Here is a 243,793-nt window from a genome sequence, read left to right on the forward strand (position 1 = left end):
CAGGCTTTCAAGATGTTGCCAAATTTCCTAACTGCATAGGCGCCGTCGACGGCAAACATGTGCGTGTGCTTCAGCCAGCCCACTCAGGCTCCAAATTCTTCAATTACAAAAAATTTTTTTCAATTGTCCTGATGGCCGTGGCTGATGCACATAGCAAATTTGTTTGCATCGACGTCGGCGCCTATGGCAGCACTGGGGATTCTCGGGTGCTGCGAACATCACAGATTGGGATGCAAATTCTCCGAGATGGCGTCACGCTCCCAGCCCCACAACCTTTCCCGGGAACCACACATCCAGTCCCCTTTGTGATGGTATCGGATGAGGCTTTCCCGTTGATGCCAAACCTGTTGCGCCCATACCCGCGGAGAGGACTGAATGCCCGGAAAAGGATTTTTAATTATAGGCTGAGCCGGGCACGTCGTGTGGTTGAGTGTGCCTTCGGGATTATGGTGAGTCAGTGGAGAGTTCTAGGGACTACACTGTTAGTAGACCCTAACACAGTTGATGACCTTGTCAAGGCATGTTGTGTTCTTCACAACTACCTCCGGGACTATCGCCCAGAGGTAGATGTCGAAGAACTTGATCCTGCCTTTGACACGGTCATCAACTGGGGGGGAGGTAGGACGCCTGCTACTGCAGTGCAGGTACGCGAACTCTTCACTGACTATTTCCTTAGTCACGAAGGCACCGTGCCATGGCAGTTCTCCTGTGTCGGTGGTGTGCAGCCCTAACTGCAGTGTGACCCTCCCCCGGCGCCCAGCCCCAGAAGGAAGCGGAAACCAAACTGCGTAGAGAAATATGTATTTTATTGAAGGCACAAAAGGACACTCCTCCACCTTTAATTTAAAAACTTCAATAAAATTGTGTTAAACAGTTTTCATAATAAAATGTTTTAATATTTCACAAAAAAGATTGTTCTCCAAATTTTTCCGGCGCACAAAACATATAATCTGCATTGTAAAGAAACGGAATTGGTTAGACAATGATGGTTTTTTATTTTGTGCAAAATAAACATAGCATTAGTTGAGCCGTCTACTTTTTTTCAGCGCACATACCAATTACCACTACTTGAATACAACTAACTTTCTCCTTCACTGGCCAATCCACAAGCAGTATAGCTCTGGCCACACTTGCCGGTCATGCCGCAAGCGAAAATGATGATGGCAACAGGCACGCAGAATGGCCCTGTTGTCATCACCATTTTTTTTTTCCATGCTCGAACTCCTGTTACAAACATAGAGCGAGCATGGAAACAGACAGACATGAAAATAAATATAGGGAAAGAAAGGACTATGAGTCAAGAGAAGTGATGTACCCCAACCTTGGAGGACAATAAGGCAGCGTTAAATTGAAAACAAAAAAAAAAAAAAAAGGCAGTCCTTCTCGTACAGTAGCACAGGCCGCAAAGAAATTTACGTGCGTTCCACTGCCGTAATGGAATTAGTGCGCCTTGCCTCTTTTGCCGCAGAGCACATCTTAGCTGGGAGTGAGCGATGTTTGCAACCCCAATCGTTCCCATGACCATCCGTTGGATTTCTGGGACACCAGCATAATCCGTGCATTGGCAGACACGGCAACAGCACCACGGAACCTATACTTTCCGATGGTTTGCTGTAGGACATTGCAGTTATCCCAAACTCAACGTTTGCGATTACTCCAATGTCGTATAAGTAAAAGAGTTTTCTCCTATAATGCATTGAGATGCATTTGGTGGCGTGCACAGTCGTGAGGTGGACTGTTGCGATGTCTGTTGCAGAGGGCTATTCATGAGTGATAGAAATGACGCTTGTGATGGGGAACCGCCTGAGGCAGTGTCGCCGTAGCCAGTGTCAGGAGAGCCATGGTGCATGGGGTATACCGGTGTCCTAGAAACCCTGGGCGGTTGATCAGGGAAAGATTGGGGTGCAGGCAGCATGCGGTTTGAGTGTTGAACAGGAAAGGCTGCATTTTTCATTGCCACAATAATGGCAGTGCTATCGGCAATGGCTCTTGGCGATCCGAAAATCTCTAGCACTGTGTACAGAACTGGCGGAATTGTCCACTGCCGCTCTGAGCTGAGTTCACGAAGGCGGGACGCAATGGCTGTACCCATTGTGTCCCACTGGTCGGCCGTCTCAGAACGGCGTAATAAAGACAGCGCCTCTTGGGTGGCATCTGCCTTGCTATTCTTCCGACGCGGGCCAGCTGCAACGCTGCGGCTGGCCCGCGCGGAAGTCACCACCCTGCTAACACATGCTCTGCTGGCAGGGGCAGTAGTATTGCCACACGACACAATTTGTTCCCCCACTTCTGGAGAAACAGAAGTGGGGTTCAAATCGGGCGTGCTACGCTGGCTGTCCTCCAAGGCTGGGGTACCTTCTCTGGACTCATCGTCACACGGCTCCTGTCCCGGCCCATCTTTGTCAGGTGAAGCGGTGGTGTCCATGGGAGGCGCGGCCCCAATGTTCCCGCTGGATCTGTTGGCGAAACAAGAGTAACATTAGAGACCTAGAACCTCAAAATGACACCACATCGAACCCGAGCTAGGAGAGTTATTTGCACTTACGCGCGCAACACTCGACTAGTTCGGAGGAAGCGCAGTTGCTCCTGGTATGGACATTTCTTTTGTGAAGGCGACATGCCACTTTTTTCACAATCTTTTTCATGCTTCTTGTAGCGGTCCCGAACCGACCGCCAACGATTCTTGACATCTTTAACTGCAAATAATGAAAAAGGACAATTAAACAGGGTACAAGCAGTACCACCGACACCTGCAATAAAGAGTGTTGTTAGATGCAGTACAGTTCTGAGTACATCCAAGGAAGAAACAACAAAGCAGTTTCAGGAGTGTAAACTTACGTATTTCACTGTGGAGGGCAGCAGTTCCGAAGTCCCAATCGGGATACATGCCAGTGCATACCGATAGCCAGGCGTCTGCCTTTAAATCTCGGTCGCTGTAGCCCGTCTCGGCTGGGTCCCATATCTCAGGCCTACTTTCAACCTGAAGGGGGGGGGAAAGAAGAAAAAAAGTTGAATAGCATTCCAAGTGGGTGGATATGGTTGTGTCAGCGCACACTACACTCACCAATGTTATCATCCTGGCAACGTTTATACCCATTCGCTGGTACCACGCCATACTCCCGATATATCCTTTGCGACAACCGAAAATCTTTTTCGTCCTGTGAGTAAACAGAGAATGGTTGCATTTCATTACATACACAACATTAGTGCCCAGTGGCGCAGAATTTCAATTTGCACAAAATAACAACGAGGCTCACATCTTCGCGTCAGATGCCGAAGGGGAAAGAAGCAAGGGAGGAAAAAGGCGGGAAAAATGCATTGCAATGCAAAAGATGAAAAGGCCATAAATTGTGCAGCAAAGCAAAGGAGGAAAAAGGCGGGAAAAATGCATTGCAATGCAAAAGATGAAAAGGCCATAAATTGTGCAGCAAAGCAAGGGAGGAAAAAGGCGGGAAAAATGCATTGCAATGCAAAAGATGAAAAGGCCATAAATTGTGCAGCAAAGCAAGGGAGGAAAAAGGCGGGAAAAATGCATTGCAATGCAAAAGATGAAAAGGCCATAAATTGTGCAGCAAAGCAAGGGATGAAAAAGGTGGGAAAAATGCATTGCAATGCAAAAGATGAAAAGGCCATAAATTGTGCAGCAAAGCAAGGGAGGAAAAAGGCGGGAAAAATGCATTGCAATGCAAAAGATGAAAAGGCCATAAATTGTGCAGCAAAGCAAGGGAGGAAAAAGGCGGGAAAAATGCATTGCAATGCAAAAGATGAAAAGGCCATAAATTGTGCAGCAAAGCAAGGGAGGAAAAAGGCGGGAAAAATGCATTGCAATGCAAAAGATGAAAAGGCCATAAATTGTGCAGCAAAGCAAGGGAGGAAAAAGGCGGGAAAAATGCATTGCAATGCAAAAGAGAAAGGACGCAAAAGAGCAATGATAGGCGAAGTAGTGCATTACCTTCGTTATCCGATGTGCCGCCCACTGTGGAGGGCTCTGGGCCCGCTGTGGAGGGCTCTGGTGCCGCTGTGGAGGGCCCTGGTCCGCTGTGGAGGGCTCTGGTGCCGCCCGCTGTGGAGGGCTCTGGGCCCGCTGTGGAGGGCTCTGGTGCCGCTGTGGATGGCTCTGGTGCCGCTGTGGAGGGCCCTGGTCCGGCTGTGGAGGCCTCTGGTCACGCCCGCTGTGGAGGGCTCTTGTGGTGCCGCTGTGGGGGGCTCTGGTGCCGCTGTGGGGGGGTCTGGGCCCGCTGTGGAGGGCTGTGGTGCCGCCCGCTGTGGAGGGCTCTGGGCCCGCTGTGGAGGGCTCTGGTGCCGCCCGCTGTGGAGGGCTCTGGGCCCGCTGTGGAGGGCTCTGGTGCCGCTGTGGAGGGCCCTGGTCCGGCTGTGGAGGCCTCTGGTCACGCCCGCTGTGGAGGGCTCTTGTGCCGCTGTGGGGGGCTCTGGTGCCGCTGTGGGGGGGTCTGGGCCCGCTGTGGAGGGCTGTGGTGCCGCCCGCTGTGGAGGGCTCTGGGCCCGCTGTGGAGGGCTCTGGTGCCGCCCGCTGTGGAGGGCTCTGGGCCCGCTGTGGAGGGCTCTGGTGCCGCTGTGGAGGGCCCTGGTCCAGCTGTGGAGGCCTCTGGTCACGCCCGCTGTGGAGGGCTCTTGTGGTGCCGCTGTGGAGGGCTCTGGTGCCGCTGTGGAGGGCCCTGGTCCGGCTGTGGAGGCCTCTGGTCACGCCCGCTGTGGAGGGCTCTTGTGGTGCCGCTGTGGGGGGCTCTGGTGCCGCTGTGGAGGGCTGTGGTGCCGCCCGCTGTGGAGGGCTCTGGGCCCGCTGTGGAGGGCTCTGGTGCCGCCCGCTGTGGAGGGCTCTGGGCCCGCTGTGGAGGGCTCTGGTGCCGCTGTGGAGGGCCCTGGTCCGGCTGTGGAGGCCTCTGGTCACGCCCGTTGTGGAGGGCTCTTGTGCCGCTGTGGGGGGCTCTGGTGCCGCTGTGGGGGGGTCTGGGCCCGCTGTGGAGGGCTGTGGTGCCGCCCGCTGTGGAGGGCTCTGGGCCCGCTGTGGAGGGCTCTGGTGCCGCCCGCTGTGGAGGGCTCTGGGCCCGCTGTGGAGGGCTCTGGTGTCGCTGTGGAGGGCCCTGGTCCGGCTGTGGAGGCCTCTGGTCACGCCCGCTGTGGAGGGCTCTTGTGCCGCTGTGGGGGGCTCTGGTGCCGCTGTGGGGGGGTCTGGGCCCGCTGTGGAAGGCTCTGGTGCCGCCCGCTGTGGAGGCCTCTGGTCACGCCCGCTGTGGAGGGCTCTGGTGCCACTGTGGAGGGCTCTTGTGGTGCCGCTGTGGGGGGCTCTGGTGCCGCTGTGGGGGGGTTCTGCCGGCAGAGCTCCTGCTCCCTGCTTCCAGTCTCCATCAAGTCCTGGCTGAAATGGCGCCAAGCAGCTAAAATGGCCGCTGAACCACTTCCTGGGAACAAACTTTATTGCCCCTCTTTTTCATGCGAACAATCTGCTGCGGAACCGCAATGAAAACCGCTGCAAAACAAGCAATAGCGGTTTTCATTGCGGTTGTAGCTGCGTTCATGGGGCCCTATGTAAAAAAAAATGCTGCGGAACCGTCAAAAGATTGGACATGCTGCATATTTCAAAACCGCGACGCAGTTGCATATCCGCACTGCGGCTCTGCGGAAAATTTTACGCCCTGTGAGAACGGGATTTTGGCCAAACACATTCGCACTGCATTGCACTGCAACCGCGACGGAATGGCCGCAATGCGGATATGCAACGGCCAACCGCGGGAAATAAGCAACAAATCCGCCCCGTGTGACCCTAGGCTTACAGTAGCTCTGGCACCAGCCAACCCTCCTAGGTTGTTGCATCACAACTACTTGACTGCTCTCACTCACTGACTCTCTAGTAGGAAAACTTTCCTTCATCGTAAGTAACTCCACAGGTCCATGTAAGCAATGCGGCACATCCATGCCTTTGCATTCTCATGCATGTTGTTGGCGACCCACCATGAAATTTCCCTGCCAATTCGTATAATTTATACATCATTCCCTGCTCAGCTCCAGACCCCAGGATGCATGACAGGATTGAGGGTACAAGATACAAACTCAAGTGTCAGGGCACTAAATTATGGCTAAACAGGTCTAGGCTCTACATGCAACTTCCAACCAAAGACCCAGGTCCACGAGTGCTCAGGAAAACTAGTTAACAGTCAAAAACCAAATTAATTAGCACACAGGAATTACTAAGCAGTGAGTTAATGTAAGGCAACAATGTGTGATTGGTAACAGAACAAGTGCAATACATACATAATAACATGTGACTGAAAGCAGGGACAAAACCTGAAGCTTTTGGGCTCCAATGCAAAACCTGTAACAGGGCCCCCAACTATAAAGCTTTATTCATAGTACTGGGCTCCCTATATGGGGAAGAGAGGCCTTATGGACCCCCTAAGGCTCCTGGGCCCGGGTGCAACCGCATCCCCTGCATCCCCTATAGTTACACCAGTGACTGAAAGCATAGAAGATATGGAGAGAGGCAAATCGGAAATAAGCCAAACTCTTTATAGCAGGGCTGAGGAGGCAGGAAAGCACAAGAGAAGAGTCCCAGTTCTAGTCCAGACAAACAGTCCCTGACACCATATGTCCACCATTAGTCCTGTTTAAAAATATAATTACCATAAATAAAGCTTATCAGCAGTGCCGTAAACTGTAAGCCCTGAGTCACATGGGTTTGTTCTGGTGAAAGCTCCCCTTTAGGGTTCATTCACACCAGCGTCTGAGGTTTATTCGAAAACCTATCGCTGCTTTCTGCTAGAAAACTGGATGGAATAGCACAGAAAGCTGCATTGTTGCATCCTATAAATTCTGGCAAAATGCCGACTGCTGGCTGAAAATCGAATGTCTCCATTATAGTCAATGAGGGTCCGTTTGAAACCATTTGGTTCCTTCATAAGACGGATCCATTTGGCCACTGTGTGCCGTTTTCCTGATCCCCAAAGGGAGCAGGAAAAGCAGACACCTGAATGCTAATGTGAATGAGCCCTTACTGTGTCGCATTAACCCCTTAGTGATGTGGCCTGTTGTGGACCGAAGATTACAACAATTTTTTTAGGATTGTCATCTCCATTTTTCAAAAGCCAGAACTTTTTTATTTCTCTGTTGAAATAGCCATACGAGGGGTTTGTTTTTTGCGTGGTGAGTTGTAGTTTTAATAACTTTTATCAATTTTCTTTGGAAGGACAGGGTGAAAAAAAGCACATTAATTCTGCCATTTTTTTGTTCTTTGCATCACAGCATTCGAAGACCTATAATTTTTTATTCTTCCATGGATGGTGCTATATGAGGGGTGTGAGGGCTTGTTTTGTGCCTGATGAGCTGAAATTGTTACTGATAAGATTTTGGGCTACGTATGACATTTTAAATCACTTTTAGGGCGCATTCAGACGACCGTATATTGGCGTCTCTCTCTGCAGGGGGAGGAGGCTGGAAGAGCCAGGAGCAGTGCTTTGAGCTCCCGCCTCCTCTCTGCATCCTCTCCACCCCCCTGCACTATTTTCAATGAGGAGAGGCGGGGTGGAGCTAATTTCTGGAACTTAGCCCCGCCTCCGTCCTGCCTCCTCTCATTGCAAATAGGGCAGAGGGGCGGAGAGGGGGTGGAGAGGAGGCAGAGAGTGGGCGGGAGCTCAGAGCACTACTCCCGGCTCTTCCAGCCTCCTCCCCCTGCAGAGAGAGACGCCGTATATCGGCCGGCGTGAATACCTGGCCGATATACGGTTGTCTGAATGCGCACTTAGGCTGGTGTTACACGAGCATAACTGCATTTATGCGCTCATATGGGCCGTGTATTTGCACAATGGGTATTGCGTATTTGCGCGCACATGTGTATGTCTTAATCTATTTTTTGCATGTGCAATCATGCTCTCATTCATTGAAATGGGCAATTAAGTTAATTAGCTCAAAATGTTCTATTTTAATGTGCAAATGCTCAGCAAGATAGAGCATGCTGCGTATTTTTTTGAACAAATGAGTTGAGCATGTTAAATACTCATATGTAAACTAACCCATTGAAATCAATGGTTCTATTTGCTGCGTATTACAGATGAGAAAGGCTCATGGACAAAAGGCTGTGTAAATGCGTTCATGTGACACAAGCTTTATTGTGTTTTTTTGGGAGGCGAAATCAACAAAAAAAAGCACTTTGGCTCCATTAGTTTTCATTTTTTATAACATATTTTTTTATTGAGGTTTTAAAACTTTTATAAAGCAGATAAGTACACAGTAGAATAATTAGCCAGCAGTTAACGAACAACTTGGTTACCAATTGTTTTTTTTATTATAATGTTTAACTTAAAGGATAAAAAGTGTGTCCAATTTGTTATATGGGTTGTTATGGATGCAACAATACCAAACATGGATTTTTTTTTAGCAAAAAAAGTGCACAAAAAACATTTTTTTCTGTGCTTCATTTGGATTCTTTATTTATTTATGTCCCTATAGGTGACTTGAACCTGCAATCTCAAGATCACTCACATAAAGGTTACCGTGACAGCTCATTGGCCCTTGACAATTTTATGGCAGAGGGCCAGTGACATCACAGTGGGAGCGCCCTCTATAATTTTAATAGTCTCAGATTGCAGGGTGCACACAGCGATGGTTTTGGTTAAAATGTTCACTGAGGGGGGGGGGGTCAGGAGTATTGTGACCCCACGATTTGTTTCAGAAGTTAATGCAATTTATTTTTGCAAATATGTCATTTTAAAGGCAGTTTTTTTTTCTATAGTGTACATGAAAATGAGAATTTGCACCCAAAATGGATACCCCTGTTTGTCCCGTGTTCAGAAACATACCCATTGGGGTCCTAATATTATGTCTGTATGCACAACAGGGCCAAAAATGAAAGGAGCAGCCGGTGGCTATCAAAACAGACATTTTGCTTGGAGGTGATTCAGGCCCCATTGCCCACTTGTAGAGCCTGTGAGCAGACAAACGATAGAGAACCCCCACAAATGGCCCCATTTTGAAAACTAGACCCCTTAACGAATTCATCTAGCGGTGTACTGCGTATTTTGACACCACAGTTTTTAAATAAATCTAAGCAAGGCAAAAACAAATAAGTCTGATTTTCATTTTTTGGGGCAAATGTGTTAATTTAAAAACAGTTTTTTGTATAGCACACATATAAGGAAGACTTGCACCCCAAAATGTATACCCTTGTTTGTCCCGTATTCAGAAACATACCCATTGTGGCACTTATCTACTTACAGGACAAATGTTTAGGCCTATAATGGAGGGAACATTCATTGGATTTTAGGGTACAACTGAATAAATTCCAAGCCCCATTGATGCAGAGCGGAGCCGGCGGCCGGTGAGTCATGTTTCTGTACGGGGCTCTGCGAGACACGCACAGAAATAGAGCATGCCGCAATTTGTTTGCCGCGCAAAATTTTGCACGGCCAAATCGCGGCTGTCTGCCTAGGATTGCTTTTGCTAATGCAATCCTATGGTAGCTTCCAGGGGTGGAAATTCCACAGGAAATCCTGCCGCGGTATTTCCGCCCGTCTGCAGGCGGCCTTAATGCGTTCGGCGCTTACATTGGATAACGCTGATCGCAATGTCAGGGGGGGCTCCCCACAGCAGCTCAATGGCAGCTCAGGGTTGTTGGCTACCTCCAGGAACCAGCAGCATGTAGCTGTCACATCCACAGCCCACATGGCTTTAATCCCCAGAGGAAGCATGTTTTTATGTCCTCAAGGACTAAAGCCCACTTAGCTAGGACATAAAAAGCCAACGGTGTGGTCACTAAGGGGTTAATACTTTTCCACTGTAACTGGGGTATGCATAGGAGCCCCAGTTACAGGGAAAAGCATTACCCTGTAGTGACAGTATTCACTAACAAAGCTGATCTGGGCCTGTTAGGACCCTGCAGCTCTGCTGTGCCAGGGGGCACTTGGGGGTCATGTGATCACCTGGTGGATTAGTGGAAGTAACACTTTTGCTTCCTTTCATTATTACTATGTAGCTTGGAAAAGAGGAGGCTGAAGCCGTTAAAAACCATTTCTCCCTTCTCTTCAGGGTCCTCGGCTATGTCTGACAGCTGAGTACATTACCTGCTCCTCCTTGATTACAAGAGCAGAAGCTTTAATCCAGCGTCGTATTTTTTCTATCAGACAGGATTAAATCCCAGAACCAAGCGCTGTAAATTTACTATGCTTAGACTTTTAGGGGTTAATGCAAGACGTCATATGTGATTTCTGTTTGCTGGACATTGGCACTGTATCCAGACAATGTGCATTACCCTTTGTTCCTCCTCTGTTGCTGTGACAGTTTGCTGTTATGAGAAAGGCTATGACAATGTGTGTACCGCTTTGAATGTTTCAACATCTTCTGTCATCTTCTCTCCTGGATTAAGATGAGTTGAGTTGCCAATGCCTAAATATGTCAAGCATAACCGTACAACTGCATTATTAATGAATTACTCACTGCAGCTCAGAAGAAAAATGTTCCAAGGAAAATGTACATTTTGTGAATAGTCTGCAAATAGTTTCCAGCCCATGCTGATGGATTTTGCGTAACATTTTACCATGAATAACGTATATCACATGATACGTTACTGCCCTAAATTATAGCACTGCATGTATGACTTCTTAATACAAATGTTACATTGGTTAAATTTTGAACTATAGCTCAGTTGTAGCCACACTACTGTGCCACTGCACCTTGTAATATTTGAAATTGGATTATTATAGTCATTATGTAGAATTACAAAATTGAGTGCTCTAAAACTTGGTAATTAACAAAGCCATGTGATTACAGCAGCATCAGCAATGATTCAAGCAGGCAGGTCTGTGTGAGAGTGGTATGACCAAAGGAATGTACTAAAAGAAGCAGGGGAGATGACCATGACTGAGGTGCAGTGACCATGACTGAGGTACAGCTTTGCTATACATTTTTTAATGTATATTTAGTCTGTGCCCTATTTAACATGTTGAATGTATAAGGCATTACCAGAATAGTGAATCAGAGTTTTTGTCTATGGATGGCATGCTGATTCTTGGATCTCTAACATCAGTTTCACACAAGAAAATGCTACCGATATTCTGCGGCAAAACTGTCTGTGGAGAATTCAAAATATTTTAGGGTGGCTTCACACGAGCGTGTGCATACATAGGTGCGTACATAGGTACGCACCCCTATACGTGCAAAAACACGCGTGTGTGAAGGTCCGTGCATTGCCTTCAATGGAGCCACAGCAATGGTCTGCCGGCACCCCCTTAATGAATGACAGGCAAAAGCTGCCTGTGATTGACTGAGCGCCTCAGCCAATCAGAAGCAGCTTATTCAGCAGGTGGGGGTTTTAATTCCCTGCCTGCTTAAAGAACTTCAGTGCAGTGCCGGGGACAGCGCAGACAGGATGCTGCTGAGCCACGGCAGCTGAAGAAAGGGGAGTATGTTTTTTTTTTCTTTCTACACTAGTTTGGCTAGTTTTTCAGGGAAGAGCTTATATTTAAAGCCCTTCCCTGAAGGACAATTAAGGGATGCCAGCAGCTGGATCCTCTAGCGCAGCTGTCATCTGTGACAGCTGGGATAGGAAATTCTTTATTCCCCGCGGGGATGAAGAATTCCTTTACTGCATCTGTCACATCTGTGGCAGGTGCAGCAGGGAATTCTTTATTCCCCGCGGGGAGGAAGAACACACCTGCCGCATGCGGCAGATGTCTTCATCCCCGCAGGGGACACGGCAGCGGCAGACAGGTAAGTATATATAAATATATGTATATATATATATTTTTTGTTTGTTTGTTTGTTTGTTTGTTTTTAACTGCAAAAGGGATGATTTTGCAGGGAAGAGCTTATACTTTGAGCTCTTCCCTGAAAATCACTTCAGAGGTGCCGGCAGACCATTGCCTTCAATCGAGCCACCAGCAGCAGCTGTGGCTCAATTGAAGGCAATGCGTGCATTCCCTATTGTGCACGCACGTCTTATCTTTGCAGGTACACGCCTGTAAAACACAGACATGTGAACACACCATAGGGAATGCAGTGGTTGTAATAGACGCATGTTTTTGTGCGCGCCTATGCGAAGGCACCCTTACAGTGTAGATAGGATTTCAAGAAATTTCATCCACTTACTGTGGAGAAAATCCACAAATTAAATTGACCTTGCGGAGTGGATTTTAGATCTGCAGTATGTCAATTTGTGCCCCTAACGAGGGTGTTAAATTCCCCTCTTCACCCAATGAGGGTGCTAAATCCGCATTAAAATTTGCATCAAAATCTGCATGTAAGTTTTGGTGCGGATGGGTAGAACAATAGAATTGCTTTTTCTGCTTGTCCTACTTCCCACAAAATGGAATAAAAAGTGATGAAACTGTCATATAAACTTGAAAATGGTACCCATAAAAACTATAACTCCTCCCGCAGAAAAATCAAGCCCTCACTCAACTGCACTAATGCTAAAATAAAGAACAAATTATAGGCTTTTGAAAGAGGCAACACATAAAAAAATGTAAATCATCTATCTGGGATTGCATTTGTGTGAGCTCAACTCGAAAGCCACACCATTAGCTACTGTCTTTTAACAATTTAAGGTCCCATTGACCTTGCCACTTTTAATATGGCAGGTTATAAACAGGCTAAAGATGGGCTGGTACTCGTGGGCCAGTGCTATGTGCGTGCCCTATAATTTGCCAGCCAGTCCCTCTATATGAGGATATAAAAGCACCATAGAGTTCAGAATTTTGCAGCAGTATTAACACCAGAAAGGAAAGTTAACAGAGCATAAAGTGGCATGACTAAAAATGTGGGAAAGAGTAAAATCACATTGAAACCTGTATTAAAAATTTTTTTTACAATCCTCTATTATCCTAGCAGCATTTTCCTTTAAACAAGTCCTTTTAGCCAATTCTATGAAATCACAAGGTCAACACCCATTTATACTGTCATGTATGCATTGCACTTTAAAACTTGCCCATACAGCCAGTTTGATGTGCTTTTTGACTTTCATTTTAGTCAAAATTGCAAGTAGATCCAATGAAAGTACTGAATTATATTTTAAGGAGTAGTGTCCATGTCCATGTCCATAGCAACAAGTATGTATGCAAAAGACACACACTGTGCTGTGATTTTTACTAACAGGGTGTAACGTCTTACCTGGATAGGTGCCGCGGGTGTAGTTGCCGTGTGGGACCAGAGAATAGTCGGGAGGCAGCCAGGAGTCATTACCAGGTAGTCATGTATGCAGTACCAATGGATGAGGCAGGAAACGTAGTCAGATGGAAGCAAGGAATCGTTACCGGATAGTCACGTTTGCAGTACCACGTTTTGAGTCCTGACACAGGGTCTCAGACGCTGAACATACAACTTTGTCATGCTTAACCCTTGTAACGTTTTTCTAAGAGAGAAGTATCACGCACACTGTAGGCTTTGAATTGTTGACTGTGTGGAGGTTGTTACACTGTATAACCCCTTGCATTGAAACAATAAAACGAAAGAGCTTGGAGACATCACTTGAGTGTTTCCCATTGTTGCAGCGAATAATAAGGCTATAATACCCCTTTAGTATCACCTAAATTAAGTGATTACTTCAAAAATCCTAAATTAAAGGAATGCATTATGTGTTATTCAGGCTAGTATATTTGACCCAGAACCACATGAGAAAAAGATTTATACCACTTCTCTTTTTTTGAATCCTGGGTCACGTCTAGAGTTGAGCGAACATACTCTGCCGAGCTTGATGCTCGTTCGAGTATTAGTGTACTCGATGGTGCTCGTTACTCGTTACCCCGCCCCAGTTTGTGGCTCCTCCCCACTGTGACATGCCTGTTTTGGCCCCTCCCCGCCGCGATGCAGCGCGCGTCATTGGCAAATTTTTTGTCTGGCAGGCAGGGGGAAGAGAGAGAGAGAGAGAGACGAACCTAAAAAAAAAAAAAAGCTCGGCACTCGGCATCCCACATACAAAAATGCTCGAGTCTCCCATTGTAGTCAATGGGGTTCATTACTCGAGTAAAGCTCTCGAATTTTACGAAAAGCTTGACTCGAATAACGCGGACTCGAGCATTTGGGTGCTCGCTCATCTCTAGTCACATCAGAAATCTGTTTTAATGATGAGAATGTGTAGGGGTTTAAATAAAAGACTAGTCATTCGAATTAAACGTTACAGAAAAGGAAAAAGTTACCAAAACCGAAAATAATACTTCAGATCTGAAGTCTCACATACTATAAAGAGGATCTTAAGAAATGACTGTTTATTTGGATTCTGAAGAATTACCTAAGATTTCATCATAATACAATAATTTCACAAAGTGAACAAAATATCTCTCTGAAGTTTTAATTATGAAGAAATAACAAATATTACTAAGATTAAAAAATTGTAAATGAGTTAACAACAGGAGACTGCAGTCTGCAACTACTGGAGCATCTTGGAGCTACTCTTGAGTCACGTTTAAAGGGAACGTCTTATGTATTCAATATTAGTTTCATGAATTAGATGTAAATCTGTAGAAGTCAAACCTTTTCTTTCTCTGTTATTAACATGTTTTAGCTATTATTTTTTTAGAAACTTCCCTGGGGGCAGCTATATTGGAGACGGACACTTCCTTCTGGTATTCTCTGTATAAACAGAACAGCTGGATGTGTGTGTTTTTTGCAATTTTAATGAATGGGAGTTAATTGACAGAGAAATGTCATTGATTGTTACAGTCTCCAGGAAGTAATGAAGCGTATAACTGCGGTATAATACGAACCTGTGCAAGACCAGAAGCACATTGAGGGGAAGAGCTATTCTAACAGGGCTGGACTTTGGGCGTGCAAACTATGTGATCACACAAGGAGAATCTCTTGTCAATACCAAAGGTTACATCACTGATGCTGATAGCCTGGTCAAACTGAAGCTACACCCCAAACTCACACTTTGCATCTAAGTGGAAAAGCAGCTGTACAAGAAGTTGTTACATTCCCTAGTTTATTGATGGAACTGTTATTTAGTTTATGTTATTTTCACACTGTATGTTTGCATTACTTAGGCAGCCAACTTAAAGTAACCTTCCAGGTCTAGGACAAAAGTTTTCTAGGGATCGGAGGATGGAGTTGTATAACCTGGTGCCCTCCTCTATTGGCATACTGCTGCAGATCCACCTGTTCCTGGGACCCCTCTATAACCTTCCAAGATATGTGTGGCGCTCCTGACATTACTTGATATACACTGTGCATCAGTAGTCAGACACTATATGTTGCTTTTGGATTAGCTAGTGCTGCTTGCCTGAGCAATCAGAGCTTAGTGTGCATCAGGTAGTCTAAGCCGTGTTGCAGCCATCTTGGAAAACCACAGAGAGGCTCTAGGAATAGGCACATCTACAGCAGTATGGCCATAGAGGAGGGCCCCAAATAAAACTACACTATCCTACCAAAAGTAATTGGTCACCTGAGTAAAATAAAAAGTAGCATTTATTTACATATGATAATATTAAGTGCGGCTCCTTGGATACTCTTCTTGTCATACGTTCTACTAATGTTTTATACACTTCAGCTGGTATTTCCCTCCATCCAGTCTGCAAATATCTGGTGACGTCTCTCAAAGCAGTTGGACGCTGTTCATATTTCCTGACCTGTTAAGTGTGCTGCTGGGATCTGTAGTTCTATGTTTCCTAGCAGCACAATCCCTCACAGGGTTAACTGATTGAGCTGGCTGGGTGTGGTACTTCCTGCTAGCCAATCTCCTGGGTCTGTGCTCACATATTAACCCAGCTCCTAGTCTGTCTGGTGTTCAGGGTGAGTAGTCATGAATCCTTGTCTGTTGAAGTTTGCTGTATGACCTGCGATCTGTGTCCTGTCCTGTTGCAGTGTGCTGTGTGAACTGTGTCCGGTTCTGCTGGGCTCCTGGTTAGTGTAGGGACTAGCAGTATAAACAGGAGCCGTGAAGTGGCCCGCTAGCTTTCATGTTTTGTACAAAATGTCAACTAATACCTGGTATTTATATTCAGCTTATCATCTGTTAATAGTGGTTGCATTTTGACTGCTGTATGCTGTGTATTCTGGCTCTGTGTGTCCTGCTGTACAGTCCCTGTCATGTGGCATGTGTATGTATCCTGTTCTGGTGCGTGGCTCCTAGGATTAGCTAGGGCCCAGATCTGAAGACCGCTGGGCTGCCCTTATTGGGGCAATGTCCCCGCTTAGGTAGGGCCAGGTCAACCTCCCTATAGCCAGGGCCAGTTGCCAGAAACCCGTGTGTGTACCCAGTCTTTTCTGGTTGCGATCGTGTGGGCCCCGTGCTTAGTTTGCCCACACGATCGTAACACTGACATTCCAGTTTGTCCCAGAGATGTTCAATAGGGTTCAGGGTAGGCCAGTCCAATCATAGAATATTCAGTTCCTCAAATTAATCTAAAACAGTGTAATATTTATGACAAGGCACACTGAAGTATTGCTGACTATTTCTGGAGTATTGCCACATCATGTCAAACATCAAATGTCAAGGTACACCTCTGTAATTCTTGCCATTACAACCAGACTGAGACCATGGCACGTAAAACATCCCAGACCATAACGAAACCTCGACCGCACGTAACTGTTGGCACAATACAATTGGGCAAAAGGGGTTCCCCAGGCGTCCTCCACACCCAGGTACATCCATCAGATTTGACAATGGAGCAGCTTGATTCATAACACCATAGAATGTTCTTCCATTACCCAATGTCCAAGAACAATTCTTCTCGCACCACTGTAGACGGGCCGATGCATTACACTTCATGATGAATGGCTTCTGTGCAGCGGCATAACCCGGATATCCAGTAGCATACAGCTGTCATAAACTATGGCTGACACCCCCAAGGGTGTCTTATGTAGCATGTTTTAATGCACGTGACATGCTAATAAGACACGAACCATTCTACTGACAGGGTGTACATATACTTTTGGTAGGATATTGTAGCTGCCCTCCTCTAGTACCTGGACAAATTGTGTCCTGGACCTGGAGAGTCACCTTAAAGCTATCCCTTTCCATTGAATTTTACTTATATACTTTTTATGACTGCCTGATATTCCGGAATACTTTATAACTTTATTCTATGTTGCTTAAATTAATGCCAGTTTTCGCAAAGAATCAGAGCTACATCTTTTTGATTGTCTAATGGAAACCTCCACTCATTGCTCTCAGATGGTTTCATTCCGTTCCCCTTCTTGTTTAAAAAAATATTTCAAATTTTGGACAGCAAATTGACTCTCCGTAACTGTGACAAACATGGAGTTTTCCAAAACAGTAGTCAATATACTTAATGGATTACAGAAACTGAGCATAGAAATGCTGGGCAATGGGAACTCTGCCAGCTAAAAGGAAACATATCACCAGCTAATTTAAACTACATTTACACTTTACGGAAGGAGCAGCTGTACGCTGTAATTACAGCTCAGACTTTCGGAGAATCCTCATTCACATAGCTGTCTGCATTGCCACCTGCCACATAAATTAAAGAAATCCAGCAGGCTACAATTTATGGGTTTGAAAGCTTTGCACATTTGATCCTAATGTTCAGCTTGTTTTGCAATTTCCCTTATTCTTTTATGCCCAGTTGTGCTATAGTATTATTCTTAATTTATGGTTTTTTTTCTACATACCTCTACACCAGTAGCATACAATGGTACTACAGTGTCACAACCAAAAAGCATTGCTGATGCTTCATCAGGAATGGGTTTTGGTGATCCAGATTTTGGTTTATCAGCGACAGAACTAGAGATGAGAGAGCATACTCGATAAGGCAAACTACTCGAGCGAGTAGTGCCTTATGTGAGTACCTGCCCGCTCGTCTCTAAAGATTCGGCTGCTGGCGCAGGTGAGAGGTGAGTTGCGGCGGTGAGCAGGGTGTAGCGGGGGGAGAGAGGGAGAGAGAGATCTCCCCTCCATTCCTCCCCGCTCTCCCCCGCCGCTCCCCGCCCCCTGCCGGCACCCGGATCTTTAGAGACGAGCGGGCAGGTACTCGAATAAGGCACTACTCGCCCAAGTAGTTTGCCTTATCGAGTATGCTCGCTCATCTCTAGACAGAACCTGTTTCTCGGAATTTGAAAACAAGTTTGGCAACTGTATTGTGGGTAATGGGAGGTCTGGTTGGGTGACGTTGATTGAAATTTGCTGTGAGAGGAAATGTGCTTTGTTCACCTAATGTAAGGACAATCTCAACATATTCTGCTTGAAATAATGCCATCATTCCCATTGCAAGTAATGAAGAAAAATCACTGTATTAACATAAGAACGAATAAAGTTATGTTAAAATGAAGAACACCAATTTTTTTGGGTGAAACTCACACCTACCTTCCCATTGAAAAAATTAAAGCTCAATCCAAGATGGCAGCATTCAAAATGGCTGCCTTGTTGGTCACATGGTCTACCAGATTTCCTCCACAGCCTGTATGCTAAATTGGATCACTGTCTGCCAAGCCATTTTCATTTTATATGGGTGTTTCGACATATCTCTGGGGATGGGTCCATTAGATGGTCATAATGGCTCACACCCTCAGGCACTTTACAAATAACAGATGAGCAGCCAACTCAGCCAATTAGTAAGAAAGTATTTCAGAACTCCTAGTCCAACAGGGTATATGCACAATGCACAAAGTATAATATCCCGTTCCCCAGGAGATTTATACATGGTCCCATTCATTGAGTGCACATCCTCTGCATGTTTTCTTTTATATGATATTTCATTCATTGCCATGGGACATGTCTGGAGAGAGAGGCTGCAAACTTCCTTCCAGAAGTTTGGTGAATTTTCCTGTGATCAGCTACTTAGGATTTGACTCATTTATATTATACAGCTCTATGTGGATAAGAGCATGGCATCATTGGATGCTACACATCAAGTGGATCCTTATCCATTCTTGGTGCCAATGAGAAATTGCTTCTGATATGTCTTTTTTGGAATGGTACTACAGTGACAGCATAGTTTAGAGTTGATCTACGTCAGTGTTGATTTGCTCTGCTGCCATATTGAGCCACTCTGCCCATAGACTACCATGTACTTGTGATGACATAATGTCCAGTCCCATTGCGCATGCCAGTATGTGCCTAGTGGATAATATCAAGATTTATATCACTATCACTTATTCAGGATCACCTCTATGTGCCAGAACGGACAGTCACTCTGTAAGGATGGCTCAAGCTCTTGTAGACAAAGGGCATCCACACATTACATAGTCAGCCATTCATTTGAATGGTAGACGGGTAATGCTACATTTTCTACAACTTTATGCTTAAACAAGCTTATCACTGGGGATCCAAGATGATTCGTCGATGATAACTTTGGCTTATTTCTTTTAAGACGTCTTTCAGAGACAACCCCTGCGGTTTTCAGCTGAGGTTTGCTTTAATACATTTGTCCTGTCTGGTTCTTAAAACGTAGCTAAACTGGATTATATATTTCATAATGGTGTAGTTATATACTGTAATACAATGACGTGCCAAAAGTCATGAGATAGCTGTATGTAAATTGATTATGAAGTGGCGTTACCTCAGTTAACGGTTTGGGTACGCCCAACTACTGTCTAAGTTGTAAAGCATTACCTTGTGAGTGAGGCTGAACACTGGCCAGCATGCTGATGGCAACATGATGTGAATTATCAGAGTTAGAATGAGGCATGATAGTGGGTACGAGATGGATGGGCCATTCGATTTCTGAAGTTTGGTGGGTATTTAGCGCTTCTCGATCTACAGTGTCACGTGTGCATGGGGATACATCATGGAAGGCATTAACACCCACAGAGGACAGTGCAGTGACTGCCCACTTGTGCTTAACCCCTTCCTGCTCGAGGACGTACATTTACGTCCTGGAGCGTTGGGGTATGTATGCAGAGAGGTCGCGGGGTGACCTCTCTGCATACAGCACGGGCGTCAGCTGTTTACTACAGCTGACACCTGCAGCTATTAACCCTTTAAATGCCACTGTCAATTCTGACAGCGGCATTTAAAGCCCCCGAACACTGTTTGGGGGTCCCGTACGGCCCCCCCCCCCCCCCCGCGGTGAGATCGGGGGAGCCGTGCAGGTGTCATGGCTGCCGGAGGCCTTCTGAAAGGCCCCAGGGCTGACTTAAGAGACTGCCTATTAAGCCATCCCCGTGGGGTCGCTTGATAGGCTGCCTGTCAGAATGCAGTATGACGTAATGCTATAGCATGACGTCATACTGCAGGAGCGATCAAAGTATCGCATATTGTAGTCCCCCAGGGGGACTTAAAAGTAAAGTAAAAAAAAGAGCAATAAAGTTTTTTTAATTGTAAAAAAAAAAAGTAATAAAGTTTAAATCAACCCCCTATGCCATATCTATAATTAAAAAGTCTAAATAATAAAATAAAAATACATATTTGGTATCACCGCATACGTAAAAGTCTGATCTATCAAAGTAGCACATTATTTATCCCACACAAAATAAATAAAGAACTCTAGAAATGCACTTTTTCGGTCACCCTATCTCCCAGAAAAAACGCAATAAGAAGCGATCAAAACGTTGTATGTATTCCGAATTAGTACTAATGGAAACTACAGGACATCCCGCAAAAAATGAGTCATCGCTGAACTATGTCGATGGAAAAATAAAAAGCTATTGCACGCACAAGATGACCGCAGAAAATAATTTAAAAAAATTAAATGTCTTTGAAAAAAAAAAGAGTAGAATAGTAAAAAAAAACTATACAAGTTTGGTATCGTAGTAATCATACTGACCCATAGAATAAAGTTATCATGTCGTTTTTGTTGCAGTTTGTGCGCCGTAGAAGCAAGACACACTGAAAGATGGCGGAATGTCAATTTTTTTTCATTTTACCCCACTTAGAATTTTTTAAAAGTTTTTCAGTGCATTATATGGTACTTTAAATAGCGCCATTGAAAACTACAACTCGTCCTGCAAAGAACAAGCCCTCATACAGCGACGTTGATGAATAAATAAAGAAGTTATGATTTTTTTAAGGGGGGGGGGGGATGAAAATGGGAAAAAAAAGGGCCCCGTCATGAAGGGGTTAATGATCGCGATCATTGGCTAACAGACAAGCGACTCCGGCAGAAATCACATCTACATTTAATACAAGAGAACCCACACATATACCCTGCAGGTCAGGGTAGGGTTCTTTACCTTTAATGGATATGGGAGCAGAAGACCCACCATAGTGTTTTTGTTAACACCACGACACCAGACAAAGAGCACCACCTGGGCTCATGATGTTGCTAACAGGACCCTAGAGGACTGACAACATGTGGCAGGGTCTGAAAACCAATTTTTTTTTTGTTGATAGTGAGGTTTATGTATGGTGCAGACTCCAAGAAGCCATGGAACCCCGCTGTCAACGTGGTTGTTCTACACTGTTGTAGGGTGTGTTTTCATGGCATGGGTTGGGTCCACTGGTCCACCAAAACATGTCATTGACTGGTGCTTGCTATGTTTCTATGCCTGTTGACCATTTGCAGCCCTTCATGCACTTTATGTATTCCCATAATGATGGGATATTCCAGCAAGATAATGCCTAAGTTGTTAAGAGCTGGTTTGAGGAGCATTCTGAAGAGTCCCTATGAATGGTGAGGCTTGCACATTTGCCCAACATGAGCTCAAACAAGCATTAATAGGATTTGGTAGAGAGGTCCACTTGCACCCAAGGTTCTGCACCTACAAATACCATGGAGCTATTGGTGGATATCCAGATGGCATGACTCAACATCCCTCCAGATGTCTTCCATCTACTTGTAGAATTGATGCCATGTTGTGTTGCTGCTATTTGTTGGGCTAAAAGGGATCTTAAACAATATTAGTACCTGTCCCATGACTTTTGGCACATCAGTGAAATACATTGAAAGGCTTTGACTTACTAGATTACTACCAACACATTTTATTGCTTTCTAACGCAAAATTAAATACATATTTTTTTTCAGCACAGGTTTGGAAGATCTTATGGGCCATAACATTTAATCTCAAGAGAGTACGACTCATCGATTTTACAACACATGAACACATTGAATATGTGTAGAACGTGCGTAAATAACACAGCAGTCATATTTACAGAGTGGGAGCAGTGTGAAGGAAAGACTTTATAGCAGCAGGTATAAAATTACGGTCAGACTAGGAGTCATACTAAATCTAAACCGAAACTGATGAGACTCAACAGGTTTAACTATGGAATGCATTCAGTTATCTGGGAAGATCCAACGTCAAGTCAATAAATGGCGGTTTTAGGAAGGTGACATATTTATAGTTCTACCATTTAAGCCTGAATTTGATATCCTTACTGGTGGATTGTTTAGCTGAGTTGTGTGGATCAAAGACTATTTTAATAGATTATAAATAGAAACATACTTGGAGCTACATTTTCAGCAGATGAATTCTCCTTCATTAGGACTTCACCATACGTCATGCATCAATTAATTACATGGAAAATGCAGCAGAACAGATGTTGCGTCCTTCAAATGGAATTAGTGAGCCAGTGTACCCCAGTGCAGTTGTGTTAACAGTATTGGTCCCAGTTCATTTTTTTTATTCTTATTGTACTTTTGTATTGAATATAGCAAATGATGGTAATACAAGATAAATAGAGATGAGCGAACGTACTCGTCCGAGCTTGATACTCGTTCGAGTATTAGCGTGTTCGAGATGCTCGTTACTCGTGACGAGTACCACGCGATGTTCGAGTTACTTTCACTTTCATCTCTGAGACGTTAGTGCGCTTTTCTGGCCAATAGAAAGACAGGGAAGGCATTACAACTTCCCCCTGCGACGTTCAAGCCCTATAGCACCCCCCTGCAGTGAGTGGCTGGCGAGATGAGGTGTCACCCGAGTATTTAAATCGGCCCCTCCCGCGGCTCGCCACAGATGCATTCTGACATAGCTCAGGGAAAGTGCTGCTGATGGTGGAGCTGCTATAGGGATAGTGTTAGGAGTGATTTTAGGCTTCAAGAACCCCAACGGTCCTTCTTAGGGCCACATCTGACTGTGTGCAGTACTGTTGAGGCTGCTTTTTGCAGTGTTGCACTTTTTTTTTTTTTTGTATATCGGCCGTGCAGAGCATTGCGTCCTCAGTCTGCAGTAATTTTACATAGTCCAGGGCCAGTAGTGGTGAGCCAGGGACAGTGAAAGAGATATACTGTGTATATAGGCAGTGGGCTTTTCCAAAAAAATTTGGGAAAAAACATTCTATTTGGGCTGCCTGTGACCGTCCTGAGTGTACTGTGTCTCTGCTGGGGGTAGTAGTCCTAATTAATACGCAGCCAGCTAAGTGTTACAGCAGGCTTGCGCAAAATTCTTTCCTGGCTCTGCTGTGCGTTACACATCACCGCTGTCATCCTGTCCAGAGGGAAACAGTCTGCAGTAATTTTACATAGTCCAGGGCCAGTAGTGGTGAGCCAGGGACAGTGAAAGAGATATACTGTGTATATAGGCAGTGGGCTTTTCCAAAAAAATTTGGGAAAAAACATTCTATTTGGGCTGCCTGTGACCGTCCTGAGTGTACTGCGTCTCTGCTGGGGGTAGTAGTCCTAATTAATATGCAGCCAGCTAAGTGTTACAGCAGGCTTGCGCAAAATTCTTTCCTGGCTCTGCTGTGCGTTACACATCACCGCTGTAATCCTGTCCAGAGGGAAACAGTCTGCAGTAATTTTACATAGTCCAGGGCCAGTAGTGGTGAGCCAGGGACAGTGAAAGAGATATACTGTGTATATAGGCAGTGGGCTTTTCCAAAAAGATTTGGGAAAAAACATTCTATTAGTGTTACAGCAGGCTTGCGCAAAATTCTTTCCTGGCTCTGCTGTGTGTTCCGTAAGCGGTCAGCCTCCAACCACAGGCCAATAAGTGGCACATTTAATTACAGCGTTCTGTTTCTGCACTACTGGTAATACAGCATGCTGAGGGGCGGGGTAGGCCTAGAGGACTTGGACGTGGACGCGGGCGAGGACGCGGAGGCCCAAGTCAGGGTGTGGGCACAGGCCGAGCTCCTGATCCAGGTGTATCGCAGCCGACTGCTGCGGGATTAGGAGAGAGGCACGTTTCTGGCGTCCCCACATCCATCTCACAATTAATGGGTCCACGCGGTAGACCTTTATGAGCAGTGTGAGCAGGTCCTGTCGTGGATGGCAGAAAGTGCATCCAGCAATCTATCGACCACCCAGAATTCTGCGCCGTCCACCGCTGCAACTCTGAATCCTCTGGCTGCTGCTCCTCCTTCCTCCCAGCCTCCTCACTCCATTACAATGTCACATTCTGAGGAGCAGGCAGACTCCCAGGAACTGTTCTCGGGCCCCTGCCCAGAATGGGCAGCAATGGTTCCGAATCCTCTCCCACTGGAGGAATTTGTCGTGACCGATGCCCAACCTTTGGAAAGTTCCCGGGCTCCAGGGGATGAGGCTGGGGACTTCCGGCAACTGTCTCAAGAGCTTTCAGTGGGTGAGGAGGACGATGACGATGAGACACAGTTGTCTATCACTCAGGTAGTAGTAATTGGAGTAAGTCCGAGGGAGGAGTGCACAGAGGATTCGGAGGAAGAGCAGCAGGACGATGAGGTGACTGACCCCACCTGGTTTGCTATGCCTACTGAGGACAGGTCTTCAGAGGGGGAGGCAAGTGCAGCAGCAGGGCAGGTTGGAAGAGCCAGTGCGGTGGCCAGGGGTAGAGGCAGGGCCAGACCGAATAATCCACCAACTGTTTCCCAAAGCGCCCCCTCACGCCATGCCACCCTGCAGAGACCGAGGTGCTCAAAGGTCTGGCAGTTTTTCACTGAGAGTGCAGACGACCGACGAACAGTGGTGTGCAACCTTTGTCGCGCCAAGATCAGCCGGGGAGCCACCACCACCAGCCTCACCACCACCAGCATGCGCAGACATATGATGGCCAAGCACCCCACAAGGTGGGACGAAGGCCGTTCACTGCCTCCGGTTTGCACTGCTGCCTCTCCCCCTGTGCCCCAACCTGCCACTGAGATCCAACCCCCCTCTCAGGACACAGGCACTACCGTCTCCTGGCCTGCACCCACACCCTCACCTCCGCTGTCCTCAGCCCCATCCACCAATGTCTCTCAGTGCACCGTCCAGCCGTCGCTAGCGCAAGTGTTGGAGTGCAAGCGCAAGTACGCCACCACGCACCCGCACGCTCAAGCGTTAAACGTGCACATAGCCAAATTTATCAGCCTGGAGATGCTGCCGTATAGGGTTGGGGAAACGGAGGCTTTCAAAGGTATGATGGCGGCGGCAGCCCCGCGCTACTCAGTTCCCAGTCGCCACTACTTTTCCTGATGTGCCGTCCCAGCCCTGCACGACCACGTCTCCCGCAACATTGTACGCGCCCTCACCAACGCGGTTACTGCCAAGGTCCACTTAACAACGGACACGTGGACAAGCACAGGCGGGCAGGGTCACTATATCTCCCTGACGGCACATTGGGTGAATTTAGTGGAGGCTGGGACAGAGTCAGAGCCTGGGACCGCTCACGTCCTACCCACCCCCAGAATTGCGTGCCCCAGTTCGGTGGTGGTATCTGCGGCGGTGTATGCTTCCTCCACTCAACCACCCTCCTCCTCCTCCTCCTATGCAACCTCTGTCTCGCAATCAAGATGTGTCAGCAGCAGCACATCGCCAGCAGTTGGTGTCGCGCGGCGTGGCAGCACAGCGGTGGGCAAGCGTCAGCAGGCCGTGCTGAAACTACTCAGCTTAGGAGAGAAGAGGCACACGGCACACGAACTGCTGCAGGGTCTGACAGAGCAGACCGACCGCTGGCTTGCACCGCTGAGCCTCCAACCGGGCATGGTCGTGTGTGACAACGGCCGTAACCTGGTGGCGGCTCTGCAGCTCGGCAGCCTCACGAACGTGCCATGCCTGGTTCACGTCTTTAATTTGGTGGTTCAGCACTTTCTGAAAAGCTACCCACGCTTGTCAGACCTGCTCGTAAAGGTGCGCCGGCTCTGCGCACATTTCCGCAAGTCCCACACGGACACTGCCACCCTGCGCACCCTGCAACATCGGTTTAATCTGCCAGTGCACCGACTGCTGTGCGACGTGCCCACACGGTGGAACTCTACGCTCCACATGTTGGCCAGGCTCTATGAGCAGCGTAGAGCTATAGTGGAATACCAACTCCAACATGGGCGGCGCAGTGGGAGTCAGCCTCCTCAATTCTTTACAGAAGAGTGGGCCTGGTTGGCAGACATCTGCCAGGTCCTTGGAAACTTTGAGGAGTCTACCCAGATGGTGACCAGGGATGCTGCAATCATTAGCGTCACCATTCCTCTGCTATGCCTCTTGAGAAGTTCCCTGCAAAGCATAAAGGCAGATGCTTTGCACTCGGAAACGGAGGCGGGGGAAGACAGTATGTCGCTGGATAGTCAGAGCACCCTCCTGTCTATATCTCAGCGCGTTGAGGAGGAGGAGGAGGTGGAGGAGCATGAGGAGGAGGGGGAAGAGACAGCTTGGCCCACTGCTGAGGGTACCCATGCTGCTTGCCTGTCATCCTTTCAGCATGTATGGCCTGAGGAGGAGGAGGAGGATCCTGAAAGTGATCTTCCTATTGAGGACAGCCATGTGTTGCGTACAGGTACCCTGGCACACATGGCTGACTTCATGTTAGGATGCCTTTCTCGTGACCCTCGCGTTACACGCATTCTGGCCACTACGGATTACTGGGTGTACACACTGCTCGACCCACGGTATAAGGAGAACCTTTGCACTCTCATACCCGAAGAGGAAAGGGGTTCGAGAGTGATGCTATACCACAGGACCCTGCGGACAAGCTGATGGTAAAATTTCCATCCGACAGCGCTAGTGGCAGCAGGCGCAGTTCCGAGGGCCAGGTAGCAGGGGAGGCGCGGAGATCAGGCAGCATGTACAGCACAGGCAGGGGAACACTCTCTAAGGCCTTTGACAGCTTTCTGGCTCCCCAGCAAGACTGTGTCACTGCTCCCCAGTCAAGGCTGAGTCGGCGGGAGCACTGTAAAAGGATGGTGAGGGAGTACGTAGCCGATCGCACGACCGTCCTCCGTGACGCCTCTGCCCCCTACAACTACTGGGTGTCGAAGCTGGACACGTGGCCTGAACTCGCGCTGTATGTCCTGGAGGTGCTTGCTTGTCCTGCGGCTAGCGTCTTGTCAGAGAGGGTGTTTAGTGCGGCTGGGGGAATCATCACGGATAAGCGTACTCGCCTGTCAACCGACAGTGCCGACAGGCTTACACTCATCAAGATGAACAAAGCCTGGATTTCCCCAGACTTCTCTTCTCCACCAGCGGACAGCAGCGATACGTAAGCAATACGTAGGCTGCACCCGCGGATGGAAGCATTGTTCTCTATCACCATCAAAAACGGGGACCTTTTAGCTTCATCAATCTGTGTATTCTATTCATCCTCCTCCTCCTGCTCCTCCTCCTGAAACCTGACGTTATCACGCCGAACAGGCAATTTTTCTTAGGCCCACAAGGCTCAGTCATATAATTTTAACTGGGCTGCCTCCAGGCCTAGTTACAAATTAAGCCACATTAACCAAAGTGATTAATGGGTTTCACCTGCCGTCTTGGTTGGGCATGGGCAATTTTTCTGAGGTACATTAGTACTGTTGGTACACCAATTTTTTTGGGCACTCGCCTACAGTGTAATCCAATTAATTTTTTGCCCACCTGCATTAAAGCTGACGTTACATCAGCTGTGCTGGGCACTGCAATGGGATATATTTATGTACCGCCGGTGGGTTCCAGGGAGCCACCCATGCAGTCGGTCCACACGGAGTTGTAACTGCATGTGTCCACTTCTAAAGAACCCCAGTCTGACTGGGGCATGCAGTGTGGGTTCCAGGGAGCCACCCATGCTGTTCGTCCACACGGACTTCACAATAGGGAGTTGTACCTGCCTGTGTCTACTTATAAAAAACCCCAGTCTGACTGGGGCATGCAGTGTGGGCCGAAGCCCACCTGCATTTAATCTGACGTTAGCTCTACTGTCCAGGGCACTGCAATGGGATACATTTATGTACAGCCGGTGGGTTCCAGGGAGCCACCCATGCTGTGGGTGCACACGGAATTCCCATTGCGGAGTTGTACCTGCCTGTGACTATTTATAAAAAACCGCGGTCTGACTGGGGCATGCAGACACCTTGACAGAATGAATAGTGTGTGGCACATAGGTTCCCCATTGCTATGCCCACATGTGCAGCTCCTGATGGCGGTGGCACAGGATTATATTTCTCATTGCTTCTGTACAGCATTGTGGGCTATCGTCCTGCCCCTTTTAAAGAGGGTCGCTGCCTAGCCGTGCCAACCCTCTGCAGTGTGTGCCTGCGGTTCCTCCTCATGGCAGACGCACTTCTAAATAGACATGAGGGTGGCGTGGCATGAGGGCAGCTGAAGGCTGCGCAGGGACAATTTGGTGTGCGCTGTGGACACTGGGTCGTGCGGGGGGGGGGGGGGGGGTTGGGCAGCATGTAACCCAGGAGAAGTGGCAGCGGAGTGTCATGCAGGCAGTGATTGTGCTTTGTTGGAGGTAGTGTGGTGCTTAGCTAAGGTATGCATTGCTAATGAGGGCTTTTCAGAAGTAAAAATTGTTGGGAGGGGGGGGGCCCACTCTTGCCGCTATTGTGGCTTAATAGTGGGACCTGGGAACTTGAGATGCAGCCCCTCGCCTGCCCTATCCGTTGCTGTGTCATTCCCATCACTTTCTTGAATTGCCCAGATTTTCACAAATGGAAACCTTAGCGAGCATCGGCGATATACAAAAATGCTCGGGTCGCCCATTGACTTCAATGGGGTTCGTTATTCGAAACGAACCCTCGAGCATCACGAAATTTTCGTCCCGAGTAACGAGCACCCGAGCATTTTGGTGCTCGCTCATCTCTAAAGATAAACAACATTATACTGTATATAGAATGCTAAAAAGATTACGTAGTCAAAGGGTGCTCAACAGTCTGCACAATAAATTACAAACAAAAGTGAAATAAACTTTTACAAAAAGTAGAATATTCATAAAGTAATATAGTAACATAGTATGTCAGGCCGAATGAAGACAACGTCCATCTAGTTCAGCCTGTTAATAGTTCCTACCTGTCTGTAAGACCCCGGGTCAATAACCTGCTGCTCCCCTAAAATTTATATCCTGTAATATCCTTCCGCTCTAGAAGACATCTGGTCCCCTCTAAAACTCCTCTATGGATTTTGCCATCGCCATGTCCTCAGGTAGAGAGTTCCACAGTCTCACTGCTCTTACAGTAAAGAACCCTTTTCTGTGTTAGTGATGAAACCTGCTTTCTTCTAGACGTAGCCGATGCCCTCTTGTTACCGTCGCAGTCCCAGGTATAAACAGATCATGGGAGAGGGCCTTGTATTATCCTCTAATGTATTTATACATAGTTATTTGATCGTCCCTTAGCCTTCTTTTCTCCAGGGTAAATAATCCCAATTTGGATAGCCTCTCTGGGTATTCCAGTCCTCCCATTCCATGTATTAGTTTAGTTGCCCTTCTTTGAACCCCCTCAAGCACTGCAACATCTTTCCTGAGCACCGGTGTCCAGAACTGTACACAGTATTCCATGTGGGGCGTGACAAGTGCCTTATATAGTAGAAGAATAATGTTCTCGTCCTTCGCCCCTATACCTCTTTTAATTCACCCCAAAACTTTATTTGCTTTTGCAGCAGCTGACTGGCATTGATTGCTCCAGTTAAATCTACAGTCCACTAGCACTCCCAGGTCTTTTTCCATATCACTTTTCCTTAGCAAATTCTCATTCAGTGTATATTGGTAACATCTGTTTCTCTTGCCCATGTGCATAACCTTACATTTGTCAACAGTGAACTTCATTTGCCATTTTTCTGCCCAAGCCCCCAGCTTATCTAGGTCCATTTGTAGCCATACATTGTCCTCCATTGTATTAATCATCTTGTATAATTTTGTATCATCTGCAAATATCAATATTTTACTGTACAGTCCATCAACCAGGCCATTGATAAATATATTGAACAGAATGGGGCCTAATACTGAACCCTGTGGCATCCCGCTAGCGACGGTGGCCCAATCTGAGTATGAACCGTTTATTACTACCCTCTGTTTTCTATCTCTGAGCCAATTCTTTACCCATGTACACACGTTTTCACCCAGTCTGAGCTGTCTCATTTTATATATCAACCTATTATGCGGCACGGTGTCAAGTGCTTTAGAGAAATCCAGATATACGATATCAATAGACTCTCCCAGGTCCAGCCTAGAACTTACTTCATCTTAGAAGCTGATCAGATTGGTCTGACATGATCGCCCCCTTATGAACCCATGCTGGTGTGGAGTTATTCCATTGTTCTCCTTGAGGTATTGTATGATGGTGTCTCTCAGAAACCCCTCGAATATTTTTCCAGTTACTGAAGTAAGACTTACCAGCCTGTAGTTACCAGGCTCTCTTTTGGTCGCCTTTTTGTATATTGGAACTACATTGGCAATACACTAATCCAGTGGTACAACCCCGGTCTTGATAGTGTCCATAAATATTAGAAATAGCAGCCTAGCTATCACATCACTTAGTTCCCTTAGTACCCTTGGGTGTATTCCATCTGGGCCTGGTGATTTATCAGTTTTAATCTTCTTTAACCGATTCCGCGCTTCCTCTTGTGTTAGATGTAATGTAATATTTTGCAGGGGGTTAATTTTATTTCCCTTCATCTCATGTGGCATTTCCTTTTCATTTGTGAATACACTTGAAAAGAACCTATTTAATAGGTTTGCCTTCCCTCCATCATCTTGAATGATTTCTGCTACATTATTTGTTAAAGGGCCAGTGCTCTCAGTGCAAATCCTTTTACTGTTAATATAGTTGAAAAATAGTTTAGGGTTGTTTTTGCTCTCTTTGGTGATCAGTCTTTCTGCCTCCTCCTTAGAAATTTTGATCTTTTCTTTGCATATTTTGCTTTCTTCCCTGCAAGATTTTAGCGCTTCTTCACCGCCTTTTTGTTTTAGTAGTTTAAACGCTTTCTTTTTTTTGTTTATTGCCCCCCTTACCGTCTTGTCGAGCCACATTGGTTTCCTTTTACTTGCAGTTCTTTTGTTTTTAAAGGGTATGAACTGCTCACATGAGGTGATTAGGATGTTTTTAAACGTCTCCCATTTGTCCTCTGTACTGATATTTTTGAGGCTGTTGTCCCAATTAATGTTGCCGATAGCAGTTCTGAGCTGATCAAATTTTGCTTTACTAAAGTTTAGTTTATTTGTCGCTCCCTGATAAGGCTTCTTATTGAATGACAGCTGGAAGTTAATTATATTGTGGTCACTGTTCCCCAAGTGCCCCTCAACCTGTACCCCCATTATTCGGTCAGGTTTGTTAGTTAATACTAAGTCCAGAGTGGCTTTCCCTCTAGTTGGTTCCCGCACAAGTTGGGTAAGGTAGTTATCTTTAATTGTTCTCCAGAACTTATCACCCCTATGAGATTTGCAGGTCTCGTAATTAAAGTCCCCCATGATAATTACTTCATTGCGGTTAGACACCTCTTCTATCTGCCTTAATAGTAAGGTTTCAGTTTCTTCTATCACCTTTGGTGGCCTATATAAAACCCCTATTAGGATTTTGTTATTTCTTCCTCCCTGTATTTCTACCCACAGAGATTCCACGTGTTCCTCTCCTGCCCCTACATCCTCCCGTAGCCTTGGCATTAAGTACGATACCCCTCCCCCTTTTTGGTTTCCATGGTCTCTTCTGAAGAGATTGTAGCCTTGTAAATTCACTGCCCAATCGCACTTATCATCAAGCCATGTTTCCGTTATTCCAACTATGTCGTAGTTTTCATCACTCATTCTTGCTTCAAGCTCACCCACTTTACCAATCAGACTTCTTGCTTTTGTAGCCATACAATTTATACAGTTGTTTTTGTTCTTTAAATTCATTGTGCTGCTAATGGTACTATTGGCTGTTCTGTCAGTTCTAACTGTAATAATCCCACCCCCTGCTCGACCCCCATTACCATTACTTAGACCCAGGTCGTTAGCTACACTGGCTACCCCCTTGTTTCTCTTTTTGCCCTCCCCCCAGTCCCTAGTTTAAACACTCCTCCAGCTTTCTAGCCATCTTCTCCCCCAAAATAACATTTGCAAAGTATTTAGAATATACAGTGTAACAATATAATGAGCGTGATTATAGTCATGTAGTGGATAAACAGAGGTTTCAGCAAACAGTCTTTTATACATTTACATGTTTTTCTGATTTTCAGGTCACAGGGTAAACTTTCCACAATAAAATGTACTTTTAATCCAGTAATGATGATACATCAGTGGTAAAGTTATGGCCAGCTCCTTCATTACTGTGTATTACTGGAAACTTAGCATGAGATAGTTCTTCTCACTTTCTTATGTTTTACAAACCACTTATACAGCGTCAGAGCTTGCCCAGACTCATATTAATTCACTGATAACTACCAGATATTAAAGTTTACTGTGTTACACCCATTTCAATTTATCAAATGGGAGAAATAGCAGTTAACATATCCAGATAGGTTCTTAAGGCTTATTTATCCAATGTTCATTTGCTCTATGAATCATCCCAGCCTTCATCTCTTTAGCAATAACACTTTACAGCAAAAGTATGGCATATTCATCATTGCACTCTGAGCGCACTCCGAGTATGCTCAGAGCATGGAAAACATAGAAACCAGGACTGTAGTACTACACAGTGACTGCTGTCAGTTCTCTCTCCAACTCCTGGCTGGCTGTACTCAGTCTGTCCTTTAACATCATCGCCATTAACCCTTCGTAATCCAATTTTGGATTCAGGGGTTTCCTAGGGGGCTTTCTCTTTCTACCATTATACAATGGCACCATCTGCTGGCTAGAGCCAGTTCTGCGGTATGGGACATGCTTGGGAGGCCCCCGAAAACAGAGCGGCCGGCAATATACAGTAAGAATACCCTGCTGGACGTCTTCCGACATCGGAGCTGTACAGCTTTTAATGAGAATGTCTTCAGACGTCAGACAGTGGATTGGAAAGGGTTAACACTCCCCAGGACAAGTATGCTCATTGGACTTGTAGATATTAACCCTCTGAGGGCAAATACACCCTCTGAGTTCTATGACTTGCATAAATGCACTCAGCACATGCACGCTTCAGAGGGTTAATCCTCACAGAGTCCAGTGAAAACACTTGTCAAGGAGGGTGGTAATGGTAGTAATGTCAGGGAAGAGGTGGAGGGGAGAGGGAGAGAGCTGGCAACAGCCACTGTGTAGTACTACAGCCATGATTTCTGTGTTTTCCACACTCCGAGCATGCTCAGAAAGTGCTCAGAGTGCAATAGTGAATATACTGATATTGTGGCCCCGTGTCAAACACAAATCTCTATGTTAAATACTTTTCCATTAAAAAGACAGAAGTATTAGGTAGGTAATAGCTTTATTGGTCAACCAGAAAAATGACAATTGCAAGTTTCAGAGCTCAGAGGCTCCTTCTTCAGGCGGGATAGCAAATGAAGCACTAAGAGAAAATGCACAGCATTCAAATAGATAAACCAGCGTTACAGAACTAAACCGATGTAACACTATTGATGTAACACTATTTGTATGCTGTGCTTTTACTCTAAGTGCCTACTGCTGCCTGAAGAAGGAGCCACTGGGCTCTGAAAGCTGGCAAATACATTTTTCTGCTTAGACAAAAAAAGTTATTATTACCGCTATAATACTTTTGCCTTAATTATGCAATTACACTTTTAAAGATTATGCCACCTCCCATAATCCATAATCCCATTACTGGCTTGGTATGTTAGCATTGCCTACCTGTACAGAATTCTTGACCACATAGTCACAAATTTGCAGCCAATCTGTACAAAATAACTATACTGTATATCAGTAAATCAGAAATTAGAGCAATGATTAAAAAAAATCGCTAATTATATTTTGTGCATTCAGTTTTCCGCAGCCATTTTTGCTATATTGCCATAGCGGTTTTCACTTTTGAATTTGGTGAAATTGCTGCTTTGTTATTGATAGAACATACCGACGATAACAAAGCAACTGTGTCCATTATTAAAAAATAGCTGTATACAAAAATGGAAATATCTATAAGGCCGGGCTCACACTGATGCATCGGATTCCGCATGCGGGAGACCTGCAGCAGATTCTGGCTGCGATCCCAAACGGCAACCCTGCATGCATGAATAATCTGTATTGAAGATGACCGGGACGGCTGTTGTCCATCATGCACAGTAGTTTTTTTTTTGTATTTCTCGTGCCATTGCCAAGCGATGACATCGGTACCTGCAGCTCATATACAATTTTAATTGCGTGTGGGCTGTGGGTCAGACGGCCTCTATTAACTTCAATGGAGTCCGTCTGCGTGGAGTCCGCAGCATGCTGTGTTTTTTTCCTCCACTTGCGGAATACGCAATTCGAATCCACAGGTGTGGTTTTTAAAAAAGTACATGTCTTTGAATGGCTGCATTTTGCTGCGGATCCTGTGCGCAGACGCTGAGCGCAGATTCCGCAATTGGAATCCCGACCTAAAGCTTCCTCCACATCTGCACTGGAATCGCCAGCACAAAATACCAGAAAAAAAAGAACGGCATGCAGCGCTTTTCATACCGATACAATGCCGGTCAGCCGAGCAGAAACCAAACAGACCCCATTGTAGTCAATGGCATCCATTCTGTTGTGTTCGGTTCCGTCAGAAGACGGACCCGTTCAGCCCTGAATGGAGCCGGAAAATAGAACCCCTGTCGCAGATGTGAAATCAGCCTAAGTAGACTAAACATACCCCAACCCTGTATCTTACCGTAATGGACAATTTATTTATCTACTCCCATTTTTTGACCTAATGTGCCAATATAATTGTAAACTTTAGTAAACATTACCCAATAGCTGCTAGCATCCTTTACATGTAGGTCTATTAATATTTCTTAGGGCTCGTCTATAGTCCGTCTCCCCCCAGCCTTCACGTGTGTTAAATGTTTATGCTATAATGTGCCGATTTCAAAATGAACTGAAATGATACCGCCAGTAAGATATTGCACACATATTTGGAATTGCTATTTATTGGATAATTTGAGGATTAATTTTGGCACAAATTTTATTGTTTAACCCCTTAGTGACGAGCCCATTTTCTACCGAAATGACCAGTCAATTTTTCCAATTTTTTCATTGTCGCATTCCAAGAGCCATAACTTTTTTAATTTTTTCAACCACATAGCTATATGAGGGCTTGCTTCATGCGAGGCAAGTTCTGTATTTTAATGGCAACATTTTTGGGTACAGATAATGTATTTTATGTAGAAATTTTATTTTTTTGAGGGGGCATTTTGAAAAAAAAGAAATTCAACCATTATTTTTGGGATTTCATTTTACAGAATATATAATGTGATGCCATGTTTTGCTCAGCATGATGTTGGCAATACCAAGTTGATGCAGCCTTTTATGATTTGCCATTTTTGTACACTAAAAACACTTTTTTTAAGATTTGCTTTTGTGTTGCAGCATTCCAAGACCCATAATATTTTTTTTTTTTTTACATCGACGGAGCTCTATGGAGGCTTATTCTTTGCAGGATGAGCTCTAGTCTTCATTTATCCATTTTGGGAACATATAATATTTTCATCCCCTTTTATTCTGCTTTTTTCCAAGCGCAAGATTAAAAAATCTACAATTATGGCATGCTTTTTTATTTTTTACAGTATAAAATATATGTTAAATTGATTCTGCAGGTCAGTATGATTACGTCAATACCCCATTTTTATAGTTTTTAAAACACATCTTGCTATTTTTGCACACTTTTTCTAAAAAGTAATATTTTTTTGTATCGTCACATTCAAAGACGCTAACATTGTTTTTTTTCTGTCAATGGTGTGGTTTGAAGCTTTTTATGTGCAAAATGAAATGTACTTTTTATTTATACCATTTGGTAATCTATATAACTTTTTGATCTCTTTCTATTTTATTTTTTGGGAGACAACATATACAATATTGTTAGCATTTTATTATCCAAAATAAATGTATATAGTCAAATGAATTTGTAAGAATTCTTATTGGCAGGTTGCGCCATTCACTGGGCTCATTTTCTCCAGTCATCCTGTTCACCTAATTTCATGCCCATCCTTTTGGATAAGGCATTTGAGATGCTTGGCAGCACCACCACCCAGATTCCAATTCCAGGCTTCAGAACATGCCTTCCTTAAAGGGGTTGTCCCGCGGCAGCAAGTGGGTCTATACACTTCTGTATGGCCATATTAATGCACTTTGTAATGTACATTGTGCATTAATTATGAGCCATACAGAAGTTATCAAAAGTTATTCACTTACCTGCTCCGTTGCTGGCGTCCTCGTCTCCATGGTTGCCGTCTAATTTTCGCCGTCTAATGGCCAAATTAGACGCGCTTGCGCAGTCCGGGTCTTCTGCTTTTCTCAATGGGGCTCCATGTAGCTCCGCCCCATCACGTGCCGATTCCAGCCAATCAGGAGGCTGGAATCGGCAATGGACCGCACAGAAGCCCTGCGGTCCACTGAGGGAGAAGATGCCGGCGGCCATCTTCACCGGGTAAGTAAGAAGTCACCGGAGCGCGGGGATTCAGGTAAGCGCTGTCCGGTGATCTTTTTTAACCCCTGCATCGGGGTTGTCTCGCGCCGAACGGGGGGGGGGTTGAAAAAAAAAAAAACCTGTTTCGGCGCGGGACAACCCCTTTAACTAACATCTCCAGGCACCTCTTTTTGGGTTTGCTGCACTCATTCTTTGTATCTCCACCTACTTGTTCTTCTTCTGGACCCTATCCTTCTTAGATTCACAGACAAGAGGGCACACCTAAGTCGACATCCCAGAAAGCCTTCAAGCAGTGTTCAGAGTATCACACCATTATAGAATACTGTACAAATAGAATTAGAATTTCTAACACTAGTTCTTAAAACTTACAACGATGACATATTCAACGAAAATGAGAGAGGCTTCTGTATTATTGAACATCTACGCCTTCCTGTTTTTTACATCTACCAAAAATCCACAAAGACCTCACTAATTCACCAGGTAGTCAGATCATATCTGGTATCAATCACGTGCAACCTATCACATTACATTGATGCTCTCCTTCAGAAGTATGGAATCAACTTTGAATCATATCTGAAAGACACCGCCTCTCCCATAACCATGTTATCCAAAGTCAAATGGAAACCATCACACCACTAGACCACCTTGGACATCTCATCCCTATATTCTAACATCCAACACGAATTAGGGATTCATGTGATTTCCTATATCCAGGCAGATGATCCAATTATACCACCGAGACAAACTAAATTTATACAGATGATATTTTGTTTATTCTGAAGAACAATTTTTGTCGCCTTTGATTCTGAGCTATACAAACAGATAATATATACTGTGATGGCATGTGGTTCGCGCCCAGTTTCACCAACTTCATGGTGGCATTTGAAAGGACATATATACCATCCAACCATGGGTGGTCAGAGAAGATCATATTTTACAAACTATATATAGATGACTTAACATTTATTTGGGAATAAACTTTATTAAATTATTTTAACTTAATTTATTTCAAACTAATAGACAGTAATAGTTTTTTAGACTTTAGAAGTGCCTACTATAAGAAGTAGAAATGTAACATCCCATATGCACAATTTAAATGTATTAGGCAGAACTGCACAAAGCGAATAATTCTGAAGAACATAGCAAAACCTTACCCGAAAAGCTCAAACAGAAGAAGAACCCAATGAAGCCAATCTTATGGTCCATCAATAAAGCAAGAAATCAAACCTCCTCAAATTCCAATAGAAACTATGCAACTGAAGACTATAGTCACAACTTTATCAACTCTTGCAACCTATGTCACAACCTAATACGGGCCAACTTGAAGAAACATTGCCCATTTTGCTTCAAGACCCTTACTGAACCAGAAAAAATCCTTTCAGAAGAGCAAGAACTCTAAAATCTGTGCTCGCCCCCAGTACACTTTGTATGGCTAAACCAATCGTACAAACAGACCATCTACTATTTCCAAAAATTCTCAGAAGAAATGTTTATGTTGCCACAACATTAACAACAAAGAGAAGGAATTTACCGGCTGTGTCTCACGGGAATTCTTCCTAATCAAATATTTCCTCAATTCTGCATCAAAATCGTCAGTACATGGGCTGCACTATTGCGCCTCCGTCTTAATAAGCGCAGATCAAATACCAATAATACATTCCTTAAACATAGTGTATCCAGACACACAGCCATCGAACACAATTGCGATTCTATTGTCTTCACCATAAGCATAGTGGAGCAGGTCGCCAGGTCTGTCACGAACTGATTTAAGGTTTTGAAAAGACAGAAAATGTGTTGGATTTTTGAGCTGAACACTTTGGTTCTCATGGCCCTCAACCAAAGTCTGGAGAATATTTATAAAGGCTGAGTTCCTAATACAACAGAACATGCATCCTGTTTTACATTGTTTTACATTGGTAAATTCATAATACTGCTAGATTCATACTACACACACTACAATTTTCCACATATTGAGATCCATATCCAGCACATGTTCTTGTCACTCTGCATCACATACTGGCACCAAACAGATCTCCGCATATGAAACATTTATTGGTTCATTCATTTATTCATCCATCATTTATTCATTTTTTAAATTATTTATTTATTTTCTTTTTCTCTCTTCCAACATGTAAATCTTCAATTTTGGATAACTTCTAGACAATACTTCCTTCTTGGTCCCACCTTGAATCTACCTAGTCCCAGCATCCTCCTCTTATTTTATCTCATTTCCCACATACCGACACTTTTTACTCTTTCCATACCCCCATGCCCAACTACTGTTTCACTTAGCACTCAGGTCCCATACACCTCCTGTCCATCTGTCACCATTCCCATTCCATTCATTCTCACTTTCCCAACAATCTCCTCTCCCCAGGTTTCCAACTCTTCCCCTCTCCTGCACACATTATCAGTTCCTACACACTCCCTATTCACCCACTTTCCAGTTCAACCCCTCTGCCCCTGTACATCCACCCCAGTACTGTTCCCAACTTACTTCAATTTTCCACACACTCTCATCTCCCTTCACCATTTATTCCTCTCATCCCTGGACTCTTACCTGCCCCTCTCTTTCATGCACTATGAGGTCCAACACCCTCCATCTAGTTCCCAACTTTATCCCCTACACACACACATATATATATATTTTTCCCCCTGTATCCTGCATCCAGTGACTCACCCCCTTGCCTCCACCCATCCCCGCCGCAGCCCAGACTCCCATCCTCCATTGCTCCTCTAACACACATGGGGAAGAGGCTTTCAGCAAACCTCCCTCTGTGCTTGTGCTCAAGTTCCCCCGCATTCTGACCAGCCCACACCGCGCATGCACTGGTGTCCTTGGAGATGGAGAGCGCATGCGCCTGGCTATTCATTTTTCCCGCACTTATGGCCTTTCAAATACTTTCCAGCCTCACACCTGCCATGCCTGATGTTAATCTAACTGCACCAGAGCAGCCTCTGCAACAGGTGATTAAGGATCCCCTCTCCGAATACCATTCTACCCGCTTCCCCTTCCTTCCAGCCTCTACTATTCCTAATTCCAATATTCCTTTTCTTCAACAATTGGGTGTCTGACCTATTTCCCCCTTAAGAACAGTTTTGTACCCTCCCCACTGTTTCTTCCAGTAAGTTTTCCCTCCATTACACCTTCCCCACATCACATCAATTAATCATTTATTATTTCTTAATTATTTGCTTTCTATTTTTCTATATGGATTTTATTGGGCTGATTACATATGATATGATAAGATGCATTTTTGCATTTTATTGGATTTTATATTACTCATTGATATTTGTATTTATGTATATATATTTTATATTTTAATTAGCCCATTGTATAGATTCATTTTCAGCTCTTGGGTTTTATTTTATATATATATATATATATATATATATATATATATATTTGTTGTACTATACTTTTATTATTTTCTTGCATTAAAATCATTGGACCTTTCATACCTAGCAGGATTCAGTTATGTGATTTATTAGGGTGGGTTCACACGAGCGTGTTTTTGTGCGTACATAGGTGCGCACCTATGTACATGCAAAAACACGTGTGTATGAAGGTGCATTGCCATTGAACACAATGGTCTGCTGGCACCTTGTAATTGTTTTTCAGGGAAGGGCTTTAAATATAAGCCCTTCCCTGAAAAACAACAATTTTAGTGTTAAAAAAAAACAACAAAAAACTTACCTGACCGCTGCTGCCGTGTCCCCGCGGGGGTAAAGAACACATCTGCCACATGCAGCAGATGTTTCCTTCATCCCCGCGTGGAAAAATAATTTTCTGCTGCACCTGCCACCTCTGTGACAGACGCAGCAAAGGAATCCTTCATCCCTGCGGGGAATAAAGAGTTCCCTACCACAGCTGTCATAGATGACAGCTGCGGTAGGAGATCTAGCTGCCGGCATCCTGTGATTGTTTTTCAGGGAAGGGCTTTAAATATAAGCCCTTCCCTGAAAAACATAAAAAAATGGTGATAAAAAAAACCAAAACACATACTCACCTTTTTTCAGCTGCCGGGGCTCAGCCACGTCCAGCCAGCTCTTCTCCTGCACTGCTCTGAGGAGTATTCAGCAGGCGGGGATTTAAAATACCCACCTGCTAAATGGGTTGCCTATGATTGGCTGACCACTGTGATCAATCAGAGGCAGTTTATTGAATGACAGCTGAGAGCTGCCTCTGATTGGTCCCTTTACTCAGCCAATCAGAGGCAGCACTCACCCATTCATGAATTCATACTCCTCAGAGCAGTGCAGGAGAAGAGCCGACTGGACACGGCTGAGCCCCAGCAGCTGAAGAAAGGGGAGTATGTGGTTTGTTTTTTTTAATCACCATTTTTTCATGTTTTTCACTTTTTTTCCACTAGAGATAAGCCTGTTGCAGCATGTGGTGTTAGGTCCGTCAGTTTTTCAACTACCATGTGACAAAGTCAACCAATCACAGGATTTCACACTAGGTGTAGATGTGCTACATCCAATTGTATCAGTATTTTCATTGGATTGCTTAAGACTGGCTTATTATTCCTTAAAAAAAATAATTTGTTCATTCACTGGAGCCGTCACTCTACCTCTGCTGTACCTGCATTTAATGCTAAGCCCAATTATGAAGTATTTAGCTCAATAGTCCTATCATAGTGGATCCTTTGCACTGCATATAAATTGTACACATAATAAGCCTGCCATTAAGATATTTTCTACTTGATAACAACTTCGCACATGTTGTAGGAATATATGGATACTTATACAGGTTGAATTATTCTGCATTCTGCGCCCAGATTCCGCACCAAAATCCACAAATCTGCCTGCAGATTTTGATGCGGAATTGAAATGGCTTCAATCAACCTGCAATTCTGCATCAAAATCCACAATGAGACTTGTTGGTCTTAGTACAGAATTTGCAGTGGTGGAATAAGCTGCAGGTTTGGGTGCAATATGTCAAATAATTCCCTCCCATGTGAAAGCACCTTATGTGGACTAATTGACTCCGTTACATCTTAATAATTTCAATATAATCCCAGGAGTCAAATTTTAACCCCATGGTTACTGGAAAGATTAGTTACAAAAAATGATCCCTAAATTATAATGACCCCTGTAATGTAAACGGAGAATAAAATAAGTGGCTGTGCTGATGATGAGTGCATCATTTGGACGTGTCAGTAATAAAACATATACATATTCACTTATTAAATGAAACACAATCCCCAAGTTTTCCGCTTGCTTGGAAACAGCAATACATTGTTCCTGGAAGTCTAAGCCTTTTAATGCTTTAGGAAATTAAGCCAATTAAAGAGCTTATTCAGTTTCTTTGTCCTCAGAGAGTACATCTGTTGTCTTGCTTATACTATTGTGTCATGGCTTTTGGAAAAAGAAGGTTTCGAATTGTATTTGAAGGTTGACAGGTTAAGAAGTTATATAATAATATGCGGATATATATCTATAGAAACATTGATAAAGTTACTTCAGCTGAAATCTTAGATTACATTTGGCCCTTGGATAATTGTCTGGTTCTAGCAGAAGCTTTTATACTTAAGGCATCATATATCACAACCATCTAATAGAGAAAACCAGCTTTTGCATAGGAAGACAAGCTTAGTTGTCCATAACAACCAATTACGGGGTAGCTTTCATTCTTCACTGTCAACAGGCCTGCCTTCCACTGCCCCTTGCCTCCTGCTGCCTCTCTCAGCAGTAACTGACAAGCTTCTTTTTTTTACTACACAGATAAGGCTACTTTTTGTTCCAAATTGAGGCCTTATTTATCAAAACTGTCTAACAGAAAAACTGCCTGCTTTGTCTATAGCAACCAATCAGAGCTCAGCTTTCATTCCTATGGTAAAATGAAAGCTGCGCTCCAATTGGTTTCTATTTGCGGTAAAGACACTGGCAGAGATTTTAGAGGTGTATTCACTAGAGATGAGCCATTCAATGACATCATTGTCATTGGCTGTGATTGGCTGAAGGCACGTGTGTTTTCTGGAGGCGGGGATTTCAAGCCCGGTGTCCAGAAAGCAATGCTCTGCCGGGGACCAGGAGGGAGCGACAGCCTGCAGCAGCGCCGCAGAACGCCAGGAGAAGTGAGTAATGATTTTTATTCTTTGCTCTGCTGTATTCCCGGCATATAAGGTGACAGTTGGGGGGTCGTCTTATACTCCCCGTCGCCTTATACGCCGGTATAAACAGTATACATTTTTATTATATATATTTAAGCCCTTCCCGACCATTCATCCCGCGCACGCCGGCAGCCCATTGCTTTCAGTGGAACCTGCTGTATTGCCGGCTCCATTGAATTCAATGGGCAAACATCGTTCTTCTCTGCTACAGCTGTTACAGCTGTGGCAGAGAAGAATGATTTGTCTTCTATATGTTCTCAATGGGGTCGGCGCTGCTGGCGCCGGCCCCATTGAGCACATATAGAGAAGAGAACAGGAATCGCAGATCGCACATAGGTGCGATCTGCGATTTCTATGGCCTAAGAAGGACCGTTGGGGTTCTTGAAGCCTAAAATAACTCCTAACGCTCTCCCTATAGCAGCAGCATCAGCAGCACTTTCCCTGATTTATGTCAGAAGGCATCTGTGGCGAGCCGCGGGAGGGCAGATTTTAATACTCGGGTGACACCTAATCTCACCAGCCACTCACTGCAGGGGGGTGGTATAGGGCTTGAACGTTGCAGGGGGAAGTTGTAATGCCTTCCCTGTCTTTCTATTGGCCAGAAAAGCGCGCAAATTTCTCAGGGAAGAAAATGAAAGTAACTCGAACATCGCGTGGTACTCGTCTCGAGTAACGAGCATCTCGAACACCCTAATACTCGAACGAGTATCAAGCTCGGACGAGTATGCTCGCTCATCTCTAGTATTCCCCATTACACTCTTGGATTACTCCCAGAGTAACCTGTGACAGCATAAAGTAAATCATATGACCTTGTTAGGTCTGCTACCTGTGTCTGACGCTCTCTTGCTATTTCGGGCACACATGGTCATCACTCTGTTTCTTCTAGTGTACTCATTTTTATTTTCTATCAGAAATGCAATTGTTAACCCTGCTCAGTGCTCACAGCCCAGCTGAAGCTTAAATGGTGATTACCTGCCTATTTAGTTGAGATGAATCCTCCATCTTTGCCTCAGCATTGTTGTGTGCTTGTCTCAGACACTCAGTGCATCTAGGTCGCCTGTCTCAGGACTGTTTTGTGTATTTGATCCTGCTTCTGTATCTGTTTATTCTGCATGTGCTTTAGCCTGTGTGCATTTGTCCATTTCCTTATAGCATGTGCATCGTTCCCGTCTCTGTAGTAAGTCAGTCCTGTTCTGTCCTGTGTTTAGTACATCATCCCAGTATCCTGTCAGAGATAGTTAACCCCGAGGTTCCAGTGTGGGGTGGTTCTTATCAGGACACCTACTATGCTTTTAGGCAGGGGTCTTCCCATCTTCCTGATCAGCTAAGGGCAAGATTCCCATCTGGGATTACCTTGCAACTGTGTGTACACCAGGTCTGGTCCAAAAAAGCACTTATTGCAACAGTTTTATCCACCAATAGCAACAATCTGGATGAGCTAATAAGTAGTGAGGACAGCAGTGATGATGAAGTGACTGGCACTGAATTACTGTTGGAAAAAAGAGAAAAGGTAAAGAAAAAATACGTGTTTGGTCTTACCTAATCCATAAGGACCCGTACAGTGAATCGATGATACTTTTTATTCTGCAATGCAAACACTGTAAAAAAGTAATGCAAAAATGCTTCTTTTGTTCCTTTCACATTCTTAAAAAAAAGGTGTAAAAGTGGTCAAAAAGTGATCAAAAAGTGATATGTACTCTAAAATCAGGAGAAGAGGATGATCGGAGAAAATGAGCTAGGTGTACGGCGCAACCTACCGATAGGAATCCTCATAAATTCATGTGAATATATTAGAGATGAGCGAACACCAAAATGTTCGGGTGTTCGTTATTCGGAACGAACTTCCCGCGATGCTCGAGGGTTCGTTTCGAACAACGAACCCCATTGAAGTCAATGGGCGACCAGAACATTTTTGTATTTCGCCGATGCTCGCTAAGGTTTTCATGTGTGAAAATCTGGGCAATTCAGGAAAGTGATGGGAATGACACAGTGACGGATAGGGCAGGCGAGGGGCTACGTGTTGGGCTGCATCTCAAGTTCACAGGTCCCACTATTAAGCCACAATACCGGCAAGAGTGGGCCCCCCCCCCTCCCAACAACTTTTACTTCTGAAAAGCCCTCATTAGCATGGCATACCTTTGCTAAGCACCACACTACCTCCAACAAAGCACAATCACTGCCTGCATGACACTCCACTGACACTTCTCCTGGGTTACATGCTGCCCAACCGCCCCCCCCTCCCCCCCCCACAGCGCACACCAAAGTGTCCCTGCGCAGCCTTCAGCTGCCCTCATGCCACACCACGCTCATGTCTATTTAGAATTGCGTCTGCCATGACGAGGGACCGCAGGCACACACTGCAGAGGTTGGCACGGCTAGGCAGCGACCCTCTTTAAAAGTGGCGGAGCGATAGCCCACAATGCTGTACAGAAGCAATGAGAAATAGAATCCTGTGCCACCGCCATCAGGAGCTGCACACGTGGGCATAGCAATGGGGAACCTATGTGCCACACACTATTCATTCTGTCAAGGTGTCTGCATGCCCCAGTCAGACCGGGCTTTTTAATTCATAGACACAGGCAGGTACAACTCCCTATTGTGAAGTCCCTGTCGACCCACAGCATGGGTGGCTCCCTGGAACCCACCGGCGGTACACAGAAATATCCCATTGCATTGCCCAACACAGCTGAGGTAGTAATGTCGTGCTTAATGCAGGTGGGCTTCGGCCCACACTGCATGCCCCAGTCTGACTGGGGTTCTTTATAAGTGTACAGATGTAGTAAAAACTCTGTGTGCACCTACAGCATGGGTGGGTGCCAGGAAGCCACCGGCGGTACATAGAAATATCCCATTGCATTGCCCAACACAGCTGAGGTAGTAATGTTGTGCTTAACCCTTTCCAATCCAATTTGTATATGGTTTTCCTAGGGGGCTTACTCTTTTTCTGCCGTTATACAACGGCGCTATATGCTGGCTAAAGCCAGTACTGCATTAGCTGACACGTAGGATAGGCTCCGACAGCAGAGAGGCTGGCAATATACAGTAAGAGAACCCCGACGGACGTCTACCAACAACGGAGCTGTACAGCCTTAAACCCTAATGTCTTCACAGGTCACACAGTGGACTGGAAAGGGTTAATGCAGGTGGGTTTCGGCCCACACTGCATGCCCCAGTCAGACTGGGGTTCTTTACAAGTGGACACATGTAGGTTAAACTCCCTGTGGACCCACTGCCTGGGTGGGTGCCAGGAAGCCACCGGCGGTACATAGAAATATCCCATTGCATTGCCCAACACAGCTGAGGTAGTAATGTCGTGCGTAATACAGGTGGGCTTCGGCCCACACTGCATGCCCCAGTCAGACGGGTTCTTTAGAAGTGTACAGATGTATTAAAAACTCAGTGTGCACCTACAGCATGGGTGGCTCCCTGGAACCCACCGGCGGTACACAAAAATATCCCATTGCATTGCCCAACACAGCTGAGGTAGTAATGTCGTGCTTAATGCAGGTGGGCTTCGGCCCACACTGCATGCCCCAGTCAGACTGGGGTTCTTTACAAGTGGACACATGTAGGTTAAACTCCCTGTGGACCCACTGCCTGGGTGGGTGCCAGGAAGCCACCGGCGGTACATAGAAATATCCCATTGCATTGCCCAACACAGCTGAGGTAGTAATGTCGTGCGTAATACAGGTGGGCTTCGGCCCACACTGCATGCCCCAGTCAGACGGGTTCTTTAGAAGTGTACAGATGTATTAAAAACTCAGTGTGCACCTACAGCATGGGTGGCTCCCTGGAACCCACCGGCGGTACATAAAAATATCCCATTGCATTGCCCAACACAGCTGAGGTAACGTCAGCTGTAATGCAGGTGGGCTAAAAATTAATTTGATTACACTGTAGGCGAGGGCCCACAAAAATTGCTGTATCAACAGTACTAATGTACATCCCAAAAATTGGCCATGGCCAGCCAAGAGGGCAGGTGAAACCCATTAATCGCTTTGGTTAATGTGGCTTAAGTGGTAACTAGGCCTGGAGGCAGCCCAGTGTAACGAAAAATTGGTTCAAGTTAAAGTTCCAATGCTTTTAAGCGCATTGAAACTTATAAAAATTGTTCTGAAAAATTATTTGAGTGAGCCTTGTGGCCCTAAGAAAAATTGCCCGTTCAGCGTGATTACGTGAGGTTTCAGGAGGAGGAGCAGGAGGAGGAGGAGGAGGAATATTAGACACAGATTGATGAAGCAGAAATGTCCCCGTTTTGGATGGTGAGAGAGAACGTAGCTTCCATCCGCGGGTGCAGCCTACGTATTGCTTACGTATCGCTGCTGTCCGCTGGTGGAGAACAGAAGTCTGGGGAAATCCAGCCTTTGTTCATCTTGATGAGTGTTAGCCTGTCGGCACTGTCGGTTGACAAGCGGCTACGCTTATCTGTGATGATTCCCCCAGCCGCACTAAACACCCTCTCCGACAACACGCTAGCCGCAGGACAAGCAAGCACCTCCAGGGCATACAGCGCTAGTTCAGGCCACATGTCCAGCTTCGACACCCAGTAGTTGTAGGGGGCAGAGGCGTCACCAAGGATGGTCGTGCGATCCGCTACGTACTCCCTCACCATCCTTTTACAGTGCTCCCGCCGACTCAGCCGTGACTGGGGAGCGGTGACACAGTCTTGGTGGGGAGCCATAAAGCTGGCCAGGCCCTTAAAGACTGTTGCACTGCCTGGGATGTACATGCTGCTCGATCTACGCACATCCCCTGCTACCTTGCCCTCGGTACTGCGCCTTCTGCCACTAGCGCTGTCGGCTGGGAATTTTACCATCAGCTTGTCCGCAAGGGTCCTGTGGTATAGCAACACTCTCGAACCCCTTTCCTCTTCGGGAATCAGAGTGGGCAGGTTCTCCTTATACCGTGGATCGAGCAGTGTGTACACCCAGTAATCCGTAGTGGCCAGAATGCGTGCAACGCGAGGGTCACGAGAAAGGCATCCTAACATGAAGTCAGCCATGTGTGCCAGGGTACCTGTACGCAACACATGGCTGTCTTCACTAGGAAGATCACTTTCAGGATCCTCCTCCTCCTCCTCCTCAGGCCATACACGCTGAAAGGATGACAGGCAATCAGCCGGTGTACCGTCAGCAGCGGGCCAAGCTGTCTCTTCCCCCTCCTCCTCATCCTCCTCATGCTCCTCCTCCTCCTCCTGTACGCGCTGAGAAATAGACAGGAGGGTGCCCTGACTATCCAGCGGCATACTGTCTTCCCCCGCCCCCGTTTCCGAGCGCAAAGCAGCTGCCTTTATGGTTTGCAGGGAATTTCTCAAGATGCATAGCAGAGGAATGGTGACGCTAATGATTGTAGCATCGCCGCTCACCACCTGGGTAGACTCCTCAAAATTACCAAGGACATGGCAGATGTCTGCCAACCAGGCCCACTCTTCTGAAAGGAATTGAGGAGGCTGACTCCCACTGCGCCGCCCATGTTGGAGTTGGTATTCGACTATAGCTCTACGTTGTTCATAGAGCCTGGCCAACATGTGGAGCGTAGAGTTCCACCGTGTGGGCACGTCGCACAGCAGTCAGTGCACTGGCAGCTTAAAGTGATGTTGCAGGGTGCGCAGGGTGGCAGCGTCCGTGTGGGACTTGCGGAAATGTGCGCAGAGCCGGCGCGCCTTTACGAGCAGGTCTGACAAGCGTGGGTAGCTTTTCAGAAAGCGCTGAACCACCAAATTAAAGACGTGGGCCAGGCATGGCACGTGCGTGAGGCTGCCAAGCTGCAGAGCCGCCACCAGGTTACGCCCGTTGTCACACACGACCATGCCCGGTTGGAGGCTCAGCGGCGCAAGCCAGCGGTCGGTCTGCTCTGTCAGACCCTGCAGCAGTTCGTGGGCCGTGTGCCTCTTATCGCCTAAGCTGAGTAGTTTCAGCACGGCCTGCTGACGCTTGCCCACCGCTGTGCTGCCACACCGCGCGACACCGACTGCTGGCGACATGCTGGTGCTAACACATCTTGATTGCGAGACAGAGGAGGAGGAGGAGGAGGAGGGTGCTTTAGTGGAGGAAGCATACACCTCCGCAGATACCAGCACCGAGCTGGGGCCCGCAATTCTGGGGGTGGGTAGGACGTGAGCGGTCCCAGGCTCTGACTCTGTCCCAGCCTCCACTAAATTCACCCAATGTGCCGTCAGGGAGATGTAGTGGCCCTGCCCGCCTGTGCTTGTCCACGTGTCCGTAGTTAAGTGGACCGTGGCAGTAACCGCGTTGGTGAGGGCGCGCACAATGTTGCGGGAGACGTGGTCGTGCAGGGCTGGGACGGCACATCGGGAAAAGTAGTGGCGACTGGGAACTGAGTAGCGCGGGGCCGCCGCCTCCATGATACTTTTGAAGGACTCAGTTTCCACAACCCTATACGGCAGCATCTCAAGGCTGATGAATTTTGCTATGCGGACGGTTAACGTTTGAGCGTGCGGGTGCATGGCGGCGTACTTGCGCTTGCACTCGAACACTTGCGCAAGCGACGGCTGAACGGTGCGCTGAACTACACTGCTGGATGGGGCCGAGGACAGCGGAGATGAGGGTGTGGGTGCAGGCCATGAGGCGGTAGTGCCTGTGTCCTGAGAGGGGGGTTGCATCTCAGTGGCAGGTTGGGGCACAGGGGGAGAGGCAGGGGTGCAAACCGGAGGCGGTGAACGGCCTTCGTCCCACCTTGTGGGGTGCTTGGCCATCATATGTCTGCGCATGGTGGTGGTGGTGAGGCTGTTGGTGTTGGCTCCCCGGCTGAGCTTTGCGCAACAAAGGTTGCACACCACTGTTCGTCGGTCGTCAGGCGTCTCTGTGAAAAACTGCCAGACCTTAGAGCACCTCGGCCTCTGCAGGGTGGCATGGCGCGAGGGGGCGCTTTGGGAAACACTTGGTGGATTATTCGGTCTGGCCCTGCCTCTACCCCTGGCCCTGGCCACCGCACTGCCTCTTGCAACCTGCCCTGCTGATGCCCTTGACTCCCCCTCTGAAGACCTGTCCTCCTGAGTAAGCGTTGCACACCAGGTGGGGTCAGTCACCTCATCGTCCTGCTGCTCTTCCTCCGAATCCTCTGTGCGCTGCTCCCTTGGACTTACTGCCCTTACTACTACCTCACTGCAAGACAACTGTGTCTGATCGTCATCGTCCTCCTCACCCACAGAAAGTTGTTGAGACAGTTGGCGGAAGTCCCCAGCCTCTTCCCTCGGACCCCGGGAACTTTCGAATGGTTGGGCATCAGTGACGATAAACTCCTCTGGTGGGAGAGGAACCGCTGCTGCCCAATCTAAGCAGGGGCCCGAGAACAGTTCCTGGGAGTGTTCCCGCTCCTGAGCAGGTGTCATTGTAGTGGAGTGAGGAGGCTGGGAGGAAGGAGGAGCAGCAGACAGAGGATTCGGATTTGCAGCAGTGGACGGCGCAGAACTGCGTGTTGACGATAGGTTGCTCGAAGCACTTTCTGCCATCCAGGACAGGACCTGCTCACACTGCTCATTTTCTAATAACCGTCTCCTGCGTGGACCCATTAATTGGGCGATGAATGTGGGGACGCCAGAAACGTGCCTCTCTCCTAATCGCGCAGCAGTCGGCTGCGACACACCGGGATCAGGAGCTCGGCCTGTGCCCACACCCTGACTTGGCCCTCCGCGTCCTCGGCCGCGTCCACGTCCTCTAGGCCTACCCCTACCCCTCAGCATGCTGTATTACCAGTGATTTGATTTCACAGGCAGGAAATAAATTGGCGCAAGACTGCAGGCCAAATATAATTTTTTCCCTTTTTGGAAAACGAAAGGCCCCACTGCCTCTAGTGAATGAATAATCTAAGTTTAATAACTGTGCTGTGTCCCTGCTAATGTGTCACAGAACGTGAGGGTAGCAGAGTTATTATAACTCTGGCAGAGCAGGTATTTTTTTTCCCAATTAAGGAAAGCAAATGGCGAAGCCAGCAGTAAAGCGTAGCTGGGTGCGTATGATTTAGCAATGTTTTTCACGCAGCTCACACGTGTCCACCGCCCGTAAGGACGGACAGAGGCTGGACAAATAGATTTGTTTCCACTTGTTTTTCCACCAAAAGGCAGCACTGCGTATATTCAATGAACATGAGAAGTTTAATAACTGTGCTGTGTCCCTGCTAATGTGTCACAGAACGTGAGGGTAGCAGAGTTATTATAACTCTGGCAGAGCAGGTATTTTTTTTCCCAATTAAGGAAAGCAAATGGCGAAGCCAGCAGTAAAGCGTAGCTGGGTGCGTATGATTTAGCAATGTTTTTCACGCAGCTCACACGTGTCCACCGCCCGTAAGGACGGACAGAGGCTGGACAAATAGATTTGTTTCCACTTGTTTTTCCACCAAAAGGCAGCACTGCGTATATTCAATGAACATGAGAAGTTTAATAACTGTGCTGTGTCCCTGCTAATGTGTCACAGAACGTGAGGGTAGCAGAGTTATTATAACTCTGGCAGAGCAGGTATTTTTTTTCCCAATTAAGGAAAGCAAATGGCGAAGCCAGCAGTAAAGCGTAGCTGGGTGCGTATGATTTAGCAATGTTTTTCACGCAGCTCACACGTGTCCACCGCCCGTAAGGACGGACAGAGGCTGGACAAATAGATTTGTTTCCACTTGTTTTTCCAACAAAAGGCAGCACTGCGTATATTCTATGAACATGAGAAGTTTAATAACTGTGCTGTGTCCCTGCTAATGTGTCACAGAACGTGAGGGTAGCAGAGTTATTATAACTCTGGCAGAGCAGGTATTTTTTTTCCCAATTAAGGAAAGCAAATGGCGAAGCCAGCAGTAAAGCGTAGCTGGGTGCGTATGATTTAGCAATGTTTTTCACGCAGCTCACACGTGTCCACCGCCCGTTAGGACGGACACAGGCTGGACAAATAGATTTGTTTCCACTTGTTTTTCCACCAAAAGGCAGCACTGCGTATATTCTATGAATAATAACTGTGTTGTGGCCCTGCCTATACAATTCTTTCCCTGCAGTATCAATGGAGGGTGGAATGCTCTGCAGAGGCGATTTTGAGAAGCCCAAAAAAAATGCAGCACAGCTAACAGCAGCCTGGACAGTACTGCACACGGATAAATATGGCCCTAGAAAGGACCGTTGAGGTTCTTGAAGGCTACACTCACTCCTAACACTCTCCCTGCCTATGCAGCACTTCTGTCCCTAATGCCAGGTGCAACGCTCTGCAGAGCCGATTTTGAGAAAAAAAAAATGCCACTGCTAACAGCAGCCAACACACAGCTATCAGTGGCCCTAATAAGGACCTTTGGGGGGTCTTGAAGCCTACACTAACTACCAATTCTTTCCCTACAGCAGCTCCGGTATAAACAGCACTGTCCCTCATCTAACTCACACCGCATCTGAGGCGAGCCGCGGGAGGGGCCGACTTTTATATTAGGCGAACACCTGATCTCGCCAGCCACTCACAGCAGGGGGGTGGTATAGGGCTTAAACGTTGCAGGGGGAAGTTGTAATGCCTTCCCTGTCTTTCAATTGGCCAGAAAAGCGCGCTAACGTCTCAGGGAAGGAAGTGAAAGTAACCAGAACACCGCATGGTGTTCGTTACGAATAACGAACATCCCGAACACCCTAATATTCGCACGAATATCAAGCTCGGACGAACGCGTTCGCTCATCTCTAGAATATATCCCTTCATTCTGGATAATAACATGCTAGCAATAAAACATGTTCAAAGGCGTAAGACCTCTTCATCAGTCATGCTGGGATACAAGCTGAAGGAAATAGTAGGTACACATACAAAGAAGAAGGGAATGGAGAAATTAAGGGGGGGGGGGTAATAAATGCAATTAACATACCAGTAGACATAAAACAGACCATAATAAATTAGACCATAATATATTCCGAGATTAAAACTTGATGTCAAAATGTATCACAGTCATTCGGCGGCTTTACACATGAATGATATTAAAAAATGGTACGGTAGATTCCTGGGAATGAGAGGATTCAAATAGGTCATATGAGTAGATGTAGCTAATAAAAGTGGATTAATAGCAAAAAGCAACCAGTACGCGGGATGGGGGAATTTAAAGGACTCCGCATATATGAGAAAAAATAGTTAATGATTAACATACAAGATATAGCTGAAGACAATTCATACATGTGGAGTAAATTAATGTATAAGACATACAGTGCAACACACAAAATCAAGATAAATCAAAATAAATCTATGCAGTGGCATAAATAAAAACAAGTGGAACCAATCGACAATAAATATAAAGTACTCAGAATGACTAAGGGTGGCTTCAGACGAGCGTGTTTTTGTGCGTGCATACGCGAACACAGAAACACGCTTCTATTAGAACCAATGCATTCCCTATGGTGTGATCACATGTCCGTGTTTTACAGGTGCGTGCCTGCAAAGATAGGACGTGCGTGCACCATAGGGAATGAACGCATTGTCTTCAATGGTGCCACGGCTGCTGCCGGCAGCTCCATTGAAGACAATGGTCTGCCGCCACTCCGTAATTGTTTTTCAGAGAAGGGCTTTAAATATAATCACTTCCCTGAAAAACAACAATTTTAGTGTTAAAAAAAAATTAAACGTTTGCACTTTTGTCACAAAAAGTCATATATTAAGCTATTATGGTAATCAATCTCCATTAACATTGCATCCCTGGGGCAATGGCTAACATACGAATTTACAAACATTTGTGATGCCATTGTTAGAAACTTCTCTTGAAGTGGTCAAATACTAGTCCATTGTAATAGTAAAACTCCAGGGAATGCCCAATGATACTCAAAGCCTAAAGGCCCATTTACATGCAAAGATAAGCTTTCAACCGATTCAAAGATTGAAAGTTTTAGCCATTATTTTGCATAAAGTGTTAAAAAAGATTAATTAATCTCCATTAATAGTTGATCATCTTCATTTGCATGTAAAAGGGTCTCCAGGAGCTGTTTGCAGAGCCCAGCATGGGGTCTGGGCTCTGCACACAGCTGCATTGTTCTCATCAGAGCTGCTGGCAGAATACAATGTAATCTCCTGGCTTCCATGGAGAACACAGCATGCAGTCTGTTAAGAGATACTTTATCTCTCTGTGGCTGAATGATGGATTTTAAATTTACCTTAAAATCATTGTTCAGATGATGAGTGCACAATGGTAGCATTTACATGCAACAATTATCGCTCATTTGTGGTTGTTTGAATGAATTTTGAGCGTTAATCGTTGCATGTAAATGGGCCTCAAACCTAGATCCTGATGATGACCATCAATTAAGCAACATAGAGACGGATTTACCTTTCTATTCTGAGGACATTTCAGTAAAAATTTTTGCAATTGTACAATATGGAGGCGACTACTTGCCAGGGATTGTGACAGGAAAATCATTAGAAGAGTAAGAAGTGAGCACAATGACTATGAGCGGCCCAAGACTCTGGAAGTGGCCATAAAAAGAAGACAAAATGTGGTCCACATATGAGTCAATGAAAGAAGTAATATTGTCTCCAACTGTCGTGTAATGATCGTGGACATTACAGTGTTTCAGAAATTGAAAAGTATCGTAGCTGGGCTACAAGAAAAAGTGTATGTCTAATCCGTATTTTCTTTATAGACTAGAGACCTATGTTTATTTAGTTCCTTACATTCATATTTGGGACCAAAACAGACCTGGCCATTTAACCCCTTCAGTGGCAGGTTATTATTACCATGTCATGCTTCACAGGGCAGGTTTTTTAAATGAGTCAACAATGCAATAAAAACCCCAGAAGATTTCAGATGACAGCTCAGTGCTCTGCACATTTCAGCACTAGAGCTGTCCACGGAAATCTTCCAGGGTTTAACTGCATGGTCAGTGCAGCAAGCCCCGGAGATTTTCCAGGCGTGCCACTAAAGGGGTTAATGGAAACTGGGTAATTTACTGGTGCAATCATTGTATATTCACTCGCTCAACCTGTTCATTCACTGGTGGTTAGGAACTTTTACTCATGTGTTTATTGTTTTGTGTACATGATGCTTTACAGCGAAAACTTGGAATTCCTCCTCCTGTAACTTTTTTTTAGGGCCCTATTATAGCACTTCAGCTGACTTTGTAGCAAAAACAAACAGAACAATGAAAATTGGAACTTGGCAAATGTCTTAAATGGTCATTCACCTCTTTATGGAATCATCCTCTAAACTTTAAATTATATCTACATATGTCATATTAAGTCTGTTTACGTCTTACCTAATGTGAAAATGTAGCCTCACAACCTAGATATAAATGGAACAGAATACACATAGTCACCGGTTGCATGTCAGTGCTTAAAAACCATAAATCATGTAAATATATTACCACAAAAATATACTTAGCTGTTAAGCAATATGGACAACTACACACAGTAATATAATTGATGCCATACATGTGGTATAAAGGTGTTTGTGCAATATGTTCTTACTAATACAACCTGTGCTGTAATACCAAACACAGGCCGTTGACAAAAATGGCGCTGTTTGCTGTTCGCAGAGAAATAAAAAAACATGTTTTCTTCATGCAATTCCATTAAACAATGAAGTAAATTTCTACTTTCTCTGGATGCTTACATAATATATAGCCAATGCAGTATAAACAGTTCAGCAGCCTGGGTTGGTACTGCAGGCACAGCTCCCATTGAATTTAATAGGAGCTGCGCTGCAGTACTAACCTGGACCACTGCACTGTGGTCAGTGCTTTCTGCTTCCTTTGCTGACCATAGCAACAGTGGAACCGGGAATCATCTATTGATGACCTGTCAGTTATCAATAGCAAAAGTAAAAGAGGTTAACGAATGCCCCTTTAAAGTGATTGACTTACTATTGCAACTTATCACCAATCCATAGGATAAGTGTCTGACCAGTGGGGTCCTGGAATATCCCTTTAAGGCCAAAATTGGCTGGACTCTTAAGGGGTTAAATTAGTTGGCTTCCTAGAAAACTGGTAAACTTGTGTCTATGTGTATGTATGTAAGTGTACATGACAGAGATTTAGGTTGCGGAGAAGAAAGAGGCTGACATGACTAATAGCTTTCTGTGTATACTGATAGATATGTATCCCTTGATTTTATATAGTTGTGTAACAATATGTTAATTATTCTCACTCTTTGTGCTCATACCATATTATAAATATATGTACAGTTTAGATGAGGTAACATAGGCGGACGTTATTAAATGGGCTTCAGGATAGATTAGGATAGATAGATAGATAGATAGATAGATAGATAGATAGATAGATAGATAGATAGATAGATATGAGAGTGATTGATAGATAGATAGATAGATAGATATGAGAGAGATAGATAGATAGATAGATAGATCGATATGGGATAGATAGATAGAGAGATAGCTATGATATAGATAAATAGATATGAGATAGATAGATAGTAAAATAGATTAATAAATAGTAAAATAGATAGATATGCGATAGATAGATATGAGATAGATAGATAGATAGATAGATAGATAGATATGAGATAGATAGATATGAGATAGAGAGATAGATAGATAGATAGATAGATATGAGATAGATAGATTAGATATGAGATAGATAGATAGATAGATATGCGATAGCTAGATATGAGATAGATAGAGAGATAGATATGAGATAGATAGATATGAGATAGAGAGATAGATAGATAGATAGATATGAGATAGATAGATTAGATATGAGATAGATAGATAGATATGCGATAGCTAGATATGAGATAGATAGAGAGATAGATATGAGATAGATAGATATGAGATAGAGAGATAGATAGATAGATAGATAGATAGATAGATAGATAGATAGATAGATAGATATGAGAGTGATAGATAGATAGATAGATAGATTGATATGAGAGGGATAGATAGATAGATAGATTGATATGAGAGGGATAGATAGATAGATAGATAGATAGATAGATAGATAGATATGAGAGGGATAGATAGATAGATAGATAGATAGATAGATAGATAGATATGGGATAGATAGATAGATAGAGAGATAGCTATGATATAGATAAATAGATATGAGATAGATAGATATTAGATAGATATATAGTAAAATAGATAAATAAATAGTAAAAATAGATAGATATGCGATAGATAGATATGAGATAGATAGATAGATAGATATGAGATATATAGATAGATAGATGGATAGATAGATAGATATGAGATAGATAGATAGATAGATAGATAGATATGCGATAGCTAGATATGAGATAGATAGAGAGATAGATATGAGATAGATAGATATGAGATAGATAGATAGATAGATAGATATGAGATAGATAGATAGATAGATAGATAGATAGATAGATTGATATGAGATAGATAGATAGATAGATCCGCAGAGTCCTATTAACAGCCTAGGCTACTACTTCTCTACATAAACCCATGTTTCAGAGAGAGTCATGACCTTAAAAGCCACGAGTCCACGACCTTAGTGTATGCATAATCCCACACAAAGCAGACAGGGACATACTGAATCTGCCAAACACGATTATAAGGTTGCGAATTCTAGGGAACACAGTTCTATTTCTATGAGATTAACAGTGTTGATGCTGAGTTTGTAAATGGTGGTACTATCTTACCGATTAGGGAGGCCAAGGTTGGTATAAATACAGTCTTATGTGAAAATAATCTAGTGCTTCTAGTAGGTCAATTCAGGTTAACTCATCCTTAATCCTATCTGGCAGACCTTTCTTAAAATGGGCTCAGGGAGCAAGCACATTCCACTGAGCACTGGAAGCTTCTTGCATCCAGCTCATTAAGCTTCTGACTTCTATACTCGATCCGTCTGATTTTCCTATAGAGAATTGATTTGTTTGTGTGCCTTTTCTCACAATCAGCAGTCACCGTTGCGCTACACTTCCCTGTTTCACATGCTGTTTCGCAGTGATGTCCTTTGCTGCATGACTTCCCCTCCTGCTTATAGAAATGGACATTTTCAAGTCATTATTTTCCTGTTATTTCTGCGTTGCTTAATGTACCCAGCTGATATTTCCACAAATTATATTGAGCATATCTCAGTACCAGATCTCTTTTATGCAACTTTGTGGAAAGCTAAATATAAAGAACAGGAACAAACGACATTCTGAGGATACACAAGGTTATTTCAATAGAGAAACAGATGGCTAATTGAGCTACACAATGGCTAAGATAGATTGAATGTGGAGAATGGTACCATAAACATGCCATATAGCTAGATATATATATCCATACAACTCAATTCCATTGCAAAATTAAACAATGCTATATGAAAAAGTCAATGTTGTACAGCGAGATGCAACAAGGGGGTTCTGCTGTAAACTAGAAGATTTTAGACCTGAGGTGTAAATTGAAGTGCAGGGTCACAATGCAAAATCTGTAATAGGGCCCCAACTACTATGTGTCAGTTATGATACTGGATGAAGAAGGGTATTGTTTCTCCTTAGGGAGAGAAGCTAGTATGTGTGAGAAAACTTAAAAGGCCATCCATGCGCCTCTGGGAAATATGCAAATTGGAAGATGGTGACTATACAGGGTGCCCACAGAAATAACTATGCAGGGGCAAAAGAGATCTCTGCAGCGTTGCATGAGGGTATGTGTGTGGAGCTGCTTGTTCCAGTGCCAAAATAACTGAAGGGAATCAATGTAAGACAAATTAGCATAAAAACAATTTCTGACTGTAAATGATTAAGACAAAAGGATGACTTGAAAAAAAAAACCAAAACAGATCTTTATCTTACAGAAAATGTTCAAAATGGCCGACGTCATGAGTATAAAAAGACGTACATGATTGAGAATGGTGAAATAGACGGCACATAGCATTAGTGTGGTCACCGTTTCACAGGCCACTCATATTAGTCTCTCTAGCTCACTAACACCACAAGGTGCTGCTGGGTATTCATCAACTATTCTACACAGACAGCAGTTTTAGAATTTCAACACCTCCCAATCTCTCTGACTACAGACACTACCTATAAGACCGACTGCAAGTAGAAACACATAGTTCATTTCAGGCTGCAGCAAACAGCGGAAGCTGCTAGATCTACAATGCCACACTATATTCCTTAAAAAAAAAAGTAAAAGTCTCCGAATATGTAGTGACTATGGTGACTAATATACTACCAAAGTAAATATACTGTACACTTCTTCAGCAAAACAAGGCCTTTTCAGGGCCTTATGTGGCAGAGTGTTAAGGCAGCAGTATGCGGCTTCAATCCCAACATGGTTCAGGTAGCCGGCACAAGGTTTGACTCAGCCTTCCATCCTTCCGAGGTCGGTAAAACGATTACCTAGTTTGCTGGGGGGTGATAAATAAATTACCTGAAAGTGCTGCAGAATAAGTTTGCGCTATGCAAATACAAGGTCCCTTCCCCCCTTTTCAAGCCTCCTCTAATGATATACTCACATTTGCAGTTCTAGTTATGGTCCCACACTGCTGAATTCTTTTGGTCCCTGATATTCTGGAGTTTGCTTCCCATCATCAATTCTAAGTTTATATCACTGTGGTGGACAATCACTGCTGGTTGACATAATGTTCCATAAAGGGCACCAGATAGAACCTAATGGATGCCATGAGCATCCATGATGTTATATGAGCCTTGTGTAGTGCAGAGTGTAAGCTCTTGCCTACGACCTGAAGGTTGAAAGTTCAATCCCTGCATGTTTCAGGTAGCCGGCTCAAGGTTGACTCATCCTTCTGAGGTTGATAAAATGAGAATCCAGCTTGGTGGGGGGTAATAAGTCATAATTACCTGAAAGCACTGTGGAATAAGTTGGCGCTATACAAATACCAAGATTATTATTATTATATCTGATGACATCTATGGGACAAAATAAAACAAACGTGCAGGAATCAGATTAGCGCCCCTACGTGTACGAGATCCAGATCAAATAAGCAATAAATGTGATGGACTTACCCCGGTACTCAGTGGAGTCCCATGGGGGTGACTCACACCGGTACCTCCAAGTCCAGAAGAGCCTGTAGGAATGGACGATCTTTATCCCAATCCTGAAAGGAGAGCTGCTCGGGTCTTTGTGTCCCCTTAAAACGGGGGACCCAATGGTGTGGTATCCAAAGGAAAGAAGAAAAAATGATCCAAGCGCTTCCCGGGATAAAAGGTGGATCCACCTTTTATCCTGGGAAGCGCTTGGATCATTTTTTTCTTCTATGGGACAAAAGTGAGCAAAATTTGAATTTCAATTAGGAATTTTCATCAGGTAACAAATGTTAATCAGATTTCTATTTGGAAGAGCTTCAAGGCATTATCATGATTGCTGAGAAATACTTTTACAAAAAAATAGCTAATACTCCAAAAATACAAATAAAAATAGCAATTAATTTTAATGTATAAGAGTCACAGACAATATATTCTCAATCTCTATAGTCCGATGAATCAGAGCTGACACATACCTCTCTATAAGACTCTACAACATGAGTAACTCCATGATATAATTCCCTATGTGTGTATATCTCCCTTTAAAACCACATTCCCTTGCATTGAAAATTCACAACAAATGTGAGCTGCGTAAACTAAGGCCAAAACACGTGGGCATATACACAACTATGTAGCATAGATGTGCAAGAACCGGAGTTTTTTATTTCTTACGGGCCATTGAAACTCCGCACCATAGCCCGTGTTTGAAAAAAACAACGGCAAGATAGGTCCTGCCTTAACTTTCTCGCATATGGCATTAACTACGTGCGAGAAGGTAGGGCAAGTCCTATCTTTTCTCATCCTGACTAATAAAAATGAAACCGTTGAAATTAATGCTTTTGTTTCGTTCCATTATGCGGATGTGATTATCATAATGGGACTAAATTCCGTCCATCTGAAGAAGCCCTAATACTCATAAAGGGACTAAATTCCGTCCATCTGAAGAAGCCCTAATACTTATACACACATTTTACTGCATAGTTCAAACAACCGTCAGACATGTTTGTGGAACTTGCTTTCCCATTTGTGTGACTTTCATATATGGGGTTACAATGTAGATAGGCTTTAAAATAATATCGTGGATATACGGAAGTGTTCAGCTTTTCCAGAGCTGGTTTTTCAATTGTATAAGAACTGGAAAACATAAGGGACTTTTTGTGGGAGGTAATTCCTTTAGAAGCATTAGAGGTTGAAAGTTGATCAGAGGACAGACTTAAAGAGGACATTTCACATTTCAGTGCTCAGGTTAGAAAACACTCATTACCTGCATGAAAGTGTGAGCTTTTTGTTAGTTTGTTCAAAAACATAATAATGACCTGTCACCGTTTTTTTCCTCTATGTTACTAAACAGGTCCCTTAAACAATTACAGGAGTTATTTAATTTCTTATTGCTCTATAGAAGAGATGTCATTCTACGGCAATTACCATGTGTAGCTTTTCAGCGAATCCCATATGGAGTTGTGTTTTGATCATATGATTGGCTAAATGACTGCACATGACAAAAAAACTATTAAAAAAATACAAAAAAGTAAAAAATAAAATTGCTAAGAATTATTTAAGTTGGCGTGGGAGTTTTCTGAGATATAACGTTTCAGACAACCTGTGCGAATCTAATAGCCGGCATGTGTCTCATCAATCTTGTAATATACTTTCATTAAAAAATATACTGTTTTACCACTGTAAATCACTGCTGATGTGCAGCTCCTCTACAATCCACTGCTTGTTGTTAGGCATTCAGCTTCTCTCAAAACTGGAACATTAGGAACATTTCTTAATTGTGAGGGAGGGCTGCCTTTACAGGCTCAGCTTCCCTGCACTCCCACAGCTCTCAGTGCTGCAGTCAGTGTGTACACATCTCTCCTGAGGTTATATTTACCCAACCTGGTATGTGAGCTTGTCTTTATATTGTAGGCATTATATGTCTCTTCAGGTTGCTGTTAGCAAAGCAGCATAATTTTTATTGGATTGATCTTAATTAACTGCTTTACTAGGTCTTGTGTGTTTGCATGGTCACAGCATAGCAACAAAAAGGTAAGTGCACATACCAGGCTAGGTGAATATAACATCAAGAAAAGCAGAGATTGTGCATAAACTGACTACAGATCAGAGAGCTGTGTGAATGAGTGCAGGGAAGCTGAGCCTGTGAAGACAGTCCCTCCCCCACAGCTAGGAACACGTCCTAATGTCCCGGTTTCTGGGGAAGCTCAATGCTTAACAACAAGCAGTGGATTGAAGAAGGGCTGTACTTGAGCCTTGATTTACAGTGGTAAAACAAAAAACATTTTAATGAAAGTATACTACAAGATTGATGAGACATGCACAGGTTATTAGATGAGTTTTCTGAAAAGTTAGTTACACTTTAGGTAACAATGTAAAAAAACCTCTAGATTAAGTATTCTAGAATAAATTATAGCAGAGCTCTACTTCGGGTCATATAGCAGCTCACATAGATTTTTCTTTAGGCACACGGACGGCCAAAGATGTGCCTAATTCATGAAGAGGCATGCGCCTCTTCATACATTAGGTGCATTATGTGCCTGAAGTCATCATATTAAGACTGGCTTATGAAATGCCAGTCTTAATAACTCTTTCCTATTATGTTTGTCTCTACTTTTTTCTTTGCCTCCAAAGCTAGTGAACCGTTAACATTGGTTCTGCATGCGCTCTGCAGCCTCTCACAGCTGGAGAATGAGCTGCATGTACTGATCAGGGTCTGTGCGCAACTGTTGTAGGGCCATTTGGGTATACAAGTCCAAGTCCTGCAGAATGCTGGTGCTGCCTGGGACTTCTGGGCTTGGTCCACAAGTGCCTTTGCTGGGGAGACATCCATCTCTTGCATGGGATTTGCTGCGAGTTGCTGTCAGGTATCGTCCCCTATCAGCAGGGTTACCATCTGGCATCTCGTCAGCCCGGTTGCAACCAGATCTTTCTCCATACAGCGAGTGACAAGCGCTTCCCTGGTCTCATCCTGGTAGGCAGCTGCCATCTCTGCAGTTGGTCTCCGAATCACCGAGAATATGGCAAAGAAACACACAAAAAAAGAGGTGGGAATGTCTGACAGTACACACAGTATATCCTTACTCTGAAGAAAAATGATATATTAGCACTAAGTCAAAACTTGCAAAAGTTTTGCAGTGATCTTTGCAGAGTCTGCTAACTTTCTTCATGTGAGAATTAATGCCTAATTCTGGAACAAATGTTTTAAATATCCCACTGCTGCCACCAATTTGCCATAGATCAACTAATCCAAGCGCTCTCACTGCTATGACCACTTGTCACGGCAGAACCTCGACCAATCACTCTAGTTGGATTGCAAGCGCAGAGTCGTTATAATACAGATGGATTTGTACCCAGCTTTCCCAGGCTCCTGCATGCATGCAGAGTGACAGCTTAAATCACTCCCTGATCTGGTCTAATGCCTCCAGCACTCTACAATACCCACACACTCACTCACTGCCACCACCAGCTTTTGTTTACCAAGTAAGCTGAAACCCGGTCTAGGAATTATTAACACAATCTTTGGAGTTATGGTTCATTTTAAAACAGACAAGGTTTGACTAATAAATTGTCCTAATATTCTAAAAAAGACTAGTAGTACTAAATTTATACATATAAAGGCGAAAGCCCTCACTGACTGACTCACTGACTGACTCGCCACTAATTCTCTAACTTCCCAGTGTTGTATAAACATGAAATTTGGGATGATCATTCTTTAGATCCTAAATAGGAAAAGTAAAGGGGTCACAACTGGAAAATTCTATGCTAAGTGCAAAAGTATTGGTGCCCCTGTGTAATGTACCAAATCTAATTCTCTAACTTCCCAATGTCATACAAACATGAAATGTGTTGTACAAACATGAAAGCTGCGCTGTGATTGGTTGTTATATATTGTACTGCTGAAGTCAAAGTAACCTTGACTTCATAAAATTTTCTGTTCAAACAACACGTAAACACCTGTATCAAATTAACTTGGGCAAGGTTGGGTATATCAGCTTGCATTTATATATATACAAAACATATAGAAAAAAGATGTTACAGTGGAGATAAGGTTTACAGGAATACACAGCAGACAGCACTTAAAATAAAACAAGGAGGAAATAAAAGAAAGATGTTCGGCCCAAGGTTCTGATTATGCGGTGTCACTGGAAACAAATGGGAAAGTCCATATGCCTGCCATAGCACACCTCCAAAGGTTTAACAATGAGTCCCTCTGCTCCCCTAGTTTTTAAAGTTTCCCCAAAACACAATTCCCCGGCCCTCTCTGACGTCATTCAGAGAGGGGTGGGGTAAATGCGTACGTACCTGTGAAAAACCATAATTCTCCATTTCGGCCATATCGCAGGAAATCCTCCAATTGTGAATATATGTCTGGCATATTTCCAGTCATGATTTTATCTATTCAGCGATACCAAACATGACATGGAAGTTATGACCAGGTATGCGGATACACCATTTCTGAATGTTCTGGGGCTCGCACCTCAATGAGTTTAGATGCGTTTTATTCAGCTGGCCCACCCGATTCCAAAATATAATTCATATTGGGCTAGGACCTTCACACGTCTAATAATCTTTATTAAAAGATTTCCCCCTAATTTGCATTCTGGAGCCACAACATCTGTGAGAATCTAGCTTCTTGTTGGATAATTTTCCTTAGACTTCATTAACAAGTAAATGATCACACAATGTGGTTTCCTCATGCTAATTCTAAACTAAACAGGCAAGTGGAGCCAGGAGAGCAAGGGGAATGGAAGGGGCTTATACACTCTTGTCCAGGGTAAGTTCTGGCGATTGTCTTTCTAAATGCAAATTTTCAAAAGGCAGGAGGGAGAAATGGGTATGGGGGAGGTACTGAAAAACGTATAACTGTATTCTAACTACTCAAGGCACTGGCGTAACTATAGGGGATGCAGAGGATGCGGTTGCACCCAGGCCCAGGAGCCTTAGGGGGCCCATAAGGCCTCTCTTCCCCATATAGGAAGTCCAGTACTATGAATAAAGCATTATAGTTGGGGGCCCTGTTACAGGTTTTGCATTGGGGCCCGGAAGCTTCAAGTTACGCCTCTGACTCAAGGCCTGAATGGGATATTAGAGTTGTACAAAATGGATGATGATATAGGTAGGTCTGACACACATAGCAAAATGGCTGATGAGTTGACCTACCAATCTCTATATCACAGGAGTCATTTTGGCCTTCACTGGGAGGCAGGTTGTTGAGGCCGAATTCCTTACTTTCATGTCTGCAGAAGAGAATAGGTCAAGAACAAAGAATAGAATACCCATTTTAATGTCAGAGCTCTACAATACTTTTTTTTAACTGTAACTATGCACCATTAGGCCTCATGCACATGGCCATATTACACTTGCTGTTTATATGTGGAGCTGTAATCGAACTCCCATTGAGGTGCATAGGGCCTCTACTATATCCCTGCATGCCTCCTACTTCAGATGGAGGTACGTAGAGTTGTTCTTATCAGATTTCACACAAATCCAGTATAAAAAAAAAGTTGTGACATGTTTCATTGAATACCATGCATACAGAGGTATTGTTTTTCCCTTGAGAAAGCCATATACAAAACATGCATTGAGGTCTTCCATTTACTCCTGGATCTAGTTAGTATTTTAGTAATTAGCACTTTTGCTTATTATGATGTATGATACATGTTTACATTTTTATACTATATGCCATTATTATAACAACGCCAACTGGACACAAAACTAGACTTCACCTATAACAATCACTTTTCCTAGATACAAATAGTATTTCCCATTACTCTGATACCCCAACAACTTACAATAGGGATAAAATATGTAATAACCAGACAATGTAACATAATATGGAACACATATCAACACCAATAGGAAACACAAATACAAGACTAAGAACGCACAATAGATGACAAGAACATAATGGTGATGGTAATCTGATAATGGTAGCATTGCATAATAGAGCAGGTGGTGATGGAGAACAGATGCTAAAAAACTGACAATAACTGACCTTAGTTCAATCTTTCCCCAAGTCTTCCAATAATCTACTACTGGAGCTGACCTTAAGAGCAGACACCACTGTCCCTGAGTATCCCTAATGGAAAACCTACCTGAAACACTGCCCCTGACAAACAGTGAGGCCTCTAAGACAAAATGTAAGCAGAATTGAACTAAGATGCAAGACAAGATAGATTTAAATAGGGAAGAAGCAGCAGGAAACAACAAGGCTAAGAAGCAATAAACTTATAATAAGAAATTAATCAGCTCAGAAATTTGTACCCCTGAAACAACACTGTTGTAAAAGATAGAAATTCACTTTAAAATTGGCCTTCAATAGATAAGCAAGTAAGCTTTACAACCAAGTCACAGAAACAGCAGACACCTCTGCCAATACTTCCTTGCTCTTCCCTCTTCAACCTTATGTATTTTAGTCTTGAGATGAAAATTCCAAAGCACTCTTCGTAATGCCCTCTGTGGATACTTGGATTAGTACATCATATAACACTCTACTTGCGTTCTGGTGGTGCTGCAGGGGAATTAATCACTTAGTGCAAAGTACCTTACAGATTACATATTGTTAAGGGGGTCAGTTCTGTGGGTGGCCCTTGACCCTATTTGCAGAGCCCCACCTAAAAATAGTTCAGTAATGCAGCAGATATGCAGTAAAAATCTTGTGTAACAGGAAGCACAAGGCTTAATGTTTACAGACACAATGGACAAAACTTGGTGGTTCTAGAGTCTCTTAAAGGCACAGCACTTGGTGGTTACTAGTAGCAACAAAACATCTCTGAATAGGGTATGCAGTTTATTGATTGCAGTCTCCCTCTGAGGGCATACAGTGTGTTGGTTACAGTCTAACTTTACAAAGCAACTTAATTGAACAGAACCTTTTAGAGTACATAGGGTTTGCAACTAGAGATGAGCGAGCATACTCACTAAGGCAAACTACTCGAGTGAGTAGTGCCTTATTCGAGTACCTGCCCGCTTGTCTCTAAAGATTCGGCTGCCGGCGGGGTTCGGTGAGCGGTGGGGGAGAGCAGGGAGGAATGGAGGGGAGATCTCTCTCACACTCTCTCCTCCCTGCTCACTCCCGCAAATCACCGCTCACCCGCGCCGGCAGCCAAATCTTTAGAGATGAGCGGGCAGGTACTCGAATAAGGCACTACTCGCTCGAGTAGTTTGCCTTAGTGAGTATGTTCGCTCATCTCTATTTGCGACCCAATAGTCCATGGTCACCATAGTAGTGTTGCCAAGGCTTTTTTGAGCACCCTTACAGCCACTTCAGTCTATCCAGCTAGTGGTTCGAATCTGCCCAGCATAGGTTTCAGTTCCAATCAAGGTTGTAGGGGTTCTATTCCTGGGAGTGACAAGGTGGCAATTAGGAACTCACAGAAATCTCTGTCTTCACTACATGTTTATTCTGTAAACAGGCTCCATTAAACTGGAGCAAAATGCCTCCCCTCCCGGGTGATGTGGACTGGTTAGACAACATATTGCAGTGTCACGTTAAAACAAACATAAATGTTGAAAAACTTCTTCTTCCAAAAAGATTGTCAAGTAAAACTTTTTTGCTTTAAAGGAACTGTTTTTTACTACTTTTTCTGCTTGCATGTATTTAAGCCCTGCTCAAATTCACAAAATAACAAAAGGGAAACATTTAATTTGCATATTTTCCAAAGTACGTACAAACCAAAATGAAAAAAGAAAAGAAAAAGCTATTTGACCTTAGAGTTAGGTCTGAAAATGTTGAAGATTTCAGAATAGGTTGCTAGGCAGTAAATTGCTTTTTTGTTTTCATATGACTCATGGTGCCTGATATAAGTTGAGAGCTTGTTCTTCTTTCCAAGCGGAAATTCTTTGAAAGATATAGGCCTGGATGCGACAATATAAACAATGTGTTTTTTTTATTTTTCAGCTAAATACCTTCACTGAAAAAGTACAAGCCATAACAATTTTACTAGTAGTTGCAAGTAATGGCGGGTTTGCTCTATTCTGTGGCTAAGGGTGGGTTTACACGGGACGAATGTCGGGCAAATGATGCCCGACACTCGTCCCTGTGTGTCCTCTCTCCCGCGCTCCTGCACAGGAGCTAGATGCGCTAGCTCGCTCACAGCAGGGGAGCTAGGAGGCTGCAGGAGATTTCTCTCCTCTTGCTCCCCCACCCCTCTCCATTGACATAACACAGCGGCCATTCAATACTGAACAGCCACTATTTACACTGAGCAATGAGCAATCAGCTCATTGTCCATCATTTAAGCAGTATAAACGATGGATGATGAGCTGATCGCTCATCGTTCAGTGTAAATAGCGGCCGTTTAGTACTCAATGGCTGCTGTGTTATGTCAATGGAGAGGGGTGGGTGAGCAAGAGGAGAGAAATCTCCTGCTGCCTCCCCACTGAGAGCTAACAATACTAGCTCCCATGCAGCAGCACGAGAGCGAGTAAGTGCCGGTATGACTGTCGGGCATCGCTTGCCTGACATTCGTCTCGTCAAAAAGGGCCTTAAGACTCCTTCCTTTACTCTGCAATGGTATGTGCATCATTTCATATTATCATGGAAAACTGTAAAGACTAGGGTGATATATTACTATCTATATATATAAAAATGAATGTATGTCTGTGTGCGTGTCTGTCTGCGTGTCTGTTTGTCCTTTATGCGCTACTACACCATTCATCCGATCGCCGTGAAACTTTGGGAAGTTGTTGAGTACACTCCTGGGAAGATTATAGGCATAGTACAACTATCCTACGATAAATGGCGCGCGCGCGAGCGTCGTCGAAAGTTACGACCCCCCCCCACGTAGATCGAATAAGTAAGCCACCTGCTATTGTGATGTCATCACTGATGTCATCTACATCGGACGCCCTTGAACATGCCCCAACATGTTCTATAAAGCTGCATTGTGAGACCTCCTGCTCATATACTAATATATTAAACAGACGACCTCCTCCTCATATACTAATATATTACACAGAGACGACCTCCTCCTCATATACTAATTCTATGCGCAAAAGAATTAGCGTCCAAATTTTACGTACGGAATCTAATTTTCTCACATAGAAACTTGAAATTTGGCACGGGCATTGAATATGTCATAAATAGGCAAAGGTAATGGGTCCCAACTCGATTATTCAATTCTATGCGCCAAAGAATTAGCGTCCAAATTTTACGTACGGAATCGAATTCTCTCGCTTCTTAATGTAATAGAAATGTGAAATTTGGCAGGAGCATTGATTATGTCATAAATAGGAAAAGCTAATGGGTCCCAACTCGATTATTCAATTTTATGCGCAAAAGAATTAGCGTCCAAATTTTACGTACTGAATCTAATTTTCTCACTTTCCGGTGTCATAGAAACTTGAAATTTGGCACGAGCATTGATTATGTCATAAATAGGAAAAGTTAATGGGTCCCAACTCGATTATTCAATTCTATGCGCAAAAGAATTAGCGTCCAAATTTTACGTACGGAATCTAATTTTCTCACTTTCCGGTGTCATAGAAACTTGAAATTTGGCACGAGCATTGATTATGTCATAAATAGGAAAAGCTAATGGGTCCCAACTCGATTATTCAATTCTATGCACAAAAGAGTTAGCGTCCAAATTTTGCGTACGGAATGTCATTTTCTCACATAGAAACTTGAAATTTGGCACGGGCATTGAATATGTCACAAATAGGAAGCGCTTATGGGTCCCAACTTGATTATGTGGCGTGCGTGCGAGCGTCGTCGACATGAAAGCTGCTGTGCTGTGATTGTTTGTTATATATTATACCGCTGAGGTAACTTGAAAGCTGCGCTGTGATTGGTTGTTATCTAGATATATAAAAACTATTGTATGTATGTATGTCTGTCTTCGCAGCAACGCGCGACGGGTACGCTAGTATATTTATATAATAGGAGTACAGTTACTTGGAATTGCAGGATGAAACTCAGTCGAGAATTTGTGCTGTTTTTAGGGAACTATAGACTTGTTGAAGTTCACATCATAGTGAGAAACACATGACATTCTTTAAAGTGTAATTTACTTTCTACTATTGATGACCTTTTTCAGGATAGAAAAGGTATCATAAGCAGCACATCAAAAACTCCTCGCTCGAGATGCAACAGCCACCAGGACATGGACCATGCCCAAAAGGTCAAGCCAAAAAAGAGTAGAGTTGCAGCATCAATTGGTGGAAAAATTTCTTCAAATCTTTATTCTCCCATAACAAGAAGTTACAGCGACATTTCGACCTGCAATGAGGTCTTTGTCAAGCCCGACAAATACCTAACTAAAGGTTGAAGCGTCGCTGTAACTTCTTGTTATGGGAGAATAAAGATTTGAAGAAATTTTTCCACCAATTGATGCTGCAACTCTACTCTTTTTTGGCTTTCTTCTGGATAGGCCAGTTGATCGGTGGGGTCAATCGCTCAAGATCCTCACTGATCAGTTGAACTTTGGGCCCACTACATCATCATCATCGATCAGCGCCACAACTGTAATAGCCAGCCTCACTCCTATTGAAATCAAAGCGAGTGTTGCCTTCTATTACACTTCCAGTTCCTTGTCACGTTCATGGTCAGATGTCCATGGTCCATTTTTTTTTACAATTTGATAAATAACACAATTTAGTAAACACAAAATATTTAAAAAAGGAGTAAAAGCAAAACAGACACTAAGAACATTCATGAGTAAGGCCGGCTTCACACGGCCGTGACGGGCTCCGCCGCAGAATCCTGAGGTGGAGCCCGTAACGGCGCCCCCCAGAAACCCCAATACTTACCTCCAGATCCGGGGTCCTACGTCCCGCAATAGAGCGCGTGATGCGCCAGCTGCATCTTATGACACGCCCACAGCGTCACATGATGCAACGGCCACGTCATATGATGCTGCTTGCGGTAGGCGGGGAAGCGGTTTCACGCTATCTTCCGCTGTGCTACAGCGGAAGATAGCGTGACAGACTGCTTCCATTGACTGCAATGCAAATAGAGCATGCCGCGGGTGAGGACGGGTGATTTTACGGTGCAGAATTCCGCACCGTAAGCATTGTGCTATTAGGTTCAATAAAACCTAATAGCTGCGGAGAACACAGCGGATTTCCGCCTAAAGAATGTAAAAATACATAAAATGTTGAAACCTTAGTTATAATCGTGGATCTGCTGATCTTTAGATACAGTGGATCTGTCATCATACTAGCAGCTCTCTTTAAGAGTACCATATTGTAAGTACAGACCTGTTCTATTAGTGCAAACAAGACAAAAATCTTGTGGATCTTGGCTAATCATGCAGACTCACCAGTGACTGACGGGCAGATATCAAGTAGGTGTCTGTCACCGGTGAGATGGGAGGAGAAGGGAAGAGGCACGGGCACATTCCCCTCATAAATACAGCAGACTCATCACTAATTATAAATGCTGTACTTTTTGTTACACTCATTTACTCATATAATGCAGTATTTTTGTGCCATTTAGATTTATAGTAGAGGAGACCTGTTTCGGTAATATGCTGTCCTTAACCCTTTAAGGATCAGAGTGTTTTGGTCCTAAAGGACCAGACACTTTTTAGGGGTTTTACCCATGTGGTGGTTTTATGGTTCTATTTTTTTTCATCAGCTACCAAAATTATTTTAGCTGCTTTTCTTCATATAGGGCTATTTTTATATCTTTTTTCACAGATTGTTTTCCCAGTTTTTAGCTTTATTAGGGGTAAAAGCTAAAAAAAGATTATTTTGAATTTATAGTTGTTTATTTTTTAAATTACTTTCATAGTAATGAATTGAGCCTGCTCATTCCTCCATTGACCATAGTAATGAATTGATCCTGCTCAACCTCTCCACCCAACCCAGTAGGCACTTTGACCAGAGTCACTAGCAGGAGGCAGCCAAGGAGAAAACACAGTAGCAGTTCAGTGCAAATGTTGATGTTGTCCTTCCTTCAGCACCTTCTGAGCAGCATGTGCACCAAGAAGCCGTCTAATGTAGCAGACTTGCCTGGCGTGAGGCACATTTGCTAGATGCAGAAGAAATATCTTTTTAATTGCAGCCTCACAACAGTGTGGCTAGTCACAAATGGCAACAAGACTAGAAAAATTATGGGTGACCATTTTTGTTGTTATCTGGAGCCCTCGGATGTATCTAATATTGAACCTCTATAACATTTGCTGAGAAGCAATGCCAGACCCTTTTTTCCAATCTCATACAACTTCTTTGATGCTTTTGGGCACTATATATACCAGCATTTTTCGTAAGTGGAACATTCCGCTTTTTAGGCAATTTGACCGAAATAATCCCTTCAGTTTTAGAAAATGAATTTTCAAAAAGTTCTCTAAATGTTTGTCTCAGGCTCTATTTACATGAGTTTGGTGCATATAGCCAAGTTTATTGTGTGCACTATTCTACACTGCAAAACCAAAAAAGAGTCAATCACTGTCATAGAGTTTTATGTATTTTGTAGTTGTAGTCTACATCTCTCAGGGTACAAATGTAAAAACATATCTGAAGTCTATGGCACAAAGTAAACTTCAACATGTAACTTGTCAAACATAGGCTGAAAGGACAATCCTTAGTATACACTTGCCTCATTAGAAACCTATGGCCATGTGCCAACATACATTTGTATACAGTATTTTTTTGTGTTCAGTTCGTAACCTAAACACATTGGGGATTGTTTTATGTGTATTTTATAGGAAAACCCCAGAGGATCAGAGACTAAACCATCCAGATCACATGGGAAGTGTTTACATCTTCTGCTAACAGTTAGTTGAGATGATCAACATTCTGAAGTTCAGCCACTTTGGCTCAGTAATTCCGCAGTGAAGGTTTGTCATCACCATCTTTGCACTATAAACTCGCTACAAATAATACAAACATAGACGGCAGAAAAAGACCGCATGATCCATCTAGCCTGCCGTTATATACAAAATTAAAATAGGAATAAGCCGCTTTTACACATCATCATTATTGTGCAAACTGCTCGTTAGATCATCTATGATCGACTATATCATTAGATCATCTATGAGCGACTGCCTGTTTATTGTGAATGGAAGCGGGCGATCATTGCTCGATGAACGCTCCTGTGATCATCGCTGGGACGTCGGTGCCCGATGGTTGTCCTATGTAAAAGGGGCTATATGTACAGCACTCCTACCTTTCGACTGAAGTAATTTTCGTAGCACCTGTAATTATTCCTGTTTGGGATTTCTTCTATATCAGCGACAAATGAGTGTGATGAAGATCTATACGGACCGAAATGGCACATTGTTTGAATTGTTAACTCAATAAAGCTGACACTACTTGAATCGCATTTTAGAGTGCTGAAATTTTAATTTTATAGAATTTTGGCTTAGGACTTTAACTCTAGCACCCACTTCATGGATATCAGTGCAGCCAAGTATTTCATTCTATTTCCATAAATTATAAGTATTATTGCATTTGAGTCATTATTTACTTATGACATCCCAGGTCATTCATCTGTGAATTAGGACAAACTATGCTTCAAATGTTTAGCATTGTAGTTATCTACAAGACTACACCATCCATAAGGCAAGGTGCGAACTCAGGCGGTGCTTCTCCCTTACTCAGCGAATTGATAAAAAAGATGGCACCCACCGCATATTTACCATATTCATTCAATAAGCTTAATTATAATACAGTATTTATTTAGGTAAATAGATTGATTCTGATATCATATTTTTAATTGTGCTTGGTTCTGGAACCGAACTTGGTTTATTTGCAAAAAATGCAGGAATTTTTCTCAGTTCTCCCCCTTTTCTCAGTCCACATTCTAATGGACTGTGCATGGAAATGATACTAAATATGATCTCATTGGTCTATAAAAGATCATTTTCAGGACTGTAATCCCACCAAAAAGGGCTACGGCTCTAAGGTCTGAGGCAGCATAGGTAGAGCTAGCAGCACTGGCAGGCCTAGCAGTGAAGGTGGAAATAGAATTGTAGGTATAGTTAGCAGAAAGGATGTAGCTGGTATAGTGGCATGGAGGGTCCTACAGGATAGTCATCCAAGCATAACTTCTAAAATACCTGGCTATGTGCTCCTGTGGAAACATAGAAGGTATCATATGTTGAAGAGACCTTGTCTCCCCTTTTTCTTCTTGGACTTAAACTAGTTGCCCAGTAACAGCTTGCTCAGGATTGACTGCTGTCATGGAAAATCCCTGATAGGTAGAGGGAGGAGGAGAAGATTCAGGTGTGGGAAAGTGAGCAGGGGGCGAGATAGGATGTGAGGTGGAGTTAGAGAAAAAGAGCGCGAGAAACAGCCGGAAGTGAAGAAGGAGTTAGGAGAGAAGTTAGAGGTTGTCGTCGGGAAGTGAACGAGAGAGGAGGTGTGCAGCCATGCTGCCGGAGCATATGTTGCTGGAATGGAAAGTAGGAGCTCAAAAAGCTACAGAATCAAGCGCAGTGTGGAGGAAGGACAGAACTAGGAGCCGTCTGCACAACAGGGAGCTGAACGAGCCCCTGTAAATGCAAAGCCAGGGAAAGTGCAAGCGGTCCTATCCTAGTTACTCCATTTTCTGCTACACTACTCCTTCGGAAACAAACCCTCAGATAACTTAGACTGGTGGGATTCTTCCTTGCGTAACCTTAGATCAAAAGAGAGTGAGAGCATTGAAGTAGACCTGAATGTGTTATTCAAGTATTCGGAGCATCATTTATTGAAATACACGTAAAGGGCTTAGTCAGACGGGCGTTTTTTGCCGCGATTTGCGGATCGCATGACGGATGCGCATCCGCAAATCGCGTGACCGGTGCGCGCAAGTCGCCCGCAAATCGCCCGAAAATCTGCTCCTAGCCGCGTTTCATTAGAAACGGGCCGGAGCTGTCCAGCGCATTGCATTCAATGGAGACGGCAATACAGCCGTCTCCATTGAAAGCAATGCGCTGCGGGCGAGCCCGGGATGAATTGTCGGTAAGGGCTTAAATATATAAGCCCTTACCTGCAATCCATCCTAAAATGTGTTAAAATAAAAAAAAATTGCATTCTCACCTTCTGCCTGCAGCTCCGGGCAGCCGTCCTGCAGTGGGTGTGAAGGGGGTGTGAGTCAGACCTGCCCCCTGATTGGCTCAGCGCTGAGCCAATCAGATGCATGCCTTACTCACACCCATTCATGAATTCATGAATGGATGTGAGTCAGACCTGCCCCTGATTGGCTCAGCGCTGAGAGGCAGCAGTCACTCACCCATTCATGAATTCATGAATGGGTGTGTGAGTGAAACCGGCCTCTGATTGGTCAGGCTGTGACCAATCAGAGCAGATCATTCAGCAGGCGGGGATTTTAAAGCCCCGCCGGCTGAATAGTGCCGAGAAGCAGTTCAGGAGAACTGACAGCGGCCGCGGCTGGACTCCGGCTGCAGCGGAAAGGTGAGTATACAATTTTTTTTTATTTTAACACATTTTAGCATGAATTGCAGGGAAGGGTTTATATATTTAACCCCTTCCCGACAATTAACCCCGCGCACGCCGGCAGCCCATTGCTTTCAATGGAGCGGCTGTATTGCCGCTCCATTGAATTCAATGGGCAAACATCGTTCTTCTCTGCCACAGCTGTTACAGCTGTGGCAGAGAAGAATGATTTGTCTTCTATATGTTCTCAATGGGGTCGGCGCTGCTGCCGCCGGCCCCATTGAGCGCATATACAGAAGCGAACAGGAATCGCAGATCGCAGATAGGTGCGATCTGCGATTTTTTGTTCTATAATTTTTCGGACGAGCGCATAAAAAGCGCTCATGTGTCCGATACCATTGCGAAGCAATGGTTTTAAAAAATCGCCGGACGCATGCGCATGCGCAAATCGCTGCAAAAAACGCCCGTCTGACTAAGGCCAAAGTCTGTACCGCTGTAAATTGATCTGTTAATACATGCCTTTTACAAAAAAGCGAGTAAACTGTGTACCTTCGGTTTGCAACAAAGCTATGTGGACTTGTTTCAATTATTTCCAAACCATTAACTGGAGTTCATCCCTCAAAGGTGCTGGCATCACGTGACAACATTCTTAGAACTGTTATCGAAATTGCACCCTGTTCCACTGTGTGCAAACAAGCAAGACCTCATTACGTTTCTTTGCCTGGAGATATTTCAGAGCCATCTGTGACATCCATCTTCTTTTCCCTGTTGTCTCTCCTGCAACGGACAGCCTCCAGCTCAGACGCCATACTAGCAGTTTAAAGTAATTTGTGACTTAGCCCCTTTCCTTTCTTACACACTGGTCACCTGTCCTTTGCAGGCTGATTCCCATGGCCCCCTATCCCTTACAGAGTGTTCCCCATGATCCTCTCACATACTACTCTCTCCTCCTTTATACACCGTGTATTTGGTCATTTTAATATGCACGACAAAGGCCCTGCCAGGGTTGGAACATTGGAATTTTGTAATGGAGGAATGAACAAAATACATATATTGACACCTTATGGATACTGTTGCTTATGTTTGGATTAATTCTATTGCTCTGTGATAACGAAGCAGAGCTAAAAAAAAAATTTAAAAACTCTGTGTTATGAGACATGATGTAATAAAGACCGAAATTCCTAATTTCTAATAAACTGTATTATACAAAATGCATTACTGTATATAACAATGAGTCCCGTCCAAGTATTACATATAAATCCATGTTCTTCCTCTGTAAATGCTTAACAAATACATAAATTAGGTGAACATAATAGATGAAGCTCATACACAAAATATTTCACCTGGGGCTGGAAATGCAGCTGTTACACCCCCCTTGCCATAGTTATATTGATTAATGGAGAAAGGTCTAGACAGCACAGATTATGTCAAGGAGATCATAAACATTATCAAATACTTGAAGTCTCAGTAATGTGCTTGTACATGGGAAGGGAAATATTTTGAATGATTTTGATCACTTTTCTTATGCATGTTGTGGTATGATCAAAATCTTACTACTGCAATGTTTGCCTTCACTTTTTGCTGTGTTTTGTAGCTGACCTTCCAACTCATACGCCTGTGGTCAATGAGATGTGAGCAGCTCCTCCTCCCTCCTCACAGCAAGGAAATGACAGCTGCCCACTGAGAGTGCCTGCTGTTAAGTCAGATAATATATTACACTAATGTTATGTTTTAATAACCTATGCCATACAACTTTTTAATGTTAGAAGAGGCATGGATTCACAAGACTTAGCGCTCTACAAAGTATTAGTGCAGCTTCATCAGGAATAGGCTGTTTAGTTCTGGAGTTCTTCTGTTAAAGGGTTCAAAGAGGAACAAATTGATACAACCACTTTCATTGATTTACTCACGTTTTTTCTGTGTAGGCAAGTTATTTAGTGCAACGTATCTGATATCAAATATAAGATTATAACCCTTTTTGGACAAGATTATGTTCTTAAAGGAAATGTATATATTTAGTAATTAAAATAATATGCTAAGAAAAAAATTTTTTTCTTATCTGTTTTTATTTTCTGATTGTAGATCTTGTCTGAGCCACTATTAACAGCATTTCAATATGTGCTTTACAGTAGAGTTCATGGGTCATAGGAAATAATACTCTGGAAATAACAGATTGAGGGCTCAGTCACGCGGGCGCATCGGCACCCGTACATCCGCGCCGATGCGCCCATGTGACTGACACCAGCAGACAGACGGACCTGAAGACGGCCGTCTCTGCAGCGGCGGGAGGAAGAACATGTGACCGGCTCCATTGCCAGTCATGTGTTCTATGATCAGCGCTGGAGAGAGACGGCTTTCTTCAGGTACGGCCGTCTTCTGACAGTCACACAGGCGCATCGGCGCCGGTGTACGGGTGCCAATGCGCCCGTGTGACTGAGGCCTGACTTCGGGTCTCACAGCTCACAATGCATATTAGTGCCCAAACCAAGTCATGAAAAGGCAAGAACTGCCTGTAGAGCTCAGAGACAGGATTGCGTAGAGGCACAAAGGTGGATAGGGTTACAAAAAAATTTGCTGCACTGAAAGTTCCCAAGAGTACAGCAGCCTCCATAATTCTTAAATGGAGGAAGTTTGGAAAAACTAGGACTCTTCTTAGAACTAACTGACCTACCGAACTAAGTAATCGGGAGAGTATGACCTTGGTTATAAGGTGACCAAAAACCAATGGTCACCCACAGTCCTGTGTGCAGATGGGAGAAGGTTAACTTCCGGAAGGTTAACCATCACTGCAGCACTCCACCAATCTGGGCTTTATGGCAGAGTAGCCAGAAAGAAGCCACTCCCTAATAACACACATGAAAGCTCAGCTGGAGTTTGTCAATTAGCATCTAAACGATTCTTAGACTGTGAGAAAAAAGTTTTTCTGGTGTAATGAAACCAAAATTGCACTTTCTGGCCTCCATTCTAAATGTTATGTCTGGAGGAAATCAAGCAATGCGCATCACTTGCCCAATGCCACTCCTAGAGTGAAGCATGGTAGTGGCGGCATCATGCTGTGGGGGTGTTTTTTAGCATCTGGGATGGTCAGGGTTGATGGAAAGCTGAATGGCACAAAGTACAGAGATATTCTTAATGCAAATCTGATCCAGAGCACAAGGGACCTCAGACTGGGCAGAAGGTTCATCTCCCATGACCCCAAGACCATGACCCTAAGCACACAGCCAAGACAAGATAGGAGTGGCCTAGGGACAGCTCTGTGAATGTCTTTGAGTGGCCCAGCCAGAGCTTTGACTTGAACCCAATTGAACATCTCTGGAGAGACTTTGAAATGGCTCTTCAGAGATGGTCCCCATCGAACCCGACAAAGCTTGAGAGGATCTCCAGAGAAGAATGGCAGAAAAATCCCAAATCTAAGTGAGCAAGCCTTGTGGTATCATACCCAAGACTGGAGGCTGTAATCACTGCCAAATGTGCTTCAACTAAGCACTAAGTACAGAGTGTGAATATTTATTTATGTCAATGCAAAATGTTAGGAATCTTTGTAGTTAAAAAAAAACTAACAATCTGTTTTTTTTTTATTAAGCTGCATTGAGTGCCGACTGATGGGAAAACCCTTTTTTAAACCCATTTAGGACCAAGCACTGTAAATATACGACGCCTGGTCCCAGGCTTAAAGCCCACCAGTATGTAAAATTACAGCGGGAATTAAAGCCTCCTGCTTCTGTAATCAATTAGAAGCAGGATGGGTTGCCAGCTGTTAGTAATAGCTGATAACCCAGAGGAGGAGGGAGAAGTGGGTTTTAACCCTTTCTGCCTCCTTATTTCTTTAGTACACCATGCTCAATGAGTGATATGTACTAAAGTGAAAGTGGAAGTATTTCTTACACTACGGGAGCCTGAGGGTCACATAACCACCAGGGTTCCCTGCTATAGCAGAGGTGCAGGGTCATAGTAGACACTGATCAGCTCTGCCAGTGACTATTGTCACTACAGGGAATGTTTCTCCCTGTAACTGGGGCTCCTATGGATGCCCCAGCTACAGTGGGAAAGTATCAAAAAACATGTGAATGTCCCCAGAGGTCTAATTATTTTTTTAAAAATTACAGAATAAAACAACAATATATACATAAGAAAGAAAATAACGCAAAGGCAATGCAAACCAAAACCAACACTATATGCGCCCTGTAATCCAAAACCATACATATAATATATCGAAACGTCCGAAACAAAATGAGGAACCCGTTCCTATACTTTATTTTAGCGTAAATATACTAATTAAAAAAATAACTAGAAAAATCTTTTTTTTTTTAGCTTTTTGCCCCCAATAAAACTAAAAACGGAAAAAAAAGTCAGTGGAAAAAGAAATTAAAAAATATCCCTATATGTCATGAAAAAAAAAACGCTGCAAAAATTATTTTGGTAGCTAAAGGGAAAAAAATATGGCAGTAAAACTGCCACATGGCTAAAATCAGTGTCTGGTCCTTAAAGTACAAAACAGCCTGGTCCTTAAGGGGTTAATTTGAACAAGGTTACAACATAACAGAATCCAAAAAAAGTAAAAGGGTCCAAAAGAACAAAGTATCTTATACTATACTTATTGAAAAAATGACCAAATATGAGATTGACAAGGCAACTGTTAGGTGGATTCACAACTGGCTGAGTGATCGTACTCAAAGAGTGGTCATAAATGGCTGCACATCCAAGTGGAAGAATGTATCAAGTGGGATACCACAAGGCTCTGTCCTAGGCCCAGTGTTGTTCAACATTTTTAAATATGATCTGGAGAAGGGAATTGATGGGAAACTGATCAAATTTGCAGACGACACAAAGCTAGGAGGGATAGCTAGCACTAGGGAAGAGAGGGAGAGTATTCAAAAAGATCTAGAAAAGCTTGAACAGTGGGCAGCGACTAACAGATATTTACCAATAGGAAATGCAAAGTCCTATATCTGGACAAGAAAAATGAAAAAAAGCACATACCGAATGGGAGGAACTGGGCTAAGCAACAGATGTGAAAAAAGACTTGGGTATACTAATAGATTATAGACTGAACATGAGTGAACAATGTGATGTAACAGCCAAAAAAGCAAACACAATTTTGGGGTGTATTAAGAGAAGCATAGAGTCTAGATCACGTGAGGTCATTATCCCCCTCTACTCTTCCTTAGTCAGACCTCATCTGGAATACTGTGTCCAGTTCTGGCCACCCCACTTTAAAAAAGACATGGACAAACTGGAGCAAGTTCAGAGAAGAGTTACCAAGATGGTGAGCGGGCTGCAAACCATGGCCTATGAGGAACGGTTAAAGGATCTGGGAATGTTTAGCTTGCAAAAAAGAAGGCTGAGAGGAGACTTAATAGCTGTCTACAAATATCTGAAGGGCTGTCACAGTGGGATCAGCCCTTTTCTCATCTGCACATGGAAAGACTAAAAGCAATGGGATGAAACTGAAAGGGAGGAGACACAGATTAGAAATGAGAAAAAACTTTCTGACGGTGATCTATGAGTGGAACAGGTTACCACAGGAGGTGGTGAGTTCTTCTTCAATGGAATTCTACAAACAACGGCTGGACAAATATCTGTCTGAGATGATTTAATGAATCCTGCACTGAGCAGGGGGTTGGACCCAAAGACTCTGGAGGTCACTTCCAACTCTACCATTCTATGAAGGCTTTCTGGACCCACCGTATGTCAAAAAAGTGACACAAGGGGTTCATAAATATGGCAATAAGCCAGAAAACTGGCATAAACACATTGCTAAGTCTGTCTCAATATTTTCCTGCGAATGTGTACTTGACATATGTATGCATGTAAGTGCATGTGAATGTGTGTGTGCCTCTAAAACCCTCCTACAACATGACCTCTAATCACTCAACACTCCGAGTCATGTGACAGGCAGTTCATTCATCAGGGTTATGCAGCAGACTGTCATGGAAATCAGCTTTTCTTTTGTGCAAGATCTGTTTATGCGTTAAAAAAAACCTGTCTATCCGGTTTCCAGTGTGGTGAAATAGACTACGGCATTATTAATGTGCAGGTTTATGCAGTGAGACTGATTTATGTTAATCTTGCTGGACAGGAATATCACTTCCAACATTTCAATTAGATCTAAAATATTTCCCTTTTTTAATTAGGACAAGATGGTTTGGATATGTTGCGAGATCACAATTTTACTTATCATAACAGTAAACAGAAGAGTTTAAATCACCACTATTTCTCTATAATTAGTAAAATTAGCTTAGGCTTGTTGGTACAAAAATTACATTTTGGCATAAAAGCTGCTTTGTCATTTCTAATTTAGATAATTTTTCTTACTCATTAATCTTACTGTGCGCCAGGACCCCAGCTCCTAATGAGAACAGAAAGGGGAACTACAGCTCAGTGAGTAGAACATTGTAATTGTAATCTTGTATTAAGCAGCCTAAAACACAGCTTTTGTTAATATTATAAGCCAACTTGGCAACAATGTATTGTTAGTCAAAGTAAATTAACAATGTTCCACTCCAAGGTAGTCAATGGAAGAAGAACAAAACTCCTAAACATGAACATTTCCTATGCTACAAATACCGCACTGTTCCATTATTATGTCTCAATTATTTACCAGTTGCTACAAAATTTTTAATCTAAGTTTCTAAGGATTGACATCTCTAAACATGTTGGACGCAACATCATCATAGACGGATACATTCAGACCTTATGTGACCTTTCATTTCAACCACAAAATGTTTCAAATGGAGCTTGTGGCAAGTGATGCGCTGGCGAAAGGACAAAAGAGATTTTGTTTTATCAGACATGAGCGATAACTTAAGGCATTTTAGGGTAAATCGACGTTTTGAGCGAAAATGTAAAAAAAAAGGGTTTAGCGTGAACAACGTGCTTTACTGTATTAATGGAAAGCACATACTTATGCTAAGCATGTGCGTCCCTTTTTTTTTGGCAATTAAAGAGCATTTTCACCTAACAAGCACCAGGCATTCATGTATAATGAGATTGCTGGGACAAAGAAAAGAAAAAAAAAACACTTATAAACTGCAGCAGGAAATTGAACCCCTCCTAGTCTGGGCAAGTCTGCTTGTGTTATCATGGTTCAGATACGGCATTCTATTTGTACGTGAAGATACAGTTTAAAATACATGAGAAATGTATCATTCCCATTTAGAACATATTTTTAGAGATTTCAACCATGGTATGTATCTGAGAGTACTGTCTTACATCTTGGAACTGTTTTCCAGGACTCCAGTATTACGATATGACATCAATAGCGAGGGTCTGCCATTCGGGCTACCTGCCTATCAGCTGTTTGAAAAGGTTGTGGTGCTCTGGTCTCTTCAATGCAAACCAGGTACATCACTATACATTTCGTAGCAGTGGTGCCTGGTACAACAGTTCAATCCCATTCACTTGAATGGGACAGAATGCTCGCAGGCCGGTGACATCACTTTCATTCGTCACTCATCCAAGTGTCATGGCCTCTTCAAACAGCTGATCAATGGCCACAATTGGATATCACTGAGAATAGGTCATCAATCCTATCTTAAGAATTGACCATCAATATTTAGCCTCAGAAAATCCCTTTAAAGAAGAGTTTTTGAAAAGTTTTGAAAGTTAGTGCCTGGTTAGATAACAGCCTAAAATATTAAAATGAGCATGACTACCTTTAACTGTTTCTCCGCACCAGTACCGCCTCTTCAATCCCTACCCCCCTGGCCCTGGAAACTTCTAGCTTACATGGGGTTTATCATTCACGTGACCGCTGCAACCAATTGCTATTATCTGTAGTTATGTGCCTTTTATGCACATCTGACCACTAAAGCCAGTGATTGGCTGCAGTCGTCATGTGATCAATAAATGGGCTGTGACTGCTGCAAGAGGTGCTGAAAATAGAGCACTGGTGAATGAAGAACTGCAGCTGGAGAAGAGAGACAATTAAAGGTGAGTAATGCTTATTTTATTATTTCGGATTGTTACCTACCCTGGAGCCAATTATTTAGAAATCTTGGAAAATCCCTTTAAGGAAGCATTCACATTTTGCATGCAGATTATGAGATGGATTTGCCGCAGAATTGCTACACATTTTGCCCTTAGCAAATCTGCAGAAATGTCACAGCAAATCCATGTAAGATGATGTTGATGTTGGTGCTGATTTGTCTGTTGTAGTATTTTCTGCCACATATGAAAGTAAACCATTAGGTCAATAAGGTCCATCCAGGTCCGTCAGATAACAGTTTTATTTGTCAAGGATTGCCGCTTTCCTGCTCCCCAAATGAAGCAGGAATACAGATTTTGCAATTAATCAGGTTCTGGCAATGTTTTCATTTTCTTTAACTTTTTATTGCAAAGTTTTTATTTCATTTTTGTGTCTTTTCTGTATCAAACATATGAGTTTATATATATTCAAGCGGTTTCACCAAACACTTTCTATCAGGAGATATTTTGCATGGGGCACTTAAAAGGGTTGCACCAGAATTACATGTTAACCCTTGCTCATCAATGGGGGTCTCACTGACACTTCCATCACTTTCACTGGGACTGCAGGGACAGCCGAGCAGCAAGCTCGTGGATATTTCCCTCAGCCCTATGGAAATGAATGGAGTGCTAACTGCGCATGCTTGGCCAGTGCTTCATTCAAACTGACATCACTGCAGGGGGAGAAGTGACCTTGCAATGACAGGCAGAGAGAGACCCTCATTCTCAAGATTGGCCTCAGCAGAGAGACTCCCTCTAATCAGTAAGTTAGACCTCATCCTAAAAAGAGAAAGTAAAGTTGAGTGAAAAACCTTTATTCTTTTAAAACAGCTTAGAAAAAAAGTTTCCCATTTTTAATATAAAAAATCAAAATAAAACAAACCCAAAAACATATTTAGTATCATAAAAGTCCTGGTTATCATAATAATGTGTTATTTATGCCAGTGACAGTTGACAGAAAAAATAAATACACAACGCTAGAATTGTACTTTTTTTGTTACCCTGTCCTTAAGAAAAAATGTAATAAAAATTGATCAAAAAGTCATATGCATTCCAAAATGGTACCAGTTGAAACCACGAGTCATCCTGCAAAAAACTAGCCCTCATACACAGCATTATCGGCAGAAAGATAAAATAGTTATGGCGGTCAGCAGATGGCGACAGAAAATATACAGGTATTTTTAAAGATATTTAATTTTTTTAGGAATAGTACAGCAAAAAAAAAAAACGAAATAAATTTCTGTTTGGTGTTTGCCCATAGGCTTCCTTAAAAAAGAAAAACAACATAAAAAAAAAATCATGTGATTTTCTTGCGGCTTTTTTTCTCAAGAAAAACACCAGAAAAAAGATTATGCCTTAGGGCTTAGTCAGACGGGCGTTTATTGCCGCGATTTGCGCATGCGCATGCGTCCGGCGATTTTTTAAAACCATTGCTTTGCAATGGTATCGGACACATGACCGCTTTTTATGCGCTCGTCCGATAAATTAGAGAACAGAAATCGCAGATCGCACCTATCTGCGATCTGCGATTCCTGTTCTCTTCTCTATATGCGCTCAACGGGGCCGGCGGCAGCAGCGCCGACCCCATTGAGAACATACAGAAGACAAATCATTCTTCTCTGCCACAGCTGGAACAGCTGTGGCAGAGAAGAACGATGTTTGCCCATTGAATTCAATGGAGCCGGCAATACAGCCGACTCCATTGAAAGCAATGGGCTGCCGGCGTGCGCGGGATGAATTGTCGGGAAGGGGTTAAATATATAACCCCTTCCCTGCAATGCATCCTTAAATGTGAAAAAATAAAAAAAAGGATGTACTCACCTGCTCCCGGCAGCTGGAGATCCCCGCGGCCGGCCTGCAGTGGGTGTGAAGGGGTGTGACTCAGACTGGCCCCTGATTGGCTCAGCCTGAGCCAATCAGAGGCAGATCTCAGTCACACCCATTCATGAATTCATGAATGGGTGTGACTGAGACTTCCCTCTGATTGGCTTAGCGCTGAGCCAATCAGGGGCAAGTCTGAGTCACACCTCCTTCACACCCACTGCAGGCCGGCCGCTGGGATCTCCAGCAGCCGGGAGCAGGTGAGTACATCCTTTTTTTTTATTTTTTCACATTTAAGGATGCATTGCAGGGAAGGGGTTATATATTTAACCCCTTCCCGACAATTCATCCCACACTCGCCCGCAGCGCTTGCATTCAATGGAGCCGGCTGTATTGCCGGCTCCATTGAATGCAATGCGCTGGACAGCTCCGGCCCGTTTCTAATGAAACGCGGCTAGGAGCAGATTTTCGGGCGATTTTTGGGCCGATTTTTCGGCGCCGGTCACGCGATTTGCGCATGCGCATCCGTCATGCGATGCGCAAATCGTGTGAAAAAACGCCTGTGTGACTAAGGCCTAAGGGCTCAGTCACACAGGTGCATCGGCGCCTGTGTTATGCAGGAGAAACACGGCCGTACCTCAAGACAGACGTCTCTCTGCAGCGCCGGGAGAAAGAACATGTGACCAGCTTTATTGCCCGTCATGTGTTCTTTCTTCAGTGCTGCAGGGAGACGTCCATTTTGAGGTACGGCTGTGCTTCTCCTGCAGGATGGGCTCAGTCACAAGGGTGCATCGGCACCTGTGTACGGGTGCCGATGCGCCCGTGTGACTGAGCCCTAACTGAAGCCAGAGCCATTTTTTCCATTCATTGTGTAATTCGCCTCCCAGTATATATGTCAGCTAGTTTTACCTTGTTTAGTTATTCCTTTTTATCTGAAACTTCCTGGAATCCTTCTCCCCTGGTGGCCATGTTATTTCAGCTTGAGCACTTGAGATTTATTGGCTTTGCACTCTTCAAAAAAAAGTCAGTTTTTCAGTCAACCTAATTTCTGTGTGACGAACACTTCTAGACAAGCCCTCCAGAGGGCGCACAAAAACTCCTCTGCTGATGTTTAGAGGCTCCTGTCACACTGTTATAAGGAAGGAGATCACAGCTCATCCTTCAATATTGCACTGCAATATACAGAGGAGACGTCCAGAGTGTGACAGACAGTCAGATGAGATGGGGCAGCATTGAAAAATGTGTTCTGTACACCAGTCATGAGGTAAAAAGAATTTACCATGGCAAACAGGTTAAATAAATAAATCTTGTTATTTGTACAGCGCCAACTTATTCCACAGCGCTTTCAGGAAATTCTTATTTATTACCCACCAAGCTGGGTTCTCATTTTACCGACCTCAGAAGGATGGAAGGCTGAGTCAACCTTGAGCCGGCTACCTGAATCAAGCAGGGATTGAACTTGCAACCTTCAGGAGGCATTACATTAAAATCATCATGTTACATGCACCATTTTGATCTTCATATGGTAAATTGATGCAACCTATGATGGTATTAATACATCTCCCTGTGCAATAGTCTTTCCAATATGTGTATTGATATACGCAAAAGTAAAAGGCGCGGTCTGGAAATGAGTGACATAAAGCTAGTTTGCTATCTGCTGCTAGAATTTACAGATGCAGCAAAAGTTTTTTTTTCTCAAATATTTTTTTAAATTGAGATTTAAAGATTTTTTTAAATAACCTTAATGAAGATTAGAGATTGGGTGTACATGAGCGAGAGGCAAGTGTCCATTAAAATGTGTTTACAGTAAATAGTGTATGTTCACAGCCTTGACAGAACATGAATACACCCTTTATAACATGTTAGCAACATACAATTCCCAGCACAGACCGTCTCATACAGAAGCTTTAGTAATAACAAAAAGAACATCAAAAAGTTGAGAAAAAGTATAAGCCATGTGTGCATGTAAAGTCTCATTAAGTCTAGTCAACATATCTTGACTTGAGCCAATGAAAAACTATTGTTATCGTAACACAATGAACCCCATTGTAAAGTTATTCGAAGGGCAAATAAACTGTTGCACAGCAAGTTATCATAACATGTTAAGTACTTGTAGACATGTTCAAACGAGCAATTACGGGAGATTGTCAGCATTTGTAAACATGGAACCTGACGGTACTGAGTGAGTAGTGGCTCATTAGTTGTTAGTTGTTCCATTTCAGCTCACTGAAAAGGACCAACTAGTGAGCGACTTCTTTCTCAGTCTAAGACCTCTTTCCCATGGATGACAGCGATATCGCAGGAGAAAATCACAGCGATATCGCATCTATGTTCTGTGCGATATCGCTGCATTTACTCGAGGTGAAATGATTTTGTGCCGCTACAAAGCCGCATGACTTTGCTGTGTTTCTTTGCTGGGATTTTCAGAGGAGCTTAAAATATAAGCCCTACCCTGAAAATAAGCCCTGCTTGCAGTAAAAAAAAAACAGAAAACCACAATACATCGCCTAGGAGGCGCTGTCCGGCTCAACCGCTCGTCTCCTCTGCCGCTCTGGCAGACTTGTTTGTCGTTTTCACCCAGCACTTCCAGGTCAGGGGTTCAAAATCCTCACCTCTAGGAAGCGCTGGCTCTGATTGGTTCTTGAGCGCCACAGCTCAGCCAATCACTGCAGCGCTTGATGAACCAATCACAGCCATTGTATTGAATGACTGTGATTGGTTCATTGAGTGCTGGCTCTAATTGGCTGAGCCACGGCACTTGAGAACCAATCAGAGCCGATGCTTCCTGTAGGTGGGGATTTTGAACCTCTAAACCAGGAAACGCTGACTGAAAACTACAAGCAAGTCTGCCAGAGGTGCAGAGGAGATGCGCAGCAGCACAAACAGCGCCTCTTAGGTAATGTATTGTGGTTTGTTTTTTTGGATGCAACTAAGCCTTATTTTAGGGCTTTTATAGTAGGATTTCCTATTGTAAAGGTTGCATTGAACCGCATGAAAACTGTGTTTTCGTGTGACACAACAGGAAGGAAGGCTCCATAGGGAAACATGGGCTACAAAACATAGCAAATCGCGGCAGATTCGGGTGCCGGCGGGGGGTGGGAAGCAGCGGGGGAGAGCGGGGAGAAACGGGGGGGGATCTCTCTCCCCTATCCCCCCCCACTTCCCCCTTCTCACTCCCGCAACTCACCACTCACCCCCGCCGGCACTCGAATCTTTTGAGAAGAGTGGGCTGGTACTCGCAAAAGGCAATACTCACTTGAGTATTTGCCCTTAGCGAGTACGCTCGCTCATCTCTAGTTAGGATGTCTGTCGAGCACAGTTGTCCCATCTAAAACTCAAGTTAAACTTTGCTATATCGGTATTTTATATCTCCACAATTTTGCCACCCAACATGGAGTTACAGATCACACAATAGTTAATATCAATGTGACTATTGAAAGTAATTATATACACCGACTCACAAATGGTGAAAGGATTCCAACTTGGCAGATAGACACTATGCCCCGTACATGTGAATGCATGCAAAACAAGACATAAACAAAACCACAGACAGGATACACATGAATGAACAGAAATGTTACGTGAGGTTCACAACTCATATTAAATCAGTTGCATCATTGAAATGTTCTCAGTGTAATAATGCCTTCCTCCTACAAACAGTGTAACATCTGTGCATGGACTGCATCTGGTCTGCTAACTCATCTTCATTCAAATGAGCAATACTAAACTGCAATACCTGGCATAGATGCTACACTGTTTCTGGGGAGAAAAAGCAGATCTTTTATTTTAATTTTGCAAGCCTTTTTAGTTATGTCCATAATTAAATATTCCGATTATAATATTCAATAAGGGGAGCATAAAATAATTGGAGATGCTCTAAATTCAGCATTCTGTCACTTACAGCAGGGGTCCCCAACTCCAGTCCTCAGGGACCACTAACAGGTCATGTTTTCAGGATATCCTATAGTAAGAACCCCTGTGGCAATGTCTGAGGCACTGACTATAATTACATCACCTGTGCAACACTGAGGAAATTCTGAAAACATGACCTGTTGGCGGTCCCTGAGGACTGGAGTTGGGAAACACTGTCTTACAGTATGGTGCAAATGTTTTAGGCAGGTGTGGAAAAAATTTGGCAAAGTATGAATGCTTTCAAAAGTAGAACTGTTAATAGTTTTAATTAACAAAATGCTAAGTCAATGAACAAAAGAGAAATCTAAATCAAATCAATATTTGGTGTGACCAGCCTTTGCCTTCATAACAACATCAATTAGGGACACTTGTACAAAGTCAGGGAGTTTGTAGGGTTATAGTCTTGTGTATAATTAACCAATTATACGAAACCAACCACAAAGATCGTCATCTTCATGTGTAAGTTGAAACACTTTCATTAACTGAAACAGGAAAAGCTGTGTAGGAGGCTTAAAATTGGTTGAGAAACAGCCAAGCTGCTACAAAGATGAGACTCTAGAAAACAGTTTCATGTCGCAGGTCATACATCATGGCAAGACTGAGCATAGCCACAAGACACAGGGTGGGTATTCTGCATCAACAAGGTCTATCCCAGGCAAAGATTTTAAAGCAGATTGGGGTTACAAGATGCATTGTTCAAGTTCTTTTGAAGAAGTACAAAGAAATGGGCAATGTTGAGGGCTGTAGACACAGTGGTCGGCTAAGGGCTAACAGTGCAGCAGATGAAAGACACATCATGCTTCCCTTCAAAATTGGAAGATATCCAGCACTGCCATCAGCTTAGAACTGGCAGAAACCAGCAAGACCCGGGTACTCATCTAGCTTTTGGAGAAGTCTGGCCAGGACTGGTCTTCATGTATGAATTTTAAGCAAAAAGCCATACTTTCAACATAGAAACAGGCCAAGGAACTCCACTATGCATGACAACATAGAAACTAGTGTGCAGAAAAATGGCAGCAGATGCTCTGGAGTGATGAGTCAAAATTTGAAATATCAGGCTGTAACAGAGGGCAGTTTGTTTGTCGAAAAGTGGGACAGTGGTATAATAATGAGTGTATACAGGTAACATTGAAGCATGGTAGAGAGCGGTACAATAATGAGTGTCTACAGGCAGCAGTGAAGCATGGTGGAGAGCGGTACAATAATGAGTGTCTGCAGGTAGCAGTGAAGCATGGTGAAGAGTGGTACAATAATGAGTGTCTGCAGGCAGCAGTGAAGCATGATGGAGAGTAGTACAATAATAAGTGCCTGCAGGCAGCAGTGAAGCATGTTGGAGAGCGATGCAATAATGAGTGTCTGCAGGTATCAGTGAAGTATGGTGGAGAGTGGTACAATAATGAGTGTCTGCAGGCAGCAGTGAAGCATGGAGGAGAGCGGTACAATAATGAGTGTCTGCAGGCAGCAGTGAAGCATGGAGGAGAGCGGTACAATAATGAGTGTCTGCAGGCAGCAGTGAAGCATGGAGGAGAGCGGTACAATAATGAGTGTCTGCAGGCAGCAGTGAAGCATGGAGGAGAGCGGTACAATAATAAGTGTCTGCGGGCAGCAGTGAAGCATGGTGGACAGTGGTACAATAAAGAGTGTCTGCAGTCAGCAGTGAAGCATGGTGGAAAGTGGTACAATAATGAGTGTCTGCTGGCAGCAGTGAAGCATGGTGGAGAGAGTACAATGAGTGTCTGTGGGCAGCAGTGAAGCATGGTGGACAGTGGTACAATAAAGAGTGTCTGCAGGCAGCAGTAAAGCAGGGTGGAAAATGGTACAATAATGAGTGTCTGCGGGCAGAAGTGAAGCATGGTGGAGTTTCCTTGCAAGTTTATGTCTGCATTTCAGCAAATAGATTTGGTCAAGATCAACACTGAGAAATACAGGCAGAAAATTATCCATCATGCAAAACAGTCAGGGAGGTGCAAGAACAACAACCCCAAACATATAGCCAATGTAATTAAGAACAATCTTCCATGTAAAAGAAGAACAAGGAGTCCTGAAAGTGATTATTTGGCCCCACAGAGCTCTGATATCATCATCATCCAGTCTGTCTGGGATTACATGAAGAGACAGAAGGATCTGAGCAACCTACAATCACAGATCTGTTTTAGTTCTCACAAGATGTTTGGAATGACCTCTCTGCCAAGTTCCTTCAAAAACTGTGCGCAAGTGTAATTAGAAGAACTGATGCTCTTTTGAAGGTAAAGGGCAGTCACACCAAGTACTGATTTGCTTTAGATTTCTCTTTTGTTCACTCATTTAGTATTTTGTTAATTGACAAAAATAAAATACTGATGCGAACACTTCCATTTTTGAAAGCCTTTTTACTTTGCAGCATTTTTTCCACACCTCCCTAAAAGTTTTGCACTTTTATATGTGCCAATGTTATGTAGATTGCTTGTATCACATGGTCAAGCAGCAGGTCCCTGCGTTAGAGAGGTCTAGCTCTACAGCACCCAGCTTGAAAGAGGTCCAGTGTATTTATGAGGTGCCATTTGCTCTGCTTGACTTTTTTTCAGTATGCACTGTAATTGCCAGAAAAATGTCAATCATGATGGGTGATAGAGCAACACGATAAGGTGTCTGCGCTCCGGATATAGAGGGCTAATAAAATTAATCCAAATCTAAGAGATAGTGGACTTACTTGTCTGGTGGAGTCTGTCAGCAGGCAGGACTCCACACCATGAAGGTCCACTTTAGCCTAATATAATCACTCAGGTGAAAATCCCAATTAGGAGAGCAGCAGGGAGTACAAATCCAGGGTATACAGCCTCGATAATAGACAATAGAAAAAAGTTTTGTCTTTCTCACGCTACAGGTTGACTTGTACATGGGTGTATACTGGAATAAAAATGATTGGCACTTACTTCACTGAGGGGATCTGGAACCAATCATTTCCCCCATTCCAGGTCAGCCTTAAAAGATGTATACAGCAATGTTTCTTTCTTCACCTCTTTATTCACATGTATCAAATTCGATAACGGCAAGAATAATGAAATACAAGGTAACGCGTTTCGAGGTCCATGCACCCATTTCTCAAGGCTAACTAAGGGTTAGGCTTGAGAAAGGGGGACATGGAGCCGGAAACGTGTTGCCTTGTATTTCATTATTCTTGCCATTATCGAATTTTATATGTGCCAATGTTATGTAGATTGCCTGTATCACATGGTCAAGCAGCAGGTCCCTGCGTGAGAGACTGCTGGAAGCAGCTTGTCTGTCTCTACTTTATACCGCCCTCAGTGAGGCCAGCATAAAGTGCCTGACAGGTTCCCTTTAAGCACACATAGAAACCGATCTCCATTAATATTTAAGCCTGACTTCCACACTATGGTAACCACATGCATCTGATACCCCACTCCTCTGTAGCAGCCAGTGGCTGTATAATCTTGCCCAAATTATTGGCAGGATTGTGTGGCCATTGGCTGTTAAAGATGGACGGAGTTTCGGACAAACCTGGTTTAGGCTGTATTCGCATGGGTAATTTTTCAGTGCAGGCTTCATACAAAAAAAATTGGACCGAAATCATGTGGAAATACATTGATTTGAATGGGAATATTCACAGGGGTGTATTTTTATTTTTTAGGATCGACAGCCCGAGTTAAAAAAGAATGCAGCATGTCCTATTTTTGTCTGACGAAGACCACCCATTCAGGGCACTGGGTATATTACAAATAAACGGATTGTACTCGCATGATGCTCGCAATGGAGACAATTTAAGAACTTAAGAGAAAGAGGAAGTGCAGAGCCTGTACATTTATGTGTGTAAAAAACAGGTGCCAAACGGATGAGAATTGCGCATCAAAAAGGGCAAAACACATGAAAATAGCAAAAAAAAAACTGAAAAATGTGGACTTTTTTTTATGGATCCCAATCATGATTACCCATGTAAATAAATCCTTATGGAGAGACAGAATTAGGGCTCACTCTCACAGACATAGCATATTCAGTGGCATAAATATGCAGCGTATTTATGTGACTTATATGTGCATATTTCCAGTATATTTCGTTTTTTTGTGAGCGTAAATACACAATCATTACTGACTGCGCATTTATAGAGTTGCATGGGGGATTCTGAACGACAATACGCACCAAAATAGGACATGCCATGTGAAAACGCATTCATGATTACCGCAATGCAAGGCATATGGGGTAATCATGTGCATAATACAGAACCAAAATATGCAGGTGTTTGCTTGGAGGATTTGCAGGCTCTAGGATGTTGACCCTCCATCCTGCACCAGCTGTAGCTCCCTCTTTGGTCCCTGGTCATTAGGGCCCTTTCAGCCCTCTGGTCGCAGCTCCCCAGCACACATCTGTGACACAGCTCTGCACTCAGAATATTCCCGAGTCTTCAGGCTCATTCTAGAGGGGGAGACTGGACTTGACCCCCCACAACACTAGACAATTAATGGGCTGTTCTTCTGGGCAGTGACAGGCTAGTCACATCACCACCCACATCATTTGGGAATGGAGCCTTCTCCTTCAGCGCTGTTTCGCCTCTTCCCGCTCCTTCACTGAGAGGGCAGTGGGACCTCAAACTGGGGTTCTGGGCACCTCTGACAGATCTCCCCCATCTACCCAGCTGAGTCTAGAATGGCCACCTTCCTCTGTAAGGTTGAGAGTGAGTAGTGTTCCTGCTTCCATTAAGTTCAAACCTGCCACATTTTACCAGTTTGCAGAGCAGAAATTAAACCTTTATATGTGCTCCATTGCTAGCATGAACAATATCTCAGTCTATATTCAATTTCTTGCCACATTCTCTCCAACATGTCCACTGTTATAGTAGCAATCGAATCACGGAGGTGGGCTTGCAAATCTAGGAGATCATTAACTGTCCATGGTCCTTCATGTAACCGTAGAGTAATAAATCCAGCAGAGTAAGATGTGGTGAACGGGGCGGACACCAAACTTGTCTGCCATGTCCAATCCAGTGATCTGGAAAGGTGTTATTGAGGAAACCCGGAACATCTATGCCGATTCACATATCCTGACAGATGAAATGTGGCCTCTTCTGAGAACAAGATGTTACCAAAGAAGTGACTGTCAGTGTTGAAATAATCAAACATTTTGTTAGCAAAGTTCTAGCTACACGGCTTATTGTCGGGCTTCAATTGTTGATAATTTGCGCTTTATAAGGATACATACGAAGCCACTTATGCACTACTTGATGCACTGTTGGCGATACATTGAATTGTCTTGATGCTTGGCGATTTGATTTCCCCAAACATCTCTCAAACTCTACTTTCTTACTAGAAACACTTGGGTTATGATGAGGGCATGCATTTTTGTTACTCGCATATGGAATAATACAGGATATTTTGCATTTAAATTAGACCTTGAGCAGTCCACAATTGAGAATTGATAGCAGTTTGGTAGCTTCATTCACTTGCAGACTACACACTCAATTAATTTCAGTAAAGGAAGACTTGAATTACTGCAGTCCTTTACTCCCTTCCTTGATGTCAATTATAGGAGCAGATAGAAAAACTATAGAAATAGATTAAAATATAACAAAAATAACTATAATATCTCAACTAAGCAGGAAAGTACAAGTTGTTTGTGTGTCTATAGAGAGCATTTGCTAGTTAACAGTCCTGTGAATATGTAAGGAGGATACCCCTGCCTTGTGTTTTATTGTGTGCACTTGTTATATCACCGTTATTAAGATTGTGTTCTTATGTGACACTGTTGCAATAAGGGGGAATGTGAGTGGGGCTGGTGGAGATCCCTTCTAGGACAGGTTCTGGAAATAGGGAGGGTCGATGGCCAGTTCTGGTTCTGATCTCAACAGAGCAAGACACATCACAATTTAGCTGCAGATTCCATCAATCCTTGAAGGCTTGGCTGCGCTAGGACACAGCCTGCTTCGAATTGTGTCCCTCATTGGACCTTCCGTCAGGGAGCTACGCTCTTCACTTTCGACTTGCTTGTGAGGAGGACCACTGCCAACTCTTCCACTTTGCCTTGATAACTTGATCTCACCATTGATTGCGACTGAAACACTTTGGTGGGAAAGACTCTGTGTTCTCCCATTGTATCACTGTGATGAGACTGCCGAACTGTGCCAACACTCCACGAGAATCCTGATTCTCCATTCTGTGTTCCTGTCTTAAATTAAACCAGTTCAGCAGCAATGTGGTCTCAAGCCTGTTTGTCCCCTCTCTACCTCCCTAGACTTGCCTTATGTACAAGCTACTGGCAAAATGTTGCACAGAACCCAATACTATAATACTTGGCATCTCAGTATTCGACCTTGGCGGTAGAGGGGGCAGTTGTCCCCACTTCCATCCTTTACCGCCCGGCTCACTTAGGTCTAAATTATCATGAAACTATATAAGTAACGAGTATATGTACAAGGCAGAGGAGAGGGAGGACTGGGAGTTCAATGTGAGTTAGCAGGCTTGTAGAAACAACTGACTGGGCTGCAGCTCTACTGGCAGACAATGATAAATCCCTGTTAGTGAATTTGGAAAGAGAGGTGTCCAAGGTTTGAAGGGAAAGCCTTCACAAACATGAGGATATAACAGCACTTTATTTTTTCCTCAAATCATAATAGTGTCAATTGCTGTTTGTTTAGTATTTTAAGTATGCTTTTTGTAGCTTCTTAGGTAAAGCAAATAAAGAAGCAATGAAACAATGTTTACAGCAATAACATATTTATACACGAGAAATCAGACAACTATGGAAACAACTTACAGTACATAGAGATGCTGCCCTTATTCCCCAGTACAATATTAACTAAACACTCCCATACGGAATCCCCCAAAGTTCCCAATTACACAGCAGCAGTAAGGATGCTTTCACATCTGCGTTGGGGATTCTGCTTTCCTGCTCTGCTCGGGGAGCAGTAAAGGGGAATTCCTATAGCCTAACAGTTCTGTCCCTGCACCGGGGACCCCTATGACTATAATGGGGTCTGCCTGCTTTCTGCCCAGCTGCCTGGTTTTGGGATGGAAGAAAAAGCACTGCATACAGTGCTTTTTCTTCCGGTGTTTGCAGCCGGATCTGTGACAGAACCTCCGACGGGAGGTTCGAACACGGATATCAAACCGCCCTTAGTCTTAGGGTATGTTCCCACAGAGCCGATTTGCAGCAGATTGTCTATGCGGACTCTCTGCATGGAAAATCTGCGGCATTTACAGTATCAGCAAAGCGGATAAGATTTTAAAAATCCCATCTACATGCTGTGGAAAAAAATCTGTTATGGAAATTGACCTGTGGTGCGGATTTTGGATCCGCAGCATGTCAATAATAGTATCGAATTTTCGGTGTGAATTCCGCCTCTACAAATAAGAGGTGAAATCTGAATTAAAATCTGGGTCAAAATCAGCACCAAATTACGTGGATTTTGCACTGGGGTCTATTGTAGACAATTCCGCCATGTGTGACATATCCTTAGATTCAGAACCTGATTCTATTCTTCAACTCCCAATGGTTCACTTCAACCATTGTCTTTCCTTGTGTCTCTCCCATGCTGACCTTGACTCCTGTCTTTTGTACCTGAGCAGCTCTATAACACTACACTGTTCTAGAAGTTACCAGCGCTCTCTCTCTCTTTACAGCCTACATCCTTTATAGGGCATGGCCAGAGTCACTGCCCTGTGATATGTAAATGATCGCTTCCCAAATATGTATAGGATACAAATCCAGTATATCCAGTGAGTGACCATTGCGGATGAATACAATGCACAATGTATATAACAAAGGGTACAACTTTTCCTAAAACACCTGAAAATTTTACAAATATATATTCATTCATCCTTTTATATTTCCTTTGGATTCATTCATCCCTTTCTATACCTTCCGGCTCAAATGATGTAAACTTTATAAGTTTAAAGCAAATCTAAAGCTAGATTTGCACTTTAAGACATAGCTGCTACATTTCAATGAATGGTTGTCCATTTAACTGCTTACATTTTCGTTTTTCCCCCTTTCTATAATTTTACCTTTTATACCCATCATGCTCAAACCAGCAGAGGTGCATCTTACACAAAACACTCTTAGTGCTTTGAACTGTATGACCTATAGTTACCAGAAACACTTTGTAGTCCTTCTCTTTAGAGTTTGGACCAGCGTTCCAAGAAACTCAACTACAATTAGCAATTTTAGTTTTTGGATACTATTCCCGTACTGTAATTTTTATGGTATGCACTATTATAATTGCAGAACACCGATAATGTCATCATAAACATTCCTAAAAAGACCAATGTATCACTGTGGATTGTTTAAAACCTTTGACTTATTTGGACCCTTGATACACTAAGATTTGGAGGTCATTCATTGAGCTCCGTAGTATCAGCTACTTCGCACCTTTAAACTAAAAGTATAAGTATACAAGCCACCATAAATTAAAAGTTTGCTGATTCAATGTTATTCTCCTATTATCTAGTCTAAATGCAATGCATTCCACTTCAGTTATGTAACACACATTTTCCTGTTCACTCCACTTAACAGAAGACATGTTTTCTCTTAGAACAACTCAACTCAAAAACAGAAGTGTAGCCCAGACATATTTTCACAGCATGATATTTAGTAAATGCTAACAAAGTTCCCTGTAGATTTTCGTCCGTTTCAGTACATAGATGTCATTCATCGTATAAAGCAAAATTATACCGGTTTTAATAAAATAACTTTTGGTATCAATTCCTCATGGGTTTCAAAATCTCTACTTCCAGTTACTCAGCAGGGACCTTGATTGTTTATCACCAGTAAGCCTATACGCTTGTGTCACCTGCACCTCAAAAACATCTCCACAATTTACGCTTTTCTTATGTTGGAAACAGTAAAAACTCTTACTGCTGCCCTGATCCATTCTCGTCTTGATTACTGTCATTTATTATTAACCCTTTCCAATCTAATTTCCCCGCCACCCACACTCTCCCCAGCTCCTATTTATTTTGGTTGGGAAAGCACCGTGTTGGATTCCTTGGAATTACTCAACTGAAAGACGTAAAAATAAATTGTCATGATGATTTTATTAGCAACTTTTTGAAAATTAAATGTGACTTATGAGTGTTTGACATCGGGAAGCTCACTTGTAATAATCCTGCAAATATATGTATACTGATATTACATACATTTATATAATAAGGCTCCATTCATTTCTAGTTTCTCTTATGATATCTATCTCTGTAATATAGTGCCATACAAAGGCATCCTTTAACTGCATAGCACGCTTCTAACACAATGCAGGACAGCTCTCCGATGTTGAAGACTCTTCTGCATATGTATTTTAATTTCTAATATTTTATTGATATTCACAGTGAAAATAGAGAACATTAAAAAACAATCATAGAAGTTTTGAGTAGTGATGAGCGAACATACTCGCTAAGGGCAATTGCCCGAGCGAGCATTGCCCTTAGCAAGTACCTGCCCGCTCGAGAGAAAAGTTTCGGCTGCCGGCGGCGGGGAAGAGCGGGGAGAAACGGAGGGGAGATCTCTCTCTCCCTCTCTCCCCCCCACCCCGCTCCCCCTGCTCACTGCCGCAACTCACCTGTCACCCGCGCGGCAGCCGAACCTTTTCTCTCGAGCGGGCAGGTACTTGCTAAGGGCAATGCTCGCTCGAGTAATTGCCCTTAGCGAGTATGCTCGCTCACCTCTAGTTTTGAGGCATTCAGTTGGGTATAACTGTCCACAATAGTAATAAATGTTAATTAAACCTTTTCCATCATATCTATATGCTTAAGGCTTCATTTACACATGGCCGGTGCGAGCGTATGCGTTTTTACCATCGCCTGCACATGCCGTAAAATCGTGTAAGTGAAGAAAACACGTAATTGAGTCCCGATCTTAAATAGCGTTGTCTTGTCCATTCACGTGGCTGGGTGTGACGTATTAGAGAAAAAAAACGCCACAGCCCGGGAATACCCTCGCTCGGCATAAATCCTTGGAATGACTTCTAATGCCTAAATAGAGGCACCTGTAAGTTTTGCATTGAACGCTGCTGAGCTCCCTCCCCCTCTCTTTTTTTGTAGCTACCATAGAAGTCTATGGGAACTGCCAGCGTATATCGGTCAAAGGTAGGGCAAGGTCTCAAAGGAAAAAGAATAATAACAAATAAGAAGAAAAAACATTTTAAAAGTAAGAACTGTCGGTCCGGTTAAGCGACACTGAAACAGTTTGGCCATACTGTTGAGCATAAACTGATTATATAAGACACATGCCAACATCACAAAGCATCGCCAGCCTTCCCCTTCCTATACAAAATGATAAAAGTGTGGAGGAAGACATTTAGCATGACTCGCCTGAGAATTGAAGCCACTTCACCCAATTATTTTTGAACTTTCCCAGTTGGTCCAGTCTGGTGGCAATTACATGTTCCATTACACAATCGTGTTGGACCATTAGGAAGATCTCAGATAAGGAAGGGATATTGGAGCATTACCATCTTCTAGCAATAGCTGTCAGCACATGAGATAAAATCAAGAGGTCAAGGGGGCTGCAATGCTCTACGAAGAGTGACAGGAGAGCTATACTTGCACTCCAGTGAAGGTTAATCTGTAGGATGGAGCAGAGTGATAGATGTATTTGCTCTCATAATGGCTTGAGCGAATCACAAAACCACCAAATCCGCATCAATGTGGCTATTTGTTTGTTGCATCTCCCACATTTTAGAATGGTGTGGTGAAATCTTTGCGAAACAATAAGGAGTCAGGTACCATCTGTACAAAAGCTTCCTATTGGTTTCTAAGTGATTTGCACAATGAGAAGTCGGAATGCTAATGACCACTGATTGGGGTGGAAGGATTTCTCTAAATCTCTTTCCCGGTTAGTTTGAAAGAGGGGAGTGTTTCTGCATATGTATTTTACAATATACAGAACAGCCTTCTACATCGGAGAGCTGTTCTGTATAGTGTTAGAAACGTGTGGCGGACCTCGACCGACATCGGAGCTATGCAGGGAAATCTGAATGTCAGACAAGGTCCGACACTGGATTGGAAAGAGCTCATCGTTCTCCCCTCTCTCAGGATCATCTTTCTGTTCAACTAGTTTACTGATGCCTCCACCCTGTGCCTGTAGCTGCACTGGTTGCATTTACAGTTTAGAATACAATTCAAACATATCACTCTTACGGCTTATTCACACGGTTGTACATCAGCCGGGTTTTCACGTCTGGCCAATATACGCTGACCCTCTGATCCATTGGCTTACAATGCATCAGTGCACAAGGGCGTATTTCCACGGCATAAAAGCACCTGACTGGGCGCCTTTATGCCGACGGCGGCAGCTGCATAGACTCCTATGGAAGTCTATGCTAGCTGCTGAAGAAGGGAGGTGGGAGGGAGTTTAGCAGCGTGACTGTTAAACTCACTTCCCCTTTTCTTCTCCTCTCTGCCCCTTGTCGCTGTTTGCAATGGAAGGGGGTGGGACAGAGCTAAGCTCCATCTTGATCTGCCCCCTTCCATTGCTGGCTGCGGACAAGGGGCAGGAGCTTAGCTCCAACCCCTCCTTGCCCCCTCCCATTACAAATGGCCGGAGGGGAGGAGAGGGGAGGTGAGCCAGCGAGGGGAAGGGAAGCGGGAATGTGTCCCCAGGCCCAACGGCAGTGCGGCCTTGGCGTATATGCTTCGCTCCCTTTGCCGTTCAGGTGTTTTACGGCTCCGGCGGGCGCACGTAAAACGCCTACGGCCATGTAAATGGACCCTTATCCATAAAGTTCTCCACAGTGCTGCACAGCCCTACACCTCCTTCCTCACCTCAGCCCACCACTCTACCCATGCTGCCAACAATTTAAGATTAACCTCCTCCTTTCCTCCCATTCATAGCTCCAAAATTTTTCCTAAGCTGCACCAGTTGTTTAGAACACACTACCCCAGACAGTCAGAATAATCATCAATATCCATAGTTTTAACCATGCCCTAAAACATATATTTTTAAGCAGGTCTATCACATTTACCAATCTAAAGGACCAGCCCTTCTATATAGGCTCACAATTGGACATGAATGTCCATAGGGAAAAAAAAGAGTTTGGTACGGTGTTAGCCAGTAGAGAAAAACTTTTCAGTGAGAGAAACCAAGTAATCTTATAGATGATACCATTTAATGGCTAACAAAGGGAAGTCATCTTACTGCACGTTTCAAACCTACTTAGGGCTCTTCCTCAGTCATAATAGGGTAGTAGGATAACTCTGACTTTTTGCTAGCCATTACAAGGTATCATATCTACAAAATTACTTGGTTTCACTTACTGAGAACAATCACACTTTGCTCTACTGACCAACATGGTACAATTTTTTTCTATGAACATTCATATAAATATAATCACATAGACAAACTCTATTGTAGAAAACTCAGATCCCCAGTGTCAATCCATCATGTAACCGCTGTACTGAAATCCACTGTTCTACTGTCTGTCTCTCTATGATTGGCACTTGTTTAACACTGATATTGTGTAACGGGGACATAACTCTTCTCCATTTAGCTTTCTTCTACATTCTTTCTCAGAACCTGACCCCTTCATCCATCAGTATCCTCCACAATCCATGCACTCAAAAAATGCATTACATATCTCTACAGCACTATGCAAAAGTCAGATTAGTCAGGTGTATAATTAACCAATTATGCCAAAGAGGTGATAATGCTCTTTATTCTCATATGTATGTTTAAACACAATAATTAATTGAAACAGAAACAGCTGTGTAGGAGGCTTAAAAATGGGTGAGGAAGAGCCAAACTTTGCTACAAAGGTGAGGTTGTGGAAGACAGTTTCATGTCACAAGTCATACATCATGGCAAGACTGAGAACAGCAACAAAACACAAGTTTATATTGTATCAGCAAGATCTCTTCCAGGCAAAGACTTCAAAACAGAATGGGGCTTCAAGATGCGCTGTGTCAAGCTGTTTTGAAAGAAGCAGTCAAGGGCGGTCACACAAATATTGATTAGATTTAGATTAATCTCTTATTCACTTTGCATTTTGCTAATTGACAATAATAAACTATTGATGCTAACACTTCCATTTTTAAAAGCCTTCTTACTTTGCAGCATTTCTTCCACACCTGCCTAGAACTTTTGCTCGGTACTGTATATGCAGCCGCTGCAGGAGAATGTATGGCTTACCCCCTGGTAATAACAATGCTGCTACCAAGAGCCAGAATGTTTGGATTTTTCCATCTACATAGCCATATGAAGACTTCTTTTTTTGTGGGATGAATTGTATTTTTAGTGGCACCATTTAGGGCTCAGTCAGACGGGCAGTTATTTCTGCACATTTTTTTCACAAAATGCATGCGTAAAAAAAGATTTGGGTGAACGAAGCGTGCGTCACGCTGAAAAAACGCACAGTGCGGCGTGTTCTAAAGAACACCATAGCAGGCAAGTCCTGCATTTTTGAGAAAATTCTTTGCGAATGCAGAACGCAGATAGGCGCGTTTTAAAATAGGATGTCCTATAATTTGCGTCGTGGAATTTTTTTGCGCAAGTAAAAATCGGACATTTATCCGCTGCCATTGAAAAGCATTGGTTCTAATTAGAGATGAGCGAACCTACTCGGCTACGCCCCTTTTTCGCCCGAGCGCTGCGATTTTCGAGTACTTCCGTACTCGGGCGAAAAGATTCGGGGGGCACCGTGGGTGAGGGGGGGGGTTGCAGCGGGGAGTGGGGGGGGGGACGAGGGAGAGAGAGAGGGCTCCCCCCTGTTCCCCGCTGCTACCCCCGCTCCGCCATGCCTCCCCCCGCCACCGGGCACCCCCCAAATCTTTTCACCCGAGTACGGAAGTACTTGAAATTAGTGGTGCTCGATCAAATAATTACTCGAAACGAGTAGGTTCTCTCATCTCTAATTATAATAGATCCGAATTGCAAAGGCAAAAAACATGCGCAGCAAAAAACGCCCGTCTGACTGAGCCCTTAATGTATCATATAAAGTACTGAAATGCGCTTAAAAAAATTTGCAATTTCGCCATTGTTTTTAGATGTCATATTTATAACATTCATTGGGCGGCAAATATGCCTAATAACTTTATTCTTCAGGTCAGGATGATAGTGGTGATACCAAACGTATATAACTTTTGTTATACTGGTCCGAGCGTGCTCGGGGGTCGGCGGCGGGTGGTAGCAGGGGGTGGGGGAGAGAGAGAGATCTCACTCTTCCCCCGCTACCCCCTGCCGCTCACCCCCATCCCCTTGCCGCCCCCCTGAGCACGCTTGGACCAGTAAGCAGTTACTCAAGAAGAGCGATGCTCGCTCGAGTAACTGCTGTATCCGAGCGTGCTCGCTCATCTCTAATAAAAACGCATTGCAAGTTTGCGCTTTGCAATTGTTTGTATTTTTTTTAGTCCTCTAGTAAGATTTAAATGGTCAATGTCTTTTTAAATAACTAATATGATAACCAGCAAAAATGCTAATTACCTAAAATGTTGTTTTTGTGTCTCACTTCTAATATGCTATTACTGCCTGTTGTCAAGTGATGTCCATCTCTAGTAAGATAACAAGTCAGAGAACAGGAAGTGGATGAGGTCAATGACTCATGCTACCCATCTATGGAGAGAAGAGGGGAGGATGGAGGAAGAGCGAGAGAGGTTCACACAGACACTACTGAAGCTAACTGGTATTTACGGTCTCTTGACAGCTACTGGGAACACATCTACACTGCTCAGTGCTGCAGTTGTGTCAGCCACGAGGCTTTTTATTATTAAGACATGCTAGAGAGGGGTAGAGAAGAAGATATCCTACTCTTCTATGTGTGTTGTGTATGGGAGACAACCTGCAGCCGCCATGTATATACCCACCAACTGAGAATTAGAGATACAGCCAGCAGATGGAAAACTGAGATATGGAGCCTGCAGAGGGGAAAACTGGTGATATATGCAGGATACAAATCATATAATGGCCAGATATAACGTTACTACCATGTACAAACATGGCCGCTTATTCTGAACAGTTAGGTACGCTTTAAAGAGTACTTGTTGCCTGTCTTGGCAGATCTGTTTTAGTAAATTCTTGTATTCCCCATGAAATAGAAATTCTGGAGCATCTTTTCCTAGAACTCTGCATTTTGCCGTTCCTCTGTTATTCCTCCTTTATATATGTATACATAAGTTGACAGATGGGTGTTATTATTCTCCTTGACAAAGGGATGTGTCCTACACAGTCTGATACCATCAGCACTGATTGGGCAATGTGAGAGATGTACTGGAAGACATCCCTGACTGGTAACAGCCAGTGGACAATTGTTGTATTATCGGTATAACTATTATCAGTATTTATTAATAGGCACATCAGGAGAGGTGACATTCCCTCTTTAAATATGCAATTGTTTGTATAATACATTGCAATACCTGTGTATTGCAGTGTATTGTGCCTGCTGCATCTTCTTATTAGGCTGTATTCACACAGCAAAATCTACCATTGGATACAAACCAATGCATTCACTTGCCACATAAGCTAGTGCAGAGAAAAAGTGATATATCACTTCTAGATGCGGAATGTGTGTCGGGTTATCTGCTTGTGGATGAACCCCTTGAATAGGGCGAATCTGCATGTGGATCTGTGGCGGCTGAAATTCTCTTGGATTTCTACTGTAGATTATGTGTGAGATCTGCCAGGGATACTTATATTACTACCGTCTGAAAGACTGGTTGCAATGGAAGTGGTAAGATAGCAGGTCTGGCACTTCTCTGGGGCTATGGCACCATAACAACGACTCAATATCTTGTGATGGGACCAATCGGAACAAAGGGTGACCTTCCGTCTGTCTAACTACTCAGAAGCTGCGATCACTATCGGCCGTGGCATTTGAGGGGTGAAATGTCCAGTATTGTTAGGTGTCGGCTGTATAAGGGCTCGTTCTCATAAGTGTGCTGCTTTCCGTTTTTTACGGCGTATCGCTGAATTGCCGTACAACGCTCCCATTGTTTTCAATGGGACGGTTCACAAAGGCACAGACCGCCACTAGATGGCGGCGCTTTTGAGCCCCGCGATTTTCGAGCAGTGCATGTTCTATTTTGGGGCGATTCAGCGTTTTTAGACGCTGTGCGTTGCCCATTGAAATCAAGAGTTTTCTGCGCTGCTGAAAACGCAGAACTTGGTGCCGCGTTTTTGACAGCGCTAAACGCCCTAGCTACACTACCTGGAAAAAAGAAGGGATACCCACCCAGCAGGCGCCATCCGGGTCCCTCCCGCCGGTGTCTAGCTTTCCAGCAGGCTGCCTTGAAGTTGTCAGCCTCCGACAGATCATCTCTTGCTGATATCAGAGTTGAATATCCCGCCTGCAGCAAGCGATTACTGTGATTGGCATCCATTGACTATGAGGCCGCTTTCACAAGGCCGGGAAAATCGTGCGAGATTTGTGCGATGCTAGATGCACTAGTCTTGCACGAACCCCACTCTTTTGAATGGGGTCATATACACGAGCAAATCACAGTTTGACCAATCTTTGGGCAGTCCCTCGGAACGCATCGCCCATTGTTTTCAATAGCGCCGGACCGCTACTTCTCTGAAGTGATGGGAGGCGGTTTTGACCCGCATGTAAATGTGGCAAAGGGATCATAAATGTGCCGCTAACAGTACAGAGTGCACATCGGTGCTGGTAGCCTGTGAACAAGACCTGGCAGGGAACCGCCAAAGAATCTACGCTGCGTTTTCATTAGGGTGTATTTACACGGGCGATATACCTGTGCGAATTCTGTCCGATTGCGATGTGGATAGAACTCGCATGGGAATACAACGCACTGATATCAATGGGTTCATATACACTTGTGATCTTTCTCTCGGACCGCTAGTGCTGGGGTAATTTAAAATCCCCCTGCTCCTGGCTCATAGCCGAGAGCCTGGAGATTTCACGGGGGTCCCCGGTCATGTGATCGCTGCTATCCAATGGGTAACGGTGATCATGTAAAAGTAAAAAAAAGTTAAAATTTCACCTCCCATCACGGATCTGATCCGTTAGGGGTGGTAAAATTACTTACCCAAGGCCTCTGGCGATGTCTCATGATGGGATCTTTGTCAGCGGACCTTTCCCTAACTTCAGCGCATGTGCCCATCAGCAAAATGGCGGACGTAAGCGCAGAAGCTGGGTACTAAACATAGCCGAGAGCCTGGAGCAGTGACCGAGGGTTGCGGTGAGCGGTCCCTGGTCACATGATCGCCGTTATCCAATGGTGATCGCGTAAACGTTAAAAAACAGTTTTGGCCCCATTGTGCATACGGACCTAATATTAGGGCCACAATGGGAACACGGGACAAACAAGGGGATCCATTTACGTCTCCTGGGATCCATTTACGTCTCTAAATGGTTAAAGAAACCCGAAAGTTTTTCCAATGTTCATCCAGAATAAAGTAAACAGATGGAAATATATGTCTTAGCAACAATTTGTACAGTATGTTTGCACATATTTGACATATTGCAGTTAAAAATGTGAAAATATCATTTTTTCAAAATTTTCCCAATTTTGGTGCTTTTAAAAAATATTCACAAATTCTATCGGTCTATTTTCACCACCTAAATAAAGTACAATATGTGGTGAAAAAACATGTCAGAATCACTTGAATATGCAAAACCTTTACGGGGTTGTTCTGTGTTAAAGTGACCCAAGTCAGATTTCCAAAATGTGATCTGGTTATTAAGGCACAAACAGGCTTGGTCACTAAGGGGTTAAACACACAGAGCGCTGCTCGATGCACGTGACACACACACAGCTCTGCTACATAGAGAGACGTTACCAAACACACCACGTCTTCCCCTCCGTACACTCGGCGCTCCCCGGCCGACACAACCCCTGACTCCTCCCACCGGCCCGCACGTGACTGGTCACATGGCCATGACGTCACCAAAGGTCCTTTAGCTGCCCAGGATCTATCGTCTACGGAGAGTGCGGGCAGGGAGGAGAAGCCGCAGTGTCTGGGCGGTCCGGCGTGTCTCCTGCAGGCGGCGGTGCAGACGGCTCCGGACTTCCACGGTCTCCGCTCGCCCTGTGCTGGTTTGGACGTGCCCCCCCGCGGACCCGGCACTGCACCCCCGCCGCTGGCCTGGCAGGAGGAGGAAGGAGAAGCCATTAAATATTCAGGCGGCTGTCGGCTCCCTGGTGTCAGTCTGCGCTGGAGCAGAGGAGCAGCATGAACACCAACATCATGTACGCCAGCAGGAAGCGGCGCAAACCCGTGCAGAAGACGTGAGTGCCTGCATGTCACCTGTGTGCCGGCCGGGGCCTCCTGTTTACATGGCCGGGGGCAGCCATGGGTTAATGAGAGCAAGCTGCTGATGGAGTGGGCACCAGTGCCAGGGAGAGGGCATGGCACTGCCACTTATCTGCCGGGCGGATATAGTGTGTAATCTGCGTGCGGTGTATCTGCAGTATACTACACACATAGTATATACTGAATGCATATCTGTCTGCAGTAGATCACATGCCATATATTGTGTGTATATATTATGCATGCTGTATGCATGTCCGTTTCTGCAGTATATTATACACAAGCTATGTAGTGTATGTGTGTGTGTGTGTGTATATATATATATATATATTATACATGCTATACTGTATGCATATCCAGATCTGCAGTATATTATACACATGCTATATATATTGTGCATGTTTATATAGTGCAGTATATTACACATGTGAATATATAATACATTCTCTGCAGTTTATTGCACATATGCTATATATTGTGTATGTACTACATATATTTGCACATGCTATGTACAGTGTATTTTTTTTAGCAGTATATTACACATGCTATATATTGCATATATAGTGCAGTATATTACACATATGCAAAAATATATTAGATTCTTTGAAGTTTATTGCACATGCGCTCTATCTATTATATGGCATAGTATATCTGCGGTATATTACACACATACTATATAGTGTGCTTTGCGTGTAAATATACAATCTGCAGTATACTGGACACATGATATATTCTACAGTATATTATGATATATATGAGAAAAAGAACCCCATCACACCTACGTATGTGTGTGTATATAGTATATCTCTCTGCAGATATGGACCAGTCGCCCCTCTCCGTGACATTTCTCCAGAACATTGTAGCAGTTGACAACCTGCTGTTGACTGGCAGTGATAAGTGGCGCCCCCTCCCAGCTGATTAGCGGTGCCCCCTGCATGTAGCAGTGAGGATGTCCATCACATATTTGGGGGAAGATGTAATGTATTTGGGGAACACGTTGCTCCACTGATGCTGTCCTGTTATATAAGGGCTTACTGGGCAGCCAGGAGGGGGTTAATAGTGTCGTAGGCTGTGAGGTCTGCCATATACACGGCTATATATCGTCAGACAGATTGCGCCTGGGGTGCTGATATTTGGTGCAGCTTCCTTTGGATACTCTGTCTTGTTAGCAGCTGGATATTTTGTTACTTTGTATCTCTTTGGCTGCTGCACCCCTTCCTGCCCGGAGGCTCTCTTCCATGTCGCCCTCCACTTGTACCCCAGCCCATCCAGTTTGTTACATATTCTATCTTTTTATTCCTCTTTTACGTTCTGTCTGTGGGGATGTTGTTGTGACCTATTTGGACGCTGCAGACACTTCCCTATCTCTGGTGGTCAGTCCTGCCCGCCGGTGTCTGATAGTGGCGCGGCTACGTGGACAATTTCGTAGTTGCTACACAATTGGCTCGCAGGATGACATAAGTGTCTTTGTGGTCTGGTGATTGTTTCGTTGTTTGTTTTTTTATAATGTCAGAAATGGAGATCTGCATTGGTCAAAACAGGGGCGTAGCTGGAGGGGGGATTGGTGGGCATGCGCCAGAGTGGGTGCCAACAAGCCACTGCCTTGGCCAGGGTATTTAGCTACAGATGGAAGCGAGCTGCTTCTTTTTGCCCTGAGTGAAGTAAAGTTTTTAGCCACGACTCGAGGTGATGTGGATCCAAGATATGGGATATCTGCTGGGATGTGGAATATGTTTTGGGTTTTTGTTTATTTTTTTTGGATGGTGCATGTTGCCAAATGCGACTATTTCTGCATCTTCCCTTAATCCACCTCCGTGATGAGTCATGTAAATATCAGGACAATGAAGTTATGAAATAGTTATGACATGTACGCACATACTGTTTGTCTTCGGGAGATTACATCTAGTGTCGGGAGCGAGGCGGTGGATACAGCCTCCATGTAATATTCTCCTTATTAAAAATAATGCCGAACCAAATTGGAGGTTTTTTTTTTTTGTTTGCTTTTTTTTATAATCTTGTGAAATGATACCGTGGGCTGTTGCATTGTGGGAAATTCCAACTTGGAATTTTAGACTACCAAACCCAATAATGGAGCAGGGGTGTAATCTGAGGGGCCTCCTCTATGCCGTGCCACTGCACAGGCTGGTGGGAGCGCCGCTTGTTGGGACCTGCAGGATGGGACTACTTACGGGGTGTTTATTGCGCTAGCATTGTGTAGTATTATGTGATGTGGAGGGAGGGCTGACTGTAACACAGTAAAATGCGGGGGACTCATGAGATCACGGCAAATAAGAGGTCCGAGCAGTGAGGTGGTGAGAGGGATGACATGTAGGGAGTGGTTTTAGAGCTTGGGCATTTTTTACCTTGACTCTTGGAGTATTTGATGCACATACATTTATTAGACTATGACTTATAGTTTAGTATAGTGATAGTATTTAGCACTCCCTATACCGACTATCAGTTTGACTCGGTCAGTAGAACATCTTTTGAATGCAATTGGAAAATATTGTGAAAAAGAATCATTAGTGCAGGAAATCCTCCTTCAGTCATAGTGTGGGAATACTCCCCCTTAGATTGTCTTCTGAGGGGTTCTCCACCAGCACTACTTCATTACCCCAGTTGCTGGTTTGTAACCCACTTGTATTTCTGTCTTCCAATATCCCACAGTAATGTAATAATTCTAGCTTTTTTTGCTATGTCAGCGCTCCCCTTTTTCTATGCGCTCGGTGTATTCATCCTGCTGGCAATTTGTATCTGTTTGTAGCTATATCCATATGGTTGTGGTGTGTGAATTGTTACTGTAGCTCTTCAGCCTAAGCTTGTAATCTACATTGACACACTGGGTATATGATGATCATTATGCTCCTAAATTAGAGAGAATGCGAAGAGGACCTCCAGAAAAAACACATCTTCTGACCACCATCATAGCTGCTTTATTCTGCACATCTCCAGTTATATCAGCTCCATTTATTATAGGATTCTGTCAATTTAATATAAAATTTGGCCCATTGTGAATATAGATTTTTTTTTTTTTTTTTTTTTTTCCTTTTTCTTGTATCTGCCATTTGTTCCAGGAATGGAAAGGTTAACGGTGGCTTTAGTGGTATGTTACAATGCAGCAAGGATGGGCTCGGTGCCAAATAATATGTCAGAGGACAGCGGCAAGACCTTTTGGTCTTTATTTAGAAAGATCTTCAGTCTTTAGAGGCTTAAAGCAATAGTGGCTGTTATTGTATAGTCTTCGGCTTGTTTCTCGGAGAAGAGATTTTCATAGGTAGCGCCCCCCCCCAAGTGTTTAAAGACCTCTTCTCTCACTCGTTATTCAGTGCCTTGATGCTGTACACAACATGAACTTGCTCAATGCCGGGGACTTTTTGTTGTTGGCTGTGCTGTCCATGCATGACCATAGGGCTGTCTATTGGTGGCCGAACCGCGCTGTGTAGGGTATACTACATGGGTGCAGGCTCGGCAGTTCTGCGTAGACCTTTTGAAGCCTCTCCATACACTTCCATGTTGTGCACAAGCAGCAGATTGTGGATCGAGTTAGTTAAAGGGAAATGAAAACCAAAATGATGTATAATTTATGTTTAACTGCGAGTGATTAGGCTCACACCCCTTCCTGGATGAATAATAGACGAGGTTTATATGGTTGGTGTAGACAACCTCATCGAAGAGAGATGTCAGCTCTCCGGTCAGCCTCGTCAATATTAGTGTTTCGTGTGACTACAAATATAGGTGGCCAAATCGCATTATCCCCTTTAATTGGTTAAACAGTTTCACCCGTAGACTCTCTAAAACTGTCCAGCTTAGTACTTGGTTAGAGGTTTGCAGATTTACAGGCTAGAAGCTCCTCTTGTGTCCTTGGGGTCAGCCATACACGAAAGTACTAGACTTAGGTTTATTGACAGATTCAGCTTTTTACAGCCCTATTGTAGAAGGTATAAACTGATATATAGTATATAATAATAATATGCAATACAGCTGATACATTGTCCAGTGTGATATTATATGGCTAGTGTTTGCTGGCTCTACTAGAGCCATTGGATAAGAGTGGTTTCTCATCTGCTCTGGGGATTCCAAGGCGAACCAAACCACGTCGGGAAGACGCCACTGACTATAATGGGGTCCGTCCGCTTTCTGCCCGGCTTTTGGACATGCAGCGATGTGTCTTCAGCCGCATCTGGGACGGAACCGACCGGAGGTCTGACGCAGATGTGAAACCGCTCTAATGAGTTGTGGCGCTAGATAACATCTTGTATTGATTGGTGTTATCTCTATAGGAAATATACCTACATACATGGCTTAGAGGTGCCCCCAGCTCCATCCAGGATCCGAAAGGGGGTCAGGTGTCAGATGCAACTTGCAAATTCCAGAAATGGTGTAGCTAGTTGTTTAGGTCAGTCCTACAAGACCTCTGTGGTAGTAAATGGCATGGCACAGCCTCATGGCCCTTTTTGTAAGGCTGCCTGTCCACAGGCGATTGTTCATTGCATTACCTACGGCAATAATCCGACCGCGGGTAACGCAGTGAACGCTTTCCATAGGCCAACTATGGAAAGCGCAGCCGCAAGCTCAGAATCATAACGATTCTCTGCTCATGGGATCTAAATCGTGGCATGCCGCGGTGAGCCTATCTGTCAGATAGGCTCACCATAGAGAACGGACAGGGCCCCCTCCCTGCTCCTCCACGGCGGAATATCGCTGGTGATATTCCGCAACAGCCGTGGACAGGGGGCCTAAGACCCAACCAGCTTGGGGGAGCCTGGATGCCAACAGGATTGGTGGCCCCTCTCTGTAGATCCTACTTCTGGGATGCGCACCTATCAGACACTACGGCCTCTGTTTTTAAAGGTTGGAATAACCTTTTAAGGACCTTAATCCCTGAAAAACATAAAACTTGTTAAGTGTTATAATGTTCTAGTGCTTTCTTACACATCAACCTTCCCCAAAAGACATAAAAGAAAAGCAAGGAGAAACTTCCTGCCGGTAGTGGTGGTCAATAGTCAGCTTGGTAGACAAGTAAACCAGTGATGTCCGAGCAGTACGCCCTTCAGTATTTGCAGAGGTTGGAGGTGGTGAAATGTAGCATGTTTCTCAAGAATTGTTGGCCAGACTGTTTCTTAAGGGATGCCTTCACATGGTGCAGTTTGGGTACAGTAAAAACCGCACCAGCAAAACTACATATTTGTTTTGGTTTTGTTTTTTGCGTAAAATTAAAAAGTTGGACAAATGTTATCTTTTTGGTCTTGACCACGTTCAAATAGACCACGGTATCCCAGCTGAACTGTTTAAAATCTTGAAAGATGATGCTGTCAAGGTAATGCATGCCATATGCCAGCAAGTGTGGAAAACACAAGAATGGCAATCAGATTGGAAAAAATCAACTTATATCCCTATACCAAAGGCCGGCTTCACACGGCGCCCCCCCAGAGACCCCAATACTTCCAAGGTTCCGCGTCCCGCGCCGGCTGCATCATGTGACACGCCCACAGCGTCACATGACGCGCCGACCGCAATGGAAGCCGTCCGCACGTACACCCGCGGCAAATAGAGCATGCCGCAAGTGAATCCGGGTGATTTTACAGTGCGGAATTCCGCTGTGGAATTCCGCACCGTAAGCATTGAGCTATTAGGTTCAATAGAACCTAATAGCTGCCGAAATTCGCCTGTGGGAAGGAGCCCTAAGAAGGCTTTCAAAAATGGAAGTGTTAGCATCGATAGTTTATTATTGTCAATTAGCAAAATGCAAAGTGAATAAGAGATTAATCTAAATCCAATCAATATTTGTGTAACCGCCCTTGACTGCTTCTTCCAAACAGCTTGGAAGGAGGCCAAAAAAGGGAAACACTAAAGAATGCTCTAACTATGGCACAGTGGCCCTTATCTCACAGCAAGGTAGACTCCAGCAAATCATGGAGAGAGAGTTGCCAGATGTACAAGCCGGATTCAGAAAAGGCAGAGGAACTAGAGACCAAATTGCCAATATCTGCTAGATAATGGAGGCAGGCAGGGGATTTCAGAAAATCATCTGTCTGTTTTAGTGATTGTTCTAAAGCCTTTGACTGTGTGGATCATAATAAATTGTATCAACCTTTTGGTGGTATGAGGATACCGAGTCACCTTGTATGCCTCCTGAGGAATCTGTATAACGACCAAGTAGCAACATTAAGAACAGATTGGAACAACAGATTGGTTTAAGAATTGGAAAGGAGTATGGCAGGGGTGTCCACTCTCACCCTACCTATTCAACTTGTATGCGGAATACTTCATGCGATGAGCGGGGCTTGATGAATCCAAGGCTGGAGGTAAAATCGCTGGAAGAATCATTAACAATCTTAGATATGCAGATGATGCATCTTTGATGGCTGAAAGCGAGGAGGAGCGGAGGAGCCTTATTACCAAGGGGAAAGAAGAAAGTGCAAAAGATGGGCTGCAGTTAAACCTCAAGATTATAGCAACCAGATTGATTGACAACGGGCAAGTAGAGGGAGAAAACGTGGAGGCAGTGACAGACTTCATATATCTGGGCCACAGATTACTGCAGACGCGGACCACAGCCAGGAAATCAGAAGACGTTTACTTCTTAGGAGGAGAGCAATGGCCAATCTTAATAAAATAGTGAAGAGCAGAGACATCACACTGACAACGAAGGTCCGCATAGTTAAAGCAATGGTATTCCCTATAGTAACCTATGGATGTGAGAGCTGGGCCACAAGGAAGGCTGAGAGAAGGAAAATAGACACTTTTGAGCTGTGGTGCTGGAGGAAAATGCTGAGAGTGCCTTGGACCGCAAGAAGATCAAACCAGTCCATACTCCAGGAAATAAAGCCAGACTGCTCACTGGAAGGAAGGATAGTAAAGGCAAAACTGAAGAACTTTGGCCTCATAATGAGAAGACAGGACACCTTTGGAGAAGATGCCGATGTTGGGGAAAGTGGAAGGCAAAATGATGAGGGGCCGACCAAGGGCAAGATGGATGGATGATATCCTTCAGGTGACGGACTGGACCTTGGTGGAGCTGGGGGTGGCGACAGCCAACAGGAAGCCCTGGTGCGGGCTGGTCCACGAGGTCTCGAAGAGTGGGAAGCAACTGAACGAATGAACGAACAACAGCATGCTATATTATTCCATAGTTTGATGCAGAGAAGGGGCCCTCAGCCCCTGTGCATGCGTTAATAAGCTATCTCATTCAACTAGCTTAGCTGCACTGGGTACTGGGGTTACAGCGAAGGCCTAAGGCTTCAGAGTGGTGCAAGAATGACGTGGCTGACATTATCCACGTCGCAGTGGGCTCTGGAGGCGGACCCTAATGGATAAAGAATGCACCCAGGGGAGCTGTGGCACTTTTTCTTCTGTCCAAAAGCCAGGCAGTTGAGAAGAAAGTGGGTGGACTGCATTGTAGTCAGTGGGGTCCGCCCAGCACTGTTTTGGTTCCATCCAGTGCAGATGTGACGCCAACCTAAACTTATGTTGGAAACTCGTAACGTTTTAGAAACCATTTTATACCACGGTGAGCAGGTCCGGCATCCATTGAAGTAGGGTTATTCACATGAAATGTCCCTTTTAATGTCCTAACTTCCCCTAATTTATCTTTCTTTACCCCACTAGGTTCTTCATTTATTATTCGTTTGGGTTGATAAAGTTGAAATTGAAGGCTCAATTTACTTAGTAGTGCTTGGAAATGTAAAGAAGCAGGCCTGACTCTTCTGTAAAAGCATCAGTTAAAGGGGTTGTCTGAGATATAAATGTTTTGGTTTTTTTTCTCCAAAGGGGTTCCTCAGTATGTAAACATAATAAAAGAGCTCAGAAAGCTGATACTCGCCGCTCCCCACCTGTCCCCCGCTGGCAGTTCTGGATCTCTGTTTATAGGCTGCAGTCAGTCTGCCACATCCCATAAACCTGCTGCTGCAGCCAGTGACAGAGCTCAGCGACTAACACTGACCTGTCATTGGCACAGCAACTCGTTTGGAGACTTGTTTGCAGCCTACAAAGATTATCCATAGGGAGACTTGAAGCCATCGGCAAGGGACAAGCAGAAGAGAAGTATCTGCTCTGTGAGCTCTTTATGGGCCTTGTGTGGCGCAGAGTGTTAAGGCAGCAGAATGCAGTCCTAAGCTCTCACAACCTGAAGGTTGTGGGTTCAATCGCCGTGTAGTTCAGGTAGCTGGCTCAAAGTTGATTCGGCCTTCCATCCTTCTGAGGTCAGTAAAATGAGCACCTAGCTTTTTGAGGGGTAATAAACAAATTACCTGAAAGCGTTGCAGAATAAGTTGGCGCTGTACAAACAACAATCCCCCTCCCAATTATGTTTACACGCTGGGGGACCTCTTTAGGATAGAGCGTCATCTTGGACAACTGAAAAACTAAATGGTGATGGCTGATTATTTGGTGGAATCCTAAGTGGGAGTCTCCGATCTGAAACTACTTGTTTCTTGCTTGTATTGTGCTCAGGGCCTTTGTGGCATATACTCTAGTTAATAGTAAAGAGGGGGTAGCTCAAGCAATTGTCCTTTTACTAGAAGACCTAGTACATGACCAGCTAGAGCCTGTACCGTCTCTACCTGCTGGGGGGGGGGGGGGGGGGGGCACTAATTATCTTTTTGTTTTTCACCTAAATAAGCTAAAGACCATAAATAAACAGTCAGGAGGCTTAACTGTTATTAGTGTGAGAACCCCACCTATGATGGATGTATATTAATTTTTGCTATGGAAGACAGTGGAGCCAGGATGAACAATCGTACAATTTGCTGCGAGTTTTAGACTGTTGAAGGATGAAAATAATATACCGAAAAAAATATATATATAAAAATCCCCATAGTGTAATGTTCGTCATCAGCATGGCATATTTTCCATCTATACATCGGAAGGCCAGGATGCAAGATATGATAAGCGGTGGTGTGGTATGTCCTCATCTGTGGCTGTCTGCATAGTGCCGTGTAGTGAGGTATGAGCTGGCTTGTGTAGGTCTTCCATGTCTGTTCTGTCAGTCAGTAGCTGGGCGCCACTTGTTTGAGGTGGATCCTTGCTGCGTCTTCATCTCCCTCCAGTGCTGGTTGGCACACCGTTTATAAACTAGTACATGCTTGCAGAAGAGCCTCGTGAAGCCCCGGCTATAACTGCTCCTCGGTGGTGAGTTGAGGATTTTCTTAATCTCTTTGTATTGTACTTGCACTGTGAGAGGATATGGTTTTATATACCGGCTGATATACACTGTAGATAACGCAGATCTATGGAGGTTTGTGTGTCGGGATGTTCTCTTCTGTCAACCGTGAAACCAAATGTAAGGATCGTTACAAAAGCTTCTTCTATTTTGCTTTTACAATTTTGAGTTTTGTGTTTGACCTTTTGTCTCCCCTGAAGATTTTTTTTATTTTTTTTCTTTACACTGTTTTTATTGAGAAACTACTGAAATTCAGTCACTTAGAGCCGTACAGTGCAGACGTTTTGTAACAAATTTTTTTTTTTTTTAGATTGTAAAACTTGTGGCTTTTTAAAATATTTTCAGATTGTTTTAGCTTTAATTAATGAGGCTTTTTTTTAATCTGTTGTCTCAAGAAACAGAAATGATCTCTTTTATGGCTTGCTTCTTAATGGCTTTTAGTGCTTACTTTTTAAAGTGAAGCTCCACCTTTTTGGAGCAACCTTCATATATCTATCGGGCCCGAGAGATTCAGGAGGCTAAAAAGTTGCTAGAAGGCCCTACGTTTTTTAATTAAAAAAAAAAAAAAGATTTCTATAATTAACCCACTAATGCCTGTACACACTATCCTTGCCCTTTAGTTTATATGTAGTTTGTGTGTGTATGAGAATGTTTGCCCAATAAAGGAACTTTCATAAATTCAACCACTTCTTTTTTTGCTTTCTCTCTCCAACTAGGAGTTCCTTTTTGTCTCTTTAAATATAACTTTTTTTTTTCTTTCCCCTCCTCTGCCCAATTTTAGGCAATTAAATATGGTTCAGATCTCATGGCCTCAATAAACGATTTGATACTTTCTACGCATTGTTGCGTAACGGAAGCCTCAGTGCCTTGTCATATCCGTTGAACAACTAATGCTATCAGTGTGGGATGGCCGATGTTGACTTATAATGGATCCCATTGGACTCACAACATCGCTTTTATATTTTTTTTTATTTTTGTCATGTGACTGAAATGTATCCTGGAGCCTGTGATATACATGTGAACCGTTGGATCGAGCGCCAGCCAATCACAGCCGGCGCTCGATCATTCAGTGAATGACATCACTAAATGGCTGTGATTGGTTTATCGAGTGCCGGCTGTGATTGGCTGGCGCTCGATCCAATCACAGCACTTACTTACACAATGCTGATGGCAGGGAAATTCAAAGCCGAGCGGGGAGAACTCTCAAGCAGCGTGCCGCACCGCCGGCGAGGCTTTTTTGGGTTTACCTCACTCGAGTATATGCCGAAGGGGGGGGGGGGGGGGCTTTTTCACCATTAAAAAATGTGCTGAAAAACTCAGCTTATACTTGAGTACATACAGTAGTTGTTTGCCTTAAGATGTTTTTGGTTTTGACTGTCAAGATTCAGTAATAGCATAACATCCTTGTTGTCACAAGGCCACCAAAGTACTGAAGGGAACCATGTTTGGCTCCTTAGTCGCTAGGTTGGAGAATGCTGTGTAAGGGCTTATTTAAACGAGTGTATATTGGCAGGCATTTTCACGGTCGGCCTATATGATTCTATCTGAGCAGTCACCTCCCCTTCATCGTCTCTCTACCTCTCTCCTCCCCTCTGAGCGGTTTGTAATGGGTGTAGGCGGGATAAGGGGGGAGCTAAGCTCCTGCCCCTTGTCCATAGCCAGCAATGGGAGTGGGTCGTGAAAACGCCGGCCGATATACGCTCGTGTAAATAAGCCCTAAACCTGTCTAATTTTTTTTTTTTTTTTTTTTAAGGATGTATTCTTAGCAGACTTGGTGCAAAAACTTCTCTGGAGTGTCCCAGCCATTGGAATGGGGCTTGCAAAAATCCATGTAGCGGTTGAAAAAAAAGACCTTTCTCTTTGGCTGTATGGAGAAGTCTAATTTTAAAAAGGTTTGGTGTTAGAATAGTAATACTACATCATTGCGCAGTTAAAAGTATTGTATGGTGTAGTTGGTGATTTGGTGAGTTTGTTAGCACCTGCGTGAGATGCTGAAGGTATTGTCAGGGCTCTTGCCGTTCCTCAGACGGTCCTCGGCCGCAGCGCTCTGCTCCCTAGTTGTCACGTGCGACCTGCATGTGTGCTGGAGAAGGGGGACTTATTTCAGAGTTTATTCAGAATCATTTCTTTAATCAAACAAATGCACGATGATTAATTTGGGCTATTTAATTGACCAGTTCAAAAAATTAAGAAAAGGCCTTTGCTCTCATGAAATTACACTTCAAAGCCCGTAAATAGCTGCATTCGCAACGGATTGTTCTTATCAGTAGGCCTTTTCATCTCTAATTACGCTCTCGCTTGGTTGACTCTTGCTCTCAGTAGCCAGTTTTGACTGTCCTTAAAGTACTTCTGGATGAAGAAAGTAAATAAAAGATTGTGTACAGAATAAATTGGGACACTTAGTTGAGGGCACAGTTTGTTCTATAGAGGGTGGAGAACGAACACCAACCTTGTACTGGTTTGTAATGAAATGCTGGATTCAATCTCCTCAGAACTGATTGCTTTAGAGTAATCTTATATTTCGTGGCTGGTTTTATTTGCTTTATTTTTTAAACACTTAGGTTTTGTGGTTTGTTTTATTTTTTATTTTTGCCATGCTTTTCCCCAGGGTGTCTCTTAAAGGGGTTGTCCATCCTTTTGAAAAAATTTTGTTGATCATGCACTAAAATGACAAACTACACAATGCTTGCCTCTCTTCTTCCCTCTTCCGTTAAACGGTGTAGAAACTCCGAACCGCAATCCTGGTTTATGCTTAGAGGGAGTTGGGTGACCACTGCAGCTTCACCACTGCGAACTAATAGCATCATGGCACCCAGGATCTGAGTGCTGATGCCAGGAGAACAGCTGGTGTCACTATGGCAGTCGCCTGACTTCCATTGCCGGCACAGACCAGGACTGCGGTGGGAGTCCCTGTGCTGTTTACCAGGGGAGAAGAGTGAGAATTATTTCCTTTGCTATTTTGGGGCATGGCCAGCCATTTACAAAAAGAAAAAAGTTGGCCAACAGCTTTTAAGTACAAATGTGGGTGATGTGACTACAGTTGAGATATATATTCCATCTTACACAACGCGTAATTATAAAAACGCTCCATGTCGACTAATCAATGTACTTACTTTTTTGTGATAAACTAAATTGGGCACTGGGGAAATATAAATGGTTTTCAACTTGTAGCAATACTGGTTCTTTGTGAAGGCCATAGACTTGGGGCTCACGCTCATGGGCATATGTTGTCCGTGTAATACGTTGCAAATACGCATGTAACCTGCATATTGACTACATCATTTAGCACCCCTAGCTTTAGAATTACGCACCCAAATGGGACAGGCTGCGTTTTTGTCTCTTCTACGCACAAGAAACACGCCGATCTGAATAGCCTAATATAAAGCAATGGGCTTTTAGCACAGTGTATTACACACGTAGAAATAAATAGGCATATAATACGCAGACAATATACACCCGGGTGAGTGAGCGCTTCTTGTATTTAGACGTCAAGTTTTAAGATGTGAATTTTTAGCGTTGTTTTGGTCTTGGAAGGAATGTATGGACACGTGCGTCTTCCAGTTGTATTTCCAGAAAAAGAGTGAGCGTCTCTTCAGTCCTCTTGATAAGGACTCATTCACATGGGTGTAAATACACTCTATAGTATTTGTGGTTTTTTTCTACACATATAATATGGACTTCATTAGCATATATTTACCAGAGGAGCATGAATGGCCTTGTAAGTCTCCCCACACACCACCTAGATGCTCTTCTTAAGAAGAAACAATACCCTTCCCGACTCGCTTCATAGGCCAAAAACCTACTGCACAGATTAGTGATCATAAACGTGGGACCTTCTCAATGAACAGACCGCTGCATACTTAGGATTATGTGAGTTTTTTTGCTTATCTGTGGTGGCGGATATCACGGAATTTTTTTGCATCAACTTTTTTTTTTTTTTCTCTTTCTTTGCTTATCGGCTTTTATTAGTGTTTGTGTATCTAATGTATGGCCCAAGACCATTTATTCTTCCAATATGGCCCAGAGACGCCAGAAGGTTGGACACCCACTGCGCCTTATAACACTATAGCTTGTGGTGTACGTCCTACTGCTGTACACTTGTGGGTTTCATGTTGCTGTATGACTTGTCTTGAGGGAATATACTTTTTCTAGTTAAGGGACCGGCTGCGGTGTAGTAGTTGCTAAGTTCCCTCCGATTATATTCAATGTAGGTTTCCTGAAGTACAGAATGTCCTCTCGAGATCATTTACCTTTATATTTAAGGTGGCTTTCAGCTGTATGTTGGTTAAATGGTCAAGAAACTTTTTACAAACTGGATTAAAAATCCTCTCCTGTTGGTACAGGGTGCCCTCCCGTTTACGTAAACTGATACCATCCCTATCTCCACAATGCTGGGGAGATGGGTTGGAGCAAGGAACCTTAATTCATATATTTTGGGATTGTCCAGTGTTGGCGGGCTTCTGGTCTGAGGGTTGGTGTATCATTTCTAAATTTACTAATTTGGTACCCCCCCCCCCCCCCCCATCTTTATTGCTTGCATTCTTTCTCCTGCATCTCATGATATCAGCAAGATCCTGCATGCCATTGTTATAGCGGCAAACTTCTCCACCCTATATTTGACGATGGTTCAACTTAATATAGGAGATCATGAGATGGAGGACCTCACGGCCTCGTCAAGGAATCGCAAGCAAAATGTTCAAAACCATGGCACTGCTGGATTCTTTGGTGGTCAGAACGCTGTTCACATTTAAGTCAATGACGTGTAATTTACTCCGTCCCCCCTCCTTCTCGCATTTTTTGGCACTTAATCGAAATATAGACCCATCAAAATGTGAGGGTAATGAAGAGCAGCGCATTACAGCAATGGAGTTTCATTTATAAAGTACACCCTACTTGAGTTTAAGTTTATACTAACATTATAATGCTGGTTTACAAAAGACTTTAGAGAGACATAAAAGGAGAAAAACCACGTTGTTCACGATACATGTTGAATACTCTCCTTTGTAATGTTTGTAAATGATAAATAATGAAGACGGAAAAAAACTACTTTTTACACGTCACAATCTTTACACAACCAATCAGTGACACCCATGTCCAAATCTATTATTACCATAAGATGGACTTTAAAACCTTGCAATTATCATAAACAGAGCCCTGTGTGGCACAGAGTGTTAAGGCAGCAGAATGCAGTCCTAAACTCTTGCTCACAACCTGAAGATTGCGGGTTCAATCCCCGCATGGTTCATGTAGCCAGCTCAAGGTTAACTCAGCCTTCCGTCTGTCCAAGGTCTGTAAAAATGAGGACCCAGCTTGCTGGGGTGTGAAAATGACTGGAGAAGGCAATGGCAAACCACTCTGCAAAAAACAGTCTGCCAAGAAAACGTCACAATGTGACATCAGCCTAGGAGTCGGTCATGACTCAGTGCATGCACCAGGGGACTTTACCTTGCCTACATTTTTTTATAAAGGTATTTGTATTATTTTTTTTTACAAATAGATAAAGTTCCATTTAGACTGAATGTCGGGCAAACTATGTCCAACACTCGTCCTCACACATACTCCCTCTCGTGCTGCTGCACAGGAGTGAGTATCGCTGGCTCACAGAGGGGAGTTTGCAGGAGATTTCTCTCCTTGCGTTCCCTGCCCCACTCCATTGACTTAACATAGCGGCTGTTCAATACTGAACAGCTATTTACACTGAACGATGATCGTTCAGCTTATCGTCCATTGTTTATGCAGCGCAAACTATCATCGTTCAGTGTAAATAGCAGTCGTTCAGTACTGAACGGCCGCTATGTTAAGTCGTTGGAGAGGGGTGGGGAGCGTGAGGAGAGAAATCTCCTGCAGCCGCCCCGCTGTGAGCCAGCAATACTCGCTCCTGTGCAACAACACGAGAGCGAGTATGTGCGGCGACATCCGTCCTGTCTAAATGGTCCCTTAGGTTGGTTTCATATCTGCTTTGGAACCTCTTGCTTTAGGTTCCGACGCGTATCTGATTGAACTTACCAGAAGAAAAAGTGCTGCATGCAGTGCTTTTTGTTCTGTCCAAAAGTGGGTGGATCCCATTAGTCAATGGGGATCGTCCAAAGATAGAACCGTTTGGCTGTGGGGATTACCCTTCCTGCTTCCCAAGTGGAGCAGGAGAGTTGTGAGTACCAACCACTGATGTGAAACCACCGTTAGAAAGTTTCTCTTTATGGATACTGTCAAGTTGGCTTAGGGAGTCTCTTATAGGCCATGAAATGTGCCGGGGGGACCACATAATTGGATATATATTTTGGTTCTACGTACATTTCTATGACTGTCCATACAGATCATACGCATGCTGCAGAAATGGCCCCATTTAGATGTATGGGATAGACCTTTAGTTGCTGAATTTTATGTTGCGCGAATTTAGTTTTTACCGGTTTCTGACCTTCAGTGACTAGCCAACCCATGTGAGAACGGAGACAAACCTTATTTTACAGCCTGCAGTCAAGTTGAATGTATTTTCTCTAGAAAGTCAGATTCATGACTTTCTTTTTCTCCCTGTGTACTGCCTAACCAAGATAAGCAGCTTTCATGCTGACCATAGCAAATGGGGAGATTGTAGACCGCTGACATAGTTATGGGGGAAGGCTTCTGTCTGGAGGTTCGGTGCTCTAGCAGACTATATTGAAATAAAATGCACTATAGTAATTCTAAATAAGTTAAAGGGGTCTTCCCATCTCAGCGGGGTATCTTGCTGACCAGTGGGACCCCCACAGTTCCTGAGGTTTCAGCGCTGGTGCAGCCTAAGGTTCTTGCAGCAGAAGCCTCACATGCATGGCTTCAGTCTGTTCACTAGAGTGCCGGAGCTAGCAAAGTTCTAAGCGCTCTATCGCTGACACTTCCATTTAATTGAACGATTCAAATAGCGCAACGTGACAAATGGAACAGGCAGTTTCTCCCAACTCGAACCAAAACGCCACTTTTAATGATTATTGCAGTCTCAGAATTAGGCCGGCTGTCCACGGGCGTTGCAAAGTCCCGCGACAGATCGCCGCCGCCGAATCTCCGCTGGTCAGCCCTATCTGATAGGCTGGCCGTGGAGAATCACAGTGATTCTCCGCTCATGGACAGGAGCCGGCGCTTTCCATAGCAATGCTATGGAAAGCGTTCGCCGGCGGCTTACCGCCGGCCAATACACTGTCGTGGACAGGGGGCCCTATTCAACCACCTGAATAGAAGATTACATATTTGCAAATCGGGAGTTGTCTCAAGCACACCTGATGCAACTAATCGAAGGCTTCATTAGTTGCATCAGGTGTGCTTGAGGACGTATCAAATACCTGGACTGACTAGGGCTTTGACTGAAGCTTTATTGCATTTTGGAAGTATGGTTAATGGTCCTTTTTATACTGGATGAGCTGTCAAGCAGACGATGCCCAACAGCTCGTCCCACTGATGTCAGTTCTGTGCTGTCGCACAGGAACGAATGGCATAGCTCACAATGCTGCCGACATGGAGGCGGAGCAGGCCAGGAATCATTTCTTCACCCCCCTCCCCCACCTTACCAATTGCTGTTTACATTGAACGGCACATTGTTCAGTCGCTGCATGCATTCACATGGGACAATTACCGATCAAATTCCCGCGGGAGTGTGGAAATCAAAACGATAATTGTCCCGTGTAAAAGGGCTATAAGTCAAAGTGGTCCAAAACATTAAGAGAAGAGAACGTTGTCTTGCACAAATGAGGGAGTGGATCCAAAATGATAGCAAAGACAATGAATGTTCCTAGTGATCCGGTTGGAAGAAGATTTTCTAAGTTCCAAGAATTATGGCTACACTACCTGGATGTTGCAGAAAGAGGGTGCTATCGCTGGCTGCAATCAGATTCTTAGGGAGACACGACGAGGTCAAAAACTCTTGAGTGATGGCAAAAGCCCTTCTGCAAAACTTGGTGGTAGCAGGCACGGAGGTTTCTGTTCACACAATAAGGTACATTGTTGAGGGTCTTTGAGCCTGGATTCCAAGACCTGTCCCTCTATTGACCCAGAAGCACAAGAAATTCCAATTTTCTAAAATCTATATAAATAGGCTTTGTAAGTTTATTTTTTTTGGGGGGGGGGGGGGGGGGAATTCTGTTTTGTGGAACGTTTTGGTCCTACGGAACACCAGTATGTCTGGGGCTGCTTTGCTTCCTCTGGCACTAGAAAACTGCAACATATGGAGGGCAAGATACATTCAATCCAGTATCGGGAAATCCTAGGTGAAAATGTCACGTCTTCTGGAGCTTGGGCGTCATTGGACCTTCCAACAGGACGATGATCCCAAGTCTACCTCCAAGTCCCCAAAGCCTTGGTTTTCAGAAGCCCTAGAAAATTCTAGAGTGGTCCTCACAATTGCCTGACCTGAACCCCATAGAAAATCTTGGTTGGGATTTGAAGAAGGTGGTTGAAGCATTCCAACCCAAGAATATACGTGAACTGGAGGCCACTGCCCATTAAAAATGGACTAAGATACCACAGAAACGCTCTTAGAAGCCGGTGCCTGGTTATGCATTATGTTTGCAGCAGATCATGACAGCCAAAGCGTGCTCTACAAAGAACTAAAGACACTTGTCATGAAGGGGTAAATAATTCTGAGACTGCTGTAGTCATTAAAAATGGTATTTTCTGTTAAATTTTGGGAAAAAAACACTTGTTGAGCTATTTAGATTCTTCCTGCTTTTGATTTGGTGTTCTTTTTTTGCGAACCGCTGAAAGTTTGAGTAAGGACACTCGCACATACCGTCGGCAAAATGCTGCGATTTCGATTAGTGGCATTTTGCAGCAATTTTTACCGGTGTTTTTGGGCACAGTTCCTGCCTCCAGCAGTGTGTTTTAACGCACCCCATCGTTCTGATGGGTGATGAGGTGTGTTAATCGAGCACAATGCTAGAAAATTTCAGCGTTGGGAAAACCTGATCAAACACAGGTCTGAAATCAATGGGAGTCTTGTACCGCAATTACCATGGAGTTCAAAACCCTATGGCAATTGCGGTTAAAAAAAAAATGGATGTGTGAGAGTGGCCTTGAGCTCTTGAATGTAATAACTTGTTGACCCCCTTTTAGCAATAAACTCCACCACCACACAGTTCTGTAGCTGCAAATAAGATTTGCGAAACATTGAGGAGTAATTTTAGACCGTTCCTCTTTTTTAAATGTTTTCAGTTTGTTATAGTCACTGGATACCTTTTTTAGTTCTCAGCCCTCTTCAGGACCTGCCGCAGTATCTCACTAGGACCTCTTGCTTAGTCATTACAATTTTTTTTCTTCCAACCATCCAACTAAAGGTTGACTGTCTTGTTGCGTGACCCCCCCCCCCCCCAGCATTCAGCATCTCTTGAGCTTGAGGTCACGGACTGCTACCCTTTTTATAGCCTCCTGAAACGGGTTTTATCCACCTTTTTAGAATTCATCGTTCCCTCAATGATCACAAGGTGTCCAGGCCCCTTTGGTAGCAACAGAGCTTCAAAGCAGGATGCTCCTTCCACCATGTCTCCATACTGCACGGTTAGGATGAAGTTTTGGTGATTGTGTGCAGTGGTTTTTATTTCCTCTAAATAAATTTAAAATTTTATATATATAATAAATATTTTCACAGAAGCATTGTGGGAAATCCAAGTGGTCTGAGGCATACTTGGGATAAGTCGAAATTATGGATGAGCGAGCACGCTCGGTTAAGGCAGATACTCGAGCGAGCATCGCTCTTCTCGAGTAACTTACTACTCGTCCGTGCAAATGCGTGAGGGCGGGGGGGGGGGGGGGGGGGGGGGGGGTGCGGGGGGGCGAGATGGAGAGTGAGAGATCCTCATCGCATTTGCAGTTACTCGATGCAAGCGATGCTCGCTCGAGTATCTATCTGCCTTAACCGAGCTTGCTCGCTCATCTCTAGTCGAAATGGATGCTTGTGGTGGTGTTGTGTTTTTGGGGGTTTTTTTGTTTTTTTTTCCCCCCTGGACAGCACTGGTGTCATTCCATGAACGCCATTTTTGTCTTGTTCAATGTTTTTCTAAAAATGGACACTTGAACAAACGTTTTAGCTGTTTGTACAGTCTTATATAGGTCTTTTTGCTGTTATGCTTGGGTTCTTTCTCACCTCTTTTTGGGATTGCCTGTTGTGATCTTGGAGTGATATTGGTAGCAACAGTACAGAATTTTCTCCATTCTGTAGATAATTTATCCAACTGTGGATTAATGCACACCTAGGTCTTTAGCAATTCTTTTGTTGACTTTTTTTAGTTTTCATGCATGTCTATTGGACATCTTCTGAAAGTCCTTTTGTATTGAGGCACGGTTTGCAGTAATCAATTTTTCTAAAGAACAGATGTGTCAGTAACCAGGCCTTGTGTGCCTTTATTCAATGGGCAAAACGCTTGTGAAATCCACTTTTTTCTAATGTTATCTCCTTAATTTAAAACCTCCTTCCCAATTGGCTGATGGAGAGGTCATGAACACAGTTTTACTTTTTCAATGTGCTTGTGTTTTTTTTTTTTTTGTTTTTTTTTTAAACTACATGAATGGTACAACGGTTTGTGTATTATTAGTTTTAGTTAGATTGTGTTATGTCTAATTGTTTTTTAAGTCACAATGTCTGCCACTAGATTCTAGATGGAGTCACATTGGTGGGAATTCATGCGCCATGGAGCCATTTTCTGTGAAAACTAGCCTAACAATGATGGGTACAATGCAGTACCTCAATATAGACTCATTAACAGAACACTGGGATTGCTCTATTAGAAGTACTTTTAAAGTTTTGAGTGAAGCTTTCAGGCTAGGATTTTTCACTTAGGTTTTAAATACGGAACTCAATCTCTATACTGCATTTCTAACATTTTTATTTATCTGGGATGTCTTTAGAAGACTAATTGAATTCCCACATGGCAAATCTTGAAAGCTGCTTTATTTATGTAGCTTCCCCCATTTTAGTTAATTCTTTGGAGGATGTTGTTTTGCAAACAGATGAGGACATGAATAACTAATATTTGTTCAAAGCCTGAATTGCCGTGTCATTGCTCATAAGTGTGTGAGTGGGGCATTTCAGTGTATCCCATGACTGATGTACAATAGTACAGTAAAGGGTTTTTTTGGTTAATTCTCAATCATGAAAACATAAAGGACATTTATTTTTCTTTAGCCTATTATACTGCTCATAGTCTGCTATATTACGGAGCTGCTCTCCTCTAGAATTGCATCCAAGCACAATCCATTTGAAGCGCTGCGGAAGAAATTGGCGCTATACAAATAAGATTATTACTACTGAGGTTGATTAGCTCTGCTATTGCTCTGCATAGCTCAGTTTGTAGGGAGTCCCGATATGGTATTGTGCCCTAATATGCAAATAAGGGAGATGAAACCTCCCTTATTGGAATGCTGCCTTCCAATAGGTGGCGCTCCAGAGGTATTGTTCCATTTCCCTTATTTGCATATTACCCAGAGGAGCATGAATGGCCTTTAACAGTCTCTCCCTAAGGAGAAAAGCTAGCGTTCCTGAGCCTTAATACACACTAACATTGTTGTTCAATAGTCTTAAAGCAGATTTGCAGACCTGTGTAAAGGCAGCATAGTGTCGGGATGTAATTGCTCTCTAAATTGAACAAAGAAATGTTGCCTTTATAGGAACAATTTGAACAAGAATTTAAAAATGGCAAGACGATCCAGTCTTGTTGCCATTTGCTAGTAGAAAATTCTCCCTGTATTTAGCAGACATGCCACATGCTAGGCTTTTGCTGGAAGTACCGTCTCATGCACACTCTGCCTGCCAGCGAGGAGTGCCACGTGAGACAAGTCGGATCAAGAGATGTCATTACTGTGACGGGTTACCGCTGCTTTAAACCTTGCCACGTTAGAAAGTCTGTGTATATATAATGGGGGTTGGTGGCGCTCTAAATCTGATTATAGTCAGGAGGGAAGGGGGTGGGGGGAGAGGTATTTGGGAACTGTCAGAAGAAACCACTAAATGTGTTTTTTTTTTTTTTTTTTCTTGAGGCAACAGGGGGAAAAAGTCTGTATGTGGTTCTACTGAGGGGTCGGTTTGTGATTATACTATGAGGGGGCTCTGGATGTGTACAATGGGGTGTGGCACTGATTATACTGGTGCAGCGCCTGTCTGGTTGTGTAGGTTGAGGATAGGGCAGCTCTTTGGATGACCTATGTAGATTATACTGGTTTGGTGACATTCTGCTTATATGTTATCTATAGTGCAGGACGTTTTTTAGCTATTTTCTTTTGGTGACTAAAAAACACTTCAGTGCAAAATAACTATTTAGAAAACTTTTTGTTAATTTTTTTTAAATTTTCTTTTCATTTAGCAGTTTTACCGAATTGAGATCAGCAGTTCACACACATCATGAAGTTCCGATGACTGATCATTGGGGGAGGGAAGGGGGGGGGGGGCGGCGAGCATGAGGTACAGCTGATGGCCATCTAATATATATATTTTAGGTTTGAAAAGTGGTGCTAAACTGTTTTGTAAGGCAGCATAGGAGTGATCTGTCCTCATTGGGTTACATGATATACATTTTGAGTTTGGTTACCCAATATGCCCCTCACTTATAAGTAGTTTTATTTTTTTGGATGCATACCAACTTTGATGGGATTATAAATTGTATTTTTTATGGTTATGTCTCTAAACTAAATGTATTTATTTTAAACAGGGTAAAACAAGCACCACCTGATGGGGTTAAGTCCAACCCATCGAAGAGGCATAGAGACCGTCTAAACACGGAACTGGACAGATTGGCGAGCCTCTTGCCCTTCCCACAGGAAATCATATCTAAACTTGACAAGCTTTCAGTGCTTCGGCTCAGCGTCAGTTATCTCAGGGCCAAGGGCTTCTTTGAAGGTAAGATATGAATATGCTGCTTCCTTCTACAATGGCTTTCCTTAGTGATCAGAATATTGCACTTAGTCATAACCTGTGTTGTGGACGTTGGGTTTTTTAATTTATGGAGCAGTTGCATTTGAACTGCTGTTGAATCAATGTTTCTGGTGCCGATTGTTGTATTATTGTGTTTTTTTTTTTTTTTTTGGTTCCCCCCCCAGTTTAATGTATTCAAATATTGAGTTTAAGAACAAGTTGGGGGGGGTATTTCGGAGCGTTGGCCAAATGTTCAAAATTTCCCTATTGCTCTATTATTCCAAACGTCCATTTAAATTGTCAAACTGAACTCCAGCACCCACAATGCCCAATTGCCAGTTACTGATAAGTACCCATTCACAACTGTACAAACTGTGTCATTACAGAATTTGAGGGCACTGCACTTGTCTGGCCAGTAAAATGGTGACGCATACAGGTCGTACCTATTGGATAGTAATAAAGAACAAAGCAGGAGGGGAGACCGCGGGCAAAGTAATAGCTCTGTAAAACAAGTTATTATATATTGCAAAATTACATGTTATCGCCTTATGAAGCACATGGCTTTGATTCGCTGGAACACCCCTTTAAATTTGTTTTTGTTATTGGACTTAGTAGCATTTTGGCCTACTGGAATGGTGGTATTGCTCGCTGGCCCTAGATAATGAGTGGCTTCTAAGGCAAATAATATAAGGTCATGGTTTTTCCTTGAGTGTCTTCGTATACTGTACTATTCCAATGGGCACCATTATAGTTATTTGGGCCCACTGGGCAATGTTTGTTTCAGTAATACTCAGGCCTGCATTGTGGCATTCGAAAGGCTCACAGATACGGGCCTATGTGTCCTGCATAATACGTTGTGCTAAAAGGACATTGGTTTTCTATTGGGCTACCCACACCTGCAGGTTTAATTTTTCACGAATGAGTGTGACAAAAACTCAGCATGTTGTACTTTGGTGTATTACGCGCCAATATGGCCTGTGGGAATTTAACATGCGCATCAAATGCATATTTACTGTTTACTACGTATTTTAGGCACTTGACAAATGCACGTGTAATACGTGGGACACATACGCCCAGATGAGTGAGCCTTAAGTCAGTATGTGTAAAAGATGCCTATTTTATTTCCCTCACATCTTGCTGCTTTATTAGGGTAGAGGTGTGATCTGTGACTACAGCTGGGTAGTCTGAGACACACCACCTGTGTCCTCATTGGTTCAGGCTGCTTTTTTTCCCCTCCCCATGTGCAGCTCTGCCTTTTGTGATTGGCTGCTGTGTGTAAACTCTATAACTGGCACAGCAGAAAGGGCAAATTTTTTTTTTTACTAAGGAAGGGCAGAGATTATAAAGTTCTGATTACTAAACTAGCAGTGAAAAAAGATGGTTGTCCGAAAACCACTAAACATATACTGAGCCAAGTGAGCCTTTTTAATTGGGAAACACTTTATGTTCCAGCCTTTACTGTAGCTCAGAGCTGCATTCACAAAGCTGCAAAAAAATCTCCAACAATCCCTACAAGCTTGCTTGATGATTAATGCTCCTGATAAGTTTGAGGTGTTCTCTCTCCCCCCCCCCCCCCCCCCAACTATCTAGGCCCCTATTCTGGCCACTTCAGCAGTGAGTGAGTTAGTTAGCATGGTCAGCCTAACCTCTGTGTGACACTCGCTGTTCCATGTCATTGGGTGGACGCGGAGGACCTCCTTACAGCGCTGTAAATGTTCTAATATCCTGTAATATGCTTTCAATTGCATCTTAAATATCTATTAAAGGGGTTGGTTAATGTATATTTTAATGTTAAAGGGGTTGTCCAGGAATTGAAACCAGACCTGTCCATAGGTTGTATTTGCTATTGCAGTTCAGCTCCATTTAAGTGAATGGCAGCTGAGTTGCAATACCTGATACAACCCACGGGCAAGTGTGGCCCTATGTTTGGAAGTAAGCGGGCATGTTTTTCTTACCCTGGACAACCCCTTTAAGACTAGGATCGCAGGTCAAAAAGTAAGTAATAATAAATGGGTAATACTCTCCCATCTCTGCGCCGCAGCTCTGAGTCTCCCTGTGCCATCTTTATAGGCTGCAGCAGACTGTGTATAGGTTGCTGCAGCTATTCAGAGCCTAGCGCTTGATCAGTGAGTTCTGTCATTAGATGCAGCAGCCTGTGACCTGCCTTACACAGGCTGCTGTAGCCTATAAATGAAACCTCGTGGGGAACGACGGGACTTGCAAGGAGCAAGTAGAGTTAAGCATTTGCTCATTTATTCTTTTCTGACCTATTTTTGACATAAAGCGGTTGTTAAAAATACATTTCTAAGCATGGCTTCCTTGGAAACTAAGCATTGATCAGAAACTACTTTTTGTTGTGATCAGTGGCAATCATACCACTAGGGCTACCACTAATCATCAGAACTGGGATCCTGAAGTTCCCCGACTGCATTGACCAGTGATGAAGAATGCACACTACCGACCCATTGCCAGAGATGGCAGAGTATAAGTGCTCAACAATCTCCATCAGTCCCACTGAAATTAATGGAGCAATGGTCCCAGCAGTGGGACTCCTACTGATAAGATGCTTAGCACCTATTCACAGAATAGAAAAGTTCTTTTTGTGGGACAACCCAGGGTTTGACCAGAATCTTTTAGAAATAAGGTACTTGGGCTGGGCTCACAAAAATGTAATTTCATTGCATATTACCATGTTTTCCTAAAAATAAGACACTGTCTTATATTTTGCCCCGAAAGAGGCACAATGTCTCATTTTCGGGGGTTGTTTTATAATGCTTACCTAGCAGCCGGCGTTCGTGTCCCTCGCTCTGGTCTCCGTTGTTGCTGCAGGCTTCCGAGTCTCTCCCGGCACACCGACAACGCAGTTCTTCCTGATAGTGAGGCTTAAATACCCCGCCTCCAGCAAGCTAATGCTGATTGGCTGACGTGGCGCTCAATTAACCAATCGTAGCCATTCATTGAATGGCATACTTGACTGGCTGTGATTGGCTGACGTGGCGCTCTATTAACCAATCAGGAAGAACGCTTCAAGCCACGCTACCAGGAAGAACTGCTCTGTCGGCGTGCTGGAGGACACTGAGGCCTACAGCAGCGCTGCAGCCCAATGCGAGTGAACCAAACGCCGTCTCCTAGGTGAGTATTGTGGTGGGTTTTTTTTTTGTTTTTTTTTTTTCTTGTAGTGTAGCTAGGGCTTATTTTTGGAGGGCTTAGATTTCAAATCAGGGTAAGTCTTCTTATCGGGGGAACACGTTATGTGCGCTTAATACGTGGTGAATGGAGTCAATGAAAGTACTTTTTGATTATCATTGATCCATTCACACTTGCGTATTCATTGCATATAACCTACACGTAAAAAAAGAATCAGCATGTTCTATTTACCGGTTATTATGTGTGATATATCACTATAGTTCTCTATGGGTGCGTGTGAAACGCTGTACATCTGCAATTTGCTTTGTGTGGTGCATAGTGTTAAGGCAGCAGAAATGTAGTCCTAAGCTCTCACTTATGACCTGAAGGCTGCAAGTTGAATCCCTGCATGGTTCAGGTTGTCGGCTCAAGGTTGACTCGGCCTTCCATCATTCCGAGGTCGGTAAAATGAGCATCCAGCTTGGTAGAGGGGATAAAATATATTACCTGAAGGCGCTGCGGAATAAGTTTGCGCTATATAAATAAGCTTGACTTAAAAAAAAAAAAAAAAAAGGAAGCCGGTGCGCAAGATACGCAGTGATGTGCAGCTCCACATGCCCGTAAAACGCTGCGGTTTACGATCCGGTCCTGTGAGCCCGGCTGTCCTCCTAGATGACATCCTTTTGGCCAGTAATTGCTGCCACGTTGTTACGTAACGGCCTGTGTTTAGGAGTACACAGAGTAAAATGTCTAATTTGTCCGCGGAGGAGCAGGTTTTGGATGACTGCCTCTATTTATTGCTAAAACTGTAGCTGGAGTTAAGATGAAGCAGTCTGTGAATAACAGGATGCAACAGGGGGGTGTGAATTCCTGAGGAAAGTAAAGTAGAAATGTGCAATCGTATCATCTGCTTTGGAAGGAAGCGGGGTTTTCTGCCAGTAACAATAGATATCTTTAAAAAGGAAAAACATTTGATCCGAGTTGAAGGACGTTATTTAAAAGGTCTTTTCTGGGACTTTTATTATTGATGACCTACTGTATAGGTCATCGATGGTGGATCGGCAGTGATCTGACGCTTGAGGTCTCCACCAACCTACTGTTTGCCGGAGATGCTGCAATGTGGACAGAGCTGTCTGCAAGAACAGTGGGCCTGGGGGGGAAAAAAGCAGGACAGCAGAGTCCTGCACACACTGATCACCCCCCTGGTCATGTGACCCTGGACTCCTCCCACATGGGTGACTGATCATATGATGTGTTTATACCCAGGACTGCAATGGTAACGAGGGCATCCGCTACGTTTAGAGGAAAGCAGGTTTCATCACCAACATAGAAAGGGATTCTTTACTGTTAGAACAGCTAGACTGTGGAACTCTCTGCCTGAGGACGTAGTGATGGCAAAATCCTTAGAGGAGTTTAAAAGGGGACTAGATGTCTTTCTGGAGAGGAAGGATATTATAAGCTATAAATCTAAGATTATTTGTTAATCCGGGTATACAGGCAGGTAGGAACTGTTAGGGGTTGATCCAGGGATTAGACTGATTGCCATTAGGGAGTCGGGAAGGAATTTTTTCCCCAAAAGGGCTATTGGCTTCTGCTCTTGGGGTTTGTTGCCTTCCTCTGGATCAACAAAACAGGAGGCTAGACAGGCTGGACTAGATGGACATTGTCTTTATTCAGCCTTACGAACTGTTACTATGTTACAACATCACAGGTCCTGTAAGCACACAGCTGCTGTAGGTGTTCGTTAGTATTCCATCCCCTACAAACTCCCGCACCCTCAGTCGCTGTGGAATACTAACGAACACCTAGCCAAATAGTAGTCGTGTGCTTACAGGACCTGTGATGACACCAGTCATGTGATCAGAGGTGGAGCATGTAACTCGCTCAAGATGAAGGACCTTTGACGTCACATGATATGGAGCAGAGCATGTAACTCACGGAAGGACAAGGGGTCGTTAGTATTTTGATTCATAACCTATCCTGAGGTTGGGTCATCAATAGTAAAGTCCCGGAAAACCTCTAATTATTTTAATGTGTGCCAATGTTTCTGGCATCATGTGGTTGACAAGGCAACCACATCCCAGCGATGCCTTCCACGTTGACCTCTTAAACTTCTAATGGAAGATGTGTCCACTATCCTCTTTGAAAAGTGTTTTTCAAAGGGTTATTCAGGCAAAAAAGGGTTCAAAGCTGTTCAGTCTTCTGTACAAATGTTAAAGAAGTCATACTATCTTCACACGATCTCCCATTGCTCTCTTCTTCCTGATACAGTAGTGATGATGATGCCACCAACTACAGGGAATAGGACCACTGCAGCCAATCAGCAGCTTACTTTGGCCAGTGATTTTTCTGCATCGGTCACATGTCCCTCTGTCGGGCGTCATCACTGCTGCATCGGGAAGTGGAGATCAGTGGGAGACTGGGTGTAGTCTGGGCAGGGGGTGGGGTGAGGCGACTAAGGCTTCATTTATACTGTTTCTACAGCAGGCTGAGCAGATTTGGCTTTTTCTGGAGGCAGGGGATAGCGTGAGCACATGCCGGCAGCAGCAGCAACGTTTCGCTGCTCCTGCGGTTTTGTTTGAGAAAGGGGTGATCCTCTGAAACGCTGCTCCTGCAGCAGTGTGTTCAGCAGTCATAGAATGGTATCGTTGGAAGGGACCTCCTGGGTCATTGGGTCTGCCTCTTCAGTGCAGGATTTACTAACCTATCCCAGACAGATGTCTGTCCAGCCTTTGTTTGAACACTCTCATTGAAGGAGAACTCGCCACCTCCCGTGGTAACCTGTTCTACTCATTCATCACCCTTCCTGTCTAATATGCCTAGAACTGGACACAGTATTCCAGATGAGGTCTGACCAAGGAAGAGTAGAGGGGAATAATTACCTCACAAGATCTAGACTCTATGCTTCTCTTAATACATCCCAGAATTGTGTTTGCCTTTTTTGCTACTGCATCACACTGTTTACTCATGTTCAGTCTGATCAATTAGTTTACCCAAGTCTTTTTTAAATGTGCTGCTGCTGAGCTCAATTCTTCCCATTCTGTATGTGCTTTTTGTTTTTTCTTGCCCAGATGTAGAAATTTACATTTCTGCTTATTAAAACCATTCTGTTAGTCGCCACCCACTGTTCAAGCTTTTCTAGATCTTTTTGAATACTCTCCCTCTTTTCCCTAGTGCTAGCTATCCCTCCCTGCTTTGTGTTGTCTGCAAACTTGATGAGTTTCCATTAATTCCCTCCTCCAGATCATTTATAAAAATGTTGAACAACACTGGGCCTACGACAGAGCCTTGTGGTACCCCACTTGATACATTCTTCCACTTGGATGTGCAGCCATTTATGACCACTCTTTGAGTACGATCACTCAGCCAGTTGTGAATTCACCTAACAGTTGCCTTGTCAATCCCATATTTGGTCAGTTTTTTCAATAAGTATAGAATGAGATACTTTGTCAAATGCTTAACTAAAGTAAAGAGATGCTACTGTATACGTGCTGCATTTTCCTGACCAACCCAGATGGTGATTCAGTCTCCTGTATTTGAATAAAGATATGACCTGCTTTGGTGACCGTTTCCATCTGTTTGTTTGCCATTCAGATGTTTCTTTTTTTTATGCAGTTTGTTATGGTATTTGCAGTTTTGAAATGATTCTTGAAGTATAAGGCCTCCTTCCCACGAACGGATTTACGCCGCAAAAATCCGCTGTGTTGCACCCTGCTATTAGGTTCTATTGAACCTAATAGCACAATGCTCACGATGCGTAATTCCACCGCGGAATTACGCACCGTGAAATCTCCCGTCCTCACCCGCAGCATGTTCTATTTGCTGCGGGTGTACGCGCTGACGGCTTCCATTGCAGTCAATGGAAGCCGTCCGTTCACGCTATCTCCCGCTGCAACCAGCGGAAGATAGCGTGAAAAAACGCTTCCCCGCCTACCGCCGCGCGTCATATGACGCAGCCGGCGCGTCACGTGGCACGGCCGGCCGCGTCATGTGACGCGGCGGGCGTGTCACATGACGCGACGGCGGTGGGCGGGGAAGCGTCTTCACGCTATCTTCCGCTGGTAAGTATGGGGTCTCTGGGGGGCGCCGTGACGGGCTTCACTGCGGAATATTACGCGGCGGAGCCCGTCACGCTCGTGTGAAGCCGGCCTTAGGCTGGGTTCACACTGGCTGATTTGCCACGGAAATTCCGGAATTTCACCGCTGCAGATCCGCCTGCGACTGCTAATCCCGGGATTGGCCAGCCATGTGGACGAGATTTCTCAGAAATCTCGTCCACATGGGACTGCAAAGCTGGCGCGGATTTGCCAGCCGCAGCATGTTCAATTTTTATTTATTTGCGCTGCGGCCGCGCTCTCCTCTATGGGAGTGCCGTCCGCAGCGGAAGAGCGAGCGGCCAGGGCGCTTCAAAACCCGCAGCTTAGTGCCGCAGGTTTTAAAGCAGCAGATTCCCGGTGGAAATCTCGCGGTTTGGCTGCAGCGAAAAAATGTAAGACTTCCACCTGGAATCCGCCCAGTGTGAACCCAGCCTAAAAGTCTAAATCCACATTTCTGCAACAGCACTCGGAATGGAATGTTTATCTGAAGGAACATCTAATCAGATTATATCTGCAGCCGATAGACTTCTATGGGAGGGAAGGAAGAGCGAGTTGCTGGGGGGGAGGGGGGGACTCTTTACACTAGTATTTGGGAGTTTATACTACAGCAAAGCATCACAATCCTGTAAAGTTTTGCTGAAAAATGCATTTGAGTCACGTATTGAGGGCGCAGGTTTTATTTTAATCTGTTCATAACTGCTTATGGACGGTCCTTTTTAAACAATAGGACTATTGTTGGAACGACTGCGGGTACCAGCTGCAGTCTGTCCCCTAGACTTACATGCTTGCTTCGGTTGTTTCAGTGACATTGACATCATTGCAGAAGATGTCGGCACTGGAGAATTGCTGTGTGTTCCACGGGCGCCTTCACATGCGGCTGTAGACATCTCTGCAGTTAATGCATAAAGCTCGGCTCTAAAAGTAAATGAGCCGCACCCACAAGTGTTCTGTGATGTCGGGGCATACAGTTCTCTCTTATTTGTCCCTTTAATGCCAATGTAGGATCAGAAGTGGGAGAAGTCTAGTAGCGGGGAAGGACTCGCAAGGAACAGTTCTGCGATCCCCAGCCTTCAACTTTGTCCATTTTCATCTAGTAGCAGCTGCCTCCTAGCTGGAGCCTCCAGAGGATATATGACCTGGTTTTCTTTCTCCTGCTGAGAGCGATGAAACAGACTGGTGGCGTTTCGTAAGCTTTGAAGTGCGGTCCAAATATTTATTAATGAAAGCTTCAAGTTTCTTAGTATTGTACTTCACTGCTTTATTCAACAGAGGAACTCAACAGAGAAAACGTGACATTAGTTGACAATATTTAGAATTTTTTTAAATAATTTTTTTTATTTTTGCTACATTTTTTTAAAAATTGTTTTTGTTTTATTTTTGTACCAATCATCATGTTTTTACCGAGGGACCTCTAAAATATTTAAATGCCTTCTCTATGGTCCCACCAGGAGAGAAACTGGTGATTTAACAAATTGTTGCCTAGTATATAGTGGACCCGTTCCCCAGACTAGCGAGGAGGACCTTTTCTGCCTAGCAACAGCCATGTGTACGCGGCAGCAGAAGCTATGGCTAATTTACAGGACTGATACAATCCAGTGGTTGATCACTAATCTTGCAAGCATTTATAGTAATCTGGCAAGTTATCATTCTGAGCAATTCCTTGAGAAGCGTGATAATAATTGGTGGTTTTAGAAGGTCTTTACTGTGTAACAAAACCTATAGACTGATTTGCGGGACCTTGCTACGCTCTTGTCCCTCATGTTCTGCAAATGGCACAATGGATTTTACTGCATCCCTTTTCACGTAGAAATGGTAAACCTTTTGTGATATTTTAGGCTTTAAAGAGGACCTGCTGTGGCGTAAAGTCGGGGCTGACTGCATAGCTGTGCAACCACGAATTTGATATATCGATCGCCATTTTTTTTCTTTTTTTCATTCTCTCCTCTTTCATCCATATGACTTCCTTTTTATTTAGATTCGGCTTCTGGCGCTGTGAATCTGTAAAGTGGGCCGTCCCAACCACTCACGTTGGACTTGCCAGTCCAAATTTACCCATTGGCACGAAGCAATGGGGACCGCCCACTTGAAACACTTATACCGTGCGCAGGCAGTTAAGAAGCGGGGCTGTGGAGTTGAGTCCCAGGGGTGGAGTCAGCAAACTTGTACAGACTCCAACACTATATAAATTATGGTGTGACTAATTGTTCTATTCGTCTAAGCCCCTAGTAATCATAAACATTGATAACTTGGCGCTAAACTCAAAATTTTAAAGCTCCTTGCACCAGGCTTCTCTACATGCTGGAGATTGATCCTAAGGACAGGACTCCATCTCACAAGCGCAGGATGTCGTCCAGAGAGGACCCAGAGAATCTTCCAACTGTAAGTGGTCCTGTGAGCCAACCTACAGACACCTGCACTACATACACTTCCTTACTAACAGAGTTCTCCCTTGTCATTTCAGGACAGGGATACTCAAAAACCTAGGGAGGCTAGGAGGAGAACTAGGAAGTGTCCAGTATGCTTAGCAAAACTGGACGAGTCCTATACCAAAACTTTATGCACTTCCTGTTCAGTGAAAATCCTGCAGGAAGAAAAAACTTCCCTAATGTCTGAGATTCGGTCGTTCGTCCAGGAAGAAGTGCAGTCCTCCCTTTCAGACCTCCAAGCAGGACCCTCCAGGGTTACAAGAAGGTCTTCTCCGGCAGTGTCCGAGTCCGACTCTGACATGTCGAATGAATTTCAGTTCGGAGATCTTGAAGTGTCGCAGGGGGAGAAATAAAAAAAAAAAAACTAAAACTTTTTTAAACCACTAACATGGATCAGCTACTAAAAGCAGTGTGCAGAACCATGCAAGTGGAGGAAGAAGTTCAGCAACCCCGCACAGCGTAGGACGACATGTTTGCTGGCTTGCTTCCACAACAGAAATCTACATTTCCTGTAAACGCCACACTACAACAACTGATCCTGAATGAGTGGTGTTGTGTGGATCAGGTACCGCTAATCTCCAAGGAGTTTAAGGAGCGCCTTTTATTTTCGGACAAAGAGGTGACCATCTTTGAGGAGATGTCTAAAGTGGTTACAGCTATCTCCATGGTGTCTAAGAAGTCTGGACTTCCATTTGAGGATACGTCCTATTTAAAAGACTCAGTGGATAAGACTGCGCAAGGCTTGGTCCACATCCAGCCTCATCATAAAGTCTAACATCGCGGCCACTTCGGTGGCTCGCTCCATGGCTGTCTGACTGGTTCAGCTTGTGTCCTTGATCAACCAGAAAGCTTCCAGAGAAGAGATTGTGGGCGGCATCCCTCTGCTCCAGATGGCAACAGGATTTTTGGTGGATGCTTCTATGGAGACGGTGTGCTTTGGAGCCAGCATGGCAGCCCTATCCAATACTGCAAGAAGAGCAGTTTAGGTAAAGGAGTAGTCTGGAAACATAACCTCCAAGAACAAGTTGTGCGCTTTACCCTTTCGGGGTTCACGCATCTTTGGACCAGACCTGGATCACCTGCTAGAGAGGGTAGCGGACAAAAACCAGGGACTGCCAGCCATCAGACCACCTAAAAGACCCTTCACTCCACGTCCCTCATCTACAACCTATGCTGGGAAAGGAAAGACCGGAAGGTGGTCTTATCCGAAGGGAGAAAGGGGTAAGACTCTTACCGTTGTCCCTCAATCCGCATTTTCGTGCGTGGTAGGTGGAAGATTAGCTAATTTTTCTGCTACCTGGCGAAACATAACCACTAATGAATGGGCTTTACACCTGGTAGTGGAGGGGTACAAGATTGAACTTAAATCGACACAGTCCCCAACGCTGGACCAGGCTCCACTGAAGGGCGTACAAAACCTGGTAGATCGTGGCGCGGTTATCCCGGTCCCCAAAAGCGAATGGTGGAAATGCTTTTATTCCCCCCCTTTTTCTGGTTCCCAAACCAGACTGCTCCCACCGCACAATAATTAACCTCAAAGAAGTGAACAAATTTATTCAGTATAGAAAATTTAAAAGGGAAACTATTAAAACCGCAGCCCCCCTGATTGCCAGGGATAATGTAATGGACACTATTGACTTAAAGGATGCTTAGTTTCACGTTCCCATTCACGTCAACTCGCAAAGATTCCTGAGATTTGCGCTGAGGGTGGAAGGGGAAATACGTCATTTCCATCTGCCTCCCATTTGGAATCTCCTCAGCCCCTCTGATCTTTTCCAAAGTGGTGATCGAGATGGTAGCCTTTTTATGCAATTACAGGATCATTATCGTCCTTTATCTGGATGACTTCCTGCTAGTGGCGGATTCCTTAACTATTCTGAGATCACACTTGGGTACCACGCTTCAGCTTTTTAAGGACCTGAGTTGACTTTGTGTCATTAGCCCCAGGAAAACTGATAAACTTTTTGTTCAATTTCAGGGGTAGGCCAAAGGAAGGGCCGCTTCTAGAGATGCGATCAGGAGAGCCGTTCAGGAGGCTTACAAGGCCAAGGGCATCCCTCCCCCAGAAGGATTGAAGGCCCACTCGACGCGAGCAGTGGCATCTTCCTGGGCAGTAAGAGCGCACGCCTCGATTGAACAAATCTGTAACGCGGCCACGTAGACTTCTAGTCATACGTTTATTGACACTACAGGCTGGACTTTAAATCTAGTCAGGATGCAACCATCGGGAGAAAGGTGCTTCAATCAGTGATCCCTCCCTAAAAAAGCCCATGCCAGATATCTGGTATTCCTCCAAATGTATACTGTTATGATGTCTGAGGGAAAACAGGAATTTTTCTTACCGATTGAATTCCCTTTTTTTTGAAGGCATCATGACAGCATACAGCCCCCCCCCCCCCCCCCCTGCCGCCCTACCAACATGGTTATCCTTGGTTTGTGTAACACATGAGGTAATGTGTATGCTTATGATTTCCTTATCTGAGGTGTGTGATGCCAATAAAATCACACCTTCTGGTTAAGTATTCTGTCACTGTGGTTATTTGGAACCCACTGGTGTTTGGTGGAGGGGAGGTGCCTTTTATGCTCTGCCTTTTCCTGTCCCCATTACCCCATACAGGCTCCCCCCACCCCCCTTATCGGTAAGAATTCCCACTTTTAATACAGTACATTTTTCACTTAACCAGGAGTCATGTATGACGGAGTCGGAGTCTGAGAGGAGGGCCGCGGCTGCAGAGCTATGCAACCAGCCCCCCACTGGCTTTATGCCAGGATGGCTACTTTTTATTTTTGACACTGTGTGTGAGAGAAGTCATCTACACAAGTGACCTCCAAGAAAACGATAAATACAGTACAGTTATGATTTTACTCTGGATTTTCAGGTGATCTCATTAAACTACCAATCTCCATGCTGGCTGTGAAGGCATCCAGATGCTTTCATATGTTGAAGAAATTTACTGGCATAAAACCTAATAGCCTCACATCATCACTTCCTTTATGTTAGATCCTGTAAAGGCGGAGTTGAGATTGTTTTTCTGCCTTGGTTTCCTATTACCAATCTTTGTTTTAAAGAGTCTGACATTGATTTAAAGGAATGCTGCCATCCAATAGGTGGCGCTGCAGAGGTTTTGTTCCATCTTCCTTATTTGCATAAATTACCCTGAGGCGTATGCATGGCAGTATAAGTCTCCTCACTCACTTCTCGGGTGTCTTCTCACACCCCTTCTGGGTGCTCTCCTTGGGGAGAGAGGGTCATATATATGTATGCTGTTTTAGGTACCATTTCTTCTGTAGCCTATTTTAGATATACTAATGCCCAAATGTATGGTATTATATTTGTTTCTAGTGAGCGCAGCCAAACTCACAAATTTGAGACAACTGCTTGTAAAAGGACTGATATTTATGTTGCAAGGTTTCACATTTTACAATGGCAAGAAGTCAGCAAAACTATGCAGCCCCACCAAGGGATTACCGAATGGGATGTCCAAAAACAGGAAAATCAAGTATCTTCTGTTTGGTTTTTTTTTTTTAGATTCCTCAGAGCACCACCCTATTTTTTATTTTTTTTGACGATCACTTTGCTAAAGCTAAGTGCATACTGTTTGTGCATTACTTCTAACATGTCCATCTGGAATAAAAGCTCCTGGCGTATAGGTTAAATATATCCATAGGCCACCATTTACCTGATGAAGGTCAAGAGGCCTCCATCAGGCTGCTATTCGTTGGCAGGCTTTTTTTTTTTTCAACTATGTATGAAAGTACAGAATTTGCACTACTCTGATCTTGTGGCCGCTGCTTACGTCCCTTTGGTCCAAGGCTCTTATTAAAATCTTTGTTGGGTAGTTATTTGCAGTAATTCTACCGTGAAGGCCTGACTTGGTCTCCTGAACAGTTGATGAGGAGATTTCTGGTGCATGAACTGAAAGACTTTATTTGACTCCTAATCTGAGGTGCTTTTTAATAGTTGGTTTCTGAGGCAGTTAACTTTTGAGGCCTCATGTCCACGGGGAAAATCAGGGCGGATACGGAATCTCCATGGAGAATCCGTAGCGGGTCCCTCCTGCCCCGCGGACATGAGCGCTTAAAATAAGAATTAACTTACCTGCAGCGGACCGGGCAGATCTTCTCTTCTTCACGGCTGGATCTTCTTTCATCGGCCGGCGGATGTGCCCAGCACGCCGGCTGCATGCGCCGTGCTATTCTTATTTTGGGTCTCCCGCGGATCCAGATGGCTTGCATAGGCTTCAATAGAAGCCGTCAGGAGACCCGCACGAAAATGGATCATGTCACATTTTTTTTCATGCTCCCTTTTTTTTTTTTTTTTTTTTAATTCCCTTTTATTGACCATCCGCGGGTATTTATCTACCCGCGGGTGGTCAATGCATCCCTATGGGATGCAGATCTGCATGCGGGTAATCCGCTGCGGATTTTAAATCCTATTTTGCCCGTGGACATGAGGCCTAAAATGATGTGCAGCACATGTAACTCTTGGTCTACCTTTCCTGTGGGGATCCTCAGCTGTTACATCCTTAAGGTATTTGCCCACAGGCTTGAAGAAGTGCTCAAAACTGATGCAATTTTCCAGAATGTCTCACCTTGACCTCTAAGGCCGAATCCACACGGACGATGTTGTCGCAATGCTACAAGTCGCATGTATGTGGAGCCCATGCTTTCCTATGGGTTCTTCCACACAAGCAATGTCTTGTAGCCTGTGACATTGCAAGACTACAAAATCGCGGCATGCTCTATGCAGCCGCGATTTTCTTTTTCCCTTTTTTTTTTTTTAAACCATGTTTCCCTATGGAGCCTTCCTTTTCTGTTGCATCACATCACACGAAAACACGGTTATCGTACGATGCAACTTTTACAATAGGAAATTCTACTGTAAAATCCCTAAACTAAAACCCTAGCTACATCAGAAAAAAAAACTATATCACCTAGGAGGCACTGTCCTCTCTAGAGCGCGTCTCCTTTTTCACCTCTGGCACTTGTCTTTAGTCTTCTGCCAGCCCTTCCTGGATTGCAGGATCAAAATCCCTGCCTCCAGGAACGGCTGGCTGTGATTGGTTCGTGAAGCACCGTCTTTGATTGGCTGAGCCATGGCACTCGTGAACCAATCGCAGCCATCCATTTATTTATTCATTCATTGAATGGCTGCGATTGGTTCATGAAGTATCGGCTTTCGTGAACCAATCACAGCCCTTCATTCAGTCACTGAATGGCTGTGATTGGTTCATCTAGCGCCGACTCTGGCTGAGACACGGCGCTCATGTAGATGCGGCCTAAAAAGTAATGATGGACTTCGTTATCTTTGCAGGGCTTGCTATGTTATAGACTTCAGCAGCCAGATACAGTAGATTTAAGATGCACTCAACTTGTCATGACATAACTGTGTGGTTCAACATTAGGAACCTCCAAGTTCACAAAAATGATTCTTTATCACATTTTTGAATACATCTGAGGGTTACGGCTGATTCCCCACAAACAGGATTCAGATGGAGTCCCAAACAGAACCAGAGGATGTCATCAGTCAAATGGAGAGCATCGGGAACAGAACCCTGGGGATGTGATCATTAACTTGATGTGACTGCCCTCTAATAAGGCCTCCTTCCCACGAGCGTGACGGGCTCCGCCGCGTAATATTCCGCAGTGAAGCCCGTCACGGCGCCCCCCAGAGACCCCATACTTACCAGCGGAAGATCGCGTGAAGACGCTTCCCCGCCCACCGCCGTCGCGTCATGTGACACGCCCACCGTGTCACATGACGCGGCCGGCCGTGTCACGTGACGCGCCGGCCGCGTCATATGACGCGCCGCGGTAGGCGGGGAAGCGGTTTTTCACGCTATCTTCCGCTGGTTGCAGCGGGAGATAGCGTGAACGGACGGCTTCCATTGACTGCAATGGAAGCCGTCAGCGCGTACAGCCCGTCCTCACCCGCAGCAAATAGAGCATGCTGCGGGTGAGGACGGCAGAAATCGCGGTGCGTAATTCCGCGGTGGAATTACGCATCGTGAGCATTGTGCTATTAGGTTCAATAGAACCTAATAGCATGGTGCAACGCAGCGGATTTTTGCTGCAGATTTACGCGGCGTAAATCCGTTCGTGGGAAGGAGGCCTAAGAATGTTGTATGTTATTTTAATAACAAACACTTTAGTCTAGGAAAGACTCTTTAGTGATTGTATTTCGTTCTCTACTAAACTTTGATGACCTGTCTCGGGAGAGGCCATCAATAGTTTATTAGCGGGAGTCCACCACTTGGGATCCCCACCGATCAGCTGAAGGAAGAGGCCACGGTGTTCTCTTCTCAGGCCTGTAATGTCGTATTTATTGGTCACCTGGGCTGATAGCCGCTCAGCCCCATTGAAGTGAGTGGGATTGAGCTGCAATATCGGGCATAGCCGCTATACAATGTTCACACTGTGCCTGGTAGGGGCTGAAGTGATAGTGGCGTTGGGGTACCAAGCGACAGACCCCTTCCTGAGGATAGGTTCTCACTAGTTTAGGGCTGGAAAACACCTTTTAAGTTTGCAGGTAGTTTGCATGAAAATTTTTAGAATGTTTAAAGGCATGTCCTCATCTCTGCCAAACATGGCCAACATGGGGATACTGTTAAATACCAGGTGGCTGGGGTAATGGAAACGGCTGAGCTTGCCTAAGCTATGATTTTTTTTTTTCTTCTTTTGCATAGAAGTCAATAGGCGTTACATAAATGGCAGTGGGGATTTCCATCCTCTGGCACTACATTCAGAGAGGCCAGGGGTAATAGGGTCACCCACACCTGCCTGACAGAATCCCTATTTGGCCATTTTTTTTTTTTTTTTTGCCATAATTTAAAGGGTCCCATTTTTAGTGAGGCTCCCTTTTCCAAATAGGGAGGAAAGCGGGCCTTGTAAAACCTTTACAATACCAGACAGCCCTTGGCCAAAAGTGACGCTGTTTCTGACCCCATTAATCCTAATAGTTTAATATTTTCATCTATGAAGTATCTTTGGTATTTTCCATCACACATACGATATAAATTAAGCTAGTAGATTTAAGAGGTGACTCATATTGAAAGTATTGAATCAGCCCTCAAATTACGGTTATGATTTTTGGATTGGACATATGATGAGCTAGTTTATGAATCTGCATGGCTTTGTAGAGCAATCCCATAGAGCGCCTTGCTGAAGGAGCACTTTGTGCGGTGAACCGGAAGCGCTGATTGCGCCTAGGGAATGCTCTTAAAAGAAGAGCTGAGGAATATGGAGCTATTGACCTCGGCCCACGATACTCTTATAACACTCTACAATCGGCCCTGTGTCCAAGAAGAGACATTCTCATACAGGCATCGGGGAAATCTGAGAGATCTGGGCAAACAAAAATGACTTGTTTAATGCTGGCGGTGAGCTGCATGCATCGCTGTCTGCGGAGAAGTCATTACAAAGAATTCTTTGTCTAGCATTCCTCTCCGGCATACTGTAAATGCACATTGGAACATGTCGCGGCTCATCACAGGCTTTTATGTGTCTATAGGACCACTACAATACCACATTTGGAACTGGACTGTGTTTTACAGCTTCTGTCCTTCTTCCGCTGATTTGTACACCATTAACTGCATACGTGCTGGTTCTAGTGTCATTTGGAAGCCTATGATTATGGTAGTAGTCATGGCCAAGTGATGCCAGGAGACAGCAGAAATACATACAAATATTCAACCAAAGCGGCCTAACCCTGTAAAGTCTAGGCTTCATCTAGTTGTGTCGCCGGCCCATTGACTTGGTTTTATAGAGCTGCACCTGATATGACATGAAATTTAAAGCCTATTCAGGTTAAAATTTTTAAAAAGTGTGTTTTTAGAAAAGTAGGTATGAATTAGACTTCACATATAGTTTTAACCCTTTTCAATCCAGCGTCGGACCTCGTCCAACCTTCAGATTTCCCTGCCGATGTTGAGTAAGGTCCAATACGTGTTTCTAACACTATGCAGGACAGCTCTCCGATGTTGGAGGCTATTCTGCATATGGAGCACTGTCCTGCATATTGTAGTGTGTATATATACAGAAGAACCTCCGACCCGGAGCTCTGTCCTGCATAGTGTTCGAAACAAATGCTATACACGTTGTATGCAGTTATAAAGATGCCTTTGTATGGCACTGTATTGTCCCTGTCATTTGCGGAATTATAAACGAATAGTCTTTTTAAATGTATGTTATATATGCGCTGTTTACAGGATTATTATAAATGATCTTCCTGATGTAACATAGTATGTTAGACAGAATAAACACCATGTCCATCTAGTTCAGCCTGTTTCAACCCCACCACCTCCCCCTCTGTTGATCCAGAGGAAGGCAAAAAAACAAACAACGAGGCAATTTAGCTCATTTGGAGGAAAAAATTATTTCCTGACTCCCTGGATCAACATTTGAGTTTTACCTGGAACAACCCCCCCGCTGGTTACTTAACGTCTATATCCTGTAATATCCTAGCATTCGAGAAAGATGTCTAGTCCCCTCTTTAACCCTTTCCAATCCAATTTGTATCCTGGCTTTTCTAGGGGGCTTCTTCTTTTTCTGCCATTATACAATGGCGCTATCTGCTGGCTAAAGCCAGTACTGCATGAGGTGGCACATTGGATAGGCTCCGACAGCAGAGAGGCTGGCAATATACAGTAAGAGAACCCCGACGGATGTCTTCCAACATCGGAACTGTATGACCTTAAATCATAATGTCTTCAGACGTCAGACAGTGGTAATGGCAAAATCCATTAAGGAGTTTAACCCTTTCCAATCCAAGTCCTCAGGCAGAGTGTTTCACAGTCTTGCTGCTCTTACAGTAAAGAACCCCCTTCTGTATTAGTGATGAAACCTGCATAGTTATTTGATCGCCCCTTAGCCGTCTTATTTTCCAGGGTAAATAATCCCAACTTTGATAGCCTCTCTGGGTATTCCAGTCCCCTCATTCCGGTCATTAATTTAGTTGCCCTTCTTTGTACCCCCTCAAGCACTGCAATATCTTTCCTGAGCATCGGTGTCCATGCCTGACAAGTGACTTGTATAGTGGGAGAATAATGTTCTTGTTCCTCGCCCCTATACCTCTTTTAATGCATCCCAAGACTATTTGCTTTTGTAGCAGCTGACTGGCATTGACTGCTTCAATTAAGTCTACAGTCAACTAGTACCCCTTTTTATTGTGTAAAGAGGCATTCAGGAAACTGTCCTGAATGTCACATGAGTCCCCTGCAAGATCTGCTTTTGTAGGGACACTTATGGTTTCCTGCGTGTAAGTATAGCTTGTTGATGGACAATTGTTGCAGTTTTCTGGCTTTGAAGTTTGACGAAAAATTGTGTTATTTAGTAATAAATGTACTGGGAAGAGGGCACACTCAAAATGCATTAGGCCTCATGTCCACGGGCAAAATTGAATTGTGGAATCCGCACGGGTCACCCCGCCGTTAAGTATGCCCATAGACGCTCATTGGGAATCTGCAGGTAATTAAATACCTGCGGATGTCATTTTATCTCGGCGTACGGATGGGATAAAAATCGCAGCATGCTCCATTTTCTGCGGTTTCCCGCACGGACTGCTTCCATTGATGTCCATGGAAACTGTCTGATCCACAGCAATGCCGCAGATGGCACTGTGCCTGTGCCATGGTTCTGCGGAAAGTAGGAGATTTAAAAAAAAAAAAAATGGCACGCCTGGACGCATCCGTCATACAGAACAGGTGTGAAAATGTAATTTTTGGTCTTATGGCTGCGGGCACGGCTGGAAACCGGGATTCTGCACTGGGAATCCATGTGTGCCCGTCGACATGAGGCCTTAGGGTGCCTTCATATTTGCACTTGGGGGGTGGGGGTTCTGCTTTCCTGCTCCATTTGGGGAGCAGGAAAAGGGCAATCCCTGCACCCGACCGGCTCCATCTCTGGAGGGAACCGAACAGCGCTGGATGGAACCCATTGACTAGAATGGGGTCTGTCCGCTTTCCAACCAGCTTTTGGATGGAGGAAAATGCGCAGTATATAGCACTCCGCCAGTTTGAGCTGAATCTGTGACGGAACCACGTCCAACGCGGATTTAAAACTGACCTTGTATCTCCGAATACCCTTTTATATAAGTAACCATTTCTTTAGAATTTATTTATTTTTTTGTCTTATTAAAATTGGTTTTTCAAGTTGTGTCTTCAGAGCAATTGGGCCCAAATAATTAACCTCCAAAACGCCTATCGGTACTGATCAGTTGTGACTTGCTGAATGATTAATGGCAGAAAATGCAAGAAAAAACTCTTTGGGCGAAACTAAATGTTCCTTAAGGAGGTGAAATACATATTTGATCTATTGTGTGCACCAAACCCCTCTCAGGCTTAGTCATCCTCTGAACCAATGTTTCTTAATTTCACAATGTGTTGCTAACAGCATACAGACTTATAGTGATCTATCTAAAGGTAGCGTAGCATAGTATCTAAGGCTATGAGAAAGACACGAGTTCAGCCTATTACATCCCAATGAGATGGAAGCCAATTTTCCCCATTTAAGGGAAAAAATTCCATCCTGACTCCAATCTGGCCATCTGAATAATTCCTGGATCAACAACCTTTTTGAAGTAATTTAATGATTATATGATATAATATTGTTACACTCAAGAAAGGCATCCAGGCCCCTCTTACACTCTTTTATCAAATTCCCCATCACCACACTCAGGCAGAGAGTTCCATAGTCTCACTGCTCTTACAGTAAAGAACCCCCTTCTATGTCGGTGTAGAAACCCTCTTTCCTCTAAATGCAGAGGCTGCCCCCTTGTTCCATGTAAAATATGTATTTGTGTATGTTTTATGTATCTTTTATTTTTTTTGGTCATGGTCATGGGGCAGCCATCTTGCCCGAGCTGCTACTCTGCTCTGTTAGCATCCAGATATGCAGCCACATGGACCATAAGAAACAGAAGTCAATAAATCCTCTGCAGTGAGAGAATGTTGTGTGCATGCTCTGTGACCTGTACAGAGGTCATGCAGGGAGGGGGAGGAGGTGATCTATGACCATCACCTATTATAATGGCCTTTTTAGATAAGCCGATTCTCGTTTGCGTGAACGAATCGTTGGCCACGTTTACAAAAAAAATAAAAAATCGTTTTAACAATTCTTGTTCAAAATTTGTACGATCAAAGGGCCTTTAGTTACCCCTTCCCGTCTCTTGAGGGTATATTCCCCTGTGTTGGATTAGCCGCGTGGAGCAGCAACTTTCAACGCGGACACCAGGAGAAGGTTCTGTGTATTTCTCTCTATAAGACACACCCACATTTTAGAGGCGGAAAATATATTTTAAACTCTCCCAGGGACCATGCAGGGGATAGTACCGGGGCGACGGAGCAGAAGAGCTCTGAAACACTGGAGCTCCATGACAGTGGCGCTTGTGTACGTCAGGAGGAAGGGAAGAATCCGATTGGTGGAGGTGTGGGGAGCAGCAGCAGTTCCTGCTGGCGCTCACCACCAATCAGCGGTATGAGTAAATGATCGAGTTTGTTTGCGCGACTGCGGTGCATGATTGTGCCGGAAACCTTGAATTTCGGTACATTTGCTCTATAAGACACACTGACTCTTCACTGGAGAGGATTAGTAAACCTTCTTATGCAAAGTTTGTTTTGGATGGGTACCTGTAGCCAAAGATCTAGTTGGCACAGCTTACTAAGGCAGTAGATTGGATCCGTGTGTTCTATCATGTGTAGCCAGACGCTGGACTTCTGACTCTCCCCCTTCTACTAGTATGCATGTAGCTGTTCTATCTAGGTTTTATACATTTGTATGTTTTCAGTAGGCACTGGCATTTTAATCATGTAACAAAGGAAATGCTATAATTCATAAATTTATGTGCCAACACCTATAAAACATGGCCTCATAAAGGCAACATCCGTTACAATAACAGGAACTCATTAAGAGTGCGTGCTACAGCAGGGCATGTAGATACAAGATGTGGCATGCTGTAAACCTAGTCGCCCTCACATCATAGGGATCAGTTTTGCACCTTTTTATTTTCTTAAAGTACAAAAGGCATCCTAAGGAACTTTTATTTTAATTGAACGTTGCAAAGCTTTATTCCTTGTGCATACGTTTTTTGAATTGCGTTTGTTGCCCAAGGAGTCGTGTTTCCACCCCACCCCTTCTTGATACAGGTGGCATGGAGGCCTACAGGTTCCGTATGGTATCCTGCAATATATCCGTCTAGATTTGCTGTAACTGAGCTACTAGATTGTACAAACTCGTAGGTTGTTGAAGTTGGTGTCCCATACATGCTCTATTGGCAATAAATCTGGTGACCGGGTGGCCACGGAGGTATGACAATGTTGTAGGGACTTTCGTTGTGTGTGCAGCCGAGCATTATCCTGCTGGAAGCCGCCATGAGAGGAACACACAGCTGCAGGACGTCCTGAACATATTGCTGACCTGTCGTTGTCCCACGTACCACCACTAGGGGTGACTGTCATATGTGATGCCCCCCCAGACCCATCACACCAGCATGGGGCAGTGTGCTGCTCCACAGCAAAGGCAGGATTGAGGTGCTCACCTCTAGGTTTTTCAGACACAAACATGGCCATAGTCAGCGCCCAAACTAAACCTGGATTTGTCACTGAAGACAATCTGGTTCCACTCCGTAGTAGTCCAGTTTCATCATTCATGAAACCACTGTAAACGGAGGCGACAGATGGTTGTCAAACGCTATATGTGTAATGGGCGCCATGAGACAAAATGTCCTTCAGCCAACAGCCTGGAGATGGTTCCAGCAGACACAGGGGTGTAATGATGGTGCCCCCTGTCTCTGGATGGTGGAAATGAAACAGTTGGAGCCGCCTGTGCTTGTCAGACAATCCTCTCTACTGGTGGTCTGTTGGGGGCTTCCTGAGCCCCAGCCGACTTGTGTGCCCTCGTGCATCCAGTGGTCCCAACACCCCTTAATAGTCTGGTCAGAACAGCCCAGGGGGCAGGCAATTTGTCAATATGACCATCCAGCTTCATGCATCCCAATAATACACCCCCTCTTCCTCTAAAATGTGAGGAAATCTTTTCTGAGTCGTAGAGGCGTCTAGTGGTCAACAAGCTCTACACAAGCCGAAGAAGAGGTCACTACACACAAGGGGCCTCCGAGAGCCTTTTATAGGCCAAGGGTGGAACCACTTTTAGGGCCTCCGAGACAAGACTGTTCATCTAATCACAACTCATCATTTACAGATCTGCCTGAGATGTTGTTTTTTTGCAAAACTCAGCATGCAGTCACAACTTCTTCTAGGTGCTTAATTTTTTTTTTCTTTGACAATCTGTTTATATTAAAGTGCAGCACATAATATAGAAATTAATAGCCCTGGCTCAAAAGAGCAGTTAGACCTGCCTTACTACAGCTGTCAGCATGCCATGCTTATTGTGAAATGGGTTGTCCAGTTGTAAAGTATTGATGGCCTATCCTAAGAATAGGCCATCAATAGTTTACATCATTACATTTGAAAAAAAAAAAACCCGTTTCGGTGCGGGACAACCCCTTTAACACATTCTTGAAGAAGGACCAGTAAATCTGCATCTCCGAGACCCATAACATTTTTTTTAAATTTTTTTTCCAGCAAGAGAGCTTTATGAGGGCTGCTTTTTTTTGTAAGAAAAGTTGTAGTTTCTAATAGTACAATTTTGAGGTACATTTGACTTTTGGATTGCTTTTTATCACTTTTTTCAGAGGCAAAAGAAAATGGCCATTCTGGCATTACTTAGAAAATTTTTTTTTCAGCTTTATGGGCAAAAAAACAAATTTTTTTTCATTGTTTAAGTCGTTATGAATGTAGTAATACCTATTAAGTGCTGCTTTAAAAAAAAATAAAAAAAAAAAAATGGGTATTTAAAACTTTTGGGGGAGGGGAACTTTTTTTTTTTTTTTTTTTTTTTTTAATTTAAACTTAATTGAACTTTTTGGGATGCTATTTTTTTTTCTTTTTAAAACCTCCAAGAGAACTTGAAGATGCAATTGTTTGATCGCTAGGATGGTACACTGTATTACTTATGTAGCGCATTCTTCTTATCCTATGACATAGACCCATTAGACTTTGCCAGAGGTGGAGCCTAATGGGCTAAGTTACTTTGTCAGGCTTCTGGCTGCCATGGGCAACCTTTTTGGTACCTTGTGATTGCACTTCTAGGGTGCCAATAGATGACAGAGCTCACGGTCATCTGCTTACATGCTGCAGCTGCTACGGATTGTGGCATGTAAGGGGTTAAACTGCCAGGATCTGAGGTTTCTCCTATCTTGTCTGTTGGAACAGGAGCCTGGCTGTCAGTAGTCAGCCAAGTCAATGCCATAAAAAGATAGATATGCAGGTTTAAAGCCTATTAGTGAGGTCAGTAAAAAGTGTATAGTGGTCTCTAAGGGTTAAAATGTCATAACTCTCAGGATAGCATACAGATTTAAAGGGCCACTCTGTTTAAATCCATTCATTATGTAGCTGCCCCCCAGTATAAGTGAGCTAGTGTTACCTTTGGTTAGTTGTTTCTTTCTACATAAAACTCCTGGCATTTTTTCCTCAGATGGTCATGTGATCTCAGTTCTGACCAGCTCAGATCTGCTTGAGGTTATGTGTTTGTTTTCTAGGCAATTTCTCAGTCTGTCAATCTTTCTGTGCTGTTTCATTGAAAAATGAAAAAAGCACATACTGAATGGTAGGAATTGACTAAGCGGCAGCATATGTGAAAAAGACTTGGGTATACTAATAGATCATAGACTGAACATGAGTCAACAATGTGATGCACCAGCTAAAAAGGCAAACACAATTCTGGGATGTATTAGGAGAAGCATAGAGTCTAGATCACGTGAGGTCATTGTCCCCCTCTACTCTTCCTTAGTCAGACCTCATCTGGAATACTGTGTCCAGTTCTGGGCACTCCACTTTAAAAAGGCATAGACAAACTGGAGCAAGTTCAGAGAAGAGTTAGCAAGATGGTGAGCGATCTGCAAATCATGTCCTATGAGAAACGGTTAAAGGATCTGGGAATGTTTAGCTTGCAGAAAAGAAGGCTGAGAGGAGACTTAATAGCGGTCTACAAATATCTGAAGGGCTGTCACAATGCAGAGAGATCCACCCTATTCTCATTTGCACAAGAAAAGACTAGAAGCAATGGGATGAAACTGAAAGGGAGGAGACACAAATTAGATATTAGAAAAAACTTTCTGACAGTGAGGGTGATCAATGAGTGGAACAGGTCACCACGGGAGGTGGTGAGTTCTCCTTCAATGGAAGTGTTCAAACAAAGGCTGGACAAATATCTGTCTGGGATGATTTAATGATCCTGCATTGAGCAGAGGGTTGAACCCGATGACCCTGGAGGTCCCTTCCAACCCTACCATTCTATGATGTTTAACAGGACCCGACTGCAGAGGGGCAGAGTCAATCCTGCCACGTTGACTAATGATAGTCTCACAGCTATGATGGAGGAGATCACAGCTCATCCTCCTGACTGTATACTTATGGTCTGTAGCTTATTGAGAAGACTATAATGGTTAACAATGATTAAACGATCACCCCCTGCAGTCAGACATAATTAGAGCAGTGATGATGAATCATGGAATAGACGTGAAAATATCAAAATCTTTTAGCATCAAGATGGGGGCTCATAAGGGGGTTACACTGCGGGCATGTAGCTGGAATAGACAGAGGAGACCTCCAGAATGTCGCAACTGGTCAGAGATGGAATTATGTATTTTAGCTGGAGTGGCCCTTTAATTTCGCCCTATTGCCTTTTGTTAAAGGCGATGTGAACAAGCCGCCACGACTATAGATTTGTCTCTATTCTCTTATTGTCTGACTTCCAAGTGAAGAGTCAGCATTACCTTTAGCACACTGCGGCTTGCTTCCCTCTGATGCCATTTGGCCTTTAAGTGAGTGCAAGCATAAACCAGCTCGTAAAACTGTCAGCGCATTAATTGTGGCTTTATGTTTTTGCAACAGTGTGACTATGTGAGATGTTGGTGCAGCCTGCCTTCAGATGTATGGGGCTACGGATGACTGGTAGTAGGAAAGATCTTGTGGCTTACTATAAACCACATGTGGCCGGAGCGTTGACACGTCCTGCTTATATAGTAGTGGTCTTTGTCTATTAGATGGGCTTTACAAGCAATCTTGTGACTAGAAGTCACACTTCCTATCATAGACTTTGGAGACTACAGGAACACAGCATCATCCGCTCACACGGCTTCTATCGGCCGCCAGCTTCCAACGCCTGATAAAGCCGAGTCCTTTTATACATAGATGGCCTAGAGGTTTCCAGTTCTGCTATTCCCCTTTAAATGATGGTGCTCTTGTGTAAACTAGTGGGACGTGAGATTTTGAGGGGAGAGGTCTTGTACTTGTCCTTTTGATGCTGAAGAGGAAGTGTATTGGAGGTCTATATAAAGAACGGGAAGCAGTGATGCTATATGTTTCTTGATAACCTTGGCAAGGTTAGCTACTGCATATAATGTAGGTCGAGTGAGTTCACTGGAGTAGAAAAGAGCAATTTATTATTTATAGGACACAACCAATGCAATCTCTAATGTTGGAAGGGCTTTTTTTTTCCTACAGAATTCCTGATTCAGAGTACTGTTGAGCTGCCGCCTCTTCTTTTTTTTTTTTTTTTTTTCTCTTTCCGAACATAAACTTTTTGTCCTTTTTTTTAAATTTTTTTAAATGTACAAGTATTTTCAGGAGTGTAAAATTCGTCAAGCAGGAAATGTTACCGGTTTAAAAAAAAGTTTTTTCAGATTTTTTTTTTTTTTTATGCTTTTGTCTGGAGTTGCTATATAATCAATCAATTTAATTTTTTGTATCAAAGACATTGTCCTACAAAAAGTTATTGGCTAAGTGACCACTGGGACCTCCAGCGATCAGAAGAATGGGGAATCCTATATGAATGCAGTGTTGTTGATTGAATAGACCCCACCACCACTCCGCTCACTTAAGCAGAACTGCCAGACATGCACTGGCTAAAATAAATGGAATGACAGTCTGCATGCCTGACCATTACTCCACTTGTTCTCCCTGCACTGCTCTGAAGCTTTTCAGCAGGCGGAGATTTAAAAACCCCAACTGCTGAAAGAGCTGCGTCTGATTGAGCGCTCTGCCAATCACAGGCAGCGCTCAGCCATTCACTGAATGACAGCTGTGCGCTGCCTGTGATTGGTCACAGCGCTCAGCCAATCACAGACAGCGCTCAGCCATTCATTGAATTCAATGAATTTATTATCTTTTTTATAGAGTAACAACGTATTCTGCATCACTAGACCCACGTTCTGGCGCGCACATCCATCCCAAGCTCAATAGACATTATACCAAGCCAATTAATGATTTTGAGGTTGATTTTGCTTTCTTTCTCTTTTATTTGTGGTAAAGTATCCTGAAGCAATGTATTCAAAAGTAAATAATGGATAGGCGCTGAAGTTACTATATCTTATATATCTTACACCTAAACATGCTTCTATCTCTGGCAGTGAAAATGGATTTGGTCAACTATCTGTAAATGTATAAAAATTGCATCAATTACAAAAGGGAACAATACTCCAGAGACAAACTCGTAATCATTTATTTTGTTAGACACAAGACAAGAAAAAAAAATGTTGCTGACTACATTCATTGTAAAGGAAACCCTGTATCGGCAAAGGATACAAAAAAGCATTTCCAGGCTTCTTTTTGGTGGTATTGTGTGGGGGTAACTGCAAACGTGTGTGTGTGTGTGTGTGTGTGTGTGTGTGTACACACAAGGAAGGGGGTGGGGGTGCTAAGTATTGAGTAACCCAGAAAAATTGTGCTAGGAAGCTGAAACTGCCCCACTATTCTACAATTCCCCCAGGATGCACTTGTGACTTCTCTCCTGCAGCTTTGTAAGTCCCTGCAAATAGAATTCTTCTGACTGCTGGTCAAAGAACTCATTTGCAGCATTGGTTGCCTCCAAAACCGGTGTCCCTATAGGTGTTTTTTGAGATTGGGGAACACATGGTAGTCAGACGGAGCCAGGTCAGGCGAATAGGGTGGGTGGGGCATTAGATGAAAGCCTAAGGAGGTCGTTTATGCAATACTGGCTCTTGCAGTGCCTGATGGGCGTTGTCATGCAACAGGATGAAGCCTTTGGAGAACTTGCCTCTTGTTTTTCCCTAATATTTTGCCTCAGCTTTGTCAATGATGAACAGTAATATATTGCATTGATGGTTGAACCCTTTGGGAGGTCCACGAGCACAACTTCCTTGTTATCTCAAAATTAGTTGCCATTTTTTTCTGCGTTAACCTTTGCACACAAACCCTCCTTGGCCTGGGGGAACCACTGTGCTTCCATTCCTTTAGAGACAAAGGAACAGTAACAGTAGATCCGTGTTTCATCACCAGTTACCAGTTTGTCCAGGAAATCTGACTAATATCTTGCAAAATGCTCCAAAACAGCCAATTCAATTGTCAAGTTTCGAGATCCATTTGGCTGTAAGCTTTCTCATTCCCAAGTTGTTGTAGATAATGGCACCAACTCTCGCGTGATATCCCCAGATATATAGCAATACTTATGGCTGTTGTTCGGCGGTCCTCTATGACTATGTCATGGATGGCTTTCACATTTGCAGACAAGGAGATGGAGACTGACCTCCAACTGGGTTTCTCACTTTCAACACCGAAATAGCCAGTTTTAAAATTTACAACCCAATGTTTAACTGTTGCATATGTAGGGCCACTTTCACCCAAAGCTTGTGACATTTCATCATGGATTGCAGCTCTTCCTTGGGGAAACAGGAACTTGATTATGGTCCTATACTCTTCTACACTGAACATCTTTGGAGATGCTGCCATGTTAATTTTGGACCGGAACAAAAGAAAAGTTAAAATTGTAGCTAGTTGTTTTGTTTGGTTTTTTTTCCGGAATTGAATATAGACAAGTATGGTAGTAGCGTATCTTGACTCCACCAGAAGTTGTGGTGGAGTCAAAAAAGAGTGTTTGACAGGGGATTGCCGCCCCCAGTTTCCAGCTGTCTCCCCATCCTGGCCCTGACAGCTGCTGTAGGCAGCAGCAGAGTTTTCAGCGTTGCTACTGCTGTCGCCGACCGCACTACGGCGTTCTCTAAGCCCAAAGCGGCCGGTCTTCCGTTTACCCTGCATAAATGAACAGAGCAATTTGCTTGCTCCATGGACACACTGTGGGATACAGCCATTCCTTCACGCCGGATGCCGGTGGCTACAGGACCTGTGAGGGGCAGAACGGGGAGACAGCAGGCCAGCCAATCAGGAATAGGGGGTGGCAACCCACTGTTAAACACTCAGTATCTTGACTCCAGGTGGCGTCAATATACATTAATACCAACAAGTACACCCGGCAATTTACAACTTCCTAGCTCAATTTTCTTCTGGATAAGGCTCGATACTTACCAGCACCCCCTCGTACATTACATATAGGCAGTGTAATATATAAAGAGGAGGTACTCTGTTCACTACATGCAATACTGGCATAGCAGTACTACCAGGAGGATCCCTTTTTGGATCTTTGTTTTATTTTATTTTTTTTCATAAGCTAAACAGTTCAAGCAACAATAAGGACCTGTTCATACCACTTCTATGCCTCCTATCCCCGAGTTCTGACAGAACAGCCATAAACAGATTTGAGATGGAAACCTGAACAGAACTGTGGTCTCCATTTTGTTAAAATGCTCAAGGACACTGCTGACAGTCACCCCCAGGTTGTAACTTGCATCACGTCATTGTGAAGAATTATCTGACTTGTAGAACAGCAGCCAGTAAGCCCACTTTCAACGGTGCCAAAACAGATAACCTTCTGCAGGAATTGGACTGAAAGGTAGGGCATCCCCTCACTTGTCTGAATAGCTTCTGTCTTTGCTTAAGAAAGTAAAAGCTATTCTAATATTCTAACGCAAATGCCTATGTGTTCATTTTCATAATCAAAACAGACCGACGCCAGTGTGTTCCATCATGAGGTAGAAGGAAAACACGTTGTTTGCAAACAAAGACAAACGCATCGTGTGCAAAAGTTATTTAAAACGTACACCTCTAACCCTAACTACATTAATAAACTGAATGAAAGGACTGGAATACACAGAGAGGCTATCAATATTGGGAGTATTCACCCTGGAAAAAGGACCGTTAAGGGGCGACCAAATAACTATGTATAAATTCATTAGGAGACAATACAAGGATCTCTCCCACTTTACTGTAATAGCAGTGAGACTGGGGAACTCTATGCCTGAGGACGTGGTGATGGCAAAATCAATATAGGAGTTTAAGAGTGGAGTAGATGTCTTTCTAGAGTGATATAATATTATAGGATATAGGTACTAAATAACCAGTGGAGTTGTTGATCTGGGTCTTTTGAGTCGGGTAGGAACTTTCAGGCGTTGATCCAGGGATTATTTTGACTGCCACTATGAAGTCGGGAAGGAATTTTGACCCATGTCCACACTAGCTTACGGATGAAGCTGCTGGTCGCACATGCAGAGCTGTGGCTACATTCCCCTCAATGTTGTCAGATAGCAGAGTGCTGTGCTATGTCTCCTCTATTTAAATGGATGCCAGCTTATTCTGAAGTCATGTGAAAGTTTTTGTAACGCTTTTAAGTCATCACTCTTTAAGCCCCAAATTGTCTGTTTGGGAGAGTGAAACACTGCAATTTTTTTATGCAGTTTTTTTTCTCCCTTGGTCAAAGCCGAAAGTGGATGCAGCAGGAAGGAGAAGTAGAAGTCTTTCCCTTTTATTCTCCATATCTTTTTGAATCCACTGCTGGTTTTGGTTAAAGCTGCGGCTTTTACGTAAGAACTTGGATCGATCTCTTTTGCTTCAGTTTTGCACTTAGTATTTCAGTCTGTACAAGCCATGGTAGCTCTTCGCAGGTGATTTCTGTGATGGCCCATGACAAGGTGCACTCGGTGAAATGATTTCAGTATAAACTTGATTCAACTGTTCTGTAAACATTGTAAAGTTTATTGCAGCCCTAACAGTTACTACAATCGCTGCGCTAAAGTTGGGTTCGTGCCAATAGGTAAAGAATTAAAAGAAAAAAATTTTGAATTTGTAAAATTGCATTTATTCAAGTTTTTTTTTTTTTATATCATCATTTGGATGGGTTACCTTCAAAATTCCATTTTATGATAGTAGTTTTTTTTTTGTTTTTTTTTTTTGCATCTGCACGGTATCCAGTCCTTAAAGTAGTTTGCCAGCCCTTTTTAAAACCATATGGACTTAAAATGGTATAAAATTAAAGAAAGGAACGGCTACTCACCATCCAGCGCTGGAGCCATAGTGCCCATCTTCCTGAACCCAGAAGAGGCAGGTGGTCTCGTGCTGTATATTGTCATGTGACCAATCATTCACGGGCCTCAGTGGCTATGGAAAATTCACAGCTTGAAGCTTGTGATTCCAACCAGAAGCCAGTATCGAACAAAAAGCAGACAAACCCAATCTATAGTCAATGGGGTCTGTCCAGCGTTGTTTGGCTGTGGGGATTCCCCTTTCTCTGCTTCTCGAACGGAGTAGGAAATCGGAATCCCCAGTGCAGGTGTGCAACCACCTTTATAGAATGACTCCATTTCTATGGCAATCGCGTATTGAGACAGCTCGACATAAATACGTGGTTTTTGTTGCAAAAAATGACACTTTTAGGTGTGTTGGCTGTAGGTCAGTATGGAATTATCAAATTTTCTTTCTCCTTCTTGGCTTTTCTTTTTTTTTTTTTCCTGTTTTGGTGCTTTTTCTTTTAGGGCTCATGTCCACGGGCAAAATAAGAATTAAAATCCGCAGCGGATTTTAACTCTTCGCCCGCCCGCGGATCCGCACCCCATAGGGATGCATTGACCACCCACGGGGTAGATAAATACCCGCGGATGGTCAATAAAAGGGATTTTAAAAAAAAATGGAGCATGAAAAAATCTGGTCCATGCTCCATTTTCATGCGGGTCTCCCGCGGGGACGGCTCCCGCGGGCTTCTATTGAAGCCTATGGAAGCTGTCCGGATCCGCGGGAGACCTAAAATAGGAATTTACTCACACGCTCCGTTTCTTCTCTTCGCGGCGGCGCCATCTTCTCTCCGTCGCGGCCGGATCTTTTTTCTTCGAGACGGCGCATGCGTGGGGCACGTCACCGACGTCATCATGCGCATCCGACGCGCCGAAGAAAGAAGATCCGGCCGCGACGCAGAGAAGATGGCGCCGCCGCGAAGAGAAGAAACGGAGCGGATGGGAGGTGAGTTTATTCTCATTTATTCTGATTTTCAGCGCTCATGTCCGCGGGGCAGGAGGGACCCGCTGCAGATTCTCCATGGAGAATCCAGAGCGGGCCTGATTTTCCCCGTGGACATGAGGCCTTAGGGTTCAGTGTTTTAAGACTCAAAGCTTGCTCTGCCATTTGTCTTTTTTTTCTTTTTATTTCCCCATAGATTTTTTTTTTGTAGCTTTTTTACACAAGCAAACGAAAAAAGCTTGTGTAAAATAAAAAAAAAAAGCATAAATTTCATAGTGTTCGTTACAAGCTAGAGAAACGCCTGAAAACACTGCGTTAAGGAAGCCGTAAGCCGCTATTTTGTCATGTCGATACAATTCCAAGGGAAATATGAATTACAGAGCTGGAGGAAATATCTGTCATTTATCGTAAACCTTCGCAATGTTGGGAGATAATGAGCAGAGTCAAAGTCGGAACTCGGAAATGTAAGTTTACCTTAATAGCTGTGGAGCTTTTGTATCTCTTACTCTACATAGACTACAGTACAGGAAATGTGGCCAACCCCCAGAGGAGCGCCAGATAACCTTGTAACCCTTTCTCAGATCCAATTCTTACGGTTTCCTTTCGGTGTACTATGAACCTCTTGTCCAATACTTTATCGGGGAACATGCATGGCACGCCTAGGATTTTGCTTCCGGATTGACCTCTCTACAATGTGAGATAGTAGTATTTAGGTATGGAAAATATAGTTAGAACACGGGGACATAGGCGATAACAAGTAATGATCTGTCTGTAGCAATTTGCATCTATTGGTTATTTAGTATTAACATGAAAAAATGGGAATCGGTCGCTAGGTTTGGGTACGTCAGTGTGCAGCTGAGGTTTAGCTGGCCATACTGACTGTTTCTGCGTTGTATAGTAAAAAACAGATAAATTACTGGCCTGTGGGTCATCTTCATTGGACGTATGTGCATTGCTCAGATGGAGTTGAGGATCGTATACCTCACTTCACTGCACAGTTAAGAACCTTTTTAGACACAACGATTTTCGCTCAAAAATCACGCAAAGCCATATTCTGAGGGTTAATCGTTGTGTCTAAATGCACTGACATCCTGCAGTTTTCGTTTAACCGTCGTTGAACAATCAGCGATCAGTAATCAGGAATTCACAGCGGGATACAGCTGATACTATCGTTTATATCCCTTCAGACAGGCGGGATATGAAGAACACAGCGGTCCAGCTGCGTTCTTCATACCCCGCTCAGAACGTTTGGCTGTATAACAGCCGTGTGCTCCGAGTGTGAAACAGCTGGATGCAGAAGACAAGCAGCCCCGTTTTGTCTTCTGCATCCCCCGCTCGGAGCACAAGGTGATCGCTCGAACGTTGAGCATTGTTAAAAACCACACTATTATCGCTCAAAAGGTTTTTTGAGCGATAATCGTGTCTAAACCAGGCTTTACATGCTGTATAGACCATGTTCTAGTTAGATTTCATATGGAGTGAAATCTGAGGCTTACAACGGTGTAAAAGGCCTGATGGACATCTACTGTGTGCTGTATTATTGGAGTTCTTCACAATCAAAAAAATTTTGGCTTAGGTCGTGTATTTTATTTTATTCTTGTTACACCACCTTTAGGGCTAATTCACACCTGCGCTAGAATTTCCTGTCAAATTCCGTTTTCCACTTCTTGTTTTCGCACCTGAAAAATTGGAACGGAATGTTCCTTTTTTTTTTTTTTTTTTTTAACTGATCTGTTCAAAAACAAACCATTGAATCCGTCTTTAACTTCATTTTTTTTCTTTTTGCTTCCTTTTTCAGTTCCTTTTAATGGATCCACTTTAAAGCCTAATGCGGATGTGAATGGCCTCTTATTAATCTTTTTTTTTTAATTCTGTTTTTGTGTCTTTTAAGACCCAACAATGGTGAAGTTGTATTCAGGAACATCCACTTCACTAGACTAGATTTTCCACAATTATAAGTAAGAGCTTGTTTTTTTGTGACTTCCTCCAGACATGAATCTGCCTGTACATAGAGATATGCATCTACCAAAGCTTGTCTTAGGGTCGTTTTAAGATGAATTTACTCATGCTCCAGTTACAAACTGAGGTTTCTGCACAAAACTTTTCTCGGAACTGGGAGGGGGCAGGGGAAGTATAATACCTGTAGCAGTTCTTATCTGCCACTCAGTCCAATCCACTGGTTCCAAGTCCCGTTTTTAGCTATCCAAGATGGCCAATGGAAGCTTTACACTACCCAATACCCACAGTGCATTGGTATTATTGGACTACCAATGCACTATAGGTACTCTCTGATTGGCCAGTGCTGCTCATGTGAGCATTTTGGCCAATTAAAGAGCAGTAGACTGTGCATTAGCTAGTTAGAAAATGGTGGTGTTCATCTTAGATGGGGGTGTATATTACCTGCACTTGTCCCAGTTTTTGTGTCTTCTTCATTCTATTCAGATCTCCTAAGGAATTTTGTCCACTTAGGAGACATGAACTTGCAATATTACAGTAAATTATATCGTTAATTATTACATATTAAAGGCCAACTTCTGTGAAAAATGTTTACATACCTTCCTTGGATGGTCATGTGATGTCAATTCTGACTAGCTCATATTTACGTAGGTTTATGTTCAGTTTCTAGGTTTTTCAGTCTTTAATAATGCTATTACATAGACCCTACAACAGAAACTTCTATTAGCTACTAATGATGATCATGCATATCCTGCCACACAGTTCTAATAGAGGCGATCACAGCTCATCCTCCTGACTATATACTTATGGGCCTGTAGCATATTTAGGTGAATATAGAAAGCAGTGATGATTACCATTTTCCCGGCGTCATCCTGACGGCAGACATGGAGGTTGCACCTTGACCTTGTAGGGACAGGAAGCAAGAGACTTCAAAAGGCTCCTCCTGCCTCCCATTCACCAGTGCTTCCTGTCCCTACAGGGACATGCAAGAGGTGCTCCCTCCAGGGAGCTACAGGATAACACCGGGATTGACGGTCCACAGGGCCGCTTCCCCTCACCTTTCCAACGGAATCTGGCTGACAAGCGGGGCTGACGGTCCACAGGGCTGCTTCCCCGTTTACCTCCCCTCCGGAGGGTCAGCGCGGTCCGGGAGCACGGCGGGCCACAGGTCTGACCGCCCGGGGATCACCACCGCAATGGTCGGAGCGGCGGACCACAGGTCCCTGAGTCCTCTCCTTCCTCCTTTCGGCTCCGTGCAGCATTTTCTCGGCAGGGGAGAGCGGCGGGCCACAGGCTCAGATGCCTCTCTCCCCCAGGCATGCCGGCGCGTCCCCGCGCGGCGGCAGGGGGCGGAGCCAATGACGCACCGTCGGGGGGCGGAGCCAAAAGATGCAGCGTGACGCGGTGACGTCAGACGCCGTCGGAGAACCCGGAAATGGCGGGAGATTTAAAAATGGAAACCCCCCCGGCAAGCTTCCACTGACAGCACACCTTCAGGGAAGGATTTATCTGTCTGGCTGGTCCTGTCTATCGCTACCTAGCATGATGACTACTAAGGAACCAGAGATGGAAGCCCTGCAAACCGTAAGTGTGACAAATTGCAGGGGTGATATGCTGGGGATTTAGCATTGGATGGCGGTTTATTTCCCTTATGTGCATGCATGTATTTTTGCAGGACAGGGAATCTACCCGGTCTAAACAAGACCTTAAAAAAAGATGCAGGAAATGCGCCCTGTGTCTCAAAAAACTTGACGAGACATATAAAAAGCCGCTATGTCCCGATTGTACCGCAAAAATCCTGACGGATGAACAGGCCGCCTTCAGGGAGGATATTAGATCCCTGGTCCGTGAAGAGGTCCGGGCATCAATCTCTAGTCTCCCCCCAGCACAGCGGGAAAAAAGAGCCACTAAGGGGGCGAGCCACATGCCGCTGACGAGCTCAGAGTCTGAGCAATCCCTGGGCGACCTGTCAGACGGCGAACTCTTCGACCGTCCCCCGGACTCCAGAGATGAGAATAGAAAATACTATTTCTCATCAGCAGAGCTGGACGACCTGATCAAAGCGGTCAGGGACACTATGAAGCTGGAGGATGTGATTGAGCCTAGGTCCGTACAGGACGACATGTTCGGTGGGCTCAGACCGAGAAACCGCATCATGTTTCCCGTAAACGATACCTTAAAGAAAGTGATCACGGATGAATGGGCCTCAGCAGATAGACACCTCTATCTATCCCGTGAGTACAAAGAAAGACTCCGGTTTGCGGAAGAGGATGTGAACATCTACGAGGATGTCCCCAAGGTGGATGCGCAAGTGGCCAGAATGGCTAAAAAGACAGCCCTACCGTTTGAGGACTCCTCCCACCTTAAAGATCCAATGGACAACAGGGTAGATGCCCTGATGAAACGGGCCTGGCAAACCACGGCCTATACGCTGGAGTCCAACATTGCAGCAACGTCCGTGGCCAGGTCAATGTTCCTCTGGTTAGGGGAACTCGATGACCAGATAAAACAGAAGGCCCCTAGAGACGCATTACTGGAATGCATGCCTCTATTGAAATCGGCGACGGGCTTCCTGGCAGACGCATCTGCCGAATCCATGAGACTGGCGGCTAGGAGTGCCGCATTATCTAATATGGCCAGGCGGGCAGTCTGGCTGAAGACGTGGAAGGCAGACACGGCATCTAAAGGGAGGCTATGTAATATTCCCTTCCATGGCCGGTACATCTTCGGCGCAGACCTAGAGGAGATCCTTAAAAGAGCTACGGATAAAACCCACAGCTTTCCGGACCAAGCGAGGACTGGGTTCTCTCACAAGCGCCAGCCATCCTTCAGGCCATATCGGGGCAAAGGGAAGACGGGACGCTGGTCCTACCCCAAAGGCGGCAGGGGTAAGCCTAAAACAACCCCTACCCCCATAGAAGAGTGCCAGGTGGGGGGTAGATTACTGAAATTTTCCCGAGAATGGCAGGGGGTTACAGACAACCCGTGGGTCTTGCAACTCATAGCTCAGGGGTACAGAATAGAGTTCTTCACCCAACCCCCCAATGTCTTCAGAATCACCCCCACACAATCCCCAACCCTGCAGGATATCTTTATAGACGAAATCTCAAAGCTGCTGCAAATGGGGGCGATAGTCCGGGTCCCCACAGTAGAGCAGCGCCAGGGATTCTACTCGCCTCTCTTCCTGATCAGAAAGCCAAATGGTAATTTCAGGATGATTCTTAACCTGAAGGGCCTGAATAAATTTATTGCCTACAAAAGATTTAAAATGGAGACCGTCAGGTCAGCGGTAACGCTGATCAAAAGGGGGGACTTCATGAGTACCGTCGACCTAAAGGACGCGTACTATCACGTCCCAGTCCTGCCGGAGCATCACCAATATTTAAGGTTTGCCATCAAGATAGGGAACAGGGTGCGGCACTTTCAGTTCCGGTGCCTACCCTTTGGCATTTCCACGGCTCCCAGAATATTTTCTAAAATAGTGGCAGAGATGGTGGCTCATCTCCATCTGGCGGGTATAAATATCATCCCGTACCTGGACGACTTCCTAGTGATTGCTTCCTCACCCAGGGTCCTCAGGGACGATACTAGCAGAGTCATCTCCCTTTTCCAGAGTTTGGGGTGGATAGTCAACTTCCCCAAATCTAGCCTTCTCCCCGAGACGCGGAAGACCTTCCTGGGGGTACAGATAGACTCAGTGTCACAGACTTTGTCTTTACCCCCACCCAGACAGGAGAGTCTTAGACTGGCAGCGCAGGAGGGCGGCCAGAGAAGGCAAATCGTAATTAGGGATGCAATGAGGCTCCTGGGCCTCATGACCTCCTGTATCGGCATTATCCCTTGGGCCCAGGCGCACTCTAGGACACTACAGAGATCCATCCTGGGTAACTGGGATGGGGCATCCACCTCTCTGGACAGGAGAATGCCCATGTCTCCAGCTGTCTTAAGGTCCCTCCGCTGGTGGCGGTCATCTGACATCCTTGAAGCAGAGTCCCCATGGGTGGCAGAACCCTTCATCCCCGTAGTAACAGATGCAAGCCAGTCTGGCTGGGGAGCACAAGTAGGGCAGTGCCTACTCCAGGGCGAATGGGGGCCGACGTTGCGTGCCCAGTCATCGAACTTCAGAGAACTTAGGGCCATCTGGGAAGCACTTCACAGAACCCAAGACATCTTAAAGAAGAAACATGTAAAAATCTTCTGTGATAATATGACTGCAGTTTCACTTATTCGCCACCAGGGAGGCACCAGAAACCTTCACCTGCTGAGACTAACAGCGCGGATCTTCCGATGGGCCGAGACCACAGTACAATCCCTAACAGCGGTCCATCTCAAAGGGTCCCAGAACCAGACAGCCGACTTCCTAAGTCGAAAACGCCTGGACCCCGGGGAATGGTCCCTGAACCAGGAGGAGTTTCATCATATTACGGAAACCTGGGGCAGTCCACAGGTGGACTTGTTCGCGACCAGCAAGAACTCAAAATGCCCAGCCTACTTTTCCCTAGATCCAAGGGACAGGGCCGAGGGGTTAGACGCCTTCTCCCAGAGGTGGGACTTCAGTCTGGCTTATGCCTTCCCACCCATACCCCTGATCCCGAGAGTTCTTCGGAAGGTTCAGCAGAGCAACATTATGCTGATCCTGATCGCCCCACACTGGGAAAAAAGGGCATGGTTTCCGGTACTTCTAAAGCTCGCCATCACGGAGCCAATCCGCCTGCCATCCAGGAAGGACCTTCTAGTGCAGGGCCCAGTTTCGTGCCCCAACTCAGAAAGGCTGAACCTAGCGGTCTGGATATTGAGGAACAGACGCTAATAAGGCAAGGTTTATCCTCCAGAGTCATCGCGACATTACGCCAGTCCCGAAAGCCCGTGACTTCAGCGATCTATAATAAGATCTGGAAAAGATTCTCCTCCTGGAGAGGGCTGGAAGTCTCCAATCTCGATACTTCGGTGGCGGAGATTTTGGATTTCCTCCAGGATGGTCTAGACAGAAACCTGAGACCGGGAACCCTGAGGGTACAGGTATCAGCGTTCTCGGCCATTCTAGATGAACCCCTGGCGGAACATAGATTGATCTGAAGGTTTTTAAAAGCGGCGGAAAGAATTAGACCAATTAGCCGTAGTACGGTCCCCCCATGGGACCTAAACTTAGTCCTCCAAAGTCTGTGCAAAAGCCCCTTTGAGCCTATTGATCAGGTACCAATTAGGTTCCTCACATTTAAAACGGTATTTCTGGTAGCTATTACTACAGCGAGACGCGTAAGTGAACTCCAGGCCCTATCCTACAAAACACCCTACCTACTAGTCCAGGATGATAGGGTCATATTAAAAACAGACCCCTTCTTTCTCCCCAAGGTAGCCTCAAAATTCCATAGGCAGCAAGAAATTATTCTTCCCTCCTTCTGCCAAAATCCCCAGAATGATAGGGAAAGAGACTACCATAGCCTGGATGTAAGGAGGGCCATTTTATGCTACCTAGAGCAGACCTCATCTTTCAGGAAGGCTGATTGTCTTTTTGTCCAATTCCAGGGGCCGGGCAGAGGAAGAGCGGCTTCTAGAAGATCCATTAGCCGCTGGATAAAATCCACCATCCAGCAGGCCTACTCTTCCGGCAACTGTGCTATTCCTGAAGGACTCAAGGCCCATTCAACCAGGGCAGTATCCTGCTCCTGGGCAGAGAGGGCTATGGCGACGCCGGATCAAATTTGTAAGGCAGCCACATGGTCCAACCTGCATACCTTCACAAAACACTACAGGCTGAATACGGACCTCTCCTCCGATCTCTCTTTCGGGAGAAAGGTCCTGCAAGCAGTGGTCCCTCCCTAAGAGTTAATTTGGTATACTCCATGTCTGCCGTCAGGATGACGCCGGGAAAGGGGAGTAATTTCTTACCGAAAATTCCTTTTTCCCGAGTCATCCTGACGGCACGTATTTCCCTCCCTAAAAATTCACACGGTGGTACCTACGTCTGTGTGGGCGCGAGCCAGTAGCCCAGGGGCTCCTATATTGGACATTTTTCTTTGTTTATGCGGAAAATTCGTGCATATTTTCTTTGTTTAATCCGGGTAAGCTACCCCCTGATTGTTTATGTTCAAAATAGAACTAACCATGTTAATTTTGTTTCGGAGCAATAAAAATCTTCCTTGGTTAACCACGACATGTCCATGTAAGTAATTTAGAAGACACTGGTGAATGGGAGGCAGGAGGAGCCTTTTGAAGTCTCTTGCTTCCTGTCCCTACAAGGTCAAGGTGCAACCTCCATGTCTGCCGTCAGGATGACTCGGGAAAAAGGAATTTTCGGTAAGAAATTACTCCCCTTCTGCCTGGTGAGCGGACAGTTTACAGTCTTTAGCTTATGCTGTCCTGGAGTTGATGTGAATGCAAAAATCTCGCCATCAAACTGGTGCTTGATTAAGCATCAGACAGGAAGCTGCACTGCATGGAAGTGACCACAGTATACAGAGGAGACCTTCAGACTGTGACAGGCAACCACATGAGGGGATGAGGATGGAAAAATGTGTGGTCTCTAGAGTGGCCCACCCAAAGCAACTGGTTGGTTTCAGGACAAAATTCTGCCCTGAGAGAGGACGGGCAGGGGGAGTACATTGTCCACAGGTCTACTCTGCCATTCTCCGATCCACCAGTTCCTGTCTTCAGTCATCCCAGATAACCGACTATCAATGCACTATACCTTCTCTCTGATTTGGCCAGACCCGTTCAGATGATCAGCACTGGCCAATAAGAGAGTAGTAGTGCACAGTGTGCATTGGGTAGTTAAGTTGCTGCAGTTGAAAGCTGGACTGAAAATTGGCAGATTCGAAGGGTGGTAAAGAACCAAAGCAGGTAATCTCCCTTTCTCTCCTGGGAAGAATTTCTGACTCAAAACCATAGAGTTGCTTTAAGTCAATAAATTCAACGGCGCCGTGTGACCCTAGTTCATTCTCCCTGTGGGGTTGTACCAGAGAAGTTATTGTAGATTTTTGAAGATTACAGCTGATCGAGAGTACTCAGCAGAGAGACTCTCAATAGATTATTTTATGGGGACCATTCTGGCAAAAGGATAATGTTCAAAGTGGCCAACCCTGTTTTACAGTCTTTTTTTTTTTTATAGTAGTGGATAGATTAGCTTTGTTGCCTTTTTAAGAGTAGTTTCACACTGCGTTTTACACTGTTTACGTGCTATGTGCAGCAAAAACTCAGTGCCTATGTAGAATGTATCCATAACCATGGAAACTACATATGAGTTATCAGACTTAAAGGCAATTTTAAGTCCCAACGTCACAGAAGAATTTGGGAATATAAGTTTATAACAATCTTTGATACCATCAGAGATGTTATGAATCTTGGAGGGGGGTTTGTACATCAGTGGAGATTATGAGATATGAGAAACCCAGAGCAGAGGTAACACGTTGGCCTGGTGTTGACCCCCCCCCCCCCCCCACACACACACACACACACACACCTAACATCAATTTAGAGACTATAAACTTTCACATTCCTTGTCACTGGACTAATTTTATTTACTGTTATGCTCATCCCTCCCTGGTTTTTATCTAAGTAACATAGTAACATTGTCTTCATTCAGCCTAACATACTATGTCCATCTAGTTCGGTGATCTTAATCCCAACATGCCTGTGCCCTCTTACCCTGTCTATGGTATTTATCTAGTGCAAATTAAGTACACCATGTGTGTGCCTTCCCATGTAATCATGTGTATATATTAAATACGTCTTTAGATTTGTTCCATTATGCCTGATGAAGGACCCTGAGAGGTTCGGAAGCTCGCTATATATAACATCATGTATTTTTGTTAGCCATTAAAAGGTATCATATCTACAAGATTACTTGGTTTCTCTTACTGAGAACAATCACACATAGACTTATATGCACAAAACAGAGGCCATCTGAGTCTGATAGGTGTCTATTTGACTGCTATAAGTCGTCATATCCCTTTTTAAGCGGTGTGACGTAGCGGAGTATGCTGTACTGCTTTATACCAACGAATCCCGTAAAACCTATGTGGTATATTTTTTTTTCTTTTTTTAAATGGGGAATGAATACTTATTAAAACTTTAACATATTGCGTCTATTAGAAAGCCAAATGGCAGAAATTACAGCCTCGTTTTATGTTCTGTAAAAGTAGATCTACTTAATTCCGAGTATATTTTATGCAGCGGTTTCCAACCTTACAATTTCCTGAGTAGAATATGCTGTTGGAAGCTTGGAGGAAGGCTAAGCTTATCTTTATTCCCCTAAGTCTTAAATAATTTATAGTGTTGATACAACAATATTAAGAGTCTGTCACTGTTACAGGCCCCGGCTACAAATCTTTTAAGTCTGCCTCATATAATTTTCCAGCTATGTTAGCACACTTCAGTCTTCTATATTTTATAATCTGTGGTTCCAGTTGAAAATAAATGAAAGCAAATTCTATCAAGCAGTGGATTTCTGGAGTGAATTAAAAGCTCTTAACATGTAGCCTACAACCTTGAGAAACGTGTAGCATGCATTTTATCCTCATGACGGGTTCATCTAATTGACACCTGTGTGTCGGCTCTGGGCGATTTATGGGATTTTTCACTTCCATCTGCCCTACAAAAAATGTTGACCTTCAAATGATAAACTAAAGTCCAATATTTAAGGTTTTCCTCCTAAAATGTATTTTTCATTGATATGGTTAATACAGCAGTATATGATCGAGTGTATTCCAGGGAAATACTGTGCTCATCTTAGGTCATCAATAATTGATCATTCGAGACCCCAGCTGATCAGCTCATCGGGCGATCGCTTACAGGACGGAAGCTGCTGCTCCAACATGTATAGTGGCCAGAGCTTGTAATTGCAGGCACAGGTCTCATAGAAAATCAACGAGACCTGTGCCAGCTACAACATGGTCCCAGCAAAAGCTTACGTTCCATGGCCCTTAGCGGCGGACCCCAGCCAATCCTTTAATGACCTATCCTAAAGACAGGTCATCAATAGGATTTCCGGAAACCGCTCTAAGTCCTACAAACTGACTTTTTAGTGGAGATTAGGTTTCTCTATTATGTGCAATAGCTTTAAACTTCTATTTTGTTTGAAATCTTAGCTAAGAAAGGCCTTCACACCTTTTTTTTTTTATGTTGTATTTTACACCAATCTTCGATATGTGCCTATTTTTATTCACTGTATTTTACACCAGTTTTCACTTTCACAAAAAGCTTTCCACTGTTTTATCAATAGCCTGAGAAGGGAGTTACCTCACATGACAAGGTCAATTGTTTATGCAACTTTACAAATGGGTTTTTTCTAACAATCTATTATTAAAGGCACTTTTGTTTACTTGTGTCTATCGCTTATATAGCAGAAATCTATTTTTTTTAATGAGCTAAACTACTCTTCAAACCTTCGTTAGCATCAGAGGTGTACTCTAATTCCAAAAGTAGTCAAGCACTTTGTTTGCAGTAGAAAAGATAATTCTTTTATTCCCACGGTCACACAACAGCAACGTTTCGACCAGATATTCAGGGTCTTTCTCAAGCTGATATAACATACGCACATCATTTCACATGTTTAAATAGAAACAAGTGACCAATCAACACATCCTTGCATCTTTTCACCCCACCAGAATTGGAATATTGGTGAGTGCCGCTGTCTATTTTTTGACTTTGTGAATACTCTTCAAACCTTAATTTATGAGCAGCTTCTATCTTCTAAGACCCTGTGAAATGGTCAAGAGATGGATGTAATTGATAGAATAAAAGGTTCAGTAATAGCAGATTTACACGGGTTGGCATTCACTTGAACGACTGCATGAGCGCTGATGTGACTGCTGAGGTCGTTGGCGCTTGTGCAGAGCATTTAGACTGATCCAATGATTGTTTTTATGCGGACTGAAAGTCAACAAGAACACGTGAATAAATAAAGAGTGATTTTAATTAATTTTTTTTTCTGCATTTACACTGAGCGATTTATCACTCATTCGTTTGTTTAAGCGATGATCGTTAAGTCTTTACTTTTCTACATAAATTTAGCTGGACTTTTACATTTAAAGTAATCGCTTAAAAAAAAAAAAGAAAGAAAAACTTCTGACACCTAGTGACCTATCAAGTTTTGCTCAGTGGGTTCTGGGTACTTGGACCTTCTTCTGTTACTGAAACACAGCGGTTAGAACTGCCCTTTGCCAGGAACCACTGGTCGGCTCTCGCCTACTAAGCTATCTCTTAAATAACCTTTTTTCTTTATTTTTTTTTCCCCTGACCTATCTGGTTTCTGTAGAATGTAGAGCGCAAAAACCTGTTTCTAAAGTGTCAAGTCGTAGTACTGATGGCTACATCTAATGGGAACCACTCTCTACTGATCCTTCTGTATTTCACTACAGCGTTCAACACTGTAGATCACCAAATTCTCCTCAATATACTCCGCGGTACTGGCCTTAAGCATAATGCGCTCTCCTGGTTCTCTTCCTACCTCTCTCGACCACTTATTCTGTATCTTTTTGCTGGTTGCCCTTCTTCTGATTCCCCTTGCTGTTGTGGTCCATCAGGGTTTGGTCCTCTCCTCTTTTCCATCAACACGGCCCCTATTGGACAAACTATCAATTGATTTGGGTTTCCATAACTTCATGACGCTGTCACCCAATTGTACTACAAAACACGAAGTAATAGTCTGCTGCTTCTAACCTAGTTGTGTTTCTTTCTAAAACGGAATCTCTCAAAAATTGAACTTCTTGTGTTTCCGCCATCTACTAACTGATCTAAACCTGATATCTCCATCTCAATCTGCGGCTACCTCCTCGGCAGCACTTCCGTTGCCTTGGGGTAGTATTTGATTCTGAGATTTCTTTAACTTCCAATATTCTGTTGCTTGCTCAATATGTGACCTTCACCTCCAAAAACCTCTTTCAAAGCCACCCTTTCCTCACTGTGGAGGCCTCAAAATCTTATTGTCACCCTTATCCCCTCTTGGTTTGATTACTGCAACTCCCTACTGGTCAGTGTTTTTCTCCACTAAACTCTCCCATCTCCCATCCACCCTGAATGCAGCATCCAGACTTATCTTCTTGTCAAGGCGCTACACTAATGCCTCCACCTTGTGCCAGTCACTAGATTGACTGCCCATCAAATGTGGAATACAATTTGAACACCTCACACTAATCCGTAAGACCGTCCACCATTCTGTATTTTCCTATTTTTCATCCTTCCTCTTTTTACCAAACTAACCATGCTCCGCTATAATGATATTAGTCTAAATTGCTCTTTTAATCTGATCCTCCCGCTTCCGCCTCCAAGGTATTTCCCAAGCCGCACCAATTTTTTGGAATCTGCTTCCTCAGACAATCAGGTTAATACTGCAGCTTTAAGTGTGCCCTTTTAAAACCTCTTTTTAGGGAGGCCTATACTAGTGGCCAAAATTGTGGGAAAAAAATGCCATGTGATGGCTCATAACGCCACCTTTTTTTTTTTTTCTTTTTTTTTCTAATGCGATCAAATTCTAAATAGTTGGAAAGCTATTTTAATGTAGAATGTCATGCAACAAAGTTTGTTCAGTTATCTGACTTCCATCCAAAGTCAGGCCACTCTCGCATAGCAGCGCAGAAAAGCCACACAATTTTACTTTTGTTGATGAGTTGCACTAAAGACAAAAAATGGAACAGACTCCGCTGGAATGTACTGCGATCGAGCACATGTCTGCAAGACTCCCATTGAAATCAATGGGATTGTTATACCACGACACATGACTGTTTTAGAGGGTTAAATGAGGTCACAGTAGTACTCAACTCTCAAACTCTTGTATGACAGATGATGCAACGTGTCTTTGGGCCCATTTTTCATGTGACAACCTAGTGCTTGCAGATGCCCGATAGGGTATTAGTGTAGTATGTCTCCACCAGAAGTATGGGTTGGCCGGGCTGACCTTCAGGTCACGCCCTGGTAGAGACCTACTACAGTATCGCTGGATCACTTTAGCAGCGGTCGTTCAGTACGACTGCTGTTTATACTGAACGATTAGCGTTCAGGATTCTAAGTTGCATAAAATCCTGAAATCGTTCAGTGTGAACAGCAGCCATTCAGTACTGAACAGCCACTGCTAAAATGAATGGAGAGGGGGTAGGGGAGAGCGATGAGTGAAATCTTCTACAGCTGCCCGACTCGATACTGAGCGTGCCAGCATTGGGCATCGTTGGCCCAACATTCGTCCAGTGTAAATGGTTCTTCAGTGAAGTATGTTTTCACTCAGGAGCTTTTGTCAGCTTTGGCCATGACCTGGGCGTTGCGTGTAGGTTAGCCAGGCCAACCTATACTTCCGGTGGGGACATACTGCACTAATACCGCCCGGTAGATCGTTCCAGTGATGATCGTTCCTCTTTGTTTTCATGTAAATCATTGCTAGTAAATGGAGGTGGAGCAGGCAGGGGATCGTTACTGTAAATGCACAGTTGCTCATAAATTAATGGTTGTCTGTTTACTTGAGCCAGTCCGTCGCTCAGTTTTATGCTTGTGAGAAGTGAAAAAATTCTCGTTTGTCGTTCAGTTGGGCCATTCATTATCACTGAATGATGATCGTTCAGATTCCTGCTGGATGGGGGAATCTGAACGATTTATTAGTCTATATAAAAGGGTCCTTTGTGCTGTGTGATTTGTTATTAAGTTGCTTTTTTTTGGTCTGGCTTTGTGTAGCAAGTTTGTAAGATTTAGGGGAAAAAAATTGAAAAGGGTTGACTGTGGTCACCCATAAAACAATGTAAAATGATAATTTTTGCATTAATAAGGCAATAATTATGATGAAATTAGAAGGGGGGGGGGGGAAGGTGGAAACGTGACTAAAAGAAGGTCTTCGAAACTTATGAAAAGGTGTAAGAGTACTCAGTCGCTACAAATAGACTGATGAAGGCAGGAAAAGGTCTACAACAGCAGGTAGTAAAGGAAGAGTTAAAAAGGCTGAGTTTACTTTCTATAAACTCCGATATTTTCTTTTGTTACCTACTCAATGTGGTATAACGTTTAGTGCAGGAGCTGTATGGCATAGACTGAAAGAATATGGTCTGAATGTTAGAATTCCATGAAAAAGCCATTTTGTATCGCTCAAACAAAAATTAAAAAGAACGGAGAAACAATGGGACAGAATCATCTGGAGTGATGAGAAACGGAGAAGATGCTAATCTTTATTTGTATAGCGCCAACTTAATTCGCAGCGCTCTCCAAGCACGGGGAGCACAAACTATACAATGATTATGTGATATTCAATTATTTGGAAACAAATAGGGGAGAGGGGGTGGTACGGGGGCAGGAGATGTACACGATGGGTAAAATGGAAGATTTTGGGAGGAGCAAGGGGGCATGTTGTGGGGGAGAGGGATTAGATCAGGAGATTGGATATGCTTCTTTGAAGAGGTGTGTTTTCAAGGCATTTTTGAAGTTTTGTTCGTCGAGGATTGTCCGGATGTTTTGGGGTAGAGCATTCCAGAGGATCAGTGCTGCTCTGGAGAGGTCTTGGAGGAGAGTATGTGAGGTTCATGTTAGAGGGGCATTTTGTCTGAATGTGTTAGCGGATTGGAATGTGCGGGCGGGGTGATGTATGGGCAGGTGGGAAGTGATGTACAGTAGTGTGGCTCCATGGAGGGCATTGTGGGGTGAGGGTCATGAGTTTGAATTAAGTTCTGCAGTGGATGGCCAATCAGTGCTGCGACTTGCATAGTGCAGAGGCGTCTGAGAAGCGGCTGAATAGAAAGGAGTCTAGCTGCCGCATTTAATGTGGATTAGAGAGGGGTGAATCTGGTGCGGGGAAGGCTAATTAGCAGCGAGTTGCAGTAGTCTAGTTGGGAATGGATGAGGGCGACGAGTGTTTTTAAGGTGTCTCTGGCAAACTGATGGATTTTGACAATATTCCTGAGGTGCAGGTGGCATGTTCAGGCCAGAAATTGGATATGGGGGTGAAGGAGAGGCCAGAATATCCAGTATGACCCCCCCCCCCCCTTCCCCAAGGCAGTGAACATGCTGTCTGGGGGTTATGATGGTGCCAGATTGGGGCTGTGTAGATAGAGAGGATCGAGCCGTGGGCGAGAGCAGTGTCGTTTTAGGATGATAGAGCAAAACATAGCAAGGAGGAGGTCATGATCAACAGTGTCGAATACAGCAGAGAGATCAAGGAGGATTAGAAGGGAGTAGTTAGTCTCCCCTCGACTTAGCTGTCGTCAGGTCATTTTGATACTTTTTAAGAGGGTGGTTTTGGTGGAGTGTAGGGGGTGGAAGCCTGACTGGGGGTCGAGGAGAGAGTTGTCAAAAAATTGCATCCTGACTGCCTTGCAGCTACCACAAAGCACCCAGTTAGTGTTTATGATCTTGGGGTTTGTATGACAGCAAAACTTGTAAGCAACATTTATGTGATTAATGGGACTGTAAATCCCAAAAATACATAAATGAAATACGTGAGCCCAAACCGAAGCCTTCAGCAAGTGATCTTATCCAAGATAATGAAGCCTTCATATTTCAGCAGGATTCGGCTCCCTGTCAAGTTGATGTTGTGTGCAAAAACTATATTTTGTAAAGACGTTACCGTAAAATCTTTTTCTCGCCATGTTCATTAAGGGACACAGCTTTGACCTTGGGTACATAGCACCTGCTAATTGTCTGCTTGTTGGCCGCCTCCAAACGAGTTGTACTCTGCTAATCAGTTTTGTACGCAAGCAGTAGCAGCCCCCCAGTGGAACTTGTTATGAAATGGTAGTCCTTAAAATAACTTGGGTGTTCTTTTTTTGTTTGTCTATGGTTGCACTGGTACCCTCCTATCAGGTGGGTGCTGTGTCTCCCAATGAACATAACAAGACTTTACGGTAAGTTCTTTACAAAATCTTGTTTTCTCGTCTATCATTGGGGGACACAGCGTTGACTTTGGGACGTTCCAGAGCAGTACCCTAGGGGTGGGAAAATATAAGAAGCCGCATGTGTACAGAAGCGTAATCAGCGCTTTAACTGCGACTAGCGTTAATGGGTGCCTAGGCATCCAGTATACTCAGACGGAGCATAAGAGGGCCTGAGAAAATGGACCCATTCCCCTACCGAGAAAAAGGCACCTGTCGAGGAGCTTCCAACAAGACACCTGTTGTCCGAGAAAAATGTGCCGTAACAGACTGAACATAAGAGGTCTCTGGTACGGTAATGTCACTAGAGAGGTAAAATTTAGAATTACGATTGAACCCACTTGGCCCACATTAATGAAGTCTAGTCCCATGGGGAGAGGCTGTCACAAGATACTACATGTAGTGAGGGAACATGCAACAGGACGATGGCTACCTTCTTTTGATGACCAAGAACTTCCGCCCCATAGCGCATCCTGCTTAGAAAAGAGACTAGTAGACTGGGCGAGCCGAACATGACATCGGCACTATCAGAAAAGGCATGAAGAGCTGGGGGCCCTCTAGCAGGTGACCTAGTTGAATGTCAGGGTCTGCTCGAGTCCAAGCTGTAAACACCTGGCTAGGCAGGTTGTCATAACGATAGCACTGCTGTTGAAGGTTTAGTAGGAAGTACCCCAGGTGAATGCATGGGAGCTTCTGCTTCCAGAGGGAGGGTGAGATGGAGACACATGGCTCAAAAATACCATTATCGGACTTCTGAGTCTGACAATGGCCACAGCCTACACCTTCTGAAGCACCACACCCAGCAAGCACAATGAACTACACCTGTGAAGCTGAGCCACTAAGAAACGGATCCCAGCAGCAAGCTCTAACATGGTCCCAAGGCAGCCAGTGTAGGCATAACCCAAACTACATGGCGGCAAATAACCCATGAGACAAATGCACAGCCCGTCAGGCAGCATGACACAGGAGGAGACTCCTGAACAGGGGCAGGGCAGCAAGGAAAGCAATTTTCTTACCTGCTCCTTTTTATTCGCCTATCATCTGTCTTCCTTCCTTGCTCCAGCAGAATCCCCTGACCCGCTCCCCATACCCCGCAGGGAGGGGAGAGGTAGCTTCTCCGGGGGACCTATGGCTGGCGGGCAACGAACTGGACCCCAGCCGTGCCACCTTCTCTTCTCCAGATAGGGCAGACCACAGACAGCAATGTCAGGCCACTAGCCCTCCTGCGTAGGGGTAGATCAGACAGTAATACTGCTCCGTCGACCTGCAATCACTTCTTGGAGAAGGACAGATCCTTGCTGTCCACCCTCCTTGTGTGGAACAAGTAGTGAGCTGCCTGGCCGGTCTCCACCTCACTGTAGTCCTGAAGACCTTGATTTGAAGAGGTCTGCCTCCTACAGACACTAAGCTAAAAACTGATTAGCTGAGTACCTGCAGAGGGTATATAGCAAGTTAGTGTCCGCCTCCAATCAGCAGGTACTATATACCCAAAGTCAAAGCTGTGTCCCCCAATGATACAGATGAGAAAAGTGGTTCGGTGGCTGAGAGCGCGAGCACCCCCCCCCCCCCCCCCCCCTCAGCCTGTTTATATGCTGTAGTCGGGATGGAATATAAGCCCTACCCCAGAAATCGGCCATAGCTGAAGGAGGGAAAAAAAATTTTTTAAGTATACATAGCCTTTCCTGCGCTGTTCAGGGCTCTGCCACATCTCTTACCAATAGGGAAGCATGGGCTACAAAACCTCTCGAGTCGTGTGCATATCGCCGGACCAGTGAGATTTGTGTCAGAATGTCGCTTGCTACAAAACATTGCACGTGTGAAGTAATCCATAGGAAAGCATGGGCTTCTCATACATGCGATTTGTAGCAACGTGACAAAATCGTGCAACTTTGTCGCCTGTGAGAACGAGGCCTGCAGCCCATTCATGGACGCTGTGAAAAGATGTATGGGCAGTTGTTAAGGAGTTAAACCTAGTAGTTTGGTTTGAAAAAAAAAGGCACTGCTACAAACCGATTGGGATGTCCCGTTTCATTATAACGAGAAGTTTTTCTATTCTTGCAGAGCTTTAATTCTCTACATATAATTAGTTCACACATTTGACTCCTAGGTGTGATGTAACCTTCGTTGGCTAGGTTACGGAGAACCTCCTAGTTTTAGGCAGTAGGGCCGGTCAGTTGTACTAGCCAAGAATTCTTCTGATCCTTCTTATGTAACAATAACTTACCACAGTACGAGGGGCTGCTGATAAGTCTTTGGCTTTGTGTTCTTTATTTGTTTCTATGGTAGCGAATGTTACATCACATGAAAGCCTTATGTGTCTAATATATGTTTTCACAATTTAGTGTTTGTAGCTTATGGCAACAGTGATCTAGGGATGCAGGAAAACAAAATGGTGGAGTCTAAGGCGATATTCACAGCAAATGAGAGCAGAGGGGTGATAAAATTCTTGTTTCTGCAAGGAAAGTCCACGAAGGATATTGATGGTGATATGTCGCAGACATTGGGGGATCAGTGCCCTTCATATTCTACAGTTTAAATTTGGCAACCCAGTTCTTAACGGGCCACTTTAGTACCAATGATAAGGAACATCCTGGACGACCGAGAGGTTGTTGATCCGGAGATTGTCGATGCTGTGCACAACCTCATACTGGAGAATCGGCCAATTTCAGCTAAAGGAATAGTAGACCTCATGGGGATTTCTTGTGAACGTGTTCGTGTCATCAGAAAAGCATGCGAGTGAAAACTTCCCGGTCCATTTGTCAGCGTTTCCGGACTGATAAGAACTTCCTGGATCGACTGGTCACTATGTATGAGACCTGGATTTATTTGTATGACCCTGAAACCAAGGAGCAGTCAAGAGTGGAGGCACAGTGGTTCTCCTCGCCCAAAGAAGTTCATCCACTAAGGTGATGGCGTCTGTGTTCTGGGATAAGGAGGGCGTGCTGCTAGTGGACTACCTTCAAAATGGTTCCACCATCAATGCAAGGTATTACATTGAACTTTTGAACCAATTTGAAGGCAGCTCTGAAGGCCAAAAGGCGCAGCAAGCTGTCCAAAGGAATCTTGTTCCTGCAAGACAATGCCTCTGCTCACACTGCACAAGCTACCACGGCAAAACTGGTGGAGCTAGGCTTCCAGCTGGTTGACCACCCACCTTATTCACCACATCTAGCTCTCTCCGACTATCCTCTATTTCCAAACATGAAGAAAAACCTCAGGGGTACCAAATTTCACACCGTTACTGATACCATGGCTGCTACGGATGACTGGTTTGAGGCACAACCGAAATCCTTCTTTTTGCAAGGCTTACAGAACTTGGAATACCGATGTAAGAAGTGTGTTGACATCAGTGGAAAGTATGTGCAGTAAATGTAAAGTTTCATCTTCCTATCTCGTTTCTTTCTGGGTAAAGCCAAAGACTTATCAGCAGCCCCTCGTATATATTACTGTCCTCATAAAGCGAAAGATATGCCTAATGGGTGACTCCTAAGATGAAAGAGAAAAAAAACATAGCTGCCTACTATTCTTCATCTTCTGGACTTGTACATTGCCTATTCTTTTGTTTCCTTTTGCTGTTTCTAGAGTTTTTAGTGTCTTGTTTGCAGCTCTTATTTATCTCCTATTGGACTTTGGTCTAGCCCTTTTTATAAATGCTACGTGTGACAGGTTGAACATTGTATAGCTCTTCTTACTATATATTCTTAGCCATTTTTATATATACAGATATGGTAATGATCAGGAAATTTTGTAGTCATATTTTTGCCAATAAGTTGTGTGTTTTGTTTTTTTTTTGTTTGCTTTTTTTTTTTTTTTTTTCGTAAATATCAATTTGTTTTCACTATCAAGCTAACTTTATTACTTTTGACAGCTCAGAGGTAAAGGGCGCCCAATCCAATTAACAGGTGCCCAGTTTCTCACTTTAACTTCTTCTGATTTGGGTTTAGACTTGATTGTATTACTACTTACTTTTTTATTTTTATTTTACAGTTGCACTACAAAGTTCCAAGAAAGATGGGAATAAAATTGGTGACAATCGAAGAGCAATTAAACCGGGGGAAGACTTGCATTTACTGGAGGGAGATCTTCTGTTACAGGTACGAGAAATAATCATCATGTAGAGTATTGCAGCATTTGTCAGACGTGTTTTATTTAGTTTTTTTTTTTTTTTTTTTTTGTTTCTCCCTGGTTCTGAATGGCTACTGAATTCGGTGAGGTAGAGGAAATGTCAGCCAATGGTGTCAATTTGAAAGACCAAATCTAGTTCAATAGGAAATACTTGCGCGATCATGTATTGTTTTTCGGAGCGCACTCTCTTCCTACTGTAGCTTTACCTAATGTTAATATGGATTACAGTATTGGGCCTTTTTCTGTGTTTTTTCTTTCTTCTTTTGTTATAATTAGGTTATTTGTACTATTATGCTTCTTTACTACATCCTGAGCAAACAATGCTTAAGTGTTTGGGGCTTTTTTTTATATTGGGACTCGTATTTGGCAAAAAGGAAATAACAAGAACAATGGATTGAATGGATCTGTTAGAGGTCTAGAATGAGCCTCTCTGGCACATGTTTCAACAATTAGAAGTTGTGTGTCATTAAAATACATGGTTTATGAGTACATTTTGTTGTGATGGCCACATCAAAGGCTGGCGCTTTCTTTTATGAAGCTCGAGAAGACCCATGCCTGGCCTTCCATATTAATGTTGATTTACTCTGTACGGTCACAACGTATCAAAGTATTTTAAGTAATGAAGGAAACTGCAGTTTGTTTTATCCTTGATGCAGCACACACTAATTTTAACTTTTGCTAATGAATTCTTCATGGAAGTGGTTACAATATGCCGCTTATTGAAAGTAAACTGGCACATCTAACGGGGATGTTTACCCCTGGGCAAGTGTGAAATGAAAATCACTAATTTTGTAATTGGCCGCTAAGGAGTTTTGTTTATGGAAAATAACACCCTATGAGGGGGTGCTGTTAAGTATTGGGTCTTACCCAGAAAAAATTGAGCTAGGAAGCTGAAACTGCCACGTTATTCTACATATTCCTCAGGTTGCACTTGTGACATCTCTCCTGCAGGTTTTAAAGTCCCTGCAAATAGAATTCTTCTGACTGCTGGTCAAACCACTCATTTGCAGCATTAGTTGCCTCCAAAACATCCCCAAACCGTTGTGCCTTTAGGTGTTTTCTAAAATTGGGGAACAGATGGTAGTCAGACGTTGCCATATCAGGCAAATGGGGTAGATGGGGCATCAGTTAAAAGCCTAAGGAAGTAATTTTTGCAATACTGGCCCCTGCAGTGTGTGACGGGGTATTGTCATGCAACAGGATGATTCAACCTTTGGGCAGCTTTACTCAATGTTTTTCCTTAATATTTTGCCTCAGCTTTGTCAGTAGCAAACAGTAATATGCTGCATTGATGATTAAACCCTTTGGGAGGTAGTCCCATGAGCAGAACTCCCTTCTTATCCCCCAAAATGGTTGCCCTTTGCTTCTGCTCTGACCTTTGCACATAGAGCTTGTTTGGCCTGTGGGAACCACTGTGCCTCCATTCCTTAAGCCCCATTTACACGTAACGATTATTGCTCAAACAATGTCTTTTGACCGATAATCGTTGTGTGTAAATGCTACCATCGTTTGCTTTTCGGCTGAACAATGATTTTTAGTTCCGCTTAAAATCCATCTTTTGGTCGGAGCGCTGATAGCAGGGACCACATGCTGTGTTTTTCCACGTGATAACATTGGATTCCACTTCAGTACCACGGGAGAACAAAGGAGCTTAATGCAGATAACAGACCACCTGCTGTTATCTGCATACAGTGCAGGGAGGCTCATTTACATGCAAATGAAGCTAATAAGCTACTAATGGGCATTAGTGCTCATTAGCAGCTTATGCAAAATGATTGCTCAAACTGTCAATCATCCTGTCTTTTTTTTAAACCAATTTCGAGCAATCATCTTTGCGTCTAAATGGGGCTTTAGACTGTTCCTTTGTCTCTGGATCATAACAGTAGATCCATGTCTCATCACCAGTTAGCAATTTGTACAGGAAATCTGACTCCTTTCTTGCAAAATGCTCTAAAACAGCCACCGATGTCTCCTCTTCTGTTCGGTTGTCAAGTTTTGAGATCCACTTGACTGTAAGCTTTCTCATTCCCAAGTTGTTGTGGATAATGGCACCAACTCGCTCACGTGATCTCCCCAGATATGTAGGGGCTTTCACATTTACAGGCAAGGAGACGGAGACAGGCCTTCCACTATGGCATTACATCATTCTGCATAAGCAATCTAAGCATCGCTAGTTGTGGTCCCCCTTCTTTATTTATAATAAAGAAGTTAAATAATAAAACAAAAATACATATATGGTATCGCTGCGTCCGTAAAAGTCCAATCTATCAAAGTAATGCATTATTTACCATGCATGGTAAACGTCATCCGAAAAAAAAAAAAAATGACAGAAATGTGCTTTTTTTTTTTTTTTGGTCTGTTGCCAAAAAAAAACCTAATAAAAAGCGATCTAAAGTCCAAACAGAATGGTACCAATTGAACCGACAGGACGTATCGCACAACTAGATCGACGGGAAAATAAAGTTATTGTGCGCAGAAGATGGAGACAGAAAATAATTTTAAAAGATTAAATATCTTTAAAAAAATATAGTAGTACAGCAAAAAAAAAAACTATGCCAGTTGGTATCCAAGTAATTGTACTGACTCATAGAATCAAGTTATGTCATTTTTGTTGCAGTTTGTGCGCCATAGAAGGAAGACGCACTGGCGGAATGTCTGTCTTTTTTTTTCGATTTCTCTCCACTTAGAATTTTTAAAAAGTTTTTCAGAACATTATATGGTACAATAAATAGTACCATCTGAAAAATACCACTCATCCCGCTAAAAAAAAGCCCTGATACAGCGACGTCGATGGATAAATAAAGGACTTACAATTTTTTTTAAAAGGGGGAGGAAAAAATGAAAATTAAGAAAAAAAGCAAAAGTGTGGTCACTAAGGGGTTAAAGGGGTTGTATCGAGGCAACAGTAATTTTTTTATTTTTTATTGCCCAGTCCCCCTTCTTAAGCATACATTACTATGCAGCAGTGTAAATGGCTTTTAAGGCCGGTTTCTACTCAGTTCTGGTGTTTCATCAACTTATAAAACGGTTCCCAAAGATGGCCGCTGGTTCTTTTCCCATGGTGCACCGCGCTTGCTGTAGCCCGACGTGCGCGCTCCCGAGACGCTACCAGCTGTGTTTCCCTGACAACCAGACGCCCCGCAGCTGCCGACCGGACCCCACAGCCACCGACCGGGCCTCGGGATTGAATGCGGCCGACCACCGCACACGCTCTTGGGCCACAGTCACCCACCGCCAGGCAGCAGGTAACCGGCGCTAGGCCCCGGCGCCCCCGCGCTAGGCCCCGGCGCCCCCGCGCTAGGCCCCGGCGCCCCCGACCCCTCACTTACATGGGCGGCTGGGCGGCTTCACGGCAGGGCGGCTGGGCTGCTGAAGTTTCTGCACCCCTCTCTAAGAGAGGATGGTAGCAGAATGGCCGCTCCAGCGTGCTCCCGAGAAGTTACAGCTCGTCTGCGCATGCGCAGAAGAGCTGTAGCGGCGAGCACGCTGAAGCGGCTCGTGCTCAGAGCAGAAGACGGGACTGCGCAAGCGCGTCTAAAAAAGCAAGCCGCCAGCGAAATTAGATGGCACCATGGAGACGTGGACGCTAGCAACGGAGCAGGTAAGTGAATAACTTCTGTATGGCTCATATTTAATGCACGATGTATATTACAAAGTGCATTAATATGGCCATACAGAAGTGTATAACCCCACTTGATTTCGTGAGACAACCCCTTTAAGGGAAAAAAAATTCTACCAGGCTCCAATCTGACTATCGTAATAATCCCTGGATTGTAAACTATCCTCACAGTAGTATACAAATGAAGATAAACAGCAGCACAAACCTTATACTGTATTCGGCAAAGCCCTCAGGACCACGGACCCATGATCCAAGTTAAAGGGGTTGTCTCGCGAAATCAAGTGGGTCTATACACTTCCGTATGGCCATATTAATGCACTTTGTAATATACATCGTGCATTAATTATGAGCCATACAGAAGTTATTCACTTACCTGCTCCGTTGCTAGCGTCCTCGTCTCCATGGTTCCGTCTAAATTCGCTGGCAGCTTGCTTTTTTAGACGCGCTTGCGCAGTCCGGTCTTCTCCTTTCAGCACGAGCCGCTTCAGTGTGCTCCCCGCTACAGCTCTTCTGCGCATGCGCAGACAAGCTGTCACTCCTCGGGAGCGCGCTGGAGCGGCCATTCTGTACCATCCTCTGTTAGAGGAAGGTGCAGAGCCGCCCAGCTGTCCCAAGAAGCCGCCCAGCTGTCCCGAGAAGCCGCCCAGCTGTCCCGCCGTCCTGCCGCCCAGGTAAGTGATGGGCCGGGGGGGGGCTGCCGCTGCGCCGGGGGGGGGGGGGCTGTCGCTGTGCTGGGGGGGGGGGGGGGGGCTGCGCCGGTTACCTGCTGCCTGGCGGTGGGTGACTGGTCGGTCGTGTTCAATCCAGGGGTCCGGTCGGCGGCTGCGGGGCGTCTGGTTGTCAGGGAGACACAGCTGGTAGCGTCTCGGGAGCGCGCACGTCGGGCTACGGCAAGCGATGGGAAAAGAGCCGGCGGCCATCTTGGGAAAATTTTTATAAGTTGCTGAAACGCTGGAACGGTAAATACAAACCAGCTAGAAAAGTCATTTACAGGGGGGCTTAGTAATGTATGCTTAATTAGGGGGACTGGGCAAAAAAAAAAATCACTGCTTCCTCGAGACATCTCCTTTAAATCCCAAAGAAATGAAGAGGGCAGCAGAGTTGGTGCAAATATACAATCACAGATGCACTTTTATCCTCTATGACAAGCCTCAATGTTTCCACTCCTAGAGAGTCTTGACAATGTCAAATATGTTTGGTTTTTTTTTGTTGTTGTTGTTGGTTTTTTTTTCTGGTCAGTCAGCAAGGTTGTCACAGAAATGCGTCTACAATTTTGCTACACTACCATGGGCTGCCTCGTCACCAGATATATCACCAAAGAACATGTTTGGAACCATCTGGGACACCAACTCAGATTAGCCTGCATGTTTGCATCTAAGGCCTCATGTCCACGGGGAAAATCGGGCCCGCTACGGATTCTACATGTAGAATCTGCAGCGGGTCCCTCCTGCCCCGCGGACATGAGCGCTGAAAATAAGAATAAATGAGAATAAACTCACCTCCCATCCGCTCCGTTTCTTCTCTGCGTCGCGGCCGGATCTTCTTTCTTCGGCCGGCGGATGAATTCGTCACACCGGCGGCACGTCGCCGGCACGTCGTCGACGTGCCGCGCGCATGCGCCGGGCACATCCGCCGAGCCGAAGCAAGGGAGATGCGGCCGTGAGGAAGAGAAGACCTTCCCGGCCCGCTGCGGGTGAGTAAATGCTTTTAAATTCCTATTTTAGGTCTCCCGCGGATCCGGACGGCTTCCATAGGCTTCAATAGAAGCCCGCGGGAGCCGTCCCCGCTGGAGACCCGCATGAAAATGGAGCATGGTCCAGATTTTTTCATGCTCCATTTTTTTTTTTAAATCACTTTTATTGACGATCCGCGGGTGGTCACTGCATCCCTATGGGGTGCGGATCCGCGCGCGGGAGAAGAGTTAAAATCCGCTGCGGATTTTAATTCTTATTTTCCCCGTGGACATGAGCCCTAAAGCCTTAGTTACAGCAAATGTGGACCAATATGCCACAGGATACCATATGGAACCTGTATGCCTCTATGCCCACCTGTATCACATCTTGTATCAAAGCTAGAGGCGGTACAACAGGGTTCTAGAGCCTCCATGCCCACCCGTATCACATCCTACATTCAAGCTAGAGGCGGTACAACAGGGTTTTAGAGTCTCCATGCCCACCTGTATCACATCTTGTATCCAAGCTAGAGGCGGAACAATAGGTTTCTAGAGCCTACATGCCTGCCTGTATCACATCCCACATCCAAGCTAGAGGCGGTACAAGAGGGTTCTAGAGCCTCAATACCCACCTGTATTGCATCTTGTATCCAACTTAGGGGCGGTACAACAGGGCTCTAGAGCGTACATGCCTGCCTGTATCACATCCTACATCCAAGCTAGAGACAGTACAAAAGGGTTCCAGAGCCTCCCTTAAAGGGGTTCTGTCATTAAAAACAAAAAATTATATACTTACCTATTGCTCCCGGGGCAACCTTACCTCTCCTCTTCTCCTCCCAAATCTTCTCCTGAATCGTCTAGCAGCTTGTCACGTGACCTGCAGCTACCCGATTTAGCTGGATCCGGTGATGTAACGTACATTGCGCTACATTCTGCTTCCTGCAGGTCAATGTACGCATACGTCACTAGTGACGTAGCGTTCATTGCCCAGGCAGGGAAGTAGTGGGTGTACACCACTGTTGAAAGCCAGGTGACGCCCCCACTTCCTCATTGGCTGGGCGCATTGATAGGGTGGTACCGGAAGGCACAGGGGAGAAGGCACAGCAGCGGCAGCGCAGAGGAGCATCAAGGGACAAGGCAGAACAGCGGGCCAGCAGCAAAGGCTCCTGCGACACAGGAGCTTCAGAGTGGGGGTCCTTCAGCGCCAGAGCATCAGGGGAGAAGGCAGAGCAGCGGTACAACAGCGGAGCCTCACAGCGGGGGAACGACACAGCCGGAGCAGTGGACCAATAGCGGAGGCTACAGCACCGCAGGGGAGTGTGACAACAGGGGACGGAGAGCAGAGCATCAGCAGGGCAGATCCTTGTCTGCGGGGGGGGGGGGGGGGGGGAGGATGGAAGAGCCAGGAGCAGGAACTGAGCTCCCACCCCCTCTCTGCCTCCTCTCCGCCCCTCTGCACTATTTGCAATAGGAGGGGGTGAGACGGGGGCGGAGCTAAGTCTCGCCGCTTAGCTCCGCCCCCGCTCCTCCCCTCCCATTGCAAATAGTGGTGAGGGGGCGGCAGCTCAGTTCCTGCTCCTGGCTCTTCCATTCTCCCCCCCTGCAGACAAGGACAGCATATATGTATGTATGTGTACTTATATATACTGTGTGTGTGTGTGTGTGTGTGTGTGTGTATATGTATATATATATATGTGTGTGTGTGTGTGTGTGTGTGTGTGTGTTTTATAAATATCTAGTGTGTGTATCTCTATCTGCGTCTCTGCGGCTACCCATATCTCTGCTTGTGTATATACAAGCATATACATACATATATCTGTGTGTGTGTGAGTATATGTATGTATGTGTGTTTGTATATATGTATATATGCACTTGCATATTTGCCTTGTGAAAAGTTGGTCTGAGTTACTTGGACTGAAATAGTGCTCACTTATGTAAAATCAGCCAAAGATTGTAAGGAAGATCTGGAAGCCCTTGGGAAGTGTTGGGTGTTCAGGGACAGAGGCAGGGAGAAACACTATCAGATTTTGGTGGACTGCAGGCAGGGCTGCACAGCTCCAATCACTGCACTGGATGGGCGGAAGTAGCTTTGTGAGGGCGGAAGTGGTCAGCACAGCAAGGGGTGCTGGGAAATGACCTAGCAGGACGGGCTGAAGATGTAAACAGAGCATGGAGGTGAAAAATGGAGCCTAGGTAAGTGCTACTTCTGAAAAAAACGTTTTGTATGTGTTATTTACCACAGCCTGTGCCGGCAGGGCGGATTTACTGGAGAAAAAAAATACAGATTGTAATGACAGAACCCCTTTAAGGCCTCATGTCCACGGGAAAAATCAGGCCCACTACGGATTCTCCATGGAGAATCCTTAGCGGGTCCCTCCTGCCCCGCGGACATGAGCGCTGAAAATAAGAATAAACTTACCCGCAGCAGACCGTGCAAATCTTCTCTTCTCCGCGGCCGGATCTTCTTTCTTCGGCCGGCAGATGTGCTCGGCAAGTCGGGGGCGTGCCGCGCGCATGCGCCGGGCACATCCGCCGGGCCAAAGAAAGAAGATCTGGCCGCGAAGAAGGGAAGATCTGCACGGTCCGCTGCGGGTAAGTTATTCTTATTTTAGGTCTCCCGCGGATCCAGACAGCTTCCATAGGCTTCAATAGAAGCCTGCGGGAGACCCGCACGAAAATGGAGCATGTCCATTTTTTTTCATGCTCCATATTTTTTTTTTTTTATTCCCTTTTATTGACCATCCGCTGGTATTTATCTACCCGCGGGTGGTCAATGCATCCCTATGGGGTGCGGATCCGCATGCGGGTGAAGAGTTAAAATCTGCTGCAGATTTTAATTCTTCTTTTCCCCGTGGACATGAGGCCTTTAGGGCTCATGTCCACGGGCAAAATGTGATTTAAAATCCGCAGCGGATCTCCCGCGCGTGGATCCGCACCCCATAGGGATGCATTGACCACCCGCGGGTAGATAAATACCCGCGGATCGTCAATGAAAGGCATTTTAAAAAAAATGGAGCATGAAAAAATCTGGACCATGCTCCATTTTCATGCGGGTCTCCCGCGGGGACGGCTCCCGCGGGCTTCTATTGAAGCCTATGGAAGCCGTCCGGATCCGCGGGAGACCTAAAATAGGAATTAAAAGCATTTACTCACCCGCAGCGGGCCGCGAAGCTCTGCTCTTCCTCACGGCTGCATCTCCCTTGCTTCGGCTCGGCGGATGTGCCGGCGCATGCGCGCGGCACGTCGACGACGTGCCGGCGACGTGCCGCCGGCGTCGGGAATTCATCCGCCGCCGAAAAAGAAGATCCGGCCGTGAGGAACAGCTGATCTTCGCCGGCCGCTACGGATAGGTAAATGCTTTTAAATTCCGATTTTAAGCGCTCATGTCCGCGGGGCAGGAGGGACCCGCTGCAGATTCTCCATTGAGAATCTGCAGCGGATCTGATTTTCCCCGTGGACATGAGGCCTTAGGGGTCAGTTTTAAGTAATATCAATGTACTCTGATATTGTATTCTCTCACATTAACGTTACAATCACACAAGTTTGCTTCTATTCCGACAGCTCCCTTCAGGTGCCTGATTTCCCTGACAATGAGGGGTTTTGTTCTGCAGTGTATACGTCACGCACTTTCATGTACAGACTAATTGTAGATTACGTTTTCTGCTGTGTATAAAGAAGAAATTGGATCGCGAAACAGTTTCATTTATTTTGGCTTTTGTTAATTCATTTTACTGGAAGTCGATCTGTACAAGTAGATGTGCTGCCAATTTGTACATGTTTTGTTTGTTATCAACAAGGCATAGGCCATGTTGATTGTACGAGTAGATAAATGCACTTTCCATGACTTATCACAAAGCGAGCTGTTTTGTCTACTTGCTTACTGAGAGGCGGTCCTGTCCAAAGGGGGTTTTTGTCCTTTTGTCAATTTTTAAGTAAATAAGACTTTGTCCTTGTTGATGGCTTCAACCAGAATATATAGTTTGCTTTTAAAAATTTGTCATTGCTAGGCATTATTGCACGAGGGTTAACGATTAGAAGTGAGCGAGCCTACTCGGCCACGCCCCTTTTTCGCCCGAGCGCTGCGATTTTCAAGTACTTCTGTACTCGGGCGAAAAGATTCGGTGGGCGCCGTGGGTGAGTGGGGGGTTGCAGCGGGGAGATTGGGAGGGAGAGGGAGAGGGCTCCCCTCTGTTCCCCGCTGCTACCCCCCGCTCTGCCACGCCTCCCCCCGCCCCCCGGCGCCCCCCGAATCTTTTCACTCGAGTACGGAAGTACTCGAAAATCGCGGTGCTCGATCGAGTAATTACTCGAAACAAGTAGGTTTGCTCATCTCTATTAACGGGTATAAAATAGGGGGTACACACACAGTTTTGTTTTTTTTTGTCTTAAATCTCTAATTTAAAACACTTAAGTACCCAATTCCAGATTTTGTTGCCAAAATCTATTCGTCTCACCCTCTGAGTTATCCAAAGCCCTTTCATCAGTCCTGTAGCTTTGGTCAGATGTTAATATTACCTGCTTCTCTGTTCTCAATCTTTAAACCAAGGATGTTGGCGCTTTTTACTAGATTTGTGATGCCCCTTTTACACAGAACGATTCTCGTTCACCATGTAGACGTTTCCTGCGCTTTAAACTGCTGTGGTTGCGGTTTCCTCGTTTGCCCGGCTGTGGCTGTGGTTTGCCCGGCTGATTGTCGAAAAGAATGGTCCTTTCTAATGCTACGTTTAATGTCTTTAAAGCCCATTAATATGTGACGATTATTGGTCAAAATTCGTTTAAACGACTGAAAGAGTGATAATCGTTGGGTGTAAACGCTGCCATTGTCCACTTTTTTCGTCTGAATGATGATTTTAAGGTGAACTTAAAATCCATTTTTCAGCCACAGAGAGAGAAAGTATCTCTCAACAGACCACATGATGTGTTCTCCACGGGAGTCAGGAGATTACGCTGTATTCTGCCGGGAGCCGCATGAAGAACAATGCAGCTGTTACACAGGTGGGCATGTGATTAGTCACATCCCGAGCTCTGCAGGCCGCTCTTGTTAAAACTTTCAATCATTTGAATGATTATCTTTACATGCAAATGGGCCTTTAGACTGATAAGTCCTCCCCCCTCCCCACCCCATTGTCCATTCAAAAAAAGCAGAAACTGGACAGAATGAACCTTTTTTTGTTTGTTTGTTTTGAACTGACAGAACGTGGTTTTGAGTCCGCTCTAACTTCCCCCTTCAGAGGTTCTGTCCCAGGGCTCCATCTGGAAGCCCAAAAACTGCGTCTAGACTGAACACTAGATGGCTCCGTTATTGCTCTTGGTTGAATGGAGACCAAAGCTGCAAGCCTCCGTCTCCTCTTTGCAGGTTTCCATTAGATTCTGGCACTTTGAACAGACAGAGAAGCATAGTCCGTTACATTATTCTCAGGTTCAGGAAGGAATTCTGGCACGCTGTATGGAGGGGCAGGAGTGTAGTAAACAGTTTGATTAACTAAAGACAAAAAGGCAACACTTTTGTGTGCTGGACCGCCACCTTCATCTGGCCGGTGCCTTGTGTCTAATAAAATGTGTTCCCTACACTCCTGCTCCTCCATCCAGTGTGCCGCAGTGCTCTCCTGAACCTGGGCTACTCCTGCACCGATCTCTTCTTCTCAATGGATGCCAGCAGCTGCTGGGGTGCTGATTCAGCACTTTTATGTTGTTCTTCCGCGGCACGACGTCTGGAGGTACCAATTGTCTTGTCTGCTTGAGTGGTTTCCCTACACTATGCAGCGCCCGTTTGTTGAATTTGTTACAGCTACATTATTCTGTCTGGCCAAAGGGCCGGAATCGAATGGAAATGTGCAGAAGGGACAAGTGTGCTGCGCTATTTGGTCAGTTTTTAAAAAACGGAATGGAAGCAAACAAAGCTTTTTGTTTGTTTTCAATGGGTATAAAACAAAACTAAAGCAATGAGTGAAAAAGAGGTCCCTTTATTCCCATCTTACTTCAGTTTCCTAACAAAGCCCTAATAGGTGTGAATGAGGCCTATCTGGCATCTCTTAATAGTGAGGATTTATGTTGGATTTGATCATGTTTTGTCTCCTCTTACCCTTGCAGGCACTTAATGGATTTGTGTTGGTGGTTGCCGCAGATGGACTTGTCTTTTTTTCTTCATCGACCATTCAAGATTATCTTGGATTTCAGCAAGTATGTATCTCTTTGCTAGAAGTATACAGAAATGTGTGGTGTGTTTTTTTTGTTTTTTTTAATATATATATAATTTTTGGTATCCACAAACGTGGCATTTTTCTATACATTTGAGTTAAATGGAAGGACCTCAGAAACTGACTTTTTTTTTTTTTTATCGAGTCACTAAAAATTGTTTAACCTATTCCAATCCACTGTCTTACATCTTCCTACATTCTGATTGAAGCTTGTACAGCTCCAATGTCGAGATAGGGCGCATAATCCACATCATCGCCTAGCCGGGTGGGGGAATAAAAAATACAATCTGTATTGCGCATTGTCCTCCGGGTCCATCCACAGTACAAATGAAGAGGAGAAATGACAGGTACACACGGGTGCCGCTGCTGTCAGTCAGATTCTGGTACGGAATCCGTCTCTGCCGTGTGCAGGCGGCCTTAATATGAGGCCTCTTCAAACTGATGTTTTTTTCAGGCCATATTGTGGACTGCCAAATCTTTGCCCTGCAGTCAAATGTGTTCTAACATGTTGGCCATTCAGAGGAATATATGGTCAGCTTGAGTTTACCATAGTCGACTCATGATTTGGTCCCCGGGCCGAGGATGCCCCTCTGATATCCATATTTTTTTATGGGGAATGTCACCATGGGTTGTCCAGATAAAAACACCCCTTTTTTAGACTCCAATCTATGTAGTTATCAAGAATGTAAAAACCTAATTTGGAAAACTGTGAGAGCGGAGGACACGTTATAGAAAAAGGTGCAGTATTTGTGGGCTGGTATTTATAGCAACCATTTCCTGTGCTAACGGACCTGGAAAGAGTTAAATAGCTCCGTGCTCGGTTATTCTTCCGGCTGTAAGGTCCAAGCCTTAAAGGGAAAAAAAAAAAAAGTTGCGTGTGAAGTTCTAATTAAATACTATGACTTTGATTGCTTAGGTATTTCCTCAGTATCAGCTGGCACAGATGATGCTTTCTCCTGCCAAGTGAAAGAGGTTTTTTTTTTTGAGGTTTTGTTTCTATTATATTAAAATGGCGTTAATAGAACAACAGGAATTGAAATGTTATACTGAGTGCTTAGTAGTGATTCCGTGTAAAGAGCCTCGCACTATGTGTTACAGATAACGTCTGAAAGAAAAATTCACTTGGTTTGGAAGTAATGAAAAATAATTATCTGTTCAGGAAAAAAATGAGATCTTTCACTATTTTACTATATACACTTAAAGGGAGCTTGTCATCGCTTATAAGCACCATAAGATAAGATGGGCTTTTAGGATTCCAGGGATGTACTCTTTATACTTACCTGGATTCCCGTTCCCTCGCTGTTAGTCCTGGAAGTCGACGGGCGGTCCATGCATCGGACTCATCTCTGCAGAGAACAATGTGTGCGCTGACTGCACAGAGGAGTTGTTGGGGCTTATAGGTGATGACAGATTTGCTTTCAGTGGCAGGTTTATTATTACCATGTCATGCCTCACAGGGTGGGTTTTTTAAATGAGTCAACAATGCAATTAAAAACCCCAGAAGATTGACAGCTCAGTGCTCTGCACATTTCAGCACTAGAGCTGTCCACAGAAATCTTCTGGGGTTTAACTGCATGGTCAGTGCAGCAAGCCCCAGAGATTTTCTGGGCGTGCCACTAAAGGGCTTTTCTAGGAAAATACTGTTGATGACCTATTCATGGGATAGGTTCTCAATAGTTGAACAGCTGGGTTCTGCCCAACTGATAAGCTGATCGGGCATCCACTATCGGCACCGCAATACACTGGTCAGAGCAGAAGCAACTGCCCCGACTCTGGTGTAGTGGCAATTGCAGGTGCAGATCCCATTTGAATTAAGGGAGTTGTGTCTGTAATTACAAGCGACAGCCACTATATGGGTTGTAGCAGCAACTTCCGCTTCGAACCCTAGTGTATTGCAGCTCTGACAGCAGGGCCGAGCGTCCAGACCCCAGCCGATCAACGATTGATGACCTATCCTGACTTATCAATAGTATTTTCTTAGAAAACTCCTTTTTAAGTTCGGAAGTCCTAGAACAGAAGACTTCCACCTAAAATGTGAAACTTGCCCTACACTTGTAAATTAGAAGCCACAGCTGCCAAGGTTTGAGGATAGTTTGTTTTATTCAAGACATTAGTGTTTTGCTGATGTGGCTTCGATTTTTGCAAATTTCACACTAAGGGCTTATTCAGACGACTGTGTATCGGCTGGGTATTCACGCCCATCCGATATACTGTGTCCCTCTGTGCATGGGGAGGAGGTTGGAAGAGCCGGGAGCAGTGCACTGAGCTCTCGCCCCCTCTCTGCCCCTCTTCACTATTTGCAATGGGAGGGGGTGGGTGCGAAGCTAAGTTCCGTGACTTAGCTCTGCTCCACCCCGCCCCCCTCTCATTGCAAACAGTGCAGAGGCGCAGAGAGGGGGTGGAGAAGAGGCGGAGAAGGGGCGGGAGCTCAGAGCACTGCTCCCGGCTCTTCCAGCCTCCTCCCCCTGCAGAGAGGGACGCCGTATATTGGCGGTGCGTGAATACCCAGCCGATATACGGTCGTCTGAATAAGCCCTAATATTTATGCAGCCATATTAGTTATAACTTTTAAATGGGCTTCTCCAAAATATACAAATGTCATTTTGACAGCATGTTCCATCGATGAACAATTTTTACCGTCCGTTGCGAAGAAGCTACCTTTCTTTTGAACTTCAATATTGGAAATGGTTCCACTTATTTTTCATTGCCTTCCCCCTTCCTAAGGTCCTCTTCACATGAGTGTTATGGAGCGATCTGGTATAGATGTCTCCGTTACAAATGGACCATGACTTATCCCATTGACTCATAGTCTGCCAGGGTTCTACTGGTTTTGATGTTAAAAATTCCCCCCTTATGGAAATCTAAAATGCACCCAGAAGTTTGGAAATTCTACTCTGCTAGATTTGGGTAACCGTGAGGTTCTGGATTCCTAGAATTGAGAAAAACAATTTTTAAAAAACCCTGCTGAAATTTAAAGAAAAATATATTTTTTTAACTTTTATATATTTTGTTGTCTTTGTCAAAATGTTTCTTCCTCTCGGCTTTGAACAGGATTTGCTGGCTCATCGTAATTGTCACTATAAAATACATTTTGTTTTTACATTGCTGCTTTTCTTTAAAGTCAGCCCAAAAACTACCCACATCCAAAAATACTCTAAATCCAAATATTAGCTCACACTGCCAAATAAAACCTCCCTGTCAGATCTCACTTAACTCTCCATACGTTTCTTCTGCTTTCTACATTTTTCATTTACATTAATGACATGTTTCTGTGGAACAAACCAAAGCATGAAGCTATTGTATTGTTGAGCTACTTACAGCTTGGCCATTAATAAAAGAAATGGCTGCATTGTTTTTTTGGTTTGTGTTTTATGGTTTACTCTACCAATAGGAAAAAAATTAAAAGTGCCCAAATAGTAGACCTTTCTGGGTTTGTCAATCTGACACTGATCACCATGTCCAGTAATTACTGAGATGGGTGACTGTATCCACCTAGATGGACTATTTTATGCCATCTCATGCCATTTTCAGAATGGTATAACCCCTTTGATGCTTTTTGTTAAAGAGACACTCCAGTGTTTTTTTGTTTTTTTTTATTTTGTTTTCATTCATTAAATAACTAGTCCTCCAGTATATATCGACTAGTATTACTCTGTTTTTGTTATTCCTTTCCATCTGAAAAAAAAATTATCTTTAGTTAGGTCATGTGATCTTGTGAATGTGAATTCTGAACCAAATTTTGTTTTCTTACATGTTTCACTCATTGCACAGCTCTAAAATATGTTCTACTGGATTAGACTTTTTGCCTATCTATAAAACAATTCAACTCCTGTCCATTGGCTGGATGTGGTACTGTTTCCCCAAAAATAAGACCTATCCCAAAAATTAGCCCTAGCCAGATTTTGTATGACTTTCGGGGAGACTCAATGTAAGCCCTACCCTGAAAATAAGCCCTAGCGACACTACATAAAAAAACAAAAACATTACTTAGCAGACTAGATCCATGTCCCCCCCCCCCCCCCCCCTTCACTGCTCTCCAGAGCTCTGAGCAGTTCCTGCAGTCCTCAGCCACGTATAAAAGATCACTTCTGGTTACAGGATTCATAAATCCCGCCTCCAGGAAGCAATGGCTGTGATTGGTTCTTCGATCACTGCTCCGCCAATCAATGCAGCGCTCAATGAACCAATCACAGCCATTGCTTCCTGGAGGCGGGATTTATGAATCCCGTAACCATGAAGTGATACTGTGGGGGCAGCAGAGGACTGCAGGAACTGCATCGGAGCTCTGTGGAGAGCAATGGGAGGGACCTGGACAGAGCCTGCTGGGTAAATAAAATAAGACCTAGTGCCTCTTTTGGGTCACATTAATATAAAACAGGGTTCTGTTTTTGGGGAAACCCTGTATTAGGACTCGGTTGGGGTTATCGGAGACAACCCTATGACTACATCTGTGCTGTTTTTTTCCTAATCTTGGACAACCATTTTTCTCTCTTCCTGTTGCTATCTACAAAGTTGTATGTTGTAATTTTCTTAAGTGGAAAGTTGTAGTTTTTGTGTAGGGGCATCTTGAGGTATGTAAAAATGTTTGCCCAGTCACTGGCTACAGTGGTGATGCTAGCATGTACGACACATGACTGTTGCACCCAGTTTTGGGCTTTTTATAGCTTCATTCCACAATCAGAATAACACAATGCTGTGTACTATATTGTACTTTTTCTGCTTTTTCACCAGTCTGATGTAATTCACCAAAGTGTTTTTGAGCTGATCCATACAGAAGATCGGCCTGAATTTCAACGTCAACTGCACTGGGCGTTAGACCCCACTCAACCTTCAGAGACACAGAGGTCGCCAGGTAAGATATTTACCCACTTTTTGGCATGTTTCAGGCATTATTCTAATGTGTTTATGGTACGGTTGGGATCAATGCATACATAGCAGATTGTCGGAAGGGATCTTGAAGCTCATTACAAGTATTACAACTTTACTAATTCACTTAAAATGAGGCAAGTTGGGCTTTTTCAAAGTAATTATATGTATAGTCTAGTTTTATGGCAGCCGCTGAAAGTCTATGTGCTAATTGTAGGTAATTACACGCAACAAGCCCAGACTTAAGACCCTCCCTGTATTTAATCTCCTAATTATTTAATTAAGCACTTGTATAGGATGACCTCATATGGGCAGTTTATGGAGAAGTGTTTGCCATCTATTTCTCCTGTGGGTTGTTATGAGTCTTCCATTGTTTAAGAATGGGAAAGGAGACAAACTATGTAAAAGTACAGCGTTTATTCTGAAGTGTAAGCAGAGTCTTGGCAATGCGTTATTAAAGGAACATTAAACCCACAAATGAATGGTAAAAGTAAACAGGAGATAAACTTTCCTCCGCTGTTTGCAAGATTTCTGAAAGACTGTTTCAGCCTCCATTTTTTTTGGCTGACACGTGGGCAAGGGGTGTGACTCAGTAAAGGTAAAGTTCCCTGGGGCAAGCACTGAGTCATGACGTCATGTCGTGATGGTTTCTTGGCAGACTGTGTTTGCAGGGTGGTTTGCCATTATCTTCCACAGTCATCCTTTACACACCAGCAAGCTGGGTACTCATTTTACTAAAAGATGGGAGTCAACCTTGAGCCGGCTACCTGAACCAAGCGGGGATTGAACCCGCAACCTTCAGGTTGTGAGTAGGAGCTTAAGATGGCATTTTTTTAACCCTACGCCGCACAAGGCTCCGTGAACACAGTAGGAGGGAGGAAATGACTGACTTCCTGGGAGAGACAGAATACGTTTTTTCTATTTATTTTTTTCCCCCCACTTTTTGTATGTTTTAGTATTTTTAAGGAATGAGGTGGTCATTCTTTTCTTTGCCAGAATGCACCAACAATGCCCTGAATACTCTTCACACATTCAATCAATGCTTCTTGAGCAAATTCTAGCAAGCGTGCTAGTAGTATTCCTTAGTGGTCCTATTCGTGTATGACAAGCCTAGATTTATCTTCATGCCTTCATAGTACAGGTTGTTCATGCGTTTTGGCTCGTACCGATGGCCCATTTGTTTAGTCTGTTTGTTTTCCAGTGTGCAGTAACAAATTAGCTTCGCCTCCCAACCTGCTGTGCTTTAATGTTTGAACACATTTTCTGTTTCTCCTGTTTCGGCAAGGAATCGTAAAATTGCTGAGATTTTTGTCAACCGGTGTGGTTCTATGAATACAGGCTTCATGGTTCGCGTGTGCGAATATAGGATTGCAGTATTTAATCCCTTTAGCATATGTTGTTAAATATATACCATTATTGCCTCATCACTTTAGACATCCGCTCTAGTGTACATAAGCCGAGAATCAATAATTACTCAAGGAACCTTTTGTAGAACAGTTCGAGTCGGATTACATTAGTGGCACAAATACATTTCTAGCAGCGTTTGCTACACCGACACTTTAGCGTAGAGAATACGGCTACACCTCCATTACACCCCACGGGTCTACTGAATTGAGTTTAGATTATAAGAGAATGATGGTTATCTACTTTGGGTTTAGAATGAGACAAGGCTGGTGGTGTAGGGCAGGTTGCAGCTTAGTAACATTGCTCCGCATATTGGTGCCGATGACTGTTTTTGGCACTAATTGGGAAGACCTAAGTTGGTTTTCACAATCGGGGCTTCTATTTTTTTATAGGATACATGACTCAACTGTTATCATTTTTTTCCCTATTGACTTCTAATGGATCGGTTTATTTTTTAAAATTTTTTAATTATGTAGGGCTAGAATAGATCAGCATATTATACGGTTTTGACCATCAAAGAGTAAAACGCCAAACCGAAAAGAACGAACGCATGCTACAATGTTCTAGCTGTTAACCCTTTGCAATCCAATTTGTATCCTTGTTTTCCTAGGGGCTTATTTTTTTCTGCTGTTATACAACGGCGCTATATGCTGGCTAAAGCCAGTACTGCATGAGGTGACACATTGGATAGGCTCCAACAGCAGAGCGGCTGGCAATATATAGTAAGAGAACCCCAACAGGCGTCTTCCAACATCGAAACTGTACAGCCTTAAATCATAATGTCTTCACAGGTCAGACAGTGGATTGGAAAGGGTTAAAGATGATCAGACTCCCGATGGAATCTGGACAAACTGGTTGTCAGGAAAAGTGGGTCATAATTAGAGATGAGCGAGCGTACTCGCTTAGGCAAACTACTCGATCCAGTAGTGCCTTATGCGAGTACCTGCCCGCTCATCTCTAAAGATTCGGGTGCCGGCGGGGGAGAGCGGTGAGTTGCGGGAGTAAGCAGGAAGGAGCGGGGAGATAGTGGAGCTGCTGTCCAATGACTGCACTCTGCTTTCCGTATCTGAAAGATATGGCCGTCTTTTGACAAGCATGTCTGTTCCCTAGTGGTGGTCGGCCGCATCGCACTAGTTGCTCACCCCGGCCCTAAATGTGCTGCTAAGCTGTAATGTGGCCATGTGCATGAACTTCTGTAAGTTTGGTCATCTCATCAGACCTTTCGGTGTACACACACTATGATTTATAGTTGAGGCCCATTTTCATGTGCAGCCCGTTATCAGCTTGTGGAAAGTTTGAGTTCAGCTTTGTGTCTTTTAATGATTAATAAAGGTTGCAGACGTTACAATATCGGTCTGGGATTTAATATGCGTTTACAGTGATACTATTTTTCCCTGGAGCTGATGGTTTCTAGTCGCTGACTCACTGGTCATTGTGTGGGGAGCTCATGTGGGTGGTTTTTATCTTGCAAAATATGCTTATTGCAAAGTAACTTTTCAAAACTTTAGGAAAATGTAAATATTTATGCCCATTGAATATTTTCCTCCAAAACCTTAAGGTTTTGTGTACATTAAAAAAAAAATTGATACCAAATGTTTGTTTTGTGATGAGCTTCTTCCCCCACGCACCCACCCATAGTAAGTGTCCAGTGATTTCCGTATAGGCCTGCAGCCCTCCAAGATATGGAGAAAGGCTTGATGTGACAAGTGGTTCCTGCTCAAACGGTTTCCCTCATTATGGCCTAATGGGTTTGTCAAACCCACAACAGTTCTAGCTTTTTCTGTCTGGTTCTTGCCATCCAGGATATGGCGGCACCTCTGCCTCACCAGTGGTCAGAGTTCATGACAAAATAAAAAATATATCTTGGTAGAAAGGCAGATCAGCAAAATTCATCAGGTTAAAGGAGTTGTCCAGTTGTAAACCATTAATGGCCTATCCACAGGACACACAATAAATAGTAGATCGTCAGGAGTCCGCCACCCAGGACCTTCTTTGAGCTGTTCACTCTCGTACACTGAGTGGTTTTCTGCAGGAAGCAGACAGCTCTATTCTCGCTGCAGTGGCAAGTTTTGGTATTACAGGCAAAGTTCTAATTTAAGTGAATGGCCTGCAATACCAAACCTGGCCACTGCAATGAGAACACAGAGCTGTCTGCTTCCAGCAGAAATCAGCTCTGCAGAGAGTTAATTGGTCTGGCAAACAACTGAACGTTGGTTTTACTAACGCACATTGTCATGAGTTGGCTAAAGAAATAAAGGCCATTTAAGAACTCTCAGAGGACATGTTAATGTAGATGGAGCTAAAGAAATATTTTTTGGTATTTTAGTGACACTTTTTTTTTTTTTTTTTTAACAGACGGCAATGAATTTACAATGATAACCTCCTGCTACAATCCGGACCAACTTCCACCTGAAAACTCGTCTTTTATGGAAAGAAACTTTGTCTGCAGATTGAGATGTCTGTTGGATAACTCTTCTGGATTTTTGGTGGGTGATGCATCTCCCGTGCCAGACTAACTCTTGTACAAAATATGAATGTTGGATTATAGGAAATCTGTAATATTGATTCCATATGCGTTACATAGGCTTGCCCATTCTAAAACCCCAAGACCTGCCAGTTTCTCTTAGTAGGTCCAACTCGTAGGTAACGGTTGCTTTTCTTGGCCCTTTTTGTAATTCACTTTACTTCTAAAACCAGAAATTGTGTCAAAAGTACAAAATGTGAGCCGCATCTTGGAGTAATTGTGTCACCAGTGAGAAGATTGAGTTATCTGCAAAACCATCTGATTTCTTTTCAGTACTTAATCAAAAACACATTACAAATGTTCTAAATATCCGCTGAGTATCAAATGAGATTATGGGTTGTTTGAAATGCCAATTTCTATGTTCTGCCCCAAGGGCTTTCTCACACCAGTGTTTTTACCGCATATTACGCTCGCGGGCTTCACGCGTCTAATGCGCGGTAATAAGCTTTACATTACTTTCACCAGTGCCTCTCACACAGCATGCGAAATGCACGCGCAGAAATAACTCACTATTTATATCTGGGCGCATATTACGCACGCATACACACCAAAATAGTGTGTGGGGATTTGTCGGCACGCAGCAGTAGGCAATGCAGAAGCGGGGAGTCCTGCAGAATCCCTGACTTTGCAAGTGAACCTAGAAGAATTAATGCTGTTTTGAAGGCAAAGGGCAGTCACACCAAATATTCATTTCAGTTGATTTTTTTTTTTCATTCACTTTGCATCTTCTTAATTAACAAAAATAAACTATTAACACTTCTACTTTTGAAAGCATTTTTCTCAAACCCGTCTAAAACTTTTTTTTTTTTTTTGCACCTTTTACAGAAAAAAAAATGGGGTGAGCCTGAGTAAATCCTTAACTGGTCCACAAATAAGAGTGTTAAGAGTTTTATGGTCTCTAAATGGATGTAGGTTCAGAGGCCTGGTGCCCTCACTGTGCCAGGACCTTTTGCGTAGAACAGGCTAAGAAAATGATTAGTTGGGTAACTGCTTCTGAGAAGCTCATTCAAAAGTGACAATCTATATGGCTGCACTTCCTGCTGTCAAAGTTGAAAGAAAGGCAACCATAGCAGAAATGTTAAACGCCAATGAGACCTAATTATCAGACTATCACTATATTTATATAACCTTTACATGGCCATGGGCACATTTTGTTTTGATCAACTGACAACTTGCTTCTTTTCTTGAAATTTCTGTATCATAAGAGCTCGGTCAGATGAGCATGGTTTACACGCTGCTAAGCAACATGTAAACCACGCTCCTGAGATGCAGAACAAGATCATGTGCCTGGGCTGCTTCTAGCTCCATGGAGCAGCCTGGTCACACATCCATGGTGCGGGTAGCCTGCTACCACAGGAGCCTATGGTAAGCATCCTGGACAGCACGCACCATGGAGCTGACAGGCGAGTCGGCACTTGCTGTCCGTTCTCTTTAATAAGGAAAAGGGTCTGTGAGCGCTTCCATAGCAACCTATCACTTCCCATATAAGCGTGGTTTACACGCTGTTGTAGCAGCGTGTACAACACACTTGTCTGACTGAGCCCTAATGGTGTAAAACTACAAACATGGATTACCAACATGACCACTGTCCATTTGTGGTGTTGAAATGGTTTTACATCTTGAGAAAGTAAATTAAGCTTAGAATGTTCTTTTTTAGATAGCAATATTTAACCCTTTCACTAATGACTGTAAATGCACATTTGTTCACCCAATCATTGCCCCCCCCCCCCCCCTGTGAACAGAACAGCAAACACCGATTAGCCGCTTTGTCTGCTCATCAGAACTTTTGCACTTCCATGAAAATAAGATATCGACAGCACATCTTCCCCTGTGAACAGTAGATGAGATGTGCTGCAGACAGTAATCATAGTATATGGGGGAAGTCAACAGTCATTAAAACAAATGCTGATGTTGATCGGCTTTTGACCTCTGGCTCCAATTGAGCCGTGTAAAAGGAGTCTTGTGCTACGTATTGACTTCATGTACGATTCTGTTACACTGAGAGATATATATATGTGTGTGAATGCTGGAACAATGTATCAATCACAATCTTAATAAATGTGTTATAGCACAACTTGTGTAGCATACGTAAGCCTGGCAGGGTTCTTTATAATGGCATTCTATATTCTCATACATTATTATACAGGCTATGAATTTTCAAGGACGTTTGAAGTTTCTTCATGGACAGAATAAGAAAGGGAAAGACGGATCCGTAATTCCCCCTCAGCTTGCACTTTTTGCTCTGGCTACTCCATTGCAATCTCCTTCCATCTTGGAGATCCGAACCAAAAACTTCATCTTCAGAACGAAGCACAAGCTAGACTTTACACCCATAGGATGTGATACAAAGTAAGAGTCAGACACCTTCTGTATTGTGTTTTATTCTTATAGTTTTTGCTTTTAATGTAGCCGTTGGATAATAAAATACTTATTCCACATCCTTAAGAGTGGACACGAGGCTGGCTTCTGTCTGCTCCACTAGAGTAATCCGTTCCAAATTTTTTTTCTTCTATGCATTGACTTATTAATCTTTTTTCGGTCTTTCTTGTCTCCCCGCAGAGGAAGCATGGTACTGGGATACACAGAAGCAGAGCTGTGCGTTAGAGGAACCGGCTATCAGTTTATTCATGCTGCGGATATGATGTACTGCGCAGAGAATCATGTCAGGAGTAAGTTCTTGCCACCCTAAACTTTTTTTCACTTTTTTTTTTTTTTTACGGTTAACCCTTTCCAACCCAATTTTGGATTCAGGGTTTCCTAAAAAAAATGTTCTCTTTTTGCTGTTATTCAGCGGTGCCATCTGCTGGCTAAAGCAGGTGTGTGCGCGCCAGAAAGGCTCCGACAGCGGAGTGGCTGGCAATAGACAGTAAAAATACCCTGTCGGACGTCTTAGGACATTGGAGCTGTACAAGCTTCAATCAGAATGTAGGAAGACATCACACAGTGGACTGGAAAGGGTTAATACTTTACACACATTGTGAGCACACGCAGTATGACAGAGCACGAATGGTGAAGACACGTACATACGTGTATATGCACTACATACAAATACAGGGTTATTACAAATGATCTTCCCAAAGCGAAACCCTCCATATCTCCCATTTTTAATGACACTCAGATAATTTTGATATCAATGGAAACCAAATCAAAGATTTCATTTAGCAAAAGTGTCTGATAGTTTCCCAGAGCAACCAATCACAGTGCAGCTTTATTTCTTAAGCTGCTGAAATAAAATGAAAGCTGCACTGTGATTGGTTGCTATGGGCAACAAGGACATCTTACTGTTTTGCTAAATGAGGCCCAAAATGTTTTATTCTGCCGTAGCCGTTGCTAGGGAATATGAGATAATATGGCTGCCAGGAAAGACAGCAGAGCGATTTTTGTGTCCTTGATATTTCATGTCTACCGGTTTGTTGTTGGTGTGCAATGACATTTCTGAACAAAGTTTGGGGAGGATCCACCCAGTGGGCGCACAATTCGTAAGTGGTATTCCAATTTTAAGGAAAAAAAGTTGCATCTGGAAGCATGGAAACAATGGAGTGTATCCATGCAAATTTCACATGACATCCTCAGAAATCCACCATCAGTGTAAGCAGAGAATTGAACGGCCAACCGTGTGCAAGATTGTTGCGCACCTTTCCGTCAAGTTAACAAATGTTGTTGGAATCTGGGGTGGGAAAACGCACTTTTCTCTGTGGAGCGTATGTGCGATTTCCCCAGTGTGGTGGCGCTTTTGCGCTATAACCTGTAGGACCGTATACGACCCTTTTCCATGAGAAAACCATCCCGGGGATTTCGTATCTGGACGCTACAGATATGGCTTCTGCCGCAGCTGGGACAGGGAATCCCAGGTTTCATCTTCCAACAGGACGGACCACCTCACCCATTATCACAATGAAGTTAGAAGGGAGCTGAATAGGCAAATACCAAACAGATGGATCGGCCATGCAGGTTCTGATGATGGTGAACCTCTTCCTTGGCCTCCACGTTCCCCGGACCTTACGCCTTGTGATGTTTTACTCTGGGGGGTGTTGGGGTCTACATGCCCCCCTTACCACCCGCCATGTATAATCTGCGAGTACACATCCCAGAAGCCATTGCATCAGTCAATCGTGATCCGCTACAACATGTACGGCAGGAACTAGACTACAGGCTCCATGTGTATCCAGTGACAAAGGGGGCCACACCGATCACCGCTGATGTGGAGAACACAACAGAACTTTGAGTTTGTTTCCATTTACATCAAATTTATGTATCTGAGTGTCATTAGATGTTATGATGTTGGATGTTAAGTTATGAGTGTTTCAAGTTGGAAAGATCATTTGTAATTCTATTTTGTATATTCCTTATGTGGCAAGGTAGCCTGCAACGGAGTCAGCTCTGCTTCAGAATATGTAACTGCAGAGGTATTGATATGACGACTGAGCTCTTTATCAGGGCGGAGATGTGAAGTGTGTTCCTAGAGATAATACAGAACAGAGAATATTAGCTCATACACTGTTCCCTCTGGACCCATTGTCCTGTTTTTGGACTATGGCTATCGGCAGTATAAGATGTATTCACTTGGCAAATTTTGGAATCCAAACCAAAATCTACATACAATATATATCCCATTCAGAAGAACGGGAAATTCCATGTTACTCTTCACAAGGCAGATTTCAGAAAAGTGATCTGCCGGTTAACGAGGATCTCTCTGGAATCTGCATCAGAAATCCTCCATGTGAATTTTGCCTGCTGGCAAGGGTGAATTCCATGCGTGGATCTGTGGCATACGGAGGGGCACATTCACAGCAGAAATACGTGGCTGTTCTGCTCGGCCTCTAGAAACGTAATCCAAGTGGGAAACAATCTGACAGATTCTAGCGTGTGAACATATCCTAAATGTAGGCCCGCTAGTAGAGCTTCCTTGGTTCTGATTGTCATTTACTCCCTTGCAGTGATCAAGACGGGAGAGAGTGGCATGACTGTGTTCAGACTCCTCACTAAAGAAAATGGATGGACTTGGGTGCAAGCAAACGCACGGCTTGTTTATAAGAATGGGAGACCGGATTATATAATTGCAACTCAAAGACCTCTTACGTAAGTGATGTATTGGGGGTGTGGTTTTTTTTTTTTGTTTGTTTTTAAAGAGGTTTTTTTTTTTTGTTTGTTTGTCCCCCCACCCCACCCCATCCCTCCCCTTCCTCTCCTCTTAAGACCTCTATGCCCATCCACAGGATAAGGAATACATGTATGACCACTGGGACTCCTAGCAGTCCCTAAATCTATGTGTCACAAATCCTCTATGAGCATGCAGCAGTGGTGTGTCCACATTACCGATATGTACTTCGCTTTTACAAAAATGAGGAAGATCAATGTGTTTGGCAATCTTCTGCCACCATCCCATAGAACTGAACGGAGCAGCGGTCACATATATGCACTAGTTGCTGGTTCGGGGTGCACAGATCTTAAGACACCCCACAATCTGACATCTCCTATCCAGTAGATGGGTGATAAATGTCATAGTAGGATAATCCTTTTAATGGTAAAACGCCCTTTTAAGAGCATTTCCTGCTGGCTTCATGTCTACTCGGCTGAGCTGTTATAGTTGTACAGTTCTTGAAGCTTGTGGACTATTAACAGTATCTGTGCGAGTGCAGCTCTTGACTCAAATGTAGAGTGTAACTCCTAACTGGGAGTAAACAACGTATTTACAAAGTCACTGATCGTTTTATGGAGTTTATTGTTTTTCATTGAAAAATAAAGCAAATATTCAAGTTTGCCAATTAAGTCGGGGATACGCGAACTGTTTCTGTGGTTCTAGGGTCATATTGTTAGATTGAACCATTTTAAAGGCCACATTAAAACTTGTAAGTGGGTATTCCCATCTGAGATATTTATGGCAAGGGTGGGGTTTCTATTCTGGAACTCTCGACTACACGGTGCAGAACAAAGGAGCAGGGGACCCCCATTCCACCTATAGAGGGGGCCATCAGTACTGCTCTCTCAGATGATAGGAGTTGTGGAAACAGCCAAGAGTTTCACAACTCCTTCCTCGATGGAATGCTGTTTCTCCAATAAATTGGAATCCCTGAGATGGAACTCCCATATATGTTTTATATTCTAAGTCTTTTGGATATGCCACATGTATCTTGGTTGGGAATACTCTCTTAAAAGGGTACTTTCAGGATTACCCATGCAGTTTGTTTTGACTAATGCAGTACCCAAGGGGTGGTAGATAAACAAAGGCTTTCAAGGGGCACCAAAGAGAGAATACCAGTCATGCACCATCCCCTTAAGCCTGCCATAACCGTGCCAGTCACACTGTTCTTCACCATAAGTTTGTACAAAGCTGCACTCCATATCCATTATAATGGATAACCCTATTAATATTCTGAGGTTGCTGATGCATATTACATAGCCTAGATTATGTTATTCCTCTTTTGTTGAGCACAATTGCCTTTGCTGCCTCAAACTGTGTTCTTCCTCTTTTATTTTCATGCATAAGACACTTTCGAAAATATACAAACTTAGACCAGTGATTTATATATCCGGGTAGCTCCATTAAAGGGGTTGTCCCGCGCCGAAACGGGTTTTTTTTTTTTTTCAACCCCCCCCCCGTTCGGCGCGAGACAACCCCGATGCAGGGAGGTAAAGAAAGCTCACCGGAGCGCTTACCTGAATCCCCGCGCTCCGGTGACTTCTCTACTCACCGCTGAAGATGGCCTCTTCCTCCGTGGACCGCAGCTCTTCTGTGCGGTCCACTGCCGATTCCAGCCTCCTGATTGGCTGGAATCGGCACGTGACGGGGCGGAGCTACACGGAGCTACACGGAGCCCCATAGAAGACTGCAGAAGACCCGGACTGCGCAAGCGCGGCTAATTTGGCCATCGGAGGGCGAAAATTAGTCGGCACCATGGAGACGAGGACGCCAGCAACGGAACAGGTAAGTATAAAACTTTTTATAACTTCTGCATGGCTCATAATTAATGCACAATGTACATTACAAAGTGCATTATTATGGCCATGCAGAAGTGTACAGACCCACTTGCTGCCTCGGGACAACCCCTTTAAATAGCTGAGAAATGACTAAATTCGTGCTTTTTTTAATTTTATTTCAGCTTCCCTTTGATCTTTCAATATGTCTTTTTGTTTGTTTTTACATAGAGAGGAAGAAGGAGCAGAGAACTTAAGAAAGCGGAGCGCACAGCTGCCTTTCATTTTTGCAACCGGTGAGGCGGTTTTGTATGAGACCTCGTTTCCCTTCCCAAGTCTAATGGGCCCCTCACAAAATAAACCTAAAAGTTCCTCAAGTAAAGGGACCACTGCCAAAGCAACTGCAAACGAAGCACCTGTCAATCCCGTCAATCCTGCCTCCCTCCTGGGTGCCATGCTGAGGCAGGATGAAAGCGTCTACATTTGCCCTCCAGCTTCAAACACCTTTTCTTTTGAAAGCTTTTACAAAGATGGCAGAAGTGAACTGGGCAATAACTTTTGGCAAGACGCTCGGGTACCTGGGGCAAACAACAATATGAAGCAAGAGCAAGGGGCTTTTTCCCAGGCAAAAAGCATTCTGCCGCCTTCAGAGTGCTTAGATGTGTTACCGGAGGTTAAAAACAATGAGCTTTACAATATTATGAGAAGTTTAGGCATCGACTTTGATGATTTGGAGGTGATGCAGCAAGATGAAGAGTTTTTTAGAAATGAATTCGACTATACCGATATTGGAGATATTGACGTGGCGGATGAGATTCTCACTTATGTACAGGAATCCCTAAACAGAAAAGCAGACTGTATGTTTATGAACTCCCTTCCACAATTGTCTTGTGTGCCGGATCCCGGCAAAGTAACACAAACTAGCTTGGATGCGCCACAAATGCTCCAACAGCAGCCAAACCAAATGATGCCGCAACAGCTGTGTCAAAAAATGAAGCACATGCAGGTCAATGGCTTGCTCACAAACTGGAACCCCGCTAGTGGCGCACCTCTTACCTACCAAGAACAGCAGCCGACTGAGCAATATGTATCTAGCCTCAATAACATGGCTCAGGACTTTTATAAACCTGAACTCAGTAGTGCTCCATATACTTGCAAACAGGAATATATGCCTTACCAGGACTCATTGCCCGCAGTGCCACTGCCCTCTAACCTTACACAGATGGACTTTGATCTTGGAAATGTGGAACAGTCAATGTACACCTCTTCCTCAAACTTGGATGGGTTTTTGGAAGTCCTCCCACAGACTTCAGAGCTCCAAGACTGTAGCTTAAATGCACAGAGCGTTATGATGACTTCCCAGCCTTGCTATTCTGGTGCAGTGTCCATGTATCAGTGCCTCCCGGAACCTCAGCCATCCTGTCTGAATCAAATGCAATATAATGCTGTGATGCCCAGCCAGCAACAGATGATAAACAAAGTAAGCTACCTGGAACCGTTGGCATATGTAGAAGTAATAAAATATTTGTATACAAAGTAGCTTCTACTAATATGGGTTATAAAGCGCGTCTCCCACTCTGATGAACCTGGCACATTCATGCATTACATAGCCAGCCTATTGGTGTTTTTTTTTTTTTTTTTTAGCATTTACCCTTTAGGATAAATATTGTATTGTCTTTAACTTTTTTTCTGTAAAACCACTTGGATGCTGTTGTCAGCATTGACCATGCCGTCTGTGAGGTTAAACAAAACAGCTGGGCCTTGGAATCAATAAGCAGCCTAATTCAGCTTAGAGGAGTGATTAGGTGAGCAGGTGCTAATTTTCAAACTCTTCTGCATCCCATATTGCAGTGGATACGTATACTTTCCAATAAGAGAGGAGGAAATAACGTTATCAAAAGTCTGTTATCTCTTTCCTGAGGGCATCTAAAGCCATACAGGAGCAACAGGCATTACAGAGATTGTTCTCCTCTCCCTGCAACCTACTAGCGTGTCCCCTGCTGAACCACCCTTTTTTACTCGTACATGGGTAGATGTTATGACTGTAGGTAAATGCAGCTCCTACTTCAGAATGCTCTCTCTGGATAGAACAAAGCGTCTTGGCTTTAAAGCAAGACCAAAATCGTGTCTCTGGCCAGGTTCTAACTGGAGCTAGAGCCTTTAGAGTAGCAGGTCCCTCTGCAATTACTCTGCCTGAGCTCAGGGTAAGCTATTAGCGGGTTGTTAAAATTGATTATAGCATTACATTTTTTTATTTTTTGTACAGATTCTTGTTGTATATACTTTTTTACTGTATGGGATTCTTATGTAATCTGACAAATATTCATGATGTCACCACTGTATGTTTGCCCAGGGGTCTCATGAGCTTCGAGTCAACCTCTGACACTAAAGGGATATTCATTTTAACTTGGCCCAACTAATTTTTTTTTTTAATAGGAAGTAAAATATGGGTGTTTTCATAAAGCCTCTGCACTGATAACATCTCTTTAACAATTGAATGATGATGTTTTTGGTCTAGGAGCACAGCAGATGTTCCTTCGGTATGACATGTTCTGCTCAGGTTATGCTACTGTCAGGGATGTTATCAATGCTTCACTGCTTGTTTTTCCTGAAAACAAGTGCTTATGTTTGACAGTGTTAGGAATTTGGACATTTTTAAGCTTTCTCATAAAAGCCTTCACTGATCTGTCGTTGGGCTCACATCCGTGGGGTCTCACTGCTAGAAGAGTGTGAACGGTGATATACAGATAGCTGGTGAGGAATGGGAGAAGTGATGAAACTAATACACCCACATTTATAGTAGCTTGAAATGCCTCAAAGGACCATACAAATGACGTAGGGCAGAAATAGACCAGGTTAGGCCGGTGTATTCTTTTAAGTCAGTCATGCAACTTTTTAGCCAAACTTGTGCAAAAAAAGATGACTTCAGTTGCTGAACTTGGAGAAAACATTGTGTTCTCCAACTTGATACCAGAAAGTGGTGCACATTTTTGCACAAATCTCTGCCTGGTCATAACAGGCATTGGTTGTATTTTCTGACTTTTACACAGTCCAAAATGTGCCCGATTTATTTAAAAATGTGTGCATTTTAATAAATTTGGCCTAAGCAAATGAGAGGTCTCTGGCACCAACCTGTAACTTTGGGAGTTTCAATGTGCTTAGAGAAATATTCTTCACTGTCTGTACTTTTCTACTCTCCTTAAAGACTTATGAGTTTGCTCTTTATCCCATTTGTCTACCATATGTGATCTATCCAATAATTACCCTATTTTTTGATTTGCATACTTGTATATTAAGAACACAAACCGTAAATGTGGGACCAACAGTTCAATCTGCTCTTCCCTTCTTTACCCTAAAACAGACTTTCTTATCCATTGAAAGCAATGGAAGAAACTCTGTGGCCCGCTCCCACCGCTGACAGGGTTACTTCTTTCCCGACGTGATGCAAGTTGCTTTTAACATACAAACACATGTTGGCGAATTCACATGTTGGGGAACACGATATCGGGCCATGATCAACGACCCAATATCCTATTCGCCCGTGTTAAGTTAGCCTAAGAAAGGAGTGAGTTTTAGCATTTTGCAAAGTTGCAGGTTGGCGCTAGAGACTTTCTAAAATGAAACAAATGGGTTATATTTTAGCAGGCTGAAGCCGCATCTCATAGTCTCAATAGTAAAATCCTAGCCAGGTAAGAGTATCTGTTAACAAAGGAAGATGTGCACAGTTGTAGACAAAGCAAGGATATTGAATTACCAGTGGATTTACAACTTCCAGTACCACCTAGGGAAGGTGGAAGACGGTAGAGACCCAGGCGCAAAATAGAGAATTGTATAACTTTTCATTACACAAGTAATAAGCGGCTTTGCTGAAGTCAGAAGAGTCTGATTAGGATTAAAAGAAATTTCTGTAAACCAGGTTTTCCCAGTGACAATAAATGTTTAGTGTAAAATATTCATACGTGTTTGAGGATTCTGCCCTTTAAAGGGGTTGGCAGCTTGATGGTAACATTGTAAATGCCATACACATACATCAAGTCACATGTGCAGAAGTAGATGTAGCACGGGAAAGCAGAGGAATTGCTCACATGCGTGAATCGCGTTACTACCGCCATCCTATAGACTCCTATGGTTCTCCAATGGCAGCAGGGGTTTTAAATGCTGTAACTTCCAGACGTTTTTCTGGTTCTCATTTTTCTTCATCCCGGTGTTCCAAGAGCTATAACTTTTTTCTATTTTTCCATTGACCTAGCTGTATCATGGCTTGTTCTTTGTGGGAAAGTTTGTCTTTTTAATGGTACCATATAATGTATTGGAAAAGTTTAAAAGAGTTAAGTGAAATTGGGGGTGGGTGGTGGGGGGGACACAAGTGCCATTTTTCAGGGGTTTTGCTTCTGTGGCATTTATGTTGTGCTAATAATGACAAATTCATTCTATGGGTCACTACCATTAGCAATACTTGCTTTTTGTCATACTCAGAACCTTATAACTATTTTTTTTGTCAATAGGAGGCTACGTGAGGGTTCTCTTTCTGTGGGAAAACTTCAGTTTTGTATTGCTACCACTTTGGGGTAAATAAGTGTTTTTTTTGGGTTTTTTTTAAGCAATTTTTATTTGGAGAGTGCATGACCAAAAAATGCAATTCTGGCATTGTTGTGTTTCTTTTCTTTTTCTAAATTTAGTGAGTCCTCATCTTTTGGGCACGAAAACAATTCACAATGGCATACATATGTACCTTCCATTTTGCTGTTCATGTAATGTCCTCCTGTACTTAAAATCCTAAAAAACATAGTAAAAAGGGTATCATATTCTCTGTATGACCTTATACACCTACACATCATATACACCGCTCTCAGCAGCTATATTGTAGAGTATAAATGTGTACAAGGCTAGCCACTGTAAGCCTTTTTCTTCCTGCTGGCAAGAGCTTACTCTTTCCAGTCACTGGTCACATGATCATGTGAGAAAGGTCCTTCACCTCAGGCTCTTTCTGCTCTTAACTGCTACCTGCTCTGTTTGTAGAAGTCAGGGGGAACTTCCGAAAGATAAGTCAGGATTGGCCGTGCACATAATCTGTCAAATAACTGCAATCAAAGCTAGCTGTTTGCTGCTGGTGTCAGCTTTTTCAAACAGCTAGCGCCCATCAGGTATGCAGTGAGTTCAGCTCCTGGGGCCGCTTTATACCCAGCCTGAAACTCTGTGGCATACATGTATGTTACAGGGAGAATGGGGATGGGTAACTGAAGAGCCGAGGTAAGGCATATCGACATTTTAGAGTTTTGGGGTTTTTTTATGTGACGACTCGCAACAGTTTATGGCATTTTAGTAGTTTTACTATAAAGTGGCCAAAACCTTTTAATAATGTGATTTAGATAGTGGGGCAGTTGGATTGGCAAAAGTAGAAAACATTTTACTGTGTTCCTGCCACTCAAAAGGATAAGTTAAAAGCTTGTCTCAAAGGGGTTTTCCAGTGAAATAATATTGATGACCTATAATCAGGATAGGTCATCAATAGTGGATCAGTTGGGGCCCATCACTCAGGACCCCGACCGATCAGCTGAGCGGGTGCATGCTGTCAGCACCACAATTACAGAGGTTGGAGCAGAAGCCTCCACGTTGACTGCCATGTAGTACAGGCACGGCTCTCACTAAAATAAATGGGGAAGGCATGCCTGCAGTTAGAAGTGCAGACCACTATAAGGAGGTTAAGAAACCATATGCATAATCTTTGCATAATCCTACTATAAGGAGGTTGACACGGAGGCTTCCGCTCTGACCTCTGTGTATTTGGAGCAGAAGTCTCCACACTGACCTTCCATGTAGTTGGCCTGTGCTTGTAACTGCAAGCACGGTTCTCATTGATTTTCTATGAGAGCCATGCCTGCAGCTGCAAGCGCCAGCTACTGCACAGAGGTCGGCACAGAGGCTTCCGCTCCTACATCTGTATATTTGCGGCGCTGATGGCATGCGTCCACTCATCTGCTCGGTCAGGGTCCCAAGCGGTGGACCCCGGACGATCACCTTTTGATTACCTCTCTTGATAGATCATCAATTAGTATTTCACTGGAAAACCCTTTTAACAAAAGAAAAAATAATTGATCATGTCAAATGACCACCTTGTTCTTAAAGGGTTTGTCTGCTTTTTTTCTCACTGACTACCTGTCCTCTGGATAGGCTATCCATAGTTGATGAATGGAGGTCTGCTGCTCGGGACCCCCATCCATTAGCTGATCATCCGCCTCACTGTTAGCGCAGCCACCAGATATTGTCCTTGACCATCAGTACAAGAAGTGCGTGCGCCAGCTTTACTCCCATTAAAATCCATGGGAGAGCCACACTGCTATGGCACTTCATGCTTTTCTGCTGGCAAGGGTATCTCATCCAGTTCTGACCAGGAGAGCAGTAGGAAGTCCTGTAGCAGCGCAGCTCTTTCATTGATTTCAATGGGAGTGAAGTCTGCACCCGCACTTCCTCTCCTGTCCACTTATGACAATATCTGGTCTGCTGCACTGGACAGCAGGCTGGACAATCAACTGATGAATGAGGGTCCCGAGCAGCGGACCTTCATCCATAAACTACTGACCTATGCAGAGAATAGACTACTCCCTTTTTAATAAACTTTTCAGAGTTTTCAGTGCTTGAAATATACCCTAGCGACACTACATGCTGGTCTCTGGGGGTTGTAAACCTTGCCTCCAGCAAGCAATTGCTCTGATTGGTTCATCGAGCGCCACGGTGATTAGCTGGGCCATGGCGCTCGAGAACCAATCGCAGTGTTCACATTTCCAGTAAACAATCTTCTGTTGGAGCTGAGAATTGCAAGGAAGCCTGCCGGAACTACAGAGACCAGCGGGAGTGATCTGGATGGCGGCTGTTAAGAAATCCCCTAAAAATAAGACCCTTTGCCTCTTTTGGGGCAAAACTTAATATAACGGTCTTATTTTGGGGGAAACACGGTATATAGTTTTATGGGGGAAAGATTTAGTATAGCTTGTTTTTTTTTCCTTTTCAGCCTTTTGTTCATTCTAAGGTGAACAACCCAGTGGGTGGTCCTATCAGTGATTGGCTACCTCTGTAATTACAGCCATACACAGATTGCTGTCAGTGACTGATAGGACCGCCCATTGGACTGTTGACTTCAGAATGAACAAAGGTTGAAAATAAACAAAACACAAGTTATACTGATTTTTTTTTTCCCCCCACAAAACTATATATCTATCTGCTCCACTCCTCCTGCTCTACAGCATCATGCCTGCAGTTTGTACAGTATATTCAGCCTTACAGACTCCTTTTGATAGTATATTGTCCCTTTTTGAAGAACACATTCCCAAAACTAAAGTCCATTTTTCAAAGTTTTCAGGAGAGCATAAAAACAAATACTACTTGTGTTCCTAATTGTGTTTTGTGCACTTATGGTTGTTCTACATATTATAGAGGTCTCTCTAGACTGCAAAAACAAGATTTTGACTTTGCAGGGCATCTATTTGGCACTAAGAGATTCAATCTTAAACAGAACAAGCAGATTGTCTATTTTACGGGATAAAATATGTAAATCATTCTTCAGAAGCAAGGAACAAGGTACCGTATTTTCCAGTGTATAAGACTACCCCAACTGTCGACTTAGTTTGTTTCAATGATGTCCTTGAATGGCTGTGATTGGTTAACCCAGCACTGGCTTCCATTGGCTGACGTCATGCTGAGTTAGCCAGTCAGAGCATTAGCTTTCTGGAGGTAGGGCGTGGAGGAGGGAGTGACAGCCTGCAGCAGCGCCGCGGGAGGTGAGTATTTTTTTTCTACAGCGTATTGCCGGCGTATAAGACGGCACCTGACTTTGGAGAAGATTTTCCTTGGTTAAAAAGTTGTCATACAGTTAGGGCCAGAAATATTTGGACAGTAACACAATTTTCGCGAGTTGGGCTCTGCATGCCACCGCATTGGATTTGAAATGAAGCCTCTACAACAGAATTCAAGTGCAGATTGTAACGTTTAATTTAAAGGGTTGAACAAAAATATCTGATAGAAAATGTAGGAATTGTAAACATTTCTTTACAAACACTCCACATTTTAGGAGCTCAAAAGTAATTGGACAAAAAAACATAACCCAAACAAAATATTTTTTTTTTCAATATTTTGTTGCGAATCCTTTGGAGGCAATCACTGCCTTAAGTCTGGAACCCATGGACATCACCAAACGCTGGGTTTCCTCCTTCTTAATGCTTTGCCAGGCCTTTACAGCCGCAGCCTTCAGGTCTTGCTTGTTTGTGGGTCTTTCCGTCTGAAGTCTGGATTTGAGCAAGTGAAATGCATGCTCAATTGGGTTAAGATCTGGTGATTGACTTGGCCATTGCAGAATGTTCCACTTTTTTGCACTCATGAACTCCTGGGTAGCTTTGGCTGTATGCTTGGGGTCATTGTCCATCTGTACTGTGAAGCGCCGTCCGATCAACTTTGCAGCATTTGGCTGAATCTGGGCTGAAAGTATATCCCGGTACACTTCAGAATTCATCCAGCTACTCTTGTCTGCTGTTATGTCATCAATAAACACAAGTGACCCAGTGCCATTGAAAGCCATGCATGCCCATGCCATCACGTTGCCTCCACCATGTTTTACAGAGGATGTGGTGTGCCTTGGATCATGTGCCGTTCCCTTTCTTCTCCAAACTTTTTTCTTCCCATCATTCTGGTACAGGTTGATCTTTGTCTCATCTGTCCATAGAATACTTTTCCAGAACTGGGCTGGCTTCTTGAGGTGTTTTTCGGCAAATTTAACTCTGGCCTGTCTATTTTTGGAATTGATGAATGGTTTGCATCTAGATGTGAACCCTTTGTATTTACTTTCATGGAGTCTTCTCTTTACTGTTGACTTAGAGGCAGATACACCTACTTCCCTGAGAGTGTTCTGGACTTCAGTTGATGTTGTGAACGGGTTCTTCTTCACCAAAGACAGTATGCGGCGATCATCCACCACCGTTGTCTTCTGTGGACGCCCAGGCCTTTTTGAGTTCCCAAGCTCACCAGTGAATTCCTTTTTTCTCAGAATGTACCCGACTGTTGATTTTGCTACTCCAAGCATGTCTGCTATCTCTCTGATGGATTTTTTCTTTTTTTTCAGCCTCAGGATGTTCTGCTTCACCTCAATTGAGAGTTCCTTTGACCGCATGTTGTCTGGTCACAGCAACAGCTTCCAAATCCAAAACCACACACCTGGAATCAACCCCAGACCTTTTAACTACTTAATTGATTACAGGTTAACGAGGGAGACACCTTCTGAGTTAATTGCAGCCCTTAGAGTCCATTGTCCAATTACTTTTGGTCCCTTGAAAAAGAGGAGGCTATGCATTACAGAGCTATGATTCCTAAACCCTTTCTCCGATTTGGATGTGGAAACTCTCATATTGCAGCTGGGAGTGTGCACTTTCAGCCCATATTATATATATATATATATATATATATATATATATATATATATATATATATATATATATATATATATATATATATATATAATTGTATTTCTGAACATGTTTTTGTAAACAGCTAAAATAACAAAACTTGTCACTGTCCAAATATTTCTGGCCCTAAGGCCTCCTTCCCACGAGCGTGACGGGCTCCGCAGCGTAATATTCCGCTGTGAAGCCCGTCACGGCGCCCCCCAGAGCCCCTATACTTACCTGCGGGAGATAGCGTGAAATCGCTTCCCCGCCCACCGCCGCGCGTCACCGCCCGTCACCGCCCACCACCGCCGCGTCACCGAGCGTGTCACGTGACGCGGCCGGCCGCGTCACGTGACGCGGCCGGCCGCGTCATTTGGCGTCAGATGACGCGCGGCGGTGGGCGGGAAAGCGTTTTTTCACGCTATCTCCCGCTGGTTACAGCGGGAGATAGCGTGAACGGACGGCTTCCATTGACTGCAATGGAAGCCGTCAGTGCGTACAGCCCGTCCTCACCCGCAGAAAATAGAGCATGCTGCGGGTGAGGACGGGAGAAATCGCGGTGCGTAATTCCGCGGTGGAATTACGCATCGTGAGCATTGTGCTATTAGGTTCAATAGAACCTAATAGCAGCGGGCAACGCAGCGGATTTTCGCCGCGAATTACGCGGCGGAAATCCGTTCGTGGGAAGGAGGCCTTACTGTATATGCTGGAAAATGCAGTAGTTTTTATTTCATTGGAATGTGGACTGAACTCCTTTCATGAAGTTAACACTGTCTTCCCTCCATTATCAGAATGATTCTTTCTCTTTTGATAGAGCCGCCTACAAGCGAAGCATCTGCGGATGTAACTCTTTTTCAGCACTTTTGGATTTAACTTGTTTTGGAAAGAGTTATTCGGTTATAGGAATGTGAATCTGTCATAGAAACTCCTCAAAACTTGGCACATAATCAGTTAACGGAGTTACAGGGCTGAAGGGTCAGTCAGTTTTGGGTGGAGTTGGTAAAATGACTCCGACTCCTGGATTCAAAATAAAAATGTTATGTATTTAATCTAATAAGCCAGGGTGGAGAATCCATCAAAGGGGGTAATCAGGGGAAATAAAGTTATTGATTGCTGGCCAATTGAAAATTGAAATCACTTACTAATATACGGTCATTATGAAAGCAACACCAGTATCCCATGGTCTGTGCCAATTCTGGGTTCTGGCTGCTCTACTGGCACACTTGCTTCTTTCCCACTACCAGTGTCTATGAAGGACCTAAAGTCAAGGATCATTTCGGTAGGCAAGATAGTCCCCTTGTCCATTATAGTTCAGGGACAAAGAAAGAGAGCTGGCTTCTGTGTCAAAACAACTGTAGAGCTCCCTGACATTGCGACATGGGCATAAGTCAGTAACATTAGTTTTCAGTTCGGCAGCAATAAATAACCTTTTTCTATTTTTTTTTTTCCCTGTAACGCCTTTAAATTTTGTGTGTTTTTAGTTATATTTGGCATGTACATACCAAAAAGTACCTCTTGTTTTATTTAGCATGTCAAATATAGAAACTGCCGTTAAGCACCACTTATGGTCAAGTTATTAATTGAACATTGCATAAATATCAATGAAGTATATAAAAGCAGTGTTATTTTAGATGACATGTTGAACAGAATGTTTTATGTGTTGTATGGGGAGAATGAAGATGAATGGGGAGAATTTAGCATTCCCTCTATATGCAGACGGAATTCGTAATGACTAACTTTATGCCTATATTAAATCCAAAAACTGGTCAATCGATTTGGGAAGGAGACTATTGCTATAATGCGATTTTTAGCGTTAAGTAACGTAATACACTATTAAGTATCTAGTGTATACATTTCAGTTTGACGTTTCTTATAAGACCCTTGCTGATTAGAATGAGCTTTGTTTGCTCAACTGGTTAAGGACCTTTAGAAGTAGAATGAGCTCTACTTATTCAAAACTGTATGCCAGAGAGAAGGACTATACAGTTTACCTTGACCTCAGGTAATATAACTGCTACTCTAATGCCTATAGCTCTGGTTCGTATGAGCGTAGAGATGATTTTAAAGTCAAGAATCTTTGTTTTAAAACAAGACTAGGATCGCGGGCAGCAGTCTAACTGGAGCTACAGCTGTTCTGAAATGAGAATTACATGTACTGAACTTGCAGCTCACTTCCACCTATGTGCAGAGCAGAGGAGGCAGTGGAGGACAAGCAGGTAGCAGAGAATGACTTATGATTCTCTTGTCTGTCCCAGGGGTGGGGTAACATGGATTTTTTTAAAGTTATTGCTCACCTTATCAGAGCATTTTTACTACTTTTTATTTTTTATTTATTTATTTTTCTAGGAAGAATAAGATGAGAATTTGTTCCAATAATTACTCCTATGTCATTTAACCCACATACGCCACAGCAACACTGACAATGGCATCTAAGTGATTTTTATAGAAGAATAAACGTTTTCGCTTTGCACGCTGCCTAAATTTTGTAAAAAAAAATAAGCAAAAAACCCCCATATAATTGGCATCTCTACATCCATAACCCGAAAACAAGCAGCCATTTAGATGATTGACTGCCTCTTTACACAACCTGATCGTCCTGCCTAAACTGAATGAAGAATGATAAGTGAATGAGTTAGTTTCAGTCGTTGGCAATGTTTATAGTATACGATTATTAGTGTTACATGGTCAAGTGATAAACTGAATGATGATCTTTTCGTGTAAAGAGGTCCTTACTTTAGCCCCCCCCCCCCCCATCTGTACAGTAGATCTGTCATTAACTTGACCACTCCCTAATGATAACCAGATGACTCCTGTCCCAGTCTAGACGGCTAAGCTCACAAGTTGACTAATGAAAACGAAGCATCGCTCTTTTGTGACTGCTTTAGTGGTCAGTGTGAGAACTGTAATTTTTCAAGTTATTCTACACGGATCATTAAAAATAAAAACTTTGTTAGTCGTTTTCTATATAAATATCAGTCATTCGTGTTTATACGGTATTCATGACTGTACTAATTATTAATGAACTGTGTTTTGGTTTTTTTTCAGCAGTATCAAAATGGTTTCGGTGGAGGAAATGTGAACAAAACATTTACAGCACCGATGGATGTGGCACACAGCTCTCAGACTGCCAACCTTCTACCTTCTCACCATCATCCTCATCATCTTCATCCTCCTCATCTTCCCACAAATTCAAAACTTTATCCTGACTTGCCGTCAAGTGGATTCTTATAAACGTGAGGCGAGCAGCCTCTGCGCACACTAGGAAGTGTGTTTCTGTTGGCCTCGGTAACAAAAACTTGATGCTGAAAATGCTTTAAAAGCCACATTACATCCTAAAGAGTTTGTTTAGGCTATTTGCACTTGGTAGGCCACCTACGGCTTACATATTTTTGTCTGGGCTGGCCAGGCTACATCCGGATGCAGAGAGCTTATTTTGGAGACGAGGAAAAGCTTTGGTTTTCCCAACTTATTAAAAGAACTTCTAATTTTCAGTGGAATTCTAAGGCGATGTATTTTTGCAATACAGTTCTGTAATATATAACAACATAGGATAAATAACAAGATAAGGCAAGCATTTAATTTACCCCTTCACTCTTCGCCAATGAAATTGTTCCTCTGTAGAGCACTTACGCCCTTTGAATACTAATCGTATGTTTTACCATTTTATAGAAAGAGCGTTTTCTTACATTTTAATAATTTTATGCCTTTTAGAAATGGGAAAAAAAAGTCACCTAACAAAAGCACTTACTTTTAAAGTGGCAGTTCCATTCACTGTGTCTTGACCACTTTGCACTGTCGAATAGACTGGATTAATTAGAATGTGTCACTTTAATGCCTATATCTGTTCTGCAAGTTTAGGTGATTAACGGATAGTGAATCCCAAGGTAGTCGTGATGTAGTATTCCACCTCTCGAATTTTAATTTTGGACAATCAGCTGGATACTTTTTTTTAATTTGGAAGTCAACCGATTCGTTTGATGTAGTTCTATATCCAATGCACTTTTCTAGCTGCGCCTATTTAGAATCTACCCTCATCATAGCCATAAAACACGATGCGGAGATTGACCTTTAATAGACCAAGTTCTAGTAGACCCCTGAGAAGGAGAGTACTTGTGTGGAACCCGTCCATTTGACACCTATGAATTTGGACCTTTTTTTATATTCATAGTTTATACGTATTGACCACATTTTCACTTTTTTGCAAAACGCTAGGCCATCACTTACATGATAGTTGTGAAGTCATCCTTCTCCATTTTCTTGTCAAAAAGTTAACCCAAAGAGACAACAAATAGAATGACTAAGACTACGTTGACCTAAAAAAGAGAAAACTATGCATTTCATGTAATTGTATGCAGGTTCTAAGATTCTCTCCCACGTCGACCTGTAAGAGAGCCACCATATACTCTGCATCCAAGCACTAGACTTTACTAGAGATGCCGGTTAACCGGAAAGAGAAAATCCCGACTTGAAATTAGATGCAGTGGAGTATGTGATTTCCTTCTGATAACCTCACTCTTAATATGCAATAGAGATTTTATCATATTGAATTAGCATTCAGGGACTGATAATATAAGCGATGACAATCTGTACAGCGCTGCGAAATATGTATGCGCTATATTAAAAAAAACCTAGTTGAGCAGTGTCCAAACACATTCAGATCTGCAATTTCTCTGGTAAACATGGCTGTGTGTCATGTCTTGCGTGTGTAGGTATGGCTAGACATGATGTACGGAGTATGTGATATTCCCCCATGTCGAACAGAAGTATTTTCTAAAGTTTTTGATTAGTGGGTTTTAGTCCAGAGTAGTAAAAGTAAGGTAAAGCGCTGTTCACATTAGCCTCTCTGCTCCCCTCCATGACGGCTACACCAGATCTCTCGGAATGCACTCCATTCCACGGTCTAGAATTAAGAATAATCCATTTTCGCTGGCAAGCATTGCACAATCTGATTCCTAATACTTGATGCAATCAAACTGTAAAACGCAGATGTGAACCGCGCCTGGCACCAGATTATATTTGGAACACACAATTAGAAATTCACTAACCGACATCTCATGCCTCCGTAGAATGAAGATGGTCATAGGTAAGACATAGGTAATTTAGGAAAGCTACAGGGACAGGATCCCCTTCCCTTAGTCAACGGCCACTTTTTATACCAGTGTAAATTTATCTCTCATAGTTTTCAAATTTGTTGCAAGTTTAAATAACCATTTCTCATGGTTATCAATACATTTTATTACCTTTTTAATTTGATGTCGAATTGCAGTCTATAGACCGTAAATAGTAGAATTCTAGAGTGCACTATACTTTGAGCAATGTTTAGTATTAAACAGCTAAGAAAACTTCTTTCAAAGATGGAGCATATTGTTAGCTTTTTAGCATAAGCTAAATTATTTCCCATTAAGCTTGTTTAACCCATTTAGTGGCACGCCCAGAAAATCTTCGGGGCATGCTGCACTGAAATGTGCTGAAGACTACCTAAACCTGCTACTGAAGGGGTTAAAGAGTACCAGCACTTTCACTTCGGAGCGCTGCTGCTTCTTCAGCTATTGCAAGGAGTTGAAAACGGCTGAAGACTGCCCCCTGTAGCTCTATAGGGGGCTGTCTTCAGCTGCCGGAGGGGGTTGAGAACAGCCAACAGAGCTGGAGCGCTCCAAAGTGAAAGTTCTTGTCTGCAGTAATATTACTGTGGGGGACTAATTCAATCAGTAGTTGCCTATTGCCCTCATATATACAGGTAGTATCAATAGTCCATCGCAACATGACCTTTTAAACAAAATAAAGTTTATTCTATGAGATATGTCCTCTTTTAGCTTCTGAGCGAAAAGCATTAAACTGTCACAAAGCTGGAAATACGACCAGATTCTATCAAATTGAAGCCTATTGGTTACCCCAGACCTGATAACCCGTACAGTTCAACCCGGTTGTCCATCCCCATCAACAAACGCCCAACTTGTTTTAGACCTTCATCTATTACCCAGAGTGTCTAATCTTTCACTCTGGAGAACCCAACCTTACTATGCATCACACAGGACTTTGGTGTGCACCATGTAATGCTTAATTTCTCCTGTGGTGGCCCAGCTGGGGAGGGGGGACTAAACACCGGCTGCCATAATCCCCAACAGATTACAGCTGCTTACAAATTGTTCTGCTGCTGGAACCTTCAGGAGCCTCTAACAATAAAGCATTGTTAATCCCCTCTAACCTTAGATTCTTTGTCCATTTAACTCCATTTTGTACAAAAACCGGTTTCAAATCCCGATTTGCCGTAATGAGAGCAATGTTTTGTAATATATATGAATCTTGTACTTTTTGGTTCTCTGTGTGAGGCTGGGAAGCCAACGTTGCATTGATATAGTGAAAGTCTTTCCAAGCACCAGGACAATAAACCTGTGCCTTATCTTGTTTTTTCTTATTTTTATTTTCTATAAATATATCTATATATGACTCTATGCAATGTTTTTCATGTCAACCTGTCCAGTCACCGAGGATGGCATCTGCATTAGGGTTTGTTTGTATAGTAGAAGATTAAAGCAGTATTGATTTTTTTTTTCTGTACTTAGAGTGTAATGAATGAAAGTAAACACTTTTTATGTTTTTGGGTATTTTTTTTTTCTTTTTTGTTTTTTAATAAAAAGTCAACTTTATGCATAAAGATCTGGAAACCCTCACTAACGTTGCTCTTGGAGTCCATGCTTGCTTCGAATAAAGGATTCCTTGGTTGCATTTGTTATACATTTATCTTCCAAGCTTCGATGATGATGATGATGATCTTGTAGCACCGTTCATTTTTGTCTGTCATGAGAGCTTTTCTAAGGTGGAAGATGCTCTTTGCTCAGCCTGTTACACTAAGATGCCCAAATGCAAGACCATTGAACATATTTTAGAATAAACCGCCTCCTTGTACTTACCGCTTGCATTTGATTTCCTACTTTTTTTTTTTTTTTAACCATGTACAAACCACAGTAATTGCTGGCACAAGAAAGGTCTTAACACATACAAGAATCTACGTTCAAATCCGAGTCCTGAACAAAAAATACATAAAACACAAAAACAATGAAAAACGGAAATCACCGTGAAGGCTGCTTTGAGTTGTAACATACCAGTGTGCTAATTGTTACATGTTGTTATATCTACTGAATTATATCCTTTTTTATTTTTAAATAAGGTGTAAAGTGTAAACACAATTCTATGTTCATATATCGTCGCCTTTTGTGATGTCAAGACTTACCTAACTTTTTTCTTTTTTTTTTTTTGTTCCAGTCTTGTCGGACACAAAGGTTTTTAAAAAAATTCTAATTTTTAAATAAATACTACTTTGTATTTCTTTTTTTTTTTTTTTTTTTTTAATCGAAAGATTCTTTGAATTGTAGATGCATCAATACTTGGTGCAACAATGTTTGAAATAATTAAAAAAATAATAATAAAAAAAATAAAAAGTATATGTTAAAGTGATACATTGTGTGTGCCGTGTAACTTATATGTAATGAACAAAAGCAGCTTTCTATGTAAGAATCTTATAATACTGAAAGTTTATTTGCAAATGTATGGCAGACGATCCTTCAGATAAAATTGTATTCTGTGTAATTCAAAATGAAGCAGAAAACAATGAGAAATGTCACATTTGTAATTTTTTTTTATATATATTGTTTAATAAAAAGACAATCGTATGGACTGGATTTTATTGGCACTATTAGAATTATTTTACATAGACTTAAAGCATGGCATTCATAAGGTAACAGTATCTGAGAAAAGTCTTTACTTAAAGGGGGTTTCCATTACTTATTAAAAAGGAAAAGGCACCCGGAATAGATGATGGCGTAAAAAAAAAAAGAAAAAACTACTTTCACGGGGCCTTCAGTCCACCGCCACTGAAAAAGGAAACCGGGACATCAGATTCATAGCTCACATGATCTTTACAGCCAATCATTGGTTTAAAGGGCCACCAGTGAGGCTGCCTCAGTCATGTGAGTGCTGAAGGTGACGTCATCACTTCCTGTTTCAGCTGCACTGAAAAGGAGGCGCCACGCAAGTGTGAGTAAAGGGCCATTTACACGGGACGATGGTCACTCAAAATGTGTTCAAAAGAATGAAAATGAGCGGTAATCGTGCAGTGTAAATGCACTTAGGTGACCTAGGATCATAAAAACTCAGGTCACCTGATGCTCGCCTCACACGGAGGCTGGATTAGCTAGGGACAGAGCTGCTGTGAATGAGGGAGAGCGTTAGTGTAGGTTAGAAGGAGCGTTTATGTAGGGATCCATCTTCAAAGAACCCAACAGTCCTTTTTAGGACTACAACTCCACTTTTGTGCATCATCAGTTTGGCTGCCTGGGTCCAGTAGTGCGCACAAAACATTCACAAGCATCCCGGCTGTATACGGCATACTGTTACCGGTTCTATACAGTATACTGCTACAGGTGTACACAGACTATATAGGAACTAACAAAACTCATTTTTCAGTTTTTTTTGTTTTTGGCTGAAAGCGTACGCAAAATACACTTACGGTGTCCTCTCGATCCGCACTATATAACAGACTATAAATTTTACTGTCTATTTTTTTTGCTAAAGTGTACGCAAAATACCCCTGTGTATATTGTCAATCCGCACTATATAACAAGACTGTGTATGCATTTTACACTGTCTATTTTTGGCTTAAAGCGTACATAAAATACCCTTAGTCTGTGTCCTCTCGATCCGCACTATATAGCAAGACTGCACACATTTTACACTATTTCTGGCTTTAAAGCATACGCAATATACCTCAGTTTGCGTAGCATTTTGACGCAGTGCATTATACAACATGATCAACACTAGGGGTAAGGGTTGAGGACATGGGCATCCGAATGAGAGTGTGGGCAGAGGCCGCGTTCCTGGGCAGGGTGAAACAGTGCCTGCTGCTGAGAGAGAAGTAGAACGCCGCATATCTACGCGCCATAGCTTCATCTCACAGTTTGTAGGTCCGTGTGGTACACTATTATTAAAACCACAACAGTGTGATCAGGTAGTAATGTGGATGGCGGATAACACGTCCAGTAATTTATCCACCACGCAGTCCACTCACGCTAGCCAAGGGACTGGACCTGTGAGTCCTCACACTAATCCTCATTCCTTGCAGCCTGGTCACTCCAGGAAAAGGAGAGATTCAGAACAGGCATACTTACAGGAACTGTTCTTGGGTCCCTTCCCTGAGTCACAAACAACAGTTCATGAGCCACCTGAGGAGTTTTTCGTGACCGATGCCCAAAATTTGGACCTTTCACAGTCTCAGATTGATGAGGGTGGGGACTTCCAAGTAATGAGGCACAGTTGTCTGTCAGTGAGGTTGCTGTTAGGGCAGTACGTCTGAGGGAGGAGCAGACTGAGGATTCAAAGGAAGAGCTGGTGGATGATGAGGTGGTTGACCCTACGTGGGTTGGTAAGCTACTGAAGACAGCGCTTCAGAGGGGAAGGCAAGTGCAGCACCAGAACAGGTTCGAAGAGCAGTGGGGTGGCCAGAGAGAAGCAGGGCCAGAGCAAGTAATCCCCCAACTGTTCCCCACAGCACCTCCTCACGGCATGCTCCCGTGCAGAGAGCTAGGTGTTCGAAGGTCTGGAGGTTTTTTAATGAGAGCGCGGACAACCGACGAACAGTGGTGTGCAACCTGTGCCTCACCAAGATCAGGGGAGCCACCACTACCAGCCTGACTACCACCAGCATGCGCAGGTATATGATAGCTGAGCACCTGACGAGATGGAACGAAGGCCATTCACCGCCTGCGGGTCACACCACTGCCTCTTCCCCTGTGTCACATTCTGACATTGAGATACAATCCCCCTCCCAGGACACAGGCACGAGTGTCTTCCGCCCTGCACGGTCCTCCACCAATGTGTCCCAGCGCAGCGTTCAGCTGTCCATAACACAAACAGCGCGCAAGCACAAATATGCAGCCACCCACCCGCATGCACAATCTCAATGTGCATATCTCCAAACTGCTGAGCCTGGAGATGCTGCCATATAGGCGCTTTCCGCACCCTCATGGCGGCAGCCGTCCCTCGCTACTTGGTCCCCCAGTCGCCACTATTTTGCCCGCTGTGCCGTCCCCACCTTACTCCAGCACATGTCACAGAATATCAACTGTGCCCTCACCAACACGGTTACTGGGAAGGTCCACTTAACCACCCACACGTGGACAAGTGCTGGTGGGTAGGGGCACCACATCACCCTGATGGCACATTGGGTTAACCTGGTGGAGGCTGGAACTGAGTCTGACCCTGGGTCCGCTCACGTGCTACCCACACCAAGGATTGCGGGTCCTACCTCGGTCACGGTTTCTCCAGCTTATCATGCCACCTGCCTGCGTCCTGGGGGGGATTGGACCGCAATGCCAGCATGTAACACAGGAGAAGAGGCAGTGGTGTCACCCGAAGGCGGTGATTGGCCTTCGTTCAACCTAGTGTGGTGCTTAGCTAAGATGTGCCTTGCTGATTATGGTCTGGCCCAGCTAAATTGTTAGGGGGGGGTGACCAGCAGGCTCTTACCCACAATTTGGCTTAATAGTGCGACCTGGGCACTACAAGCATTACAAAAAGTCCGGCCCGAGTAACGAGCACCCGAGCATTTTGGTGCTCGCTCATCTCTACTAACGAACTTAACGATGACATCAACGCTCTTGCGGTCCTTTAGACGACTATCATCCCGTCTAAATGGGACTTGACATGTTTGTCCTACTTGTTTTTTTGTTTTTTTCTTTGTTTGAAAACTACTTTATTGGAGATTTATGCCGTTTAAAACGGGCAATAGAGCTTATAGATTCCTTTGGCAGCGGTACTCCAATATAAATAAATAGTGCAAAGAACATCCACCCGCTGCGCAGAATAGAAGCAATGACAGTAGACCTTTTTACTGTATGCAGTAGAGGTTGAAAGCTACTTTAAAGGGAATGGAGGAGAAAATAGCACTGATGAACCGCCACTCACAAACCCTCCTTACACTGAGGGGGGCGGCTGCTTAGTACTTATTTCTGCACAAAAAAGGGCAAATACAGCATGTCGGACCACATGATATGTGTAGTGCACCATGCAGGCTTACAACATGCTAATGATGCCATGTTTAACTCCAGCCGACTGCCTCCCTTCCCCGCCTACCCACATAGGTGAACCACATTGGTACTAGCGCCTTAGGCTCCCCCAGCGGTCAAAACCGCACTGTATGTTACTGATAAATACAAGGTATTGGTTAAAGGGGTTGTCCCGCGCCGAAACGGGTTTTTGTTTTTTTTTTAACCCCCCCCCCCTTTAAAAAAACAAACCGGGTAGTACTTACCCGAATCCCGGCGGTCCGGCGTCTTCATACTCACCTGCTGAAGATGGCCGCCGGGATCCTCTCTCTCTGTGGACCGCAGGGCTTCTGTGCGGTCCATTGCCGATTCCAGCCTCCTGATTGGCTGGAATCGGCACGTGACGGGGCGGAGCTACACGGAGCCGGCATTCTGCACGAGCGGCCCCATTGAAGACAGCAGAAGACCCGGACTGCGCAAGCGCGGCTAATTTGGCCATTAGAGGCCGAAAATTAGTCGGCAGCATGGAGACGAGGACGCCAGCAACGGAGCAGGTAAGTATAAAACTTTTGATAACTTCTGTATGGCTCATAATTAATGCACAATGTACATTACAAAGTGCATTAATATGGCCATACAGAAGTGTATAGACCCACTTGCTGCCGCGGGACAACCCCTTTAATTTGTGATTGTCACTACTGTATGCTGCCCTAAGGGGTGCAAAAAGATAGTGACAGTCTCTTTAACCCCTTAGTGACAAGCCTATGTTATGTCTTAAAGACCAATCGATTTTCATTGTTGCATTGCAAGAGCCATAACTCATTGACCTAGCCGCAATGAAGGCTTGTGTTTTTGACATAAGTTGTGTATTTTGATGGCACCACGCTGTCGTACATTAAAACGTGTTGTATGACTTTTTTTATTACATTTTTGGCAGGGAGAGGTTAAAATGCCCAGAAATTGCACCATTGTGTTTGGGTTATTTTTTTACGGCTTTTATCATTCGATAAAAACATGATAATGTTACCTGGACCGGCATAAGTATTGCGATACCAAGTTTTTATCTAGATTTTTTTATGTTTTACTACTTTTTGCACAATAAATTTTTTTAATAAAGAAACTCCATTGAACTTGCATCACTGCATTCTAAAACCCTGAACATTTTTATTTTTCTGGCAGGGAATCGATGTCAGGGCTTGTTTTTTGTAGGGAGAGTTGCAGTTTTTATTTATACCAGTTTGAGGTACATGTGGCTTTTGGGTTTCTTTTTATTATGTTTTTCGGGAGGCGAACAAAAGAAAAATAGCAATTCTGACATTACTTTTTATTTTTTTATTTTTACAGCGTTCACCATGTGTGATTTAAATAAGGTATTTTCATTGGGTGGTTACAAATGTAGTAATACCTATTATTATGTGCTGCTTTTTTAAACGATTTTTGATATTTTATCCACCTAAAAGAGGTTTTTGTGCAGAAAAATATTTTTTTAACTGAATTCTTTTTCTTTAAAAATTTATTGAACAATTCTTTTCTTTTCTGAAGGAGACTTGAAGATGTGATTTTCTATTGCTAGGATGGTACACTGCATTACTTATGTAGTGCATTCTACTTGGCGTATGACAGCAGCGTATTAGACCCTGGGGACTAATAGACTAAAGCCCCATTTACACGCAACGGTTATCGCTCAAAATATATATTTTTAGCGATAATTGTTGCCTGTAAATGCTACCATCGTTTGCTTTTCATCCGAATGATGATTTTTAGTTAAGTTTAAAATCCATTGTTTGGCCAGACAGCTGATAGCAGGGACCACACGCTGTAATTCTCAATGGGAGCGCTGATAACATTATTTTCAGCTGCTGTCCCATGGGAGAACAAAGTGACTGTATGTCACTCAAAGCCACTCAGCCAATCAGAGCAATCTCTCGTTGGCGGCAGGGATTTCAAATCCCTGTCACCAGAGAAAAGGTTCCCCTGCCGGCTGACAAGTCCCTAGAGCGCTGCCAGGGACAGCGACATCACCTGCAAGGTAAGTATTGATTTTTTTTTTTTGACTCAGACAGTGTAGCTAGGGTGTTTAGCGCTGCCAAAAGTGCTGTACTAAGTTGTGCTGCGTTTTTGGCAGCATTGAAACCGCTGCCCATTCATTTCAGTGGGCAACACAGGGCTGAAAATGGCCAAAAATAGAACATGTATCGCTGTCAAAGCGCAGCATTGAAGACGCTGCGTTTTCAGCCTTAAGTGAGCAGCCCCATTGAAATGAATGGGAGCCTTGTACAGCGTTTAGCGCTAAACGCTGTAAGAAAACGCCTGTGTGAGGGAGGCCTAAGAAGATGTATGTGCGGATTTAAAGCCCATTACTGAGGTCAGTAAAAAGGCTTATTGGCAGTAACTAAGGGGTTAAAGGGGTTGTCTCACGCCGAAAAGGTTTTTTTTTTAATTCAATAGGCCCCCCGTTCGGTGCGAGACAAACCCGATGCATGTGTTAAAAAAAAAAAGGGTAGTACTTACCCGAATCCCCGCGCTCCGGCGACTTCTTCCTTCTTCTTACTTACCTTAGTAAGATGGCCGCCAGGATCTTCACTGTGCGGTCCATTGCCGATTCCAGCCTCCTGATTGGCTGGAATCGGCACACATGACGGGGCGGAGCTACAAGGAGCAGCTCTCCGGCACGAGCGGCCCCATTCAGAAGAGAGAAGACCGCACAGCGCAAGCGCGTCTAAAATCGCCAGAAGAGGCGATTTTAGACGGATCCATGGAGACGAGGACGCCAGCAACGGAACAGGTAAGTGAATAACTTCTGTATGGCTCATAATTAATGCACAATGTACATTACAAAGTGCATTAATATGGCCATACAGAAGTGCTGAACCCCAAATGCTTTCATGAGACAACCCCTTTAAGGTACTGTGGAAACTTTTTACTGTAGTTTCTTCTCTGAAGCAATATTTCTCAGAATTCATTACATTTTTTTCCTGCCTAACCTAATTCTCCCAAAATCTGATTTTAAAAGGATGTTTAAATCGGGTAATGCCATGGCACGTCTAGCAGAGGAGCCTCTTTTGGCTTTTCTGTACCATGGCGCTCTGCTGGGAATTGCAATGTAACTACATTCAAACGCATAGTGTGTGCAGGAAGGGGGTATTGCTTCTGTGCAGAGAGAAACCCTTTAATTTAGGCACAGCACTGCAGAGCTGTCATGAGGAAGGATGTGCATGAGCCAGCAGCCAATGATCACTGAGTGATAGCATATCCGAGTGACATACCTTCACTTAGTAGGTTGCCACCATTAATAGGATATTAGAAAGAAAGAGTATGAGGAATACGAAGTCTCCTTCTTGACTCTGCCTAATTTAACTTGTCCTGAAGATCTCAGACAAGGTTAGTTTACACTGGACAGTTATCATTTAGTTAATGAAAGATCGGAGCTGCATAAAGGATGCAAATCATGTCCTATGAGGAACGGTTAAAGGATCTGGAGCTGTTTAGCTTGCAAAAAAGAAGGCTGAGAGGAGACTTAATAGCTGCCTACAAATATCTGAAGGGCTGTCACAGTGCAGAGGGATCAGCCCTATTCTCATTTGTACAAGGAAAGACTAGAAGCAATGAGATGAAACTGAGATGGAGGAGACACAAATTAGATATTAGAAAAATATTTCTGACAGTGAGGGTGATCAATGAGTGGAACAGGTTGCCACAGGAGGTGGTGAGTTCTCCTTCAGTGGAAGTCTTCAAACAGAGGAATGCTGTAGTGATCCTGCATTGAGTAGAAGGTTGGAACCGATGACCCTGTCCCTTCCAACTCTACCATTCTAGGTTTCCATGTTTAATTGCCAACATATCCATAAATGTAACCGCCACTTGTACCGGTGTGTATATTGTGTGGCTTTTCAGAAAACTGCTGCCTACTATGGAGCGGAAACAATAATGAGAAGAGCTGATTTCAGCCTCTGCCTGATGCCTTTGTCGGGCATATATACAGCCCTAATTCCAAAGTAGTTTGGACACAATGTAAAAAATGCAATGGTTTGGAAATCTCATATAACCATGTTTTATTTCTAGTAGAACACAGAGCAGATATCTAAAGTTGAAAGTGAAACATTTTTCCATTTCATTAAAAAAAAATTTAGAAATTGATGGCAGCAGCACATCCCGCAAAAGTTGGGACAGGGGTAACAAAAGACTGGAAAGTAAGTAGTACTAATGGAAGACAGCTGGAGAGTCAATTTTCTATTAAGTCATATGACCATGTATGAAAAGAGCATAGTAGAGAGGCAAAGCAAAGATGGTCAGCGGTTCACCAATCTGTGAAAAACTACCTAAAAATTGTGAAACAATTTCAGAAAAATGTTCCTCAATGTAAAATTGCGAAGATTTTGAATGTCAGGGATACCTCCAGAATTTATTGTCTGTGAACACAGTTCACAGTGTAATCCACAAATGCAAGTTAAAATTGAATTTTGCAAAAAAAGAAGCCATATATGAACAAAATCAAGAAACGCTAACGTCTTCTCTGAGCCAAAGCTCATTTAAAATGGACTGAGGCAGAATGAAAAACTGTTCTGTGGTCAGAGGAATCAAAATTTGAACTTCATTTTAGAAACTACGGACGCCGTGTCCTGTGGACTCAAGAAGAGAGGGACCATCCAGCTTGTTATCAGAGCATAGTTCAAAAGCCTGCATCTTTGATGGTATGGGGGTGCATTAGTGCCTATGGCATGGGCAGCTTACACATCTTAAAGGCACTGCCATTGCTGAGCAGTATGTAAAGGTTTTAGAACTACATACGCTCCCATCCAAACAACGTCTTTCAGGGAAGGCCTTGCATACTTTAGCAAGACAATGCAAAACCACATACTGCATCCATCACAACAGCATGGCTTCAAAGAGAGAACAGGGGCTGAACCGGCCGCCAGCAGCCCAGACCTTTCATCAATAGAAAACATTTGGCGCATTATGAACCAAAAACCCTGCAATGAAGTCCCAGGACTATTAAGCAGCTGCTGGTTTCCTCACTTTCAAGATGTTTACAGACTTGTAAAAAAGAGAGGAGATGCTATACAATGGTAGACATGGCTCTGTCCCAACTTTTGTGAGATGTGTTGCTGCCATCAATTTCTAATTGAGTTACATTTTTTTATGAAATGGAAAAATGTCTCACTTTCACCTTCTGATATGTTCTCTTGTAAATACAATATGGTTATATGAGATTTCCAAATCATTGCATTCTTTATTTATTTAGGTTTTATAGCGTCCCAACTTTTTTTAGAATTGTGGTTTTTATAAAAGCCTAATAAAGGTGTCATTCTGGCAATGAAATGCCTAAAATAACAATTTATCTACAGTCAATTGATACTTAGTCTACTATCAGCCGTACCCTTACCGTGGACTTCATCTTCTCCATCGGACCTTCTACACGGCAGTGTAATTGCCAAATCAGAAAAGGAGCCCGGCAGCAGCTAGCTTAGCACTGCCATCTCTGCCACATTAGCAGAGCTATGCCTGAATATGTTCTCCATTGGACGTTCTCCCCCAAAACACTGAAAGGGGTACACAAACTAAGGGCTTATTCAGACTTGCGTATATTGGCCGTGTTTTCTTGCCTAGCCGATATATGCAGTCCCTTTCTGCAGGGGGATAGGGAGGAGACGAGACGGCCCGTGAGCAGTCCAATACTCCCATCGCCACTGTTTGCAATGGGAGGGGCAGAATGTGGGCGGAGCTAAGTTTCACCCCATTCCACCCCCTCTCATTGCAAATAGTGGCGAGGGGCGGAGAGGGGGTGGGAGCTCAGAACAGTGCTCCCGGCCCAACCCCCTGCAGAGAGGGACAGCGTATATCGTCCCGGCATGAAAACCCAGCCGATATACGCACATCTGAATAAGCCCTAAAAGGAATGTATAGATTATATATATATTTTTTTATTTTTTAATACTTAAAACCAGTTAGCGAAGTATTTTCCATATATTCTATTGTGTATGTATATAGGTCACAGCAATCTTGCCTGAGCTACTTTTAACAGCATTTACAGCATTTTTACAGCAGTCTCATGGGCCATTCTCACAATGGACATGAGAGGATTCAATTCCTTCTTGGAGACTGTTCTAGGCATGTACTGTGCAGAGGTCATTTTGCAGGAAGGGGAGCAGATAAGCTGCGGTCATCATCTATTGTGAATAGTGGATCCTATGTCATCTACGTATAGGAGTTTTCATTGTAATCCTGCCTGCGATGATGATATGACTACTGAGAACAGAAACTATCAGGCTACTATTAGTCCTAGTGGTCAGTGTGAAAACTGCAGGACTTTAGGATTTTTTTTTATTATTTAGATTGTGACATCCCAATAAAAAAAAAATCTTTAAAAATATGTTTAACATAAAAACTTGTACAACAGGTCATTATTAGAGATGAGCGAACGTACTCGGTAAAGCACTACTCGTCCGAGTAATGTGCTTTATCCGAGTACCTCCCCGCTCGTCCTGAAAGATTCGGGACGCGCTGCGGAGCGGGGAGCTGCAGGGGAGAGCGGGGAGGAACGGAGGGGAGATCTTTCTCTCCTTCTCTCCCGCCCGCTCTGCCCCGCTCCCCGCTGCGACTCACCTGTCAGCAGCAGAGCGCCCCGAATCTTTCAGGACGAGCGGAGAGATACTCGGATAAAGCACATTACTCGGACGAGTAGTGCTTATCCGAGTACGTTCGCTCATCTCTAGTCATTATCTGATGACACATTCCCATTCGAGAGGGCTACTGCCACCAGTAAGGAGTGAAGGCAGGTGAATGGAAAAGGACCAGATTCAACACTTTATGCCAACAGTGCATCAGAAAAGGTGTATTTTTGAGCTCTCTATGTTGGAATGTTGGGGCGTTGGTATTCGTAACACTGGAGTAACTTAGTGAAGTTGTATTTTACTTTCTGGTTTGTTGAGTCAGTTTCTGACTTGGTGCACATATATCTTATCTGGCTAGATATACATGTTTGTCCTGTGTGTTCTTTGCCGCACCTACTCCACAGTCTACAGATGGGATACTACAGAGAGCTGTTGAGGTGTTTGCACACTTTTTCGCATGAAGTAGGTATATAAAATATAACTATAAATAGACATTTATTAGCATACAGTGCATGCAAATCGCAATTGTTCTGCAATCGCTTGCCAAGAAACAAATTGTATAAACCCTCTAGATCCCTGAGCCGGTTGTTGTACATTTCTTTTTCGACAGACCTCCCATGTTGTACATATCTGGCAGGGGATATGCTAGTGCCTTGTACTGTTACTGCTTGGCTACATAACTCATTAGCCTAGTAAGCTGACAGTAAACATTGTAAGTGAATGTTAGTAGCTATAAAGCTGGAACTCAATTTCTTTGCATGTAATTTACAGAAAATAAAGCAATCAGTGTTAATATCGTTATTTCTGGCCAAACAAATCCCTTGTTTGAAAAATGTAAAGCAAGAGACAAAATACTTTCATGTACCCATTACCCATCTGATACCGGATATCTAATATTTGCACAAGTGCAACAGTTGTTTTAAAGGGGTTGTCCACTTCTAAACTACTGATGGCCTATTCATAGGAGAAGCAATCAATATCAGATTGGTGGGAGTCTGCCGTCTGAGACCCCCCGCTGACCATCTGTTAACCTGGGCTTGTGCGATCGTGCACTGAGCTGATTTCTGCAGGAAACTAATAGCTCCGTTCTCACTGCAGTGGCCAGGCTTGGTATGACAGGCCAAGTTCCAATTGAAGTGAATGGGTGTTATACTAAACCAGGCCACGGCAGTGGGAAGGCAGCTGTCTGTTACTTGCAGAAATTAGATCAGTATACCAGCACACTGGCCTGGCAAATAGCTGATCAGCCTGAGTCCCCAGTGGTGGAGACTCAGCTTAAGAATAGGCCATCAATAGTTTACAAGCTGACAACCCTTTTAATGCCCATATTGAACAGACTGGTATTAGTGTAATATGTCCCCACTGGAAGTGTGGGTGTGACTAGGCAGAGCTAGAGGTAACACCCAGGTCACGCCCACAGCTCCCGATTGGTTGTGGGACGCATACGCCTTCACCAAGCTTCCGAGAGAGATAGCTCGGTGGAGGTGATGGCAAAGTGGGATGCCTGTATCTGGCATCCTGTTGCCATGGTGACCCGTCGGGCCTCAGCAATTTTTCTTGCGGGGGTCCAATGACCTCACGGAGGGAGCGCACTCCCTCTGTGAAACCCTTTTACACTATGTGATCTACATAGATAATGCCATGTAAGGCGTTAACAGCGGGGGTCGCTGCTCAGAGGCACCCCCAAGCTGATGCAGCAGAAGGCTGGCTATCACTGACAGCCGGCTCTACTGCCGCTGCCGGAGCTCGTCAATGTCAGGGCATATGGTGTCTCGTTGCCATGACAACCCATCGGGCTGGCAGGTTTTTTTTTTATCGTGGGGGTCCAATGACGAAAAACAGAGGGAGCTTCCTCCCTCTGTGAAATACCCTTTACATGTCGTGATCAACACAGATCGCGACATGTAAGCGGTTACCAGCGTCCCTATGATGGACAGAGCTCTCGGCAGCAGCTTGTTTAAGCTGGGTATGCCACAGCCAATTGGGTGCTGTGAGCATGACCTGGGCGTTACCTGTAGCTCAGCCCGGGCACACCCACACTTCCGGTGTCAACATATTACACTAATACCAAACGGATGTACCATTCTATAATCGCTTATTATCCAAGACGACTTCTGTAATGTAGTATAAAGTAAAGATCATGCAAAGATAACTCTATGTAAAAGTTTATGGAAGTTATAACTCCACCTCTAATATCATACAAAATTTCATGGGGAAAGCTGCTCAATAGAAACAGCAGGTGGCACTATTCTAGCGTTCCTGGAATTTCTGGGAAATTCAGAATCTTTCTTATTAAGTGTTAATACAGGAAATGTTTACAATTATGGGTTGGATTTAACTATAAATCATAGTTTCCAAAAGACAACCCCATTAATAGGCAAGGTAAGGTCTGGTTTGGAAAGTATAGTTTGTAATTAGCTAACAACCTGGTTCAAGAACTTTATCCAGAGTGTGGTGGTAAATGATTCCTACTCTAAGCGGTCTGTTTGATATTAGTAGAGTTCCCCAATATTCAGTGCTGTGTCCAGTAGGGTTCAGCATATCCATTAATGCTATGGATTAGTAGCACTGTTCCTATCTTGGCAGTTGACATCAAGTCGTGTAGTACAGTGTAATCAGTGGAAGATCTTCATAAATTACAGGCTGACTGTTTGGACATCTAATTGGCAAATGAGGATCAATGTGGATAAATGGAAAGTTACGCATCTGAATACTAAAAATCTGCATGCCCAAATGTAGTAGGAGAAGTAACACTGGGAGAGGGTCTTGTTTAGAAGAATCTGGATCTTCTTGTAGATCCTAGACTACATGACATGTCAATCAGCTGCCTTTAAGGCCAGCAGGATAATGTCATATAAAGAGAGGTAAGGCCTCATGGGACAGAGACAAACAGTAACATTGCCACTTTGCACATCATCAATATAAAATATGCAGTTAGTCCTTGGCACCAGTTCATAGAAAGGATGGTCTGTAGTTGGGAAAAAGTACAAAGAAATTGAACTTACAAGGAGAATCTTAGTTATGAGGAAAGATTGAAAGAATTGTAATACATTTGTTTAATCTTGAGAAGAGACATCTAATGGGGGACACACATAAAGGGCCTGTTCAAAAAAAAATCGTGAAAAGCTGTGCCATGTAAAATTTCCAAAATAGACAAGGGTGCACTGTCTCTGGAGAAAAAAGGTTGAGATTTCAGAGTCTTCAAGGCTTCTTTACCATCTGAACTGTGAATCTCTGGAATAGTCCCCTCAAGAGTCACAGCAGCAATGGGTAATGGTTCAAACAAAATAACATCAACACTTCTGTAACTGCCTGGAATTCTTGTCTAAATGTTAACCTGGTCTCTGCCACTTGGGACCAGGAGGGAATTTTTTCTTTTAGGCAGACTGACTTCTGTAACTTGCTACTGATCAGTCTTTCCTTTACTAAACTTTTCCCTCTCCATGCTATCCTGAATGCAGCATCTAGGCTCATCTTACTGTCCAACCATACCGATTCCTCTACCCTGTGCCAGTCACGGCACTGGTTGCCCGTCCACTACAGAATACAATTTAAACTGATCACACTCATCCATAAAGCTTTCCACAGTGCTGCACCACCCTATATCTCTGCCCTCATCTTTGTCTAACACCCTTCCGATATTTCCTGTTCTGCTATCTTAGACTAAGTTCCTCCATGATCCAAACCTTCATTTCCAAAATGTTTTTCTTGAGCTGTAACAGATCTCTGGAAGCATGCTCTAGACACACATCTCTTTAGGGAGGCCTATTGCATTCCCTAATCTAACTCTTCTCTGTTTACCCCTCTTCTACATTCTTCTTCAGAACCTGATCCCTTCATCCATCAGTAGCCCCCACCATCCATGTACCCTAATGCATTTTCAACTGTGTAACCTAAACCGAAGCATGGCCAGGAGGACCACCATGTACACTATCTTACCAAAGCAATTAGACACCTGAGCTAGAATCAGAAGTAGTATTTACTGTATTTACATGTTAATACTTGGTGAGGTCTCCTTTGGCCCTAATGTCTAGTGTTGAGTGATCATTGAAATAATCAAGTCGGGAGTGACCAACCCAATTTTAAAATATAATTGTGAATTGGGACTCCTGATTCTGACTTATATTAATATCAATAAGAGTAAAAACCAGATTCTCCAATTTGGCCTCCTTGAAGAACACTGGAGATAGTGCTCAGTGACAAGATAGGAATGACCCGGTTAAACAGAAACTGGCAGATTTTATTGCCTGATGAGCAAAACTTGTGTGTGCCAACAGTTATTTACATTGGATGTTCTGTTATGATCTGGGGATCTTATACGTGGCATGGTCTCGTCCATTAGTTGTAGTGACAAGAACCCTGAACATGGAGGTGTACCTTGACATTCTAGACAATAATGTGCTGCCGACAATGTAACAAAACTCTGGGAATGGTCAGCTATACTTCCAACAAGACAACGCAGCTTGTCACAAATCCAAGGCTGTTTTACATTCATTCGAGGATATAGATGGTCCACGATTGGAGTGGCCGCACAGTCCCGATCTGAACCCTACTGAATATCTTGACACAAACCGGAACGCCGGGTCAGGAAACATGAACAGTGTCCATTTTTGTTAAGAGAACTGCTAGGCAATTGCAGGATGAATGGAGGAAAAAAACTGCTGGAGCGTATCAGACATTAATAAAAAGTATCCCACGGAGAGTATTAGATGTCATAAGGGCCAAAGGAGCCCCACCAAGTATATGGAACTAAATACTACTTTTCGTTCTTGCTCAGAATTCCAATTACTCTTGGTAGGATAGTGTATTCACATGTTTGCTACGCAGTAAATGAGATAACTCTGTCCAACTATATATAGCTATCTCAACCGTAATATAATATCAGCATTCAGTATTTATACAATGTATGCTTTATCACATTCAATGCCTGGCAGCAGGATGGGGTATAAATGGCAGTTGCAGCAACTAATGAGCCAGAGCTCTGTGCATATCTGTACTGAACTAATGGAATGTGAATAATCTGTAGGCCCTATGTACTTTGTAACTTTCCATTCTGCTTTTCTGGATTCTAGAGCTTCCAAACCCCTATGAGGAACTGAAACTTGGGTTTGGGTTGATTTTCTTCTGTTCTAACTTCAATAAGCTATTCAGCAATATGATTAGCTAAAAAGCAGCGATTGAACTGTCTGCAGTAACACAATGTTTGTGAGGGACCCGAGTATTTTTTTCCCCATGAAATAAGTAGCAGTTGAAGGGAAGGGATCAGGAAAGCTGGCCGTTCTCCAAAGCAAACACAGGAGAGCTGAAGACTACGAGCGCTAAGCTGCTCTCCTTTTGTTACTAAAGCCAAACTCAGTGGGATGTTATGTAAGCATTGAATTGCTGGCATTTACTCAGTGCCATGGTTTTTTCTCTCTGTACCAGGCACATAGCACATGTTTGGAGGGGAGAAAAAATGTAGTTATTTAATGGTAAAAAAAATTATAACATTCCCACTATTTATCTCAACACTAAAGAAGTAAGAACGGAGGAATAAAATAGGGTGCGAGATCCGGATCACTGACCAGGAATAAAGGCATATAAACACTTTTATGGAGAGACTAATGAGTTAAAGGGAGTTGCACGCCTCTATTAAAATGGTTCCCTGAAAAGCGGCTCACTGGTTATCCTGCTATTGGGACCCCCAGTTATCAGCTTTAATCAGTGGGGAAACAAGCAGCAAGTAATTAATATTATTTCCCTGGGAAACGACTATAATCTCTCCTGTAACTGTGTAAACTGGTTGATGACCTATTCTCAGGATAGGTCATCAATAGTTAATTGGCTGGGGTCGTCCATTGCTCCACCCCACAACACACAGGGGTATGGAATGGAAGCAATTGGCTCTGACCCCTGTGTAGTGACCAAAGCTCATAATTGTAGGCGATTAAAACTAATGAGAGGTGCGCCTACAATTACCACTGCCTGCCATTACACAGGGGTAGGCGCTAACTACATCCACGTCATACTCCTGTGTGTTATGGCACTGATAGCGGGCAGCCAAACAGCTGGGGTGATGAATGGTAAACTTCAACCGATCAACTGTTGAGGACCTATCCTGAAGGTAGGTCATCAATAGGATTTGCCAGAACCCCACTTTAAGCATTACACAGCTCATTGAAATAAATTGGCCCTTACTTGTAATAAAGTGAAAGATGTTCTTTGAAGTCATTTTCCAATCTGGCTAATATATCAGGGCCCTGAATGTGAGGTACTCACTCCTTCTACTAACTCCAAACAGGCTATTTGAAAATGTTTTTTCCAAACCAGACTACTCTGTTACATCCTACATGCACATCTGAGTGCACTGGCGTAACTATAAGGGATGCAGGGGATGTGGTTGCACCCGGGCTCAGGAGCCTTAGGGGGCCCATAAGGCCTCTCTTCTCCATATAGGGAGCCCAGTACTATGAATAAAGCATTATAGTGAGGGGCCCTGTTTCAGGTTTTGCATTGGGGCCCAGAAGCTTCAAGTTACGCCTCTGCGTTAAGGGGTTAAGAGAAGTTGGGGGCCCCATGATAAACTTTTGCACCTGGGCCAATGAGCCTTTAGCTACGCCCCTGTCTGAGTCATTCAGAAGGCCATATGTGAGTCGCATCCCATCTGTGTGCTGTCCGATTTATAGACCCCACACTTTGCATGTTCTATTCTGATCTGTGAAATGCATTTGCTTAACAATCCAAAGAACAAAATTCATATTACTTACAGATTGACTGCACCTCTGCATACTACTAACAGTGTTGAACTGTATCTACCGGCTGCGGGGAATTTATGGTCTTGAGAATATTTTGCCTCAAGAACACATTTTTTTTGTGTGGCATTCCAAAATGGTGCCATTGTATGATGCCTTGTTCTTTACAGGCTGTAATTAATTAGAAAAAACATTTGCAGAATATGTACGTTACCATTTAAAGGGATTATCTCATGAAGACAACCCCTTTTAAGATGGAAGTCAATACAGCTTTTCAGATCTGTGGCATGGGAAAAGTTGTATTATGTGCCAACCATTTAAGTTAATGGCCACCCATATACCATAATACATGGATGGTTCACGTACGCCAGAGTAAAAGCTGCTCTTTGTTAGCGGCTCCCATTCCAGGTCATAGAGGGGGATCTCCAGAGGAGGATCCTGCTCTATGATCGAAAAGATATGCCCTGTTAAAGCATATGGCTATCTAAAGAAAGACTGCCTTAAAGGGGTTGTCTCGTGAAATCAAGTGGGGTTCAGCACTTCTGTATGGCCATATTAATGCACTTTGTAATATACATCGTGCATTAATTATGAGCCATACAGAAGTTATTCACTTACCTGCTCCGTTGCTAGCGTCCCCGTCGCCATGGATCCGTCTAAATTCGCTGTCTTCTGGCATTTTTAGACGCGCTTGCGCAGTCCGGTCTTCTCCCTGGTGAATGGGGCCGCTCGTGCCGGAGAGCTGGTCCTCGTAGCTCCGCCCCGTCACGTGTGCCGATTCCAGCCAATCAGGAGGCTGGAATCGGCAATGGACCGCACAGAGCCAAGGTGCACCATGGGAGAAGACCCGCCGTGCATCGTGGGTGAAGATCCCGGCGGCCATCTTGGTAAAGGAAGAAAGAAGTCGCCGCAGCGCGGGGATTCGGGTAAGTAATAAACTTTTTTTTTTTTAACCCATCCCTTGGGTTTGTCTCGCGCCGAACGGGGGGCCTATTGAATTTTAAAAAAAACCGTTTCGGCGTGAGACAACCCCTTTAATAATATGGAGATAAACAGGTAAAAAACACACCTGCTATAATGTATCGTTAACATGTGATGCATTTTTTATGAAGATTGTTAGAGGAATTGAGGTGCCAAATATGTCTCTAAAAAGTTTATTGTAACTAATGTTTTGACAGTTTTTAAAATATTTTAGCTATTCTTAAAATATTTTGGGGCGAGCACGGGGGCTCTAGCAACGTGTTGTACCGCCTCTAGCTTGGATACAACACTTTATACAAGCAGGCATGGAAGCTCTAGTATCCTGTTGTGCCGCCTCTAGCTTGCATGCAAGATGTAATATGGGCAGGCATGGGGGCT

At 43.9% G+C, this 243,793-nt stretch overlaps 2 protein-coding genes and 1 long non-coding RNA gene across 4 annotated transcripts in view; 2 read left to right on the forward strand and 1 right to left on the reverse strand.

Annotated features, from left to right (window-relative positions):
- The window catches only part of LOC136586799 (uncharacterized), a 2,373-nt gene extending 1,583 nt beyond the window's left edge, over positions 1 to 790 (forward strand). Inside the window, exon 4 of the mRNA XM_066585031.1 lies at positions 1 to 790. This exon is cut by the window's left edge and continues 164 nt beyond it. Within this exon, the coding sequence (XP_066441128.1) occupies positions 1 to 731 (731 nt within the window). The 3' untranslated portion in view covers positions 732 to 790.
- Positions 791 to 2,429: 1,639 nt separating this feature from the next.
- On the reverse strand, positions 2,430 to 2,867 carry LOC136586800 (uncharacterized). Its single transcript, XR_010787336.1, has 3 exons — positions 2,839 to 2,867; positions 2,546 to 2,696; positions 2,430 to 2,456 (listed from the first exon to the last, which is right to left on the reverse strand). It is a non-coding gene; the product is annotated as an uncharacterized lncRNA (long non-coding RNA).
- Positions 2,868 to 106,287: 103,420 nt separating this feature from the next.
- On the forward strand, positions 106,288 to 225,732 carry AHR (aryl hydrocarbon receptor). 2 transcript variants are annotated; one of them, XM_066584889.1, is made up of 11 exons: positions 106,288 to 106,621; positions 128,463 to 128,650; positions 181,288 to 181,394; positions 192,807 to 192,896; positions 197,645 to 197,765; positions 201,539 to 201,669; positions 203,854 to 204,056; positions 204,267 to 204,376; positions 206,645 to 206,786; positions 208,854 to 210,102; positions 221,102 to 225,732. In XM_066584889.1, the coding sequence occupies exons 1-11, from the start codon at positions 106,566 to 106,568 to the stop codon at positions 221,282 to 221,284; spliced, it is 2,580 nt and encodes an 859-aa protein (XP_066440986.1). In that variant the 5' UTR covers positions 106,288 to 106,565; the 3' UTR covers positions 221,285 to 225,732. The 2 variants fall into 2 exon arrangements, with proteins under 2 accessions (XP_066440986.1, XP_066440985.1); XM_066584888.1 differs by having other exon boundaries at positions 106,289 to 106,621; positions 221,099 to 225,732.
- Positions 225,733 to 243,793: the final 18,061 nt, after the last annotated feature.

The sequence above is a fragment of the Eleutherodactylus coqui genome, chromosome 12, assembly GCF_035609145.1.
Source record: "Eleutherodactylus coqui strain aEleCoq1 chromosome 12, aEleCoq1.hap1, whole genome shotgun sequence".
Classification (NCBI taxonomy): Eukaryota; Metazoa; Chordata; class Amphibia; order Anura; family Eleutherodactylidae; genus Eleutherodactylus; species Eleutherodactylus coqui.

Coding starts and splice junctions, on each gene's coding strand:
- AHR (XM_066584888.1), top strand. CDS start 106,566: ATGAACACCAACATCATGTACGCCAGCAGGAAGCGGCGCAAACCCGTG. Junction 106,622..128,462: donor CGCAAACCCGTGCAGAAGAC/GTGAGTGCCTGC, acceptor TATTTTAAACAG/GGTAAAACAAGCACCACCTG. Junction 206,787..208,853: donor GCAACTCAAAGACCTCTTAC/GTAAGTGATGTA, acceptor GTTTTTACATAG/AGAGGAAGAAGGAGCAGAGA.